Below are 247984 nucleotides of genomic sequence, written 5' to 3' on the forward strand. Positions count from 1 at the left end.
CGAGCTGATAGGACACGGTGCGAGAAAATGGCAAATGAGCATTTAGAAGACGCCGTGGAGCATTTTGGTCCGAAATAATTCATGATTCCGGTGCGGGACGAAGGAGAAGAAGAGGAGCGAAATCTGCCGTGCCAAGAAGAAGAAGAGGGCAAAGAAGAGGAGGAGGAGGAGGAGGGAGGAGGAGGAGGAGGAGGAAGGGGGAAACAGCGGAGTTTGATGGAGTTGTGTGCGCTTATGCCGGTGATTTTTATCCATAACGCACAAGACTAGTCGAACGACGCGCTGTCATCATGTTTGACTGCATGGACGTGCTGGCTGTGAGTCCCGGGCAGATGCTGGATTTCTACACGTCCAGCCCGTCTTCCTGCATGCTGCAGGAGAAGGCTCTGAAAGCCTGCATCAGCGGACTGGCGCACAGAGAGTGGCAGCACCGCCGGAGCGCACACTGTAGGTCCAACTTCTCATCATCTGTTATTATTGCTGCTGTTGTGGTTATTACCTCACTGCGAGCTGTGAGGGTGAGCTCGAAATGATGATGGGCCAGTGCAGGTCGCGTCACAACAAGTTGCCATAAAGGGCCTCGAAATTAGGCTATGATCAGATAATCAAAAGTCTCTTTTGCTCATTTCAAATCAGACAAATTAGGGAACAGTCCTTTAAAAGTTAAAGGAAAACTGAAAAGTGATGAAAGCATCACTTCCTCTGAATTTGAGGAGGAGCAGCTCTTAAAATAAACACTCAGGTGGAATATTGTTTGGCTGACATACTAAATGATTCAGTTTCCCGCTGCTTGTCTGTTATTTTTGATGTCAGATTCAGCAGAAAACTCTACAGAGCCGTCACCCAAACATCATGTTTCACTCCTACCGTCCGCCCTAATAAATTCTCAGCAGTGGAAGCAGCCGCGACCTGCTGATGTATGGCTTGTCTCAGATCAGTTCAGTTCAGTTCAGAGAGCAGCAGGCTGGAGGAATGCAGAGAGTAAACACAGGCGGCGTTTCCACACCTCCTCCCCGGCCGCACATGACAGGAGGGGCGGCCTGACGGGCTGCGACCTGCGCTCCCTGACACTGATTTAGATAAATGACCCCGCGGACTTTTCTACAAGATTAGCGAGCTGCTATCGGAACATGTCAACCTCTCGCGTTTTGAATTGGCCCAGGCTGATAGATGGACTGCTGCTAGTTTTTTAGTCGAGGATAATGAGTGGATGCTTTAAAGACAGCTGCATTCATACATATTAGAAGTGATTCCTTCTAAAAATAAGACCACAAGGCATTGAAGGGCTTCATATGAGGATACAATCGTAATTATTTCAGAGCGAATTAAAGGCAGAGTGGTGAAATGGTGAAATGGTTATTAATTAGATTATTGAGATTATTCCGGTCAGAAAAATGGGCACACTTTTTTAATAATCCTATATTTTGGGTAAAAGTGTATTATCTGTCTTGTACAGTTGTTTTTTTTTTAGAAGAATATAGTGTGAAATGAGCAAAATAAACCAAATATGAATTAATTAATTAATTAATTAATTAACAAATGATAAAGTTATAGTTAATTAAACATTGGTTAATAGTTATTTAACTGTTGATAAAACATTTATTAAGTTATAAAGGTTTAAAAACATCCGCTGCAACTAAACAAATATTGTTATAGATAAGCGACACAGTATTTATGAACCATTTCCAAAGTATTATTAACATCAGTGGCAACTTCACATTAAACAACTATCAACTAAAGTTTAATTAACCATATGTTTACCATTCATTAATGTTTTTATCATAAAGTGTAAGAAAGAAAGTTAAAGAAAAATGCACTCAATATGATAAAGTTATGATAAGATGTATTGTAAAACATGTTTCCTCAGCCTCAGAGGATCTGGATCACTTTCACCCACTGACCGTGTGCTCATGAGGCACTTGTCAGTGTTTGTTTTTCACTGTCACCCTGCTGCTGCTGCTCCGTGATTTATCCTCCTCTGATAATGACTAGCCTCCAGCTGTCATTCTTCAGCAAGTGTTTGCTCAAGGGCACTCAGTCAAAAGAGGCTCTTATCAATGGAGGGAAAGTGCAGAAAATGACAGCTGTCACCTTTAACCTGAGCTGCCTCTCACTCCGCTCTGCTGCAGGTCAGGGTTTGGTGAATGTGAGAGGTTTTTCCTGACAAATTACTTTGTCATTTAACATTTTTGTCTTTAAAATATCCCAAAACCCTAAAGAGAAAGCGCTATCACAAGCTCATCAATGCAAGGTAGCATCTATAAATTACTTTTGCAGAGCAACAATCATAACCCAAAAATATTCTATGTACTTTTATGTGACAAAGAAAGTTGAATGATCACCAGTTAGGAGGCTGGAGCCGGCCATTTTATGGAACTTTTGTTTGAAAAATTATTAAAATGATGAATTAGTTAACTGCTGCTCAGAAACTGATCAATCATCTAATCATTTTAGCTTTCAGAACGATAATAATAATACAGCAGTGGGATGCATGTTATTCCTGACTTTATGCTAATCCTGATGTTAACATGTTTATGAGTAAAAATAATAAAAAGCGATGGGGAAGTTATTTCTTTAAAAGTTTGTATTTACAGAAGCAAATGTTTGTAGCACATAGAAATGTATTTGAAAAATGTGACATATTTTTGTCATTTTTGAACTAAAGAAAATGCTTATGCTAACACCTTATTCTATATTACCATCAATTTCTCGGACACTCTTACGAACAGTTCTCTGACAGGGCCGTGGACATGACTGAGGTCATGAGTCCTCCAGTGCACCTGTCCACCTCCTCAAAAACGTTTGACCAAATTCCCCCTAAAAAATCTTACATTTTTTAAATTATTTTTATTTTTCCCGTTCTGTTATCCCATAAAGTGTTAAACTAGTTGAACCTGTTATTTTAAATTCCTCATGAACTTAAACGCTGCCCTTTCCTCACTAGTTGCAGGTGTCATGTAATTGATGTTATTTAGTTCACGATGTTTAACAGTCTCTTCTGTCAAAATCAGCTCATTTTCACGCTTATTATGGATTGCTTATTGTTTGTAACACTGTAACATAAGTAAGGTCAAGTAGAATGCTATGACATTTGTTGCAAAACATCATTTAAAATGTCATTAAACACTTGATCTATTTTTAATCCTTAAAAGGAACCGTTCACATAAATGAAGTTTGAATTAAAATCTTAAAACATAACGAATGTATTAGCAGATGGAGGAGGACACTGTAACATTTAGGCTTTATTGTGGTAGGTTCTACTCCTTCAATAGACTCATTCATGGGTAAAGTTTCATAAATGCGACTCCACAGGTGTAAACAGTTGTTGAGTAGTTTGTTAAAGGTGTGGACAGAGTTTAAGAAGCTGCTGCTGGGGCTGCTCTTGAAGAGGACCATGGTCAGGATTTTAACAATATTTGAGGTCAAGACTAAATCCCTTCATGCGTCCCTCGCCCCCTCAGAAAATGTATTTTCTTCTTTTTTTTCTTGTATTTACATAAAGGTCAAAGCACTGCCTTCTGCACACCGCCAGGAGTAAAACACTGGCAGAGTAACACTTACTTACTGGCCCAAATGTAGACAAAATGAAACATATTGATTCTAAAAACACGGAAATCAGCCTATAAAATAAACACCATGAGTACATGTTAAATTCTAGGATGTAATGAGATTAGCAGCAACTCCTCTTAGGTTGTTAAAATACAAATCCTTAAAAAATGTCTTCATTAATACCACAGAAGCTGCGGGGTCAGTTTGAATGGATTGATTCATTAATTAGCTTATTTCAGTTGTCTAGAATAAAAAAAAAAAAATGCCTTTAATTTAATATAATGTTTGGTGTACACTGGTTAACCAACTTAAAGTCATTTTTGGTAACTAGAAGCAGCACACTAAGGTGCTTTGATTGCCGTTGTAATTAGACAATCAGTGGCCTTTAACACAAATTCTCACGCTGGCCTTTTCAGACAGGACTAATGAAGCGCTTAAAGGGACAAAAGAAGATTCTGTTGATTTTTTTTTTAAGTGTTCGCACGATGCAGCTTTGCTGGTCTGCAAAGCTGCATTGGTCTTTTGTGCTGTTGGACAGGACACCCCTGGCCTTCCCCTGTTTGAATAAGAGGCTCTTTAAATAAGACTTTGATTTGAGAAAGCCTCTCGCAGGGTCATTGAAATATTGGTTTATTAATTTATTTGTTCAGGATAATGGAAACCTCCTGGGTGTTAATTAGCTGCATTGACAACGAGCCGACCATTAATGCACTTCCTCTTCCAGTTTAGATGTTAATTAAGAATGATCAAGGACCGTCTTTACAGATAAAATGGGCTTTGCGGCTGCACATGAGACCAGCTCCATATAAAGAAACAAATGAATTTCACATGGAGTCATTTCATCTCATCAAAACAAATTCAAAAGCTATCAGACAAATAAGTAGAAATGTGAGCGTCTATAAACAGCGCTGCTATTGTGACTTAAAAAGACAGAGTGTGATGTTCCAGCATGATATGTGTCGTACAGCTGATGTGTGTTATGGGATAATTGGGGCCTTTTTGTCTTGGAGGCTGAAGCGCCTCTGATATGGACATGAAAGGCCATTAGCACAGCTTGCACACCAAGCTAATTTAGTGGGCGTGTGAAATGAAAGGCGGATGGGGGAGAATAAAAAGCGATGTACAACAGTGAAATGAAAGGAGAGCCACTGATGCCAGGCTTGTTTAATCGACATGATTAGGACAGTGTTAGGGTCCCACCAGGGTTACACTCATCTTGTCATACTGGCCTTTTAAGAAATATCAAATACTATGATTACTACAGACTCCTGCCCGACCATTGCTAGAGAGAAAAGCAACTTTTCATGTTTTATTTCTTAAAGATACATGTTTCATAGAGTCATAGCTTTTAGCCTATAAAAAACTGTTTAACTCTAGAATATAATTTTAATGTGCTTCCTTTAGAGAACCTGATTTTCTCGTGATGGTTTAATTGCTGTTTCAGAGACATGAAAAGAAAACACTTCATTTTTTGACATGACTGCAAGGCGAGTTCATTTATACAGCAGCGTAATACTACATGGCAATTCAAAGTGCTTTACATCAGACAAAAGAGGCATCAGGGATATGAAAGAAAAAAGGGAAATATAAAAAGATAATTATGGTTTGAAATAACTCAATAAAATTGCAATGTAATAAAACTGAAGAGACAGAAATGACGTCTAAACATAAGATATGAATAAATAGCACTACACTGAATTTAATACGTAATACTTTATTACTTACTATACAATCTTTGTTGTTGTCTCTGTATGGTATTTATTATTTTATGAGGATATGGACCTACATGTCTGAAGTAAAGCTCAAGTTAAGTTATGATGTCTTGTAAGTAGATATAAAGACATTTCAAGTGTTTATTAATAAATAGTTTTTGTCAACAACTGTAATTTCTTCAATGAAGAAAATATTATTCAAACTGTCTTTACTTTCTTCTATATTGTCATTCATTATCTGTTTATACAGGAGCCTCCACTTATGGGTGTCGACAGGTGGAGTTGTTAACAAAATCATCATGAACACTTATAATTGCTTTCATTTCTGCTTACAACTGCATTATTATACAACATTATTGTATATACTGCTTATAGATGATAAACAGGAGGGTTATAGTTAAGTCTTGTCATCTAATTAAGGCAGGGAAATCGGAAACCTTTGGAAAATGAAAGAGCAGATATCCAGTTTTCCCGGAGTTTGTTTTAGATATGTGGTGTGTAGAAACTGCATGCAGGAGACACTGAGCAGATATGACCCAGACCAACTGAGAGGTTGGATGGGTAAGAACGTAACAGTTCACAAGATCTGAGAGCTGGACTGATACGTTCACTGTCCTGGTCTCAGTGAGGACAGCTTGGTGGAAAAGCTGCAGCAGTCTGAGAAACTTGTAACGACAAGCTTACAGTAAACAGACCGACTAAAGATGAAAGCAAGAACAGGTTTTACTGAGTCATGCTGACACATGTCCTTGAACACTCACTCTATTTTGGGTCACACTAGACTGATTTTGATTGATTGAAATTTAGTCCAGAACAACTTATATTTCTGACCTGAGTTTTGCACTTTAGCTCCTTCAGGAATTCCAGATAAACACTGGCTTTCTTACATTCTTCTTTGGAACCAAAAAATGATTTGAAGTTTTGACATTTTTGAATGAAATGATCAAATACCAAGTCAGTGAGGTGCCTGATATGATGGATGCAGAAAAACCTCTTTTCCTCTTTTCCAGAGTTCATCCTGTCATTTAATGATTGTTGCTAATAACAACCCAAACCCTTTTTAAAGTCTTTACACCAAGTAGCATAGTGGCAAAACAAAACAAAACTGCCTTAAAACATCTGCACAAATATATAATAATATAAAATATAAAAGATCATGAACGTAAGACAGTCACACAGAATACTGAAAACATTTTTGGGCTGGACAAAATTGCAGATTAACTTGAAGAATGTTAAACATTTCTTTTCAGGTGTTAAATTAAAGACCTTTGCTCCCTAGTAAATGTGAGGCAAAATTGTAAAACTGACCTCCGATGTAACAGCCTTATAGTTGCAGTGGGTTCCCGTGTTTTAACTGTATTTTTTTTATCTAATTGCTATTTCCACAATCCTAAGAATAAAACCTAAATGCTTAATTTTTGGGAAAGTTTTAAGAAGAGTTTTAAGATTGTGAATACTAGCAGGAATATTTTCAAAATTAATCATTTCAGTCTTGAAAAATATCAGCCCAGAAAAGCAAAAATAAAACTATATTAGATAGATTTTTGCCCTCAAATTCAAATTTCAAATAATTATTTACAAAATGTAATCAGCTTCTATACAAAATGGTTCTCTACATTTCCTTACCTGAAATGTATGTATATGTATATATATATATATATATGTGTGTGTGTGTATGTGTGTGTGTGTGTGTGTGTGCGTGTATGTGTATGTGTGTATATATATATATATGTGTGTGTGTGTGTGTGTGTCCCTCAGCTGAAATATTTTCTTTGTTGAATTGAATTTTTTGCCACACCCATCATAGAGCTCCCAGCTTCAGTCCTTTTGGTTGTTCTCTAACAGAGCCGACACCAGAATCCAGTTACATCCACAAGTGCTGGCAGCGGCAGAATAAAATCATACTGCCGCTGTGCTTCTAAGGCCACAAATTCCTGCGGATGCAAAAGAAACCTCTCGCATTTCAGCCACCTTATTTCTTTACCCTCTGCCCTTCCCTGAGCTTTCTCCCTCTGCTTTTTTTCCAGTTTCTCCGGTCACTTTTGATGAAAGCTTTGAAGTTGCCTGCACTTGTCATGTTCGGCGCTGCTGCCGTGGCTGCTTCCCGTCAATGTGTAGTCTGACCTCGGCGCTGCTGTCACCTTGGGGTCACTGTGAGGTCACAGACGGGGTCAAAAGAAGAAGTTGGGGGAGGGTTTTTAATCACATGACTGCGTGGGAATCCCTAAACCCAAACACTAGTTACCTAATAATAGTACACACAGTCAGAAAGAGAGAGAGAGTTTTTTTCTGTCAAAAAAAAGATTTCTAAGCTCTGATGTAAAGCAGGTCCTCACCTTTCCCCAACACCCCCCTCTTCCATTTCCCCACCCGACATGAAGTCAAATGAGTGCTCCTCGTTGATATTTTCTTTTCCTTGAGTCTTGAAAGCTCTTCTAAATATTCCTCTCCCTAAAACGCATTGGAGAGCAGCACAATGCTGCTTCTAATTTGGTGTACTTTGGGTGAACTTTGACCATTTCCTCTGACTGAGCCTGCTGTATGTGAGCTATGCGCTCTGCGCTCCTGCAGAGAAAACCTGGTGGAAAAACACTTCCAGACTTGTTCGAGCGTCAGCTGAGTGGAGGAGGAAGAAGAGGAGGAGGAGGAGGAGGAGGAGGAAGGGGCTGGATTCACTGACTGGGAGTAATATTCTTCTAATCCTCCCAGGCTATGCCCACCGTTCCACACCCAAACCACCACAGCTTTCTCCTTAACACAAACCAAACACACAAATACCCAGAGGATCTGCAGGAAATGCCTGTCGCTTTCAATTACTTTTTTAAAAAAAAAAAAGAAAATTAAGTGTTAGATTTTTTTTTTCTTTACGTTATCTGCAGCAGAAACCAGTTTTGTCCTGATATACAAAGTGGCATCATTGTGTGTAATTGCCTGTGTGCAGCGACAGATTTCGCTTCAGGTTCTTTGCCATCTGTTGGTCATGTGGACCATGTAGGGAGAGTTTTACATGTCACTGGTTTTCAGACTGGAGGACCTGGATAGAAGGACATGGGGAACAAAACAAATAGATGACGCTGCAGGTCTGCAGATTATCTTTACATCACATTATCTTTACAAGTTACCTTACATCCTGCCTCACACTGCTCAGTTTGGACAGGACCAGTGTCAGTGTTCAGGTTTTTCAAGGTGACTGAGGCACCTACTGTATATTTAACAGCCTATAGACAATTAAGTGGTAATGACCATTTTCTATGGCATTAGATTTGTGTCTCAATTCAGAGCAACTGCAATTACACATTTTACACACAGATTGTTTGCACATATGAATTATATTTTGTAGAGAAATTATTATCACACCAAAAATTATTTAATTTGAGCAAACAAAAATCCACTCTGTGTATGTTTTGTCATATTTACTACAGTAAATACACTACAGTACAGAGGTGTACAATTATAACTTCTCACTGTGTTTTTTTGTTAGTCCCATGTCTGTAACCCTGTATATTAAGGTCCTTGTAATGATAATTAAAAGGTAATAAGTCCCTTTAATAAGTCTTTATAAGAAGCTTATTTACATCAATAAGACTTCATACGTGTTAATAATACATCGTTATTGAGTTTCTTATAATTGTTGTTAGCATTACAAACATATTTATAGAGTTCAAACAACTTCACCATTTTCTCACTGTTCAATCTTTACTACTTACTGTTTTACTGTTGCTTTATTACAATTTACATAAACTTTATTATGCATTATTAGCAGTTAATTATAGTAATAGTAATTTAATTAGCATATTATAAGGACTTACAAGAGCCTTATAACCTGCAAACTAATGCTTATTACAAGGACCTAAATATAAAGTGTTACCCATTTTGATATTGCTAAAAAGAAGAAACCTCCATGTTACTGTATCCATGTACTGTACCACGGTGTACACACATTTCCTGTGCAATGAGGGATTATTATGACATTTCTAGTACACTGTAATCTTAATACAATACTGACATGCCAAATGTACAGTGGGAGCAATTGGTTGCTTTAATCCTGGCCATGAAGTGATCCCTTCACATGGTGACTACGCTGTAAGAGTGGAGTCCCCCTTCTGTGAAAAATAGAGCTGCTAAAAGACTCCAGCAGTCTCAGTTACAGAGTTTAATGATGGTCAAAACCAAGGAAGACCCAAATTGTGTAAACCAAAGTCCAGTTATAATTACAGGATAATGCTAATGCTAAATATAGCCTAATAGTAGCTCAAGTAGAGAAAACATGTGCATGAACTAACTGACAAAATAATGTCAATTACACAACCATTTCTTGACTAAGGATATAGTATATAAGATTTCTGAATTAAAATGTCTAAAACTGACTAGAACTTTGTTATATATTTTGTTGAGTTGTGTACTGACATGATCCCCAACGTTTCCAATTATGTTTGGTCACCTGTCGCTATAACTTCGAGAGAGTCGGGGAGTAAGGAGGGGAGGAGACTTAACGTTACGTGAATTTAACTAAAACATTACATTTTTTTAAAATTTAGGTCAACCTCTCACTCAACTCAGTACTCACCATAGACTCCGGTTCTCTCACTTCGCCCCTCCCCTCACCTCTCAGTAAAATTTTGTTCATAAGGTATAGTACATTTCCTCTCCAGCTTCTGTCAGCAGTCAACATTATTACTTCTTAAACACTTGACATTGGAGGTCACCTACATAGATCGCTGCTGCTGTCAGGTTTATTAACTGGAGTGAAGATAAACCCACTTTTTAATCCCAAAAACTAAAAAAATAATCTCCCTCTGTTCAGAGCAGAATCTAACTGTGGGAGTTTATTCCTCCAGAGAGTCTGGCTCTACACCCAAGTATCTCCTCCAGAGCCTCCTGGCTCTGCACAGCTGAGCGCTGGCTCTGACCACCACTCTGCCTGGCCCTCCCCAGAAATGATATATTGTGCATTTAAGTTTACCAATGTTAGCTAACATTAGTCACAAAGCCATGGGTCATGCTGTATCAGACCAAATACGACTTTAGCAGCACACACCCCTGTTGAGTTATTATAATTTAGAATTTTTACTGCTTCTGAATTCGACTTGCCATTTGTAAGAGGAACACTGTTATTTCTTCATTCAAAGTTACATTGTTTCACTTATTGAATATTGAAACTGTGGAGAATGGCACATAATTGACTTGATCTGATGAAGTCACACCAGTGCCTTTTATCGAATCAAGACATGATGGGATTATCAGATCATGTCTTCATGTTATCAGTCAAAACAGAGCAATGTTTACTTATAGTTTTATCAGCCGTAAGTTTGGAGCTGATCCCTCATACTGACAGGCAGTATCATCCTTGTATATCGGTGTGCTCCTGCTGTCGACATGGCTCAGTCCCAGTGGACGGTCCAGTCAGAGAAGCTGTTTTCTCTAGTCTTTCCCCTCATTCTGGCTGCAGCCTACAGCTGGGAGTGTGTGCTTTCCTGTTTGACCCCAGCAGCAGGTTCAGCCAGAGGCTAAGGGTTCAGCAGCCGCAGCAGCCACAGATTTTTCTCTGCCTGTTCTTAAGCCAGCGTCTCAGTGCACGCCTGTCTGTCACCAGCCTTTATTCGTCTAATGGAGCTTTTTGTGTATGTTAACATGCAGGGAAGTCGACTCAAAGTTTAATCACGCAGAAAATGGAAAAAGGCTTCCCTGCACCTGATAGGGCCACACCACATACACCACAGTACAGGTACCCATTGACCACCCCCTCCTTCCGCCTTGTCCCACACACACACAGTCTGAGGGGTGTAATGAATCTACGTTTATGCGTCCCATCTGTCTGCAGGTGGTCACACTGCCTTCCAGACGCAGCCATGAGTTTCAAATAGGCAGCAGGGCTGAATTGTTGGCACTGCCTCTCCTCAGTGTGGGACTACCCAGCCGTCACAAATGCTCCGAAGCCATATCAGTAGCAAAAGTATTTTTCCTCTAGATGTATGTTAAAGTGTGCCGCACCAGCCGGGGAAGGCTAATATAGGCTACATTGCTTTTGTGCTCCAGTAGTCATACATCCTCATCATCATCTCAGCTGAACACCTTGTTTCACTTATTACATGTTTGATACAGGAGGAGGTGTGATTTGACTGTGTGCTTTCTCTGTAGAGATGGGAGAAAAAGACGAGCCACTTCTTTTATCTAAGCAACCAAACACACAATGAAGTATGAGATCAGAGATTTGGGATTTGGGTGTACATTTCTGCGAACCAAAGATGTGTTGAAGGTTTTATGTTGTTACAACACTGTGCTTATGCTCTGGTTAGGTTTAAAAAACAACACCACAAAAGACACTTGGTTTGTGTCAGGAAAAGAAAAATGTTTTGGCTTAAAAACCTGGTTTGTCATTACAAACACGAGAGGAAATTAGAAATTGGACAGTTGTTTCACACTTGGAAATGTTGAAAATGCATATTTTTGTATAGAACATATATACAATTATTTATATACATATAAACATAATCATGTACAGTATGCAAACGCAAACAGTTAACAACAAGATAGTGATGATAATATCATCTGCATCTTTACATTAAAATTTTGACATAAATAAAAAAAATTTAAAAAATAAAATAAGTATAAATATTAAAACCATAAAATTAGTAGACCAAAAAGGAGAGCACTACAGATGTATAACCTGCTAGCAAGTGTGCATTAGTCTGTTTTTGTTACTCAGAGAGAGAAATGGCCTAACTTTGGAAATGTATTTTTAAATAATAAAATGCTGTTTATGTTACACAACGTACATGTGCCTTAAAGTTGCTATTTGTAAAAAAAAAATGTTAAGTCTCTTTCCCAACTCGTCGAATAATGATGCTCTGGGTTTCCCAAGTTAAAAATCAGAGTTGAAAATCACTCCTAGGTTTCTGGCTTCTTGGCCTGGGTTGGCTCTGTGAGCCTTTGAACCAATGAGCAGTACTTCTGTTATGTCCTAGTTGAGCTTTAAAAAGTTCTGTTACATCCAGGCCTTAATATCTAAAATGCAGTTAAAAAAAGTGAGCCAATCAGCCCAGTGGCATCAGTAGACATGGCCACACAGAGCAGAGTGTCATCAGCATAGCTGTGGAAAGAGATGCCATGCCTCCTGCTGACACTGCCCAGGGGTAGCATGTACAAATTAAAAAGTAACGCTCCTAAAACTGGTCCTTCTGATGTCATTCACTACTTAAGGCAAGGCTGTCTCTGTGCTGTGATGTGTTCTAAAAGGTAACTAACATTTTTAATTTAGTGTTTGAGTTTAAAAAGATACTTAACTGGTTCAAAATTAGTTTCTCTAAAATTTAGCTTAAAATGGGAGACTTGAAATTTAGTCTATAGTTGTTCAGCATTAAAATATCCAGGCTACCTTTTATTTATAAGGGGTTTTACTAGAGCAGTTTTAAAATCAGTGGGGAAAACACCAAGCTGTAGTGATTTACTATGGTAAATATGTTTTCAGATAAAGAGTTAAAAATAGTTTCAAAAAGGGAGGTTGGAAGTTGATCAACATTTGGAGGGCTTCTGTCCTGCCTTTATTTTCCTTAGGGTTTCAGCATCAACCAGGTCAAAGCATTTCAACTTTACATCACATTGTACATGGAATATAGGCAAAAGGGGAGTGTGCATGTTTTGCTGGCAAATACCAGATCTAATGTTGATTAGCTTCTCCCTGAAGTAACCAGCAAACTCTTCACATTTGGATCCTAGAAGTTCAATACTGCAGTAAGGTGGGAGATTTAAAGACAATCTATTGTTTAGGATTGTGAATGTTGGTGTTTGTCATGTTTAACAAATACGCTTGACGTGATTTTCAAATACCTTGTTGTAATTTTTAAGTTTTTCAGTGACTATGTTATGATGGATTACTAGTTTTCTTTTTCGCCATCTGCACGTTTAGCAATTCTGCACTCTCTTTTTAGTTCTTGGGTTGGGTCATGAGGTGCTCTGTTTCTGGAAATATGACTAATGATATATTGTCTCTAACAATGAATGATTTAACTGGTTAGAACTTAAATTTCATTTCTTGTTTCTTCTTATAAAGAGAAAGTAAAGTGCCAAAAAAAAGGTACCGTTGGGTACCAGTATCAAATCCCAGGTACCGCTATCAGAACCGGTATTGGTTCAAATGTGAACGATACCCAACCCTAGCATAGATGCACAAACTGGCATCTATGTTCCCCCTGTCTCCCCTATCAGATGGCTCTGGGTATCAGACCACTGGCTCTCCTCCAATATGGTGTCTCACCATACATCTGCTTCATGTGCAAGCTGCTTCTGACTGCTCTCTGCCAGCAACAGAGGGAAACCATTCGGAGCATTTGGGGCAATGACATGACCTGACTCCAATGAAAACAAATGTCTGTCTGTCCTCATCAATGAAACCAGGTCGCACTGCAGTTGTATAAAGAAAGGAGAAATAACATGGCTGATTTCCCCTTCTGAGGTTGTTTACTCTCAGATAAATACCACTTGAAATTCAGACCAGCAAACTTTTCTAAATCCTGAAGCAGCACCATTATGTCAGCTTTATGCAAGTCAATTTACAGATTCTGCAGAACTTTTATGCAGTGGATTCTGTCAGTGTTTCAAAACGAGTCCTTGCTGCCCAAACTGCTCCCTAAACCCAGATAAGAGTGAGAATCTGTAGATTTATAATTCATCTCATTCTAATTAACCTTGGTGGTCTTCTCACTTTCTCAGCCCTTATTACATAGTGTAACATTTATCCTCACATACAGGCCTGTATGTGCCGCAGACTTCTTAAGTCCTGCCTCGAGCCACTGAATGCATAGCTACAAATTTAACATGCACAAAAAGTCACACAGGGTGAATGTAGCGGGAGATTAGATTAAACCACCAGGGAATTCCATGCAAGGACAAGGGTACAGTAATTATAAGAGCTTGTCCCTTACCATCAGTAATTTAGTTTACTGTGATCAAGTACGGAAGAAAGTAATCTAATCAGCAGAGATGCTGGAGAGACTGTTCTCTATTTTCTATGCAGATAGGTTATGTGCATGTGGACAATGGTTTAGTCGCTGCATAGATTCAAAGTCTGGTATATTTTTACTTCACTGTACTTAGTTTGTTTGTAGATGCTTAACTCTATCCTAAAGTCCTGTCAGTGCTATCTGAAAATCATGAGCATACCTGCCATAAAGTATAATGTCTCGTACCTGCTTTCTGTGAGATTTGTTTTCACCAAAGGAAAATATTGGAGCATAGTGTTTTTCCCCTCATTAGCCTTTAACTAGATCTTTTATGTATCTTTGCAAGGAAGCTTTTGCTTGGTTTGTGGCACAGGAACAGCACCCTCCTCCTGTTCCATCTGGTATAATAGTAAACAATGCAAAATATACTGAAACAGTATTGGGTATGCAATAAATCATAGGTGGAGAAACTGTGCATCACATAACTGACTAACCTGAAAGCATTGATTAAAGTTAACTATGTATATTTACTCAAGTACTGTTCTTAAGTATTACGTATTTCATAGGATATTGGATCTAAAAAAATACAAAAAACATTTATTCCAACATTTAGAAAAATACTGAATGCTGGACATGATAACCGGTCAGGCCAATAATCGGTCTACCCATCATATTAAGTAGCATATGCATAAGGACACATAAATGCAGTCCTACCACAGGTTTCATGCTATTCCATTGATTGACAGATGGTGGCGGTTACACAGAAAGAGGTGTAGCAGTGGCTCCATGTCCCGCACCTGTTCCTTTAGTGGTAAATGAGGAGTCAATAGTGGGGTCTTCTGCCTGGAGCAGTTGGATTTCACTCTACTCGTATCCTGAAACCTTTCCCTTTATAGCTTCCTGGATTGCAACCTGGGTTTTCTCTCTTTGACCGACCTTAACATGCTGGAACTTCCTCAGATGTCATCACTAGGAAGTCTTTTCCAATATCTCCTACTTCTGACTCCACTGCTGAGGGAAGCCTTGAGAGGACTCAAACTTTCTTTGAGGACCCCTTGCGCTACCAAGTCCTGAACATGCTTCTTGGATTCCTGAAAGAGATGAGCTGGAACCCTTCTGTGACTCTGCTTTATGGGGTGTGCATCTCAAGTGTGAATGGAGAGAAGAGCCCTCGATGTTTCACAAGCAATTCACCCAGTTAATGCACTTGGGATGGTATATCCCTCTCAGGTGTAGGGGTCTCCCTCAATAGCCCTCACATGTGGCACACCATCCTCTTCTTCAAATGACAAGTTCTTTGGTCATAACCTCCTGTGACTTACATAACTCTGCGAGTCATGCTCTAGCTTAAATCGTAATTGCTTTCTCCCTCGAGTTGAGCAGCCTCACAGACTTTGCTGTCAGTTGCCTGAGCCCGGACATTGGCAACAAGTAGTCCACAAGGCAGACTAGTAGCAGATGAGCCCTCCACCAACACCTTGCATTTTGTCTTGGGTGGTACTCTGCAGAGGCCTTCAATGACCTTTTCACTGCATGGTATAATGCTGACATGCTGTCTCCCTGCTACTTTGACATAGCTGCTCCTCCCACTGGGGCCTACACATTGCTCTCTTTTGTCAATCTTCACCAAGACACGTCTCTATTGAACCTCTTCATTCTGCTGACTGTGGCAACCCATCTGAGTGCATTCTATGTCTGCCTGAAAGCACCCAAGGACTGGTATGACTAGACCATTGGCAGCTGTCAAACAAACCCACTGAGCAGGTCACAGAGCCGATTCACCTCCTTCAAAATGTTCTCTGAAGAAGGCCTCAGTGATAGTAGTGACCTCCGAACCAGTGTCGAGGAGGCAGCTTGTTTCCACACCACTGATTTTTCTGTCAACCACAAGGCACTCTCCAAAAGCATCTTCTCTTTGGGTTTAGTCCTCCCCTTTCTCTGTGTCTACCGCCTGGCAACCAACAACAGCTCCGTGACCATCATCTGCACAACGCCACATGCATCATTTCCCTCTGAATTTGTTTCAGTCCTTGCAGGCTTAACCTTGCTTACCATTGCTTTGTTATTTTGGCACAACCTGCTTGTGTGTCCCAGTTGGACTACTAGTATAGCAGATGAGATGTCTTTTAGTGGTGGCTTCTTTGGTTTTCCAGAGAAATGCTGTCTCTTCCTGATCTCACTAACTGCTTTAAACAGCTCCTACTGCCTAGCAAACAGGCCCTGTATGCTTCAGACTCAGACTCAGATGACTTTATTAATCCTTTTGGGAGGTTCCCTCAAGGAAATTGAAGCTCCATGTCACTCACAGCACTGTTACACACACAGTAGAAAGTATACATATAAATAAATAAATATAAAAAAACACTGTAAGAATAAAGTTAAATGTATTATATACACATACTTGTATATAAATATATATATATATATATATATATATATATATATATATATATATATATATATATATATATATATATATATATATGTATATATATATCTATATATCTATATATATGTATATGTATATATATATATATATATATACATATATATATATATATATATATAGATATATATAGATATATTTCTAGACTGTCCTTCAGTCTCTCATGCAGTGTTTCCAGGGTTGGGGCAGAGGAGACACATTCAGCAGCTGCTGCATTGACGATGCCCCAGGTTCAGTTTCTGGATGGTCCAACCGTGGGGACTTCCTCCTCTTCAGACTAAGTGATAGCCGGTTGCATGAGAGTGACGAAGGTCAGGCCCCTTTTCTCTTAAGCTTGCATTTACATTTCTCTGCACAAGAAGTTATCTCAAAGGCCCAGTACAAGCTGCTCCTTCAGCTTGGCCTCTGCATCAGGGACACGTATTGCATCCTGGCGTTTCACTCAGTTGAGTATTTCCTCAAGGTCATCAGCATAGGCACAAATGGTTTTACCAGGTATTTGCTTTCTTTCATAGAATTCTATAAGTCTGGTTCCAATGGGAACTTACTCTCCATATGTTTCCTCAAGAATATCGCAGATCTCCTTCACACTTGTTCATTATATCATTGTTCAGCATGAGCTTAACAGGTGACTGTTTGAGGAGCTCTACTTGATCTTCTGCGGGAACTTTATCTACTTTGAATGAGGACTGCATAGGTGTTATCCATTTTTCGACACATAGCTTGTTCTGAGATAGAAAAAACACTGAGATCAGAATATTTCCTTTCCCTAGGAATGTAGACAGCGACTGGAGCCCTTTGAGCACTGGGCTGCTGGTCAATAACAATCTCTGCAAGGGCAAGAGCTTCTCTCTGCTCTTTTCTGGCTTGCCTTATGGCTGATGATTGCTCTGCAGGCCTGCTCTTTAGCTCTTGAAACTGCTTCCATAGATCTTCCATCTCCATTACTACAGTGTTTTTTTTTAAAAAAGGACTATCTTGTTCGCGACACCAATTATGTAGCGGTCGACTATCACCTGCGTAATAGGGGTTCAAATCTAATCTACTCTGGATAACCGAGAATACAAAAGGGTCTTTAGCCCTTGCTCCGGCCTAATCCGCCCCATAACTCTCTGAGGTCAAGGGTATAATTGGCCGTTTTTGACTACTTTTGATTTCACCTTTATATTTCACCTTAAAAACTGTTTACCTTGCCCTGTTTGGTTTCATTTTTTTCAGCACAACCTCACGTGTGACTATACAATTATTTTTTTCATTTTGACATACTGTGTGAACACATTGGACCTAAAATCACACAAAAAACATAAAATCCGGGTAGGAAAAAGTTTGATTTTTTACTGTGAAAACCACAGACATGTTTAACGAACCATTTTTATAACTTAGAATGCAAATATAAATTGTTGTTTGCTAAATTTGTACATACGTTTTTTGAAATTTACAAAGTTGTACACAACTATTTACATTAAAATGCAGGCAATGCCTCAGGCTCTATGTCTCCCTCAGCTCCTCCCAGCTCGAAGAAGAGCTGCACTGCCTGCTCCACATTCAGTAGTCGCTTCATTGTTTTGACACACAAAACAAAAAAACGACTACACTACACACTAAACACACTACACTACACACTAACTATACACTCCAAACACACTAAATGTCACAAATCTCTCAAATCTCAAAACTTGCTATCGCTAACGCTGTCTCTCTTTCGCCGCTGTCACTGCAGACTGACTTTCTCCTCTTCCTCAGCAACCAAATGCCGTGCATTTCCATATAATTTTTTGATTGGTTGATGTGGTGCATTTTTCCACCAATAGGAAAGGGGGTAGCCATGTTTTTTTGCTTACAAGCACTTTCTGCTTGCGAGCACTTTCCTGAGAATAGCCCGTTTCTTCCTGCACCAAACGCGCACCAAACGTGACGACAATATTCAGGAAAAAGCATGGCGTAAATTATTTATCATAAGTCTGGTTTTACTTGGCCTATCAACACAACTTAAAAACTGGTATATAGTTTGAAGTCCGACACAAGTTTGAAACAGAGACTCAGCGAGGCTGCATCTTGCTGCTACGTCATCTTAAATCGGTCATGTGATTTGGACGCGTCCGTTGACTTCAGAGGGTTAAATACCCTGAACTGCTAATGGGTAGCATATGACGAAATACTCATTTAAAACACAAAAAACGCACTTACGCTTCTTTAAACAACCAAATATTTGATGTGCTAACTGCACTCAAAATAATTCATAATAATAATTAAGTCCCCTTTTAAAAGTCACTGAAGGGTCCCTTTAATACACTCATGATACCCACAGGTATAATGTTGAACACAGTGAACCCTGAAACATTCACATTTATCTCCACTTTACCTTTCAAATGAAAGGCAGAATGCCCTTTAAAACAAATGACCTGCACACGTGTCCAAATACAAAAACGAAAACGTTGGTCTTGACAATCATTAAACAGAAAATAGGTACGGCTACTCCAGCATCACCTCCATCAGGGACCCAGTGGATGGAGAAATATCACTGGTTGGCAGGGATAACTGTTGGCCTTGGAAGAACTGCCTCAGCCACTAACAAGCACGTGCGCGACTGCACCAGTTGTCTCTTCGTCCTTCAGTTCCCCCCTACAATGTCCCTCCACACACACTCACATGCGCTAAACATGTTGATGTTTAATAGTTATGTTTAATATTTATGTAAGCACGCTAGCTTTTGCTAATTAGCAAAAAAGGTTTGAATGTCAGTGTACAGGCGTTTGGTCATAAACTAAAGTACTGAACAAAAGCAAAATTATAACCTGATAATGACTAAAAATCAGACCACCAGTTATTAAAATTGATCCCAGGGGAACATGAATTACTAAATGGTGTTACAATCTCAACATGTTCTCCCTCCCAACTTTGGCAGCTTGGTTAGTGGCCTTAAGCTTTAAACTATGACACTCTACCTACCCCTCTAGCCTCGATTTAGATTTTGCATGTGAAGGGCTCCATGGTCAAGTTAGCAATAATACGTTATATGCTACGTCCGGTTAGACATACTATGACTTATAAAATGTTATTAATGTTGTCAAATGGTTGCATTTTGTTTAGGGATAGGCAACAAAACTACTTAGTTGGCTTTTAGAAAAGGTCATGGTTAAAATTTGTACATTTAGTCTTGTAACCTAACCCTAACCCAGAGGGAAAGTCCTATGAAGTATAAAGAGCGAGAATGATTTCTCGTTCATTATACTACTGCACTAGAGGGGCACTTCAAGAAATAATGCTAAAGGGGTAAGTACAGTGTCAATATTTGCTCATATTTCCCCTGGATAACATTGGTGGACTTGCTGACTGATTTAAAAAAAACTTAGATGACTCCAACTACTAAGACCAGAGAAGTTTAGGTTTTAAAAAGTTCCATTAGACTGCTAATATCAGCCTACATTTACACTTTGTTTCACATTAATCCCAGTAGGTGCTGGGGAGCAACTTCTGATTAGTAACAGCCCAGCCAATTTACCAGCATCAAACCAAACACTTACTTAAGTCAAGGGTGTTCCACCAAATGATGTTTTAAATAGGTTCCCTTTTGACATTTAAACTGAGCTAAGTAATACCATTCAAGAGTTTGTGCGCAACAGTGTCTGGGCCTATACAAATTTGAGAAAAAAAATCTGTGGCTTGGCAGTTTGGGTTATGCCTTGTTTCCTGGTTTTAATATAAATGCCTTTTTCTAGTTCCAGATGTCTAAATGAATTATTCAGTCATTTGAAAATAAGGCTCTTCATCTTCTTTCTTCTCTTGTTTGCATTCCCGGCAGCCATTGAAACACAGAGCACCAGTTCAGAGGAGCTCGTCCCCAGCCCGCCGTCCCCGCCGCCCCCTCCCAGAGTCTACAAGCCCTGCTTCGTCTGCCAGGACAAGTCCTCTGGATATCACTATGGTGTCAGTGCTTGTGAGGGCTGCAAGGTAGGACTCAAATGCCTCCTTAGTTTTTCCTCTGTGACACTTAGACAAAGCGCATTTTCACTCAGAGTAATTATTAAATGCTCATGCAGATTTCACACAACTGGCTTAATTTAGCTTTTTGATACTGTAGTACCCCTTTCAAACTGGACAAAAAATGAACACCTGCTAACATCTGGCTTTTGTCTTTAATGTGAGTGTGTACGATCGGCATTTACTTCCACATCAAATGACTCTGCAGTAGTCACTGGTGTTTATTGACTCTCGCTCTGATCAACTGTGATGAAAACACAACACCCGGATGGACTAGCTAATTTTCGCCCCTTGTTAGGCGCGATGATCTCTGTTCAAGCAGCTTGAACATCATTAAACCCTAAATAACAGGGGGCTTTTATTGTGAAGAAGTTATAGGAAATGAAACGTGTTTGTAACTGAATTAGCGGAGCCACTTAGTGGTGATTCTGACATAGTACTGCTGGGATCAAGACAAGCACATCATTGGTTGAAGACACACCTTGAAGCAGGTAGCCCAGCTGTGGTGGTAAAAAGCTGTGCTGGGCTGCCGCGATGAGTCAAACCAAGTAAAGCCAGGCTGGCAGTTGTAATGGAAAAATACCACAGGAGTTGCATTCAAAAGGTATATTCACTCCTCTTTCTGGCCTGTTGTATCCTTTCCTTTCGTGGTGGCTCAGTAGTTGGAAACAGCTTGGAGGTGGACCTTGAGTTTGAGATTGTCTACAATTGAAATTTATTAGCTTCAATTGTAAAGTGTAGTGCTGAATATGTATCTTTGTGACAATTCTTAAATATCAAAATTTAAGGGATCTTATCATAAATCTTAATGTCACAAGTTTATATAATAACAATAATATTGGGGCATTATTTGTAATTTGGGTGTACTGTTCCTCTCAGTCATGCCATTCTCAAATGTTCTCCTTTTAGAAATTCTTTCCAACATCTGCCCGGCCAGCACTAGTCTGTCTTCTCCCACTTAAAGCATCTGTTGCTTGGCAACCACTCACACACCCTGCATGCACATACAGATACAGTCTATACTATAAATAATATTCAATAGTCACTGAATGGGCTGATATGTAAACGTTACCTTTTAAAAGCAGAACAAAATTATGAGGTATTATAGGTTTTATATGTAAAACAGCTGAAAATGACAAAATAAATCTTTACATTACTGAGTGGAAATAGTAATGGATTACAGTAACACCCTCTTGAGAACTGCACATGTATTCCTTCCAAGGCGATGGAGTTTTCTCCCATGCAGCCAGACTGCGGTGTGATGTCCTCTCTACTCCCCGCCTCTGTAATTGAAGAGGTGGTATGCCAGGAATCCTTTGGAGTTTTTGGCCCAGAGGGAGGTGGTGATCAGCTCGCTCACTAGCCTCTGGGTCAAATCAAGTTCTCCACTGACTCCCATGCTGTTTATGTGTCAGTATAAGCCTCATCGTAAAGGTCTGTGGTAACCTCTGACCTAGCTGCTCAGGCCTTTGTTAAAGGGAAACCTATACTATAATAAATGATGGAATTTATCTGTGCTGCTCATAAATTAAGTAGTAGTATTATTAGTATTTACACAGTCTCAATACGTATTGATGAATGAGTGAAGAGTCATCATCACATCACTGGATCACATGGGTGGGATTAAGCACCCTGAGCGCAGATTGTGCTTGCCTAATGACAGACACAGACGGCGAATAAAGTGAAATAACTGTCAGAGTGCCTCTGAGAATACAGACAATACGGCAGAGTCTCATCCCATCCATCCGCTCACTCTGCACAGAGCTGATGTAAAAATAGTTCAATTCATGGCAGAATGGCCTTGATTTTTGTAACATCCTGACTCAAGAGGATTAAGCAAAGGATTATAGGTTTTTTTTTTTTTTTTTTTTTCCTCTGTTGCATTTCTGTCTCCATAGCGAAGGCATTGTTGTCTGTGGTGCAAGGGGCAAGCCCCTTCTATTGGATGGATGCAGCCAAGCATGCTGTACAGCTGTAGGCTGTTAGCCAGCAAGAAGAGCCTTTTACTGCCCAGTGAACGTGCCAATTAGAGCCACAAATAGACTCAAAGACAGACACAGTGTGTGTGTGTCATTGCAGCGATGTCAATGCACTTCTTAAAGACAACACATGCAGGCACATATGCAGCAAGACAGTCCAAGCTCTGTACATAACTGTTTTACTAATAAGGATGATATCTGTCCATGTTGATTTATCTCAGCTCTCACACACAGAACCATCTAATCTCTAATGAGAATTTAAAACTAATGCAGAGGTTTTCCTAGAAATGGCACTAATCCAGCTTTATACCAGCAAACATTATATGTTATATATAGCCATCAGACACTGGATTCTACTGTCTTTGGTTCCACTGTGGTACACTTGGTGGGAGTTATATAGACCAGGGGTCTATGCTATCCAGTAAAAGACTTAGGATACACCTGTGAATCCTCGCTGTAAGCTCCTTTGGGAGAAACTGTGATTAACAGCACCTAGAGAATAATTTTAGGACTGCCTAGGACTTTCTTTCACAGAAGACATTTTGACATGTCAAAGCCAACACGTTCCCTCTCCCAACAGGTCAAATACAGCAGCTTGGTCAGTTGCCTTAAGCTTCTATATCACTCTACCTACCCCTCTAGTGTCAGTTTTGCATGTAAAGGGCTCTGCAGTGAAGTAAGCAGTGATTCATAATATGCAACGCCCAGTTAGACTTGCTGAATAACAGTTTACATATTATGACATATTATGACTTCTGTAGTCTTATTAAGATTGTCAACTGGTTGCGATTTGGTTAGGTATAAGCACAAAAACTACATGGTTAGGTTTAGACTCTAAAACTATTTGGTTAGGTTGAGGAACAGATCATACTTTGGGTTAAATTAACTATGTATAACTTAATTATACCATTTCACGTAACATCACTTAGGTAATGCAAGTTTTGTCATCTTTATATGTTAACTTACTCACACATCATAACCTACAAACAAATCTCTTTTTACTTTTGGTCACACATGGGACATGAGCCCCAGTTTTAAATAATAAAATGAATGATGAGTGAATTCCAATTAGCTGCTTTGGTGTCAGACTCATGTTATTGTTCATGCTGGCTTAGGCCTTACTTTTCATAAAATGACGAATAAAATGTCTGTTGTGGACAAGGTCAGTATGTATTTTTTCACCGGCTTAACTTTGTTTTTTGTGCACACTATTTTCTTCTAGACCAATCAATAATTTAATTATAGTCCTTATTTTTTCACATCACTGAATAATCATGAATCTATAAAATAACATGTTTGCAAAAATATAAAACAAAAAGAAGTAGCAAATCCTCATGAGAAGCTGGAATCAGAGAATGTTTGGTATTTTTTGATGACCAAGGACAATTGATTGATTGTTAAAATGGTTGTTTATTATTTTTCTCAGTAATCCAGGAGAAGACCAAATGCAACAGCAACAGGAAAAACAGCATTAATGCAGTAGGTAGTGGTGGCACTTTGGCCAGTGTTTGGTTCCAGCAGGACTGAGTTAGTGTGTTGGCCAACCTTGGCAGATTTGCTGTGTGGACAGAGCTGATTTGAATTGTTAAAACAATGCAGGCATATGGGCCTCCAGAAGCACATGCATATGCAACAGATGACAGTTTCATCTGTGTTGACCCAAAGTCAAGAAATCTTCCAAAGTCAAAGCAGCCTTCACATTCAGTCACCCCTACACTTCCTGCTCATTTGACATCTTTAACAGCATTGTGAGGCAAACTCCACAAAAGGGACCTTGTGAAAATGTTAAACCACAAGGAATCTGGTTGCAGTTCCTGTAATTTTATCTGAGCATGATGTCTGTACTGTTTGCTGTAGCTGACTCTCTGTTGTTCATTCCAGTGACAAACACATGAAGAAAAAGAAGAATATAAGTATTCTAGACTCCATCATGTTATATTTGACTTTCCAAGTACGAGGAACTGCTGGCTATCAGATATCTATCTTCCCATCAACCCTCATATTTTGGCATCATTTCAAGTGTACAGGAGTTCTCACGGAAAAGGGAAATTAAAGGGCTGCTATGGACAAATAATGAAAAAAATCTATCATTCTGAGGAACAGGGTGTGAGTCCTGTATGAAACCAATAGTCTAGTGACTAGCAGTTATTATAAGCAAAACCATGACATTTTCCTAAACCTGACAAAGTAATTGTGACAATTTTAAGGAAGCAATTATTTTAAGCCATACCAGGATGTTTCATTAACATTACCAGTTTAGTACCAGTAGTTTTGGTGCCTTTATTTTGAAAGTATAACTGAAAATTGCATGTTTGTTATTGCTAAATTAACCACAGAATGAGATCGTGTTGTTGTCATGGATGGGGGGGACAAATGGAACAGGGACACAGTGGGTCAGTTACAAGGTTTTGTATGATTTCTGCATTAAAATGTCTACAAATGACCAGACCTTTGTTATATGTTTTCTGAAGTTGTGTACTTACATTATTCCAAATGTTTCCAACAATGTTCGAACCCAGATATATCTGAATTTTCTCTCAAGGTAGAGGTGAGTTTCACTTGGTCACCTGTTGGTACAACATCTGGGAGACTCAAATAGTGAGGAAGGAAGTTGGCGGATGAGACTAAACATAACATGAATAAACCAGTAAACCATTACCTCTTCTGTAAACATTTGTGTCTGAGGCAATGGCGGTTGTTTGACAATGAAGACAACAAAGACAACTCCTATAGAGGAAATGTGATTGTGATTTTGGGCTATATAAATACTTGACTTGAATTGATTCCAATGATCAGACGCTGAAAGTATTTTATTTTGTTTGAGCAACCCCTAGTGGTAGAAATGAAAAACTGTATGAACAGTGGATCAATTGATTTTATGTAATGTGACGGGGTCACTTGTAGTGAGAATTATCACCTAACTCTACTGTCCCCCTTTTTGATTTTTTGCCTCTTTGACTTCATTTTTTTTTCTGGTTTTATGGTCCTATGCTCTCACCAACCTTGTCAGGCAAATATTTTCCTCAGGAGTTGGTAGAGACTAAAAACAGATTTAAAAAGAGGGATTGAACATGGACATTCATCAAGTAGACAGAAACACAACTCCAAATTACTTGGTAAACTAGGTAACTGCTTTACTATCAAGTTGCTCTCTTCACAAGATGGTAATATGTCAGGATTTGCATACATGACACAAGTGGCCAAAACAAACAAAGTCAACTAAGGCCATTTTAAACACATATCTTGTTCAACTTCTTAACAGCACTGTCATAAGTTGATCACTTAATCATAATCTCCTCTGCACATAGAATAAAAATATAGTTGAATGAAGTTAAGGACATTCTTCTTATGTCAGAAAAGAAAAAAATGCCAAAAAGTGCCAATACATATACACAACATCCAAAAAAATGCAATAATCAAAACAGCACTCTGTCCCTGCATTTCCATTCCTTCTGACTTGATAAAAATATGAATATCCTGCAAAGCAGCAATTAAAAATAAGTCCTGGCATTAACATGTTGGAATTCTGAGATTGTGCATTATTGGATATTATAAAATAGGCAGCAGAATTCCCTGAGAAATTGTGAAGTTTTTGAATGTGGCACACTCAGGATTTTATCTGACACTGTTGGACTGGGAGCCAAACATCACATCACATTGTGTCTTTTTCTGAAGTTGACTTATCTTATTTGGATAAGCCAACAAACAATTAGATATAGGACACCTATGTCTGTATGACAACGTTTATAGTTTATAAGATAATTTAGATGAATCAACATCAGTCATGTTAGACAATTTCTGCAAAGTGCTGATATTTAAAAAAAAAAAAAAAATTAAAAATAGTGCTCTGAGCCCCTCAAAGATTTTTATGTTCACATTCAGTGATGTGACAGAAACCTTATAGACAGAAAACCTTAAACAAATACAGCCTGAACTATCTTTATGACTAGACATCACTAGAGGTAAGGTTAGAGGATAGAACGATTGCAGAACAGTTTAGAAAATGACATCTTAACATTATTTGCATAAGCCCTAAAATGTCCATAAAAGAAAGACAGCTTGAATCTGTACTCGTGTTGTCAGCGCTGACAGGCCTTTAGGGACAGGGACAAAACTTTGAGCTGTGAACACTCCTCCCCCTCTCTCTCTCAGTTGTTGGGTCCCGAGGCGTTGACACAGCAGGATTAGCTTGATGGAACTGGTTTGACAAGCGGGAGACCATAACCTCTTTGAATAAAACACAATTCAGAATGCTCACAGTGGAAAAGAAACACTCCTCTATCTGAACCCACAGGCCTCTCTGCTCTCTGTTTTTCCACCTCAAACCCACAGGCAGGGATGGACTGGATGAATAAACTGACCCAGATTCACCTACAAATGTGAATGTGATTTCTTAACAAACCAGACTCTTTTTGTTAGAATGTTTCATTTTCCCACTAAAGGTTTACCTGACACTGGGGGCCTGACATAAATAATGGGTATGTACAAAAGTAAGGCATGCTCCACCATCCACATAGACAATAGAAAATCCACAAATCGGATATGCTGTATGCAGACTCGTAAGATCTGAGATGAGTGTTACACAGAAATATGTAAAAGAGATTTAAAAAAATCAAAGAGTGAATTAAGGAGACATTTTATTTTTTATTTTACATCAGTTCTTAAAAATATAATAAGAATGTAAGAATTCTGTATTATAATGTCTAAAAATGACTTTGAGGAACCTTGAAGAACCTTTGGTCTCCTCAAGGTAACAGTGTGTTTCATCTGGTTGCCTGTCACTACAACTTCCAGGAGAATGAAGGAAATCAGTGCTGAACTAAACATAAAGGGAGTAAAAGTAAAACATTACCTCATCTGTGAACATTTCTGTCATGTCAGACAGATCTGATGTGATAGCAGTGGTGGTTGTTTAACCACCAGTGACCACGGGATCGTTTTTTGTTTTTTTTTCACGTTATTTTTGCGAGTGTTAATTCTCCCCAGCAATAACTGTATGTTAGCTTTTAGTGATCAAGCAATGACATGCCCCAAGGGTGTGGGTGGCTGCTTATTTGAATTCAAGCCAACATCCCAACACTCAGGTGTCAATACTACACCTCTGCTGATCAATGCTGCATACAGGTTGATACACAATATCAGTAGTAAAAATAAATCCACGTTTTAATCCCAAAAGTTTAAAAGTAATTGCTGAGCTCACCTCTCGTCTGTAAGCAGCTCCAGATCAGAGTAGAATCGTATGTGACTCTGGGTGTTTATTCCTCCTGAACATCTGCCAGCTCTGAGCAGCTGAGCTGTGGCTCTGCCACCCCCACTCAACCCAGATATCCCCACACAACACTTGGCAAATGCAAGATCCCTAGAGGCAGAAATGTATTATTGTGCATTAAACAAACTTTTATATGTCAACATTTTATGAATTGCAGGATTAATACAAAGTTTTGGGATATATGCTTTTTTCTATTCCTTCTGAGATTGGGGTAACAAGATCAGTCTCATGTCTGTGTGTTAAGCACAGAGCTTGAGTCAGGACATGGCTAGCCTAACTTAGCATAATGACTGAAAGCAGGGGGTAACAGCTAGCCTCACTCTTAGTTGAAGTTAGAAGAATACACTCGCCAACATGCCTAAAGCTCACTAATAAACACTTTGTGTCTTGTATTATTTATTTAATCTGAGCACTAAAAGAAAGGTTCAAAGCACATTCTTTTTGCCAAGCCAGGCTAATCGCCTGATGGCTTTTGCTCTGTAATGTAATGCAATATGTAATGTAATGTGAGTGCTATCAATTCCTTTTGAGAAAAAAGCAAATATGTGTATGTCCCCATTGTTTAACTAGTCCTTTAACATCTGTCTTTTCTTTAGTTGCAGTCAGACTTTTGACACCATGCACCACCTGGCAAAATATTAGCCTTTCCAAGTAGTACCATTATGACCGAAATTAAAATACAAAAGCGTAGACCTACTCTATTCAGCTAATTGTTTTTTGCGCTTTTTGCTGCCAACTTTAGCAGGTCCTGTAAATGCTTCAGCAGTGCTGCTTAAGTAGCCACGAGCACTTGTGTTTGGTTCCCTGTTGACATATCCTCCTCCTGGTCCGCACTTCTCTTCCTGATAGTTCCAGTTTGGAGCTTTCGTTTTTACCACCGCTTACTATCGTATCATCACAGTTTGAGTTTAGCTCCAAGCTAATCATGAAAGACGTATGCACAAGCGATGTGGGTGAACGTGACTAGGTAGCACGCTGAAACAAAAATATGACAAGACAAACTTACTTAAAAGAAAGTGTTCTAATTCAAAATGTCTACAGTATTTTGACAGTATTAACCTTGTGTTTTTATATTAATGTATTTAATTTTCAAAAAACATATCTGGGATTCCTTTGTTTACCATTAGAGGGAGCCTGCGTACTACCAGGCTTACTCGTACCCCAGTTCAAGAATAGGGGCTCTATTGGCACACAAATGTCAAGGTTTTTTTTAGCATACAATTTTAATTTAATGGAAAAGGCTCTGAAGGCTTTGAAAGACGGATTCTTCCAGGAGAACTAATCCCCATTTAACAGTCACAGCAGAGTAATATACAGAAGTGTCAGATTATCACGGCTTTGCTGTAAATCTACATGAATAAACTTGGGCCTTACAAGTCAGCTGGTATTCAAGCAGCTGATGAATAATATAGTGATTGTGAAGCAGCTGATGGCAATTGACTAATGCAAGAGCACCTGCAGCACTTTATGCATGATTTTGTCACATCATTACAAGAATAGAGACACATGAAATTTTGGATATGTATGATGGCTAAATCTGCCATTGACAAAGCTCCACCCTCACGCTTTTGTTCCAGTTTTGTTGCAATTTCTTATTGAAATCACTACACTTGTTTTGAAAAGCATTTCCCAAGGGTTGGTGTAGGAATTTCTGACATGCTTCAACAGTTTATTGTTTTCATTAATTTTAATTCAAAACCCACATTGTAGGTCTATAGACCAAATCACCGTAATGACGCGGTAACAACGACAGTTGTCTAGACTTCTGGGTATACAGGCGGTGGTTAATTTGGATTCTGGAGATACACAAAATTGGCAAACTTGTTTATTTCTGATGTCATTTTCAGTAGTAACAGTAACATTTAAAGATATTTGGTAAAACATGATCGTCTGACTTATCTGACTTTTCCACTGTGCTTATTTCATGTACTTTGTTGCTTTGCTAGTGTCTTTGATAAACCAGATTCACCCAACAGTGTTGCGCACAAGGTGTCTGGTACTTTTGGCTGCCACCAGGGTGGACGCAGATCAGCAACACTCAGCAATCCCCTGAAGACCTGAAGTCCTATTTTGAAGCCTTAAAGTGGGGCAGTCAGAGACAGGCAGGCTTCTGTGGTGGCAGGGCTTGTGACCGAGGGTCCTGGCAGCCACCACCTTCCTCCTGATGCCAGAGAGACCCCATCCTGCCTCTGCATCACCTCAGCCCAAGACCTGAGCAGACCTGGGCACAGAGCCCTAGGTGGTTTCAACCATGACCCGGTTTGCTCGGACCCCCCTATGGTGAGAACAGTAATGGTTCCATCAGTGATGGACCCACAGCACGGGGCGGTGTTACAGGCAGAGGTTGCAACTCTCTTGGCGAAAGGGGTAGTCAGAGAGATAGAGCCAGGGGATCAGTGGGCTGGTTTCTGGTCTCGCTATTTCCTCACCCCCCCAAAGTTTACAAATTCTGTGTCCTCTTGTTTGGGATCTCGCTGGGCCCATGCACCCTCACAAGAAAGATAGCTGCATGGATGCAGTCCCTGGTTCTTCTAAGGCGAGAAGGACTCAGGATTCTAAGCTGCCTGGACAATTGGCATGTATGTGCCCGGACAGAAGTAAAGGGTCACTGCCATGTAGCCTGCTTCGTAGAGCACATTCAGGACCTAGGTCTTCACCTTAACCATGGGAAGAGAGGGTTGGTACCATGTCAGGTTACACATTTCCTGGGCATGGTTAAAGACTCGGGGGCAACAACAGTACTTCTGACCCCAGAGAGGCAGGAGACTTTAGGGGCCTGTCTGGCACACTTTTGCCAGGGGGCGAGTGTCACCTGAAAACTGTGCCTACAGCTCTTGGGACTAATGGTGGCAATGGCACAAATAGTCCCACTGGCCTGTCTTTACATGCACCCAGTACAGAAGTGCCTCCTTAGCCTTGGGCCCCACCCACAGATGCAGCTGCCAGCCAGAGTGAGTCACCAATGTGTTACTTTTGATGCTCCCAAGCAAACTTGCCAGGATGACCAGGCTGGGCACCTGTTACCCATCGCTGATGGCCTCTGCTGCAGTGCACGATGGCAAAGGGATTGGATAGCCCAGTGGTGAGGACCCTTCAAGGGGCATGAGCCCCATCTACGAGGGCAGCATACTCATACCGTTGGCCGTTATTTGAGTTATGGTGCAGGACAAGTCAGCCTACTCACATGTGGATCTTAGGCAATCCTACTTTGTCTGCAGCAGCAGTTAAACAGGGGGAAGGCTCGATTGACCCTTACCAGTATGGTGGCTGCCATTAAAGCAGCCCATGTGGGGCAGTGCAAGTCTTCTGAGGACTGTAGTAGCCTCATTGCACATTATTTGAAGGCCGCCCTGAGACTCGGGGCTCATGTAAAAGCCCCTGCAGTCCCGCCTTGGGTCCTCTTTTGGTCCTCGACCCTCTGCAGTGTGACTCCTTTGAGATCCTTGAGTGGATGAGCCTGAAATCGCTGTCACTCAAGCCAGCATTTCTGCTAGCAGGGATATCTGCAAAGGGAGTAGGAGAGATGCATGCCCTATCAGTCTATGAGGGTCTATGCAGGTTTAAGCTGGAAGATGGGGGAGTAGTGCTGGAACCCGACCCAGTCCTTCTCCCCAATGTTTTCTCAGATTTAGAGCTCCAACAGGTGATTGAGCTTTATCCTGTCTTTGCCCTCAAACAGATGGAACAGAGATGGTCCTGTCTCTGCCATGTGAGAGCACTAGAGTTGTACATCAGGGCCACACAGGCCTACAGGCTACCAGACCAACTCTTGGTGTGCTTCACGCATGAGTGTCTGGGTAGAACATTGTCAAAGGCTAGTCTGTCACTGGATCATGGATGTGGTCCACCCAGCATACAGCTGGCAGGAGTGCCACTGCTGCCTGAAGTACGGGCACACTCCACCCACAGAGATGCGACCTCCTGGGCGCTGTGAAAAGGGGCATCTCTGGCAGATATCTTCTCGGCGGCTACTAGTCGTCTCCGTTCACGTGATTCTACAGACTGATCGTGGCTGCATTCACTCCCTTTGAGGAGATGGTTTGTGGGCTACCCAGTAGTAGGTAGGACCTGTGGTTCCCAACGGCTGGCCCCCCTTCGGTAGCCTGTGTTGGGAGGCCACTTAAATCAGTCAGTTAGCCTTGCGCCTGGCAGTCTAGCCTGAGCAGCCCATTGACCCCTCCTCAGCTAATGCCTCACTGGCCCTGCATATAGTGCATACAGTGCATAAGCATTATAGTTGCAGCAGACAGGGGTTTGTACATATTGGACATAGTTTCTTTGTAGCATGGTCCTTATTGTCATTCCAGCCATATACACAGTACACAGTGCAATGAAATAACGTTTCCCAAGAAGCTTCAGTGCAAACAAACAACAACAACATAGAACAACAACAACAATACCATATGCTACATGTAACTGCTTGTGTAGTGCAAAAATACTTCTAAAGTGACTGTATGATTATTATTATAATAATTATTATTATTATTATTATTATTATTATTATTATTATTATTATTTACATGAGGTGCAATAGTGCATCAGACTAATACAAAACAGCGACGCAGGACAGCGTACAACAGGGTAACAGAGGTAGTCAGATCAGTCCCTGAGCGTTGAGGAGTCGTATGGCCTGGGGGAAGAAGCTGTTTTGTAGTCTGGTAGCGACTGACCGTATGCTATGGTACCTTCTGCCAGATGGAAGTCCATGTGAGGGGTGGGTGGGTGGGGTCTTCCACAATGCTGGTTGCTTTATAGATGCAGCGTGTGGTGTAAATGTCTGAGATGGAGGGGAGAGTGACTCCGATGATCTTTTCAGCCGTCCTCACCACTCGCTGCAGGTTCTTGCAGTCCAGTTGGGTGCAGTTTCCAAACCAGGCGGTGATGCAGCTACCCAGGAGGATCTCTATAGTCCCTGTGTAGAAAGTGGTGAGAATTGGGGGTGGGAGGCGGGCTCTCCTCAGCCTTCTCAGGAAGTGGAGACGCTGCTGGACTTTCTTCACGGTGGAGCCGGTGTTTAGGGACCAGGTTATGTTCTTCACCAGGTGGACACTGAGGAATTTGGTGTTCTAAGCCCATCAGGTTGTGTGTGAGTAGAGCACTGGTGATGGGTTTGGGATTAGGTTTTTTGCGAGATGTCTTACACATTCCCCATTTATATTCATCACTCAGAATCTCTTGTCGATCCAGTAAAACCATTGTGATCATGCACCTGTGCCTTATATACCTGTGCATGTCAGTCTTGTGTGTCTTAAATGATTAGCCACGTCATCTGTCAGGTGGGGCCATTCCCCATACATATGGAATATGTAGCTGGGTGGAGAGATATGTTCAGTGTTCTTCTACACCTCAAAAGGTCACACAAACAGTTCAGAATAGTACAGTAAAATAGTTTGACGTGAAGTAGCCGTCCTCCTGATAAATCCTGAGATCCTGTCCAAAAATATTTATTTAAGAAGCTAAAAGGTTAATTCTGTTTCCTCTGGAGAGTTTTGTTCTTCAGCTTTAGTTTTGCTACTTGCAACGGTATTTGTTACAGTGGCATTACTGCATGCATGGAAACGTTTAAAATAACTCAAAGCAGCCTCTCTAATCATAAAATCAGAGCAGAGAGTATGCGTGTTGTGAACCCGCCTGTGTAGGCGTATCTTACTATCTGAAAAATAGCGTGGTCACTTTCTGCTGCCTCAAGATAGCAGTGAGCCATCAACGCGCCTGTCCACACCTCCTTTTAAGACCAATACACCCAGGGAACATTTGCTATTTACACAACGTGGGCACTGGGCGTGAAAATGACAACTGCGTCGGTCTGAAACTAGCGATGACCCTTGTGCCCTGCTGTGCGCTGCTTTGTGCCAGGGGTAAGATGGAGCCCAAAGTCTGTCTTTGTAAAACCTGCCACAGGTCAGGTCAGGAGCCTTCACAGCTTAGGTCTATAACTGATTTAGAAATAATTGTGGATAACGCACTGTCGTTGAGATTTTGCGTGGGGTGGGCATGAGTTTGCAAAACTAAACCTGACTTTTAAACTTAGAAATGACATTTTAATAACAATTTTTATTCTTTCAATGGGTATGAAATGAATAATTATGCGGTGGTGTATTTGATGTCAGTGTTCTCTGTTTTGGAAGCCCGTCCTTTGATTTTCAGGGGGTGTTTTGCACACTTTTTTGAGATCCTGCTGACTAACAGACAAACACAAACACCAACTAAAAATAAAACCTCTTTGGTCTAACAATGCATTATGCAGGAGTTTATAAATCGGGTAACAAAATTTCATTTGCATATTTCTGTTTCTGCTGATACACTATATTTTTGGATCTGCACTCATATATTTGCCATGAGTTTTAGCAATCTTGCCCTGGGTTAGGTACAAATAGTTTTTATGCATGTTTAATCAGTGGGAAAAAAATCTAATTGTTTTTGTTGTTTGTTGTATGTCGAAAACTTGTCGTTATCTTCCTCTTTACTTCCCACTACAACCCTGCCTACATACACAGGAATGCTTGGCCCAGCAGCACCTCCTCACATTTCATAGGCCTCCTCCTGTCGTGTGCTTTTCATATCTTTATTTACTCCCCGGTGTCTGCTGCTGTTGCAGGACGACAATGATGAAGAGCCCAGTTGAGTTGACAGTTTACTGCAGAGACAGAGAGCGAAAAGAGGACATGGATCTGCTGGGCCCTTTCTCTGCCTGTGTTCTGCCTGTCACCATAATCTATATAGCTCCCTCCAGAGTTAACACACACTCCATAATGTGATTTGTAAACATTGTACAACATAGGAGAAGCCTGAGCATAGAGCATAGAAAAGCCTGAGAATAGAGAGAGAAAAATCAAATGGACAGGGTCAGCAGCACAGAGGTGTGACGGGAAATAGATTATGCCATGACATCTTTCTCCTCTCCCTGCAGTGCAATCTGCTGCTCAACTGGTGATACTACCATGTGTCTTTTTCACTCATCAGTAGCTGGCCATTTAAAAAGAGACTTGATTTTTATGTGTTTCCTGGAGTGTACCTGTGTTTGTTTGCTGACGATGTGTGAAGTGAAGTAACAGTATGTGAAGTGTTATTTCACATACTGCAGTGGAGGGTGACTTGTTGTTTGAGGAACAAATCTTTTCTAGTGTTTGTCACGAGAATTAGCACTCGCCTGTGCGAACAGTTTTCCTCGCTGTGAATGATGGCCCTTTAGTTCCCTGTTTTTATGTACGAGGTTGCCATTAAAGGTAACCTGTGAAGTTTTTTATTATAAACACATTTGCTTACTTGTTGGACTACATTCCATAATTTACGGGAAAAGTACAGTTAGAGCTCGAATCAAATCGAAATGTTGTTTGTTTTATCATTATTGGATTTGCGTGTATTTTTCTTTTTTCTTTTTTTTTCAGCCTCAAACTCAAATGCAATTCAGAAACAGGAACATCAGTAATAAGAGGAATATCCATTCCTCACTGAGTCACTCCTGTCAGTCAAAACATGTTCAGGTTCAAATGACCACCAAATAAATCAGCCAGTTTAGTAAAGGATCAATTCAACATTTTGCGATTCTCACTGATAAGCTTTATTTCCGAGATTTAGAACCCCTCATATTTCTGTAGATATTAGGTTTAGACAAGTTAGTTTCTTCTCAGACTAAAGCTAAGTTTACACTACAGGATTTCAGATCTGATCTTCCACTCACCAACCATTTTTGGAGATCGCTGCCAAAAGCCCCAGATCAGAAGTAAATCAGTGCTCCTCCTATGAATGACCATTGGTATGTGTGAACTGTTTGAAGACACAATCCAGGAGCTCGCCAAGAGCTCACTGATGTGTCGCCAACGTCTGCTGGGGACAAGCTAAGCAAGCAAAGGGGTGGTATTTAGACTCTGAATTAGTCATGGGTGTGTTTTGGGCGGAACATAAATTAAACCAAATCGGAGTGTCGTCTCCCATTCCCTTTAAGAGCCAGGTGTACCATGGCCTGGCTCTTACAAGGAATGGGAGACGATATTAAACAGTGATATTAAACATCTTGGACAGGGAAGTGATCCTCAGCTGCCGGACCCTCTGCCCCGCCATTTCACAATCATCAGTCCCATCAACAACTCTGTTTGACTGCATATGAAAAAATACACTGATATTTAACTGAGGAGGAGGAGGAGCGCTGCTGCACATCCCTCTGGGACGACCATAGCGCATGGTCTAAAGCACAAGGCGCACGTGCATTTAGGGCGTGTCCACGTCCATTTTGCTAGTTAAATGGTGGATAATCTGGGTGCAAAGTGAGGCGCACGGCGCAAAGAGGGGGTATTTAGACCGAATTAGTCATGAGTGTGTTTTGAACTTGTGGAATCAGCAGCGGAGAGCCCGTCTGTAAGAGAAATCGCTCTTATGGGCTGTTCAGCTAAGTTATGCCAGTCAGTTGGAGACTTATTTTGTTAGAGTGCATTGCAAAACAGGATTAAACACAGAAGTGTTTGTGCAAAAGTTATGAGTAAAATGACTTGACACCTGAGAGCTACTTTTCTGAATTCGGTTATTCCATTAAAAATAGGGAAAAAAAATAAAAATATAAAAATAGGTGATTTAATTAATTAGATTTATAAGTTTGAAATTTTGCTCTAATAAATGCTGGTGTAATGGCCCAAATCCCAAACCCTGATCTGGAAGAAAGCATTTACTGTCTAAAAAATGTGATTCTAGCTTACACTGACTTTTGATGATAATGTTGCTTTTATTTATATAGCACTTTTCATGATACTCAAAGAGTTAAAACATTCTTTCCATAAAACATTTGGCTGAGTAATAATGTCAGATACACACTACAGTGACACTGTTAATGAGAGTGCAGACAGATCAGCAACAGGTCTGGCTCTGTGTGGTGTGTGTTAATGTGTAAGTGAGCAGAATGTAGGCCTCCCATCAGAGAGTGAGAGAGCTTAAAGATGGCCTCTGATCACTCCGGGGGCCCCCGCCTGGTCCAGGGCCGAAAGACGAGTGCTGAATGGCGAGAGGCAACCTGAAGAATAGGGGCACAGTGGGGCGTCTGTGGAGGACTGGGTGATGTGAAACCTCATTCTCTCCTCCGTTGTCTTTTTATGCCTCTCGCTCGGTCTCCAGTTCTCTATCTCTGCAGCTATTCAGAGCAGGTTGGGTGAGTCACACAGCTCCTCTGTTCAGGCCTCTCACTGGCTATCTCTCTTTTTTCTTCCTCCTCTTTTTGGCTCTCTCCCTTCTACTTTCCCCGTATTCGCCTTTCAATCTGTACTGTATCTCCTGGTCCATCTGTGCACTGATTGCACTGATTGGGTTTCGGGGGTGGGGGGGTGTCTGAGAGAGCTGTCTCTTGTTTTCCGTGTTGTAGTTGACTGCTGCTCTGTTTGTGCCTTATCTGTTGAGGTTTCACATTTGCCACAGTAACAATACAGTTCTTTGTGCAGTCTGGGCTCCTTTATGTCCTGTTGTTATGTTTCTTGAGTTGATACAGCAGGTGAACCACAATATCACAGCTGTGAAACGTCATTTTTAGCTTTGACCAAACCAACTTGACACAGATACTCACTCCTTGATGGAGAAAGGGTTGTGTGTAAATATAAATATATCTTTTTGCTGTTGGTTGAAAGCCTTTTATCTCACAATCGTTGACTTTGAGGGGCTGACAGAAGTTTAGTAACTATTGAATTTTATAGTTCATCCAGCAGACTTTTGAAACATTTGATAAAGATAAAGTTTTTGAAACTATAACCAAGCATGCAGTCCCTCGATTAAAGAACTATAAAAAACTCATATAACATAACGTTCCTGCTATGAATGAAGTTGATTCAAGATTCTGTGTTTCTGAGATATTGCGTTCACAACAATGGGACGGACAGACAATCTGAAAGGCATAAAAGGCATAAAAATACTATATATAATGTTTGATCACTTTAAAAAACTCAGTAGCAGCAAAACCCTTAAGAGCACTTTTTTGTCAACCAAAGTATAATTGTTTCACGGACTTTGATCATTTGACACACCTCTGAATTTCCATTAGTTTTGGGCACTATGTAAAGGAGGTCAATGTGACTCACTATGTCCACTATGTGGCGCTAGAGAACACTGACTTATTACACATTAGTATTTCAAGAACAGAGCGCACCATGATCATTTTATGTTAATCAAGGAATGATACTCCTGTTGCGAGTAGGTGGTACAATAACTATACCTCCTATATAGAAGTGTTATGGGCGGGAATCTGATCAAACGTGAAATTTGGGAAAGATTGGACCATTTACATAGAAGTTATAACAACTTCCTGTTTCGTGGTGAAAAATGCCTTGCAACTGTATTGGTGTCCAATGAGAACCCACAATCTTCACAATATACCATCATCAAGGCCAAGGATTTTCCGTCCAAACTGGAGGTGGATTTGGTCAACCTTCTAGCAGGAATACATAGAAGTAGAGAAACATTTCATTTCCTGCTGCCCCTAGGGGCGTTCTGACAGTAACAGATTATTGGCATCTAAATGTGTTCAGGCTTGTACTCTTATCAAACGTGTGAAAATTGGAGCAGATTTTACCATGTACAGTAGAGTTACAACAACTTTCTGTTTTTTTATGGGAAATCAGCGACTTTTGTTGTGCTGCCACGGTCACACCGTTCAACAAAAACTCAAGCTTTTATTAACTTTTCATCACAAAGGTGTTAAAGTTGGCATGTAGAAATTTGAAGTTGATCGGGGTAAAGCTTTGTTAAAATAGAACACATGCAAATCGCCAAAAATAAGCAGAAAAATTCAATATGGCTGACTTCCTGTTTGGTTTAAGTCATAGGCAATTTTAGGCTCTTTTTAGGGGTGCTCAAGTACACTTTTATTTCATCTCAGCACCCCTGAAATTATAAAATAGGGCTGTCAATATTAATTAATTATAGAAAAAATAACGCATTAAAAAAATAACACATTAAAAAAATAACGCAGATTAATCAGGCTGTACGACGCCTTGTGACCAGCAGCTTTGTCAACATTTCTAGAAAGTTTCTAGTTTCTAAAAGTTTCTAACTGTTAACATTGTTTCTCAAACCTAGAATGGGATGTAGTTAATTGTTGATCGATGCTGTACCCACAGTGTTGAAATTCACCTCCCCAGGAATGTTACAGTGCAACCATATATCAGCCTTTAATATAACACTAGAAGCCAAGCTTGGTGGATGACATAAAAGTCCCAGATTCTGCTGGAGACCATTCCATTTTAGCGACAGACACACTGGAGCAGGGCCTCAAAAAATTTAACATGTGACAGGAGCACCGTTTTGGGCACTTGTTTTTTTTTTGTTTTTTTCAAGATTAGAAAAATGGCTTGAAATATCACCTCCTTTTAAAGTAAAACATGTCCATTTATGGGTTAGGGTTAGGGTTCACTTATCTGCCAAAATACATTGAAATATTTTTAAATGCTTTCAGCAAATATTGGCATATGCGATTAATCACAATGAATCAATAACAATATAACAAAGCTTGTAATTAACTACATACATTTTTTTAATAATTTGACAGCCCTATTTTAAAAATAATTAGCCTATTATCAATTTTCTTTACTATTTTCCCTGCCCTGCTGAAAGAGACAGAATATATTTACTGTATTTACAGAGAGAGAGAGAGAGAGAGAGAGAGAGATAAGGTTGTCAAGAACACACAGTTATAATAGACTCATAAACATAGACTTCACAATTGTTTCACATGAATAAGCAGTGCATTAATATACTATCAATCAATTAATATGTTATCAAAAGTGGAAGAGATGTGGACAGATTGTGCAGATTTATATGGTGGTAAAACAGTGACTGTTTAGCTGAGGAAAAAAAAATGAATTGATAGAATTTTAAATGTGTGGGAGCTGAGAACCTCTAAAGGTCTGATCCTAGAATTGCCCCTGGTTTTGGTCATGGCACCAAAAGACATTTTTGAGTAGGTGCAAAGGATCAGGGGCGTAGCTGTAGACATCCTTATCACGGCCTCTCATGGGCATGTGACAAGGATGCTTCAAAGCAGCACCATCCCAACTTCTTTAAGAGCAATATCATTTGGTATATACAGTACACCCTCACATCTGCACATCCACCATTGTCATGGTGTCAATGATGTTATTGAAAAAAGTCAATAGCAAGTAAAGTATGAAAAAATCATAGGCTACTTTTACACATAGGCTACTATCGAAACTATGAATAAACTATTAAAAATGATTCAATTGAATGAATATTTTCTTATTTTCTTTGGTATTTATGTCATTAAAAATGTAACGGTTGTTGTTAAAACAAGTGGACCCAAAAGTTGACGCCAAACAGGGAGTCAATTTGAAAGGTGAATTTTTTGATCACAAAGGAATTGCTGGCAGGTAGAGGTTGTGAGCTCAAGCGCAGGCAGGTGGCTCCCAGGGTGGTGCAGGTGGAGACTCATGGTTACGTAGGTGGCAGGTGTCAGGGTTGAGTGGGGTGGCAGAGGTGCGGGAGGCTGGGTGTCGAGTGGTTGAGGAGCTGGTCCACAGAAAAGGTCCGGTCACACTGGAAGAGGACAGAGGCTGGATTAAGGCGCTGGCGAGTGGACATAAAGAAAGCTTCTAAATACATACACTCTAAAGACACTGAGAGAAACAAAGTACCACTGGAGCTGGCGACAATAATAAGGCACTGTGCAGAGGGAAGGTCTGGGTATAAGAGCAGGTGCTGATTACAACCAATGTGCTGCAGGTGTGTGGACCGGCACAGCTCCGGCCAGCAGAAAAGCCATGCCCAGCCTCACCAAGCACCTCTGAAACACAAAGTACAAAAACACACCACAAAACAGGCCACCACAAAGTCCAATCATAACAAAAAATCTATTACATGAACTGGTTATACCTTAAATTCTCATTTGAATGCTTTTACCATATCATTAAAATCCAAAGCAAGGAAATATGTGACAATCAATTTGTTTTACAGTAAAAATCCCTAGAACTAAACCTTATGTTGTTTGCATCCTTTTGAAAGCAGAGAGCATTATCTAACCTTACAATGATATTAAATAATGAATACTAAAAATACTCAAGAATGCTACATCAAGAGTGAAATAGGTTGTTCCACGTAGTGGTTCCCAACCAAGGGGTCGCTACATCAGGAGTCATGAATAAAATCACAGTGGTTGGGAGATGATTAACAGGATGGAAAAGCAGAAAAATGCATCTCTGCTGCACAAAGTAATCTAAATCACTTGATTTTATAGGTGTTTCAGGCCGTTAAAAAATATTAAAAGGCATAATATGCAGGGTTTTCCTTTGCAAGATACAAAAGTAATCTCTTTTAACCATCCCTTTTGACCAACTTGAAGTGCGTTATGGTGTCTGTATCTACAGAGACACCTCTTCCTGTATTTTCAAATTTGTCTTCGTATTTTGCTGTGTTCGTTGCTGCAACAGTGATTCTAGAGAATGATATTTGATTGTTGACTGGTTTTCCGATCCCAGGTCATCAAATGTTTTATGTTGGTTGGTCTCCAACCCAAAGCCTCCATAATCAACCTTGTTTTAAAGGTTCACAAGCCAAAGAGATTGTGATATATTAAATGCAAAGGAAAACGACTCCCGTATATAAATACTATTAATTTACTCCTTTTTACTCACTTTTTTTAATAGTGATGTCATTAGTCTTTTCAAGTTTTTTTTCAACCTTTTCTATTATATCTCTGTCATGAAAAGCCCAAAATTGGCGTATTGAGTTCTGGAGTTTTCATATGTTAGCAGTCAGTGCCTTCTTCCTGTTTAATTTCCTGAAATGGGACAAAATGGGATTTTAGGAAACCTGCTTTACTAATTGTCTTCCCTCTCTAACTTGCTCTGCCCAGTCCCCTTCCTGAACTCTGTCGTGTCTTTCCAGTGAACTGCAGGTGTAAGTAATAGCCTGGACTGGATAAATATCACCCCACCCCCTTCCTACTCTTCACTCCACCTCTCCTCCTCATTTTTCTGGAACCCCCCAGGGTCTCCAGTGTCCTCTCCACTTTCCACGGCAGTAATAAGATGTCGACACGATTAAGAGTGAAAGCTAATCTGCCGCTCTGCCTCTCTCCACTCGGCTGTACTGAATACTCAGGCAACACAAAACGCCAGGGCCGAGTCCAAAGAGCCGGACAGCCAGTCGATGGCAGGAACAGAGAGAGAGGGAGAGAGAGGGAGAAAGAGGAGGAGGCCAGGTGGACAAGGGGTTGGATTGTAGCTAAATAATTAATGGGCGGCACTTTCGTTTTTTAATCTGTAAATGAGAAGGCCTAAGATGGCGGGCCGTCGCTCTGACACCCTATCCCTGGCCCATTAAGATAACAAGATGTTGGATAATGATCTCGGTTAAGGTGCAGTTTATCAGTCCAGGGGGAAGTGGCCTCGTCTCCCAGGTGGCTGGGCCCATGTCCCTTTATGCTGACATTACATCTCAACATGGCCTTATCTACAGAATAGCATAGGGAGAGTTCTGGTATGAGAGCACTGTAGTAGTACAAACACAATTAACTTTCACGAAAGCATTGATTGTAGATATTCAGTGAAACCCTATGATATACAGTTATATGATGTACAGTACATAGGTTTGATATTCATCATTAACATCATTTTTATTGTCTTTTTTGGTCATAAAGATTTCTTTAGCTCAAAAAACTGTGTAGAGATTAAAAGGTATGACTAATGTATTTATTATTTTTTGTGTTTTTTTATGTATATATATTTGAATGACCTTGGGAGATACTTTGAAAGGTACTTCTTATTGGCCACTAGACGTTAATATGAACCATATATTAAGTTACTCTTTATCAAATAAATGCCATGCTGGAAATTGAACAAATCTAAGACAAATTTGTCATAACAAAATCTCTAACAATCAGCACATCAAATACAGCAGCCTGGTCAGTGGCCCCATGATGTAACTTGTGTTACGTGAGGAACATACCTATATCACTTAAGTTATTTGACATGAGTCATGAGTATGATCTTTTCCTAAACCTAACCAAAGTTTGTTTTGTGCCTAAACCTAACCAAACCATCACTGTTTGACAACGTTAATAACAGTCCTAAAGTCATGATATGTCACAATATGTGAACTGTTTGACAGCAAGCTTTCACACCTGACAAATTGGGGGCATCAGATCAGGTACATGTTGTATGTGTCGTTCTAGAGAACATGGAAGAATGAAATTGACTTTGGAGAAGCTGCATGTCATCCCCGTCACTCTCATCCCATATCCTGTCATTGTACCATCAAATAAAGCCATTAAAGAGGGCAAAAAAAAAACAAACCTCAGTGTATTAGTCCCACCTAGCTTAAGCTAATAAAGACTTCAGGTCAACAATAAATCCTTACTTGTTAAAGATTATTATGTTCAGGTTCTGTTTTAGAGAGGTATTGATTTAACTTTTTGATCATTTGGGGGGCTGTTGTTTGTATGTTGAACTGTTTGCATCATACAGACAAGTGTTTCTGTTATCTAGCCTAGCCCCAATGATGTAAATGGGGTGGACAAATAATAGAATTGAATAGAATACACACTTGTCAGCATAGATCAGTACGTTTTACATTGGATAAATCTCAAAGAGTAATAGTCTATTGGCTTTAATTTGAATAGCAGTAGTTTCAGTGAATGTACTGTTTGTCCTCCATACTGCTCATCCGCTGCAATCCAAGTGTCCTGAAGTGGCGACATCCAGAGTTTACTCGAAACGACGTCATTTAGTACATTTTTCCACAATATAATAGAATATATTGTGGGTACAATGCAGTTTAATTATTATGGTTTAGTAAAACAGTATTTGTGTATGGGAAGCTCTTAACCTTTAGTGGCTCTAAATTTGATCTGAAATGAGCCTGAATATATTTGATTGGTTTTATTATCCTTAATTTCTATGGTCCATGGTCCTCCTTATATTCATACTTAAACAAGGACAGGTTGAAGAATATTGGATTCCAATAATGTTTAGTTCAATCTTGGAAAAAAAAAAGCCATTTAGAGCTTAATTACAATAATGTTAAGATAACCTACCAGTTGAACTGCTCTTTTCTGCAGGTAGGTACTGTAAGAGGCTAAACTGAGTTTAGCAGCTCTGCCCTCCTCTGCATCCTTGTGTTGGAGTTGTGATTCGTTCTCAGCGTGTCCCCACATCTGAAACCTCTGATCCTATCATTTATTTAGCCCAGCAGCAGCCGTCCCCCCCCCCCTCCCCCCGCCTGCACTCTACTTAGGTAAACACCATTGTACAACACTCAGCTCAAGGGTGTCCGTTGCACATTTATAAGCTTCAAATGAGTAAACCCGCAGGACATGCGCTGGCAAATATCAAAACAGTCTACAGTCCCAGGTCAGCACTTCTGTCCTGTGTCGGCGGAGAGGAATTAAAAGAGAGAAGGAGACGGAGGACGGAGAAAAGAGAAAATACAGATGAGCAAAAAAAAGACAGGGAGTTAAAGAAGAAATCAAGGCAGAAGAGCAGATCTGACGATTGTGTGAGTCTCAGTGTCAGACACTGGCATTACCCCGGAAGCTTGAAGAGAAGAAACGCTCTGATTTGCGCCATCTGTTCACTGTTGCTGCTGAGAAACCACTGGAGATACACAATGCTACACAAACAGCCTCTCCTACACATGCAATACACACAATTGCAAACTACATACAGTATACTTACAATATATATACAATGATGACTTGTGTGGTGACAATTCAGTCATTGGTTAAAATCTGAGGACACACAGGGTAACAAGATTCAATATCGTATAATGAAGTCTGGTATCGTACTCTGTAGTCTGGTTGTATGGCAGAGGATACTTGTCTATCTCTTGTCAGATTGCAGGTGGGTGAGCAGACTGTGGGTGGAGTGGGTGTTGTCCTTTGGGCTCTGTGCAAACATCAATAGAGGGAGATATGGGCTGGATTCCAGGATGTGTACAACGAAAATGTGAAATGATTCGACTGTGGAATCGACTAAACAAAATGGCAGAGGATAGAATAAAATAAAAAAGTATTTATATGGAGTAAATTACATAGTTCCCCCTGGTCAAAAGAAATTTACTCCATTTTTGAGGAGGTGGATATGGTGTATATTTACAGGAATAACTTGTGTCGTAATGTTAACTCCATTAAAAATAAGCTTCTATTGAAATTTGAAGAGAAATGGTTTGAAAATGTTCTATTAAAACCAAAATTAAGGACATATATGCAGATTAATCTAACTTTGGAGCTGAATTATATGTTACATCACATTTACAGAGAAGTCAAAGATCTTTGGTTGCACAGTTGAGATCTGGTATTCTTCCTCTGGCCATTGAGGTTGGTCGATTTAAAAATATTCCCGAGGAGAATAGAATATATGAAATGTGTGAGCTAGATGAAGTAGAAAGTGAGTCTCATTTCCTTTTATATTGTACAAAGTATGACAATTTGAGAGAGGTATTATTTCATGAAATCTGTGGACAAAACCCTGAAATATTTTGGTGCTCTGATGAGCAGAAGCTGGAGTGGTTGTTTAATTTCAATGTGTTTAAAACTGCTAGCTTTATTTCTCAAGCCTGGAAAAGAAGACAGGTAAATTTGTTTAATTAATTTTTTATGATTTCTCTTGAATCTTGGCATTGTCTTCCCTTTCTTTTCTTTTTTTGGGATAATGGTTTTGAACCCCTGTTTGTTTTCTTACTTCTTTGATGTGCTGATGATGTGCTCTGGATCTGGTTTGTTTTCTTGGTGTCTTATAAGCCCATGCGGGCTGGGCATACAAGTATGCATGACACAATAAAAGTAATTCATTCATTCATTCATTCTCACCCCACTGATTTCACTGATGCTCAGTAGATGGGTCCCAGTAATGTTCTGGGCAGTTTAATCTCCTGCTGCATAGGACTATCCCAAAGTGCTCTTTCTACCACTTGACAATATCACCACTTAGGGTCACCAGTTCGCCTCTTCTGCTGAACACAGCCTGAGCCAATGCCAGTTTTCCCTTCATGAGTCATCTGACAGTTTGTCAGAACTTCATTTAGGCTTTTGAAAGTCCTTGAACATGTGACAGGAGCACTGTCTCACGACTGACTGCAAACCACACCACTTTTGTGAAGTAGTTTATACTCTGACAGAGCAGGCTGAGAGCTGTCATGACAGCTTCCTTTATTTTGGAATCCATGACATAGATTGAATGTCTTATACCTGTGACATGGATGCACAAAGTTTAAATGATGAGCCTTGCAGCTCAGCCCTCAAACTGTCAACAAGCCTTCCCCGACTCAGTTGCTAATAGAACAATAAGTCAACAAAGTTTAGACCTATTGTACCATTTACTTCTGTCTCACAACCAACTGCAAACATTGTCACTATTGTGAAGCAGTTTATATTCTGACAGAGCAAGGTGCAAGCTATTATGATAGCTTCCTATATTTTTTGGCTCCCTGACTTCTGTCAAATGGTCACACTGGGGTGGGTTGGTTTAAGACAACCCAATTAATTTGCATCAACTTTACTATAGTTACATTTAATGCAAAATATTCACACATATTGACTATTCCTCTGTCAATGCATCCATTAATTAAAATGAACAGATTTTATCTCAGACATTTTGCTTTTATCATAGCAGGTCTGATTGGGTTTCAAACTTACTAACTATTTTTTGGTCCCTTGGGGGCAACACAACAAGGTGCTTAAAAGGTGACCTAATTAGGCCCTGTTTCAGCTGGACCTCATCAGGTAAAACTTCCTCTAATGACCTCTCCTGGCAAAGACAAGTTGAACTAACTAACTGCTAGAGCTGCATTGCAGTTCATGTTGCATAAAACTTAATTTCTGGTAAGAGTACACAATCTAAAACTTTATCACGCCAGAAAATGTTGTTTCCTTTCCCCATCAGTATATATATTTAATGTGATATATCCATAATGTGGATGAGGAAAGTTTAAATGAAGTGCATTGCAGCTCAGGCCTTGAACTGTCAACAAACCTTCCCCAAATAGCTGAAGCTCACAAAATGCAAATCTATCTTGGAAAACAGACTGCAGTTAGTGCACAGCACACAGACTGTAGCAGCTCCAGCTCACAGTATAACCCCAAGCACACTGTACACCACTTATCACACACACACACCGCATAGATTTCCAAGGCTAAGTGGCCGGCATGCTCTCAGCTTTGAATGACATAAGTACCTGAGTAGCCTTGGGTTCTTCACCCAACCCTGAACACACTTATATGGCAGCTGATGGCGATGCAGGCCGCTTCCATGGTCATCTATCAGACCCAATAGGTAATGTCTATGAACACACTCGGCTCTCATCAGCCGGGATAAAGGCCTCTATTAAGAAATGAATAATACCAACTGAGATGAGGTGACCTCAGACCAGTCACGTGCCATCAAAGCTGAGACTCGATGGCTGCTTTTGGTTAGGATCTGTGGTACAGAGGGGGGCGGTCCAGAGGTTGACGGATGCTCGAGGCCGACACGAGATGGGCTACAGAGTCAGCCGTTTCAGTCCTGTGATCTAATCTGTTACCCATCATGCATCCTGCTTCACTAATGAAAAGGCAAGGTCCCATCCGTCACAGGCAGCTATGGTAAATGGAATTTTAACCCCCACCCTGCACCCACTTTTACAGAACAAAGCTGCTCGGGCAAAAACGCCTGCAAACATGTGCAAAAGAGCCTGGATGATGTACGATCATTGCAAAAGACCCAGGAGCAACGGCAAATTAATATCAACAGGAACAAATCATTGAAGATGCGCTTCCTATAGATGCTCCTTTCTGTCACAGCAACAAACATAGCTGAGCTCGGCTCAGCCATTAGTTCTGTGTGCCAGGACTTCAAGGAGGATCCACATTGTCTTCATTATTGTTCTTCTTCAAGCATGAAGCCCGGTGTAGTGAAGTGTCACACCACATGGTAAATTTGGTTTCAGATGAAGAGGGCTCAAAAGGGTCATTTCTAGCATCAAATAAGCGTAACAGCCACAGAACAAATTTATTAAATAAATGTTGGCCTTGTGCAGAATTTTAATGGAAGGCACCATGCTGATAGAAGGCTCAAAATACCCTCCCGTGGACAGACAAATATAGCAGAGGCACCCCTGATCTACAGGCTTGTGACAATAAGCTACTAAAATGTTGTGTCCAATATAATACTGACACTGTGATCCATTTCCACTCTATGATAAATCATTTTCATACCTAAAAACTAAACACTTAACACTGTTGATGTTCTCAGTCATCCAGGTCATGGTGAATCTAAGTGCTGTATCGTAGGCAACTGGACTTCAGTTCTAACTAACTGGAGGGGAGTTGCAGGCTTTTAAACTATGTGTGGGAGTGTCCTTACAGAGTCGTTAAGGACACGTGTGAGCCACACAGAGTTTAAAAGCCTGCAAACTCCCCTCCAGTAAGTTAGAACTGAAGAAGCCTCTTGGATGAGAGGTGAAACGTCTTCAAAGAACTGAAACAAGTCCAACTGCCTACGATACAGCACTTAGAAACACTAAACACTGTTTTCTGCTGCAAGGAGGCACAGTTCATAACATGTTATAGCAAGCAAGGTGTTCTTGTGACGATCGTATGGTCACAATATACTTCACATGATTTAACATGAAAAGATTAATGTGAGAAAATGCTAATAAACTACAAGGCATGTGTGAGTGTTTGTGCTGATTTTTTTTATGAGCTAGTTTCCTTTTCTGTGCAACTCCAAATAAACACTTAAATACACATCATACAACTGATGCACTGTGTCCGTCAGGCAATCTCAAGTTTAAAAATATCACAAGTTGCGAGGAAAATATGTATTTCTAAGGATTGGGTACTTTTAACTGGTTACAGTCTCAATTTAATACTGATGCCTTTATATGACCTACATGAGCAGACAGTACCATGAGCAGGACGATTAGCTTTTTCCATATAAATATTATAGTTATTCTTAATGCCTGTCAATGGGTCAGATTCTGACTTATTTGATTGGATTAGTTATAAAATTAAACAATTCTTTTTAATGGTGGAGTGCTGAGGGATGAATTAACTGAGTCTCACAGCCAGAAGAAAGAAGCCACTATGTAGTCTGGTAGTACAGTACAAAGTTTAATTTGTTTCACTGTCATTATCTGTTGTCCGCAGGGGGCACCTGAATCAACAAAAAATAAAAGTTCCTTGTGGAAATTTTAAATTTTTTCGTTGCATACATGCAGTAGCTTTCTTAATGGCCGAGCGAGTTGGCAGGGCAAATTTAACTTTAGGGTTGCTCAGAAGTGTATATGCTTGACTAGACTGTTGGCCTACACCCTTCCTTACCCATGGTGTCGAATCAGGATGAGGAGGACAAGGGAGAAATGAATGATTTTAGACTTTAACGGACCACAAAAAGAATACCTTTTTTTCTGACTGAGATCCAAAGCGTTTACAAAGTGTTCCTGAGTCCATATAGTAATATCCTTTATGCAGTCATGTTTGACAAATTGGTGAACCTCACCCCATCCTTGCTTGTGAACAACTGAGCCTTTTGAGAATGCCCCTGTTACCAATGAACCTGTTTACCTGATGAATGATCCAAACAGGTGTTTTTGGAGAATTCCACAACTTTCACAGTCTTTTGTTGCCCCTGACCTAACATGTTTGAAACATGTTGGTGGCATCAAATTCAGAACAAGCAAATATTTACAATAATCAAATGGATTAGCAAATGATCACATTCTGTTTCATTTATGTTTTACATAGCGTACGACCATTTTGATAATCAGGGACGTTACAGTAGTGTACATCGAAACCATAATTGAACATTGAACACATGAGCATCAAATTCAAGAATGTGATTACCAAGGCTACATTACTTGAGCTGTTAAGCATTTTTGGCAAACCAGGAGTTACAACTACATCTCCTGAGCTTGATGTGAATCCCTGAGTTCAATACCTTAAACTGTAATGATCCCTCCTCTCAACACAGAGCTCCTCTACTGTCACAAGTGTTGATGAGGCAACATGGTTTTTATACTTATTTACTTATATCTCTTTTAACACTAAAACTGAATGAGCCCACGTAAGATCCATTACTTAAAGGAATAGTTCACTCTAGAACGAAATTCAGTCATTATCGACTCACCCTGATGCTGATGAGAAGTCCGGTGTAGTTTCTTATTCCTCAAAGTGCAGCTGGAGACCCGCGGGGGTACCCTCCTGCAGCAAACATCCATATAACGGGCGTAAATGGTGTCCGAGATGAAAAGGTCCATAAAACTACACAAAAACTTTGTAATATTCCTCCATACTGCTCGTCCGCTGCAATCCAAGTGTCCTGAAGTGGCGACATCCAGAGTTTACTTGAAACAACGTCATTTAGTGCATTTTTCTAGGTATTTACATCCAGCTGTGAGCGACCGAGTGACACACAAACACAAGAGGGATCTGCCTGCACTAGTGATTTGAAACTTGAAACTCACAGCTGGATGTAAATACCGGTGTGTATCTATCGCGAGTTCTGTTGATCTTGTCTGGCTCGGTTTCCGTAGTGCAATCGGCTGTGAGGGAGACTCGCGTGCACACGGGAGCGTGCCTCCAAACAAATACAGTATAGTGACTGTTTAGGCTAGAAAAATTTACTAAATGATGTTGTTTCGAGTAAACTCTGGATGTCACCACTTCAGGACACTTGGATTGCAGCGGACGAGCAGTATGGAGGAATATTGCAAAGTTTTTGTGTAGTTTTATGGACCTTTTTGTCTCGGACACCATTTACACTCGTTATATGGATTATTGCAGCAGGAGGGTACCCCCGCGGGTCTCCAGCTGCACTTTGAGGAATAAGAAACTACACCGGACTTCTCATCAGCATGAGGGTGAGTCAATAATGACTGAATTTCGTTCTAGAGTGAACTATTCCTTTAACTGCTACACCACTGAATTACAATGAAAGTATGAGGAAAAGTGGCTTTGGTCTTCCACAAAGGCTCAATGTCACCTTGTCAAGTTCAGACGTGATGCTCCCCACCCGCAGCTGAACCAAAGTCCTCACTTTTTCTTCCATACTGCACCAGCAGCCTCACTGTTTGATACCCTGAGGTTCTTCACTATCTGTTCCCACTAGTAGTCTGTTTTTGAGCCTAAATCTAGCATTTGAAGCTCCACAGAGCTCCCAGCAGGGACACACCGACTCTCTTTTCTCTCAGCCTTAATGGTAATGAAAAGACAAAACCTCTAGCACATTGTTATACAGACTGTTGTGACATTATGATATCCAGTTTCAACAGAGCTGTGTGGATGTTTTAGAGAATAGGCAGCTACAGAAGATGAGAGGCTGAATAAGGTTAACGTCTTCTTTTCATGAACCTCTCTGTCTGTGTGTCTGTCTCCTCAGGGTTTTTTCCGCCGAAGCATCCAGAAGAACATGGTGTATACGTGTCACCGGGACAAGAACTGCATTATCAACAAGGTGACAAGGAACCGCTGTCAGTACTGCCGCTTGCAGAAGTGCTTCGGAGTGGGAATGTCCAAAGAGTGTGAGTTTCAGACCCAATTTAAATATTGTGCTGACATGGGTTTAAATTAAATATTGTCATGGAGGGGTTGACTAACCACTGGTCTCTGCTTTTTCAGATGACAACATTTAATTTGAAGTATCAACATAGATTAAAACTGCAAGCAGTGATGAACGGGCCCTTGCATCCCTGCATGTGTCAGGGGCTGCTGTTTTAAACATGTATATCATTTCTACAACTCTCATGTTTCTGTGATGAATGAGTGGAACACAAACTACTTTGTCACAAAAAACATTTATGAAGTTTTGTTGAATAATGAATTTATTATAGGTCTTCTGACAATGTGACCAAATCTGCTGGATCAAAAATATACCAACAGCAACTTGAACAATCATGTTGGTGATTATGGAAAGTTGTGTGATTCAAATGTTCTTTGTAGCATGGCCTCTTAACTTCTTCTGCGTGATTCTGATTGAATCTTTTCTGGGCTTATTTTAATAGGACTTGTTTGGAACACCCATTAGACTCAGCCACAAACACTACAATGGGAAAGTCTAAGGAGCTCAGCATTGATCTGAAAGAGCACGTTATTGATTTGAACAAGTCAGGAAAGTCACTTGGAGCCATTTCAAAGCAGTTACAGGTCCCAAGATCAACTGTACAAACAACTGTTTGTCTGTGCAAATTAATTAAAGAGCATGGTTCAGACCTGCTCAATTTGGAAAGTGTCATGAGATGACTTTGGTTGTGAATTGGCACTATACAAATATTAATTGATTGATTGATTGATTGATTGATTGATTGATTGATCGAATTGTTTGTAAGTGTAAAATGCATGCCACAGTGCCTAGCAATATGTTTGGAGATGGGTAGGTGAGGCCTTTTACCTGAAGAACACCATACCTATTGTCAAGCATGGTGCTGGTAGTATTATGCTGCGGTGTGGAATAATGAAGAAGGAGGATTATCTCCAAATTCTTCAGGAAAACCTCAAATCATCAGCAGAAGATGGGTCGTGGGTGCAGTTGGGTGTTCCAGCAGGACAATGATCCCAAACACACATCAGAAGTGGTAAAGGAATGGATCAATCAGGCTAGAATTGAAGTTTTGGAATGGCTTTACAAAGTCCTGACTTGAACCCCATCAAGACCATGTGGACTGTGCAGAAGAAACAAGTCTGTGCCAGGAAGCCAACAACTTCAGTTGAACTTCACCGATTGTGTCAAGAGGAGTGGTTAAAAATTCAGCCAGAGGACGACCAGACACCTTTGGATGGCTATCAAAGCACCTAATTGAGGTGAAAATGGCCGAGGGACATTTAACCAAATATTAGAATTACTGTATGTATATTTTTGATACAGCAGATTTGGTCACATTTTCAGAAGACCTATAATAAATTCATTATTAAACCAAACTTCATGAATGTTTTTTAGTCAAAGCCAAAGCTGTAGGACAGGTTTGTTTCAGTACAACACGTGCAAATCGGAAGGTTGCACGACCATGCCAGGATCCATATCAAATATGTGAAGTTTGGAGCAGATTCAAGGATGTACAGTGGAATTATAGCAATACCCTGTTTCATTGTGCCAAATCAGCCATCGTCGTGTCGCCACTGCCACGTCCTTCAAGGAAAACTCAAGTTCACAATACAGCATAATCAGGTCTTAAGTGTTTTCTCACCATGTTTGAGGCAGATTTGGTCATCTGGCCAAGAGTACATCACTCCTTAAAAATGTAATTTCCTGCTGCCAGTAGGGGATGCTGTGACTATAACAGAATATTGGCATGTAAATGTGTTCAAGCCGGGACTCTTATCAAATGTTAGAAGTGTGGTGCGGATTTTATCATGTACAGTTGAGCTACAGCAACAGTTAAAGCTGTAGGATGGGTTCGTTACAGTACAACACGTGCAGTACATTCAAAATGGCCAACTCCTTGTTGGATTTTGAGCATGGTTACAAGAGACATTTTTGTAGGTCTACATGTGATACACATGTGTACCAAATTTCATACATGTTGGTGAAAGTAGTCCCAGTGGCTGCGTTTTAGGGTGCGCTTGTGAACCATTTTGCAGTTTAAGAGTCTTTGACCCAACCAGTCTTCATGTGGGTTGCTAGGGATAGGTGAGCCCAGGTGTGATTGGTTGTTAAGCTGTCAGGGGAGGGAACTCAGTACTGCATTGTAGGTGGGTGATAAGTAGTGTCGTAATCCATTGAGCAGCGTTGTTTGCAGCAGTCAGAAAAAAAGTGTTTCCAGTTATAGAGGAGAGGAGAGAACTGGATATTAAATGCAAATGACTATGAAGCAGAGTGTTTCAAAGCAATGACTCACAGTACATTCCAAGTAACATTTGAATTGGATCTAGAGCCACATTTTTATTATTCACTTATTTTAACATTAGAAATAGATACTAACACATCATATTTTTCCCTGAATAACTGAAAATAATGAGACCTGGTATTATTGAATAACAATCAGTCACTTATTTAATAAATTAATTCAATTTTGTCCTTTTCACTGTGAGATGCAGTATATTGTTAGTAAAAATGGCCTGTAAACTCCTAATGAATATACAGTAGTCTGCATATTATATGGTCGAATACAGAGACAAGGAAAAGTGACCAATTACTATGAGTAGACAAACACTGTCTGTCAGATAAGATCTCATCTTGTCAACAGCTGCAGTGGATTATCAGTTTAATGGCTTTATTGTTATCAGTATGATGTGGAGACTATCAATTATATGAGTTAGTGCTGTTGCAGTGGAGTGATTGTTACAACAGCATCTGTGATCTGCATATTATTTAGTCTTATACTGTCTATGATCCCTAGGTTCAGATTCAAGCCCGTAAGAGGGGGGGTGGGGGTGGGGGGGAGCATCATTCATAAAGTTTTATCCAATGTCTGAGAAATTATGTGAACAGATTAAAAACAAAACAAAAAAAAGATGCAGAACGTGAATCCACAATAACATATGTTACTTTTGACTATGATACCACAGAGACTCCTTTCACAAAACCCAGCGTCTTGCTGCTGTCAGTGCCCTAAAGTTCCCCCTGCTCCACTGTCATCCATAGGGAAGTTTGCATTTCACAGGTTATTGGCATCCTTTGATTGCATCAGCATTTATAGCTCAGGTCCACTTCATGCTCCATTAGCCCCAGGGGGGGACGATTCCTTTCTCTTATGCTGTTTCACACCTCAGCAGAGGAGTCATGGCAAAGATGATTTCTTGATATCCTCAGGCTAAACCCCCCTACAGGGCCTCTGATGAGAAACGGGAAAATTCCCTTGTTTCTATATTCATGGGTGGAGGAGATGGGGTGGTGTCCTCAGAATCCTGCTCTGAACATTGACTCCAGTAGGCCCATCCCGACAGCAGCCGCAGTCAGCAGCAGTATGCGATTATGCTTATACTTTAGCGATATGCTGCCCCTATTTGTTTTGAGTATGCATTCGACAGGTTGCCTATTCTAACATATTGCATCTTTAAGTTGTAATTTTGGAATGGTCAGCTTACTTAGCATGATTCCTATCAATTGCAAGTGTCATAGATAACCAGACACACACAAAAAATACCTTGTACAGTAGATGTTGTTATAGTGGTAATGTTCGATTCTAATTCTAATGTGGTGCAGGAAGTAACATCAGCGTCCACAAAATCATTGTTGAATAAATATACAATTTTTGTTATTCAGGCACATTTGAGCACGTGGTCATCATTCCGACTGTACCGATGTCAGTGGTAGCTTATAGCTATCAATGAAAGCAACACTTTGCTTGCAGTTCAGATTTTTTTTTTTTTTTTTTTTTTGGGGGGGGGGGGGGGGGGGGGGGGGGGGGTAATGCGAAAGAGGTTTGATATAGTGACAAACCTATATAAAATGATTGTCTAACTCTGCAGTTCCCTTCGGTGCTATGACACATTTTTGTGTCTTTTAGCTAACTTTTTCGATTCAGTCTCACTGGATGGACAAAGTTAATAACTATCTGGTGAACAAAGTAGAGCATTTAGCTAAAGAGCTGGTGGTGGAAACTAAAATAAAGCTAAGAGAGAGTGAATTTTGGACTATGTTTGGAAACATGCCTCAGAGTGAATGTTAATGTTACTCTGTGTCTGCTGGATGTGTCAATTAAACGGTTTGCCTACATATCAGACTTGACGTTAAGATGATTATTTGCACCCAATTGCCAGAATAAATGTTAGCTAAGTAAGTTTTTTGCAAAACCACAGATAGTTAAAACTGAACGTTTATGTCACAGCTTTATGTCTGTTTAGGTTGAATTTTCAGGACATGCTCAGGTTAGCTTTAGGCACAAAATCCACTTGGTAAGGGTTGGTTTGGGTTAAAATACCTGTTTTAGTCACCACAATCATGGCTGGGGATTGGTCTGACTTTCCGAGAAAAATAGCCAGTTTTGGTTTGCTACACAAACTGCTGGAAGTGTCCCCTTAGGCTCTCCTTAAAACAAAAACACTTGCATTTGGCCACCTAGTTGGCTGTAATAACTATAATTAGCTGACATTAACTGTGTGTCATTAATGTATTTACAAGATATATGATTACTGTCACTTACATATACTACTGTTAATTCCAGCCAAGCAGATATCTAAATACACAGTGAGACAGTACAGAGATTTCTATTAAGATCTTATTGTATGTTTAGAAACACTACAAACCATTCTCAGCTTTTATTGGCCCTAGAGTTAGAGACATAAATATCACTTGAAAGCTTATGTTTGTAGTTGTAGTTATTTCCTAGTAAAAGTAGGGTGTTGGGCGCTTGGTCTGATTCCTGAGTCAGGAGGTTGAACTGAACATCTGCTTCTGGACACTCGACTCGTGCTATCATGTGCCTCTGGAGATAACTGAAGTTCTACTTAGAGTGGAACACAAAGGGCGCATTGTTGTGTGTGTGTGTGTGTGTGTGTGTGTGTGTGTGTGTGTGTGTGTGTGTGTGTGTGTGTGTGTGTGTGTGTGTGTGTGTATGCTTCACCAGCAGGTATGTGATTACACAATTTGTTTCTTTGTATTTTGTTTTTGTGGTAAGTGATCATGAGTCTCATAACGTCACTAGTAGGCCCTACTAATGTGATCTGTTATTAATGTGGTGAATCTGCAGAGGAAGAGGTGGAGGAAGAAGAATGTTTGGACATGCTCTGAGTGTCTGTATTACACACTTTTGTTTAAAATAGCAGTTCAACATTTTGAAGGTGAATAAGCATCCTTAGCTTGAAAATGTAAACAACAGTGCAAATAACAGGCTGTATCCGTTGCCACAAAATGTCTTCATCCAAGACATGTGGAGACTCCTGTCATTGTTACATTACCACACTGTCCAGTTTTCCATGACGTGAGCTTTGTATTGTCTAACACGCTGATCCCAAATAACATTATCAAAAAAATAAACTATGAAATATATGATGTATTTCATAGGTTAGTAATAGCTTAGTAACCTGCATTGTAATACTGATAAGATCAGATCTCCCAATGTTTTTCACCACACAATGTGGAGCTGAGCTAGTTGTAAACTTGTTAATGCCAAATATAACATTGTACCAAAGATCATCTTTTTAATCTGATATAGTATTAGATGTGGTGATGTCAGGTCCCGTGACCTCTTAAAATAAAAATGTAAGTAAAATGTGGACGTGCCATTCCCACTGATGACATTTAAAGTATGTTTACTCAAGTAATGTAATCAAGTACAATTTGAGGTGTTACATTTTCGAGGCAAATATTGCATCTTTTTGCCCCACTACATTAATTTGATAATTGTGGTTACTAGTTACTTTAAATTTTGTATGCTGCATCAAAGCCAAAGTAGAACATGTTGAAAATAATTTATTCTATCGGCAATCAGATAGAAGAAAACACTGATTCCAATAATCACAAAAATGCTGATTATCAGATCTGATCATCAACCGGAGGGGAACCAGATATCAATTACTATACAGTAAATACATACATGTTACTATGTAGAATTTATTTTTACTTATCCTTTTTTTACTTAAGTAAATTTTAATATACTGTCAGACTTTTACTCAAGTACTATTCATATGAGAGAATTTCACTTTTAGTAACATTTAGTAACATTTTATGACTTAACATGATATCTTTACTTATTTTTTACTTTTAAGTACTTCATGCATTTGCAACTTTGAGAGATGTATAGCAGGTCAGGAACCGGTCAGTACTGAGACTTTTGAGTTGTATTATTAAAGCTTATAGGCAATTTTTCCATTTTTAACGGACAAAACTGAGAGAAACACAGAGATAGATTAGAGAAAATGTAATCAAGCAAAGGTCAAGAACATCATAATTTCTGACATGCGTTTTTCTTGCTGCCGTTAAATATTGTGTTGCCTGTGCTCTCTGTTCGGATTTGAGTAGGTATGTTTGTTCAAAACATGCCCTGTGCTGTCTAATCTGAATCACAATATGCAAAATGCAATACACAATTGGCTGAGTAGCGTCACATTAGTGATTTACAGCGCATGCAATTGGTCTGTACGTTTTCTGGACTGTTTGTGTCATAAAGGCCTGAAAAGCTGCACCACTTAAAATAGAAACACTCCGTCAATTTCTAATAATTCTCATTCATTTATCGGTTATAGGTACAGGTCCAGATAGGATGGTCTCTGGGTCCGGATCCAGACGGGGTGGGTGGAAAGGGATGGCAGGTAAATGAGCAACAAGGGACACATTGTGGTCATTTTGATAACAAGATGGACAGCATTGCCCCTTGTCCCCCCTCACATCACCTACTGGTTATAGCCAGCAAAAGAAACCAGAAACTACGAAACAAAACAGGAAGTGGAACAAACAAAAAAACGGACATGAGGTCAACATCATTTCACTCCGAATAATAAGAATAGCCTTAAAGCAGCTAGAGTGACTCAGACTCTTTGTCTTGTTTAGTTTTTATGGAGCTAGTGTATCTCTCTATACTGGATGCACATTAGTGATGTAATTTCTGAATGATGCAATAGCTTGAAAAGTATTGATATTAATACTGATTTTGATATGTCAAAAACGGCAAAAAAATAAATAAACGCAACACCGGTGGCATAACATTTTTTTTTTCTTTTTATTAAAAGATAAATATAACGAGGATATAACATGACAACGAGATACACCTTTTTTTGGTTAGTAGGAAAGAGCATCAGAAAGACAGTAGTAAACATTCAATATCACACCGTTTCCTTGTTTTTTTTTTCTTTCTGATTAGATAGATTTAAAAACAGTGTGCGTGTGTGTGTGTGTGTGTGTGTGTGTGTGTGTGTGTGTGTGTGTGTGTGTGTGTGTGTGTGAACTTGTTGTTAGAGAAAGAGAAACCGCAGCTGGTACCAGTCTATTGATATGGCAGAAAATTAACTTTTTCAAATATTCAGAATAGATAGTATGTATCAATATATCCATATTTTTTTTACACAATTCAATTTTGTAAGCCAAAGAAAGTTCTCTTCTTTTCTTTGTTTAGTCTTATCAGTGTAAAAAAGCCTCTGAACCAGCAGTGAGACCATCATGAGGCACTTCTTTATATGCGTATGTGCCACTCTCATCCCCCCATCGCTCCAAGGTCCGATTTCCACAAAGTACGTTTCCCATCTGACAACCCCCTCTCCCCTCCGCCTCTTTGTCCCATCAGGACCATTAGCTTAAACTCAGTGCTCTGGTGGCAACGGAGAATTATCATCTCTGCTCAACACCAACCTGGTTAGTGTTAGGGAGCTGCCATGTTAAGTGCTATGGCAAGCAGCCGGGGCTGCACCACGTGGCCTTCAGATAAATAGTGTTTATTTACCGCTGCATCTGTTTTCTCAAAGAGACACTGTGCAGTGCTTGGCAACACACAGATGGCTGGCCGGCGGCTTCTCAAAACGGTTGCCGTCCGTGCCTGCTGCCGCTGAGCCACACAACATCCTGATAAAGTGGCGCAGCAGAGCAAAAATCACCATGCTGCACTGGGGGGCTAGAGGCAGCCGTGGAAAAAAAATAAAGAGGAAGACAAAAGACAGAGGTTGGGACATCGCTCATTAACAAAAGGAGGGGGAGAGCCGAGGGATGGGAGTGTGACAGGAGGCATCACTGTAAAGACTGTATTCAACAGGGTGTCTGAACTCCACTCAATGACCCGTCATCCCTCAGTCTAACACTCCGGAGAGCACTTCAGAAACACTCGACACTCGCTAATTCACAGAGCTCCTTCAAAGCCTGTGCAGTGGCTGGGTGGAGGTGTTCCAGTGAATGCCAAACACACACTTATCAGCTTGAAAAGTGATTGACTGAAATCTGATTGATTGTGCAGTGGGTGTTCATGTCAGACACCTCATTTCAAAGAACATCATGTCAAGGTCCCAGTGATCTATATTGTTACCACCTTTGGAGCCAGAAACATGTTCTGTTTTTCTTTTAATATGTGTCTGTATGGGATTGCACTGATATTTAGAGAACATTTAACCTTTATTCCAAACATCATCAGCATCTATTAAAGCATCAGTCAATTTCAGTTGTAATATGTAAAAAAAAAAAAAAAAAAGCAGGAAAAATTTGACATCAGGACTTCAAATCTTCATTATTGAGTAAAAACAAAAGACCTATTGACATAAAACAAGGGAAATGGATTCATCAGATAGCCATAAAATAATTCCAATTGAATGCTGTTGTTTCTCCATGTCTGCTGGAAGTATAATTTGACAGCTGTTTGCTAACATGTTAGAAATAACAACCATAGAAGGTCATAATGTATTAAACATGTGTGATGTCATCTCTCTGTAGAGGTCTACCTCCAAGTGGCAAAAAAAAGTTATGAAAAGTGATACTGCTTTTTGGCTTGATGTGTAATTATGCATCTGTTTTTTTTAAACATGTCTGGCATATTAATTTAATTAGGTCATAGTATATCAAATATGTGATATGAGGCCCTTTTTACACCTGGTATTAATATGTTATCTGTATCTGGATACATTATCTGGATAATGACATCTGATCAGGCATTTACACCCATTATTAATAACAATTCTCATTATTTCTACTCTGCCTGAACTGTGAGCAGATCTCAGTGTGGAAATTGGGGAGGTGAGGCTGACAGACTTGTCAACAAATATGGTGCTTCTCAAGTCAAAAGGAAAGGGGGAAAGGGAAAAAAGTCCCATGGAAACAAGAGCCAACATAAAATTGTTGGTGCCAATGCTGATACCAACATTAGGAGTAAAAATTCTGATATCAGCTGATTTTCATGTATGTATTGTATGTATTGTATACAATATATATACAAATACAGCTTTTTTTGTGATGCTCCCTGAAGCCTGATTATCAAACAGTGAGATATGTACAAAATGGAGGCAGGATATTTTTTGTTTAACAATAAACCATCCAATATTAGAGTGCAGTGTAAACCTCACAGAGAGTTTCATAATTAGAAATTACCCGGGGCATCATGTTCTGTAAAAAGAAAATGTTTTCATACAAGCAATACAAGTTATTTCTAAAAAAGCGTTCTACAAAGGAAGATTGGATCACTTGAATTAGCAGGAGGAGGTCGAGGTTGGAGACCCTGAGTTTTTCTTCAGAATTACAGACTGTATTAACACCTGGCTGAGATCCAATTACAGTGTAAGAGTTTTCCATCCAGAGTATGCATCCAGATATACCCAGATGCATGCACGTTGTAGAATTGTGCCTCCGAGTGACCAACATAACAGATAAATGCAGCTTTGAGTCATGAAAAGCTGCAACGTCAACCAAAATGCAAACAGTTGCTTTCTTTTTACCTTTGTTCAGACAAAGCCAGTTATCTGAGGAGACTTTATTTTCTGTTTTCTATCATAAATGATGAATTAAAAAAAATACTTAAATAAAACAATTGCGTTGGCACCTTGGGGTGCTGCCACAGAGGGCTCAGGAAGAGCTTTGTCTTTTGGCATCAGATAAGTCTTCAAACTTATGGACCTAATACAGAGTTTGAGGGAGCCAAACACACATTTAAAGACAAAAGTAAAGATAAACATGTAGATCTTTCATGTAGAAGTCAGCAGTAGTGATCACAGGCACTACATTTGCGATTAGAGTCTGCACTGCATGGATTCCCTCTGCCCCTTTTGTGGGTATTAAAAAGCCATACATTTTCATGGCCTCTTGTCCAATGCATCATTTGGATGTATCTGCTCATGCTAGCAGTAATTTGCTCAGAGTGCGGTGGTAATTGATTGCCCTGGGTGGGTAGGGGGGGCGCACTTGCCACGTCGCTGTCTTCCTAAATCACATCTCGTGGCTCGCCAGCCTCTGTGTGGACCGCAACCCCCGCGCCAGACACAGTTTGTCACCACACTATGACAAATGATGCACACACACAAACACACGCACACGCACACGCACACACACACACGAACAGATTGTGGACCATCCCCCTTTCTATACCATTATTCTGCACCATCCCCCCTTTCATGGGGCAAAGTGTTTTTGAGTGTTTTTCCTATGTTGTGTGTACAGAAGGACGTTCATGGACCACCTGGTTTAGCCTCGCCCCACTATCATTACTCTCTGTTTTTGAAGTTACTAACCCAGAGATATCAGGTGTTTAGATGCCGCTTTACAAATGTTTTTTTTTTTTTTTTTTAAAAACAAAAAAAAACATTGCAATCAGGATAAAAATAATGCCTTTTTGCTGTGCCATTTTGGTCATGACACTAAGAAAATCCTCCATCACACAGTGGGGATGGATATATGAGGAGACAGAAGTGAGATATGGGATATATTGTTTGCACATTGTCAGTCTCTCTCTCTCTGGAAGGCATTTGTAGTGTTGCACTATTATCACTTGAGAAATGATGGAAATAGATGTGAAAGAATGGAAAAAGAAAAAAATCTAGAACCTGCTTACTTTCTCACCTCAACACACACAGCCAATCACAACATGAGTGTGAGTCTGGGTTTCTGAAGCTTTCCGACTATCCGAGAAGCATCAGTGTAGAAATGTGTCATTTTTACAGGCATGCTGGTTTTTGGACAGTGCATATGTGACAAATTCAATCACAAGACTCATGTGATTATTTAGACTTTTGAGATGTAAAACGTAAACATTAACATGTCGAATCAGCAATTACACAATATAATATCATACCTGCCAAATCTTACATACAGGATGTATGTGATATAGCATTGCATGTGTGACCTTATACAGAAAGTATATGTGTTTTATTGGCGTTTTACATGTGAAATATCTTTTAGAAACATAGTGACAAATATGGAACATTTTGAAATTACTTGTTTTCAGTTCAGTTTCTTATTGGATTTGAATCACCTGCACTGTCAAACAAATTGAGTGGAGGAGCACAACTGTAGTCACTATTCTTTTTGAGCCAAGAACACTGCTTACCTAATTTTGTAGCCTTTACTGCCATTACTGCCTTTATTGTTGTTTGTTCTTGGATTTTCCTGAATTTAGTTGTTTTTCAGGGAAGAAAGAGGAGCTGGAATTTCTTCCAGAGAATTACAGTTTGATTTAAACTTTTTTTTTTTTTCCATAGATTACAAGATGTATAAAATTCTCAAAAAGACACAAAGGCCTAATATGTCTGTGAAATAAGGAGATGTTGTATGTGTAATTCATATTATATATATATATATATATATATATATATATATATATATATATATATATATATATATATATATATATATATATATATATATATATATATACATAGATAGATAGATAGATAGATAGATAGATAAGGCACAGCATAAAGACCATCAGGAAAAAGAAAATCTTGTAAAAATCTTTAGCAAGCGCAATGACCCAAAATGACAAGAAACTGACTTGTGTCTGCAAACATATTGATTGCCCTAATCCATGAACATTCGCCGAAGCCAGGCCACTTTTGGAGTAGATGATAACAGACAGTGTGACTGCAGCAGGTCTGCTCAGTGTTCATTCAGAGATGCTGCTGTGCAGTGTAACTGCTGGCGAGATGATGACATCCTTTATTCAAAATATGCTATACTAAGTAGTTTTAGCAAGCAGACACTTTGACATTTTAGGAGGTTTTAAATATTGAACTTTGACGAGGACTTGACCTCATGACTCATGTCCTCAGTTGTAACTACGAGCCTGGTGCTGAATGTGCCTTGGACATAGTTGGCTCTGAAAACACTACAGTTATCTTTTCAGTCGCGTATTTCAATATTTGGTAGTGTTGTGTGTATATGTAGCTATTTCCCTAAATGCTGTACATATGCTGTAAAATTGTGTTTTTTTCTTAATTTGCTTTAGTTTTGTTAAGTTGAAAAATATCTGCCCTTGTTGGCCACAGAATTTTTTTTTTTTTTTTTTTTTTTCCTTTGTCCTTCCCGTATCTGATTTTATAAATGCCAATATTGGGACCATACTTGTTTTGATTTTGTGCACTGGAGAGATGTCTGGCAGGTCTCTGTTGCTCCAGTCTGATCCACCACTCCACTGTCCTCTCTATCTGCTGCTGCTGTGGTCAGTGATAGCAGTTTTTCTCTGTGGAGCAGCAGAGCTCAAGGCTCTGTCAGTCAAACCCCTCCCACTGCCTCCACACTGACATTACAAACACATGATGAGAGACAAGGTTAGGATCAATTCTATTGTCACTGGTTTCATTTGACATCTTTGAAGATTATCATTGCCAGATATGAAGCAGGAAATACCTTAAAGTAACACTCCAAAAACTGGTCCAGTCTTTGTCCACCACCTCTTTTCTTTGTTCCATTTGTTTAGTTAAATAAAGTCATTGTTATTATTCATCTGAATCCAATCCAAATCAGTCTGTTGTAATGAAGTACAGAACCTTGTCACTGTCAAAGTTTGCTTAATTAATTGTCTGATCACAGTTGATGTTGTGGAAATTACTCCAGTGTAATAATGGATATATAGATGTAGGTCAGAATGTATGGAGGGATTAATGTTAGCACATTACTGCTGCCTCTCAGCAGTGACAGTTCTCATCATGAGGCCACGCCTGACCAAAACATTCAGTCTAATTCTCAAAATACACAAAATGATATTGATGTGTCTTTCATCATGATGCATTGTGACGGCCCTGTGATGTGGCGAGCAAGAGATGTGAGATGTGTGCGTATATCCCATATGTCAAAATTAAACAGATATGAACACCATATGGACTCCCTGATTCTGACTGATTTGGCTCTTAGACTATGTCTATGTGAAAGTATTGACCTATTTTGTTAGGATCCCAGCTCTATTCATATTTGTTAATCATAAGGGAATTGTGTTGATGTAGTTCATGTGTATCAGGGGAGACTAGATTAAGGATATATAGTGTTGTTGATAAAACAGATGATATGTTTGAGGTAGGATCCATCTGGGGTTAATGCCTGATTACGGGGATTAGCACGATAATCGGTCAATATCATAACCCCTCTGACCATCAACACTCTTGAGTCTAGTCTTGCTGGTGGTGGTGGGAGAGGTAGCGAAATATTGAATCATCTGGCCAAACTACAAGCAGTTTATTAGAAGAAATGCATCTTTCTGAACAAATGCTGACGACCCATCCTTTTTTTACAGCTTTATTGCCTCCATGTCCATCAGTTCTAACTTCCCATTAATAACAGGAGGAAACTTCAATTCAGCTATCAACCCATCAGTTGAAAGAAGCAACTCCTCCGAAACAACAAAACAGTTCATGAGTAATTTTGTTCTTGGCGATAGTTGGCGACTGCAACACCCAGCGACACAAGAAAATGTATTCTTCTCACCAGTTCACCGCTCATACTTAAAGCCCCCCTCCGGTTAGTGTTTCTGCCTGTTTAATGGTCAGTGTTCTTTCTCAAACAGACAATGGGGGCGTGGTTAATAGTCATGTGTAGTTATTATCATGGCAACCAGACTGCTGTTCTAGCAAGATCAACATCATTAGCATGGATTAGCAATAGCATCAGTATTAGCATGGACAAGCACTAGCATGATATTAGCAGGGATAGTGATAGCTGTCCTCAAACAGACGTTCTTGTGTATTGAGGAGCTTTATTGAAACCTGTACTGTACATTTACTGCCGCTAAACAACTTCTCTGCAAAACTTTCCCCCTCCAGTGGCTAACACCTGTCTGCAACCACTGGAGCTTTCTCTCCTTCTCTTGCTTGACCACTCACACACTGAACACTGCTCTGTTTCTTAGCCACACTGCTTTTGTAATCCCTGTTGGAGGATGACGTATGACTCTCAAATTCTACTATAATCATACATCATTATTCCATATTAGCAACAGCGTAAATTTTGAGACTTTGAGCAAAAAAGTCAAGTTGGCAAACAGTGTGGCTGAAATATCATAGAAATACCAAGACATTGGAGGGGAGGCTTTAAGCATTGAAGCACTTCCTTACCTGCAATTCAATTATTGCAGGTAATTAATTCATTAGTGACTGTGCCTCTACACAGTCTACACAAACCCATCACCAGATGGCGCTTTAAGTCATCTCTTCTCAAATATCCAGAATTTGACAGCCTCATTAAAAAGGAGTGAGCATCCTTCCTGAAATAAATGATTCTCCAAAGTCCTCACTGCCTCTTTTATGGGAAATGGAAAAGCAGGTATAATAAGAGGTAAAATAATTTAATTCTCCGCTTATAAAAAAAGAAAGAACAGGAAGGTGAACAGGAACAAAAAATCAGACAACTCAAAGACATTAATGTAAGTAACCCAACAGAGGAAACAAACAAAGTCCAAATTAATTACAAAGTACATGGTCCACAACACAAAAATATGGCTTTAGGGGAATAATTTATCAGCTGTGATCAAATTCTATACACTGCACCTTCAGCCACTGTAATCACCAAAGGACTAGCATCACAAAGCTTTACACTGAACGGGCAACTTGGCAAGGATGCCCACTCTCTCCTATCCTCTTCACCATTTTCATTGAACCACTATCTGCAGCCATTCTATGATATTCTATATCTCGTGATTACATATTGCTCTTCCTAGAACATCATCACTACTAGAAACAATGAAACTCATTGAAACATACTCCAACATCTGTAATTAATCCATAAACTGGCATAAATGTTCTGTTTTACCACTGCATAGCAATAGCTGGGATGTGGCATCCCACACACCACCTATCCCTTTATGGAACAGAGTGAAAAAAAACTCTTAATCTGCTGTGATTAGTTGTTTCAAGGTAACAATACAGCGCACAGCACAGAGTGTCCCTTTCCTGTTCCTCCTGCCCATCCATTCTAGCATCAACCTTTTGAAAATGTTCATAGATTAAGAAAATATTTAGCACTCAGCTTGTTCCACGTTCGTGTGATCTGACTAAAAAATGTACTCTTTAATTTTGAAACAGTACCCTTATGTCGCCATCGCATGGGTAAATGAATGAGTTTTCTATATTAAAAAAATTCCCCCTCAGAATTTTTAATTGCCCCTTCAGTCACTTTATCCTGGCGCCAGGCCTGGGCTTACACCTTTAGGAAGAAATACTTGGACACACAAGTCAAATGTGGACGTCCCTCTGGTTAATTAAACAAACAAAAATGAGCTGATGGGCCTCAGTTGTGATTTACGTAGATTGATCCAAGTGGTTCAACTGTTAATTGAAGGACTGATTAAAGAAGCATTGCATTTATTTGCAATATTCAAAAAAACAGCATTCAATTCTATATCATAACTATGAATAATAAACAGAATTATTTATATTGCCAACATGAAAACGTATCAAAAGTGCTTATTCTGTTGTGTATAGCTATCAATACATGAACAAAAATAATCTTATTAACTGCTAGTGTCCAATTGTCCCACTCACAATACACGAACACACTGTATTACAAATAAATAGTCTACACATTCTCCTAAAGCACAGTCTACCGTTAGCCCTTATTATGAGGAACGCAGCTCAACGGTTGTATGCTCCCCCTGCTGGAGCCCACTGGTAACTACTACTGTTGATGTTACAATGGCATTTTAATCATAAAACATGAGAAAACACAATAAGAAAGACATGACAGTCATGTTAGATAACCTGCTAGCACATAATAGATGCATCTTGTGTTCAGAGTGAAGAGAGAAATTAAAACTCCCCTAGAAGAACATGGACACTTTTTGTCCTATTTAGGACATGGGTAGTCATGTACTTCAGCTTCTTGTGGTCAAAATGAGTATTGCAGAAACAAACACAGAGAAATGAGCCTTACTTTCCTCTTTATTTTTTTTTGTTCACTTTTGTTATACTCTATACTTATACTTGTTTTAAAAAGAAAATGTAATTCAGTTCCACACAGAAAAAAAAATGGTGAAAACATTTTTTTCACTCGGTAAAAAAAACAAAACAGTTTTCACATGAAAATGTTCACATTCATTTTTTTTCACATGTTTTCACAGATGTAAAGATAAAACAAATTAAGGAACTTAGAAAGATTATCCTGGCAAAACTTTTTTTTTTTTTCCCCTACCAGATCACAAGTCATAAACACAGGACAGAAATAATTCAGATCAGAATTAGGTAATGGATCGCCACAAAGAATATGTCTTACTTGCCCCTCTTTGGTACACGTCAATATATGAGACTGACATTATTTTTATGATAAATTATATAGAAAATCAGACATATCTTGAATTAGATTATTGTTTTGGTCACCTTGCTCCCATGAAAATCTATTTTGGTTGTAATAGTAAATTTTTTTTCTGTAATCTGCCTTCTATAAACCCTCACACTGTAAAATCTCCTCCTGACCAGAGCTAACCATGGACCCTTGACATGATGACTTACCCCTTTTGGTGAGCCACTATGTTTTGTCACCAAGGGTTTAAGGCTTCTGGGTAATGGTGTTTGTCAAAGATCATTAATAGAGAGGTTTTAAATAAACAACAATATCAAATTGTTTTTAAAAAAAATCCCTATAGACAAAAGAGTTGAGCCACACAACACACTGTACTGTAGGATTTAGTATTCATGTCAGCCTTCTAGTTGGAATTTCAAGTCAGAGGTATTGGGAATTTCTGACAGCTAGTAGCTGTTTTTGATGAAAAAAATTTCAATAAACATTTGCAAACCACTATTTCTTGCGGTTACACAGTTACTGGCTCATTTTAAAGGAGCTATACATCATACCTATACAAAATTTAGTTGATGTCGGTGTGTGACAAGTATGGCAAGCCATACAAGCAGTATGATGGCTTTCTCACAGATTCTGTAATGCCTTCATGTACCACCACTGTTTCTGTGTACTAGGAGTCACCCCCAACCGACACTCAGCAGGTCTCTTTTTCATTCAAACATGTTAGTGCAATGTGGGATCACGAGCTGGCTTTAGTGCATAAATATAAAGGGTTTTATGGCAAACTAGGGCAGAGGATGTGACTGTTGTCAGCCAAGGAAGGTCCCTTGGGTGCCGCAGTGCTGACAAAAGGGCCCAGCTCTTTCTCTCCACCTCAACTCTTGTTATTTTAAACAGGAGTGTGCAGCTGATCAGAGACGTGTGATGTTGGGATGATCATGCTGTGTGTTGAGTAATAAACCTCACTGATTTGTTTGAGTCTCCTCCTGTGACAGCAAGATGTGCACCTAATGAAGCAAAGAACCCTGTGGACTCGAGTCTCTCAGGGTGCTTTTCACATACAACAAGCACAACAAACTGGGCTTAGCAACAAGGCTACAGCTAGCCAAGCAAAAACAACTGTTAGAATCCCAGTTTGACTCAGAATCTCAGTGCTAGGAAAAGGAAGTAAAACACTAGGTTATATCAATAAGTAGGCAGGTGTTGTTACTTACTGATCTAGTAGAAAGAATGCCAGCTTTAAGCCGTCTTGGCCGAGTTCTGATTCAACAGGGGAACAGACTTTGACACAACAGTGGAGGTCCGTCCATTGAGTGAATGCCGTCCATTTACTCAATGGACACTTCACCTTCACCTCTTCACCTTCTTTGATTCCTCCATCAGTGGGGTTCTTTGTCTTTTGCAGTGAAGAGTTTCCATAGTTCTTTCAGTTGTTCCACTGTTATCTGTTGATAGCAACCAGGTAAAAGAACGCCTTTTCCTGTCTTGGTTGTGTAATGGCAGACGCTTTTCCTTTGTGCCGTAATATTTATTTCGTTTTTCCAGGAAAAATCCAGCCCAGTGGCAAACTTCGTGAAAGTGAGATGGATGGTGTAATTTTTCTAGAAAAAACTGATACTGCAATATTTTGGTTGTTTGCGATAGATGTACAGGAAAAAAGTACAGGAATTTTCATCACATATTGAATTGCTAATTTAGAAATTGAAGAATGATTAGGGTGAATTGTAGGGAAGTGCATTTTATCAAACAAGCAAAGTAGTTTGATAAATTGCTCAAGAATGATTGTGATTGGCTCAGTGTGTATGCAGAGTCTGCCTGTCACTCTCAGGCAAAAAAAAAACTCTGAACCTTTAAATTGGACAACATTAGACAGGGGTCTTTAGTAGGTCATGAAAAAATACAATCTTGTGAGTTTTGCTTCTGTATCAAACAGCAAAAATGTGCAATCAGTATTTACTCAAGAATGATAAGTTAAAGGAAAGAAAGTTGTATATTGCCACTTTAGTTTTAAAAAAATGTTACAAAACAAAATGGCTTAAAGTATAAGTATTATTAAGTAATATTATGAAGTAACTTTAAACAGAGTATTTTCCCCCAGATTCTATTTTGTTTTTGTCCACCTGATTCTAAAAATAAAAAAACACTCTCAACCTTTGTCAGCTACCTTAAAACTGTACTGTACTGTAACACAATAGCTGTAACTGATCAAAAACTGATCAATGTAATTATTTGAACCTGGCCACAAATCACATAATCCATTTGTGACACACTTGAGTTTTCACAGACACTTTTGTTTTCTCCCTTCTTGAGACGTTGCCAGTGGCAGTGAGCTGTCAGAGACTGGTTGAGCTGACAGAGCAGACTGCAGCTACACTTTTTGCCCTTATACAAAGTCTCCATTTAGAACTTAACAACTTGCTGCATCTCTTAAAAGTAAGCAGGAAAATGCCTACGAGCAGCAATGTATTGTTGTTTCTCAAGCTGTCTTTTATTTGTGTTTTCACTCCACCACCATCCACATTTGCATGGATGATCAAGTCGTCTATTTGAAAGTCATTGTTGACGCTAATCCTAATCCCCCGTTCTCCTTCAGCTGTTCGAAATGACCGGAATAAGAAGAAGAAGGAGAGCCCAAAGCCGGACCTGGTGGAGAGCTACGAGTTGACAGCAGAACTGGAGACCATCATTGAAAAGATCCGTAAGGCCCATCAAGAAACCTTCCCCTCCCTCTGCCAGCTTGGCAAATACACCACGGTGAGTTAACTGTCCTGTGGTGCAAGTGTACTTCTATACAGTAGATCAATAAACGTGTTTGGTTGCCTTCTTTTTAAATCAAAAACATAAAAGAGCTACAATGTGTCTTTGACTCTGTGACCCTGTTTTGCCGATGGCGCCATATGCTCCTTCGATCAGATCTTGCAAACTAACTGTGAGTGCACTGTACTAAATCTAAATCCTCTTCAAATGCAGCCAGAGAGTTCAGATGTACACCGCTGACTGTCCAGGCAAATGCATACCGACACTTCCTCTTCTTCTTCTCTCAGTAGCTATTGATTGGACATTAACTATGATGGAAAGACAATAAAAGGCATTTGTCATATTAGGGCTGTGCAGCTAACACATCATGACTTCCAGCTGCCTCTGGTGAGATGGATCCGAGATGGTTGTAGGGTTTGTTTACCTCGGTTTTTATATGTTGCAATGGCAAGAAGAGAAGTCAAAGAGAGATGTTGCAGCTGCCAACATGAAACCCTCATCATCAGCCAGGCAGCTGCCCATCAGTCAGGCAGACACCTAATGTTTTTTGACATTTCTGAAGAGTGGAATAAATACAGCTAATCCAGCTGGCATCATTATCTGCTTCAGGAATTCAAAACGCATATGTAAGTGACGGATTTGTGTGGTGATATGCGACAGTACTAAGCTGGGTGTCGAGAATTGATGTCAGGGTTTGTGAGGGCTTTATTCCTCTTGTCATCTCTCGGCAGACGTCAAGGTTGAGAGTTCTATGCCATCCCTGAACCTCCCTCGAACCATCAAACCCTCAAACATGGGGCCCTGTGCTAAACTAACAACCCATGAAAGGCCACATAGCGAGGCGATGCTAATTCATGCAAGACCTTGGAGAAGAAACTTGTCATTTAGACACATCAGGCCCTTGCTTGTCCAATCCCAAAGTGGCCAACCCTGTAAAGGACAGTATATTCCCCTCATCTGAGTGACAACAAGCTTCTATTACCCCCGTGGGAAGGGTTCTGCACTTGTCATGACTCTGTGCAAGAGTTGGAGGTCATACAAATGTCAGAGCGAGTATGTGATGCTGCAAACCCTTGTTCGACTGAGTTTTGTGACGCTTTGACAGGCAAGCGGTTGGAGCTGCAGGACAGCTGATGGGTGGATAGCAAGCAGAGATAGCGGCACTTTGATTGACACATAGGCATGGCAGCATTGTGCAGGGAGCTGACAGCTTCTAATGTGTTTGTTTTTAAGCTGACTTACATATAGATTACAGTCGGCGGGAGTGTGCTATGATTGACACTGGCGCTCCACAAACACTCTTCAGTGGGGAGGGTTGGAGAGCAGGAAGGGGGAGTAGGATGTTTAATGATTTGGTGGTGATAGTTTTGGAAATCTCATGACACCTGTCAATCATGTAAAACACTGTTTATACTAAGATAAACAAATACGCTGAGCAGCCCTAATGTGCGGTAATGTCTCTCTTGTTGCAGTGAAGAAAATCATTCAGTCACTGACAATAAACTTTGGAGTTGAGATGGGTGAGAGATGTGAAAATGGAGAAAATTGGCATATAGCGCAGCTATTAGCTTTCCACTGTGTGCAGCTGTACGCTGCTGCTGCTGCTGTAGTTTGACTGTATAGTGAGCTTCCCTCTCCATAACTCTTTATTTTTCCCCTTTCAGTCTGAACACAAAGCTGTTAATCGCTGAAACCCCGCTGTACTCCACCCTCATCCCATTCTGTCTCCCATGAGACACTTCTTGATTTGACAAAATAAATAGTCTGCATTGAGGCTAAATCCTCAGCTGAAAATAGGAGGACAAAATAGCAAAAATCTTGCTCCCTGGTTATGATACAAGCCAGTGTTTGCTGTTTGCTGGAGTAGCAGTTGGGCCTCAGATAAAGCCTTAATCTGGATCAGTGGTAATTATGCTTGCTCACAGACTGTGAGAAGTTCCTCATTATCACAAGCGATTGGATCCTGATGCGCCTTTTGAATCCTCCTCGTCGGAAACACAAGAGGAGCTCCCGCGCCCCTAGATTAGGTTAAAGCTCCAATTATGTGGTGAAATATTCAAATCCTAGTCTGCAGTGATTTAGGAGTTCATTGCTGGGTTAGCGGAGATAGCTGCGCGAGTGAGAGGGCTTAGCTCGACAATGAATAACGCTTCATTGACAGTGATGGTGATGAAAAACGAGCATGGCAGTTTCAAAGACAAAATAAAACATTAACAATCGGCGGGGCTCGGCGGAGCTCGGCGAGGCTCGGTGGGGCCCGGTGGCTGCAGGCAGCGGCGGCAGCTGCTGCTGTTGCACAATACACGGCCCACCCTGGAGATATTAGTCACATTACAGTTTGTCTACCATCACTATCCATCACAGGTGCTGGCTGCTCTTACTGCCTCCTCCCTTCTGCATCTGTACACAAGAGCCTGCTGATGGACTGCATAGCGCTCATTTCTGCACTGCCGGCTTCTTTTCTAATGTCGCAACTTGTCTAATTTGTTTGGATAAATGTTCTTAAATGAAATTAGAATTCCCTGGCAACTTCCTTGTTTCACTCTATTGAATTATAGGACTTGTGTAATTGACTGAGATTGCAGGGGGGGTTAAAAACAAATCCAACTGCGAATTATCTCACCCTCCTCCGTCCTCAGCTCCCCCTTTCTCTTCCCTTTTCCTCTCCACCCAGAGGGAAGAGCAAGATAAGTTGCTTTAATATTAGCCACCTCCATCCCCCGACATATGTGTGTTGTGCAAACACGCTCTCTCTTTCTCACACAGTCACACACACACTCAGGTCTCGACACCTCCTCCCTCCCCATCAAATCGGACATCAATCAGCTGAATGTGCGTCCGTAGTGCTGTTGTGTCGACTATAGCTCGTTATCTGTGATTTAAGCACGGCCCTAATGTGCCTCTCACTTAACCCCGGATCATATTTAATGATCTCTCTCTCTCTCTCTCTCTCTCTCTCTCTCTCTCTCTCTCTCTCTCTCTCTCTCACTGCTCTTCTCTGTCTCCCATTATCTCCATTTCTCTCTCTCTCTCTCTCTCTCTCTCTCTCTCTCTCTCTCTCTCTCGGGGTGACCACACAATAGATTGTTTCCTCGTGACAGTGTCCAGCAGCCAGCAGCGGTGCTAACTGCTTCACAGTAACAACCTCAGGAGGATCAATGTGCTGCTGAGTAGAGGCCCACTCCAGCTGTCTCCAACAAGCTAATAGAAACACTATACGTTTTTACAATTGATGTACAAAAAGAAGCTGGTGACAATCCTGACCACTGTAGTGAAGTGCACACTGTAAAATCCTTATTGTTCAAAATGAAAGTTTTTATGACAGCCCAATTTTACTCCATGCAGAAAAAGCTACAGGGCAGAGGCGAACCTCCAGCCTCAACCTCAACACACGGAGCACGCACTCTACCAGGTGAACTCTACCTACCATGGAGTGAAATCGGGCCATCATAAAAACTTGAATTTTGAACCACAAGAAGCTGTCCTTTGGACGTCAGTAATTGAAGTTGAGAAGATGTCTAAAATGACATTATAAAAGTTTCATTCTGAACCCTGTAAGAATGTCACTTGGAGAAGTAGTGACTGTTGCAAAGATGTCTTAAAAAGTAGTCGCAAAAACTTTCATTCCGACTCATCAGTAGACGTCTTTTCAACACCGACAAAGATGTAGAATTGATGTCTTTTGGATATGTTTTGCTCAGTGGGAATGGCATTAATAGGATCAATATCACTTCTCTCTACTGGTAAATTAAATCTGTAACTGGTGCATAGTGATTCTGCTTCTCTTATTCAAGACCACATAAATTAATTTCATTATTCTGGGATCCAGTATAAAGTCGTTGGTCTGTTCCTGAGGCTTTTCAACCCTGACAAGAATAAAACGAAATTAATAAATTATATCACATATGACTTAAAAGTCCAAGTCTTTAACTTTAATATTTCCTTTGTCTGAGTTTTGATATACTTTAATTATGTAATGCTTTATTTTCTGTTGTGGCTGGTTGTGCAAACCAGCGGGGATTTGACCCAAATGCAGAAGATGACTTCAGTGATTTACTGAAGGAACAGCTAACTGGCAGGTTCAGGTGGACAAACAGACTGGTAGGCAGCAAGGTAGATGGATACAGGTCCAGACAACATAAAGACAGTCTGACTCACCAGACATAGACTGTGTATATAAGCCTGCCAATGGGTGACTATTTCAGTCAGCAGTCTCCTCCATCTAAAGTGCACATTAGTCGGAAACAACAACAACCCCTAAGCTAGCAACCTACACGCTGAAAATGGTAAGTTACCCTAACACTAACTTGGTCGCTAACGTAAGAGCATAAAAAGCTAGAAGTTGTTACCTTGTCTTTTGCAGGGATCCTGCTATTGTAATGCCAGGGCTCGCCTCCCTACGTTCACATGTTCCACAAAAAGCTCTCAAGTCAGATATCACCATATTAAGTCACAACTAAATCATGTGACTTTAAACAGGTCATGCCAATAATATTGGCTAAAATACACAAAGAGAGCATGTTTCTCTATGTGAGTCTATACATCAAGTTTGCTTTGTGCTACCAAGTTCATTACAGCTTTAACTTCCAAGGAGTTGTCTGGAGACACCAAACCCTCTTTGTCAATGTCTCTTTGCAGTTGTATATATGATGTGAAGATAAAAGCTTATGTATCAGTCGATTACAGCTGCATACAGGCTTTATTCCATCTCTCCTGAGGCCTGTGAATCGTACTGTGCACACTCCTCACACATCACAATGTTTCTGCAGTACCAGGCCATGGCACAAATCTTTTGATGCTGTCAAGAGCACTTTATATATAGTTGTTTATTGTTTGTTTATATGCTCCAGTTCTCACTCTGCTACACAGTGAAAAACTCAGAGAGGTGGAGCAGTTGAGTCTCAAAGGAAAACAGACACTAACAGAAGGATGTATTCTACTAGAAGAAATTTCAAAACAATACATTCTTAACACTGATCAACCTGACTGATACATGGTGATATATCTCCACTTACTTACTTTTTCCCAAACAGTATTCTGCAGATGGAGTTTCCTTACCTAGTCTGACTCACAGGAAGCAGGCTGTAGGTATAAGCCTGCCATTGGCCATCTATTTCAGTCAGAATTCTCTCCTTCTGCTGTCTCCATGTTACTATTTTGCAGGGCCACCATTGCTGCATCCTGGGCATAAAATTATACTTGATTTGAGTTTATTATGTCAAACTAATATTTTGAAGGTAACGAATAGACTTCAAATTAGCCATGCTTTAACTGTCAGATATCAATATGAGCCATTACTTACCAGAGATACATTTAAAAAAAAAAAAAAAATATGTAGAAATATGTCTTGTTTATCCAAATGACTTTGTTGATCTTCCTCCTGCGGTATCATCAGGTCAAACTTTAAATTTGCCCAACACTTGGGTTTATTACCAAATACCCACAATAGTATTAGTGCTAATTAGCAGTGTACAGACTGCTAATGTGTACAGACTCTCTGAGTCTGTACACATTAGCAAATTTTGGTAGAACATTGAATGCCTGAATGGAAAATCATCCTCTTCTTCTTAACATTATAGTCACTTAATTATCAGCTGAGATCTGGGAACACAGTAACATTGCTAAGAAGAAGTCCAATTGTGGTAAGATTTGTGAGCAGTCAGAGAATCAGACAGAGAGCTGAACCCTGCCTGCACTCAAACCTTTAAGACCAGACCCATCCCTCCCAAGACCAGAGGCTGTATTTATTTTATTACTTCTTCAAAGAAGTAGTGATGTGCTTGCTTTGGACCAACAGAAAGGCTCTTTTCTCCCAATATGTCAAGATAAGCTCAAGATTCTCCTTGCCTACACACTGTGCCTCCTCCTTCTTCCCAGGGTGCATATACTGTACACTACGGACCTTTTTCACTGCAAACATTAAGTGTGGTTTCACCCACCTGTTTTTAAAGAAAATGTGGAAAAAGTGCAATGGAAACAGGCATAGCGAATTAATCATGACATACATGAAGCACGTGATATCATCACTGAAGTTTCCACTGAGGCATCAGAACCTCTGCTCCTGGCTAATGTCTGGTTTCATGAAAATGAAATGGACAAATGGGACTCAGAGACTTTACACATCTTTACAGCGACCTGTCTACACCACAACATCCTGGACCAAGCTGTTGCACTCGACAGACGTAATTTGTTCTGAGCGTCAGAGGACTACAGCAGGACAAGGAGAGGTGGACGTCCCTGATGTCTTACATTCACCCTGATGCAAATTCAACAAGTGCACTACAGAAATAGTTCCTGTTTATGTATATATGTTTATAAATAACTGTATATATGTTCTAGGTTTGAGTAGCATAAAGGAGTTACAAACTTTAATTTCATTATGTAACAAAGCGCTGTATGATGACAAACAAACTATCTTGTATACCTTTTCTACAATGAACAGCACCTAGTGGAGAATTAGTCCCATCAGTGTATTATCTCGATGCAACCATGTCTTTCTACTCACATAACATTAGTGGATGGAATAATAGAATTAAGTTCAAATCTGTGGTACACTTGAATGGAAACTTGACTATTTTCACTTGCACATGTACAAATAACATTAACAATGGATCTGTTCTATTCATGGGTCCCAGCAAGCCATGACAGTATGTGTGTACCTGTGCTTTTCCTACTGTCTCATGTAAAAATGTCTTTTGAGAAAAAAGGCCTATATACCAGAACCTGAACCTGAAACTGGCACAAGCACTGAAGCTTTGCACAACAAAACAACCAAAGGGCTGTGGGGATCTGTCTGGTTCAGGTTGGGTTGAACTCCATCACATAATACTAACATTTCAGGCACTCGATGCTTTTCCTTTATTTATATTACAATGTTATCATAACTGATTGAAATAATGACCAAAATTACATAAATAAGACCAAATAATGAAACACATTTATCTTTTAAAACAAACCCTGTTGAAAGTTGCAGAATGATTTCTCTTGGTAAAGACAAAAACAATAATCAGAAGAAAGAATATATATATATATATATATATATATATATATATATATATATATATATATATATATATATATATATATATACATATATATATATAGTATATCAGAGATGAATAACACCAGCTGTCATGTCAATTTTAATCAACAAACTGATCTCATCAAACTCACCTTAGCTTACACATCACCTCCATGAGGATAAACTCACCCTTCTCTTCCCTCCTCACTCCCACAATGCCTGTCTGTTCTCACATACTTAACTTTCATCCCTTTCATCTGTCATTTCCTGTCTTTCTCTCTCTCTGGTGTCTTACAGCACATTTACCTCCACTTTTTCCTCTTTCCACACATTGCGATCTGTGGCTATGCCTTCATTGCTCCCTGGCTTCCACCAATCCTTGCTCCCCTCCAGTGTTTATGTAGGTTCTGGACCATATAGCTGTTTTAATGGCACCTCTGGCTTCACACTGCTCCTTGCTTCCTGTCACAGCTCTGTTTCTGCATCCCATCATTGCCAAAGGATTCCACTGACACTGTTGCGCTCATTATCGCAGGCCGAGCCACCCGAGCATATTCATAACAACAATCCTGCCAGTCTTTTTGAGAGCTCAGGTCTTATGGAGCCTACTTACTGTATGTAAGTGTGACACATACTGTATAGAGCAGAGTGAAGAGGGTGCACTAAGGAGATCATTAGCAGCAGCAATGCAATGACAGAAGCAGCTGCCTCTTCACCTGACGCCCTCCTCCCTGTTTGTGATTGTATGTGTGTTGCAGAACTCGAGTGCAGACCACCGTGTGAGGCTGGACCTGGGCCTGTGGGACAAGTTCAGCGAGCTGGCCACTAAGTGCATTATCAAGATCGTGGAATTTGCCAAACGAGTGCCTGGCTTCACAGGGCTGACCATTGCAGACCAGATCACGCTCCTGAAAGCTGCCTGCCTGGATATTCTGGTGGGTGCTCTCGCTTTTATTTTGGTGGAACAAACTCGGTGTCAAGGGGAGGAGATTCATATTTCTGTTGTTAAAGTGGCCACACTGTGGTGCATTTTTTTCCAAGCTGGTAGCAACCTCAGCACAACAGTTTCTGACATGCTGCAGTCAGCATCTTAAGTCAATCATAATGGTTGTTTTTTACTAACGCTGCTAACTTAATATACCTTAAATGATTATATTGTTTTATAGTATGCAGTACACTCACATAGAAATAAAGATGATTTTAAATGTGCTTAAAGATTTCCTCCATAAAAATTCTCTGCTTGGAATAAAAATTTGTGTCTAATATGGTATTTAAACAAAACATTCCCTGATGTCATAAAACAGTTCTTAAATGACATCTACTCCTCCCTCAAAGAAAGATCCACAAGATATGAATTATGAAACCATTGCTCATATCAATTGCTCGTCCACTCTCAGTGTAATATATGACCTAGACATTTCAAGTTTCCATATCACAATTGTATAAATTGTATATTGGGCACTGATTACTCCAAGCTAGATCTGATGACACTAAAACATGCTTGTGTTGAACTGAGAAACGCCGATGAATGTGAAAACAAACTCTGCACAGTGAAGCTCAAACATCAGAGTTAAGGAACAAGAAGCACAACACATGGTCCCACTTTATATTAGGGTAAACTAATAGGATGTAATAAGCCATCATTTGTGCTAAATTTGCCAAAAAACTAGAAATAATTTTGTCTTTATTAGATAGTAAAGAAAGAGTTATACCCTCAATAATCTAATAAAACATAATATGCCATAATTTGTATCAACTTAGACAAAAACTATAAATTAAATGTTCTTTATTAGAACATTTTAAAAATTACTGTTATATCTTAACTAACTAATGAGTGTAACAAGCTTCATTTTGTATTTATCAAAATAGACAAAAGTAGAAATAAGAGTAAAGGATTATACCCTCATTATAAACCATACAACCAATTACCTAAATCACGCTGTAATTACAAAACAGCATGTAATGCATTATTAGACCTAAAACCCAGTGAGCAAAAAGTGGTCTAGATCACGTCTTTTAGACGTCATTTATGGACCTCCGAGACATCCTCTGGGGAGCCAGAATGAAAGTTTTGTATACGTCTTTTCTGTATTTAGGTGTATGGTTTATAATTAGGGTATTACCGTTTACTCTTTTTCTAGTTTCTGTCTAATTTGATATACAATTCAGCTTGTTACATTTTATTAGTTAGTTGTTAGTTTAGTTTAATATCTAATAAGAACATTTAATATATAGGTTTTGCCTAATTTGATACAAATGATGGATTATAATGTATTATTACTAGGGCTGTCAAGCGATTTAAAAAAAAATCTAATTATTTACAAACTTTGTGATTAATTAATCGACCATGCCAATATTTACCGTAATCATTTAAAAATATTTCAGTGCAAATGAAATAAGCTGTTGCTGAAATGGAATGGATAATAGTAGAATCTGGGACTTTTAAGTCATCCACCAAGCTTGGCTTCTGGCGTTATAACAAAGGCTGATTTATGTTGCACGCCGTAACCTATGCAAGTGGCCTACTCTGTAGTGAGCATTTATACATGTGCGCTGGTGTGTCTTTGTTGCTGGTGGTGGTGAGCAGATTGCCAGCTGATTTTCCCGTTTAAACACACCGACCCACAGCTGTGTCTCTCAACTAGAGAAAATGGGCAGGCAGAGTGTATGCAGGGCTCCATGCAAACCCAGCTTGAACGACTCCGTTTTGGCAAGTCGGCATTTTCCACCTGGCTGCTCGTTGAGGGCTCTTCAGACATTCAGCCTGTCCGCTCTCTCTCTCACCAAGAGACTCTCTGGGAGTGAAGAGAGGCTCCAGAGGAGGAGTGTTATCCAAGAAGAGCAGCAGCCAGCTGGTCAGGACTTAGACTTAGACTTTATTATCCCAAGGGGAAATTCTTTTTCACAGCACCATATTGTCAGACAGACACAACAGACAGTATACAAAAACAGTACATACAACAACACACTGTGAAAAACACACAGTACTACACAACAATTCCAAAACCGCACTTGTGTTTGTTCAGCGAGCCCTATTGTTAAGGACAGTTATAGCTGAGGGGATCAGGCTTTTCCCGAAAGCGAGCCCTTCTGCACCTCAGTGCTCTGTACCTCTGCCCTGAAGGCAGTGGGGTGAAGTGGGTGTTGAGTGGATGTGTGATGTCCTGTTCTGCTGAAGTTGCAATGCGTGTAATGGCCATATTGTTCAGCTCTGTGTGGTTGGGAGTGTGGAGACCAATTATCCTGGCAGCTTTGTTGGTTATGCGTGTGAGTTTGGCCCAGTTTTTAACAGATAGCATGTTGAAGAAGTAGGTGGAACAGTGCAGGGAGATAGTCTGGATGATACTCTGGTACAACAGCAGGAGATGGGGGGCCACATATAGTCAGTTTTCAGATGATTGATAGTCTCTGATGGCTTCTTTTTTGGATGTCGCTGTGTGCTGGTCGAAGTTGAGTCGACTGTCCAGTGTCACCCCGAGGTATTTATACTGTCAACTATTACAACTCTTTGGTTATTGATGAGAATGGGATGATGAGGTGAGGGGGGGACCAATTATTAATTATTTTGTCTTGATGACATTGAGATGGAGATGGTGTGCAATGGTGTTGTGGTAGCCCAGGACAGAGTGGCTGTCTGAGAGCAGGGCAAGGATGTGTCGTCTGAGTATTTGAGGTATGTGCTGATGGGTGATGGGCTGGTACAGTTATTGGTGTAGAGTGTGTACAGGAATGAGCTCAGCACACAACCCGCTCCGGTGTTAGTGGTGAGTGTAGGTGCTGTGGTTTTACCCACCCGCACCACTTGCAGCCTATCAGTGAAGAAATTGTGAATGAGGTGGATCAGATGGGAGGGGGTGTTGAGCTGGTGTATCCACTGGATCATCAGATGCCTCTGGATGGTGTTGAAAGTAGAGCTGAGAATCCTGACAGAGTGACCTGGGGAGTCCAGGTGCTGAAGAAGGAGGTGAAGCAGGCAGACCACAGCATCCTCTGTGTCCCTCCAAGCCTTAGAGGCAAATTTGAGGGGATCCAGTTGGGGGGTGACAGCTGAGTAGAATAATGTTCAGCAGCATCTTCTACAGGCTCTTCATTGTTACGGATGTGAGGGCAACATGTCAGTAGTGGTTGGGTTCTGTGGGTTGGGTTTTTTGACAGTACAGCCATGTGGCCATGATCCAAACAGGACCTAACTAGTTGGTACTGTATGTGTTAGGTTTGCAGACACCTTTGAAAATGTCCCATATCCAAAATGTTACAATAATTTGGAATCCCTTTAATGAAAACATCTGCGAAAAGAAAAATCAAAATGTAACAATTTGGCCCTGGGTTTGCATGCTTCAGTGTTCCAGTCCTCGTCTCTTTTTGTGCACAGTACGATAGTCATCATACTGTGAACCAGTTTCCATTTAACAGAGTAACACCAGCACACACAGTTTAGATGCCTCTTCAGTAGAGTCTAAACTCTCTAAAATATTTCATAATAAGCTAAAAAACCTTCCGAGGACTGTTCACAGCAGTGACATAACACAGTTATATAAACACATGTCTTGCCAGAAAGGGAGTTGTCGATTTCACTGTATTCTCATGTTTATTTTCTATTTCCCCTGTAGTTCCTCAGTGTAAGAATCAGTTAATTCGTTTAGACTGCGTAGTGAGTCAATAGCCACAGATCTTGGGGGACTGGCAGGTTTGACCTAAAGCCCAGCTCCCATTAGTCCAATCCTCAAACCTTATTTGATGACCTATTCAGCTGGCCAATGGGATCCAGGAAGATCCGATTAATTGATCATGCCTGTCAAACTGATCTCTTTGTGTGGAGTAGCTGTCAGTAGCAGAGATTAGATTACACATGCAAACATTTTTCTGTCTCTAATCTTTTATGGGAACACTTGTCTGTTTATTATTGTTAGATATTGTCCTGTCACTGGCTCCGCATCTGTTAACATTTTGCCGAGTGTTCTTTATGGAGTACAGATGTGGAAATGTCTGCATGCAGAGTTGGCCCACTGCAGCAGCTGAATGTTTGTACTTTATTTAGGAGTTGTTAAGTGGAGCGATGTACTGTACTAATGTAGCCGCAGTAATGAGATGGAAAAAGGCAAATGGCTGTCTTTCTTCCTCTTCTGTCTCTCCCATGCAAGCTTGGCTGTTGTGGGTTTCAGGGAGGGACGCGGGTTTGGGGGCCATGATTTGATTTAGCATTCACTGCTTAGAGGCAGAGGAAGGAATAGAAAGTGATGCTTGTTATGTCATCTGGACTACAAATTAGACTTTAACTTTCAGCAGTAGCCTATTAGTAATATTAGAAGTCTATCTAAGAAAATAATACTTAAAGCAGCTTTAAACATCAGAGGTTTAAAGGTAAATAATACACTGAGTAGACTTTGAGAACAATACTTTGTACTTTTATATACCAAGCTTTAAACCTTGATTAAGAAAAGTTTTCATTTTGATTATATCGGGCACCTTTCATAAGTTTTTCAGTAACATTTAAGTCTTGATACCACTTTCCTATAGGTGCCCTTTATTGAAGGTTTATAAGTTGTAACTTGGCTTTATTAATGGTTAATATATAGCCTACTAATTTACTAATTCAGTTTTAAGCCATCCATAACAACTTTGGAGGTGCTAGGCATGCAATATGTCTCATTACATAAATAATGTATTAACCATATGAAGCCTTTATCTGCAGCCAATAAAAACTTTATAAATAGTGCCTTATTTGTAAGTAGTACACAAGTGGTAATAAGAGCTGCCAACACTGTCTCTCTTGTTCTGTTAGACCAAATCAAGTGGCGATTTGAAACCCAACGTGGCTAACTAGTTCAAACACAGACTACAGGTTTAGCTGATGGAGCTTGCAGCAGCTGGCAACTTGTCAGTAAGATTTCTGCAGAGAACCAGCTAGCACTTTGTATTATATTTAAGGATAATCTGTTAGGCTTTTCTCTGTGTGCCAGCTTCTGTATAATGTCACCACGCAAACAAAATCTACTGATCTGTGACTCATGCTCACCCCATGCTTTAACAGACAGGGTAGGGTAGGTTCGCTAACTGTATACTATAAATAATACTCAATACAATACATAAGTAAGTTTCGAGTTCGATTCCGTCGATGAACCTTTGTTGCATAGTTTCCTATCTCTATCTCTGTCTCTATCTCTATCTCTGTCTCTATCTCTATCTCTGTCTCTATCTCTATCTCTATCTCTGCCTCTATCTCCATCTCTATCTCCGTCTCTATTTCTATCTCTGTCTCTATCTCTATCTCTATCTCTATCTCTGTCTCTGTCTCTATCTCTGTCTCAATCTCTATCTCTATCTCTATCTCTATTTCTATCTCTGTCTCTATCTCTATCTCTGTCTCTGTCTCTGTCTCTATCTCTATCTCAAATTCAAAATTCAAATTTCAAATTCAAATTCGCTTTATTGGCATGAAAGTTTTAACAACAATGTTGCCAAAGCATCAATCAATGAACAGAACAAAACAAATACAACTCATAGAATCAAATATATACAATTAAAAGAAAGAAAAGAAAGAAAAGAAAAAGTATATATACATTTATATAGTATACCCTGTGTGTGTGTGTTTGTGTGTGTCTCTAGTTTCATGGCAGAGTGTTACATATTGTGCAGCTAACTTGATAAATTGTGGATCTTCTCCCAGACAGACTTTTAACAGTTCATCACATGTTTTTCCCTGATATGATGGATCTGCTGCAGTGATCTGCTGTAAGAAAACCTCTCTCTCAGTTTGGTACAGGGGGCAGGAGAGGAGAAAATGGGCCTCAGTTTCCACCTCTCCTGAAGAGCAGTGTTTACAGACTCTTAATTCTCTGGGCTTCCACTCTTTCTTATGCCGACCTGTTTCAATCTGTAGCTGATGGTCGGTGAGTCTGTACATTGTTAGTGTTCGTCTTTGTTTGGGGTTATGTATGCTGATCAGATATTGTGCTGGAGAATACTCTCTATCCAGTGAGCGATAGCATTCCAATTTATTGATGGATTTGATCTCATTCTTCCAAATGTCAATGTAAGTCTTTTTATTCTCTTTGTCTATAGACAGCAGGTGAGTTTTGGAGAGAGTTTGGAGGTCTTGGATGTTGAGGTGGCAGGTTTCTCTGGTGTTTCTCAGGGGGTCTGTCTCTGGACAGAGGCTGTTACTGAGAAAGGCTCTGTGGTGATAGGAAGCAGGATCAGCTTGTGCTAAGTGAACCTGGAACTTAATTGACCTTTTGATCATGTGTAGAGAGAGAGGGAAGTGTCCCAGCTCTGCTCTACATGCATTGTTTGGACAGTTTCTGTGGACCTTGAGGATTTCCTTGCAGAACTGAAGGTTGAGTTTCTCTGTGGGTGTTGTGTCCCATGAGGTGTGCCTCTGGGTCATTAGAGGGCCCCACACTTCACTACCATACATGAGGATGGGTTTTATTACACTGTTAAATAGTTTTAGCCAAATTGTAACTGGAGGATTGAATTTATATAGTGAGCTTTTGATGCTATAGTAGGCCCTGCGTGCCTTTTCTGTGAGGGAATGTATTGCCTTGTCCAGGCTGCCTGATGAACTGATGATGATGCCCAGATAATTATATTCCATTGTATGCTGAAGTGTGGTCCCTCCTACCCTGAAAACATGTTTGGACTCCTGTAACCTGGCCTTTTTTTGGAATACCATGACTTTGGTTTTGTCAAGGTTGATATCTACCGCCCAGTTTTGACAGAACGTCTCCAGCAGAGAGAGGTTCTGCTGTAGGCCCTGTTCTGTTGGGGACAGTAGAACCAGGTCATCTGCATACATGAGGAATTTGATTTCTTTGCCTTGTAGATCTAATCCTGGGCTTGAGGACTGTTCAAGAAGGGTGGCCAATTTATTGATATAGATGTTGAACAGAGTGGGAGACAGGTTGCAGCCCTGATGCACTCCTTTCCCTTGTTTGAAGAACTCTGTTCTTTTGTTTCCAATTTTAACACCGCACTGATTGTCAGAATATTTGGATTTGATTAGATCATAAATTTTACCCCCAATTCCATATTGGAGAAGTTGTAAAAATAATCCGTTGTGCCAAATTGTGTCAAAAGCCTTTTTTAGATCTACAAAACATGCAAATATCTTTCCTTTGTGTTTTCTGTGAACATGCTGTTGGATGAGTGTGTGGAGAGTGTATATGTGGTCAGATGTTTGATGTTTGGGTAAAAAACCAATTTGGCTTCTAGACAGAATATTATGTTCAGTGAGATAAGTGATTAATCTAGAGTTAAGGATGCTACAGAAGAGTTTACTCAGGTTGCTGTTAACACAGATGCCCCTGTAATTGCTGGGGTTATACCTATCTCCATTTTTAAATACAGGAGAAATGAGACCTTTATTCCAAACACTGGGGTAATATCCAGTGGCCAACACCAGGTTGAAGTGTTTTTGCACGGCAAGTTGGAGTTTTAAGTTACTGTGTTTCAGCATCTCTGAGTTAATGCTGTCTATACCGCAAGCTTTTCCATTTTTAAGGGTTTTCTATCTTAGATAACTTAGGTTATCTCTGTCTCTATTTCTATCTCTGTCTCTATCTCTGTCTCTGTCTCTATCTCTGTCTCTATCTCTGCCTCTATCTCCATCTCTATCTCCGTCTCTATTTCTATCTCTGTCTCTATCTCTGTCTCTGTCTCTATCTCTATCTCTATCTCTGCCTCTATCTCCATCTCTATCTCCGTCTCTATTTCTATCTCTATCTCTATCTCTGTCTCTGTCTCTATCTCTATGTCTGTCTCTATCTCTATCTCTATCTCTATCTCTGTCTCTATCTCCATCTCTATCTCTATCTCTGTCTCTATCTCCATCTCTATCTCTATCTCTATCTCTATTTCTATCTCTGTCTCTATCTCCATCTCTATCTCTATCTCTATTTCTATCTCTGTCTCTATCTCTGTCTCTGTCTCTGTCTCTGTCTCTATCTCTATCTCTATCTCTGTCTCTGTCTTTCATTAAATCCATCTTATAACAAAAAACAGCATTTAATAAAAGACAAAAAAAAGAATTCCCTGACACCTGGGTCCCCTTTTTGAAAACTTTAAATTTGCAGGTGAACTAAAACCGCAACTCCATTTTACCTTCTTCATTTTTACTTAATGTAAATCCATGTTGTACATCAATACCTGTTATTGTGTTATTCAGTTTGTCACTATATTAACTAATATAACATAAAGGCTGGTGGGGGGTGGGTGGTTGGTTAGCAGGTGAGTGTGAGTCCAAGTTTGGTCTTTATTTATTTGAATTCACCTTTCTGATGTTTTAGTTTCTGATGCTTGTTTGTTCTTTGTTTGTGTTCTTTACTTTTATAATTGTGTTTGTTTGTTTTGTTTGTTTGTTTTGTCTTTCTCCAGGAGTGGCAACACCTTGTTTGTTACTGCACAATTAAATAAGAAAAAAAGAAAAGAAAAGAGAAATTACATATTGTGCATTTAATGATTTCAAGTTTAAAAAGCCTTTATTACTATGTTTAAACAGCCTTTTAGTTATTTATAACCGTGTTATAACAGAAAGGATCTAAGATATTTTCTATAATCTGGCGACCCAAAGCTTTACTGGCTTCCTGCTGCTTTGTTGTGTTAAAACTCAAAGACTTTTCTCTCCTCTCTGAGCCCTTGTAGAACATGTACTGCAAATTCAGATTGTGTTGTCCTCCTCTGAAACTGTAAAAAAAAAAATCCTCAACAGCAGCAACATGTTTGGCCCTATAGTCTACATGTGTCGCTCTTCCCAGCTGCAGCAGTTTGATGTCACGAGCACGACAACAGTGTTCTGCGCTTGTTCTTCTTCTTATTTGCCGTCGTCCTCATCTTCTTCTTTGGGTTTATTTGCAGACCAGCTATAAAGGTGCATACCGCCATCAACTGTGTCAGAATGTATAGATGATTTTGTCATTGAAAGTCATTGGAAACTTCTTATTTTCGGCTGTATTTATGGACTATTATTTCATTATCGGCAGACAGCCAATACATTTCCCATTAACAGGCTGCTAATTTTTTGGTCAAATATATATTGTATATCTCTGGTATAAAGTAGGAGTAAATTATTTATTAACCATTATAAAAGGATGCGTTTCTGAAAAATAGAAAAGACTCCTGGTATTTGTGCCCTTATAGGACATGCAAAATAAGAGAGAAGGTGGTACAGGATACAGGATGATCTGCATTTTGGTGAGGGGATGCAAAATCAATGATTTATGTATGAAGATGCATATTTATGTGAGGTTTAAATGCAAAGTAGCTAAATCAATTCCAGACACAACATAGATAAATTAATGCTGATGGAAATAAGGATTAGTTTGCTGTACATGCAGTTGTGTTAACTGGTTCAGGTAAAGTGGCAGTGCTGTATTAATGGAAGGTTTGTGGAATTTGTATTGACTCAGTCATACTTGTCAAATGTGACAAGGCAGTGAAGTGAACTCCCAGGGACACCGAGGTGAGAAGTTGACGGCCAGCTGTGATGACTTTCTGGCCATCGCTCGGCCATCAACAGCCGCTCACCAGCACAGTTCTGTGGTGAAGGGCGTAGATATTGTGCACAATGGCTGGGTGAGGGAGCATTAGAGGAAAGATCAAACACTGTGTGTGTGTGTGTGTGCGCCTGTGTGTGCGCCTGTGTGTGTGTGTGTTTGTGTGGTGTGTATATGTGTCTCTAAACGCAGGCCTGGCCAGCCGGTGCGAGTCACCGCCAGTAGCCATGTTTTATTCTGTTTCATGTTGCAGACACGCCTGCCACTCACTGTCAGAGCCAGCCCACTCAAATAGCTTCAAAGGCTACTGTAGGCTTCACATCCACCATCAGTTGCTTCATTAAGTGTACACAAACACACACACACGCACACACACACAGTTACACACCTGCAGTGCAGCAGGGAGACCCAAAGGTTATTCTCTTTGAGTGTGTGGAAGGTCATTGTTGTGGCTGCGCTTGTTATATCTGCTGCTCTTTATGGGAAAGTTGTTAGACCTGGTTCAGACGACTGACATCGAGTCTCATTCTGGAGTCTACCTATCCATCATGGGTACTGTTACGCTAATATATCATATATAAATAATGCTCTGAAAGTAAAAAGACATCTTTTAAGCAGATCAGGTGGTTAAAGCTGAAAGTTTGAAGGTTCATATTCCACTTTGAACATATTGTTATGCTGTTCACGTATTACTTTTCAGCTAAGCATGCTTATTATTTCCCTTTTTCAGTTCTCTGTTGCAGTTTGTTTAGGTTTAGGCAAAAAAAAACTTGGTTGGGTTTAGGAAAATATTTTTGGGTTCAATTACACTCTTTTACAACATTAAAAGCATGAATACATGAACGCATGAACAAAAACTTGAATGGTCAGTTGCAATGATCCTCTGAGGGTAACATTAATTGTGATGTTCCAGGAACAACACCTCACCACCACAGCAATATCAGGTTGGGTGTTGGATACTAGTATAGGAAAGTGAGGTTAGAATCATAAATGATGAATAAATTGTCAGTAAATAGATGTTGGTGTGCAGTCCTTTTCCTGAAATTCCTAAATGCTCATATGGTCCAATTAGTCAAAGGGATTTTTCAAAACCAGTCAGCCTAAACATTGCTCTTATTAAAAAGTTTATAACTGATGTATAAAGCATTAGTACATGATTTATTATCTATCAATAAGGCTATTAGTGACAACTAGTTACAAAGGGTTATAAACTACCTATAAGAGTGGTACCATTAAATTGTGCTTCTGTTCTATTTTCTGGATTACAGCAGGTCAAAGAGTTTTAGTTTGGTTATTAAATCAAACTATGTAGATCTACACTCAAAGTTTCCTGTCCATGAAATCCCTTCTGACTAATCCCTCTCCTTGCCTTCCTCCCCTGATAATCAGATTCTGCGCATCTGTACGAGGTACACCCCTGACCAGGACACAATGACCTTTTCAGACGGGCTGACCCTGAACCGGACGCAGATGCACAATGCTGGCTTCGGCCCACTCACTGACTTGGTGTTCACTTTTGCCAACCAGCTGCTGCCCATCGAGATGGACGACACAGAGACAGGCCTCCTCAGTGCCATCTGTCTCATCTCTGGAGGTGGGTGAGCCGGGGCAGTGCGCTGGGTATTTAGTGAGGGGGAGGGGGAGGGAAAACAGGGAAGAAGGAGAAGATAAGAATGTAAGTCACAGAGTAAGTAAAGGGCACGAATGAAAGCACTAATTCCTGAGCACACCATCATCCATCATCACATGTTGCATAATGTATAAGACTGTAATGTAAAGAAGACAGAACACAGTCTAACATACCTTTTTTCAATTCGATACACTCCCGCTTGTGCTGTTACAGTCTGACTAGATGTGGTATGACCAGTAGTTTATGGAGGCTATTGTTAGCTAACTTTGGGTAGATATTGCTCTGTAACTGTCATTACTTATTGAGTTAGATGACTTTTCGCTCATCATACTACTGTTACTCTATGTTTCACATCAACATTTCAAAGGTTTTATCACAAAAGGTAAAATAAGGAGTAAACCTCACCGAGAGGAAACATATTTTTTCCTGTTTGTGGTCCCATTCCACTTGCTCTGTCAGCCCACCTACTGATGATAACTTTAAAGCAGCTGATTCAAGGGAATCATTGGAAATCAATGGAACGTTCATGTAACTATCATGTAATTACCACCTGTTGCCTCTGTGACTGCTGTTCAGGAAACATTACATATACTTGCTTTTCAATGAAAGATATGGTCAGAATTTTAGTTTAAAAAACTAGAATGGCACTCAGTAGAGTGCATACCTTCACCAAACCTTGATCAGAAGCTGCTCCAAAAGTTAATGGGGTCTATTCTGGGCTGAGACTCATCCTCCATCCAAGTTTAGTGGAAATCCGTTCGTTCAGTAGTTTTTGTGTAATCCTGCTGACAAACCAACCAACCAACCGACAAACAAACAAACTGACATGGGTGAAACATAACTTCCTTCGCAAAGGTAATGAGCTAATATTATCAACAGAGTGTGGAGAGGAGAAGAAGAACAGTGTTGCTGTTATGTCAAAGACGTTTATGTATTGAATTGCGGTGAATTGAGGTGTCTACTGAAGTTAGCGTGCTAACCAGCTAGCCCCAGCCCATCCTGTCTTGTGATACCCTTTTGTACCTCAAGAGGTGATACATGTAGTCTGATAGCCCTGTAATAGCATCACCCCGCTGAAAACAAGGAACCTAAAACGAAGGAAGGGTCATTACGTGACTGAGTCTTGCTTTGTTGCCAGACTGTGGTGACAGCTGTGTTGAAGTCAATGAGAGATGTCTGGAGAAACGAACTAAAACCCAACATAGCAACCACATATGACTTCTGACAAAGAAATACTTCCACAAAATGAGAAAACATACTTCAAAGCATAGGTTAACCACTGATTTTTTTAATAGACACATTGTTTGTCCCTTGATTTAATTTGGGAAAGGCTCCTGTTTGCTGTGTAATTGCAGTCTCATCAGCAATATTTGGTCGAATCTGCCACATTTGGTCACAATAAGCAAGACTCAATAATGAAATGACCCTTCCTTCTGTTTTAGGTTCCTTGGTTTCACCTGGGAGATGTATGCAAGTGATGATTTCACTACAACACAAAACAAACTCACAAAATGTCAAGGAGATATTTATAGACCTATTTTCCTTACTAAACAGACTACTAAACAGCATGAATTATTCTGTTAATTGTAAAAATTCATAATACAGGACAAGATAGAGTCGTCAAGCAGTGAAGATGTTTTTGTGTACCTGAGAACAGGAGAAGACAAAAGCCTCCTAGGTCCATCCAATCCTGAAAACAAGACCAGAGCAAGGAGAGTTCCAGGTGTATTTCAGGATGTCAGTGGTCTATAATACAACTGGCAGTACATATAGGCAGGGAGTAGGGACACACATGCACACCACACACACATCACATCAGGAAAGGATGCAAAACATCACAGAAAATGGAACCTGTTCTGAAAAAAATAATGAGAGATTAAAGATTCAGAGTGAGTGTGTAAACCTGATTAAAACATTATGAGTTCATATTTATTTTCAAACGTGCGGCAATTTCGGATGAAAAAAATGGACTTGCGCGTAGGCCTTAAGATGTGAAATATTCTGGCTCTACACACCTACAGCCACTGCTGGTCTACAGCCACCGCTGGTCTGCAACCACTGCTGGTCTACAACCACTGCTGGTCTACAACCACTGCTGGTCTACAGCCACTGTTGGTCTACAACCACTGCTGGTCTGCAACCACTGCTGGTCTACAACCACTGCTGGTCTGCAACCACTGCTGGTCTACAACCACTGCTGGTCTGCAACCACTGTTGGTCTACAACCACTGCTGGTCTGCAACCACTGCTGGTCTACAACCACTGCTGGTCTGCAACCACTGCTGAACCACCAAATGATCTTGATATACATAACAAATCAAATCTGTATGTTGCACCTGCAGAAATGTTGTATTTTAATTTCATTTGGACTTTAAAAGTAGACAGTATGTCTCATTTAAAAAATAACATTCCTTTTGATTTTAGACATCTTTCTTTCTCTATATCTTATCCCTCAGACTCAGCCCGTGACCACTTGGGAAACAGTTTTGTAAAGTATCAGAATATCTGCAGCCTCAGCAGCCTGGAAACATCCGTGTCTGTCTGCAAAATGTCATAACACTCCTGCATTCTGTAAGACGGATTTGTCAAACTAAAGGCTTTTTGCTGCCTGATTACATCATCTATTTAGCATAACATTCTGATTTAAAGATATAAACAGTGTTGATAGTTTCGTCTCTGAGTACATCAAGTGGAATGAATAAACCGATTCACTCCACATTCAAACCATGCTTGACTGCATTCAACATAGTCAGCCCGTATTGATTCCTCTGGTCAAATATTCAGTGGAGCTGCAGCCCAGTTTGGGATGAAAGTAAGCCAGCCTCCACAGGAGTCTAAAACCAGGTCAACCACAGGTTGCTATCAGTGAGGCAGCACTATCCTGACTGCCAAACATATGGGCGGGTGGGCTTGGGGGAGGAGAGGAGAGGAGATGGGGTGACGTACAGCTATGTCATGGCAGTGTCAGTTAACTGAGTGGATTGTTTTTGCACCAACACACCCGAAGCATGACTAACTCTTTCATGTCAGATACACACACATTAACACACAAGTTTCTATCCTCTTCCCAAACATGAAGTTTTACTGTACATCCACCAAAAGTTACACACCTTCACTTCTCATCATCACTCTGCTCTCTCCCCTCCACTGCCATTTTCGTCGGTGCCAAGGCTCTATCGCTTTTCATTCAACAATATATATTTATATACTCAGTCCCCAGAGCCTTGGCAAATATTACAGGCTCTTGCATAATCCATGGACAGCGCGAGACCCCTTTGATTGCATCTGTAATCACACACCTTTACAGAAGGTCCAGTTGCTGCTCATGTCAGTGCACACACTGCCACCCAATGGCCTGATTGTGTAGTGTGTGTCAATCAAACTCGAATGATTATCACTTTGAAAACTGAGAGACCTCTTCATACCTCATTTAATATTTACCACGGTCTACTTAGTTTAAAGTAGGGTTGCAACCAACAACAATTTTCATCATGGCTATATCTGCTGGGAAATTTTTAAATAACATAAGCCTGAGTCTGTGCGTCGGAAAATAGTGAAAAATTCCCATTACGATTTTCCAGATCTCAAATTGACATCACCATTTGTCCTGTTTTGTCACAGCACATCATCATGTCTTAGAATTTGTTTGGCATGTTTGCCGATTAAGTGACTTACAGTATATAATGTGTTTCAGTGTGTCAATAGACACAATATACCTCACTGAAAGTCATTCTGAATTTTGTTCACACCAACAGAAGTGAAGCAGTTACTTCCACAGTCTGTTTTCATTAAAAAAAAAAAAATCTCTCCGTGGTCCCTTGTTGAGAAACAGTGGAAGTACAACAAGAAAAAGAATAGTGTAACTTGACGTGACCCAGACTGCACCCAGACTCCTACTATCTATATATCTATATAGATATATCTATATCTATTTTTTGACAGAATGAAGGCCGAAGATTTTCCAGTAGATGGCCGATTATCCGATCTGATATCAGACAATCAGACAGGCTGTAAACAAGTTGACAGGTTTTTCAGTTATATATCGCCTCCCGTGTTGGAATAATACAAAAGTTTAAAATGCTACACTTGCAACAGTTAGCTAAGGTTGTATACTCTACTGGACTCAAAATTATAATGTACTGAAAATAAAATCAAAGTTGGTACTCTCCACATTACTGGAGGCTGATATGATGTATTAAAGTCACATAACAGCCATAAACATGTACAAGGACTCTGGAGTCAGCTGCCTACCAGAAGGACCAAAACCTTATTTGATGGGGGATTTGAGCCTGCTTCTGTATTCAAAGAGTAGAGGTGCTGCTGCATTTGACCACTGAATCATCCCAGTCATCACTGTGTGCAGAGAAGTGCTCTCTGAATTGAAGCATCGCTTTGAATACCCCGTCTGCTGTTTGAGACTTTAAAACCCCAGTTATCACAGCTCCTACTCAAAAAAAGGATTCAAATTAGTTTTCTGCTTGGGTTATCTAATTGTAACCATCTCTGCAGTATCTGCTCAGCAGCAAATTAGTTGACATAATGAGATAAACTCTTCGTTCTTAATCAAACCAGGCTTCATGCTGTGATACATGTATTAGCCTAAAGCTTGTCTCAATCAGATAAAGCCAAGACATGGATTTGTCGCTGTTGAGCCTCAAATCTGACTTGATTTGTGTGTGTGTGTGTGTGTGTGTGTGTGTGTGTGTGTGTGTGTGTGTGTGTGTGTGTGTGTGTGTGTGTGTGTGTGTGTGTGTGTGTGTGTGTGCGTGTGTGTGTGTGTGTGTCAGACCGTCAGGACCTGGAGGAGCCCTCCAAGGTGGACCAGCTCCAGGAGCCACTCCTGGAGGCTCTGAAGATCTACGTGAGGAAGCGTCGGCCCAGCAAACCACACATGTTCCCCAAAACCCTGATGAAGATCACAGACCTGCGCAGCATCAGCGCTAAAGGTACGAAGGATACCAGCTCAGAGGTCACATGATGTGATTGCAGTCAAAAATGACAACAGTATAGGGGAAGATGTGTTCTGCTGCACTCTGGTCTCAGTATGAGTCAGACAGACTAGATCCTAAAAATACAGCAAACATATAAACCTGTTCTCAGCAGCAACACTGGATGAACTGCAGGGAAAAAGTCTGCTGTGTCATTGTGATCGTGACATAATGATTTGTACAAATGAGGATGAGAAGTTCAAAAGCCACCTATTTTCATACTTCTTTAATGTGCGTATAATTGTCAAATCGTCTGTTTCAGAAGTTATAAACAGTTGCTGTCGCAGCCACCAGTACAGAGTTATGAAGAGCAGCTGGTCCACAAGTATTTCTCCCCACTCTGATCTCCCATTTCTCACTTTAAGTTTTTTTTAAACAAAGTCCTCAGTGTTACCTTACATAGAAAATCTCTCAGATGATTTAACCATGGGATTGGTTTATGTAATGGTTTAAGAAATCGTAGTTTGCCTCGCAGTCTGGCAGGCAGATGCCTCGAAACAGTAAAGCCTTGACCACCATTGCTATTGAGGGGAAGCCAGTCAGAAGGCACTAATGAAAGCAGCAGACAACTCAAAACATTAGCTGTTGGCTATATATTCAGAATCTCAAAGTAAATCGATCTAAGATGCAGATGGTGCTATCAGTTGTGTAAAAGTGTACTCCTGAGCAGTGCTCATGGTAAAGTTTGTTGTTTCAGAAGTGGATGTTTCTTAAAAAAATGCACCTTCGAAGTTTTCATGTCTTGTACCTTTCGCTTCTTGTCTAAGAACATGTCAGTTGTTTATCTTTTGTACTGATGATTCAAACAAGTATTCCAACTGTGAGCCAGCTGGACTAAAGAGAATCTGATGCACACTGAGGTTTAGACGACAGCCACGTCCTGCCGAAAGTGTGACTCAAGAAGCATGACTCTTCCATATTATCTGTCGGTCTCTACGCAGCAAACATCATGACCGAGTTTTGAAACAAAAAAATGATTGTATTGAAGTCAGTAGGAAAATGTCCCAACTTCACAACTAATCAATATAATAGAGAACGCTGCAGTTCTCCTCAGATAAACGTGGCTTTTTAGCTTCTTTTACATCTTTGCTCTGGTTGACAGCCTGTGAACGCAGCTCTTAACCTTGTTTTCAGTTAGAGACGGCCATCTTGAGCAAGAAACTCTGATCAACTAAATACATTACATACCAAACATCAAAATGAAGGTTCGGGACTAGCTGGTGAAGAAAGTGGAACATCTAGCAGCTAAACAGCCAGATATTTTTCTTAAATATATTGGTGGAGACTAAAACAAAGCTAAATATTGGACTTGCATTCATGAGGTGATCAGAAACACCTCATCTAGATTGTATACAGAGCACATTACCTCGATCTTGACTTCTCCAAACTTGCTGCCTGTTAAACCCCACTCATTTGAACTTTTAATGCACACTCTGGACTGGCTCATAGTTCTGAGCCTTTAACCCCGTATGAGCCTGAGTGTACTTTGAGATCCTCAAAGGCCCCTCGGCATACCTGGGTCCCTTGTCTTCAGAATGACTTGCTTGAAGAAGTTACTGTAGATGTCCGTAAACTTCTCCTATCCCCTTTGTATATTTCTTTGAATCCCATCTCTTAAACTTAGTAACGTCGCACAGGTTTATCTGGTTGCGCTACCAGCTTATGTTGGTACTGATGCTCAGTAAGAACATGCTCTGATGCTTTATTTGTCTTCTTGTCTTTAAAAATATGATTTCTTCCAGGTTTTACTCTTTGGTCTTATTTTTTCTGCTTTATTCAGTGTCCCCAAAAGCAGCTTTAGATTTCTTTTAAAGTGCACTATATAAATTAGATTTCTATCATAAAATTAAAACAGAGGTTCCTGAAGCTGAAAGGTCTTTTATTATTATTTTACACAAGATAGCAGATTACCAGAGAAATCTTGTTGCATTGACTCAGTAGTGTGTAAAACCAGCAAATAAATCTGCCTCATTTTACCTTAGAAATCTGCTAACAGGGAAAAAAAATGGATGTCAGTTGATATTTTTTGGATCTATCGACCACATTTCACAGTTTTCACCCCTGGATGAAGTTTTTTAACTTGTCATGGAGATGGCTCAATTATTATCATGTGAAATAAGTATGAAGTGGTTGTATATGGGGGGGATTGTAACTTTACCTAATCTAAACTTGACTTACAATTAGCTTTTAAAACCATTTTCAGCATCAAGGAAGAACTTTAACGTATACATTTTTAACCTTATTATTTGCCTTCACTATGGTCCTGCAGGAGCAGAGCGGGTCATCTCTCTGAAGATGGAGATCCCAGGTTCCATGCCGCCGCTCATCCAGGAGATGCTGGAGAACTCGGAGGGCCAAGATGGCCAGAGCAGCAATAGCAGCAGCAGTGGCAGTAGCGGCGGCGGCAGCAGCAGCAGCAGCAGCAGCAAAAGCGGCAACAGCAGTGGCAAAAGCGGCAACAGCAGCAGTAGTAGCAGCAACAGCAGTGGGAACAGCAGCAGCAACAGCAGTGGCAACAGCAACAGCAGCAGCGGCAGCAGCACTTCAGCTGAGGCAGGGGCAAGTCCCAGCAGTAAGGGTAGCCCCGACGAGGACGCCACTGCTGCTGAGTCGCCGGTGTCCGTGGAGACCGAGGGGGCTACGGCTGCGGTGCCCAGCGATGAGCCCTAGGAAGCACCTGCGGGCGCCGCTGCAAAAACTCTCTGACATTCCTTTGCACAAAAAAGGAACAGGCAGGCAAGGCGCTTACCCCCCTACAACCCCTCTACCCCAACTCCTTTGCTTGGTATTACGTTATCTTTATATACACGTCCTATTTTTCTTCCCCGCTGCCCTAAAATTCCCTCCTTAAAAAGAAAAGGTCAACACGGAGGCCTCAAAGGATCAGTGCTTTGTGTATAATTCTGAATTGAGCTCTTATTTGGCGTGGTGTCTCTGAGACAGGGATTGTGACAGAAAGGGCGTGGCCCTCGCAAACAACCAGAGATGATACTCCTCAGGTCTCCTGTGTAAATTCTTATCTGCATGACGGGAGTTTGATAAGTGGTTTTACTCTTCTCTCTCTCTCTCTCTCTCTCTCTCTTTCTTTCTCTCCTTCTCTCTCTCTTTTTCTCTCTCCTCATCCCTTCATCTCTCATATTGTTGGCATACGTACATTGTACATACCATTCTATGGTTAGATCTCTGTTTCTATGATGAATTTTGTGGTGCTTTTTTCATTGTCTTAAATATTATCTTTGAGGCGATACATCAAGGTTTAAAGCAGGACTAACTGTAAGTCCTTTAAAAAGTTATCTAGAATGTTATTGCATATAGACATTATGGAAGTCTAATATTTTATATTTGTTCCTATATTTAAAACTGTTTTTGTCTTTTATAACACTTCTTGGTTCATGTCTCTACATGAATGAGTGTACATCCACACCGCCAGAATGCAAAGCTTCTCTCCATATCGACAGCCGAGTCTGTTCAACAGTTTCCTCAAAAGGAGGGAAGCACAACAGCAGAAGCCTTTGATACACACTCATCAGACTGACCGCTTCTGTTAACTCCGTCTCGACATGAACCGCCGAGACCCAATGTACAAGATTAGATTTAGAAATAAGCCAGTCTATGAAATCAACTCATTTGGTGGCTGGATCTCCTCAGTAAATCAGTTTACCTCACTGTCAAAACAAATCGGGGAAATTAGGTTGCTGATAGATGCCAGAGATTTCTCTGCAGCAGGCTGGGATCCCATAGGTCGCTTTTTTGGTCCATTTTCCTGTTACCCTGTACGTCAGCCGGACCATGATTCAGCTTAACAATGTTGCACTTTATTATCATCATCGGGTCAGTTCATAGGTTTAACAAGCAAATGTTGTGCCACAATTTGTTCCACCTTAAAAATCCTGAAGGCGTCACACTTATTTTCAGACGACTACGTGTCTGCTGGCTCTATGACGAAGATGAAGGTGGCCTCACCATTAGTCTGCTGGCTATAGTCTAATTTCTACCAACAGGATTTCTTTGTTCAGTGGGTTAAGTACAAGGCTTCATTGCCAGGCAAACAAACTTATTATAGAATACAAGGGAATACAAATGTTGGCACGACAAAAATAAAACTGAGATGAAAATAAATCCTTGAAGCCGACATCATGCATCCACATTCTGTCTCTCCAGACTGGCATGTTGCCTCCTGTTAGCAAGCACAGCCAGCATCCCGCTGTGCCTGGTGTAAAGTGACTCTATATAACTTGCTGAAAAGCAGCCCTACACACAAGCAGGGTATAATGATAAATGCTGAAAAACAGTGTAATAGTAGCAAATACAGGGGTGCTGCCATATACTGATATTGACTATAAATGTGATATTTAAAAAATAAAATATTGATATCATGTTAATAATACACATGGAAATATCATGTGAATAACCCAGCAACTCTTAAATAATTCTCACTTTGTCATAGTAGGTGGTGGTAATGCACCTTAACCACACCCCTGGTGCATGTAGATATTGCAGAAATATAGCGAAAATATAGAAATACAGAAATATATTGTGAATTATTTTGGCCATGACAATGTTCTACCAAAAATCCGATAACATGAAGCAAAAATAGAAGAAAGTCATGAAGTCATTGACCTGACTCAGAAATTTCAGTCACACATAATAATCTAACATTAGCTTACATTACCTAGCATAAGCCTCCATTATCTTCTGGTCATACCAGTACAAGTAAGGCTTTATGAGCAAAACCCCTGAGTACATTAAACTTAGCAAGCATGTGTTTTATTGCTTATGAGTTTAGCTCTTTATTCTGCTTTCAAAAGTTACATAGCCTCATTTGGACCTAAATACACTTTTGTTACAACTTTGTTCTTCTCTCTTTTTTGTAGTTTTGGTCATTATTTCTATGAGTAATGTCAAGATTGTTCTTACCACAGTTACTGCTAAGATCTGGAAACACTTCAATGAAGCCTGATGGGGAAAGAAACAAGCAGTCAGATGTTCAAACAGGTTGAAAACAAGCAGTTCAGCTTTTTTAAAATAAAAAAAAATAAAAAAGTGATGAAGACATTGCAAAACTGTCCACAGCCACAGCTACAGTAAGTGTGTTACAGTAGGTGAATGTAAAATCAGAAAGTTGTCAGGTGACCAATGTGTACTATCGTCAGTTTTGGTTAGAATTTCATTTCACCTTTGTTTTATTGTTCAAATTAGGTTGGCTAACCTGCCTGACTTTTTAGTGGTGTTGTCGTGTTATTACCGATGGAAATGTAATAAACTGGAGTCATCCTTTAAGTTTTGACTTTAAAGGAAAACTGCCATTTTATTTTTACTTAACTTTGCCTGTCGGCTATAGGGTTAACCTCTAATGACATTGTACTCTCCAAAGTAACAGCTAAGAGCTCAGATAGGTTAGCCAAATTCATTTTGAACAGAAAACAAAAGCAGTAAAATTATTACCCAAACAGACCAACTTCAACTTGGACCTACCATACTTAACATAGGCTAGTTGTGTCCACTCATAGTTTTTCTTGTGCAGTAAGTGACGGGTGCATTGACTGTCAGGGTTCGAGTTCTCATGTGAGCCTCTGGGGGTCTCTAAATGAACTAACCTTAACTGAGTTTGGTTTTACCATCCGTCGAGTGAATTCACGTCAATTCACACCTGACCTTAAATGCATCTCGATGTGCGTCCTGTGACCACTTGAGATCTAATCTCACTCCCCCGCTCTATATGCAAATGTACATCTACATTATTGAAAGAAACGGGTATGTTTATTACACAAATAAAGAAATATCTTCATGTATAACCTGTGCCCAATTAAAAGGTAGGCACAAATAATTAAGAATGTGTTGAACACAGCATTTCACAGAGTTCATACAGTTTCTCCCAAAGCAACGATTCTCAAAATTGAGCGTATTTGTAAGGGAACCTGGTGACTTTCGCCAAAGAAGTAGCCTATATTAGTTAGGCCTACTGTTCACTGGATTTGTAGAATTTACATGTTTACTGTCAATATGTTATATTCTTTTTTAAATTTAGTCTCAATGGTGAAATCAGTTGAAACAGAAACTAAGATGCACTTCAGACACGAAAGAAACAACTTAATGGATTGCGTTTAGATTGGATTGGCCATGTCCAAAGTTTGTTAAGTTTCTCCTCATGTGACGACTCTTAAAATGAACCCTGCTGACATTTTTGTGTTTAAACGAAGTGGTTGCTAATCTGGCTAAACTGTGAGCTTGTTTACAACCTGTCTGGTCATCTGACCAACTGTGCTTTTCCCTGTTGGACCTATTTTTGTCAATGTCACCATGTTCTCAGAATTCTCAGTTATTACTTAGGTGACAATGATAGAAGATATTTGGAAATCATGGCCAAAACAACCGAGAAAGACCCAATTTGTAACAAACCGTAGTTTTTCTGTAGCCCTTTTGTTGCTGCTTTGGTTCACATGTAGCACTTGTGCCCTTTAAATTCTAGCTTTCTATGTGAACTAGTGGTGCTATGTTTTGTTTTTGAGCTTTCAGTTTGATCACAGCCTGCGGCAGCTTTGACTTCTGGAAAATGACCTGAATGTCATCCTAATGAGTGTGTATCTACCGCTAACAGCATGAACTACCAACTGGGCTCTACAAACGCACATGGCTCTGTAATGGCCTTATGGACAGAGCTCCTCAACCTGCTTTTCTTTCCCTTTTCAGAAGTGTCTTGTTTAAACCGGTGAAATACAGGGACAATGCAATCCTTAATACACAATGAAGACCGGACCATGTGGGTCAGGACGATTGTACGCTTATGTAGAAAGCACACGGTGGGGTGGGAACCACAAATCCTCTCCAAACACTCGCCTTGCTCTTCAGACTTGACAGTGTAAGCTACATTAAATGATGCAAAAGGAGATTCCAGATGACCTCCCAACCCCCTGAGAAGTGCAGTCAAGTAAAGCCTCTGTTTGGGCAGTAGATCCAACTGAGCCCTTAATCTCATTGGTGGGGAAGTAGGCGGTGTGTCTCACATCAGATGAGGTGGTCCCGCTGAAATTAAAAGATCATCCTAGAAAGCTGTTATTCTCCACAGCTGAGTTCACACATGATACTGAACAATAAGAAATAAACTCTCTTTTATCCTGTTTCAGGACCCAGACCCCTCACTACCCTGCTGTCCCTGCTGGTTGAACAACGGCTCCATTCACGCTGATATCAGCTTGTTCACTTGCAACACAGAGGACAAACTAACTGAAGCACTTAAACATGTCTGAGACATAGCTGTAGTATTGAAACAACATGAAAACAAACAGCAGAACCTCCACAACCAAAAGGAGGAAGCCAAAGTTCAACTTAAAAGAAATCAAGCACAGAATTTATGAAATTGTTTAAACAATGTCAACTCGAGGTCAATTTAGTCGCTCGTTCTGGAGCTTTTGGCCAAATCACACAGTCTAAAACAATGAAAAGAAAAAAGTAGAATCTGTAGCATGTACACAAACGTCTGTTAACAATCACACAATACAATGTGTCACATTGGATAGATGAAAGAATTACTGTTGTGTGACACTGCAAAATGATAATTCAAAAATGTACATCATCTCAGTTAGAGTTAAACCAGATATACCAGAATTGATGATAACCGTTACAAAGGAAATATTGATATCATGTTAATAATAATAATAATAATGATAATACACATAATATATTATTGTGTTAATAATCCAGCGCCCCTAAAATCACTTCTGTTTCTTTCAGTTATTGCTCTGTCATAACAGGTGGCAGTAATGCATCTTAACGCTGGTTTCCACCCACCATAAAACAAAAAGAAGAATAGGAAGATGCACTGAACAGCTAACAGCTAGGTAGTTACTGTCATGAGCTTGACAGTTTCTTTTTGTCATGGACAACAGCAGATACATATAAATGACTAAGTTTATTAAGTTTACTGACAGTTCTATGAAGACAAATGTGAATTCAAAACCTGATTAAAAACCAAATTCAATCAATTTATCACCTGTTTATTTGCACAAATATCTTCCCATACATGTTGTCCTAAACACCTAAACATGTTCGGAGATGTATAAATTGTGTCTGACACTGTCGCAGTGACTGGCAGCAACAGCTTCTCACAATTGATCCGAAGTAGGAAAGTAAGACAACTCTGTAGGGCAGTGAAGGGTTCTGGGTCTCAGCTGCACATAATAAAACCCATCTGCTTTCCATCCCTGCTCAGAAATACATATCATAAGGGAAACCAGAGCTGTTTCAGTTTTTCTTTTTGACGTGTTTGAATGTGAATAATGTCATGGAGTCTGTCAGAATGATATGCAGTGTTAAGGAATACTTACTTCTATCTCTGTAACATAGGAAAAGCTCGCCCTTGATTCTCTCTGTCTTGCTCTCCTGGTGAGAGATGAAGGGAGGCATCTTGGTGTTTTTCTTTATTTTTTTTTCTTTAAAGCTGGAAAACCTTCACAGCCGAAGAATGTCCACATCCACCCCTAAAGCGCCAGGCCAACCCTCAGGCGGCTGACTGCAGCAGGGACTATTATCTGTTCTTTTAGGACACAACTTCATGATGCTGAATTACTCTTGTTCGTTTCTGTTGAATGTTGTACCGACGTAACTGTAATACTCTACTATCTAGCTCACTGCAGAGATGTTATATAAATGGTGTGTGCTTTGCATTCCAATTGGCAGCTCTGTGGAAAAGACGCTCATTTATTTGTCCTTAGTAACATCAGCTCACATTCAAGTGGGGAAAACAAGGAAGAGGAACTGGAACTTGGGGTGCCGATCTGGGCGTCCAGGTCTTACTCCAAACAGCATAAAGACATACATCATCTTGGACAATGAGAAAGAGAAGCCCAAGAACGGGAGGAATGGACAGTCAAGTCATCTCAGCGCCTGATATCGTCGATATGTTCTGTTCCTGTTCCATGTCAAACAACAGAGCTGCTTCCCCCCTCCTAAAACAGGAAGCCAATCTGCTGTCATCAATCAATCAAATACAATCAATCGACAGCTATTTGGTTGAGAGGTCAAATAATGAACTAGGGTTTGACCGATATGGGGTTATGAAAACTGATTTAATTAGCTGCAGATGATGTTATCAGTCCAATGAAGAATTGATCTTCAGATACTCTTAAACATTTTTATATCAGCCTGGGGTGTTGGGTGCCTAAAGTGTAGACCACGCACCTCGACCTGGCTTGTGTATTAGCTAGACTGCAACAACAACCCTACACAAGCTTGAAAATATTTTATATGAACAATGGATTAAATTGCTATGCAAAATGTGAAAGTTATCACAAACCCTCAGAGAATGATCACCCAGCTCAGCAGGGCATTTTAGCCTCTTTTAGTGCTACGTTTTGATATTAGTGCCCACAATTCAACTGAACATTCTCATCAAACTAGTTTCCAACAGCACTGAACAGCTGCTATACAGTGTAAACGCTCTGATAAACCTACTGTATTACTGTATACCACTATATTAACCTGCATCAAATGACACGTTTGCTGAAACAACTTTACAAGCTGATAATATGTCAATGTTGTGTTCATACATTCTTTCCGCCAAACAACCAGTAATCTACAGTAATAAAACAGTACTTTTTACTTTCATGTAAAACTCAAAGTTGCATAAACTGGCATTGTTAGGAGTTACTGGCTACTCAGCTAATTTAAACAAAGAAAACACAAAACCATAGCACTAAAAGGAATAAAAACTCAATATCAGCCCCATATATCGGTCTAACCCTGGAGAAAACATCTTAGCTAGGATCCAGAAAACATGACTGTGAACCTCAATATCAATCATTAACAGTAGCTCTGTTGTTGTCTGTCCTTAAGGTCTTCTTGGTAGACGTCACAAACTGTCCACAGTCGCCTTCTTTCCATCAGTATCAGAGAACCCTACCACCTATCATATGCAGTGTTGTATAGTCGTGTTAATACGAGACATGATGGTCAAGTCTTACTGGGCATGAGGTTGGAAGGGGTAGGTCTAGATGCGGATTTATCCCATCAGCCCCTGCTGCCGGCCCGTAGGGCTAAGTCAACCTCAGAAGCTGCTCTGAGGCTTGAGCTCCAATCCGTTTGAGCTCTCCATTTTAAATATTGTCTTTGTTTGTACATTAACCTATGCTTTTTATGTTCATATACTGTTTAACTTTACCATGAACTGTCCTGGCAAAGTAATAAAATATATTTATTTTAAAAAAAGTTGTGTGTGCATCTATTGCATCATTATATCTTAACCCAGGCAACAACTGTATTAGAGAGTGACAGTGTCGTGTTCATTGTAGTAATTAATACCAGCTCATTTGGTCACCAAGTGCACCAAGATGGTGCTAGAGGTACCGTCAGGAGGCCAACCTCCGACTTAGAATAAATGCTAATATTGCTGCTCTGTGTCTGCTGGATGTGGGATATAGGCAACTTTTTCCTAACACGTTCAACATAATAACTTATAATTTATCAATTTATTTTTAAAAAACATGTTCTGCTGCCCTTAATTGGCCAAGTAATCAGTTATTTTAGCTTTAAAGTGTGGGTCCATATTTTGACCAATTAGCTGGATCCAAATTTAAAGTTCTAACAACATCTGCTGTGTTTAAGAATTCCAGGGTAAATTGTTACTTGATTGATTGTTTGAATGTACTCCTACCTTATTCTTTACAGGTGGAAATATTTCCTCATATAATGACATCAGTGAAAAGGTGTAATAACTGGTCTCACTAGGCTGGTTACCAACTGTCTCCATTAACTCATGGAATATCAACAGATGCAGACCAACAACTGTAAAGAGGTGCAATGAAGTTTTGTAATTACAGTAAATCACAGCATTAGAAGTAGCTAAAAATAATAATGTAACAAAAATACTAAAAGCTGTATTTTATAAACTACTGTATTGTCAGGATGCACAGAATGGGACCAAAATGCAAGACGCAGGCAGACAAGTGCTGAACAAAGAGCAAGCTTTTAATAAGAAAGCCAAACTCCAAAACCATATAAGCCAAAAAATGCAAAAATACCAAAACACAAAGACCAAAAAGCAAAGTACAAATCAAAAACAAAGTACAAAACAGTAATGACGTGAGCAAACAGGAACAAAAACCTGAAAACATACCACAGGGAGCCACAGGAATGGACATGGGGAAGCTGAGCAGACAAACTGACAAAGACAGCAGGGAGCACAGACTATATACACAAGGGCTGACAGGGATAATTAGACACAGGTGAAACACATCAGGGAGGGACAGACTATCAAACTGGAGGGAAAATGAAAGAGTTGATGTACACAGGACTGTTGCAGATATTTGTACTCCTTTGTACATTAAAAGGTTGATTACTGCCTGCCAGTAGAACTATATATATGTATATATGTATATATATATATATATATATATATATATATATACATATCTTTTATTACTAACATTATCTGCTATAAAGACCTTGTTTTATATCACTTATTCTACTGTAAACATTTCTATGTTTGCAATTTTATAGTAGGTTCTCATACAAAGTGAAATCTTTGTATTGGTCTGGTGTCATTTGTGCTCAGTTGTCTTTGTCTCTTTCATATGACTGATCTGTTTAGTCCATCGATGGATCCTCTTGCAGCATTAGTTACCATTGTAACTAAACTATATTTGTGAAACCCAGAAATAAGCTGCCTAATCCACCAATCCTGCTTTGAGAGATGGAGCAGTAATCATTAAGATATGTTGCTCTAAATAACAGCTTTAACATAACAACAAAATGAAGGCCGTTATTTACTTTGTTTTCAGTTAAAAGTAACCTTTAGAGTTTTTCTTGTACTCACCACCATAAAGGCATGGAAGTCTAGTAAACATGTTGCTGAATTTCCTTCTTTATAAACATTTGAAAAGTAGATTTTGGGAATATTCTGAAACCCGTACTCATTACTTCCATACTTTCCAGCTGCTCCACTTCACAATCTTTAGAAGGTGTATTGATTCTTTTTTTTTTGTTCATGTGGATTTACATGTGGATCATTCTGTGTGTGGTTGTACAGTACAAAATACAAATTAATCAGGGGCCTATTCATGAAAACATTTTGGGTGGAGAGGTTAGTAACGCCAAGCCATGCCATAAAGGGCTGCAAGCAGTCGAGGCATGCTGGTAAGGTGCCAGTGTTTTTTCACTATAAAGCACAGTAAATGAGTTCACCTTGATGACGTGTTGGAAGTGTGTTGGTCGTGAATCATATTAAGAGCCCGTTTGTAGGATTCTTCCCTTCAATATTTAAAACTGATCCACTGACCATACAGCAGCATTTGTCCATATATGGTTGATTAGACCCGTTTTAAACTGTAACATAACTTAAACCCACTCTTTCCACTGGTTTACACTGAGACTTACCTGAGAGGTAAGTCTGACATAAAGAAAATACATCACAATAAGGAACTAATGATTCCATTTCATGGCGCCTTTAACTTCATAACCTCACTGTGTGTAACAGCATGTGTTAAAGTACTAGCATGAAAATAAATTTACCTGAAATCTCCTGTGTAAAATGATTCAGTCATGACAGAATGAGGCCAGCAACAGTTGGTCATTTCATTGTTTACTTTCAACTTCATGTTCAAAAAGTTACATAGTATTTTAACAATTAAAATGTGCTAAAGCACAGCGTTCTAAACTTCTAAAAGCCGCTTCGGACAAATACAGAACATTTCAATGAGCATAAAAAAAGAAACCTGTATATGTATAATAAAAAGTGTAAAACACCTACACATTAAAAATCATTGAACATCACCATAATGGAAAAGAAAATGAAACAAGAAATGTACAAAAGTCTGTGGGAACACAGAAGGAGGAGGAAACTTTCATACAAGCGGGGTGTGTTGGAGTGTGGTCAAGTGGTTTTAATCAAACATGTCATCATCATCGTCGTCTTCTTCGTTGTCTGACTCGTCAAAGTACTTCACCTCCTTCTTGGCCCGGCCCGGTCTGTCACGGGACTGAGCGTTCACTGTATTCCGGCTGTTGCTGTCGTCATCCTCATCGTCTGATGGAGGTTTCTGAGGTTTCTGCAAAGGAAGACAGTGAACACTTTGTTATCGCTACCATTCGTGTTTTTACTGCACTGAAACTGCAAAACACAAGTTGTTGTCTAGGAATCCTCAGGCTCTGCATTGAATATACATTTTTTTATTATCAGCAAAATGAAGTTTAAGCATCAAAGAGCTAGTCTGAACTGCTATATTGACTGAAATGTGTGTGAAGAACCGAGTTTCAAAAAAGTATTGAAAGCTGTCGATGAATTTGTGGAAGAAAATAGAGAGCAAAAACCAATGAGAAAGTGGACAGATGGTGAACATTGTTTTCGTGGTGAAACTGAAACTGTTCAGCTCATTAGTAGATTTTAAATATGTGGGAGCTTTGCACCCCAAAGGTCTGATCCCAGAATCATCCCTGAACCAGACTGAAATGTTCCTTAGCAAATAAGTTTCTTTATATTGTGTGTTTATGTAAAAACAATATTATTGACTGACACACTGTTAGCAGACATTATAAACTCAAATATCGATGTCAGTATTTGATTAAAATCAGTCAGAAACTTAGGTATCATATTAGCACCAGCATCAAAACATTTTACATCTTAAAGGAGGTACATACTATGGAATCTTAAGTTAAAATCCTACAACTCCTGCATGTCTGCACAGAGCCCAAAGGATACTAAAAGACAACACACACCCCAACCACAGTCTGTTCACACTGCTGCCATCTGGAAAAAGATACATAAGTATCTGCTGTCATACCACCAGACTACAGAGCAGCTTGTTTCCTCAGGACAGTAGACCTCTGAACCCTTATTCAACTCCACCGTAACATTTTTTTATTTCTTTTGTAGCACAAAGGGTCTACAACTTGCATTCCGTTGTACAACCCTGTGTTGTGATATGACAATAAATGAACCTTGAACCTTGATGTGATCTATTAATATATACATTATATGTTATTTGCTGTGTGGGCCTGTGATGATCTCAGATGGAGATGACATGCTGTTCTTCAGGTCCTGTGGATACTTTAGCTCTTATTCCAGCATGTGTTGTTTCGCAACCTCACAGACCTTCAGTTTAGCTGTGTTTGTGGCTTGAGTAGTTCTGTTGATTTCCCAGAGGATGAAAAGGCCTTCATCCATTCACTACTTTTACAAACGGATGGAAAATGGAAAACATACTTCAATAAAAAAAGAAAATATTTCAGCGATGGGTTAGGAGACATTACGTGATGTTTTTGTTTATTGCCCAAAAGATGATTTATTTGTTTTTAATAATATATCTAAAATAATGGATTAACAAAAACACTTTCTAGTTTTTCGATAATGAGAAGAAACTGTTCTTGGTATTGGAACTTTCAAACCACTTTTTCACTTTCTCCATTTCTTTAGCAGAAGACTTTTGACATTTCTATCTGGTTGCTGAGGACTGCACAGTCAGCATTTGTTGTCAATGAAAATGTAAACTTTATCAAACAGAACATCAGGCCACAGAGAGCACAATGTACACAGCAGGTGGAGTCCCTGTTCACATCACTGATGTTCAAAGTAGCAGCGTATACATTTTACACGTCAGACACCAGCAGTGCATCTGATAAATACAGACAGATATACTCACTCTGCTGGGAGGCTTTGCCACTTTCTTCACTGGATTGTAATCCTCTTCAGAGCCAGAGCCCTTCCTCTTCCTCCCCCTGCCTTTACCTACCACCAGAAGAAAACGTGATCATAACATTCACAAGTGATGTGAATTTGATTGACTTATTCTGGGTTTTTTTGGTAGAGAAACAAAGAATCTGTGCTGTACCTTTAAGAGCTGGTGCTGGCTTCTTGGACCCAGTGTCCGAGTCAGAGTCCCAGATGGATTTGTCTGGTTTCTTTGCTTTTGGTGCTGGTGGCTTCTTGGGTTTGGGAGCTGCATCCGAGGGCTTCTTAGCTGCTTTAGAAAACACATTAAAAACCAGAGCATTAAATACTGCTTACACATGGTTACCAACAACAATCGATCATGTCAGAAGCTTTTCACTACCTCCACTTTGTACACTCTAATAGTATCACGCTTTGATGAGTCATACATTGGCTTTATAATATACATATAACAATGAGCTCAAGTGTCACTGAATTCATGAACAAGTTTTACAACCACCCTGTCTCCCTTGTGTTATGGCGTTAGCTATCTATGCTGCTGTATTAGAGCTCCCTCTGGTGAACAAAGTGAGCCGTTACCTTTCTTTGCTGGCGATAGTTTGTCAAACGCAGAGCTGCTGGAGTATGTGGAGAACACTGGGCCATTGTCATCGTCACTGTCAGACTTGGATCCATCTACAAGACAACACAGAAGTTCAGCTGCTGCTCTTTCTCTGCAACAACTCCTGGATGTACAGATTCTGAATGGGTGCATATAACTTCATCCTCACCCACAATGCTTGGCACTCAATGTGAAGTCAATGTAAACATTAAGTGCATCTTTAATCTTGTGCATTCACTTTCTTCACATCTTGTCTGTTGTTTCCTATGTTACAATTAATTATCTCATGATTGCATCCTCTGTGCAAACAAAGTAATCTGATAATGTTGCTTTTATGAAACACTGAGAATTTATTACAGTTAAGATTAAGATTCAACACAACTGCAACAGAAATGTCTTAACTGGTTGCAGTATCCAATGCAGAAAAGGAAGCCGTCAGTAACCATCATGTAAGCAAATCTTTATTGAAGAGAAAATGCCAAAACTCTCTTGTCAAAGCATCTTAAATCTAAATATGTTCATGCTTCTTTGTCTTACATGATTGTAAACTGAATATCTTGAGTTTTAGACTGCTGGTCTCACAAAACTCTGATTGTAAAAAATATTTTTTACCATTTTACAGACCAAAACATCCATTATGAGAATAATAGATTATTCAATATTGGCCTATAATATTGTTATAGTCTAAAATATAAGTTTAGAAAATTCTGTTGATTGACAATTTTTTGTCATCACATAGACAAAATAATCATATCACTAGACAGGTGTGACTGCACACTAACACTGAGCTCGTACTCACCGCTGTCGTTGCTTTTTTCAGAGAAGGCTGACTTGGATGAGAAGATGCTGGTTGTCTCCTTCTTTTTAGCTACAGGTGCAGACCTTCAGGGATGCAGAGAAAACATATTCACCATTTCTCTTCTACACCGTATATATTTTTATTATACCATTTTCATACCAAAATGAGTGTGTACATATAGTTATTTTCTAAACGAGGGAAAACCAGCTACAAGTAGGCAATTTACTCCTTTCACATTGCCACAAGACAAGTTTGCCTTTGTATTTTTTCCCCCCATGTTTGTCATGGTCATCACCACAAACACGCCAGAAAAACAGGGAACAGTAGAAAGCAGACGATCATATACCTCATCAGACTACATCCAGAAGACTTGCTTTTAAAAGTCTTACTCAATAACATTCTTAATTTCGATAAATTGTTTTTTTTTCCGCAGCTGATGATGGAAGTAGCTAAGAAGCGAGACATCTCTGTACTGTACTGACTACTGCAGAGTCATTTGATGTGGGAGTGAATGCCGATTGTGTCCATTCACATATAAGACAAAAGCCAGATGTTAGCTGATGTTGGTGGGTTTTATGTCAAGGGGTGTTATAGCAAACAGTCTAGATATGACAGGAAATGTTGGATGAGACAAGGGCATGCAACAGAGATCCCTGATTAGATCTGAACATTCAGGACATGACTAAATGGTTACATAGTGAACATCTTGAGGGCACAGAATGACGTCCCAAAGAATGGCTGCAATCCAACTAAATGCATTTCCTTTAATCTTACGTGGGTTTTTGTTTGGGGGGAGAGCTGGAGACTTCGTTGTCGTCATCGTCATCATCATCATTATGGTCGCTGAAGCGCTCCTTGGTCTCAGAGGACGTGAAGTCATCTTTGAAAGATCTCATTGGGGAAGAGGCCACATCATCGTCACCGTTCTCCTCTTCGTCAGCCTCTTCCTCATCCTCCTCCTCTGAGAAGTCAAATGTGTATTTTGGCTTGGAAGCTGAAAGACAGGAGCAGAGTGTGTGCCAAACCTCATTATAATCGCAGTGGATTTTGGTGCCTTATGTAATAATTCTTCATGTTGCGGCTCGGTTGCATCAGACTGTCCTCAGACACTTGAAGCCGACAGAGGCTTATCAGACGTAGAGCCAGTTCACAAGTTATTTTTGGTTTCAGGCACCTTTAAATGGATTGGAATGAAATGCTACCAATCACCCTGTTATACTGTGATACCTGCTGGCGATGGGTCACATCAAAAAACTAGTATTAAAAGAGAAACAGAGACCGACACATACAGAATGGATGCTGTAACAGTTAAACAAGCAACAGCAAATAAGTCTCAAGGGATACACTGTAAATTTATAAACTTTTATTTATTCAAATATGTTGGTAAGAACAGTGAATGGACTCAGTTCCTCTCCTCTAAAAGATACAAGAACGGTGAAATTATTTGTCACTGTAAAAATTTCTCCCGTCTCTAGCTGGGTGATAGAATCTGTATTCATAATCAAAATAAATATGTGTCCATGATGGCACCTGGGCGATGTGTGTGCACAATTAAGTCTAAATAGACTACAGTATGCACGGTCATGCTAACGAAGAAACGTGTGAAGAAAAGAAACTTTTAGACAACAACAGAGCTCCATGGCACAGAGCAGATACATCTGTTGTTGGTTTGAGTCTTTTCATGACATTTGTTGACAAGAGGAAAAAAAATAGAACACCACCAGATTGACCGCTTAATGTCAGACCTGCAAACTGTAGAATAAAATAGATGACGTGATATAAAACCAAAATCAGGTGGGGGGCTTTTTAGGGATTTTAATGAGGAAATGAAGCCTTTTGGAGCGCTTTGAGATGAGAATACAAGAAAAAAACATCTTGGTTTAGGAAGGAGGAAGGAGAACACACATCATGTATTCTTTCTTGTGCATGTTTGCAACTCGTAATACCAAAGTGCAGAAATAGTTTTTAGATAAAAGTCCTGCAATGAAAAAGTTACTTAGATACTTTTACTAAAGTATTAGCATATATTTGAAGAAGGCCTAACAAAAGAACAAGTACTCATTATGCAGAATGGTCCATATCAGATTATATTATTGGATATTATTGGATTATACCGGTGATTATTGATGCATTAATGTGTTCAATGCTTTAATTTTGCTGTTGGTAAAGCTGGTGGAGCTGATTTAATTGATGCATATATATCTTATATATTACTTTACATAATGCTGGTACCTTGTGCCTGACATGAAAGCTTGTCCGGGGCAAGTAAACTTTGTGTTTGTGCATGTGTAATTCCCGATCGGCCAAGTGAAAGGTAAATGTGATGTGTTACGTAACATTAAGTTAACTCTGGGGTCTACAATGTCATATACAAAAACATCTCTGGAATTCTGCTTGCCAGAAAAATGCTTTTGTCCTGAAGCCAATGGTAACGAGGGCTCCAGTGTGATTGTAAACCTTTAGAAGCTTTGTAATCCTGCCTTGACACACTGGAGTGTCTTTGTAAAATGAATCCACAATTCCTTGTTTTGTCCACTAGCCATCCACGATGTAGACAAATCAGAGGCTGTGTTCCTGACTTGTCAACCAATCAGAGCCTTTGTTTCTGACTGTGTGTGGCGGCTCTGATCTCAAATGTACAGTGTTTGACCTGGGTGTAGGCCTGGGCGATAAAATGATAGCAATATGTATCAGCGATAGACATGTCATCGATAGCAATAAGAAAATAGTTTGAAAAAATGTTTGTTAGCTTCATGCGTATGCATTAAATGAAATCCAATGGAAACATAAAACAAATACGGCCACGGCTCATAAACAGCCTGTCATATCCCTTGATAATTGAGCATGCTACAAGCACAACAGAGAGTGAGGAAATTTGTGCTGATGGAGAGGAAACTGTGAATAAAAAAGGACAGGTCAGCCTGCCGGTATGGCAGTATTTTTATTTATTTGCATCATGTTATTTGTGTGTTTTTTCCTTCCCCATTAGGAAACTTCACTATCGTGATAGAATTTTCAGCTACATCACCCACAACTACCTGGGTGATACTAAAAATGGCAGTTTTAGTTTGCAGCTATGTTATGTTTCAACTATAAATAGCTGCCAAAATGCACACTATTGTACACAAACAAGTATGATGGTGGTTCTACTTATGACAAGGGATGCACATGGATTTCTTTCAGCCAATAACTGATAATTACCCGCTTCTCATTGCCGATACCGATATTTCATAATTTCACATTTTTGGATTTTAAAAAGGAGCTCCTTTCCTGTAGTTTATGCAATATGAGGATAAGAAAGGCTTAGATGTAGTGCACGAAGATGAATGATTTAATATTCCATGGCTCTAATATGATTAGTTGACTAATATGAAACTCACAGAATTATTTACTTGAACTCTTGTGGAACATGTGTTGTAAATTGCAGTTGGGTTGTCTTCCATTAAAACTGTAAAAACGTCCACACCAGCGACAACATGTTTGGCTCTCTAGTCTACAGTGATGGTTCTACACAGGTGCAGCAGTTCAGCAGCAGACATCATGAGCACAATGGGCTTCTCTTCTTTTGTATCTTTTGGTGGATTGTAAACCAACTTTAAGGTGCAAACTGCCACCTACTGTATCAGAGTTTGCAAATACTGCACTTCTTAAGTCAGTGAAAGCAGTATGGCTTCACATTATCAGTTCTACTATCAGCAAGAATTTCACTGATACCGATAAACAGTCGATGATATAAATGTTTCTAATATCGGACCAATATATAGTACATCTCTAGTGATGACAGTGAATATTCATACTAGATTTAATGGGCCAACTTTACCTGATGCCCTCTGGGACTTGTTCTCTCTGGGGATAATGAGCTGACTGGAGTTCTCCAGGTCGCTTTCTGACTTGGACTCATCTTCAGACCAGGGGTTTCTCTTCTTCACCTTCTTAGCAGAGGCAGCACCTTTGGGTGCTGGAGGTTTTCTCACTCTGGGCGCTCCTGCAACACAGTAAACAAGATTACCAGTCTGTTTGTTGACTGTAAGCATTCTCACTTAGGACTGAGGAGCTCCTGGCTGTTCAATAATAGATTTCAGTTTTCTCACTGCAGTACAAAGCATCAAAGAGGCCCAGGGTAATAGCTACGTTCAAACCAGTCCAACACAGAATACCTGGGAGAAACAAGGCTGCATCATCTCTGGATATTTGCAGTTGACAAATATCTGTCCGTGCTGATAAATCATCGATGTACTGATACAGTCAGTCCAATTCCATCATTTCTTACAACCCTCAACTTCATTCTTCGAAAAAGCTCCATTTAAAAAAGTTTGCGACTGAAACACATTTAGCTTTTTTTCCCAATTGGAGTTTTTTAATTCAGTACTTTGACATTAGGACAGAAATGGCAATTGTTAAATAATTGAAATGTCAAGTCAGAAAGAAATGAATTGAACATGTTTGATGGAATAGATGAAGCTTTCAGTTTAGTACTGACCAGGCTCTTTCTTCTCTTTCTTGACACGTGGAGCCTTTGGTTTGGCTGCAGCATTTTCTCCTGTTCCTCCCTCGCCACCTAAACCATCATCATCAAACTCCAACTTCACCGCTGGGTCTGTGTCACCCTGAGAGAAAAACACAACCTGTAACAATCCTAAGCCCTGATTCCAGACTCTTCTTATTTCAGGATTACATCATGAGTTGTTACCTTCTTCTTTTTGGTCAGTTTCTTGGCTGCGTCAGATTTGAGTGCCTGAGTAGGAGGCTCCACCCTGCGACCAAATGGAGAGGGCATTGTCTCCTCCAGGTTCAACTTCTTCGCTTTGGGTTTGCCCACCTTTCCCTTCACCAGTTTGATGGCCTTGCCTAAACTCTGCTCCTCTCGCTCCTGGGCCTCCAGTTTCTGACAGACAAAACACAGAAAAATAAGTTATATAGTTTATATTAGTTAAGTTATACAACTTTTAACTTTCTAATACTTTTTCTAATACAGTTGATTCTCAAAAAGAAGCCTGTATCTATATAATGGCAGAGTGGCCAGCATGGCCACTAATAAAGGCCAGGTAGAAAACGTGGAGTGGAATTACCTGCACTCAAATATCTTACATGCATAATTAAGCATAATGTACATTTCCACAGATTTGTGTAGTTGTGACTAAGAGCAACTCTGCTCAGGAAAACTGTTTTCATTTATCCATTCAATCCAATAATTCTACTTTTTGTTGGTATCAAAGCTATAAACTTGGTGTACAAAAAATGTAGAAATAAACCACTATTTTATTTATTTGAATTTTGAAGGCAAGTGTATTAGCATGATGTGATAGGGCTGTACCCGACTCAAGATTTTTTCAGTCTAATTAGATTTCACTGTTCTACTAAGATTCAACTGTTCATTTTTTTTAATCAGTTCAGCACCGAACTTAACTTCTTCATCAGCCTACATTAGCATCAGTATGTTTTTACTTGTAGCCTCAGACTTGCTTTCAGTTATAAAATCCCAGTGCAACATGGAGCATCTCCTGACAGCGCTGTCAAGAACATGGGTTGGCGCAAAACATTTTGGTGCCCTAGGGCAGATTAGGATTTGGTGCCTCTAAATTGCAGCTTCTCTCATCAGCTAACCACCATCACATGTTGTCAGTTGGATTTTTCATTAACTTATGTGGCAGCTAATATAAAAGTATATTTATGGTCCTTCTATATACAATTTGGTTGAAATCGTTCCAAAATCCATTATTAACAATTTCTCAACAACTTGCAGTTAAAGCCCATCAAGCCCTGAAGTAAACTATCACCTTTCACAGGTGTGCCAGTGTTGTGTGCTGAGACACCAATAAAAACATATAAAACACAGGACTTACATCGAGCTCCTCGATGAACACTGCCAGGTCCTCCTTCCACAGATCCTCTGGGAATTTCTTCTGGAGGTCATTCAGCTCTCCTCTCTGTACATCAGCACACATTCACTTTGTTAATCTTCACATGTCAACTATAGCACATCATCCACTAAACCTGTAACTCTGGTCATCACTGTCACTACAATAACCAAAAAACCCTGACAGGTGTCTTATGAGATTAAATTGTGAATGAGGAGATAAACAGAAATAGTACAATGATTAATAATACCTTGTGGTCCCTCTGCTTGAGCAGCTCCTCCACCTTCTCTTTAGTCAGGCACCATAGAGGCATGTTGAGGATGTAGTTGAAGTTTGGCCCTGACGAGGAACCAGAGTCCACCGAGCCGTCGCTCTCGTTTCCATCTTTGTAATCTTCCTGAGCCTGTCAGAGAAAACAGAAACTAACTTATGCTGCCGCGATGAATGTGTATTTACTGACAGACTGTAAAGTGCAGGCCAAGGAGTGGTGCAAGACCGTCTTTTGTGTTTGTTTTAATAGTTACAGCAAAGACTACAACAGAACTATTACTGAAGCTTTTTGTTTCTGTTGCATAATTACTTCTTCTTTTTATTCCAGGCTGAATTAATTCTTACTTTCGGTCACGTTGCTGTGTGAATATGTGTAGATGTATGTTCAGCCATTCTAACAGTACCTTTTCTTGAGCCTTGGACCAGGCAGCCACAGGATCTGACTCATAGCCTTTCTGGACCAGCATGCGTATTAGCTCACGCTTGGATTTGTTCTCTGTTCACATAAAAATACAGGTTAGAAAAGAAACTATACAGCCTCTCACAACTACTCTTTAAAAGGGACTTCTTACCGATTGTAACTTTTCCTTCGATCTTTTCCAGCACAAAGCGAGCTTGGTTGGACAGTTTGTTGGCCTCGGCGCCCAGGCTGCCCACCAACCAGTCCTTCCTCAGTTTGTAGTAGTGCAGGCGTAGCTCATAGAACTCCCTGAGGATGTCCTGGACTGAATCGTACCTCTTTAGACAACCCATGTGGTCAAACAGCACCTGAGGATCACATGGTTTAATAATCAGTTAATGACACACTAACAGAGGGTTACAGACAACACTTTCCAATGAATAGTATTTCGCTTGAGGTTGAACATAGATCAGTTTACCATGGAGTTGCAGGTGAGACTGGACTGCAGCTTGAAGACTTTGTGAAGACCAGCTGCCTCAGCCTGGGCCAGTTTCTCCTCAGACATGCGGACCATAAACTTGACTGTGGTGTCTGTGTGATATTCCTTATAATCATTGATGAGAGCTGGTGTTTTGTCACTGCCCTGCAACATGGGCTCCAGCACAGACTCCTTATAGGCCTGAACACAAGAGGGAAGAAATGCAGTGAAACATCTTTCAATTCATACACATCAAGATTTACCACACATCTTATTATTATTGTTTGGTATTGTTTCCTACTATCATAAAATGTTGCAGCTCTTCATATGGAGAAAAAATCCAATAGAAGACATCTAAGAGGGAAGAGGCTGAACTGTACCTGTGTCCATGTCCGAACAGGAAGCTCAGTAATCTCGATGGTGTTTCTGTCGATGACCGACACCTCTCCACTGACCAGGTACTGGTTCTGACCCAGTTCATGGATCACACCTTTGAAGTTTTTATAGCTGGGAAGCTGTTTGGGGACAACAATTAGACAGAAAGAAAAACAGAGAGAATGGTGTAATTGTTCATCTAAAGAAATACATCAACTTTTGAAGCAAACAGTTAGTCTGCTGTCTGCATCCACACTACAAGCAACAAGCCTTGGATCCGTGTACTGCCAGCATGATTATCAGCCAAGAAAATGTGGTCAGGGCTGCCAAAAGTGTTCCTTTGTTTTGTTTCCACAACAATGTGATTGAATTTTAGGAAAAGCATTGTCGGGCCAAACTACATTCAGACATCTAATTCTTGACAACTTTTATTTGAATCATTGCAAGAGTAAACAAATCGATTTCTCAGCCCATTGATCTGAAATCCAAGTCACTTTATTATACTGTTGGCTGGCTTGGCATCACTAGAGGTTATGGCATTGAGACATTTAATCTTTCATGTCTTTTTGACTATTTAACTATTGTCACTACCACTGACATTCAGATTTTTTGGTCCTTAAGTGAGCTCAACAAGAGTGAGGCTCTGGATTCAGGAGTGACTATCCTGTTGGTTGTAGTTAGAATTTAAGGCTCTCACATTTTTCAGATTAGCCATCTTTCGTGGATTCTTATTTATCCATAAATTGCTCACTGAATTCAGGAGTGTGATTCCTGTCCACTAGTGATTTTGTTTAATAAACCACTTCCACTGTTTATCAAATTATTCATGGTTAGAGATGGATAAATAATCTATATAGGACATATATAGATATATATTGATATATAGTATCTGATAAATGCTGTGATATGGATTTTCTGGGAATGTAATTCAAAGCTTGTCTGCAGACAAACAACATGGAATCATATTGACAGAATTATATATCCAATAAATAGACCTATGTCATTACACCGACATAAAGAAATCTTGTAAATCCCTTCATGACATTCAGCAGTTCTGCTCATAGGTTTGCAACTTTGCCCTTGATAGTCAAATACAACCAGAGATAATAAAGTTAATAAAGCTACCTCAGTGTGACAGGGTTATGATCATCATATCACACAACTCTACCAATAATCAATCAGATATCAGTCACTCATGCTCTGAGTGCTTACCATTGGCAGGGGGTCCTGGTGGTTGAGCAAGCGGTTGATGTTGTTGACGATCTCTCGGGGGTCATAGTTGGGGATCTTACACGCCCAGCCTGTCCCGATGCCCTCAGCACCATTCACCAGCACCATAGGAATAATGGGAATGTACCACTCAGGTTCCACCTTTTGGTTGTCATCATACAGGAACTTCAGCAGGTTGAAATCCATCGCTGGAAACAACAGCTTGGCAAGAGGACTGTGGGAAATGAGACCAACATTTTAAGACTTAAGTTTTCAAAATAATCCTTATTTTAGAGTTTATACAAAGGTTTTAGTCAAGAAACTAACTAGGTGAAAAATATCATAATTTGTCATAAAAAAGGCATGAAGACATAGAAGATTATGTCAAATTTTAAACTGGCACATACAAAAGAATCTGAACTGTTGTGTTCACTGTTGCTTTACCTGAGCATGGTGAAGATGTAACGGGGGCTGGCAGCATCTTTGCCTCCATTGATGCGAGTACCAAACTGACCCAGTGGCTGCAGGATGTTAACGTTGTTACTGCCCACAAAGTTCTGGGCCAAGTTCACTATGGTCATCATGAGAGCTTGCTACAGGGACAAATGGGAAATGGATGGTTAGTGGTAGTGAACAGAATACAGAATCACTGCAATAACACATGTTGGCTCATAAAAGCAGGTAATTGTTAGAATTACTCTCAGTTCACTGTGTCACATCACACAGAGTTGACTGTACCTCTCCGTGATGGTAGGCAGACATCTCTGCCACTGAACCAGCCAGCTGTGCTACCTTCACTTCCCTCTTGTCGTTTCTCTTCATGCAGGTGAACAGCACCTTCCTCTGGCCTGGCTTTAAACCTGGAAACAACACACACATCCAATCATGTTTTAAGACGTTTGGGCAATTTTCCCAACTACCAAACAGAGGCAGAGAGAAAACATCAGAGTCCGAACAGAGAGCTGTGGTTATAACTAGGCTGGCCAAAGGAAAAGGAAAATTCCAACACTAAGTAGCACACCAAACAAGAGATGAGGGGAGAGTACAAACCATCGACCAAGGATGGGATGGATCTCTCATTGTCAGAGTTGGAGAACAGAATCAGCTCTTTGTTGATGAAGTCATTGTAGGAGAGGTGCCTAGCCTGAGTTCCATACAGGTATTGCTGAAAACAAACAAAACAATTTATAGCAAAGTTAATACACATACTTCGATCAGCTTTATAATGTTTCATCAGAGTAGTTTTAGATATATTTTAGCACAGAAATAAGCCCCCAACTTTGAGCAAAGCCACAAACCTCCGGCAACCCGTGCATTCTCCTCTGCCGTCTGTCCTCCATGAAATTAGTCAACCACTCCTTCCTGTCATCTGTCTTCTTCTTACTAAATGCCTGGAGATAAAACAACACAACACTGCAGCTCAGTCTCCATTTACTGCACACTTGTGTTTCTTGGTGTGGAACAAAGCACAGAGTATCAAAGTACTAACCGCTTGCTAGCTATCATCTTTATTTTTGGTAAGACATGTTCTAATCTAAATCATAATTTGTCCATTTTATTTATCCTAATTTTTTAAAGCATAGTTCCTGTACAGATGGATGTGTTTAGACCATATTGAACATTAAAGAGGCTTTTCTGTTTGATAAAAAGCAAGTTTTTGTTGAGCAGATAAGAAACTGATAAAAGTGTTGCTTTGCTGCCAAATCTCTGGTTTAATATATATAAGAGTGTCAAAAAACTATCCCTTAGACTACACATACCTATGAATGGGATTCATCCCATAATGTTTTGACACACATGCACTATGGGTGTCTTGTTCCTGTACCAATATATTTATTAAATATGCAACATACACTCAGAGGCCACCTGTACAGTGTAAAGCAATCCAAAGGAATATCCCTGCCATGGATGTAAGAGATGATGTAAGATGCTGAGGACATCAGAAAGGAGCCGTGTTGTGTTGTATTATAAGATATTTTTCACAGTTCCATTCCCCTACAGAACAGTATCTAACTGTAGCATTAAATTCACCAGAGTGATTGCAGCATCGTCCTCTGCACCGCTGTATCTGAATGTGATGCGATGCTTCTCCATGTCAGCGAAGTATTCTTTTGCCTCTTTGCTTGTACTTGTACCCAAACCTGGAACACAAATTTACCATATTTGAATCAAACAACAGAAGATAAGAACTTTAGCATATATACAGAATTTTATCTGCAAAGTGTATATTGATATTTAAATTGATATTTAAATACTGGAGCAGCAAACCTTTGTAGTACTTTATATGCCAGGTTTTATAGTTGTCTGTCTGTTTCTTCCACTCATCAAACTCTGGAATGCTGTAGAAGGCCAGCTCCTGCTTGTTCTTGGTCACCTAAAGACATCAAATTGCCATGAATGAGGTTAAATCCCAGCACCCACGTTGTGTAAATAGCAAATGCACTTGCACCTACTGGTCTTAAAGTGAGGTGTGGTCAGGCGCACTGATGGCGGATTGCTAACTTTAATATTTTCCTCATTGAAGATGTATTTCCCCCCCCTCATCCCACCGTTATTGATCAGGATGATGCTTTTTATGACCCGTCCGCCTGATCTGTGCACACACAGCGTTCCTCCTCAGTTAAATATCAGTGTATTTTTTTTTAATATGTTGACTGTGTGTCTTTCTTACTTTGACAATGGGTGTGATAAACTCCTCCAGGAATGTGTGTTTCAGTAGGGATGGCCAGTTGTGGTGGAAGAAGTTGATAAGAAGACCTTTGATGTGGGAGCCATCTTGATCCTGTGACAGGATGAGAAATGTTAGAACTACTAATCAAACCACTGGATATAATTATACTAAAACTGTGTGCTGAGTGTCCACGAGGAAGGTCACCTGATCCGTCATGATCATGATCCTGCCATAGCGCAGACTCCTCAGCGACTCTGGGTCATCATAGCTCTTTTTGTACTGGAGGCCGACAATTTTGATGATGTTGTTAATCTCAGCATTTTCCATGATCTGTTGAGAAAGAATAAATCCCAATTTAAGCAGGTTTTAGCCGCTTTTGGCTCATTGATTTTGCATAACTGAAACAAAGCTTGGTCATAAAAACTGTGGGTAGATGCCTCCAGCAAAGGAGCTCACACTAACTACAACCACGATTCCAAAGAAGTCAGCATGCTGTGGTTCTTCTCGCTTTATACATTTAACAATGATCCAGTCTGATACCTGCTTGTGTGTTGCCTCTCGCACATTCAGGATCTTTCCTCTCAGAGGGAACACCCCGTAGCGGTCACGCCCGATGACTCCCAGTCCAGAGACAGCCAGAGACTTGGCTGAGTCTCCCTCAGTGAGGATCAGTGTGCATTCAGAGGAGTGTTTGCCACCTAGGACGTGGTAATGGGAAAATTGATTATTTAATCACTGTGTATATACGTTTAGTTTTGCTAAGCTGAAACGCTGCCCTCCTTTACATCAGCCTACAGTGTGAGCATTTCACTCCATATTAAAGTGACAACTAGAGTGTGTGAATGTGGAAAATGATTTGGGGCGCAGAGTTGCAAGTCTGAAATCTGACAGAGGTTGGCAAAATACACTCATAAATAATGAACTCTACTGAGCTCAGGCTCAAGGTAAATAAAAGGCTCTGATCCCTATTCCTTATTCTACCCCCAAGAGAGTGTAGATTAAAACTATATTACATATATCATGATTAAATTAATACCCATCATGTGCAAATGATGCACTCCTGAAGCTTTTTAATGCCTTTTGAGCACCACTTCTTAACCAATATTAATTATTAATGTGCTCTGTAAACCTCTCTCAGTACTCCACAGCAACGTTTTATATATAGTTTAAGAGGAAACAACCACAGCTCTGTCATCAGTACTAAACATTCTGTTACACATTAATAGTTAATCACACTGTTAACACACCAGCGTCATTGGCGTCGTCGAGCTTGGGGATGCCTTTGATCTTGCTGTGCTTCACAGATGAGCACTTCTTATTCAGCTGCGTCTGAGCCTTGAACTTTACCCAGTTGAGTATACTCTCAACGATCCCACAGTTTGTTGCCTGATAAAGAGAGAGTGATGCTCAGTGAGTGACAAAGAAAGAAATCCTTTCATTTTACATGAGAAACCAAAAACAGTGTGAGGAGTTTTCTTACAGCTCTGACAAACTTGTCTGACAGAAGGCACTTGGACCCGAAGCTCTTGGTCTGGAGTGTCATGTTCTCCTTGGTCTGGGAGTCAAAGGAGGGGTTCTCGATCAGTGCGTTCACAAACACCCAGATGTGGTTCTTCACCTGAAGCACCAATGACAGGAGGGCTCATCATTTTCCGTTATGAAACCATCTTGCGTTAGAAATACTGCATTGAATATATGGTTAACCCACCTGGAAAGGTTTGACGGACACTCCTGCCTTATTCTTCTTCTTCACCACTTCAATAAGTTTGGCCACTATCTGGTCCACTACATAGTCAACATGTCTGCCACCCTGAAAAAATACATAGCCTGTGTTAGAAGTGGTATGAGTAAACATAGAAGCAAAGAGTAAAACTGTGTTTCTACCAGTTTTTCACCTTGGTGGTGGCGATGCTGTTAACAAAGCTGATCTGTTGGAATCCCTTCTCGCTCATGGTGAGGCAAACCTCCCACCGATCATTCACAGTCTCATTCACCACCTTAAGCGCCACACCAGTCTCATCCAGTTTATCCTTCACATACAGATCCACATAGCTGCGGAACCCAGTCACCTTTGGTGACAGACAGGACAGATACAGGTTAGGTTTAATAATATATTCAGGCATGGACAATAACACAGCGGCTGATACCTCAAAAACACATCAACTGTAATGACATTAAAACATTGAGACTTACAGGTAATTTTTTCCCGTTGAAAGAGACTTTAACTCCCTTACAGGAGCCAGCTACATCATATGCTCTGCGGGTAAGGAGTGCTACAATATCCTTGTCCAGTTTCTCCATCTTGAACTTGTCCAGGTCTGGCTGGAAGGTTACGCAGGTGAAATCATCCCCGTCAAAGAACTTGATCTTGGGGTCAGAAGTCTTGCTCATGTTGTTCTGCCACGTCTGAGGAAGGTAAACAAATGGTAACATACACACATACCTGCTGTTGCCATACGTTGTCATATCCACTTGTAAAGAGTTCATTTTATTATTCAAAATGTAATGAACAATCTAATGTACAAAGGCATATGCACAATCATCTCAACCACTGTTACTATACAGTTACTAGAGTGCATTTAGTCTATCTCCCAAACCACTGTGATATTGTGAACAGTTGTGCCCATACAGCCCCAGAGGGTGATAATATACAAAACCTTACCTCAGATATGACAACATATCAAAACCCTATAAAACAGCAAATGTGACACTGGTATTGATATGGTATTGGTATTGCATTACATTTTTGTATTGAAATTAGCTACAATCTGATCAAAGCAGTCATTGCTGTGTGTAAACAAACAAGACCGTGGCCTCGGGGGATTATTAAAACTGTAGTAGAGCACATTAGCAGCTTCTACAGCCTGTGAACACCTTGTTCTACTTACAGGAAATGTGCTGATTTTACTATCTCCTTACAGTACAAAACAGGAAATATGCACTGATCAAATTGCAAAAATAAAGCTTGAGTTTTTTAGAAAGAAAGGAAAGTAAAAACATCATTATTACAGACCGTTTATCTTTTAGTACAGTGGAAGTATTTGCATTTAATACACTTTATAACACTATCACTTAGTTCTGGTCATAATCTATAGGGTAAATTGCAGAAGTTCTGCCATTTACAGTAAATAGACGAGTAAAAAACAAGTGCTGGGAATTGTAGTCTTAATTTAAAATCAATCCTTTCAAACATTGGACCCTGGTGTCATTTGTTCAATGGTGTCGTAACATCAAACTATCAGAGCACCTTTAACAGAAGAGACATCCTTACCTGTTTGAAACTGTGTCTGTATTCCTTGCAGGCAGTTTCCACAGTGAACTTGGTACTGAAGATGTTGCACAGTTTAGCACCATAACCATTCCTTCCACCTGTGGCCAAACAAACAGTTAGTATTGCAGACAGCAGTTAGCAACATACATGAACTTCAATAACCACTGATGAAGATGTCAATATGGCTCCTCTCACCTGTGACCTTTTTCTCATCATCATCATAGTTGCTGGAGGTGAGCAGGTGACCGAAAATGAGAGCTGGGACATACATCTTCTCATCCTTGTGCTCCACCACAGGTATTCCTTTACCATTGTTCCATATAGAAATGGTGTTGGACTCACTGATGGAGGAAGAATAAAGGGCAGGATTAGTTACAGAGGCTTTATGAAAAGAATGTGGACACACACAATCTAAAATATATCGTGTAGGACTTGGCATTGAATCTTTGAATACTTTGGTACCGAAGTGAAATATTTCCTTGACCGAGCAGTCCAGTTTGGTTTGCTCCACTTTAAAACGGTTATTTTTTTGAGTTTTGTTTCCATTGTCAAAAGTTGTGGATGGTACCAAATCAACCATTCTGTACCGTCCTGTTTTCATCACCCTTCTGTTTAAGTACCTAGCACACTGATCCGATGGTGGAAGTATATACTGCACTCAAAAATACCAGAGTCTATGAAGTAGGATTTCACTTCCTGCTTTTTCAGCTGTCTTCTGTCTCACTGCCTGCAGCCTTTTCTTGGGTAAAGCTTGTTTCCTTTCATAAAATTAACAATTATATGTGTGTGTTGTGTGTAGAGATTGTCTGGTTGAGCAAAAGAGAGAGTGGCAGAGCGTAAGGAGTGAGTAGTCGAGAACGAGTGAACGAGCAGCTGAAAATCGACGATGAATGCGAGCAGAGCAGAGTACAAAAAGGTTATCAGTTTGTATGCACTGTCAGTTGGACAGTAACATACAGTGCAGGTCACAGCATGTCAGTTAATAAATGCAGAAGCTTGTTAAGATGTAAGACTCCCCTGTTGTTTCCCTACTGCTGGAAAAGTGCAAGCGGTTACTCCGCAGTAGGCCAGTTAACAACCCCGCCCATATTTAAGGGTACTGTTCACAGTGGAAATGCACAGCAGATCTGGCGTTTAGGTACAGGTACCAGGGGTTGCGCAGGGTACAAAGGCTACTATACTGAAAGTATTTCAGTGGAAACGCAGTTTAATATGTAATCAGATTCTAAATGTTGTTCACCGAGTCTTTCATTAAAGACATTTTGATTTTAACAATGATTATGCACATTTTAGTATGTAGTTTTAGCATGGTTCATGTATGGCTTCTTTGTATTACGCAATATTAACCCTGATTCAGTAGGCTTCAAGTTTGGTGGTTGTGGGTCTGCATCTGGGCATGAATGTATTGAAGGGACTGCATTCTAGCAAAAACAAGGTAGTGAAGTTGTGCAATGCAAACTCTGTGACTATCAGTGGCCCCCTACGTCTGATATGATGTGATGCAGTTAGGTTTGTGGTTACTCAAAATAATGACACAAAAAAGCTCACCCACAAACAGGCTGAGGGAGCTGTAGAGATGAGCATTAATATGTCTATAAAACCACATTAGCACCAGAGACCTCAGTGCAGCTGGGCTAATGGTATCATTTATACTGGACATGTTCCAACACCTTTTTTTCCTTCCCAATGCCGATCCAGACACCCTGGCTTTGGGTATCAGCCGATACAAGTAACAATCTGATACCAGTGCATGTTAAAAAAAAGAAGATTTTTTTTGCCTCAGGTAAAACCTTGCAGAGAATGATTGCCATACAACATTCTTGTATCATCTATTTTGACAGCCAATCATAACCAAAAAGAACAAATAAAGAAACTCTAGGAATAGATAACAATTCCTTCAGAAACTTTTAAAGTGCAGCCACTTTTGAAATAGAATCGTTTGAAACAGTAGTGCAACAGCAAATTCAATAAATCTAGGAGTAAATAATTCCTTTAAAACTTACTCACAGAACTAGTTTGCTTGCAGCACCACACTTTGAAGGGCAAATGTTGATGGCGATACTGTGTCCACCCAGTGTGCAGACTCAGCAAAGGTAACCTAATGACCTAATGTCAGTAGTGAAGCTGACTGCCCACACGTCTTTCAGCCTACAAGAAATGTGTTCGCTCACTGTCTCATAAAGTTTGGGGAGAGCAATTTCGTTATGCTCTTTCACATGATGAGTCTTCAAATGCTTTATAAGGTTGCTGGTGTTGAAATTGGAAACAATCATGCCACCCCTCCAAATTACAGCCTTGCATACTGAACATGTGGCCGTTTTACTGGTGGGGTTATCCAGAGTAAAATACTGCTAAATAGCTGACATGTTGCTAGCTCCGTCTGACTCACAAGAAATCAACTTCTTTTTCGCCGCTCTAAAAACAGTAGTTGCCAGGGGCAACACAGCTTTTAGAGTAGCAAAGAATAACCGATTTTCCAGTGAGCATAGACTCACGTACTCGCTGATACCGATACCTGTATTTTCGATACTGGTATCAGAATCGGAACAACTCTAATTTATACAACAGCAGACAACAGCTCAGCTGAAGGACACCCTGCTGTTTAATAGCTCTGTGCTAAAAATATCGATACAACAATATATCACAATATTTATTTTTGCAATATACTGCATCGATATCCAGCTTAAAAAATGTATATTTTGAAAGAAATTATTCATGTTTTAAACAGGTTGTGAATAGCCTTTATTATCCGCTCCTGTAGGCTAGTTGCCTCGAATTGCCATTTTCAGCAGAGTGAACGGGTCAGTCGGAGAAGCAGGATGCAGCATGTCCGACGCTGCTGACAAAATCGGGTAAATTCTGATATAATTAAACGTCCTTGGTACATTCACACAAATCCGATGGTGTGGCGAAACTCTGAAGACTTGTGTGTCATCGCCCTGTGTGTGCGACATGTTGGGAATCTTTGCCAATCAGCTTCCCGAAAAGCGAAGCTGCCATGTTGTTATGCTACTAGCATGCTGGTCCTACTTGTGATTGTTTGTTCTCATTGATGGATTAACAGTTAACAACCAGGATGCCAGGCAGATCATTACTGTGTGTTTTAAACTGGGGCACAGAACCAAACCGAGTGATCACATGTGAAACATCGCGCTACGCAGAGAAATGTCTGCTGTGTCCCCTTTGTAGCATTAAGCCATGCCGAATAACATGCCCGCTAATGACCCGTTCTGCATTATCTCTGAGTCTGTGGTCATTTGCCATGATTTATTATTTGCCCCTATGGGTGGGGTTTGAAAACAGCAAATTCAGGCATACAGTTAACACTATAGCGACAATAAGGAGTACTTGTGCATTTGCACTTTACTTCTCAGATCTACATTTCAGTTCACCGTGTTCACTGTTCAGACAGTGACACAAGAAATTAATACTAGTAAGAATACTTTTGCAATTTATGATGGCATCTACATAACTTCAGTGACACAGAAGAACACTTAATGCATTTTATCTTCATGTTTGTTTTTTTTTATTTCAGTGTGTCCACTGTTTCAGTCTGTCCAGTTAAAGTGCAAGAGTGTTATGGCAGCTACATCAGTGTGTTCGGTAAAAGTGTGCAACTGTGCAAAATTGCCAACACCGTTCAAATAAAATGGAAAGGAAAATTTGAATTAAAATGTTTTGACTTAATTTGTCCGCTGCATTAACAATATAATGTGATGTATTCAAACTACCCAGATCTTACACAGGAACTTGTATTTCAGCTGTGTTTTTACATTTTCAGTGAACTATGTGGAATATCGCAATACGCATCGTATCGCAATGTATCAAGATATAATTGCATCATGATTCATATTGGATCGTGAAGTCCTTGCCAATACCCAGCCCTACTGTTTAAGCAGTCAGAAGTGGATCCAGTTGGCATGTGAGGATGAACCGCATATAAAACTAGAGCTCAGTGCATTTCAGCACAGGCTCATTATACTTTAGTTTTGCCTGGATCCATGTCTCAAACCTCCTCTGTGTATTCACCAAGCCCTGGTTATATCCACAGCATAAAGAAAACAGCCCTCTGCATAATATAGAGAAAATATATAGAGAAAAACAAAAGCATTTTCCCTTACAAAAAGTAGCTTTTTAAAAATGTAATGAGCCCACAATAATTATGAATACATTTATATGAAATTCTGTGGAAACACTGGTCATGGGACAAGAAAGGGTCAACTTTTAGGGGGGAAATGTTGAGTCTCTAAACTAATAAATAAACTAATGTAAATAATTAATGTAAATAAACTAATCAAGAACTATGGTCTAGACCTGCTCAATTTGGAAAGTGTTTTGAGATAACTTTTGTTGTGAATTGGCACAATACAAATAAAGACTGACTGATTGATTGATTTTAGTCCAAATCCAACATGTTAAGGTGATATACAGTATTTAGTGCACGGTACACACTACTTTGTTTTTAGTAATTATATCATGAAGCACTGTACTCACGGATCAATGGTGATCTTAATGCCAGTCATATTCTTGTCTCTTTGTTTGTTGTCTGCTGCATTGACTGTCAGGAAAAAAATAACAAGAACATAAAAAGTTATACATACAGAAGGATCCAACATGGTGCTTATATTAAATGAACTTTATCAACAACTAACAACTAATGATTATTTTCATCATATATTGATCTTTCAATGAATTTTTCAATAACTTGCATAGTCTGTAATATGCCAGAAAATACCAAAGAGTTCTCGTTAGAATTTAACAGATTCCAATGTGGCTCAAATGTCTCCTCTTGTTTAACTAACAGTGCAGACAAGGGCAGCAAAGTCTGACATTTGAGAAGCTGGAAGCAGAGAATGACCAACTTTTTTGCTTGATAAATGATTTAAAGGATAGTTAACTTGAAAGCCAGTGCTAAATAATTTGCTTGCCATTTCAGTGCTACACTAAATAAAAAAAGGATATAAAGCATCGCTGCTACAGTAAGTCCTTACAGGAGGGTCAAATTCACAACCCTGCACATTCACACTGGTGTTTTCAATTGTTTTGGCTGATTAGAGCTCTGGTCAGGTGTAAGTTATGTTGAGCTATGCTGGGAGTTACATGTTGTCACCAAACTCACCCGGCCAATAAGAATTATAACTGTATACGTTGTCCAGCCTGAGGCCGGTGCCAATCAAGCAGTGTGTATACAACCACAAAAAAGAGATGTTACCAATAAATAAGTGTGTTGGATCTTCTATGACTTGTACAATCTCCTGTATCTGTTAATCACATTTTTCTTTATATGTAGAAAAATCACATTTAACTTCGTAACAAAAAAAACTTTAACTCAAGGTCCAACTGCATCTACAGTCTGATGGAGAACATGAGATAAAGAAAAAGCTAGCTAGTGAACATTGAGTAAAAATTATTGTTCCAAGGTGAAAAACGAGATTTCAAACTCAAACAACTTGAAACAAAACAGCATTGTTGGAGACTGTGTAGGCACTAGACCAGGAACTTTTTTTTTTAATTAATTGATAGTCAATCAAAAGAAATTCAATTTTGACTTTTGTGATGAAATTGTGATTTAAGTCATCTATCTTTCAGACATTCTTTAGTTGTAGCCCCTCCAGTGAAAGGATTTGCTGTTGTTATGTTTTTATCACTATAAACTGAATATCTATGAGTGTTGGACAGCTAGTCAAACAAAACAAGAAATTATGTCTAACACGTGAATTGATAAGAAAGAATAAGAGAAGAAATGATCACCTTTCCTGCAAAAAACAACAACATGCTTCTATCTGGATAAAACTATGTACAATGTGGATATTAATGTAATTCAATGAGAATTATGTAGCCTACATGGTTTAATTCAGTGACCAAAAAAAGAAATAAATTATGATGGGGAGGTTTAACTTCTATTATGTTCTGTCGAGAGTGACTGTGCCTTGATTTTCTGCCCCTGGTCTGAGCCTCTTGTGTAATTACATGGCCACAGTCAGCAGTAATATCCAGACAATGAAAGCGTGTCATTAGTCCAACTCCTTTTAAAACACACAGGCTTAGAGGGCCAAATTTGCTGCAGAAATGAAAGCAATCATCACCACTCCCATGTGGAGAGCACGGTGTTGAGCAGCATCATCAGTGCACTTTACTATCAGAGGCATCCAGCACAGCATCACCCCCACATTTCACTGAGTCATTTAAACTGACATGTAATGGATACAATGTGCAACTGCTTCATTAACCTTTATTTTGCTGAGGAAAGCTGACTAAGTATGCTTGTTCTTTCCTAGGGAACATAAGACTGCAGCTCTGCCACAACCAGGATTTCTCAGTCAATTTTACATGTTTTACAAATGTCTCCATTCAGTCTGCAAACAACAGACCCAAAAACACAAATTCAATTGTGTGACATGAAAACTTATCTCATCTGAGGCCTAGTTCAATGCTGCTGAGCAGTGCCAACAGCAGACTGTGATTCGCCTTTGATATCACAGTTACAGAAGGACAATCTCAGATGACAAATGAACCTTTATATTAAGTGTGCAGATTAGAGTGTCAAAGGAAGATGAACAGTGTGGATTCACTCACCAAGAATTTCATCAAAGATTTTGTACAGTCCAGGAACGTAGGTGATTTCTCTCTGATTCATTCCAATGTCTTCATCAAACACCCACATTTGCTGTAAAAAAGACACAAATAATCATAACTGAGAGCATACCCATGAGCAGGTATATAAACAGTCATGTGTTAGTTTATTAACAGCAATTGATTATTCTTTTAATAATTCAGCCGGAAATTTTTAACACAATGATACAGTTGCGGTCAAAAGTTTACATACACTTGTAAAGAAAATGTATATCATGGCAGTCTTCAGTTCCAACGATTTCTACAATTCTCATTTTTCTGTGATGGAATGGCTTCAAATCTGAATTTATTATGGGTTTACAGCTCATTTTTAACAACTCCTCTTGACAGAATCGGTGAAGTTCAACTAAATTTGTTGGCTTCCTGGCACAGACTTGTTTCTTCTGCACAGTCCAAATGTTTTCGATGAGGTTCAAGTCAGGACTTTTAGAAGGCCATTCCAAAACCTCAATTCTAGCCTGATTTAGCCGTTCTTTACCACTTTCGATGTGTGTTTATCCTGTTGGAACATCCATCTGCACCCAAGACCCAATCCGGTTGGCAATAGCTCAGGAGGAAGAGTGGGTCGTCTAGTAATCAGAAGGTCGCTGGTTTGAATCCCTGGCTACCCAAGCTGCATGTCAAAGTATCCTTGAACAAGAATCCCAAATTGCTCACTGCCATCAGTGTATGAATGTCTGTGTGAATGTGACAAGTGTTGTAACATGCTTTGAGCTGTCTTTAGACTGGGAAAAAAAAGCGCTATAGAACTGCATTACGATTTCTCCTGGCTGAAGAGATCCACAGGAAGCAAAATATAATACTACCACCACCATGTTTAACCATGGGTTAAACATATTGCTGCTCATTGTGGCTGAACTCAATATTTGTTTCATCTAGCATAAAGGCTGACCACAGAGTTTTCTTCCAGCAGCAAACTTCAGTCGAGCTTTAAGGTGCTACGTCTAGAGCAAGGCAGCCTCTCAGCTCATGTTGATGTGAAAAACACTTGTGGACAATGACACCTGTCTTCCAGCAGCTTCTACTTTATTGCAGACTTGCTTTTTGGTGGTTTTTGGTTGGTAGGCAGGTGCTAGTTTGTGTTTTCTCTCTATTCGTGGCAGTGACACAACTGTGCCATGCACTTTATAATTACAAATAATTGTTTGTACAGTTGATCTTGGGACATGTAACTGCTTTGAAATGGCTCCAAGTGACTTTCTGACTTGTTCAAATCAATAATGTGCTCTGTCAGCTCAATGTTGAGCTCCTTAGACTTTCCCATTGTAGTGTTTGTGGCTGAGTCTAATGGCTGGCAAAATGGGCCCAGAGAAGTCACCAGCTGTTATCAAATCAGAATCACTCAGAAGTTAAGAGGCTACAAAGAACATTTGATTCACACCACTTTCTATAATCACCAACATGATTGTTCAAATTACTGAATGTATATTTATGATCCAGCAGATTTGGTCACATTTTCAGAAGACTATAATAAATTCATTATTGAACCAAACTTCATGAATGTTTTTTGTGACAAAGTATTTTGTGTTCCACTCATTCATCACAGAAACATGACAGCTGTAGAAATCATTGGAAGTGAAGACTGTCATGATATACATTTTCTTTACAAGTGTATGTAAACTTTTGACCGCACCTGTAAGTCTCTTCTCATTTGAAAAGCTAGAACAAGCAAATATTTAAGTTTTTTTTATATCAGTTGAATCACAATTATAAAAATCACCACTGATTTCTCAATAAACTGACGATATTTTTCATCTGTAATTTGAACAGATTCAAAACAGGAACAGGAACTTTTACATACATAACAGGTTTCCGTTTTGAAGGAGTCCCGCACTGTATTTGTTCACACAGGACAGGTCAGTTACAGATACAGCTGCAATGCTCAGACTATATTTAGCACAGGAAACCAAGCAAGAAAAGAGGTTATGTATTGCAAAAGAGTTTGTTTACTACAACATGCTAAGCTTTCTTGTTGTCTCCTCCTCAGTGAAGAGGGATAGCAGTTTTACTTTCAGATTCAGACCAGACTGCGAGACATAGACCTACACCAGTAACAAACACTTCATGTCATGTCAAACTGAATTATAGGTTTGATTTAGTGTGTGCGTCTTATTTGTCTGAACTTAACAGCTCTTCCCCCCTGCTGTCAGTCAGCACCATCAGAAAGTTAATACTATGAGCTGCCTCTACAGCTCCATACCTGGGGTTGGACATAAACAATAAATATCTACAAGGACAATGACTACACCTTATCCCAATCATAACTTGGGATTTATAAAGGAAGAACACGCTGTGAGAATGTTCCCACCTAACCCATACTTCAGACCAGCATACACTCATTTATCTACATTGCTTGTTTAGGCTGTTTTAGCTGTAGATCCTTTCATTTGATCCTGAATTCGAAGCACTTTGTAAAGTCAGTTTCAATACAAGCTTTATTGATTTATCATTGATGAGCCCCCCTACATCTAATAATAATCACTGAGGTATTACTGTGAAAGTACATGTACAGAGCTAAAAGACGAAAGCCATGCATAACAGTCACACGTAATGGCAGCTATTCTGATGCAGTTAGAGAGCGTCTCTGATTCTACATTCATTTTGTGGATTTTATAAAACAGAATCAGGTGTACGCACAGCTTTATAAATGTGATTTAAATGTGTTACGATTATGGCTGAATGAAAAATCCTATTGCAATTATTCTGAGAGCTACTGCAATCGGGGGATCAGACATGATGTGAAATTTTCTGTGGTCTGTACCAATCAAGCATGAAACAAGCAAAAAGAACTGCAGCTCCTGCAATTTGGATATTACATTTGGCCCAAACTATGATTTCAATAACAGCTACGATTACATCGTATATCTGTGAGTTTGGAATGAGACTCTGTAAGGACTAACAGAGAGCAGTGGAAATAGCTGAGGTGTCCACTAAAGACTATTTTTGATCACACCTGGGCTCTGCAGAAAATGTTACTAAAAGGTTATGGAGTCCCCAGTTGGCAGATCACCAGAGTAACTTTTATAGACAAATGTGCAGAGGCACTCTTGTAACATAAAGCCAACAGGTTAAATTAGTAGTATTACTGAATTACAGTGTGTCTGTACGGGACTCTTCAGTCTGTCCCTGAAGTAAATGGAAGGCAGTTTGTTGTGGACTTACCTGGGTGATGGGCTCCACAGAGCCAATGTATGTGTCTGGACGGAGAAGAATGTGCTCTAGTTGGGTCTTCTTCTGGTACACTCGCTCCACAGACAGCTTGGAGCCTGCCTTGTCTTTCTTGGACCCTTCCATCTTGCCAGTATCACCTCTGCCATTCGCAGCCTCCTGTTTGCCAAAAATCTCTTTGTTATTAATGCACACACAACTCTGTTAAAACCCCTGGACCTGCACGAAGATGACTTGATGCTGTTGACAGCAGATTATCAGTGCTCACCACCGTGGAGGGAACGCCCTGTTGGCTGCAGGCCATCATTATAGGGGTAAGTGTTTCCAAATATACCCATATATTGATACATATTGACTTTTTTAAAATATAATGATTTTTCAAAGTATAGATACACCAGTACCAGCTGCACTTTCTCACTCTCTTCTTTGTGACAGCAAAGGGAACAGGGAACAGGGAAGAAAACAAATGTTTCTAAAAGAAATGGGATATTTCTTGTTTGCTCGTATTTCTGCTGTTCTCTGCTACAAGCCAAGGAAAAAAAGGCGCATCTCGTTGTCAAGTTAAAGCCTTGTTATACTCATTTAATGAAAATCGAAAATTTTATGCCCTAAATGTTGTGACAATTTCCCCCCTTGTACAGAAAATGGTATTGAATATCAATTGCATTGCATTGAAGTTAGAAATCGATGATAATGTGTTGTGTTTATACTATAGTGAGCTTAAAATCTTCTATCGCTCTATTCCAGACTACAGTAATACTTGGGATAGTTAAATATCAAGCTTTAACTGCCTGTGATCACAAAAATTCAAAGGCAATTAACAAGAATCAATAAACAATATTTACTTGTACTAAATGTAATATTTCTTATGCAAGACAAAAAAAGAAATATTTTGTCTACAAAAATGTTAATAACAGTTTAGTTAAAATGCACCACAAGTAGATCATTTTGAAATAACAGTCACTAAATGTTTACAGTTTCTAATTGTTAACTGTCCCATTACACGAAATATGGTAGTTGATTTAAATGTGCTCTACCTATAGTGGAACATACAGAATATAACCTGTGGTAAAAGCCTCTAAACAGTGGTCATGCTGTTTTACCACATGTTCAGTAGACCCACACCATATGTCTGTATGAAAGGGGTATCACTGCCTCCTTGCATTACTACATTTTAAGAAGATAATACTTAATACTACAAGCAATGACTGACTTGTTACAGTCGCCTTGTTTAAAACAGGCATGGGAAGATATGTAAATGTAATGTCATGATTATACTGGCCAAAATAATTGCGATTCACGATATTACCAAATTAAACTTAAACTCATTGAAATCACTTCTCCGTACATTACGTTAAGAAATAAATATTTGTATTGCATCACAGATATGACATATCATTTATAGTGAGCATAATTTTTGTGAATAATAATCAAACCTTGAATTAGCTGATAATCAATTGCATGTCAAACCAAACGTGTAACTAGCTACTCTTGTACGAGTTGTCGACCCCTACGCCAATGGAAATTCTCCCAAACAAGTTCAGTTCAACATGTAAGGATGGTAGTAAATTGTCTTTCACGTGATTTACTAACTGATGCAGCACGCTGGAACAGTTCACTCCCACTGTCCTCACCGGTCAACAATGGATCTAGTGGCTAAGGGACAGTATTCATACTGTAACAAACAATGTGAGGCCGTAAGGTTCTTTTGTATGATGACTAATTACGAATGAACAAGGCAACGTTCACGTGGTAGTCAAGTTTCAGTGGGTTCGCTTGTGTCTTTATTTTAGGGATGTAGCTAAACTCCGGATTATTTAGTTTGTTGTAGTCCAGACGTACCGTCTCATCCTGAGACTAAATGAAATGGCAGTCTCTGTACGTGCCGATCAGTTGTTGGTATCTTGGTAAAAACCGGTCCTGCATTAAGGTTACAGCCTTTGAAACCCGTTCTGAATTTAAATCGAGATCGCAGTTAGATGGTGTGTAATAAGCCTATTCTGATAGTTGAATAGACACTAGCGTTGATGACTTGCTCAGACATTTAAATGCTAGCTACAGCTTTTAGCTACTCGGCTCACGGTGCTGAGGTAAACATAACACTTTCGGACCGTACAAAAGCCCTATTTAGATAATAAACCATACGTTTGTTGTTGTATGGCAAATTAACTTACCATCCAAGCCAGCCCCCCGCTTCCTGCTGCGCCGTTGGACATCTTCCTTTGTGATCCCAATATCGGTCTTTAAACGTCTTCAAATGTCTTCAATTCCGGCGAAATCAAAAGTCCTTCCGCATAACAATTGTCTCAGTTGCTGAAAGGTACCCACACTTGTTTATCTCCCATGGTCTTTCTCCTTTCGCTATAAAGATAATCCTTTGAATATAGCAAAACAAGCAGAGGAGGGGGAGTGTATCGCGGCTATTGTTAAAATCGACAAGCGGTGGCACAGTAGGCCTAAACTTCCAACAAAGATGCTAACCGGGCTACTTACTGCAAAATAAATACTGTACAAAACGCATGCGCTAAATGGGTTTACAATTTCATGTGAACACTTGACAGAACAAAATAGGAGTTTGAAAGAAATGCTCTGAAAACGATATACTTAAATACTTTTCATTTAGAAATAAAAAACGAATACTAGCTAACAGCAGTAGCACCCGCTGTCCGGTTCCTCCATCTGCAACATAGACGGCGAATCGTCTCGCAGATGAACCGGCCAATTGGGTGGCTGCTTTTTTTAAAGGCACCGGTACTTCGACCAATAGGAAATGTCAACATTAAGTGGCCGGTGTTGGTTTTTCAACGAAAGATGGCGGCAAAAGTCCACTCAGCGTCTTTACTGACAGACCTGACGGTGTGTAACTGAATGTTTACCTTGCCATAGCTTTGTATTAGACGACTACCAGACTGCGAAATATCTTTATTACACCACCATGGATTTTTTTCTATTTTTCTATTCATTTCTTCCATTTATAATTATATACATGGATATTAGTAGGCATGACAATGTTTTAAAATACCACAGCCGAGTATCAAATGAGAAACTCACCAGTAATTACAGTTTATTACTGGCAGGAGAACTCGAGCAACCTGAGCCGACAAGGGCATCAACCAGTTCGCTGTGTTGAATATCTCCATGCATCACAAATTACAGATACATTCACGGTGGAGGCAAATGTTACAAAAACTATGGCTATATGTTTCAAATTCATTACAGGTATATTGTAGACTGCACATCCCATAGGTTATTTGGCCCTTAGTCAATTAGAAAAAAAATAATTAAATGTATGACAACATCTGTATTCTGTGCTATGTAGAAAAATCAATTCCGCATTCATCTATCAGGCCATACATACTGTATTTAATCATCTTGGAGGACTGACACAAATTTATATATTGCACTGATTTGTCAGACAAAACTATCATCCAAACATATCTCTGAACTTGTCAAAGCAGCCAACAGTGAAAGAGAATAAGGGGTCTAATTTAGTTGAGTAAAACAACTGTTAAACATCTTCTAAGTGGATAAGGATTTCAAATGAAGGCTCCTCTGTCTGCTTCAAGCTTTGTCTGAAGAGCTGAGCATGCTGCCATGACGTCTCTCCTTCTCCATCACTGAGTCCTGCTACAACAGTGATCTCTGAGGAGCCAGACAGACTCTGGAACGACTGCATCTTCCCATCTAATGGTTCAAACACAGGAGAGAATATTATTAGGAGGGTTCATGTTACACAATCATATTTAGACTATTTGTTGCATATCCATACCTCCAGAGAACTCTGTAGTTATCTGGCCTGTCTGCAAGTGCCAACAGACTTTCCCAGAGTGGAAGGTCTGGCTACTGGCCATGACTGAGACAGACTTTATCTTTAGTCCCGCTGGAGCCAAGTCAAACTTCCAGCTGATTGTTCCCATAGATGAGCCTTCTGTCCGAGCTATGTACACCTGAAGAAAGAAAAGACAGTCTGGTCATCACACCTACAGTTGCACGTTGTTACAGTATTTAGAAGGATGTTTATTCTCATTTCTTACATTGCCATGTAAATTTACATCACTGCAGGTTGTGTTATGAGATATTTCCAATATATTGCTAATCATAGTCATGTTTACAAAATAGTTGGCAGCATCTTGCTTGTAGGTGCTTGTTTTTGTACTGGTGGGTTGAAGAACTACATTTTGTGTTGTAAATAAAATATTCAGATTTTTTATTTATTTCAAACATTGAGGTGTCTGCAACCAGCTGATGCCAATGCCAGTCATTTAAATACAGGCTGTAGCACATTACTTCAGGATTGTAAACAATCCAGTTTCACTGGAACTACTTGAGGCATTCCAGAGGTGTCCGCATATCAAAAGTTAAATGACAACCTCCAGCCAATCACAATCAAGTATTGAACCAGACTATGGTATAAAATACAAAAAAGATAACACCTGTTTACCATCACCATATTAGCATTGTCACTGTGCACATTAACATCGTGGATGTGGTAAGCATGCTGTTAGCACTCAGCTTAAAGCGACTCTGCACCTGAGTAAATACAAAGTCGTGGTCAAAAGTTTTCATACAATTGTAAAGAACATGTATATCATGTCAGTCTTGAGTTCCAATGATTTCTACAACTCTTAACTTGAACGATCAATGATGTGATTATAGAAAGTTATGTGAATCAAATATTCTTTGTAGCATGGCCTCTTAACTTCTGAGTGATTCTGATTGATAACAGCTGGTGACTTCTCTGGGCCCATTTTAATAGGGCTGTTTAATACAGCCATGAGACTCAGCCACAAACACTACAATGGGAAAGTCTAAGGAGCTCAGCATTGATCAGAAAGAGCACATTATTGATTTGAACAAGTCAGGAAAGTCACTTGGAGCCATTTCAAAGCAGTTACAGGTCCCAAGATCAACTGTACAAACAACTGTTATAAGTATAAAGTGCATGGCACAGTTATGTCACTGACACGATCAGGAAGAAAACACAAACTATCACCTGCTGCTGACAGAAAACTCGTCAGGACGGTCAAGAGTCAACCAAAAATCACCAAAAAGGAGGATTGCAATGAATTAGAAGCTGCTGGAAAATATAGTTTCTTAATCAAAAATGATTATACATACCATCTGCCAGTCATCCTCCACCTTTCTGAAGACCGACTCCTTCCTCAACACACACTGATCCCAGCTCTGAATGACCTCAGAGTTGTTGGACACTCGACAGTACTGGTCTTTGCTGGCACTGTAGCGCACATGCAATAACCTGTCACTCTTCTCTTTTTCAGTAGGAGTAAAAACATAACCTGCATCCTGAGGAAAAACGCGCACACACACACATGCACACCCACACACGTTACAAAAATAAGGGACCAATAGTGTAAATATGAAACAAACATTATAACCCTCACAAAGGTAGGATTAATTGCAGGACCACTGTATTAGTTTTAGCTAGGTGGACCTATACTTGTTACCTATTTTGTAGGGACATCACTGTGTTCCAAGATCTCGGCCATTAAATGCTAAATACAGCATTATTATAACCAACAGAACTATAACAAATTACAATGTTGTAATAAACTTGTTTTCCTTTAAGGATTTTCAATCATGGGACAAAGTAGAAGATACTTTTATCTGTAGTGACCAATTTAAATATGAGACTATCTGATGACCTTTAAGGCCTTATATTCATAAAATTGATTTTAAGACATTTTAAGACTTTTTATGGATGCCTGTATACTGTACCTGTGTGGAGGTCCCTGTATCGGCCCCTCTAGTCTCCCCCCGTGCTAACCTCCAGGCAAGAGACCCAGAGTTGCGTCCGCCCAGCTCTCCTGGTTTTGGTTTCTTAGGAGAAATGAACTCCACCAGCTCGACAAGCAACCTCTCCGTCAGCTGCTTCTTCCTGTCTGGACTCAAGGACTGCTGCCTCTTCAGTGTCAGAGCAGATGAAAGGCAGTTCACCACCATCAGAGTCACCACAGCAATTAGTCTATCAATGCAGGGTAAAGGGTTCAGACTTACCGAGGCATTAAGCCCATTAATGGTGTGCAGCAGCCAGGCCTCTTGAACCCTGGTCCTTCTCGTCAAAACCTCTGGATGTTTGCAGGAATACCTCCAGGTGACATCAACCACCTGCATCAGACCCGCAAACATACACATGCTGAAGTTCATGAATATCTTAAAAACGTTCAGCAATTTTTGAAACCTTATCTCAGGTTATCATTTTATCTTCAAGGATAAGTCTGTTGATATTTCTTATCATTGTCAACAAATCCAATGAGAAGACCAAAGTCAGAAAAAGCTTATTCAATTGTGCCATAGAGCCCCATTGTTTTCCAAACTATCACTTCATATGTGTATCAATCTGCAGCTTCAAGTAGTCCCCAAAAATGCCCCATTTCTTCCCGTTTGAGTAACGTTTTTTTTTTAAACCACAGCTACCAGCTGTTTAAGGGAAATTACTCAGTCTGTCTTTTTAAAAATAAAACCATCTATTTGTGGGATGTATAAAGATCTGTGACATCTTCAACATGAACCAATGGGCTTGGGGTTGAATGCAGCAGACATGGTAGATATCAATGTTGGTTTTAATCTTATCATGGTATTTGCTGATATTAAGTAAAATATAGAATCAGCTTTATTGCCTAAGAATGTGCACATATACAATAAGTTGGCCTCGGATTTAAGTTGCACTCAATATACTTACAAAATGTAACTATCTTTAAGCTTTAAGGCAATGGAAGTATCATGGCCTTAAGGGGTAAAGATGAATACTTTGGTGTTCATTTGACAGTTGCTTTCACTGAACCCCACAAACAAGATTACAGTAAGGCAAAACCCTGAAGTTAAAAGCAAAGAGAGAAGAACAAGTGATGGTAACAGCAGCATGTAGTTTCTATTTGTTTGACCTGGTCCTTAGAGAAAGCCAGAACGTAGGCCAGTTTCTTCCCCCAGCCGACCTCATACAGCAGAGGCTTATCACAGACGTTTTCACAAGAGTCACAGTGCAGCCAACGGCGCTGAGAAACAGAGTAGATCTCTGTCCACACATGGTCTGAAACAACACAAAGAGAACACAAGTGATTTCACCTTGCCTTTCATACACTTCGTACACCTATACAGCTCCTGAATAGGTTCCTTAAGAAGAATATTACGAAACAGCAGTTCGTTCAGGCAAGATGGGGCAGGTTAAATTTATTCCTGAGCCGGAGCCAGAGAATACTGGATTGATCAATTATCAAAATAGTTGCTGACTGACTTACTGATAGATAGACTGACCCTTTCAGCACTAGTCCTGATAAGTGAACCAACTTAATTAGTAAGAATTGAGACCATAAAGACAATGAGATGTGGCTGAAAGCTCTTGAGAAAGCTATCGAGTTGACCTTGAGTTGAGAATTATTTGTCAAAATAACTCCTGATAGTATTCAGACGTCTAGTCAACAACATTTCTTCCTTAAATGTCAAACACATGCGTGAAAGTAATCTGCTGCTTCTCTTTGCAGAATCGAGCAATGCAAGAGCCACGTCTGTCAGTCATGTTCATACCTGTACTGTCCCAAATATATCTGGCCTCAAGGCCCAGGGCCCTGCAGCACAATGTGAAACAGTTAGCCCACTCCCCACATCGGCCCCTCCTGGTTTCAAGAAGCTTCTCAGGATTGTTGTATCTGGAATTAACAGTACAAGGAAAACAATCATGTACGTCACTGGAGGCAATCCATTATTTTCCATGTGTTTTATGGTCAAATTCATTCATACTCTTTATGACTGTTTTTTTTCAGCAATTTAAAATGCATTAACAGTGAATACTGCAAACTAAAAGTCAATGAATCAACAATGAAATGTATAAGCAGTGAAAAAGGATGCATATCACTGCCTTAACTAACTTAACTCTGAACCTTAATTCAAATGTTAATCTTACTTCAAAAACTGGTCCTGAACTAGTAAGAACTAGCCAACATGTCATACACACAGACCTGGGAAATCTGGTGGAGAAACGACAGCTCTGACAGTAGTGGTTCTCCACTCGCTGTGCTCCCCAGCGGAGGTCATCAGTAGAGGCACTGAGGGAGCTGGCGTTCTGGGTCGGGCCTCCACAGCGGCCACAGGGCAGACAATCCACCCAGGAGAAGAAGTCCTGTTTGAACCATCTGAGCAACTCCAGCACCAAGAAGTCTTCTATTGCAAGTTTACAGTCTACAACAGGAAGGCAAGTCAGTCAGTTGAATGAATGGAATGAATACAATATGATCCAAATACACATCTGATTCTTTTGAATGAATGTCAGGACTTCACCTGGGTCAGCTTCTTTGGCCTCTGTCAGTTTGTGTTGAGCAGCAGAGGACAGCTGCTGGTGAGGGATGATGCTCCTGGCTTTCTGCTGCAGCTCAGGGTTTTCATACAGCATCACGTGTTGGAAGTTTGACTGGAGAGTCACAAAGAAGCTCATACTGCTCTCCTGACAGAAAGAAGAGAAATGTTATATTTCAGTTTGTATGAAAAACATGGACCCCCCTAGCATTATTAATTTTCCTTGAAAAGAAAGAAAGAAAGAAAGAAAGAAAGAAAGAATAATACAAAAGTAGACATAACAAATGATGAGTATTTAAACCACTCTTTCATTTTCTAATAGAAAGCTGCTAAATAAATGAGTATGACTGCCACTGAATGAGAAACTTGGCACAGAGGCATTCGACAGAGTCGAGTGGCCTTACTTATTTGATGTACTCTGTCGATTTGGATGCGGTCCTAAATTTTGTCAGTGGATTAGAATACTCTATTGTGAACCATCAGCTGAAGTGATTACAAATAATTTAATCTCAAAATCCTTTGGTCTGTCGAGAGGCACTCGTCAGGGTTGCCCGCTCTCCCCTTTGCTGTTTGTGATGACTCTTGAACCCCTGGCAATAGCAATCAGAGATCACCCAGGGATAAAGGGAATCCATATTTCAGAAATAGAACACCAGATCTCTTTATTTGCAGATGATATATTATTATATCTTTCAGACCTGAAAAACACAATACCTGTCTTGCTTAATCTAATTGATCAATTCGGATCATTCTCAGGCTATAAAGTCAATCAGGCATGTAATTACGACCCCATTGTTGCTCAGGTGAATGATAGCTTAGATAGATGGATGAACCTTCCCCTTACAATAATTGGCAGAATCAATATTATTAAAATGAATATTCTCCCTAAATTCTTATATTTATTCCAATCGATCCCCCTTACACCCCCACCAACATTTTTTTCCAATATGAAGAAAGTGTTTACAAAATTCATTTGGAACAAAAGACGATCAAGACTTCGCTTAACACTACTATATCTTCCATATGAAAGAGGAGGGCTCCAGCTACCCAATCTTTTATGGTATTTTAGGGCAGCTCAGCTTAGATCAGCCCTTTTTTGGTTTTCTAATGCTCCCAACTTACCGTGGATCCAAATAGAAGAAAAGTGTGCCAGGGGACTAACATTAGATAGTTATCTTTATTCTGACTCTCTCAAAAGACTTAAGCAAAACACAACTAACCCATTTGTTAAATCCACTATCATAGCCTGGCATGAATCACAGGAAATGTTCAAAATGCCATCAGGATTATCACCATTTGCGCCTATCTGGGGCAATTCATTATTTACACCAGGTAAATCGGATCGTGGGTTCAGACTCTGGGCACAGTTGGGTCTAAATAAGATCATAAATCTTTATTCAGATAACACCCTCATGTCCTTCGACAATCTTAAAGAAAAATTTGGGATCCCTCAAACTCATATGTTTAAATACTTTCAAATACGGAGTTTTATTCGCTCAAGGTGGCAATCATATCAATGTCCTCCCCTAAGTATTATTGAAAAGTTGATAACATCAGACCCATATGCTAAAGGTAAGATCTCAACTCTATACAAGACATTATCAGAAACTTCTTTGGAATCTTCAGATCACAAAAGAAGGGCATGGATAGAGGATCTTCAAAGAGATATCACTGAAGACGATTGGGAAAAAGCTTGTTATCAAGCGCAAACACTATCTATTAATAGCAGATTGAAATTGATCCAATACAATTGGCTTATGAGAACATATATAACTCCTGAAAAACTAAATAAATTTAATTCTAATATCCCTGATAATTGTATAAAATGCAGAACAGAGAAGGGAACCCTATTTCACTGTATTTGGAAGTGCAAACACTTACAAGAATTTTGGGAAAAAATAACTGACACAATCTCCATTATAATACATAAAAAAATCCCTGCATGCCCAGAGATCTGTATCCTCGGCCTGAGACCCAAAACACTGGCCCTGAAAACACACGAGTATAAGCTGATAAATCTTTGTTTATTACATGCGAAACGTCTTATAGCCAGACACTGGAAAAGTGTTCATTGTCCTTCTCTGAATATGTGGATTAATGAACTTTCTTCTTGCTTAGCGATGGAAAGACTTACATATATAATCAAACAAAAAAGCCACATTTTTCATGACATATGGAACTCATTTATCATATTTTTGGAATCAAGACCTGACTTACTAAATCCTTAAATAAGACGATACCCTTTTAATTTTTATTTTATTTTATTTATGTCGGTTTTGTATTATTATACGCTTTTGTTGTCTTTTTAATGATACATACAGAAATACTATCCTTTTCCTTAAAACAAACAAACAAAAAAAACAAAACATGTATAGATATATTTTGAATATACTGCATGTATGTTTCTCTCTATTTTTATTTTTATTTATTTATGTATTTTATTTTATTATTATTATTATTCTTTTTTTAATTTTTCCATCTTTTTCTCTCACTTGTGCCTATTTATTTCAATTGATTATGTAAAAAATTTAACTAGAAGACAGGCAGATGTACGGTATATTGTTTTTGTATTTTTGTTTTTAATTTTTCAAAGGAAATGTCATTTTTCATGCTGTTTAACTGTTGGCTCCAGTTCAGGGTTGGGGGGAGGAAGGGGAATTGTGTAAAGACTGAAAAATCAATAAAGATATGTGTTAAAAAAAAAAAAAAAAGAAACTTGGCACAGGCAGCAACAGTAATTTGAATGAGGTGATGAGATGCTATAAACTGTATAATCCTTTAACTTCTAGTTTGTATACTATTCTTCTTTTTAAGTACTTTCTTCTCTGTTGTGGGACTAATAAAGGATTATCTTAGGTTATCTTAATTTACAGAACTGAAATGATAAGTCGATTAAGTGATTGGTCAATCAACAGAAAAATATTTAGCAACTATTTTGATAATCAATAAATCGATTCATTTTTTAAGCAAAAATGACAAACATTCAGAAGTTCTCACTCTTTCAGTGTAACGATTTACTGCTTTTCTGTTTTACAGCATTGTCAGCAGCAGATGACAATGATGACAGAACAAGTAATCTGAATTATCATGAATTATGAATATAAATTTATAAAAGGAAAATAAAGCCCTGAAGCAGAAATAGGATAACTGTCCTATACCTATGGGAAAGGGCCATATTCTTTGTCATTGAACACACAAATGCCATCCGCTGCAACAATTCGAAAAATATAAAAGACCCACTCTTCAGCAAAAAGAAAAATACATTACACTGCCACTTTTTGACGCACCCTCCCACCCTGATAAATTTCCTAGACTCCTTAAAAAGATGGCTCGACTGAATTTTTCTCTATAATTTTCAAATTCAAAGTATATCATTCTAGCTACTCCTTATCAATAGCGACCTTAACTAAAACCAAGCAAACAAATCGTTTTAATTTACTGTTCTAGAGATCTGTGGCCACAAATCAGCACTTCTGTGTGGAGCCATGTTGATGCCACCCTTCCTTATCTAGTTAACTGACATTAATTGGGGTTTCTAATTATTAAGATGACAGATCTATGGAGGACCTGAAGATTCTTCATCTTGTATAAAAATGATCTTAGCAAACAAAATTGAGCAAATTAAATTGAGATGCCTTATGTCCACTGTGACCATGCTACAGTTATGTATAGCTAAGTACTACAGATGTTCAATCACAATTTCTGCCATTTAGATCAAAGATGAGCACATCTTTACCAAGGATGATGGCTGTGGTGGAGATGGTGTATCTGACTGGCTGGAGGCAGCAGCAGAGCTCTCTGGTGCTGAGGCTGAGGCTGAGGCCGAGGCCGTAGTAGCGCTTGCAGTGGGTTGGACAGGCTCTCCTCCACGCAGCCTTTGATCCCTCTCTGCTGCTATGGATTCCCTGATGCGCTTTAGCTGTTCCACTGATGCAGACTTGGGGAACACCAGGTGGGTATCAGCCTGAAAAGAGGAGCATGAGGTTAGAATATTTACTCAGGCTGACGACAGATGACCAAATAGAAGAGGCAACGAAGCAAGTGGAACAATATGAATGCTAGCTTTAATTACCTCCTTAAATCCCATCTCAAAGAGGCATTCCACAGCACCTTTGGTGGGCAATAGCTTGGTGGAAAAAGTAGGATTGCCTATGCGGATCGATCTGTACTTTTCCTCATTGGGATACCTGTTGGGAGGTGACATCATGCATTTCAAAGACACTGATGACTTACAAATCAGAACATGTTTAGTCATGTGCTCATAAATGGGACAAATACAAGGAAATAACAAATCGGTGTCATTACAATAACTAGTGTTGCCTTCACTTCGCTCAACAGCATATTAGAGCTACTTCCTGATTAGTCGCTCACATGCCGAATTAACCAGAACACCTTTGCGAATGATCCTAAAGTTAGATAAGGATTTTCGGATGGGCGTGCGCTGATACACAAGGACACATATAAATGTCAGATATCCTTAACGTAGTTTGGTTTGACAGTATGGGTTAACTGCAACAGCGGCATGTACGGGTGCTCCATAGACACAATGTTAGCTACTACTAGTACTACTGTGATTTATTTATAATGTACAGAGAAGTTCTAATACAATCTCAGCATATATCTGACACATCACATTTCAACACACCGCTAGTAGCGTTACATTGCGTTCTTGCCGTAAGTTCTCAACCTTACCTTAAAATGTTGTCCGCATATGTCAGTAACAACTTGGCGGCGTCTAGAAAGACTTCATTTGGATTTTCACATAACGTCGTAACTGCTGGTGACACCGCCATACTGCTTTTCCTGGTACAGACGCGAAGTGTTTTCACAGATAGCTAATGCTAACAGTGCTGCTACAAGTGCTGCCGGCCAATAGATGTTTTGGGTCCTGGGGTTAGCTGACTTTTCAACGCCTGAATATATAAATTGCAGCTTTAAAAACATTGTATACAGCTAATTGTGTACCACCACAATTTTGTTTGGTGAAGCCTTACCCTTACTGTCTGTTTCTTTCTCTTTCGCTTTAATCACATTTTAAATTTAATGTTTACAACTTAAATGATTCTGGCGTTCAGGAATGCTACCTAACTTAGCTACAAGCAGGTTGAAGGATGGACTCGTTTTCTCGTCTCATGAATGTTTTCATAATTGACAGCTCAGTTTGAAGGCCAAGTAAGTTACAGACTCAAGTTCAGTTGTGTCTGGAGAGCTTTTCACCTTCGGTTTTGTATATTTATTCCTCTGATATTATGAGGGGATTCAACAAAGCTACACGCTAGCTGTTTCAAACTTGACAAAGATTACATCATGTCTGCTTTATCACTATCCTGTTTGACTAAACTCCATCTGAGACCACAGTACATAAGGGCACTTCGTCAAAAGAGCGTCTGTGTTTGTCCAAACCAAGAGTCCAGACACTACAGTTCTGGAGAGCAGAGAAGGAGGGTTGTTATTACTGGCATAGGGTTAGTGTCTCCTTTGGGCACAGGGACTGCACTGCCCTGGGACCGCCTGATTAAAGGACAGAGTGGGATTGTTGCCCTTGACTCGGAGGAGTACAAGACAGTTCCATGTAAAGTGGCAGCACTGGTACCCAGAGGGAATGAGGAGGGTCAGTTTAAGGAGGATAGGTTTGCCTCTCATGGGGAGATCAACAGCATGTCACCTGCTACTGTAATGGCCCTCGGAGCTGCTCAGCTTGCTCTGGAGGACTCAGGGTGGTACCCCGAAACTCCACAGGAACAGCTCAATACTGGGGTGGCTGTTGGCATGGGCATGGTGTCACTGGATGAAATCGCTCGCACCTCTGCTGCCTTCCAAGCAAAGGGCTACAAGAAGGTCAGTCCCTTCTTTGTGCCTCGCATCCTTGTCAACATGGCTGCTGGGCACATAAGTATCAAACATAAATTGAAGGGTCCCAACCATGCAGTGTCTACAGCCTGCACCACAGGCGCACACGCCATAGGCGATGCCACCAGGTTCATTGCCCATGGGGATGCAGTTGCTATGGTTACAGGGGGAACAGAATCCTGTGTGGGGCCTCTGTCAATAGCAGGCTTCGCCAGGGCACGCGCCCTCGCTACCAAATGGAATGACAACCCCACCCAGGCGTCTAGACCCTTTCACCCAGAAAGAGAGGGATTTGTGATGGGCGAAGGAGCTGCGGTGCTACTTCTGGAGGAGCACAACCATGCAGTGAGTAGAGGAGCCAGGATCTATGCAGAGGTCCTGGGCTATGGGCTCTCAGGGGATGCCAGCCACATCACTGCACCCACTGCAGATGGAGATGGAGCCTTCAGGTAAATAGGGCTGCATCTGACAATTATTTTCTTTGTCGATTAATCTGTTGATTATTTTCTTGGTTAATCAATTAGTTATTTGGTCTATAAAATGTCAGAAAATGGTTGTTCAGTTGATCAGTGCTTCCAAAAGGCCAAGATGACGTCCTCAAATGTTTTGTTTTGTCCACAACCCAAAGATATTCAGTTTACTGTCATAGAGGAGGAAAGAAACCAGAAAATATAGACATTCACATTTTTTCTTAAAAAATTAAATGGATTAATCAACATAGTTGCCAATTGATTTAATCTTTGAAAACTAATCAATTAAAAGTGGACATAAACACATCTCTGCCACATCATGTTTATTTATTCATACTTTCCTCCAATATCTGCTTTTTTTTTTCATTTTTTATTTACAGACAGTACAAAAATGTATTTTCTGGGCACAGTAAAAAAGGGGGATAAAAGAAACGAAGCAGCACAGATGACGGCAATATAAACAATAAAAACAACCAGGGCTCCCCAATATTCCTTTTATACTCTGTTCACTAGTACCTTGAAGATCTTGCAACCTTCATGTATGTTGGAAAATTCTGTCAGATTTGGTTAGTTTTTCATTGGGCGTTATATACTGTGTCAATTCAATTTTCCATCCTGAGTGTAAACCATTCTGTACACTCTGGTCTGTGTGGGCTCTTCCACTTACATGAAATAAGCCTAGCTGCTAGTAAAACCTGTTACTGTCAGCTCAGCCCTGGTGGCATCAGAGATGTATCCCCTGACATCCCACACACGTGTGGGGATTCTGGTAGAGATTGTTTAAACCATTCATCAATAACAAGACAATCCCGCAGAACATTTAGAAATCTGCCGACTTTGTTTTGTTACATTTCCAACATTTATTTTCTTGGGTTAAGCCCATTTTAAACAGTTCGAGGCTGTAAAAGCAAACAAATGTAGAGTTGCTCGATTATGGCAAAAATCATAATCATTATTTTGGTCAATATTGAGATCACGATTTTTGAATACAATTACTCAATTACTTGACTATAAATAGACTAAAAAAAGGAAATATCTTACAAAAGAATTTAATATACAATAAAAACTATTTAAAAAAAACTTACTGTAAAGTAACATCAAAGTTGTAATAATAATAAGCTGTAATTATCCTTTAATTGTCTTTACAGATGCATGTCTGCAGCCCTGAGGGACGCTGGCATCTCTCCAGCAGATGTGACATATGTGAACGCTCATGCCACATCCACGCCTTTGGGTGATGCAGCGGAAAATGCTGCCATCAAGAGGCTCTTCCAGCAGAACCTTGAGAGCCTTGCTGTCTCCTCGACCAAGGGAGCCACAGGACATTTGCTGGGGGCCGCAGGAGCCCTGGAGGCAGCGTTCACAGCTTTGGCCTGCTACCACGGTGTCCTGCCCCCAACACTCAACCTGGACCGCACTGAGCCAGACTTCAACCTGAATTATGTTCCATGCACAGCACAGCCATGGCAAACTCACGGCCGACGGGTCACACTTACTAACTCATTTGGATTTGGTGGCACCAACGCCACACTGTGTCTCGCCAGCATCTGATTAGTGGTCTGTTTTCTTTATCTGTGTTATAACAGAGATTCACTGACTGAATGTTTCCCAGTTGAACAGCACCGTTTTGTTCTCATGAACTGATTTAAAGAAAAAAATCTGACATTTCAATGACAGGCTACAAAAATAAAAAATTCTGAGAAAAGCAATAAAAACTTTGTCTTTCCAGATGTTTTTTCTTTGTTTGTTTGTTTGTTGATTTTTTTTTTTTCATATGGTCAGGCCCAGTCAGGGTCTTTTCAGTGGCTGGACATGGCTGATTCTGTAGGGAGCTGGGTTCAGGGTGTCTGCAGGTCTTTAATGCAGGTCCGATTTTATAAATATTAGGCCTTAAAAGTCATTTATCATCTTAAATTTGAATTGAAAATTGAAAAAAAGCACTCTTCTGTGTGAAAAACTACATTTATGATGTTGATGAAGGTTCTCAGTCATCCAGGTCATGGTAATTCTCAGTGCTGTATCGTAGTCAACTGGACGTGTTTCAGTTTCTTGAAGACATTTCACCTCTCATCCAATAGGCTTCTTCAGTTCTAACTAAACTAACTGGAGGGGAGTTGCAGGCTTTTAAACTCTGTGTGGGAGTGTCCTTACAGAGTCGTTAAGGACACATGAGCTCTGAATTTCAGAGTCGTTAGGGCCACTTGTGGGTCGTTGGTCCAATCGACCTTCATGTGAGTCATTAGGGTGAGGTGAGCCCAGGTGTGAATGGTTGTTAAGCTTTTATGTAGGTATATGGTTATGGTTATATCTGGTTATAGGGAAATGTAATTTATATATGTGGCCTGTGCAAAGGTTTTCACAGGCCACATGTATAAATGACATTCCTTATTTCCCTAATTCCCTATTAGAGGACCTATAAAGTGTTTCCGACTCTGATTTATAATGTACATATGCAGTGCTTGAATAAGATAAAAAGTTCTTTAAAATATTACATTTAAGTTGACCTGTAGACAACATGGTTAGGTTGAAAAAAAATAGTCTCTTACAAGTGTTAGTCCAGCATTAAAAATTTTGAAAGCAAAACAGTTTTGCAAAGATGTGGACACTAATTGATTATATATATCTGATATCTATTATTGGGTTGTTATTACTGGTGCATCGATGTGTAAACTTGAGCAGCTACAACAGTTACCTGTTGTAGCTGCTCAAGATGGAGTTAGTTTTAACTACTTTATACACAGTTAGGGAGTTTAATACAGTGGTTCCCAACTGAGGGGCCAGGCCCCCTCAAAGGGCCACAAGATAGATGAAGATGAAGAAAAAGCCAAGTCTAAAACTTTTTTTTCTGCTTTTCCTTTTTTGTGAAATATTGGATAATTTGCATAGCCAGATCTCCACAGAGCTGTGACGGCTCTAAAGAATAGTTTGGTTGTACAAATTTTCATTCTAGTATAGGGGAACAAAATGTTCTAGCTTGTTGTTTTTTATTTTCTTTAAACCGATCACACTGTTCTTGGGTCTCTCTCTGCGGTCTTGGAGCAATGGTGCCCCTGCAAAATAACAGGCAGATTGCATAAGGCAGACCACTAGACTACTGAGCAGCTTCTTTCCTCAGGCTGTGCGACTCCCCAATTCATCTGCAACACTCTGCAATAAAAATAGTTTTAAGAATTTTAAGCCAGAACCCGACACAATAACTATAAATATAAAGAAATCCTCTCACTGGAGGTCTCATCTGCTTATGTAGATCATACAGAGGCAACAGTATTAAATTGAGACAGTTGCATAAGCAGTTAAAGTCCTTGAAGTAGGTTTAAATTAAACAATCTCAAAAGTTTAAAGGAGTCTTTGGTGGAACTCAGAGACATCTGAAACATGACAAGAGGCTCCAACCAGACACTGTTCTTCTTTGACTCACTTTATAATATGTAACAATGTGTATTGTAATTTATAAGCATATTATATTATATTTTTTCAAATGAAAAACACGAATCATAAGCTAAAAAAATACCTTGTTAATGTTAAATGTCGTGGCACACAAGCAGAAATTGGCATACAAATGTATTTTAAAATTCTACTGTAATTAAGGTAAATGTACTCAGTTACTTTCAACAACTACCTAGAATGTGAGATCCCTGTATGGATGTTAAATAGCTTTTGCACAGTGTGCTGAAAATAATAACTCACTGTGATACAGACATTCTCTGTATCTCCAGCAGGGGGGGATGGCTCGCTTCAAGTCATGCATGTTGCTGACATGTACATTTCTAGTGGTGTACATTTTAGACAGTCAGTAGAAAACTCGGCACAACAGAAAAATAAACATCTTTATCATCATCTTAACCTGACCTGAGAGCAGTCATTAAAAAAATCAGAGTACTTGGAAGAGAAATAGCAAAAGAAAAATGCAGGAGCCTTTTAAATCTATTAGAGTACATCAAGAGGAGAGGATGATATGGATAATTGTATGAAGACAATATTAACCGTTAATTGCCTGCTGTCCGCTACCTATAGCCAGCCTGTGTTTTCTTTAACCAGCTTAACTCACACTCAAAAAAGCCTGGGCAGTTTCAATTACATCAACAATAACATAATAAGACATAAACGTAGACATGATGGGCAAATATATAGACAATAAACAATTACACTACTGAAATCAGCGATGGCATTTGATGATATAATTAGAGTACAGGATTCAAGATTATGTAGAATAGAGGTTATGGGCACGGCAGGTTATGTGTGTGTAAAAACAGTATGTTTGCACATTTGTATGAGTTTTTGTATGCAGTGACATTCAGTGATGTCAAGGTCAGTAGGTTTGGCAGGTGTGTGAGCGAGGAGTGAGGCATATGAGTGGCAGAGGTTGGAAATTTAGAAAGAGGGAAAAAATAAACAAAACCAAACCAAAACAGAAAAAAGTGATATTGTGATTCTAAATATCGCCCCCTAGCAACACAACTGAGAACCCAGCAGGGGGCGGGCAGCCTGGTCAGTGTGCTCCATCCCTGGTCTTTCTCTAATTTCATCTTTGTGCTTTGTGTAGGTTACTGTCTCGTCCTGGCTCAGACCACTCCCAGACCCTGTGGGAGAGAGTCTGTTCGATTGGGACATACATTTATTTATTTATTTACTCCTCTGTTTTTGTTTACGTGGTTATTAATTTATAGATGTATTTGGGATGGAAGTAGCCCTGCCCATCTTGTTCCAGCCGCCACCAGAGAACCCGTAGTGCCACCAGAAGGGGCAGGAGGGAGTCACCGGCAACACATACCATTGCAATAAAACATTATTTAAAAAGACAGGGAAAAATTCAAAGGAAAGAGCTACAACTGTGTGATAATGTATAAGCAAGTATTATGACAGATAATGATAATAATAATAATGGTCTTGCTGGAAATATAAAGACAGCGTAGAAATGATAGAGAAATAAAATAAATAAATGAATAAATAGCAGTAGATAGGTCATAATATTGATAATAATATATAATTTGTATCAGATTTTCTGTCAATGCAACCTGTAAACTGTGATTTGCTGTTCTTTCTGTACATGCGACATCTATTGCATGACTGTCCGTCCTGGAAGAGGGATCCCTCCTCTGTGGCTCTTCCTGAGGTTTCTTCCATCGTCTTTCTTTTTCCCTGTTAAAAGGGTCTTTTTTTCCATCAAGATGGCAAGTTTTTCCTCACTCGAATCGAGGGTCTAAGGACAGAGGATGTCGTGCACTGTACAGACTGTAAAGCCCATTGAGGCAATGTGATTGTGATTTTGGGCTATATAAATAAAATTTGATTTGATTTGATTTGATGAATAATGGTCTAGCTGGAAATTTCAAGGAGAAGGTAGATATTGTAAATACAGAAAAAAAATGTATAACAACAGTTACATAATAATAATAATAATAATAATAACACTGCTTTCTAAATCAGTATTTATCATCACAGTAAAAGTCAGTTTGATTAGCTATAATTAGGGTATGGTGAGGATGACAAGAAAGGGTGGAAAAAGGCAAGAAAAAAAACGAAACAAAAACAACGAGAGAGCGCTGGGGATGAAGCAGGTAAGGAGGAATGAAATCAATGTCAGGAAATAAAATGTAGGGTATGGATATGTGTCAGGAGTGGGATATGTGGTCAGCTCAGACAATTTCTCATAATTAGGAAATAGGTGGTGCTGTAGGTGTGTGCAGCTGACTTCAATAACATGAAGACATGATTTCACAGCAATGCCTTTTGTGATCACTTACAATGGCATTCTTCAAACCAAGACCTCTGACTCAGTGTTGTTCTTCTTTGGACCTTGTTTGTCCTTTTACTTTTGTGTTGAGAAAACAACAAGGAGTCATTCGAGCAGAGAGAGCAGAGTAAGACAGGTTAATTTGGGACAAAGTACCATTATGTCAGGTTGAAAATAAAGTAATAGGGTAAACAATCCTCTGAAGGAAAAGGACATTTTTCCCAGATTGTTGCCTGTTTGTTCAGAGATGGAACAACATTGATTCCGCTCCTTTAAATGGGAGAAGAAAGACACACATCTTGTCTGGCATCCTGGGGCACATTAACTGACCACACGGGGACATTATTTGGCCATTTGGAGCCTCTTATCTGATAGCTGCCGTGTGGTTAAATTTCCCCATGACCATTTTACAGGCTGTGAGTAAGACTTGTTTTTTGTCATTTGCAGTAGTAATACAGTAGATTATATTCCACTGAGAGGAGGAGAGAAACTGGTTTTACAATGTAGTAAGTGGGCCGACATTAAAAAAGACTAAAGCCACAGACTGCAGTGTCCATTACATCCCACAGTACAAAAGTAGTTGGCATTAAAAACATTTCTTCCTGAGAGTTCAATAAGGACGTTGATACCAGTCTCTGGTCTGAATATCATGGAGCCGGAGCCAGGAGACAATTAGCTTAGAAACCTCCGCGGGGAACCCTTAAGTGCTCTCACTACTTCTCTTTTTTTAAAATCTTATTATTAAAGTCAGATTACATCTTATTAAAATAGCATTGACTAAAATTCAGAGGAATGATCCTCCTGGAGTATAAACACTACACACAACACTTCAAGATTCATTGTGCAGCTCACATGTGTGAAAGTGTTTCTCTCTCTGGGCCACTGGGCCCTGATTGGCCCATAGGGTCCTGACATACCGGGGTGATGGTCAGCCATCAGTGAGCATCTATGGCCCTAATTTCCGCGGTGTGTCTCACACCATGGTCCCACACCGCTGGCTCTCTCAGAAGCCTTTAATAGAGAGAGTTGCAACAATGGAAGTTCAAAACGCAGATCGTCACGTAATTCACAGAGACTTCAGTTAGTTCCCGGAATTTGTAGGCGGACCATTTAAATGCATGAATACAGAGAGACAAATATACGATGTTTGGCAGTTCGTAGTTAATACATGATTGATAGATTGATTGATTGATTTGCAGTACTAGGCTGCTAGTATTTGCAGCTCACTTCCTGGAACCACTGAGGGGCTCCACAAAAAAAAGGTCAATTGGAGTAAACGGAGATGACGCGACTTTCTCTACTCTAGGGCTCCGGCTCTACTCAGCACTTTTCAGTGGCCATTGGGGAGCCCATTGGTGAGAGAAATCGCTCTCATTGGCTGTTCAGCTAAGCGAATCGGTGCATGAGAAGAGAAATGGAAATTCAGGCTATTATGAATGTGCCTTCAGTGAGAGGGGTGAATAAAAGGATGGTATGAGAATTAAACTACGGACTGAGCATGTGAAAGAGTAGTCTTCCTGCCTGAACTCTTGCTAGAGCTTCACAGAGTGGAGAAAAGGAAAAGCCCCTCGAGCCTGTTGCTGAAGTATCCATGATTTCACTCATATAGCTCGGTTTTTCCTCTTTTTTTGTCTCTGCCTCTTTACCAGTGCCGTTTGTAACTTTTTGCAACATGGGTGGTGTCAAAAAACGCTGCTTCATCATAATAACGGTTTGTATATCCACAGTCCTGGGTCCTCCAGTAGTTTACTTTCTGAATGACAAATACAGAATAACACTACCTGGTGGTATTTCCTGTCACTCAGGTGCAGAACATACAACATAGTCTTTGCAGTATGTTCAAGTGAAGCTTTTTGGCCAAGACACACTCAATGCTAAGCGTCGCAACAGTTAGCCTTTGTCTCTGCAAGTTCTTTGATGTCGGTTTGGTGCATTTGGGCCTGTAGAATTTATATTGAGATGACCTCACACTCATAAAGTAGCTTTTCTAGGCCTTGGGAATGTTTTGCAGATATAAAACATTTATGGTTTACTAATTCATAATACAAAGTGGCAAAGTGATTGACCTTGAGTCCTGTCAAAAGCTTTACAGGCTTTTATAATGAAAATAATTCAAACGAAAAACATTTGCGGTCAAGTATGAGTTTCACCTTTGTGTTGCTTGTCCAAGTAAATTTTCCAGTGCGGTGTCTTCTTTGCCTCATTGTGATGCACCAAACTAGAACAAGCTAATAACTACCTCGTGATATTGGAGGCTGTAAAACACCCACTGCAGCTGTGGTTAATGAGAATGATACAAAAGTGGACAAAGAGCCCAGTCAAACTCAGAAACAAACCTGGACAAGCCATCCAAAGTTGATATTTATGTCGCATCTGGTGCATTTTCAAACACTATTTTTTCAGTTTTACAAGAAAAGAAAAATCTTCAAGAATGAGGATGAAGTCGGTTGGTTTGGCAGATATATGTCTGGTTAACTTCCCCACCTGCAGCGCAGTCACTTCACTAAACTTGTCAATAGTAAGCACCTGGGACTGTCTCCCATACAGTTGATAAGGCAGTTATCACTCCAGAGTTGTAAAATCTTGTCTCATTATGAAATAGATCGCTGTGCAGTGTTTCAGCGTCTGATGAACCTTCAAACTTGTAGATGTATTGGCCACAGTGGAGTCTCTGGACTACATTACATAATCAGAATACTACCTGGAACAACACAAACTCACTTATGTCGCAAGTTTATGAAGCGGTGCTGTTTTCGGTCAACAGGCCCCCTGTTCCTCCTCATGTTTGTAAATTGTACAGATTATACCTGTAAAATGACATCATGACAGGTTAGCTGTAGATTGGTTTGATTTAACACAATTTAGTCACTGTGGAGGTAACAGGGGAAATAGTTATTGGTAATAATTCCAGTGCTCGGTGGAACTAGCGTTCATAAAGTGATGCGCCCATAATTTGCTCACGGTATCATTGGGATTAGGAATTAGGTGCACAATGTCATTTGATATTGTGCTTTAATCCATAAACCCATACTACCAAAGTTACAATAAATCAAATGACCACAAATCTGTCCCTTACCCAAGTGGCCCAGTTGGTAATCCAACCTTGCTTGGATGAATTTCATGGCAATAAGAAATTATTCAGTTTTGATTTTTCTTAATCAACATCAACATTTTGGGCTTGATGGGAGTGCTTGAGGTCAGGGTGTCAACAAAAACATTAGAATCCATCTTCTGGAGACCATGAACATCCACTGCCAACCTTAAGGAGCAAGCCTGACTTGCCTGAGCAAGCCTGTTTAAAAATTGAAAAAAATGTGGTGATCATGGGAAAATTTGAATTGATTTGTGCTGCTACATTTAACATTTAAGGGTCACCAAATTATTGAGATTCATTATCTGGGGACCATGAATATCCATACCAAATGTTATGGTAATCACTGGCCAAAAATATACTGAGTTCGACAAAAATGTTAGAAAAGATTAACTGATCGACAAAAACGAACTAACCAATATCACCGTCTTTACATCCTTACATCACATTCAGTAACAAAGATGTCACTTTCATTCGGTAGACTATGAGAATTATAGACTCTTCCAATCATGCTCTCACATTATCCTTTCAGTGTGCAGACAATGCTTTTTCAGTGTTTTCCTTAGATTTGGGGAAGACTTAAGTGCACATCTTTGGCACGAGGGTTTCAGGGGCCTCCTAGTAGAGATTCTTTACTTTTTTTGATTAAAAAAATGAAATTTCACACAATTTTGAACCATTGGGCCAAGTCCACTGGGGGCCAGCTACAGCCATTAGATATGGCTTGGATGCTGCACCTAAACCTTTTAACAGTCGGGAAAACCCTGCTTTCTGTTTTGATGCATTATAAGTAGCACATGAAGCTAAATTTGATCAAACCTTCATTCATGTCCTGTACATGGGGAGCATGGACCTCTTGCTCTGTATTTCACTTGATGAATTATTGCACTGTCCAGACTGAATTAAATAGCATGATGTAAAGCCGGACCCGGATGATGAATTACTGTACTGGGGAATGTCTTTCCAGACCCATTTTTAGAGATTACGTTTTATTAACTCTTCTGGATGTCACATCCAGCTAATGAATAAATCAATTATTCATCCATTTTTTAATTTGAAATAATCTGACACAGATAAATGAGTTGCGACAAGCTTTTTTTATCGCGGGTAAGAAAGGAAAGCCCGGCATCTTCATGGGGAATATTTTGGCTGTAGGACTTATACATCACTCTCTGTCTAACTCTGGTTTCTTACCCTGATGTATGTGTGTTGGTGTTCTTCTTGTTCTCAGTTTTACATAATTGCAGTAAGAACTGACACACACTGTTTTGTTGTATATCAAGTTTTGAATCTTAAACAAATTTATATTACATCCAATGAATGGGCATATAAGCCAAAGAAAATGTGACAGCATTAAATGTACAGACTGGAGGATGAGGAATTTGCTGTAGCACTGCATCGTGACTGCTGTGTACTCTGAGAGCACCCATTCCACCACTCCATATCAATAGTGCCTTTGCTGGGCAGGAACTATTGATTCCTATTGCTGTAATGATGATGACTTAGGTTCCTTTTATTCCTTCTTCTGCTTGTCCTTCTTTCTTTTTTTTCTTTTTTTGTTGCCTTTTTACTGCCTCTTAATTAGGAGATATCCAAGGTGAATTATGATCACCATGGCAACGGAGTCAGCATGAATTCCCTTTGATATCACCCTGTCCCACATGGAGCACAGCTTATCACCAGGTTCTAAAATTAGACCTGCTCTCTTTCTCCATGGCACATACTGGATGGCCTTCATTCGTCTGCTATGACCATTAAAGCGTTAGCCTTTTGTTCTTTTCTCTAATCTAGCCTTTATTAGATTGGTCACCAGTGTTGGGTAACGTTACTTTTAACTTCATCGAACAGCTCCTTCTTGTCCATTACTCCCACAGACTGAATAAAACTTCTCCCAGATTTAAATTTAAGCCCCTGTCTTCAAATGCCGAAAAGGCCGCTATTTTGATCTGTAGATGCATTTTTGATGTACGACAGCGGTGCTAACTGAGATGAGTCTACTTCAAAATTGGATTATACTATATTTTTTACATTGGAACGCGGTTGCCCGGGGGCCAGCAGTCTGAGATCCCTGCTTTAAAACAAAACTTTTTTAGGTGGAAACCAGGGAAACACGTTGAAAAAAACACAGATCTCAATGTCATGATGTGTACCATCACGCCTCTTTTGGTTCTGCAACGCTGGCATGCTGTATGAAATGACACGCTGGAGCAGCTTTAAGCCGGCGCTGCTTGGTTCAGTATGAACAAAGGCGTCATAAAGGCGAGCCTTTGTTGCGGCAATAATGCAGAATCTCTGTGTGAAAAGGGCTTATGTGTGTACTTCCACTGGCTCCACTGAATTGCGTATCAGTTCCGTTGCAGCTCGGGTGGTCCAGACCCTTCTAGGCTTCGTTCTGCAATGCACATGCAACCAGTGGAATTCTGGAGTAACTCTCTCCACGCTCAAAGTTAAATGTGACTCCTGTTACTCTGTACCGCGACTAACTATGCTGCTGGCCTCGCTGCTGCACAGACACCTCCGGCAGTTTGTAATCATAGCGTCCATCGTCGGACTGATTTTTTAAAAAGCAAAATGACCTTTTCCCGGTGGGCAAGTAATATAATTGGTGTAAGCCCGTCCACCATGTAACGCTGAGAACAAAGACTACCACGGCAAGCCTAGTGCAAGGTTTAATAGCTTATTTGTAAGGGGAAAAAAAGATTTGCACTAACTGTTAAAAACGAATTATATAAAAATGTGTACAAACTGCTGTTTGCATTTTTGTATTATTGTGTTAATAATCGAAATGAAAACAAAATTTTGTGTAGTACACACCAATGAGTTTTGGAACCACTTCCTTAAACTATACCAGTGGTTTAGTCAAATCATTACCAACATTCAGTTTTACTGATCCTGACGTTTTCCCAAAAACATATCTTGCTTTCATCCTGCTGATATCCAGAGGAGGATAGTAATGAGTTACATTTACTCCGTTACATATATGTGAGTAACTTTTTTGGGTAAATTGTATTTTTTTGGGTAGTTTTGATTCAGCATACTTTTACTCATACTTGTGTACATGTTTTTGAAAAAAATCTTTATTTTTACTCGCTACTAATGGCACTACTTTTATTTGTTATTTTATGCATTCATGCACATTCCCTTAAGAAACAGGTGGTCATCTGGTCCCAGGTCTGCTGGTGCTGTTATCGATCCTACCACAGCCACACATCCACATGTCTCCGTTCAAAGCAGCAGAGTAGGGCTATGGCTTTCAAATTGCACTAACCTCTAAAATGTATGTATGAATTAACAGCGCACAGCACAGCAGGCTGCAGTTGTATGAAGTCAGTAGAACATCAGAGAAGCCATCTCTGATAGACAGCTGACACCTGGTTGTGATGGCAACTGAGACGCCTGTACTGAATGACTGAACTTGAAGGACACTGTAACATGTGGACACTCTTTATATTTACTTTTTGACAGAACAGACGCTGTCTATTACACACAAGATTTGCCAGTTATTGGATTATGATTTGCCAAATCTGTCTGTTCACTTCTTTACCCACAACAAACAAGACTTGGGGAAAAGACAGAAGTGTGCAGGTGTTTTTCTTCTTTTTGATTTTTTAAGTGAATCACTAGTTAACTATTTTAGTTAGTACTTGAGGACTACTTTTACTTCTACTTGAGTAACTGTTTATGAAAAGTAACAGTACTTTCACTTGAGTACAGTTTTAAGCTACTCTACCCCTCTGCTGGTATCTGAGGTTGATATGAGTCTGGTTTCCTCATATACAGTATATACTGACTCACCTGTCAGTGTGACAGTCTGACTGCTTATTAAAAACCCAAACACCACACAGTGTTTTATCATACAATGACATTTTACAACTGGATAGCAACATGAAAAGTTATCATCATTTAATGCTCCGTTGCAGCAATCACAAGGTGAACAGTAGAAATATAATATAGAGTTTAAATTGCCACTTGCTGGTCACACTAAGTCACAGGGCTCCAAATTGGTGTACTTTTTATGGTTTCCTATATATCAGGCGAATTCAGCGACTGATTTGTGTGCATTAAACATTAGACATGATCCATATAAAGTAAAATAAACCAGATTCAAACCAGATTCTGATATGGACCTTTTTTTACAAGACAGACCCACCAGGTTAGATGATAATGTAAGACGCACCTTGGTTGATTTTGTGCTTTAGTGGTGTAAATTTCCCAACAAATTGATCCAGTTCCTGTGAGCCCAGCTGGGACTTGGGCCGTCCATGTGTACATACAAGAATCCAAAGCATGTATTTCATGTGTTCCTATGCTGTCACCACAGCAGTGAAACACAATTTCATACATCCTGTTATGACATAGACGTCACACGTGGCTTGTACACACAAGGGAGACCACATTCTCCAGAGAGCAGATATTATGACGGTTAAGTAACAATCCTTTTAAAATGAGGCTACAGCTCCAAAGATATGTGGAGAATGGTCAGTTATAGTCGAGTGCTGTAACAATAAACAGTGGGCAGTGCAGACAGGAGAGGTCAAGGATGGTGCAAACATGCCACACATGCCACAGCTGTTGCATCAGATTTTCCTTTAAGGTGAATACATGTAAAGGCCTTTCCTTTTTCCAGTGCTGGTATCAATCTGCTGTTCAGCTCTTGTTTTGAATGAAATGTCAGTCTGAGTGGAGGCGTGATCAATGATTGACACATGTTTAATTAACTAGCTTACTTTAACAAAGACAAATGTTTATGATCTCTTCACAAAGCTGGGTAATAATAACTGACTATAGGCCTGTAACCAACACTTTTAAGTCAAATCAATCGCAAATCTTATTCCCTGTTGCATCATCTGCTGAATCAACACAGGTATGCTTATTGTTCTGAAAGTATTAATATAAATTTTAATTAAAATTAAAATTCAGGTTATTTCGCAATATAGAAGTCTACAGCAACTGTCTTCTCTCCAGCTGTCAGGCTTTGAGTATGTGTGAAAACTACTCAGATGAAAACATATTTTCATGATTTTACATAATGATGTCTAGTCGGACCCAACTGCATTCGCACTATGGTGTAAACAAACAGTACATAAAGTGCCATGTTTTTAGTCATGTTTTCTGCTTTATATATCCCCAACTTTTAAGACTGAAAATCACATATTATAGATTCTAAATAGTTGAACATAACAGCATGTACGCTGACTAATGACTAATTATAAAAAAAATGGTTGATGGATGTTTGTGGTGGTAGCTGCACACTCAGCGCATCAAAGCATATGGGAAAGAATCTTTTATTAACCCATCAAGGAAAAAACTTTTTTTTCTGTAACTTTTGGAAACACAACATTTGCCGTGGAAACTGTCAAGACTTGGCTACACAGGTTTGACAAAATAATGTTTATTTTACATATTACTTCATGTTTCTTCAAATCCTGTGGTACATGATGACATCACCCTCATTTGCAGGTATTTGGTCAGCATAGTTAACTAGCATAAAGGAACTACAACTATCATTTTGATGAATAATGGATACATGCGAGTGAGCCACAGAAGTTCAGCATTGCTGGTGTCACAAACTAAACAAGCAGGCAGTGTGGTCCACCTGTCCCAGTGTTGGTGTCCCACTGTATCCCTGTTCCCTGAACCCTCACCGAGTTCACAAGGTTGACATCACCCTCAAGTCACCCAGCCAGAAGACTGGGTCTTGGTCACCATTTACAGGTATTTGGTCAGCATAGTTAACTAGCATAAAGGAACTACAACTATCATTTTGATAAATAATGTGATGTTGAACCTTGAACTACTTGTTCCTCAAATAACTACATATTTAATTAATTCAGGCTGTTAGGGACTGAGCATGAAGAGACAGGTTTCATATTTCAATCAGGAGAGCGATTAGGCTCCATTGTGATGTCCATTATATTTCAAGAGGAAGGGTGAAGCTGTGAGCAGCATAGCTGATGGTGATTATTTGATGGAAAATAACTTCTTTTTGTCACTTTCCAGGATGCATGGTGGGTCAGGACTTCAATCACAACACATTATAACTGCATCCATATGATTATAAACAGTCGGCCGATACATGTTTAGATTAACAAGTGGAAATCCCAACGTCATGATGTGTACCATCACGCCTCTTTTGGTTCCGCAGCGCCAGCATTGGTGCTTGGTTCAGTGTGAACAAACAAAGGTGGTGTAGAGGCGAGCCTTTGTCGCAGCGATATTGTTCATCATAAAAGTTATGTTGACTATTGCAAAGATTGATTGTGATCTGTGGTGTATAGTGATGAGGATGGTAATGACCTAGAATTGCTGAATGCATTCCGGCGACCATAGCCAGCTTGATGACCCTGGCTCGATTGATGACTGATTGTGGTTTCTGGCAAAGGTCAGGCCTTATTATGTAGAGGGGGAATTCTGACAATTTTTAAATTGTGATCAGTCTGGCCTCAGCAATCTACTTTTAGGTGAGTTTTAGAGATTACCATATTTAATGTCCTCTAATTTTGAAACGTTCACATTTAGACAATATCTCACTGGGATTTGCAATACCGCTTTCGAGGGAAGAAATGCGAAAAAATTATGATAGGTTAGAGGATGAAGGTGTCTGCATGGCAAATCCTACAATAACAAATTTAACTGTGGGGGGTAGGGATCAAACCATCAACCTCCAGAATGGAGGACAGCCACTCTACCTGTTCCGCCACCATCCCACAAACACTTAAGTAAGGGGAAGCATTGTTTTGATTTTTTCTGCTCGTGCACGTTGCTCCACAAGTCATGGTTCGGAGAAGTCGAAGCTGTAATGCTCAAAGTATGCATGCGCTAAATAGCAGGAAGACCAATGTCTTATTTTACATTCATGTATAAGGCTGCTCCCATTACTGTGACCCGGAAGCTTCTTGTTTGAATTTCACGCCTATGTAGTTCCATATTTATGACATTTCATATGAAAAATAAATGCACTGAAATTACATCTTCATGTAAACCATGTTCACCTGCCATTGCGGCATAACTGGAGAACTACCATCACACCAAAAGATATAGTTTCTCTTTAACCAATTATTAAATGATTTTGAAAAATCATGCGTTTATCAAATTAAAATAATACAAAATTAACACATGAAACTAAATGCATAATTGTCTCTTTAAACAGAGGATTTCCTTGAACTTTAATGTAATACAAAGAAGTAAATAAATGCCTTATAATTACAATAAATATAAAGACAATTGGTTACATGATGCGTATCATGGCATTCTCATTTGATAAATTAAATGGGCAAAGGCTTGCTGAAATGCAAGTCAGCCTCTGATTGAGACCCAGCTTTTAATTTTACCACTGGCTTTATTTGTGTATTAGGGAGTCAAGATCTCACACTTGGAGTCATAGGTATCCTGCTCAAGTCCTGTGGAACTGAAAATGCCTGTAGTCCATAGCAAGACTTGAAATAGAAATGAATTTCTTTGATTGCTATTTCAAGTCTTGCTATGGACTATGGTAAATCCCCCTGTAAAATTATCATTTTAATTCGATAAACACATGATTTTTCAAAATCATTGAATAATCATGCTAAATAACCATAGTAGACCAGGTAATCAGGATTATGAATGTTTTTTTTATGATCAAGCAGCCCGAGTGTCAACTCTACATGCCTTCGTTTGAACGCCTGATGCCCTTGCTATTGTGCGCTGACTGCCACTGGAGGACATTGTCCAGGAAATCTCGATGAAATGGGGTTCGCTCTCAGATTGGATACTTTGATGGATTGGACTGGATTTACTTGGGTAAGTGGAGGCATGCTGCAGACAGAAAAATGACTGCTAGTACATAGAACTAAAAGTATGTACAATCTTGATAAGGCAGTTGCTGCACACGCACAGGCTCTCATAAGAAGACTGCCGCGAGTGATCACTGGTTAAGTAGTGGTATTGATGCAAGGATGGAAAGAGGTCAAAACATACCAGTACTGGCAAAGAAAAGGGCCCGCTGGAGAAGTCTGGCTTTGGTATAGCGACAGTAGTAGTCGTTGTAGCAGTTGTAGCTGCACCTATGGAGCCGTAGTAGCAGCCTTTCCATCATCCTCACTTGTCTTTTCACTTAAGATCAAAATGTCCCATGACTAAAACGATGATGGAGCCTCGATTAAAGCATGTGGGTTACATTACATTACATTGTTACATTAGCTCCTAGGACAACGACATGCATTTACCATTCGCAATGATTTTGCACTGAAATAAGAGCTGAAAAGAGCAGAGAGGAGAACAGAATTAAAGATTGATGGCAACGACATGAATGTTTGAATTTAATCATGGCAGAATCTGGTTGGTTTGACTGAAGGAGTTAACGCCCATAGTCAGCTGATTAAGAAGTGGGGAGAGAGAGACAGTAAGAGAGAGAGAGAGAGAGAGTTGTGAATGGATGATCAATAAGATAGTCTTCCTGACTGAACTTACACTGAGCTTCATTTTAAAAAAGCTAAATTTTTTTTAATCAAAATTTGTCAAAAGGCCAAGAAGAAGTGAATATAAATGACACTGGGCCATAGAGGTCTGCCACAGAAAACTGCATCAAAACTATGTAACAGGCTGGACACATTGGCTGTGAGCAGCTCGTGTGTATGGCAGAACGTCTTGTTCTTCATTTCGCCATCCATATTTACAGGTATTGGCAGCTACACTGCTGGTGTGAGTAGCGCAGCTCACAAGCAGGCAGTGTGGTCCACCTGTCCCAGTTTTGGTGTCTCACTGTAACCCTATTCCCTGAACCCTCACCGAGTTTACACAAGGTCTTAGTTGACATCACCCTCAAGTGCAGGATTGTGTGAGGGCTGTAATGCTGAAATGCTGTAGGAGCACCTTGTGAAATCACTTTACTTGGAGAGAGACATTTCTGTGGACAGTGTGAGGCTGATATTTTAGACTGGAGTTCACTGTTCACTCTCTGTAAGTGTAATTAACTGTTCTGTTGGATAAAAATAACATATTTGGAAGTCACTATCATACTTTTAAGTACATGTATATGGTGCTGGTTAACAACATGTTTATAATTTAAAGGATCACCTTGTTGACTCTTTCCATGTTTCATTTATTTTTCCTTTTTTTCAATTGCACAATTTCACTGACCTTGCCATTTTACTCTCATAAAGTGAAAAATTGTGGGGTTTTCTCTTTATCAAAGTGTGCATAATAGGCTCTCTCAAACCTCTCAAACTAGGCCTTGTACACATAGTGGGAGCACATGACAAAGTTTGTGAGGCACAAACTGACCCAAGCATATATGTACATACAGGTACAGTCATGGTTAAAGGTTTACATACACTTGTAAAGAAAATGTATATCATGGCAGTCTTGAGTTCTTTTCTGTGATGAATGAGTGGAACACAAACTACTTTGTCACAAAAAACATTCATGAAGTTTGGTTCAATAATACATTTATTACAGGTCTTCTGACAATGTGACCAAATCTGCTGGATCAAAAATATACATACAGAAACTACAATCAATGTTGGTAATTATAGAAAGTTGTGTGAATCAAATGTTCTTTGTAGCCTCTTAACTTCTTCTGAGTGATTCTGATTGATAACAGCTGGTGACTTCTCTGGGCCCATTTTAATAGGGCTAGTTTGATACAGCCATTAGACTCAGCCACAAACACTACAATGGGAAAGTCTAAGAAGCTCAGCATTGATCTGAAAGAGTGCATTATTGATTTGAACAAGTGACGAAAGTCACTTGGAGCAAAGCAGTTATAGGTCCCAAGATCAACTGTACAAACAACTATTTGTAGGTAAGGCTGTTGGAGGCTTGTTTATGGTAAGTATAATGTTTCCAAATGACTATGGTAATGATTAATGAATAGTAAAATACTATGATACAGCCTTAAAACAGTCATTCATTTCTGTCCTACACAAAAATTGTAGGTAGGTAGGTAGCGTCTTTTATATCATTTGTGACACTACTATTAGAACCATGTCATTAAGCTAAAGTAAAGGTATAACGATTACCATAAGTTTGTCTGAAAAAAGCTGTGGTTGAGCAGGATGTCACAGATTCTCTCACTCTTATACAGTCATCCTTTACTCAGGGACTACTTATTTGTCTTGTCTTGATAAAACACCACTGATCGCCTGCAGAATACATCATCCTCATTAACAGCATAGCTATGTAAACACTGCCTAACCTAATTACCACAAATAAGCTTTTGTCTTGCAGATTGTGAGAGCCTGTATTGACTAATAGCTTTTGCATGGCTCGCTTTCTCTAGAATATCACCATTAACATCTTCCTCGTCTTCTCTGTGGATCATTTGACGAACAGACTGCAGCGAGTAGAAGGAAGGATCAGCCATCTGCTCTTCTTCGTACATGAATGAACAAAGTCTCATGTGATGATTCAAAATTGTCAAATGCTAGCCTATTGGCTGCAGCACCTGTCTCATTTATTGTATTCCTAATAAACTGTCAACAGTGAATTAAAGTATGGTGTCCCCTTTCTTTAAATGTACTCATGAGTGTGACAATAGCCCTCTGACAGTGTGTTGATATCCATTAAACAGTGTTGTGAAACTGTTGGAGCAGCACCATTGTTGTGTGAATGTTGAGATAGCCTCCATTAGCTGTCAGGAATACAACAGACTCTTCTCATACAGCACAGATGGAAACATTTCTCACAACACTGCTCTACGAGCCAATATCACCAATAACACTTGTATTCACTCAGTACACTTTAAGGCCTTTCGCTTTCTCATTATTTCACAAAAACTAATATAATCCAGGATGTCTGTAGAGACTCTCGATCACAATACAATTTATTATCCTACATTACATCAATGCACTGCAACAGCTGATTTAACAAGTCATCACGTGTCATGTCCTCAACAATATCTTAAAACAAGGCAGAGCAAGGAAGACTGGTGTGTTGGTTCACAGTAGCAAAATGAAAATATGCACCAAAGCTGGATCAAGAATCAGCTGGAGAAACACAGGGAAACACTGGGCCTCATGACCAGGAAGTAGACACTGAAGCCAGAACGATTTTTGACGTATGTGCCAGGCAAGCAATTCTCATTGGACTGAATAGTTGCCATCTTTGCGCTCACTATGTAACTCTATATGGTCTCTACGGGAAGTGACAACAACAGTCACCAGCAGATTATGTCAGCAGTTAACCTTTCTGCAAACCACAATAACATCCAAAGTTGACGTGTGCTTGACATATCACATTGACATTATATGCAAGGCACATGTTCTGATTGGCCACAAAAGGACAGGCGAAAAGCCTGCTACCACAGAGGATGGTGAAATGCAATAAGCGTAAGACTGAGGATAAGGTCCTCCCTCAGACAATCTATCCTCATTGCCTACTCTATCCTCACCACACACCTGGCTAATTGCTGCTGATTGTCAGATGCATTCCCTCCAATTCTGACATTTAAAAGGGGTGGAAGGAGGGGTTTCAGGTTTGGTTCGACAATCTGATGAGTACTACATTTGACCCTGCAAGAACCATGCTTCAAAAGTGCCTAAACACGCACCATATTGACAGGATGGCACACACCAGTCCTTGAATCACCAGTACAATGTGCTACTTTCACAGTGGATAATGAATCTGCTCATCCAAACATCACAGCAAATCAGCCCAGTACTTGTTACATTATGTGCAACTGCAATATTTGGAGTGAAGAGTGATGGTAAAGGAAAGACAGGAGGATCATCAATATTAGTATGGTCCATCCTGGGGCACAATACATATATTTTAAATTCACATTTAACAAACATAAAATGGCTACATACAGCTTGTCCGGCGTAATCCAAGTCTCCGGAAGCCCTGAGACCCCAAATTAACTTGAAAAGACAATATTTGTTCTAGTAAGTAGAGTTGTTGTTTTTTGATTCTCATTCCCAGCTCATCAAAAACTGATGCTTTGGAATTGTAGGACGGGTTTGGCACCACCCCGAAGCGTCACTTTCGGATGTGTTCTATATTTATGGTCTTGACTGTAACAGTAATTAGCCTTCATTTTTTATGCACCAGACACAAAGGCAAATACGTCCCTCTAAAAAAGGAGTGGCATTTTAGTGTTCACTATCACACTGATATTTTTGTAAATTTTGTAAACATAAATGGCAAAACATGAAAGACTTCTTGTGTTGACAATAACTGAAATGAAATATTACAACCTGCTGGAAAGGCTTTTGTGCTCTACACAAATGTAGGCTGCAGTGGTTGTTTAGTATGCCTGCTTATACAGACCTGTGTTTGTTACACCAATAGAATGAGCTGTTCTAAGAATTTAGTATCAATGTATTCCTCCAAAAGTTTTATTTAGCTCTTATTGTGTAAAAAAAGAATGCAGCTGAGCAATGGTGAATATACGGGTAAATAAATAATAATAAATAATACATTTTATTTGTATAGCGCTTTTCATGGTACTCAAAGACACTTTACAGGTTAAAAAGCAGAATAATAAAAACAACACAATAAAAATACAAAAAGAGACAAGTTATACATTAAAAACAGTTTTAAAAGGTGAGTTTTGGTGAGTGTTTTGAAAGTAGTGAAGTCTGTACAGTCTCTGATGTGTGTGGGGAGGGAGTTCCAGAGGGAGGGGGCAGCTACTGAGAAAGCTCTGTCGTCCCAGGTTCGGTGCTTGGTCCTGTGTGGTGGAGTGAGGAGATTTGCGCCGGAGGAGCGGAGGGTGCGGGACAGGTTGTGGTGGTGGAGCGGGTCAGTGAGGTGGGGGGGGGGCCTGGTTGTGGAGGGCTTTGTGAGTGAGGAGGAGTATTTTGAATTGAATCCGTTGTGGGACAGGGAGCCAGTGGAGTTTTTGGAGGATGGGGGTGATGTGGTCACGGGTGCGGGTGTGGGTGAGCAGGCGAGCAGGCGAGCAGCAGAGTTCTGGACATGTTGGAGTTTATTTAGCAGTTTCGATGGTGTGCCATAGAGGATGCTGTTGCAGTAGTCAAGTCTGGAGGTGATGAAGGCGTGCATCAGGGTTTCTGCAGCAGAGAAGGAGAGTGATGGGCGGAGACGGGCTATGTTTTTGAGGTGGAAGAAGGCAGTTTTTGTGATTTGATTTATGTGTTTTTGAAAGGAGAGGTTGTTGTCTCCGAGGTAAATACATACATAGTAGTAATTATTTTGAACTTTAAGAGCACAATCAGCCAAAAGAAAAACCCTCAACTACACAATAAACCATAATAAAAATGTTACAGGAATCAAACATTAGATTGTAAAGCTTTATAATACATGTCTCAATAAGACTAAACACATTATGGTAAGGTGAATACAAGGAAACAAATCCTGCAGAAAAGACCAACACTATTTCTGGACTCTCAGACATAACATTGACCTGGTTTGTTGGGACATGCAAATTAAATTAACATCATGAAAATCTGGTCGCTTGAAAATGTATGTTTGTAAAAGTCTACTATTGTAAAGTTTAGAAGTTAAGTCGTATTTAATTCATCCTTGAGTTGATGTGTACACAGGTAACTGTTTGTTTGTTTTCGCAGTTGCTGTTTGCATATTTTCATGTCTGAATCTCTTCACTAGCGCAGTGTTTAATGTACCTCTTGTGTTACCGTACATGTACCGCAGTTAGGTCCTTCTAGCTTCTGATTGGCGGGTTCAGTCACATGGGAGGAGAACAAGGAAGTGTTGTTGTGTAGTTGCAAAGCTAGTGTGCGGAACGGAAAGTAAAGTGCTGTATAAAGAAATTATCCGTCTCCATCCTGCTCTTTCCTATTAGTAAGAGTCAATCAAACCACCACACACCGAACCCTCACGTTACACTATTAACCGTGGAAAAAGTATTAACATGATTAATAGATGTGACAGCCATGCCAGTCTGAAGCTAAAATAGTAAATGTTATCCATCTGTTTTAAGAGCCAGCAGCAGGACTTGGCTTGTAATTGTGTTTGTGTAGACATCCAGGATAGACAATTTGGTAAATAGCTTTACTTTTTGTGCCTTAAGCAAAGCCTGCAGCTCTGTTAGTGTGGTCACACCCGCATTTAAAATGGCAAATCTTAATTCATTTAATTGGTGTTATCAGAAACAGTGAATTCACTGACATGGGTTAAATATAAAACTTTTTGCGTCAGGTTCATCTTTGGTAAACATTGACCTGAAAATGTATGATAACCAAAAGCAACTTTGCCTATTAGTGACAGAGCCAACAAGCTCATTAGCGTGACAGCTGTTGAATACAATTCTTTATTAAATAAAATGCAGTCAATGTACTTCATATCTGTATCAAACTGTAAGGGGGCCAAAAGACTCACACATTGACACACAGAATTATCACCCAACTCTGCTGCTCCCCTTAGCTGTGAAAAATGGTTTGTTGTTTTTTTGCTAATAGTTTTGGTTTCACTGCACGCAACTTCATTTTTAGTGTTCGTCTCCATACTCATGAACCTTGTGTCCAGCAGGCAGCTGTCTTCATTGAAAAGGCTCAGATTAACCCACTGTACACTACCTGCATCACTTACAGAGTAAATATTACATACATTTTCCAGTTGAACGGAAACTCCAAACTGGAGACCATCTTGCTATCACAGCAGCTGTCAAAATCAAATCAACTGATACATCAGTACTCAATAGTCATGGGTTAGACCACACCCACCTTTAAACGCATACTGCTTTTCCACCAAAATTAGCAGGTCTACGCAGGATTTTTAAATGCGGATCGACCTGCTAAAAATAGCCTATTGACCCCATTCCCACTTCCTACCGGCAAGGCAAGCCCGTCTGTGATTCTTAACTAAATTGTTATGTTGTACGTCATGTGACGTCACGAATGCACCAGAAACAGCTGTAACAGAAGATAAAACAACAACAGACCCATTGTGAAAGAAATGTCTGTATTAATGTGGATAAATTATTTCGAGTGTCACAACCCCCGCAAAATGACTTGTTTCACCATCATAATTTGAGCCATTTGGTCAAATCATATTTAGAAAATCTAGAAGAGCCACACAATTAAAATATTATGCGGGGTCGAGGTGAAGTCTGAACTAGTTAGTCTTGAGTCTTTTACGGAAGATGGCGAGCGACTCTGCTGTCCTGACATTGGTTGGGAGTTCGTTCGACCACTGAGGCCCGAGAACAGAGAAGAGTCGTGACCTCGCTGAGCAACCTTTGTTTGCTCTCAGTGATGGCGGTACCAGCCGGCCAGCTGATGTGCTCGCACTGGGGCGTATGGTCTGACCAGTGTTTGGAGGTACATGGGTGCAGTTCCGTTGCGGGCCTTGAAGGCCAGCACCATCGTCTTGAATCAGATGCGGGCTGCAACAGGAAGCCAGTGGAGGTCACGGAGGAGGGGGGTCACATGGGGGTAGATTAAAAAACGAGGTGCGCTGCAGCGTTCTGGATACGCTGCAACGGTTAGGTTGCAGAGGCTGGGAGTCCAGCCAAGAGCGAATTGCAGTAGTCAAGGCGGGAGATGACCAGCGCTTGGACCAGGAGTTGCATTGCGTCCTTTGTGAGAAAAGATCGGATCTTGCGAATATTGTAGAGGGCAAATCTGCAGGATCACGCCACAGCAGTGATGTTGGGGGTGCAGGATAGTCTGTTGTCAAGGATTATGCCCAGGTTCCTCACAGTCGATGAAGGCGATACTGTGACGTCCTCGACAGTGACTTACACTATGAATTACAATATGCTGAAAGGTTATTATTGATTTTTGACCAAATGACGCCTAAAATAACTTACACACTCCAGCTTTAATTGAAAAAAAAAAAATTTCATTGTCCCAATTAGGACCATATACATTCACAAAAATCACATGATCTTTATTATATAGTTGTCCGGTTACAAACACATACCTCCCATTAGGATCAGAGATCCAAACGGAACCGATTTATGAATCAGAATCGCTGCACCCCTCGATTTTCCCTAGAAAGCTGAATGAAAGACCTGATCAACCCACCTCCTTTGTAATTTAATGTGAGTGGAAGATTTTAAATGAGTCTCTTGAAGGAAACAATAGGCTGATAAATTTGAGCACAGTCCCTGACTGTTGTGGTGATCTAAATTGGGGCATGCATGCACTAAATAATGTATCAATTGCAGGATTACAACTAACTTACTACAAAAAAGGGAGACCAAACTACAAACACGAACCACATTCAGAACAAGAGAAAAATAAAAACATTACACTAGATTCAGTACACACCATCTAAGCAGCATGGAAATGCTGATGCATTATCCAGACTCCCCATACCAGATGTCAGATTTCCAAAACCAAATCCAGTGTTCAGGGTGTCCTACTTAGTCTGCATATCACTGCAAACGATATAGCACTAGTGACACGGAGAGACCCAGTTCTGACTAAAGTGAAGCAATACATTTTGTCAGGATGGCCAAAGTTTGTTCCAGATGATGTTTTACAACCCTGTGTGAAATGAAAGTTTGACCTCACAAAAGAAGATGGTTGTGTTCACTGGGGTGGGTTATTCCAGAAAAACGACAAACCAGGTTATTGTCACAGTTGCATGACAGCCACTGGGGCATGGTGGAAAATTAACTTTCTCTCCAGAAGCTCATTTTGGTTGCTTACACTGGATGAGGACATTGAAAGTGAGATCAATCTGTGTGACATATGTAAACACAGTGTTTCCCACACATTAATTTATTTGTGGCGGTCTGCCACAATATCAACATTGGCCGCCACATATTGATTTTCTGTTTTTGAAGCCGCCCATGCCGTTCTCACTCACTCAAGACAATGCACCCGTCAGGAAGTCTTGAGTGTGCATGCTCTATGGCACCCCAGCTGGACAGCCACCGCCACAATTAAAGTCTGATTCTGTGGGAAACACTGAAACACCAGCGTAGCATACCTGCGTGCATACTTGAAAATGGGCGACAGGTCCCTTGGAGAGAGTACACCTTGATTTTGCAGAATATAACAAGCAGATGTTTCTAATGGTTATGGATGCATATGCTCACTGGCCTGAGATAATTCATATGCAGACTACCACAGCTGGAAAAACTATTGAAACTTTGAGAAATATGTTTGCACCCAGCCTCAAATGGCTTGGCTGAACAGTTGGTCCAAAACTTCAAAAAGTCTTAAGCAAAAAAACGGAGAAGTTGGTGGCATGTCATTGCAGCATTGTATTACTAATTTCTTGTTTAGCTACCAGAACTTGCCACACATAACTACCAAGAAAACACCAGCAGAGCTGTCTTTGAGCAGACAGGTCCGTACTAGACTATCTAGTGAAACCAGAGAGGGCTCAGTCTTTTCCAAACAGGTTAGAGAGCAAGAGAAAACTTTGGTCTTTCTCCATGGGTCAGATAGTGCTTGTTAAAAAATACAGGGAGGAGAAAAGTGGATGGGTGGTGTGATTACTGATGTTTTGGGTCCTGTAACATACATGGTGTCTGTAAATGGAGCATATGTAAAAAGACATGTAAATCTGATGCTGGATGCAAAGAGGAAGAATGTGACCCCAGAACAGACTGTTACAAACACTTAAGGGGACTGGAATGATGTAAGGGACACTGACAAGGTCACTGATGGCAGTGAGCAGACACCTGAGGACACAAGCTCTTCAAAACTCTTCAAAACAAATGTGCACCTCCTCAATGTTTGGTCTGACAAAATTCTTGTCTGAAATTCTGGATATACAATATCATTTGCACACAAGGTAGTTGCATTGAAGAAATATAAGTTAAGATGAATTTTTTTTTCTTTGCTTTAAAAAAAAAGGTTAAAGAGAAGTTAACATAAACAGAGAAATTGTTTAAATCAAGTTTAAAACTACAGGGTTGGAGCTGTTGTGTTTGAAAGAAAAGTCAGTAAATGTGGTGTATATGAGAGGAATGTATCGTTGTACCATACTACCAGTGCTGTATGAGGGCACCATGTTGTTATGTGTTGTTGCCTCGAGAGGGTGCCTAGAGAGCATACAGGAACAGTGTGTTCACCAGGAGCTGCTCAAGTGCAGACGTTTTCCACCTGCTTATTAATAAAGTAGCCTCGTTTGCTAGCCTCAAACTTTCGTTTACACCAGAGCTGTATTTTTCCACAACATTCTGTTAGATACAGCAGAAACTACAGTCTTAATGTTCGCTATAACAAAGTCCATTGCAGTGGCCGGGTCTTTTCAAAGGTGTGCTTGACTCCGTTGGACAGAGTAATCCATAATCCAATATTGGGGAACCTCAAGCCAAACTTTACTCATGGATATAAATATATATATCCTGCACCCCCAACATCACTGCGGTGGCCCGATCCTGCAGATTTGCCCTCTACAACATCCGCAGGATCCGGTCTTTCCTCACAAAGGATGCAACCGAACTCCTGGTCCAATCATTGGTCATTTCCCGCCTGGACTACTACAACTCTCTCTTGGCTGGACTCCTCGACCTAACCGTTGCAACGTATCCAGAACGCTGCAGCACGCCTTGTTTTCAATCTACCCAAATTCTCCCATTTGACCCCCCCTCCTCCGTGACCTCCACTGGCTTCCTGTTGCGGCCCGCATCAGATTCAAGACGATGGTGCTGGCCTTCAAGGCGGTCAACGGAACTGCACCCATGTACCTCCAAACACTGGTCAGACCACACGCCCCAGCGCGAGCACTTCGCTCCACTACATCAGTTTGCCGGCTGGTACCGCCATCGCTGAGAGCAAAGGTTGCTCAGCGAAGTCGCGACTCTGCTCTGTTCTGGCACCCCAGTGGTGGAACGAACTCCCGACCAATGTCAGGACAGCAGAATCACTCGCCATCTTCCGCAAAAGACTCAAGACTCACTTGTTCAGACTTCACCTCGACCCCCGCATAGCATGACTCCCTCCCAACCCCCCCACCCCAAAAACAAACAAAAAAAAAATGATGAGGGCTTGAAAATTGTTTCTATCTTTTCTTTTCTACTTTATCGACAGTGATATGTTGTGGTTTCTTTCTTGTGACAAATGTACTTATTGTAAGTCGCTTTGGACAAAAGCGTCTGCTAAATGCCCTAAATGTAAATGTAAATGTAAATGCTGCTGATGTTTGCTGTACGTACATTAATTGGTACGTTTCTTAGCGACCAATTAAGTGTAGTCAGGAAAAAGAAACAGCCTTTTACCCTGGTGATGGAGAAGAGAATCCCAAGAGGAAAAAAGTGCGCTTGATAACAAAAGGCTGGGGTTTTTCACCTTCTCTGGGTTTAGGCTGGAGAGTGCGATGTACTCGGTCAAGCAGGGGTACCTCGTCCAGGCCGAGGGAGACCTTTAGCAGCTGAGCAACAAATTCGGTCAGGCGGCTCCTCAACCCCCTCTTGTCCCCTTTCATTACGTCCAGCATAGCTTGTTCTATATTGGGAGCACTCTCAGAGCCAGCAGCCTCCTTCAGCAGTGAAACAGGCTCAGCTGAGTGTGTGGCCAGCCCGTGCCGAGTTTGCATGTTGAGTTGCCATTGGTGGTCGAGAGATACAAAAAAGTGCAACTGTGTTAAGACATTGAAATTATCATAAACTTACGTAGCAAAGGGGAGACACATCCTACATACCTGATGCCCAACAGCGCCCCCTAAAGGCCTTAATCTTAACTCACTTACTTCAATGCTTGTGTCTGTCTTACCCCTAAATTCCACCAGATCCGTGTTTGGTCCGTCTCTGCTCCGCCACGGCAGCGAAGCTGATAGGTTTCACTCTAGTCTATGTGTTTACTTCCACTGGCTCCGTTGTGTCGCGTATCTACTCCATTGCAGCTCCGGCAGTCCGGACCCTTCCGTAGCAGATACGCAAGGCTTCTATTTCTGACGGATGCCAGAGCATGGCGCATCAATTCAGCCGAATTTAGCACAGAGCAGACAGGAAGTCACACACCAAAACAACAACATAACATCCAGTTAATTTTCATAATAAAACACTTTGTGTTGACGCCAGCACAAAAATCTCAAAAAAGAGACAAATCCAAGCCCTTCTTCTAATCTTTCGGTAGGGAACATTAACCTTTTGTCTGTTTGTTGTTGTGTTTATAACACATACGTATAACTGCCATCCCATATGATTCGGTAATTATCGCAGGAACTCATCGGTCTCGCAACTTCAGCTGTCCGGCAGTGCTGCACTCAAAAACAGAGCCGGTGGCGGTTGACAGACGATGGAGCATGGAGCAAAAGCCAAATATGGTAAATATAGCTGTTTTTCTGCTATAAACATTATTAATGATATACTGAGCAGTGTTTGTAATTGACACTTGAAAGCTGATAGCTGCGATCTGTCAAGATTGTGTGAACTTTGTGTGTGTGTGTATGTGTTGGAACCTTTTGCAGCATCGTGACAGATATGAGCCAAGAGGTAGGCTAAAGAATGTCATGGCTGAATGTCAGTAGTCAGCAACTGGACTAGACCTCTTCTCCATGTGTAGAGGTAATATTAATCCCTATCAATAATAACAGAAGCAGTAATTGTGCCCTGATATAGGTAAATCTGGTGCATTTTGTCAGATTTAGATTTAGATTAGATTAGAGGTTCTGGCTATGCTACTTTTCCTTCAATGTGTTTAACAAGAAGTTTTGACCTGTCCTGGTAACATAACATTTTTTGTTTTGTTTTTTGTCTGTCCAAGAATCCAGAGGTCCCAATGCCTGACCTTGTAATAACAGGAAACCCCTTCTTGGAAGCTAGTTTCAGCATGCATCTGGATTACACAGATCTTGTCAGGTTGATGACATCACCATGGGACTGGGGACCTTGATGTCGGTTTTTCAGTGCCAAAAGAGGGTCAGAAACACTCTTACACATCAACTGTACCTGAAGGAAAGATCTCACCTAGTGTCATCACATGGCTAACTGCATGTTTTCTTCAGGAGTCTCCAACATCTCCTCTCTCACATAAGTGTCAAATAAGATCCAGTCTTGTATTTGTGTTTTTCTGTACAGTCCTTATCAAACTTAAGTTTTTTTAATATACAGTGTAGGATATCCATATAGCTTACATTAAAGTATTTCACTTAATTACAGTTTCAGGTACTTGTACTCAAGTATTTCCATTTTATGCTACTTTATCCACTACAATTAAGAGTCAAATACTGTACTCTTTATTAAACTACATTTATTTGATAACTTGTTGTTTGTATTAACTTAATAACTCAAATTACATTCAGTCTTGTTTTGTGTATTGTGTTGATTTGTACAGTCTTTAATGAAACTATTCAGATGGCTTCACATTTCATCTCATACCCCTACTGTTTGTTGCTATACCTCACAAGGATGTAGTTATGGTTAATGTAGAAGCTGTCTTTCAAACAGAAAATTATCATCATGAATATTGGTGTTACAATGTTGTAATATGAGGAGGATGAGGTCTTGTCCCTTCAGTGTTTCCTACTGTACTGATGTTCAGCCATGCTCTTCAGTTAAAATCTGAAACAAGAAAGAGTTGGAAAACAGGCGCCCCCAGGACAGATTTTCTAGCCTGCTGCTGAAAATGTGATTTTGACAGTTTACCAGTGCAATCAAGAGGCTTTAGTTCCAATTTGTGTCCATTGATTTATCAGTAAGTGTGTGTGTGAGGAGGTGGGATTGAGATGGATGGAAGACAGATGTTTTTTATACTGCAGATGTAATAACGGGAGGACCAGATGAAAGAAGAGGGCGGAGGGAGTCACTCCAGTTATGTCCATATTTCCTCACTACACCCCAAGCTGATCACTCCATCATTATTGATCTTCATGAGATATTTTGACAGTTCATCATTTTTAGTCACTAAAGCTGGCTCTCAATGAGAACTTCTTTTATTCCAATGTCTAACTGTTGTTTCAGAAACTTTTGCAGTGTCTCAACATTAAATTGAATACTGACAATTACAGATTAAAGCCCCTCTCCTGGCATTAATTAAACCCCTTTAAACTCATCACTCACACTCATTCACAATTACATATTTGGAGGTTTTTCTCCATTAAAAAAAACCTATGTGGCTTTAAAATGGCTTGGCTGGAACTCTTCAACTTTGCCTCATTAAGTATGTGAGGTTCTATCGATATGCAAATTAACCTGGATTCTAGCCCCACCCCGTTCCACAGCAGCTGGAGTGTACCTGCATTTTTTGAAAGTAGGGAAACTCAGAATACACACCTGTTGTCTTCTGAATACAGCTCATTTCCCAGCAACGTTGCTGGGACTGCGCAAATGCCCCACCATGCAAGTTAACGGGTTTGGTTCCTCAGGTTTGTGACATATGAAAACACATGAAATCGGCTTTGTTGGTCATTGGTACAGTACACTCACTGTAAAACATTTCATACTGGTTTAACCTGAAAATGCAAGTTCACCTGCTGCCTTGAAAATGCGAGTTAACTCAACTTGACATTTATCTTTGTTTCAACTCAGAAATTAAATTTAATAAAGTTGATTTTACTAGAATATTAAAGTTGTCTCAACATGGTTTATCATGTTATGAAGTTGACTGAACTTTGAATCACTTGTTGTTTCAACTTGATACTGTGAGTTAAAATAAATAATTATTTTACATTATCAATGCAAGAAAACTTTCATTACCTAGTTGTACAAACACACATTTCTGTATTATTGTAACTCACAGTTTCAAGTTAAAATAACTACATTTATACAACTTGTCTTGTTATCTTGACCAATAATTGCAAGTTTGCATGTTTTCTCAAACATCACACTGAATTCTTGAATCTCAAAAATATAACATGTATTTAACAGTAGTAATGAGCTTAAACACTGAGTTTTAGTACATTTTAAACATGCCTTCAGACCCTATTAGCTGTGATTCACACCTGGGACCCACATGCACTTTGCAATATTGCTATGTTGGTTTTGTTCAACAATATTAAATTTAGCCTGCAACACTAATTATAATGTTGTAGGAATAACACCAACATGGTCCCACAAACCACTCCCACATACCACTCCCACATACCAGTGGAGGTGCTGGGGGGTTGTAGACAGACAGAGACAGAGGGGTTGTAGACAGACAGACAGAGACGGTAGGGTTGTAGAGGGACAGACACAGAGAGGGTGGGATCATGGACAGACAGAGACCCAAGGCAAGGTTGTAGACAGAGAAACAAAAGGTGGAGCTGTAGAAAGAGAGAGACAGAAAAAGGTGGTGTGGGACTGTACAATGAGGCAAATATCAGACAATGATAACCGGTTCATAAAAATCTTGATATAACAAGAACTATGTTGCACATTGATGCGTCTTAAACATGCCCTGACCGGAACAGTTACATAAAAACACATGGGCCCCACAGATGCTGACAACTGGGTATGGTGCAGAAAGGATGACAGATGAGCAGGAGTTGTACATTGTGGCAAAATATGAAATAACAGGTTCATAAACTCTCAATATTAACTAGAAAGATGTACACCATAACCACCCACAAAGCAATGTGTTAATCTGGTAAGGGAACACGAGGATATGCAGAGACAAAATGTGGAATTTTTGAGCTTCATAAAACTATATATTTAACTTCCATCTCAGTGTTTCTTCAGTTAAGAACAGTTAAGGTTTTCACCTTTTTAATTTGTCACCCATACTTGGCGCAAACCAAACTGAAAACAAGCACAATATTCATGCAAAGAACAATGCAAGAGTCCTGAATAACACCTTGGTCCTGGTATGGGCTTGAAAGGCGAAATCTAAGCAGTTTATTTCTAAGCCCATGGATTCTTGATGAGCACTGGTCGGGTTTTATGTTCATGATGACCCTCTGAAGGAACTCAAAAGAGTATTTCATATCACAGGGGTACTTGAGGTTCAGGCAGTAGATTGTGTCCATTGACATGGCAAAGCCTGTGGAGACATCTCTCAAATCATGCAGGATGATCTTCTCCTCTACTACCACAGCCACGTTAAAGATTTCCAAAGGAAATGCATCATGCAGGGGGCCTTCGTGTCCTATCAACAGTCCAACTTGCATTCCTTTCATCATCATGTCAAGGGTTTCTCCATGAGCCTGAAGACATATGAAGACATACAATACACTTATTAACTAACATCTCCAAGTTTAAAACATCACTGGCATTCTAATAAATAGACTGAAAAATGTTCACTTAGAACTAATTTTAAAGACATTTTATGTAAATTACAGCCTCCAAATTACCAATAAAGTAAATTAACCCCTCTGTTATATAGAATCAGTAAAACTCAACATTTAATATGTTCAGTGTTTTGCTCTAGAGTAGGCGTGTGTGTATGAGTGAGGGGACTGGTTGTGGTATGGTGTTGTGGAACATATACAGAATACATCAACGCTCATACTACTGATGTTATTGCCAGCACTTCTGCGCTTCAGCTACCATTGCCATAACTATCTCATCCAATAATAAGAATCACAATTTCCGTAAACAGGAGTGTGGCTTTCCATATGGCAACACCTGTAATGAGCATAAAAAAATGTTACCTTATTCACATTTCAACTTAACACAAGTGAGTGTAGTATGAAGTGTAAATTAAGTGTCTTACATCACACATCCTGATTATGTTGGAGGACTCCTCTGAAAGATAGCATGGAAGACCAATCAGGGCAGCTGACCTTCTGTTTTAGTTTGTGTCCTACAGAAAACAAAAACAGGCAAGAGTAGGTGACTGCAATACCCAATATAGAATCATAATTTTAGTACACATTAATAAGAAGAGTTTTTTCCTCCCAATTTAGTTAATACTGCTTTAATACTCCAAAACACTGCTCAGGGTCAACCTCCTCTTTGATGCGGCATCTTTGTACAGCGCCAAAAGCCTGGGCACCAAGGCATCTAGTCCATCCACGAATGATTCCAGCAGGTCTTTAGTGACAATTCTACTGAATTCGGCACTTAGCTGAAACAGATAGATGACAAAATAGCAAGGAAAAGGGCATCAGTGACAGAAAATGAGAGAAGCATGGAGTTGCAGAGTAGTGGTAGAAACACAAAGAAATCACAAATATGATTGCAACAAAGAGTACATACATTCTGACTACTTCAATGCTCAACTAACAAAATACAGGATTTCTATGCTGAAGTTGATTACCTGTCTCTGACTAAACAATGCACGCTATCTGTCCATGACTGCATAGATGAGTGGCTCATCACCAATGATCTCTTTTTGTCGCTGTGAGAACGTTGCAGTTATCAGTTCATCCAGGAGATGTAAATCTGGATCTCTCTTCTGCACTTCTAGAAGCATGGTCTCACGATCCTTCTCTGATTTAACAGCAGTTTGTCCCTCAGGTGGTTCTGGCAAGTAGTGGATCTCTCCCTGTTTGCGTGCGAAGAAATAAAGACGCAAACTGATGTTTAATGGCCTCTCCAGTTTCAAGGTTCAGCCTCTGGCACAGAATCACATGAAGGTGATACCTCAGCATCAGAAAAAGAATCTTCCTCTATTACAGCATTTGTTAGTGTATGGTGTACAAACAACTCTGGTCTTAAATTATTTAGGGTGGAGAACTTATGATAGCAACTTCTGTCAGTAAATGTGCAGTAAATGTTGAGAGTACATTAGACTGGAAAGAGCAACCTGCAAATGGACATTTTACTATTTCCCTGTTCCTCAAATGAGTCTTCAGATGAGCAAAGTAACTGGTAATGTTGCAAGGCTCTGAGAATTTGCACAGGTAACGGCACAACTTAGTCACAATGTTTTGACCTCTTTTTTTTACATGTTCTTTCAAATGGTTTTTAAGTTCAGCTTGGGTTTGAAATGTGTTCAAACAATCTTCATAAATACAGACAAGGCCTGAAGACCTCCGATGATGCCCGTGATGTTCTTTATAATGCTGTATTATTCTTCCTTGCCCTTTAGTGGAGAATACACAAAACTTACATTTCTACACTACAATGTGACACAAAATTAATACCAATATTAACACATTTGCAGGAATACAAGAATTGCAACCTTTGGGTAGGTTAAAATATTCAGTTTTGGTTTTGTTTTATTACAAGTGCTTTTGCTGTTAATTGTAGAAACTGTAGACTATGATATAGAATTGTATTACATTATAACTGGACAAAAAAAGCACCTCTCAATATAATCAAAATTAACTGAGCCAAAAACTAGTCACAAAAATCAGGAAAGTAAATCTCTTAATAAGTATTATATTAAGTTACAGTTTAATTTTAATAATATCTGCTGCCAGACACTATCCTTACAATTTCCTAAACATTAAAATACACATGTAAACATTAAAATACATTGCTGCTAATGTGAAGACACACACTGCTGATAAAGAGGAAGAGCTGACTGTATCAGCCTCTAAGTAACAATATTCCAAACGTTTTCAGACACTTAGCTAACTAGGGTGAAATAACTTTACCTAACACTGAAGTTCATTTTTGTTGTGTTCTAATCCACATCTTAATGTTAATGCTACGCCAGGCCAGTAGGTGGCGATACTATGTTGTGAGAATTACCTGACTTGAGGAAAAGAATGTGCTGTGTATATGCAACGAGGAAGAAGTTGTTGAGACAGTGTTCGCGCTCAGTAAAAGAAGCTTGAGACCACTCCTCTGTTTTATTATTTTATTACTAAGTGTTTAGTGAAGCAACACGACAAATTGGCGACGAGATGGCCGTGGCTACTACTCCTTTGCCTCCTGCATTCCTCCAATGTCCCGGAGAACCTGCAATGCCGTTTGAAACATGGTTAAGGATGTTTGAAAACTACCTACTCGTAATCGACGTGGAAGGAGAAAAGTGGCCCGATACCCGACAACGAGCTGTACTGCTACACAGCGTTGGTACTGAAGCACAGAGGATTTTCTACACATTGCCTAACACAGGTACCTCATACGCCGAGGCTGTTGCTGCCTTGCGTGCGCATTTTGTGCAGACAGTAAATGTCATTGCCGAGAGACACAAGTTCCGCCAACGGGCGCAGCGACATGATGAAACAATGGCGCAGTACGTCTCTGCCCTACGTGAGATGCTGACATTGTGTGATTTTGGAAATGTCGAGGACGATATGCTACGTGATCAAATTGTGGAAAAAGCTTACAGTGGGCGCATACGTGAACGTTTGTTATTGGAAGACAGGCTGACACTGAATAAAGCCATACAGATTACAGAAACCAAGTGGAGTCCGCTGCACGTGATGCCAGTGCTTTCTCACGAAATGAACCGACAGTGCGGGAGATTAAAAGACTTCCAAAGAGGGAAGGTGGACGTCCCAACAGCACAAGTGGCCAAAACAAAGGTGAAACAAAGACTGTACACACACGAAAATGTTACAGATGTGGTTCAGATAAACACCTGGCAAATTCTACAAAATGTCCTGCTACAAACAAAGTATGCAAATCATGTGGAAAGACTGGTCACTTTGCAAAAGTGTGCAGATCAGGTCACAAACATGAAGTAGGGGAAGTTGTTATTCCAGAACTGACTGTATTACATCTGCAAGATGCTGCACCTGTAGAGAAGAAAATAATGTGCAGAGTGAAATTAGGCACATTCCCAAATATGCAGTCATGTGAGTTAATCGTGGATACTGGATCGTCAGTCTCCATATTGCCAGCCCATGTTTATGAGAACTCTTTCAGCCACGTGCCCCTGAGAAAAGCTGAGATCCCGCTGGTGACATTTTCAGGACAGAGAATCCCAGTACTAGGCATACTGAACATACAGATACATCATGATGGACATTCTGCTCCTGCCTCCTTTTACATTGTGAAGTCAGGTTCACTACTGCTGGGGTTGGATTTGATCTCAGCTCTGGACATTGTTATCATGGGTAACAGAGTGATGCCCAAAGCAGAACAAGAAATCAGGGAGATAACCATCACACCTCCATCTGCAAATACAGCCCCACCATTACATACGCTGGGCTGTGTGAAACATTTTGTGCACAAGGTTAAAGTCAGAGAGGACGTGCAACCAGTACAACAGAAATTAAGGAGGTTGCCATTTACTGTGGGAGATGCTGTTTCTGCAGAGTTAAAGCACCTACTGGATGCCGACATCATCGAGAAAATCGACGCGTCTCCCTGGGTGTCACCGATCGTGGTGACTCAACGGAAGAATTCAACCAGGATACGCATGTGTGTGGACCTCAGAGAGCCCAACAAGGCGGTGGTGACTGATAGTTACCCCATTCCACACATGGAGGAGCTCTTTTCAGAGCTCAGAGGAGCAACCATGTTCTCAGCAATCGACCTTGCAAATGCTTATCACCAGGTCCCCCTACACGAAGACAGTAGAGATCTGACTGCTTTCATAACCCATGAGGGGCTGTTCAGATACAAGCGAGTTTGTTACGGGCTCGCATCAGCGCCCTCAGCGTTTCAGAAGATGATGTCCATCGTGCTACAAGGTCTACAGGGAGTTCAGGCATATCTGGATGACATTATTGTCTACTCATCTGGCCGTGCTGAACATGAAAGACGCCTGAAAACTGTGCTCTACAAGCTACAAGAAGCTGGTCTATGTCTGAATACAGAGAAATGCAAGTTCTATCAGGAAAAGCTGACTTACCTGGGTCATACAATAACTAAAGATGGACTGCAGCCAAATGATGACCACATTGTAGCCATTCGTGACGCTCCTGCTCCTGCAGACGCCACTTCTCTCAGATCTTTCCTGGGTCTGACTTCGTGGTACTCCAAGTTCATACAGAACTACGCAACTGTTGTGGAACCAATGAGAGCAGTGCTACGTGACACTACATTCACATGGACTGATGATGCACAGAACAGTTTTCAGCAAGTGAAACAACTTATCACTGACAGTCCAGCACTCGCCATGTTTGACCCCTCACTCCCCACAATAGTTTCCACGGATGCCTCTGATTACGGTATAGGTGGAGTTCTTACACAGATACACCCAGACACCTCCGAAAGAACAGTGGCATTCGCTTCTCGCTCCCTGAGTGCTACTGAGAGGAAATACTCAGTGGTGGAAAAAGAAGCTTTGGCTTGTGTCTGGGCTACGGAGCGCTGGAGGACCTACTTATGGGGAACAAAATTCACCTTGCGAACTGATCATCAGGCTCTAACTACACTACTGAACACAAAAGGCATGGGAAGAGCAGGAATGAGAGTAGCACGCTGGTCTGCTAGGCTACTCTGTTTCAATTATGACATTGTCTACAGACCTGGTAAACAGAACCAGACAGCAGACTGCCTTTCTCGTTTGCCACTTCCAAGCAACCAGGACTGCTCCCCAGATATAGAGCCAGAGACTGTGGCTGCTGTGTCTGTCCTCCTGATGGCAGTCCCCAGGTCCGACTTTGCAGATGTCTGTTCCTCCTGCCCAGAGTTACGCCAGCTGCGTAGCTACATGACAAACGGGTGGCCTGCAACTTCCAAAGGCCTGCAAGCAGACATGATGCCCTACTACCAGGTGAAAGATGAACTGTCCATGCATGAGTCACTGATCCTGAGAGGGAGCTACAGGTTAGTGGTGCCTGTACAGCTACGTTCACACATGGTGCAACTGGCACATGAGAGCCACCAAGGCATAGTCCGTACCAAGCAAAGACTCAGAGTCTTGTACTGGTGGCCCAAGATGGACGCTCAGGTACAGTCTGTCATCGCCACGTGCATGCCCTGTCAGCTGAATGACAAAACCACAAAGACTGCACCTGCACCGTTGACACCAGTCCCCCTGCCAGATGGACCCTGGCAAAAGCTTGCGCTGGACATTGTTGGTCCATTTGAGACTGGTCCTGCTGATTGTAAGTTTGCTATTACAATGGTAGATTATTATTCAAAATGGCCAGAAGTGTGTTTTGCTCCACAGTGCACTACAGCTACAGTAATTCGTTTCATGAGCACTGTGTTCAGCCAAAAAGGAAACCCTGTAACTGTGGTAACGGATAATGGCCCTCAGTTTACCTCCCCAGAGCTGTCCTCTTTCCTGAAAGAACGAGATATACAACACATCAGAACCACCATATATCATCCAGAAGGCAACGGGGCAGTAGAGAGGTTAAACAGAGTGTTGAAGGAAAGCATCCTTACTGCGGAGAGGGAGAAAGCTCCATGGAAAGCTCACGTCACCAAGTTTCTCCAAGTCTATAGAGCTACACCACATGCAACTACAGGTGTATCACCCTTCCAGCTCATGTATGGAAGAAAGATGAGAACCAAACTCTCTGTTCAACCAGAAGTCACGACTGATCCAGACCTCACACTGAGAGACAGAGTGAAAAAGAAGCAGTTACACATGAAAACATACACTGATGCTAAGAGACGGGCTAAGGCACCTAACCTGCACCCAGGGAGCCTTGTGCGTGTGAGAAACCCAGTGCACGTCAAGAAAGGAAAGCCCAAGTTCAGTGAGCCTTATCAAGTGATACAGCAGAAAGGACCACACAGCTACACGCTCACTGATGGTAAGACGTGGGATGCTTCTCACTTGTCCGTATTGCCCGAGACATTCACTCTCCCAGCTGAAGAACCAAGGCCTGAGGAGCCTGCTCCAAGTAACCGCTTAACAAACAGGAGCCAACGGAACAGAAAACAGCCAGAGTGGCTCAAAGACTATGCTACTTGAAAGTATCAGAGTGTTTCATAAACTGTCAGAAAATGTTTAAGACAGAAAGCAAGTATACAAATGTACTGTGTTAATGCAATGTTCTTAATATGTTTCTGTTAATAGTCATACTGCAGTTAAAGTGACTTTTAGGTTTTCATTACAGTCAATATTTGCATTTGAAAAAAAAAAAAAATCTTTGAGATAGTCCCCATCTGGTTAGTAAAGAAGTAACCTTTTTGAGAAAGGGGGAAATGTTGTGTTCTAATCCACATCTTAATGTTAATGCTACGCCAGGCCAGTAGGTGGCGATACTATGTTGTGAGAATTACCTGACTTGAGGAAAAGAATGTGCTGTGTATATGCAACGAGGAAGAAGTTGTTGAGACAGTGTTCGCGCTCAGTAAAAGAAGCTTGAGACCACTCCTCTGTTTTATTATTTTATTACTAAGTGTTTAGTGAAGCAACACGACAATTTTCTTAAATTCTTCAGTTTGTAAGCTCCGTTTGTCTGTAAAACATGACGGATGGACAGCGAGTTGACTGCAGTGACAGCAGTCAAAGACGTCGCTGCCTGAGTAACAGGTGTTTGAAAGTGTTCTCAGAATTAACTGAGGAATTTTGTTGTCACTTTACTTAAATATATATATTTTTTTATCTCAGATTAGAGTAAACTATTACCCAAAGTGTGCCTCATTTACTCCGTGGCCTCTCTGCTCAGGACCACTCGGTGCAAGGAGTTCAGCAGCGTCCTCACGCAAACACACAGAGGAAGCGAAAGATGACGAGCCAAACTGCCCGCTCACAACATTTTGTCCCTAGCCTAAAACAGGCGCTGCATTATCGCAAGTCATTATTATCAGCATAAAATCCACTATCAAAATAACCTTATAAAGTTAGCCATCCAAATTACCTTTAAATATAACATAAATAACAATAATTAACAACATAGTTAAGGGGCTGTTGAGTGACGCAAGGTTCTTTATTGATGAAGCCTGGGCAGATGGTACAACACAAGCCTTAAGGACAAAGACTAACAACTAAGGCAAGAGATTGCCTGGAGAACATCAACAAGGCACTATTGCCAGGGAAACTGAAGCTCTGGTGCCTACAGTTTGGACTGCTCCCAGGACAATGTGGCCACTCACTGTGTATGAAGTCCCTATAACAACCGTGGAGAAGATGGAACTAACCATTACTTCACACACTAAAAGATGGCTTGGCATCCCATGATGTCTAAGTAACATCGGCCTTTACAGCAAAGTAGTCCTGGAATTACCTCTCACTAGTCTAACTGAGGAATACAAGTGTTTCAAAGTTAGCCTCCTGGTGACACTGAAGGACTCCAGAGACAAGATCGTCAGTTCTGCTGCACTTCCCTAGTAACTGGGCGGAAGTGGACACCATCCACTGCAGTGCTGCAAGCTACATCAGCCCTGAGGCACACGGACATTGTGGGGCAAGTCTAGCGGGGAAGAGGAGGCATGCGAACCAACCTGGCAGAAGGCTACAACATCAGAGCGGAGGAAGCTGGTGGTCGAGGAGGTCCGCAACAGGAAGAGCTTTTCAGAAGTGCAAAGGCTGTCTCTCTTGCTAAACAGGGGCAATGGATGCTGTGGGATTGTGTGGAGAGAAGAAATATCAGCTGGAGGGAACTATGGGAAATGGACGCAAGCTCTGGATCTGTTTTATCATCAAAGTGACATATGATGTGCTTCCATCACCAAAAAATCTCCATCAGTGGTATGGCAAGGACCAAACCTGTGCCCTCTGCCCGACTCCAGCAACTCTAAAACACATCATGACAGGCTGCAAGACCTGCCTTACACAAGGGAGATACACTTGGCGGCACAATTAGGTCCTCAATAGCCTGGCAGCAGCCATGGAAAGCAAGCAGAGCGAGACCAACTCCTTGCCACCAAGAGCAACCAAACCCCATTTTTTAGAGAAGGACAGAAAACACCAAAACATCCTTCCACCAAGCTGGAAGCAGGACACCTATGCATGGCCCAGGACTGGAAGATGCTGGCAGACATTGGCCAGAAACTAATTTTCCCACCAGAGATCACCTCCACCAACCTCAGGCCACACCTGGTACTCTGGTCCCCTTCACTAAAAGCAGCTTACCTCATAGAGCTAGAGGCCTATGAGCGTAAGAAGCAGCACTATGCAGAACCAGTAGCAAAAGCGAAGTAGCATGGCTGGAACACTAAAGTCTATCCAGGTGAAGGCGGTTGAGCACAGGACACAAGCTGAGGGCTGATCATCCTGCAGCGGGCCACACTTACGGAGGGTGTATAGTGTTAAAAGGCTGAAACACCCAGTGATGCAAGGGCACACTACTGAAGCTGTGTCCTCTGCCAAACTGTCCCGGAGTTTTACCCTGGCCAAGATTCACCTCCCACACAACTCGGAGAACAGTTAGTTTAATAGAAAGTGTCATCTTGTCATCACAGTCTTTGTTGTGGATCTGACTGGAATTACTTCAACCACAGATGTCTTCATCAGGTAAAGAAGTGAACAGACAACACCATAATAAATCATTGTCTCCTGATTAGATAATCTGCCACATTTACTCCAGGACAATATTCACAGTCTGTATCTCTAAGTATTCTCAATGTGATATTTTGTAAACATGGTGAGTTAAAGCGGGAGCTACCTGGTTCTCGCTACTGGGGACAGACGCTGTTTTTCGGCCAGAAATGTGACAAAGAGTCGGTAGGACAGACAGGATGACAGAGGCTTTTCCACGTGTAAATGCAGTATTTTTTTCCTCATAAAAGATGCTGAAGACACTACCAGTTACCATATTACTGTTGTTTGGTCCTGTAACGTTGCTCTGTGGGTTGAAGTGTGGGACATTTCTCTTTTATTTGATGAGTGAAGGATCTGTTCAGCTGTCAGACTGAGAACAGCATCAGACCAACACACTCCTGTCCTGTGCTACCGGCATTTCCATTCACACAGACGCCGTCCTGTCTCTGCTGCAGCTCTGATACTACCTACGCTGGTGGATCAGAGGTGGAACGAAACTGTCTCACCATTCCCCCTCTGTAACTTTCACACAGACACCACAGCGGAATATCGGCACAGGATTCCTATCTTGAAAGGGCAGTGTGAATGGGGCTAAATATAATCAACACACTATTTGTTCCTTCTTTTCTTGGATGAGAGTGTGTTTTAACAGACAGGCATGTAGATTAGCATCTACACAGGCCAAGGCACCCTGGAGTCCAAGGTCCTGTGGTCCTGACAGAGCAGTTCACATTTCTTTGTGAACTCTGGGCCATGTCTGAAGAGGTGGAATGTGTAATAGTTTATCAGTTAGGTTGGTAAAGAAAATCATTGCAGCTTTTTGTGCATGTACTTTAGTGCCTTTGGTGGTTTTTTACGTTATATTTAGTTAAAGAATTTTAAGGGCCAAAAGAAAATAACAGCTCAGTATTTTGTCAAGTTAAATCCCTGCATTGCTTGCCATTTGATAGACCTCTCTGTGGGGTTTTTTAAGGCAAAGCCACAGTGTGTTGCTCATGGTGTGCGAGCATGTCAGATGTTATTAATGTCAAACTTGGGAAAAGAGAAGGAAGACCACAGCTGCAACTGTCAGTGCAGGCAATGTAGAGGTTATTACACCAAATATCAGGGGAAACAGTCTGCCCTGCACACCATGAGAATCTGTCAGTCCTGACCCAGCCGAGAGGAGCCACATGCCTTTTGTAGTGACTATATTCAACCCTGTATACTCAAGGATTCTGTTAGTAGCCATGACTTACTGTCCCATTAAATATAGTCTGTTTTGATCGATATCATTTAAACTAATAGGTTAATAAGAGCCTCTGCCAAGGAGCAGAGGTTAAATGATCACCTTCTTCAGTTCATTTGAATTGATCTTCACTACAGCTTGAAATTTACTTTGCAACTTCATGCCTCCAGAAAATTCTAGCTAGATCCACCTGCAGGTCAAACTTTTTCTTTTCTTTATGTAACTTTTCTGTCTTTGATGCAGTACATTAACATGATAAAATCAACTGGAGGCATAAACTCCTCTTAAAAGGTTCCTTGTGTGGGATTTAGGGGGGTTTCATTGGTTCTTTTATGTTTTCATTAATCTATAATCAACTGAAACTAAGAATCGTTACCTTAGAATGAGCCTTTTATATCCACAGAGGGAGTGGGTTCTCTTCCATGGAGTCCACCATGTTGTACAGCCATGTTTCTACGAATCAAATCACCAGAATAAGTGTTGAAGTTGAAAGATCTGTTTAGTTGTCAGACTGTGAACACCATCAGATCAACACAGACCTGTCCTGCGCTGCTGGCATTGTCCATCACTCATTTGAATCATACAAATAAATTATGGGGCACTGTGAAAAATATTCACAGGATTTATTAAATGCAGGCAACTGGACTTGTTTCAGTTTCTTGAAGACGTCTCACCTCTCATCCAAGAGGCTTCTTCAGTTCTAACTAACTGGAGGGGAGTTGCAGGCTTTTAAACGCTGTGTGGGAGTGTCCTTACAGAGTCCTTAAGGTCACGTATGAACACGTATGAGTTTCAGAGTCGTGAGACTCGGATGGATTCTTTTACTCCTCTTTCAAACCATCTGTCTTCTTTTGCCAAGGTGTTTACATTGTTGTCTTCAAAGGAATGATTTTTCTCCTTCAGATTAAGTGGACAGCAGAGTCTTGACCTGAGGAGTTGGCCAAGTCCTCTAGAATCCAAATTCGTCAAGCTGGAGCAACCTTCTTTGAACAGAGGAGGTGGCCTACAACACTACTTATGACCCACCTACAATGCAGTACTGAGTTCCCTCCCCAGACAGCTTAACAACCATTCAAACCTGGGCTCACCTAGCCCTAGCAACCCACATGAAGGCTGGTTGGGTCAACAACCCTAAAGGGGCCCTAATTTTGTTAAACTTTGAGAACTTAACATTTGCAGAAACGCTAACTTCTCACCTTCCTGCAGTGATGCAGAAGTGTATTCCAGGTTGTGTTAGTACATTGTGACATCATTGTTGGGTCTAGTTTACCTACAACAATCTCATTCAAAGAGAAGAGTTGTGCCAGCATTAGCTAATATCTAATTTCATGATGAGATGAAACACGCTTAAAACTTTGAATTAATTTTAACAGTGAATTACAGCTTTTCAATATGTTGTTGAGTTACTCTTGAAGGAGTAGTTCTACATTTTAGGAATCATGGTTATTTGTGGATTAATATCAAACTCATGACTGTTAAGCAAAGAAGTGAAGTCAGTACATGGTTAGCGTAAAGACTGGCAGGTCTGGATCTGCCCAAAGATACAGTAGTAAAAGCAAATGATCAATCTGCAGAGGAGGGAGTTACATGCTTGAACTATTTCTTGGCAAACAACAGCTGAGTTCAGTGACTGTGTGCAACTTCATAGAGTCTATGGTCACAGTAAGATTACCAGATTTGGTTCTGGCCTTTGCCTGTGCAGGGTAACAACCAGAAATAGCCCGTACTTGGTTAGATCACGCTGAGTCTCCTTAAGAAATGATATCATCAATCTTACCCCCCCCCCCCCCCCCCCCCCCCCCCCCATGTTGGTTTGGTTTTATTCTTGAAGCTTTGGGTTAAACAACTGAAACGTGTATTATTTTACATTTAAAGTAGGCAATAATGAGTCACCCCTCTGTCTTTACAGTAAAGAAATTTGACTGTTTTATTCATTGCAACCTCTCTTTTCTCTTCTGCAGAGTTTTAGGCAATGGTCATCCATATGGCCGTCCATATTAAGCCTTCAAACAAAGTGTTGGCTGTCTTCTAAATATAGACTGAAAAGTTCTTCCCAGAGGTCTTTTTTAAGTTTTTCTAGCAGATCAAAACATGAACCAGACATCGACTGTATTTCAGTGCTGTGAAATGTTAATGAACTGTAAATGACAGAGAAGGTGTTCCTCATTCTTTCATAAGTGGGGCTGAGGATGAGTATGGGAATCTTCTAGAGGGATGAGATGAGCGGATCAGAGGGTGAAATCATGGCCTCTTCATATTTAATTGCTGTATGTAGGCAGGCTATTTTTAGCCCCTTCATCAGCAGGCCAAGTTTAACTGTAATGCATATGTGTGCCTTCTCTCTAAGCTGGTGTCAGCGTTGCGTGGTAGATGCCATAATTAAGTCTTGTCTTTGTAATATATTTGTAATGAAGGTTACAGCTAATCACAGACATTTTGTTTACAACTGCTACATTGTTGTTGCCTTTAGCTTTTATTAAACAAAAGATCTTCTCTTTCTGACCATTACATTATACTTTGCAAAATGGCAAGAAAAATATACCATATGAAACCTTTAATGAAATATCTTTAGCCCCACTGAAAACCACTAGTTGCTGCAAAGTTAATTACTCCCCGTAATATGAAAATGTGAAATAGAATGTACGACGTCTCATTCTTTCACACAGACATACTCATAGTTGATCCAAAAATTTTAAATGTGTCCTAAGGTTGGTGCTGAACAAGACTCATGGGGTCATTAAGGGATAATTAAAGCTATGATTATGACATATTTTTCAAACTGTAATTACTTTCATATAGCTTCTGAGTTGCAATTCCAAGTACAATATCTTCTTCTGGGCAGAAAAAACTGCACAAGTACCAACAAACCAGTGCAAAAATGCTTTGAATCTGGTTTCCTTTGTTGACGAACCACAATTCCTAACGCAACCAAAAAGCCTATTTTTGGGTGGTGCTTCAACGTTAGCGCCATCCCATTGTATAATGCATGAACACTCACTTTAATGTATCCCAATCTGCAGACATTGTCTGAATGCTGCATGAGGTTAGATACAACCTGGATCTTATTTGAACCCTGTTTCCTACAGATTATGTTTATATATTAGTATTCCCCCACCCCCCAATTACGTTGTGTTGACAAACGTTATGTTTAGAGTGGACTTTTATCTCATTGAATGATGATACGCTACATTTATATACAGTACACATAAGAGTTGCAGGGGGATGGTTTGGGTACACTTTAAAAAATCAAGGAAATTGATTACCTCAAAACAAGTAATGTAGTCTAATAATTGTAAGTTGTCAAAACTTTTAGGATTGTAGAACTTGAAGGAACTTGGGGCAGGATTTTTGAAAAAATAAACATGCATTTTAAGTTTTTTAATGCTAATGGGTGATGAAGCGTTCAAAACCAAAAAGAATGAGCCCACCCACGTATCTCTCCATTGCCTTGAACAGGCTGTGTGCTGCATAATGTACTGCAATTCGGGCCTGAATTTCCCGCGCAGTCCTGTGGACGTGACGTCAGATGACGCTGAATGCGCGTCCTTGGATACGGGAAGAAGACAAGCGCGGTGGACCCAAACTAGTGTTTGGGTAGTAATGGATTCTGCTACGGCCAGCAAACGACCCACCACCACACAAAGTCCACTAAAAAGTCATACTAAGAAGAAAACGAAGGTTCTATCAGCGGCATGTCGTAAATCAAAACGAAATTACGACCAAAGCCAGGCTGGCACCCAAATAAACATCGGATACGCATTCGACTCATGGAGGCAGCTTAGACTTGAATTGGGACTGAAAACAGATGCTGACATGGCTCATTTCCTAGTAACCAGGTAAGAAAACATTACAGGTCATGTTTAGAGCTTGATTTGAAAATCATATGAGATCACCGAGGACTCGGAGTGACCCAACGTGCAAAGTAGCGTTAGCTGCAAACATGTAACTTGGTCCACCGCTGTGTAACACTGAACAGTTACAGACTGCAATTTCCACGGTCCTTTAGTCTGAAACCGAATAGTTAGAAATATGTCCCTTTATATATGGGACCAAAAGCCCAACCTGTTATCCGGGAGGTGACGTTAGCAGCTGGATGTAGCCACAGGCTAACGGTTTGTTTGTGTCTGTGTAGCAACATTAGCCGCTAACACATAGCAATCCCGTATCAGAGACGATATTTCTGTCCCTCACTATGCCGTCTTTGCTTTCGCCTGTGCCTGTCAGACTGCATCAACCGTAACGGTAAATGGCCGCGTCTGTGTGTCGCTACACACAGCGAGCCGGCTGCTTCATGTGAGGCATCAGCTGCACTGCTGTGAAGAGTTCATGCACGCTCCCACGCCGGCTTGGCTGATGGCTGCAGTTACCCTAACGGCCGCAACGGTCATCGTGTCACTAATGAGTCTTATTTCTTGATCCTGCGCCAAGTTCCTTTAAATGTAATAGTCTACTTTTCTTGGTAATCATGAGGTAACTGACTGTGACTTTTTATTAAGTAAAGTCAACTTGTAAAATTTACAATGTTCATGGGCTTTGACATCCAAGACCACGGTCTATAGCGCATGGTCTAAAGCGCAGTGTGCTAGTGTGTTTAGGGCATGTCCAAGTCCATTTTCCTAGTTAAACGGTAGATAATATGGGCGCAAAGTGAGGCGAACGGTACAAAGAGGTGGTATTTACATTCTGAATTAGTCATGGGTGTGTTTTGGGCAGAAAAAAAATCAAACCAATCTGAGTGTCGTCTCCCATTCCCTTTAAGAGCGAGGTGCACCAGGACCTGGCACATATTAACTAGTGGCACTCGTCTTTAGTGAGGGAAAGGGATGTCATCCTTGGCTGCTGGACCCTCTGCCACACCATTTCACAATCATCTGTCCCATCAACAACGCATATGAAAAAAATTAACTGATATTAAACTGAGGAGTAGCAGCAGCCTGTGGATCAGGCGGGACGGGTCATAAGAAGTATCATCCTGATCCTGATCAATAACGGTGGGATGAGAGGGGAGAAATATGTCTTAATGAGGAAAATATTAATGACATTACTTGCAGCGATCCTCCAGCAGCAGAAACAATATGTGCATCTCTACATGAACATGAGGAACAGCTTACTAACGTCTTTGTTTAAAACTCCTGACTCGTTTCCTTTGGAGAGTTTATAACTACAGCTTTTAGTTTTGCTGATTAAATGTGCCACAGTATTTGTTACAGTTGTGCTGCGCTGTGCGTTGCTTTGTGGCGTATGAAAGATAGAGCCCCAGGCTTCACATCCTTATTCCAGTCTGCGGCTAGGTTTAGAACCAAAAACACTTTAAGGTCAGGGAAAGATTGTTGTTTTGTCATTCATGTACGTTGACTTACTTATGTGATAAAAACATCACTCTTGACTCTTTGGACCACTTCGACTACCCCCATATCAGACTTTTCCCGCTCTTTTTACTCCTGCAATAGAGGGGCACTTCACAAAGTGACACTAGAGAGGTAAGTTAAGCATCAAACCTAAAGGCATAGGGCCACTGACTAGGCTGCTGTATTTGATGCATTGGGAGTGAGAATGGGCCGATTAAACCAAGACGATGACCTTTCACTAAACTTAACCAAGTACTATGAGTCCCTAAATGTACAGTAAATGACTTGCCTGCAAATTTTACAATTTGGCCAGTGAAAGGTGCTGATGGAAAGCTAATGGGTTGATGCTCTAGGGAGCATGAATGTGCTCAGTACATTTCATGTAAACCTAACTATTAGATTTTATAATTGTGCAAATGGAAATTTTAACATTGATGGGGAAGCGAGACAAAAGGTAGGAGGTCACCAAAACATTAGGAATCAATCTCCAAGGACCATGACTGTGTTTCACTTTCTTCAATGGGAATCGTTCTGTAAGGTTTCAGAATAAGTTGAATATTTGGTCGTGATCAACAGAAGATCACTGTTTCACCAAACACATAAAGATTCACCCTCTGGGGGCCTTGAATATCCATAAATGTCTTGTGGAAATGCCAAGTCATTATTAAAACATTCAATAAACGATGGAGAAGAGTGATCAATGGATGAATAGATGAAGAGATAGATGGTACTTGTGCTGAGGCTTATCATAGCTGAACAAATAAAGTGCATCTATAAATGAACATGGACTCATAAATTAATTTCTTTCCTTGTTATCTTCTTTAGACAGATATATAAGTGAGGACATAATGTCTCTGATCAGCGCCAGTTCAAGAAATCCCTCCATCTGTGCTCCTCTGTCAAACACTACACCATCCCTCTGCATGTACCGACCACTGAGACTCTACTAACCCACTGCATCAGAGTGGCTGACCTTTACATGAGTGCTTCACAGATCGATAAAACGTTATTTGATGGTCATGTAGATGTTCAAAGAAACAGTGAGGGGTCTGAATTCAATACGATAAAGATTCATGAATGATTTATGAGCAGTTGATAGTCCTTCTCGGAGGAAACTTTTTTTTTTAAATTCTCCGACTGTATCACATCATTGGTGTTTATTTAGTCAGGTTCTGTGTGTGTAAATACTTGTATGATTACATGGCTGAAACTTATGTGAGTCATCTGTGACATTTAAACAGGAAGCGTTGTTTATGCTTCACACCAGGTGAATGGCATAATGAGCTGTGTATTGAGCAGATAAAAGCCTCCGAAGCATTTATTATGCTGCTCTTTCCTCTGGCTCCATATACAGCATATCATTATCTCTAGGCTACAGGAAGACAGACCACTTAGTAAAGATGGGAAGAAATCATGACCTTGTTTCCTGTAGGTCACATGGTGTTAATCTTTGTTTTGTCCCTCTAAACGTCTGTGGAACACAGTGGAAACGTGAAGTGTTGGCCCTCACACTCCAGGATAATGACTCATCTTGTGCTAATGAACCTTTTGGAGATTAACTTGTCGTTATAAATGAGCAGTTCAGCTGAGCAGAGTCAGTTCCTCGTGACAACAGAGTTGCCAGGGACTTTAAAAGACAATACCAGGCATCAACATAACCAATTAGTTTTCTCATTTTTCCTTGTCTGCATCTGAGTAATAATGAATAAATCAATATTTCACCTATTATCGCATAGAAATACTGCAAGTACTGATATCCAACAAATGGGACCAGAAAAAAAGAAGAGTGGTCTGGAAAAGTTTTGAGACATGGGTCGATGGTACAAATATGTTTTTTAAATAAAGTGTGTGAAATTGTCCCATTAGTGACCAAACTAAAAACTGTCAGTCAACACACTTGCTAGTTTAAGGACTTTTTTTCCATTCTCAGTAACTCCTTTTTGAATTAAATGAAATACAGTCCTAAGAATAAAATTCCAGGGTGAAGTAAAAGCCTCAACTGTAAGATTTTGCATTAAAACAGAAATGATCATTGAGTTTTCAGTAAGTACAGCTGAATTACTGTATATACATGTCTTGCCATACTAAGTTTGACTGAGGGTGAAGAATGTTTGGCTGTTAGGCAGACGGTGCTGGCCTGGATTGGAAGAAATGTGTGGTGCTGTGATCTGGTTTCCTTTGGGTCAGTGTGACTCGCAGGGGACACCAGGACAATTTCAACAGCAAATATCAAACATAACTTTAATATTACACAACACAGTTTCACATTCAGCTAATCACATACATACATACGTACTGTATAGACGTAGTATTAAAATATTTGTCTGTAATCTCTGGTATGTTACAGCTACCTGGCTGCTGTGGGTCCCACAAATATACCCCCCACCCCAGCTACAACAGCAACCACAACCTAACAACAACAATAACGATAATAATAATTTAATGATAAAATGGAATTATTGTCATTAACACACACACACACACACACACACACACACACACAGGCATATACAACAGCTATTATCTATCTGCCAAATGATGACTTTCCATTCATGCAATCTGCACTCTACATGGTGAACGCCACAGCTGCACCAAGTTGCTGCAGATATCCACAACAATATCAGGAAACCAGATGATTTTGCTTTCACAATAAAAGACCATTAGTCACTTTGCAGAGCAGAGAATTTTTATCATAATTGATCAGGTTAACAGGTAGATCTGTAGCTGTCTTACAAGATGTTTTATCTCCTATTAAGAGTTGCATGGCCAACATTTTTTTTTTACAATTAGTTGTGACAAAAGTCTGATTGAGGCTAAGTCATGACACAGCTTACACAACTGATGTGTATTGGATGGTTAAGTAATTAATGGATAAACAGTTGACAGACAAGGATATTGTAATGGTGGACCTCTACCTCCAAACTGCCCCTCTCTCCAGACACTCTAGGACTGTTAATGGTAAGTCAGCGGGGAAATCACCAAAGGCCGAAGGGATTTGGAAGCATCCAAATAAAAGGATGTCAGAAGCTGTTACTGCAGTAACCAACAAAAGGGGGCACTCTGTGTCTCTGCAGAGTACTTCAGAGGGTCCAAGTTTGACCATTATTCTCCCACAAGACAGAGGAAGGACTGGGAGAGTAAAGGAAAGGTAGGTTCTGTATTGAACACTTACATCTGGGATCATTTATTTGAACTCAGTTCCCCAGACAATTGGAAAACACTGGACATATTTGGAGTTGGGAGGGTTACTTTACTGTTCAAATTCAAGAGATTCAAAAAAATCTTCATTGGACACGGACCTTTCCAAGTGGAGAAGAGGATGCAGAGAGGACAGAGGGTGGAAAAAAGGCGAGACATGGACAGGAATGCAGGCAGTTTCTCTTGTAACAAGTGAATCAGACGCAGGTCTGGTTTGGATTATCAAGTAGCTGTTACTGAACAACCTTTTAATGTTTTTGCTTTATTAATGTATGGAATAAACGATGGTCACAAGGTCACTGTCCAACAATAGAGCAACAGACAGACATGTGATAACTGCCATCCCAGCCAGCTGTCACGGTCAACCTCAGGAAGGAGGCAAAGTAACCCTGTTTAAGGGGAACAGCAGAGCCAAAGACCAGGACCTCATTAAACTGATGTGGACTGATTAATGAATGAATTAAATGGCATATGTTGTTGTTACTTCCCTTACTGTATGTGTCCTCCTACATTGTGTCTTGTTTTAGCATTTATAGTTTCCAATGCATCTACATAATTTTTTTAAAAAAGTAAAACTTGCCTGTTTGATTTAAACCCACCCACACAGAAGTAAAGGGATCTCTAATTGGTTGGAACAATAAGGTCCTTTCAGCCCTCCAAATACCTTCCATAACTTCAACCTCATCCTCACTGCTTTGATATGGTATCAAAAAACTTGTGATCGGCAAAAGGCCAATAGCTGATTATATTTGCCTTTGTATATCAGGAAATGATGTGGGAAACTTGTACTTCGTGTCAATCTTCACTTTGATGAAGAAAAGAATAAACCTTAGTTGTTCTTACTTGAATATATGAGTTTAATACAAACACATCTGTCGACATAGAAGATTGTGGTACAGCATGTATACATGGACACATCCGCACCAAAAGCTCAAGGTAACATGTCCATTTTTTCAGCTTTATACAGTATATCATACCACATAGACTCTTGTACCACAATGTCAGGAGATGTGAAGGAGAGTGGGTAATAGGGGTGTGCATCTATTCCTTATAAGACTTCTTTTTATTATGGAACGATTCGATAGGATTTGATTCGATAGGATTTGATTCGATACGGTTTCGGTATGATACAGTCTGATACAATTCTTTGTTTCATGTAGACATTCATTTTCTATAAATTAGAATTAGCCAATTCTGTAAAAGTGGCATTGCTTACCTTCAAATAGATATTTCATAAAAGGCCAGGTAAGACCAGGGAGTCCTATGTATTTTTCTTCCTATTGTGCCTATCTTTATCTTAATCTGCTTATACCTCAGTGTATAAAAAACACACCTGTTGTCTCATCCTGGATCTGAGGAGCAACTATCCTGTTGTCTAGATCTCCATGAGCAGGGTCTCTCTGAGCTGGGTCTGTCTGCACTGGGCTCTCTGAACTGGATGTCCCTGACTGCCTGTATCCTCTGCTTCCTCGTTTTAATCACTGTCTAAAATCACACCTATGATTAACAATAAGACAAATGTTTACTACTGATAACACTGATAACTCAAAAGTTGGATTAATTTAACAGTGTGCACTGTGCAGCAGCTGTCAGTGGACAGTAAACAGTGTGCCATATGGTTCAATTCAGTACATAATGTCAAGAGACAATGACAGTTAACAGTGTGCAGTACTACCAGCAGTCACAGAATACAGCTAATGATAGCAACACGTTCAAAAGCAGACAGGTCATAAGTCAATAAAAGCAATAAAACAGGGTATAGATGCTGTGATTACTGTAGACATCGCTGAGTTGTGGCTGAGTTGTGGCTGGAAAAAGTGTTTAATCTCTGTGTCTTTGTCTTGCTTGTTTTCTCTGACATGTTGCTTTTGTTTTTACCTGGCAGGCAGTGCTACACCAACGTTACTGTGACGCATCTCGTGAGAGTCTCGGGCTGATGTTTGAACTTTTACAAGAGTTTGAAGACGCTGTGAGGAAGTAGCAGCAAAGCAGCTTCACTCAACCAATTCATAAGTACAGTTCTGTATACGGCAATGTAAGGCAAGAGCAAAGCACTAAATCACAGTTATTTCACAGTGCTTTACATAAGGTATGCATACAAATGCATTAAAGTGTTGGAGGTCAATATGGGCTTAGCATTTTATTTTTACTCCAGGGCCTCCAAATAGGTTGATCTAGTCCTGTATATGCAGACTAGCTGAACACTTTTGATACTAAGTTCAGTTCTTGAGCTGGTTTCCTTAATTAATTTCAGAGCCTGAGCTTGGGGCATGGCTGACAAAACACAAATAATACGATTAATCATCATTTTTGACGAATGTTACCAACGAATTCATCCGGAGAACAAAACATAAATGCATTGGTATTTGTGAGCAGCAAAAGGTTTTATTCTGGAGGTTGAGACCGGAAGTGGTGTTGTCTTTGTTACCCGGTGACTTGACACAGAGAACCCCTCCCTTTTCCCCATTCACTCCTGTGCAGTGTTTTATATTAAAAGGTAAAGATGCGAATTCACACTGCGACTCGTCCATCAGTGAGCGGATACTCCAGCAGGCAGGTCCGCAGCCTGTCCGAGCCGCCTCGTATGATATGAACGTGTCCGCCGCTCCAGCTGAGGACGCGTCTGTAGGTGAGCAGCCTGGTGTCGCCTGTTGCTACTGTGCCGGTCACTGCTGTCTTATGTTGGCGCCGTGTGTCCACTGTTATGGTCGCTGCCTTTATTCATTGTGGCGACGGGCATTGCTTTAGATACACTTGGTCTTATATGTAGACATTGTGTGATGATGAATGTGTACTTGTGATGGCATTTCGCCTTCTGTCAGAATTAGGCATTAGGCTTTTACTTGGTGTCGGCAGTCCAGGTAGGCTGATGCGTGATGTTTTCACAGGGAACGTCCTGCCAGACGCCATTTACAAAAAAATCTTTTTTAATGTTTCTTTGGTTGTTACCGAAATAACACAACATATGAAATACAACCAAATATGAGACTCAACGTTTAAACCCACGCAGTAATTCGGTGTATTAAGAACCTGCGATGAGCTGTTGATTTATTAATTATTTTTTTTAATTCCAACTTTCCTCCTGCCTCGCCTGCAGTTCATGCGATATTTCTCTAATAAACTGCGGAGGGTGGCAGCGACCATTACCAACCAATTCTAAAAGTTAAAATGCTGCTGAAATAATAGCTGCAGGGTGTGTGTGTGTGTGTGTGTGTGTGTGTGTGCGTGCGTGTGTGTCGAAATGTAATGTCGCTAATAGGTAAGGAATCCGAGTCTTATGTCACAACTATTGCTGCTCAGCAAAGGTGCATCTATTAATCTACTAAAATATAAAATGGTGTTTTGCGTGACGTGCTCTCTCTCCGAGGCGCTCACACTTCAGGCAGCGTTTGGTTTATCGGACTGGAAACGTTATTAACATTACGCCTGTTTGGGGAGCTGATTGGTGGTTATCTGCTGCTGTTTGCCCAGGTCATAGACATGACAGGCTGTGTTCGCTGAGCCGGCTCTGTCATTAGAGAGCAGAGGTTTACATGCATCACTTGCATGCGGCAGTTAAATCATTGTTTTCCCACATGTGCGGCAACAGCTGGATCGTCGGTGTGTCCCTGCTGTCCATCCTCACTTCAGGGTGCATCCCGATCAGAAGGTGTTGTGTTGGTTCGTATGTGGTTATTCCAGCCTGTCACACTCACAAGGCGGCAACCACATTCCTGACAGACGAGACGAGGTGAACCCCGCACCTGCCACACGTCCCGTTTCATTTACATAGAGAACGCATTCGGACTGTATTTAATGTTTTATTGGATGGACATAGTGTCGATGGGTGTTCAGACACAAACAGGCTGTTAATAACCTGAAGAAATGACTCGTATTTCTAATGGACCCTGGTGTTTAATGCTGTTGAGAGCATTGTAGGCAATTGTAAAAGCTTACATTAAAATGAACAGCTGTGCTATTGCTGGTTGTTTATTTGAGGCCTGTCTGAACATGTAAAATCTTGTTAAACGTTGCTAAGCATGTTTGCCAATATGTGAGGCTCTTCACCTGTAATCATACTGGTACAGTCATATTGGTTTTATTTATTATGGTGCTGTGCTCTCTTCTTATTTTGTCCCACCTTCTGTCCATCCTCTATGTATGGCGGCAATCAGTTGTCCCCCCCAGGGGATTGATAAAGTATTTTGTATAGTATCTATGATACAGTTTGTGCAGTAGTATCCTTGTTGTAGAATTGCGTAATTGATTAGAGCTACAGTCATCGTCAAAGTTTACATACACTTGTAAGGAACATGTATGTATATCATGTCAGTGTTCAGTTCCAATGATTTCTACAGCTCTCATGTTTCTGTGATGAATGAGTGGAACACAAACTACTTTATCACAAAAACATTCATAAAGTTTGGTTCAATAATGAATTTATTATAGGTCTTCTGACAACGTGATCAAATCTGCTGGATCAAAAATATACATACAGTAATTTGAACCATGGCGATTAATAAAAAAATGTGTGAATCGAATTTGATTTGTAGCATGGCCTCTTAACTTCTTCTGAGTGAGAACGGCTGATAACTTCTCTGGGCCCATTTTAATAAGACTTGTTTGAAACACCCATTAGACTCAGCCACAAACACTACAATGGGAAAGTCTAAGGAGCTCAGCATTGATCTGAAAGAGCACGTTATTGATTTGAACAAGTCAGAAAGTCGATTGGAGCCATTTCAAAGCAGTTACAGGTCCCAAGATCAAACTAGTCTCAAGAAGAGTCAAACAAAAGCCACCAAAAAGCAAGTCTGCAATGAATCAGAAGCTGCTGGAAGACAGGTGTCAGTGTCCACAGTCAGGTGTGATTTACATTACCGTGGGCTGAGAGGCTGCCGTGTTAGAAAGAAGTCCTTGCTCCAGACCCCACACCTTTTAAGCTCAATGGAAGTTTGCTGCTGATCACATGGACAAAGAAAAAACCTTCTGGAGGAAAACTCAAAAATTGAGTTGTTTGGCCACAATGAGCAGCAATATGTTTGGAGGAGAGAAGGTATCATAGGTACCATACCTACTGTCAAGCATGTTGCTGGTAATATTATGCTGTGGTGTGGAATAATGAAGATGGAGGATTTATCGCCATGTTCTTCAGGAAAACCTCAAATCATCAGCAGAAGATGGGTCGTGGGTGCAGTTGGGTGTTCCAACAGGACAATGATCCAAACAAACATCAGAAGTGGTAAAGGAATGGATTAGTCAGGCTAGAATTGAGGTTTTGGAATGGCTTTACAAAGTCCTGACTTGAACCCCATCAAGACCATGTGGACTGTGCTGAAGAAACAAGTCTGTGCCAGGAAGCCAACAAATTTAGTTGAACTTCACTGATTATGTTAAGAAGGAGTGGTTACAAATTCAGCCAGAGGACGACCAGAAGCTTGTGGATGGCTATCAAAAGCACATAACTGAGGTGAAAATGGCCGAGGGACATTTAACCAAATACAAAAGTAGTATGAGTTCCACTCATTCCATCACAGAAAAATGAGAGTTTTAGAAATCATTGGAACTCAAGACTGACATGATATACATACATGTTCTTTACAAGTATATGTAAACGTTTGACCGCAACTGTATATCTAAAAATAGCCTTTTTGATTTACAACAGATGGTATTAAAGTTTGCAGAAAAAATAATCAATTTTCAAACTAGTTGCAGATTGATTGTATGTCAATAGGCAGAAATGTAATGGTTTCAGCTATATTTGCTAACATACATGACACCATCCTCTTGTGCAATAAGATGTTCATGGGAGAACTGATGAAGAGACTTGTGGCATGGTATACTAATGACCTTCATTTCTAGTATTCATTTTTCATTATAAATAAATGTTAATTATTTTTCTGTCACAGTTAAAAATATGTAGCCAAAATGGCCAGGGCTTGGATTCCATAAGATTCATTTGTTAAATTAATTGTTCAATCATAACGTCTCACCATGACAGACTAAAGAGAAGAAGACAAAACACAGGGTCCAAACATGTTTGTATTCCCCGACACATTGTATATAGGTAAGGATAGTGATACCCAGGCCAAGGCCCTTACTGGATGTATTACCTTTGTCTAGGGGGTTGTGTTTTCTCCCGTGTATGTTTGTTGGTTGGTTGTTTGGTTTGTCAGTAGGATTACACAACAACTACTGAACTGATTTCCATGAAACCTTGGATGGAGGATGGGTCTGGGTCCAGAATAGACCCCACTGAGACGTAAGACGTTTCACCTCTCATCCAAGAGGCTTCTTCAGTTCAGAACTGAAGAAGCCTCTTGCCTACGATATAGCACGTCTTTTTGAACATTTTTGTTGATTTCTCAGGGAATAATCCATGGATCTTGTTGAAAAAAACCGGGCATATCTAGGTGGCTGGTATCTTTATGTGAGGAAAATCTGAGGCAGATCCTAATAAAAATATATTATTCCTCCACAACACAATGGAGATGTTTCCATCTGCAATGTTTTGTTGTCCTAGTGGTTGGCGAGCTTATATGGGCAGTTTAAAATTTTAAGGGCGATTCTAATGCCAAGTAAATGTTTTGTCATATTTAAGTATACTGAGTGTGAGCATGTTGAAATATAGTCTGTAAAATACCCATCATGTGTAATGTTTTTAAGTCAGTGCTTTGTTTTGGGGTATTTTATTTCCTTGTAATTTATATTTTTACTTTAAAATGGTCATCATGAAGGGTATGATTAGAAAAATGCATCAGTATGTCTCCTCAGTCTAATAAACCTTTAAAAACCCTTATTCTTGGTAAGAATAATAGTAGTTGCAGTAACGTTTCCAGCCAATAGGCTGCAGGATGAGCTTGTGTGCTCTTAACAGACAAAAGATAACAGGCTAAACAATTCAGCTGATGACATTTTATTGACGTTTAACAATATTACACCCATTGTTATTTATCAAGTACGTACTTGGTAAATCTTACATTTTAACAGAGCTATAGCCTCATGTAAGAACCAGAATGTTTTACAAGAAACTCTGATAATTATATTTTAATATGTTCAGAAAATCTCCAGAATATTTTTTAGTGACCTCAGTTTCTATATATGCAGTCATCCTGTCTACTCCGATGTGCTGTTGCATTTTTGGCCACTTGCAGTGTTTCCCCTGGGATGGAGTTGTAGCTGCGGAGGTGTCACACACTTGCAAATTTTTTTTTGTATGTTTGCAAAGTGCGCCGTCTGGGAGGCTTCAGTGTGTCTGCTGGCAGCAGAGGGACTCTAAGAAAATAAAGTACATATGAGGTGTGATGAGCAAGTCTTTTAAAGTCATCTCAAAATTCAAATCTGCACAGGCAAAAATCTAATACCACCTTTGGAGGGGACGGCTACATTACATTTTCTAGAGAGAAAATTGTAAACACTCAGACACCCTGCCATCTGAGAAAAACTACATTAATACTGCAAACACTGCTAGTTGTGTTCACGGTGGTCAACTGGGTAGGCAAATCATGTTTTTTCCAGGATGGGGAGGTCATGCCCAATGCTTATTGTTATAATCGCTGAGCTGACATATTCACCTAAGCGTGAAGTTCCTCATTTTTATGCTTAATGCTTTATGCGTGTGTGTGTGAGTGTGTGTGTGTGTGTGTGTGTGTGTGTGTGTGTGTGTGTGTGTGTGTGAACTGGTCTGTCAATTAAGCATCAGTAGCGAGAAAAAATAGGCTACAACTTTAGTTTCTAAAGTTATAAGATGGAGTTACAAGTGTGTAGAAGTACAAAAAAATATAATGTTAGTTTCTAAGGTTATCAGACGCAGTCCTCTCCTCTCCGTTCCTGCTTTACTTGCTTTTAGTGGCAGGTGTGTTAATTGACCTACATACGAGGCGTCCATAGCGCAAAATAATGTAACATCAGAGATAAAACGCAGCCCTCTCCACACTCTCCTCTCGTAACTACTCCTCTCCTCTCCTCTCCTCTCCTCTCCTCTCCTCTCCTCTCCTCCCCTCTCCTCTCCTCTCCTCTCCTCTCCTCCCCTTCAGCAGCAGTGGTCAAATATTTAGCAGCGGCGCACCGCCCGGAGAACACTGACTTGAGTGCAGACATACACAGACATGCCACAAACTGTAAACACAACACTGACATTACTACCATGTACAAAATATAATGCTAAATGATTTAGGTATCATTTATACCCAACTGGCAGACACAGTGCAGCATAGTGTTGTCACGATACCGGAATTTCTAACTTAAATACATTACCTTGAAAATATTGATATACCATTCATATACCATTTTCAATACCCCAAGGGAATATTGACACAACACTGAGTGCATAGAAATTTAAGATTTTAGGTTCTCTGCCAGAAGAGACTTGTCACTCAAAAGAGGACAGCCTGTCCCTCTTAAAAGTCAGTCCGCCTAAAGTGAGCCTGCGTGTCGTTAACTTGATGGCTAATCCCATTCACTTTAATAAGTAGGTCAAAAGCAAGCTTGGTTTGAGGAATTGTAGCATTTATTCACCGACAAAAAGTCTAAATTATACTGCACTGCACTGCTATGTTCACCTCTATAACGTTACTGTCAACTACATACTCAGTGTCTCACGCACTCTCTTTTTCTCTCTGTCTCTCTCTCAGTACCACACACTTGCACATAACATGAACACGAGTTATTCCTGAAAGTAGTTTAGTTTAAAAACATGTTAAATACAATCAGAATCTGGCGGGCTGCAGGTCCCGCAATACACTGGTGGAAACCCTGATGTGTTGTGTGTTTGTGTGCATTTGTGTGTGTGTGCGTGTGTGTGTGTGTTAATTTGCTGTCAAAGAGAAGAGTGAGCAAGAAAGCAGAAAATTAGCACTGAAACCATTTCAAATATTCAGATTCAATATGTATTGAAAAATCTATATTTTTGACAACACTATTGCAAAATTAGCTTTTATTTATTATCATTATTATTATTTTTATTATTATTATTTGGAGACTTGTTTATATACAATACTGGAGTCAACATTAACTCTGAGACTCTTGTCTCCTGGGAAAATTACATGGCTCTCTAGCTGCCAAAAGCTATTAACCTGTTCACCAGCTATTACAAACCTGATTCCAATAAAGTTCAGACTCTGTGTAAAATATAAATAGAATGGAATGTGATTATGTGCTAATCCTTTTTGAGATATATTTAATTGAAAACAGAACAAATACATTATATTTAATGTTTTACCTAATAACTTCATTTTTATTCTGAATTTGATGGCAGCAGCACATTTCAGATAAGTTGGGACAGGGGCAACAAAAGACTGAAAGTTGTGGAATGCTCCAAAAACACCTATATGTACAGGGCTGCAGCATTTAATGAAACAATAGAGTCCCAGATCCCACCTGTTAGCTAACACAAAGCATGTAATCCCTCATTCTCACAGGCAAGCTAATCTGACCTTTCAGGATCTAACAGACCAGCCACACTGGATGCGTGAGCAGTGCGTGTGCGTAGTGTTACGTCTTGCTTTTCATTTCGGCGTCCATGTTAACAGGTTAAGACACATGCACACTTTTCGGCAAAGACAGACTTGAAAACGACCTGTAGACAGTCACGTCCACATCACGTCAGCATTTTACTACAGTTTTAATGTCGGCATCTTCAGAATATGTCACAGACATGAAGAGAATGCACACAACAGGTGATGGGCAGTTTTTTTCCTGTGCACTCCCTTTTTCTTTCCGCTCTTTCACCGGGAGTAAAGGAAAATCACGTTATTATATTTATTGATTATTATCAAAAGCAAACTCCATGTAAGCAGATAAGGCAGGAGCTGCGCTGTGTGGACACATGTGAGTGAGTGGCAGCAGCAGCTCAACACTATACAAGCATCCAGTGTGGCCAGCCTGTAACCTGTAAGAGCAGTGAATCAGCTGTGCTGTGAGGTTTTGGAGGTTGGCGTATATAAGCTCTACCAGCTTTGCTTTGTAATTCATCCTGCTGTAAAAACGGTACCAAGCAGAGGGACAGTAAGTTTCTGTGTCACCAGCAGGCTAATGATTATTTGATTGCATGCTCCTCCTTCTCAGGCAAAATACAAACAGTGTGATTGCAGTCAGTTATTACCCCTGGCAGAATGCCTGAATGAACAGTGTGTATGAATCAGACCTGTAGGCTATATTGGTTTTATTTTAAGCATGTTCACAGCTTTTCCTGTTCTGCAAATGTCAATCTGGGATTTGAGTCTGAAGGGTTTTCTGACGACTCAATGGATGAAACTGCTCAAAGGCAAGTTGTTAATTTGATGAAGTAATCCTGGCCCCATCTTACTGTTCTTTCCAATCTGTCAAGCTTTATGCATCCAATCAAAGTATCACCTTATTAAGCTTTTATGGCTAGTATGTTATTGTACCATTACCTATTAATACATTCAGACACAGAAAAATATTAGCATTAATTTGGAGTCATGTTTTTGGTTCCCTGAGTAATGTATCAGATATCCACTCTCAATTTTAGCAATGGTTTGTTCCCCAACAGCTCCTGAGAAGAAATCTGGCTCTTTAGATAAATGCTACACTATGTTCACCAGCTAGTTGCAAACTATCTGTCTGCTGTTTGGTACTGAGCAGGTAGAGTCCTTTTTTACAGAACTTTTTCCCCTAAAAACAACTGCCTGCTGCTGCTGGTTAGACTGAATCAAACAGTTAAGTTGCAGTATAGAAAGTCAATGAGCTAAAAGAGGCTACAACGCTTCCTAGCAAAAATGCCCCTTTGTGGCCTGTGTGGGTCCGACTTAGTATGGGCAGCCCACACTCAGCCAACATTTCTGGCTTCTGTCTCACCGGGCCCACTTAGGCCCGTGGTATACTGTGTAGGCATACTGTGGGTACACTGTTGGTTTACTGTGGTCATACTGGGCACACTGTGGGCATTCTGTGGGTACACTCTGGGCATACAGGGCACACAGTGAGTTTAGAGTGGGAAAGCAAGGCATACTATGGCATATGGCTCCTCTGTCCCTGTCGATGCTTAACTTAACGTTTGGTACCCAGTGGTACCCAGTGAGCAGAAAGTGGTCTAGATCACGTCTTTAAGACGTCATTTACAGACATCCAAGACGTCTAAAAGACGTCCTCTGGGGAGCCAGAATGGAAGTTTTTTATACATCTTTTCTGGACGTTGTATAGACGTTTATATATCGTTTATCGACTAATTCTGGCTGTCAATGGACGTCCAGATCATGGCCTGGCCATGTCAATAGTCAGGCCATAGTCTAGACATCCACTGACATCCAGAATTAGTTGAGAATAGAAGTTCATACTGGCTATGATCTGGACGTCCACTGACAGCCAGAATTAGTCGATAAACAACATATAAACGTCTATACAACGTCCAGATAAGACAGGTCTAAGAGACCGGAACATCACCATCTTGCCAGCAGACAAAGGGAGATGCACCGTAGTGCTAAACAGAGTGGACTAAAGTCACTGATCTGCTTAGTGATACTAACACCTATGAGACACTGAGGCAAGATCCTAGCAGTAGCTACAAAAAGAAGGAAAAGGACAGTCATTGACAGGCCATTATTTTACCGACTGTACCCTCGAGAAGCCATCCCATGCATCTATGGACTCCCCAAGATACACAAGGAAGGAGCACCACTCAGACCCATCATCAGTAGCATTAACTCAGTTACCTATAACATATCCAAGCACTTAGCCAGTGTCCTAGCTCCTTTAGTTGGTAACACTCAACACCACATCAAAAACTCACAGGATTTCCTTTCTTAAAAGAAAAATATAAGTAAAAATCTACCCTTTCTGTATAAGTTTAGTGCGGAAGTTTAATCATCACCTGAAAGCAGCAATTGCAGCAATTTCATTATGGAATCTCTCTCGCTGTCAAAAGGAAATTGTTGATGTCTCAGCTTCTGACAGATCATCCAGCGACAACTTCTGACTTCTTAGTGAAGCTCTGGAAAACTTCCATTTCCTTATGTACATCCAATTATGGCAATCAATTAGCACCAGAAACTTTGGGAATTCAGTCCATCTCTGGTTGACCAGATTTTCTGCCTTCAATCCTCTTGAAGCATCATCGGCAAGGTTTTGTGATGTGGGAATGTATCTCCACTGTGAAACATCTGAGTTGTCCTTTACAGTAGTTTCCCTGTTTGCAAAAAAGGTTTGGAACCTTTTGTCCTCATTTTAATGTACTTTACAACTGATGTACTGTCAGTCCAAAAGTTTGATTTCTTCAGCAGAAGCTGCATCTCTGATTGAAGCATTTTGTCAGCTCTAACAGCATCAACAGCAGCTGTGAGTTCTAGATGAGGTACGGTAATGGGCTTCAGTAGAGCCACTCTGGCTTTGCCAAACAAGAAAGCAACATGAATCATTTTCTCAATGTTCTGCATTCTGAGGTAGGTAACCAAACCATATCCATTCTCGCTAGCATCGGAGAGGGGATGCAATTGGGCATTTGCAATCATTCCAAACCTCTTGGGTTTGATACACCTGTTGACCTTGAAATCTGCAACTTTTTCAAGATCTGTCAGCCACTTGTTCCATTTCTGCTGGAAAGTCTGAGGTATCAGTTCATCCCAATCACACTTCCTCTTACATAACTCCTGCAACAACAATTTAGCAGGGAGTACGAGAGGTGCTAGAAATCCCAATGGGTCGTAGACAGAACTGATTACGGACAACCTGCCAAGTTTGGTGTGGGGCTGCTCCTTAACTTTCAGCTTGAATTTGAAAGTGTCTCGATGCACCATTGCAGACCTAAAGACCTCTCCATCGGCAGCTTGTCTTGGTCCAAATCTAGCTCATACAGGTTCTTTGATTTGTGTTCTTCTGGAATGCTTTGAAGAACTTTCCGACTGTTACTCATCCATTTTGTGAGATTGAAACCTCCTCTGTTGCAAACAGCTATAAGGTTCTTAACCATGATGACAGCATCCTCTTCAGAGGGCAGGCTCTCCAGAAGGTCATCCATGTAGAAATTTATCTTGACTGTGTCAATCACTTTTACTGGAAAGTTGGTTTGGCTATCCTCAGCAGTCTTTCTAAGAGCAAGGCATGCACAGCTGGGTGAAGATACTGCCTCAAATAAATGGACAGTCTTCTCTTAAAGATCCTTCTCCAAGTCACCTTCAGGCCACCACAAGAATCTCATGAGTCCACATGTTCCTCTGCCACCTTGACTCGGTGGTACATGGCTTGTACGTCAGCCATTATTGCCACAGATTCCTGTCTGAACCGCGTAAGTACTCCTATCAACGAGCTGGTCAGGTTTGGGCCCTGCAGAAATTGACTGTTAAGCCAGACACCTTTGAAATTGCTCCACAGTCAAACACAACTCGTAACGTTCCTTTCCTCGGATGGTACACTCCATGGTGAGGTATATACACCTTTCCCTCACGTCGTTACAACTGATGTTGTGGCACTTGCTCAGCATAGCCTTTGCTAATGACATCAGCAAGAAAGAATGTATACTTGCCATGAAAACTTTTACATCCTTCTGAAGTTTCTCTCTCAGACAATGAATACGTTGCTAGGCAACACAGAGATTGTTTGGCATGGTGACATTTTCTTTTTTGAAAGGCAGTTTAATTTTATAGTGCCCTTGAAACTTCTTTTCCTCTCTTGACATATCTTCTTGGTCTTTAGAGGCTCTCTCATTAAAGTCATGGTGGTATTGGTTGGTTAGCAATTCCTCTACCTTGTCGACAGTAGTCCTGTTCACAGTAACTGCAGGGTAGCCACTCCCACTCTGCCTGTCATTGTTTCCTTGTAATGGACCATTAATCACCCACCCCAGTAAGGTTCTGACAGCATATGGTCCGTCTCCCATCATCATGACTGTGAATAACCTCCCAAGGGTCCATCAACTTGGAGGCATTGGTGCCGATTAACAAGTCAACATCAGCTCTGATCCGAGGAATCTGAATACCTTTGAGATAGGGCCACTTAGCCAGAGCCTCATCACTGATAATGTTGTTTGTGGACACTCTTTCTGGGTAAACGCATCAGGAAGCTCACAGAAGTGTTTGCCAGAAAACTTTCCAGAGAAAAAAAAAAATTAATAATGCAGCTTTGTATTGCTTTATTATGACCCATGGTCCGTGGATGAATTTTAGCTCTTTGTCCTTCAGTGTTCAACCTGTCCACCAGTTTTTCAGAACAGAAAGTACCTGTGCTTCATGGATCCAGGAAGCATACATCCCCTTAAATCACCTTTTTTCCCTTTGTGGACTCGTACAGGCAAGATGGGAAGAATGCCAGTGCTGTTGCCAGCCCCTGTATGACCACAAGTTGAGGTAGTTGTGCAACTCTCAGATCTTTTTTTTGTCAGTTCAGTATCTCTATGGATAACCCTTTCCTTTTTTCAAATATGCAAAATGCTGGGATGGGTTCAGTTGCATTGTCTACAGGTTAATGCACCTGTCACAGTTCTTGCTTAAGTGCTCTGCTCACAAGCAACTGAAACAAAGACCTTTTTTTTCCCTGTGTGCCTTTCTTTCCAGCTGTGGACATTGCTCCAATGCATGACCATGTGCACAACACAGGAAGTAGGGTTTGCCTTTGTACAGGAGATAACTTCCTTCTGAACAATATCATTCTTGCGAGCATCTGCTTTAAATTCATCAGTAATAGACACATGAATTGCAAAATGGTAAATGGACTGTACTGTCTCTCTAGTCTTAGCAACCACTCAAAGCGTTTTACAACACAAGTCAGCATTCATCCATTCACCCACTGGTGACAGAGGCTACCATGCAAGGTGCTCATCAGGAGCAATAACCATTCATACGCACTCATACAGAGACACTGGGAGCAATTTAGGGTTCAGTATCTTGCCCAAGGATACTTCGACATGTAGACTGCAGGGGCCAGGAATCGAACCATCGACCTTCCGAGTGTGGTTGCCCACATACTTCACAATAAATCTATACATAGATCTTCACAATCTCTTGATGTCTGGGACTGCAGTCATTGGTGTACAGTGTGAACAGGTGGGGACTGAGCACACAGCCCTGGGGGGCACCGGTGTTGAGCACTAATGTAGAGGAGGAGTGACTGCCAATCCATACTCTCTGGGGTCTGCCTGTGAGATGTTGATGTTGATATTAACACACTGGACTTCTACACTTGTGTCATCTAAATAAGCTGACATGTCTGATTGTGCGAATGTGTTGGCATAGCATAGCATACTCCTCTGCCAGTACCTTGTTAATGACCTTTTTGATTTTAACCCAAGGTACTTGTATGAGTCCACCCTCTTTTGCTTCCTCTCCCTGGGTGACAACCAGGACAGTTTGCCTCATGTTACTCTGGTAGTCCTAACACAAGCTTGTTGGTTATGCTGATATTGAGCTTCAGGTGATTGTCATTGCATCATGTGACGAAGCTCTGTCTCAGAACTCTGTACTCTGTCTCAGTACTATGCACTCTGTACTTATTAGTCTGTAAGTAAAGATAGAATAGCTACATAGTATCTGTCTGGACAGACATGGTTGTAAACTGCAACTTAGCCAGAGATAGAAACGTTTTGTCAGTCCATCACTTTTGTTCAGAATGAAATATCTCAACAACTATGGGATAGATTTCCCTGACATTTTGAACACACATTAGTACACACTAGTGCCTTGAAGGTGAATCCTAATGACTTTGTGATTCCCTGACTTTTTCTCTAACACGTATGATGATTGGCACAATATTTTTCTTATAGTCATTCATTGTCTCGACAACTATTAGATTGTCATGAAGTTTATTACATTCATGTTCCTTCAGGATTAATTATAATGAATGTGGTGTTCCTCTGACCTTCATCTCACACGATCATCAGGTCAAAATTTCAGCTTGTCAAAACTTGCAAAACTGATGTCATTTCCATCAGCCTTAGTGGAACTTTTTGCTTAGTGCTTATAAGCAAATGTTAAGCAAGCTAACATGTTAAACTAAGATGGTGGACATAGTAAACATTGCTTGTTTAACACCAGCATCAGCGTTAGAATTGTAAGCATATTAGCCTTAGTGCCACAGGAACTAGTCCTACAACACAGAATAAGTTAGCAAACAATGTGCAATAACCCATATTTCAATTGTAGCATTATATATTACACTGTATTTTATTATTATTATTATTATTATTACACTGTATATATGGATATATTCTAGTAGAATTATTCTGTTTTTGTTGTTCTTGCTTATATATAGTTTTTATTCTTCTGCATATTTCTGGGACTTTGAATTGGAGCAGCTGTAACACAAGCAATTTCACCTCGGGGATCAATAAAGTATTTCTTATTCTGATTTCTGACTGTCATTTTCCCTCATTTGGAAGTCAGTGGGTTTTTTGAATGGGTTTTTTTAGTACGATACCTGAAATTAAGTCTGTGGTTAACACAAGCTTAAGAGATAATCAGGTTTTGTTCTATGACATACGTATGTCAGTAAATACCCTAATAGTGAATTTTAAAGAGTTTACATGTCTTAAAAGTGAGGTTGCTAACAAGTGGCTAAGAAGTTGTCGGAGACATTAAACACTATCATGCCGAACACAGAGACTCATTAACTCACTAGCCTGTCTTTAGGCAATTATTTACAAAATATTCTAACTCTGACTTTGCAACTTGTAGATTGAACAATTTATAGTAAAGTGTGTGTAGAATTGTATAGTAGATGCTTAGTGATGGTGACATTGAAGTCATGCGACCATCATGCACTTTGTTTATAGCTTAATGTTAGCTTTATACTCCTGGTGATTGCATCTACACTCAAAAATCATTATATTGCTGATCATTTGTGAAGATCTTGTTGAACAAATCTTTGATCTAAAGTATCACAGACTAGACAAGCAAGTATGGTTTAGTACTACAGGTCTCAGGGCAGCAAACTATTTGAGCAGCTACTTTGTCATAAATCCAACAGAAGAGCTATTGATTTATCTGTTAATAGTGCAAGGAACAAACAAGTTGTTATAACAGAGAAGTCGGTCAATGATAATTTTCACGGCAATCTGATTTCAAGCTGCACTCAGCACCAGTAGTTTTCCACACAGCAGCAGCACAACACAGTAAAGTTGTTTACTTTGCTAGGTTTGAGGTGTGCAGCCTGTTGCCTGCAGCTCTTCATCTGACAGCGCACTGTGTGTTTTTTTCCATTACCTCCTGACAAACTGATCTGCTGATGGAAAACTAACCAAAATGACTGTTGTTGTTTTGTAGACACATTGTTAATGATCACCAGCATTGCTAACCTCTGTGACAAATACATCATATTTCTTTTGACGGTATCACAATAAAAGCCACCAAGTGTTTGCCAAGGGAACAAAAGGAGACCTATTATGCTTTATCGTTTTTTCCCCTTTCCTTCAGTGTTTTGTCTTGGTTCTTGCGCATGCAAAAGGTCTTTAAAGTTAAAAAGGCCACAGTCCACACCAACAGAAGCTCCTCTCCCACAGAAACACTACTCCTGAAGTACCTGAACTCCTCCCCAGTAGTTCCCCCTTAAATTCCATGACATAGTGACATCACAATATGTAACAGTGTCTCACATTTTCATAATTATTGCCTAGCAGTTACTTTGGCACCTAAGAATTAAGTTAGCACAGCTGCTCTGTTGTTGTTAGTGGTGCTGGCTCAGGTGTGTGTTGACCAATCAGAATAGACTGGGTATTCGGTAGGGGGGCCTTGAAGAAACAGGAGCTAGAATAGAGCAATTCAGACAGATGGGTAATACAGTGCTGAAGCAGTGGACAGTGTGAGAAAACGGATGCATTTTGGAGCATTAAAGCATGTATACCTACTGTAGTAGTAACCCAAAACAAAATTATGAACCTGAAAATGAGCATAATGTCTCCTTTAATGTGAAGTAGCTGCAGGAGAAAATTTGGGATTTGCATTAGTATTCACTTCATGAACATAAACTAATTATCGTTTTCTATTATTAAAGATATTTCTGCTATGTTATCCACTCTGTGTGGATCCACTTACAGGTTTCGTTATTCCCATTATGCCTGGACTCTTCCTGATGAACAAACCAGTAGTAGTGAGGTGATTTATGAGGTAGTTTTAATGAAGTGTAATAATGAGACTGCATGCCAGAAGATCAGGCCTCCCATTCACAGTGCAGGTTTTTAATAGATCCAGCACAGAGCCTGTTCCCATTCAACAACAGGTTTAGCAGCAGCTTGATGTAGGCCTGGAAGCTGCCACTGGTCCTTACTATGGTGCAGAAAATGGATGAACCCACACCTCCCCACTTCCTTATAGGTTGTTGTTAGACATTATTGCATTGCCCTGCGCCTAGACAGAGAAATGGAAGATGCCTGTTTAAGCAGTAGATGGCCAGTAGATGGTAAATATGTAGCAGTACTCTATATCTTTTCATCAGTGGTGTAAAAAATACTCTTCATTTATGTAAATAAAAGTACCAATAAAACAATGAAAAAGACTTTGTTGTAAGTAAAAGCTCTGCAAAGTACAAAAGTATTAGCATCAAAATATACTTCAAGAACCAAGAGTAAGAGTACTTGTTCTGTACTATAGTGGCCCCTGTGACCGATATATGATTATATAAGAAATTATTAAATTGTTCTGTTCTGATGCATCAATGTGAAAGTAAGACATTACTGCTATAGCCACTGGAGGTGGAGCTAGTTTTAACTACTTTAAATACAGTTAGGATATATTTTATATATGATTTCTATTCAGTTTAGTCCAGAGATTTCCAAGTTATGGGTTGCCTGGCTTCGGTCTGCTTCCAACACGAATAGACTTGCTGTGTATCACCGTGGAGCAGAGCTGAGAGCCACTTCTGGGACACTCCTCAAACGTGCCATGGTGCAGCTGGTGGAAACATGACCCCCGAATTCCACCAGATCTGTGTTCGGTCCGTCTACAATCCCCCACCTCAGTGGAGCTGATAGGTTTCACTCTAGTCTATGTGTGTACTTCCACTGGCTCCGCTGCTTTGCGTATCTACTCTGTTGCAGCTCCGGCAGTCCAGACCCTTCCACAGCAGATACGCAAGGCTTCTATTTTTGCTGGATGTCAGAGCATGCTGCATCAATTCAGCCGAATTCAGCACAGAGCAGTTCAAGCGAGACAGGAAGTCAGACATAGAAACAACATTAAAACATCCGGTTAATTTTCCGAATAAAACATTACATGTTGACACCAGCACAAAAATCTAAAAAAACAAAAACAGACAAATCCAAGCAAATCCACAAGAACCTTTTGTCTGTTTGTTGTGTTTATAACACATACGCACATGGTTCTGTAATTAACGCAGGAACGCCTCGGTCTCGCCACTCTAGCTGTTTGGCAGTGGTTTGCCGTGCTGCACGCAAAACCCAGCGTGAATGTTGATGGACAATGGAGCACGGAGCAAAACCGCAGCGGAGCCATTCTGTAATGCACATGCAACCAGCGGAGTTACCCCCAGATGTCACCAGGGCTGTCATGGCCGCGATGTGGTCGCCAGAGCTGATCACAGCCATTCTAGACAACACTCACCCCAGAATTAATTCCCCAATTTTGAGCTGAGTATAAAATCAGAAGTACAAAAAACTATTTGATTTCAATATCTAATCCGTCCGATTTGTGTGCCTTGGATTCTCAATTGAATATCAGATGAACAAATGATACACAGATCCTAAAGGCATGGATTGGCAAGCTAGTCAGTTTACTAGTCAAATCAGCCCTGGGACTCTGGATGAATTAGTTGATGTCATCCACTCAAGATTTTGCTACCTAGACATTCAGTTGTGTTAGCAAGTAAGCTAACATTAGCTGACAGCAAGCTAAATATCACAATATATTTCACATTCCTGTTACTTTGATTTTGGACATTGCGTTGTAGCTATCTGTGTTGTGTTGGGTTGCTGGTTGTTTGTTGAAGTTAAAGATCTCTTTCTAAGCTAACATTAGCAAGTGTTGCGCACTGTTTGCGCTGTAGGAGAGTTGAACAGAGGCAAGGCATAAACTTCACGTCCTTTGGATTTTTTTCTTGAAAAAACTGTCCTGGGTCCTTTACATAGCAATCGGTCCAAAGGCTGTTAAAAATAACCAAAGAAGCTGGGGAAGGTCATGTTTTTAGTGCTATGTTGTAATCTGTACATACATTGACAATACAAAGCAATTATGAGTATTTTACATATATAGTAACACAGAGGAACTCTTATCGGGATCAGGGCAAAAAAAAAAAAGCTTTGTCAACTATCACATGAAGCTAACACAAGTATCAAGATTTGAAGGGTCCATATGATGATATTGACACACAACACCGAACTAAATGTCAAACTAGATAAAATGCAGTCCCTTATTGGTTCACCTTGTCTTTCTGTTTGATCTTGTTTCAGGCTTGAAGGCAGAATGATAACAACTAGATTCACAATCTAGTATCTCCAGTTGGCGGACAGTGAGGACCAGTCGCCACTATGCAATGTGTTTAAAGGACCAGTGGCAGTGTTGTGGCCCCAGGCGGGATGCTGCTGACAGCCAGTCAGTATGACTCTGCTGGACTTGTGGCTGTCGCGCTCTATCCCCATGTGCCTGCTCCTTCAGAGCCTTGTCCTCATGGCCCTGTGCTTCCCCTCGGCCAGCATGTGTCCAAAGGGCTGCATCTGCCAACGCGATCTACACCTCCACGGCCTCAATGTTTCCTGCAGTCAGTCTCGCCTCAAAGAGATCCCCCCCAGCCTCCCAGTCGACACTGTTTTGCTGAGGCTGGACCACAACCAGATAGGCGCTGTGCCCGATCAAGCCTTCCATGGACTCAGGCTTTTAAGGGAGCTCAACCTTTCATACAACGCGGTGGAAACTTTAGGGGAAGGTGCCTTCAGTGGCATAGAGGCGACGTTACAGGTGCTGGACCTCTCCCACAACCGCATCACTAGCGTACACAAGGATGCCTTCGCTCGGCTTAAGGCCCGCGTTATTGTGGATGATAACCCCTGGCATTGTGACTGCGCCCTCCAGCAGGCCATCGGTGGAATGGCCCACAACCACGAGGCTGCCGCCCGGGTTCTGTGCAGAAGTTCCGAGGTTCGTGACCAGGAGGGACGACCTTTCTTGGCAGTAGACACAGACCTTTGTAATCTGGCCAAAAGGACCACAGACTATGCTATGCTGGTGACCATGTTCGGTTGGTTTGCCATGGTCATATCATATGTGGTGTATTATGTCCGTCAGAACCAGGAGGATGCCCGACGCCACCTGGAGTACCTCAAGTCTCTCCCCAGCAAACCCAAGAAACCTGACGAGGCTGACGACATAAGCACTGTTGTCTGACAGTGTTAAAGTGACTGTGTCCCACACAAACCTAATGAACACCAAAATGCTTATGTAACAGGACCCAAATTTATAGTGTTTACTATTTCAAAGTTTTAGGTGATGTGAGCATCAAATCTGCTGAGAAATCTTTGTATTTTGTAAATTTTGTCATATGTCTTTCCCAGGTTTTGTTCATGACTGATCTGAGATGAGATGAGAGGGGAGGCCACAGAGTCTAATAGCCTGACAATAACATTGTCTTTTCTATAAAAAATTGCATAGAGTTTTAAAAATTTGAATCTCAGGTTTAAATATTGACATGATAATGATTTCTTTAAATTAAAATAATATATATCTGATTTAAAAATATATATATTTATAAGTCGTGACACCCTAATTTTTCATTTCCCAGAAACCTGAGTTTGGTATCTCAAAGCCCACGGTAAAATGCACATTGAGTTTTGCAAGCACTTGCTGGATCAACTCTTTCATACCCCTTAAAATTAAGTGTTAATTTTAAATATCTACATTGACAGTATTGCACAGAAATTTCAGTATCTCTTAATCCATGGCCTGCTTATGGAGATTATTTGATATTGTGTAATACGTCAGACCATTAAAGCCTGGTATATGAGGTATTCAGAAGTATGAAGTAGTTTTGTCCTGCTTGCCTCGAGCTCTGGTGGCCTGTTTTTATACACAAAATTCACAATAAGACAAATTGGATAGAGATGGGTGGGCAAGAATTCTCTGAAACATTTGTAAAACTATATCATCTCATGGCTATGGAGAATAGTGTAATCTTTGGAAGACTATTTCTGTCAAGAAAATCAATGAAACACGGTTCAGGGCTGCAGTTCTGGCAAGCTATTAGCATTAAAACCACCAAAACCTGAAAGAATGTTTTTGGTGTTAACAAAATGACTACAAGCATTTACTGTATATGTAATTCTTGAAATAGTCATTATTCTAAAATACTAAGCTATATCAACTATCTCATAATTTTGATTTGCCACGAGTATATGTATTTTTGTCATTCCTTACATTTCATAGAGAGGGTTTACATTGTTTTCAGAAAACCACACTTTTCTGATCCAATGTTTTCATAGCTGGAACACAGGAGATTTCAGTTTTTATGATGCCACTCCTTGTAGGAGTTGGAATATAACCTTCACCACAGGGTTGACAAAAATACTGTGCTGTACTGCCCCAAAATTTGAAGGAAGGAAACTGTATGTACTGCAAGTGGACATGCGTTAAGCAGGACAGTCCACTTCAATTTGTTCAGCTTTTGAATAATAATGATCTCCTTTTTCGATGGCCACATTGTGAATTATTTGTTACATTCAAAAATGTAATGATCGTAATGTTAAGAATAACTATTTTGGTTTAGGCTTGAGATTCTGTTCAGCTGAAACAGCATGGCAAGTTAAGGCTCCTGCATACCACTGCACTTTATCATTGATGAGTTGACCTTGCCATTGGCCATTTGAAAGCTACATTCATCTCAAAAGAAGTCTGCTCAGTTTCTTGTAATAATGAGAAAATGTAATAACACCATTTCTTATTATTTCATACCAAATTACTCAGTTTTAACAATAAATCTTTGACTGTTTCAACAACATAACATCTTATTTTGTCATATCAAGAGACTTTGTTGTTAATACACAATATTAGTATATTTCATAAAAAAATATGTAACAACATACCAATTTATCTCATTATCCCACAACTATCCATATTACAGTATGTGTATTATGGATGGCTGAAAACTCCCAACCCGCTGAAAGGATCAGTGAGTATTTCATGTTAATTAATGTTCTGTGGTCTTCTATACATCAAAAGGTCACACATAGAGTCAAAATTCATACAGTAAAATAGTTTGGAGTGAAGCAGCTGTCCTGATAAATCCTGTGATACTGCCTAAAAATATTTATTTCAGAAGATAAAATTTAATTCTGTTTCCCCTTCAGCTTTTAGTGTTGCTGCTTAAATGTACAATGATATTTGTTACAGTGACATTACTGTGTTCATGGAAATGTTTAAAATAATAGAAAGCAGCCTCTCTAATGACAAAAGCAGAGTGTACGCATGTTGTGACCCTGCCTATGTCGGCCATGACAGTTTTTTGGCTCCATCTGAATAATGTGTCCTTGAAATAGCAGGAAACACACTGCGCCTTTTTGACTTAAGACCAGCTTTTTTTGATCTATGGCGCAGTAGCTTTCTGCTGCCTCAAGATAGCAGTGCACCATCAATACACCTGACCACACCTCACTTTAAGAGCAACACGCCCAGGGGCACACAGGTGGGCACAGGTACATTTACTTTTTACACAACATGGGCGTTGGGCATGAAAATGACAACTGCATTGGTCTGAAACTAGCTATGACACCACTGTGCACCACTTTGAGCCAGAACAGCCCTCATTGTTGACATTGGAAATATACTGTTTTTCGTCAAACTTTTTTTTATATTACATCAAAATATGAAACTGGGCTTACAGCCTTGTGTAATAATGACACGTTTCTTGACAAAGTGATATGTTGTCATTGCAAAAAAGTTTCTGTCTGTAATTTGGTATGTAATATGAGAATTGACTTTTTTCTGATATAATGAGAAACTGAGCATACTGCAAAAACAGCCTGCAATACAAAACAGCACATATCACTGTCACCATCCACAAATATATTCAGGTCATTAAGGATAGACATACCCTTAAACTTGCCCCAGATGCGAAAGATTTTCCTGGCATGCAAAACATTAGTCAACAATCTAGCAAAATTGGACATTCGCAAGTCAGAAATAATTTAGTGAATATATGTAAATTATGTGCAAGAAAAGTCCTTGATTTTGCAGCATACCGAGATGAATGTTTTCTTACTTTAGAATGATTTATCTGCCTTGCAATGATTAACATTTTAATTAACCTCCTAAATGTTATCAAAATTATGTTACATCATGTAATCATTTAGAATACACCCACTGACCTAATCCTACAAAAAGCATCCATACATGGTTGCATGTTTAAATCTGTGCCTGTGTTTAACCTTATTTTGGAGTACTGAAATTCAACAAAATATGCTCATATGAAGCAGAAATCTTGCATCTAGAAAACTGGCATGTCCTTTGTTGGAATTAGAATGGTGTGGTATGACTTTAAGTTTATTGTGCTATGTGTTACAATTTACCATCAGTTCATTATCAGTACAGCCTTTCAGATTCCCCCATCACCGAAAACTAGATAGTCTGCAGTTATTGTCTCCCCAACTAAACCAAATCTAAATCACAAATAAACTGCACAAACAAGTTATTTTCCTTTTAAAAAGTAAGTTCACATCCCCTGAAAATCTTGTTCCTGATGATCTCCAGTGGTTTGCCATGACATGATTTTTTAATTAGATAAAGCAGTGAAAAATTGCTTTTCAGCTTGGTGATAGACTTTTGCCAGAAGATGAAAATGACAGTAGCAGTGTCCCAGTTTAGCATCAGTCTCCTCTTGAGAATGAAACTCAAGGCCAAATATGTCTCTGTGGGTCCCATTCAAAAGATTTCTCCAGTTAGCTGCTTTTTCCAGAGCTTTTGACTTAATCTCTAGTCGTAATCAGCAAAGAGTTTTCTCAATTGTCATCATGTGGCCTATGTTTGGAAAAATAGATTGTGTGATGACCATGTGGAGGAGTGGATGATGAGATTCCCTCCAGAAGACCAGGATGGGGATTGATAAATTAATAGGGATCGCCAGAAGTATCACTGTGGAACGTGGGTTGGCAGAATATCCAGCCAGAGTCTTCAAGTCACACGGAGTCAGCACTTACCAAAAACCATTGCGCACTTTAAAGGGGAACTGTGGTATTTTTTAACCTGGGCCCGGTCTGTAAATGACTCATGATTCATGAAAGTTTTGGAATTGGTTTAATAGATCACCTTTGCTGGCAGCCACTACATGGCTGCAAGGGCTACAACGTAATCTTTTGGGGTAACTCAGACCATCTGACAACATTGTGGAACTGATTCCTATGGAAATAGACCTTTTTGTTAAATTATAATATCCTTTTTGGAAGCAGAAACCCAAGTCTCGCTCACGGAGAAGTGTTGCGCTGATATCGTGTGAGGTGAGTTGTTACAATTGTTTCCTTATCTAGAATGTAAAAATCAGTCAGCCATGACTTAAATAAATTCTTGCTGGCAGTTCTTCTAGGTAAATACCAAACTCTCTCGCAACAACTTGCATCTTGTGAGATTTTAAAGTGAGTATTCTCCCTGAGTAAGACATGGGTTTCTGGTTACAAAATGGATCTTATTATTTAACAAAAAGGTCAATCTCCATTGGAATCATTCCCATAATGATGTCAGACACCTAGAAAAAACAACCTCAGCCTGTCAATGGCAAAAACAAACACTTTAAATGGACATAACTTTGACAGTCGGAGTTGCCCCAAAGAATGACGTTGCAACCATTGCAGCCGTGATGCAGCTGCCAGCTGAGGAGATATTAGACCGATTGCAAAACTTTTGGTATGTGTGAATCATTTACACACAACACTATGTAAAGGTAGGGTCCAGGTTTAAAAATACTGGAATTCCCCTTTAATATCTCTGCTGCTACACCATAAAGACTAGACACCCCATGTATGACATCCAGAAAAACAGTTAAACTACACTGGTATAACAGCAAGCACCCTGAACACAAGACTCAATTGCCAAGAAACAGACAAAATTAGTGTTTAAAAGTAGTCACAGCATTAACTGGGAATTGGTCAAAGTCATTGTCCAAGAGTCAGTAAATGGCTGGTAGGAAGATCTGTAAACCAGCCCAGTACCCAAGAAATTATGGAGGAGGTATTGTGCCCTTCAGGTAACAGAGAATGATGAAAGGGTTTGTAGCATGCCTGAAAGGGCAGGTTGCACCTTCTTACAGACCAGCAATTAATGTTCGCCTTTGTAATTAACCATAGCCACAGTTTTTTCTTAACCTTTAACCAAGTGTTTTACTTTAATGATAATTTACCAAAAGGACAAGCCTTCCCAAAGTTTAACCATGTTGTAGTTGTCATGCTCAGATATTGTAGAAGGCAGAGAACATTGGCAAAAGACACTAAAAACATCCCTGAATGTATTCCAAGCTTCGGCAGAATTGTTGAGTTCTTTCAGTCACACAATGATTGACTGAACTATCTCCCAAACTGCAGAGGAAGACCATGGGATGTGGCTGAACACTCTGGAAAAAGCTAGTAAGCAGACGTTGAGTTGGGATTATTTTGTCAAAGTATGTGACTTGTGAGTGTTTTCTCTGATATTTTGGGAGCTAAGGTTTGTGGTGATGGTTTAACATCTGTGTTGCACTGTACTCTTCTTCAGTTTGTGATGTCTATGTTAGTTCCTTTTGTCTTTAGTCAGCTGTTGTCAATCAGAGTCAGTCTTTGTATATCTGTACTGATGAGAAGTTAAGCACAAGACTTAATGTGAGTTTCAGTGGACTTAGTGTTTTGTGGTTAGTCAATGCTGTTACTGGTAATTGTTACCGTTTGCCTTCACTCCATTTCATTCTCATCAGGTCCTTTCATTAGGGGGGCCAGATTTATATCTGTTAATATATGCCATCAAAGCCACTGGAGCTCACTCAAACAGGACCAGGGAAAGCCAATGAAAGCCACATGTAAGACAACATTGATGTGTAAAGGTACAGGAAATTAGATTTTCACCGAAAGGTTATTTCATAAATACTACTTACTTTAAATAATAGTCTAAAGAAATCCTGCACATGACTGGTGACATGATGGACATTAGGTATTGCTGATATCTTGTAAAATGTCCTTTCAGTTCATATATAGTTTGTCACAGAATTTGGACAATAAGGGTTAAATAGGGTAATAGGGTAAAATGACATCTTAGGGGATATGCAATGAGATTATGTAGGTAGAGATCACATGTAAATAGGAACATTGATGTTGTGTGAAATACTTGAAATCCCTTTAATTAGTTGTTCTTGAATGTGCTTCACCCGTTAGCCTTGTAGAGGCAACCTCATACTCCTCATGACAGGATCAGAATAGGGTATAAAATGCATGTACAATGTTATGAAGCACAGTGTAGCCAAGGACTGGAGAGTATTTCTAAGTGCCTGAATACTTCTGTCATCATCTTATTTTTTTATTTACGTCTTCTCCACCTCTGGTCTTTGTTCTGAACACGTAAGCCTCTTATAGGATTCTCACTGTTTAGTGAATTAGTTGATTAAGGTTTATTTTGCAAGTTAGAAAAAAACGGAATCAACCACGCTGATGTAAAGAGCTGTTGAACTGAATAATACTGTATCATATCACAGTCTGTGATAGACTTACACAGTTGAGAATGAAAATGCTAGCTCCAACTATCATGGTTGTGTTGTAATGGCATGACACAGAAAATGAAATAAAGGAGGTATGCATTGGTTCATGGTATATTTTCTTTCTGCATTGGAGTAATGTTTTTGTTTTCAGGAATGAGTATTGTAACAATAACACAGGATGCAGGAAAAATAGGTGAAATGAACTCTCATCCATGGGCAAGTTTTTATACCTGAGATCAAATAACATCTAAAAAAAGTCTCTGTTTAAGAAATGAAGAAGCATGTAGCACAATGGCGTGTTAAAGGATGAGTAGCCATGTTTCCATAAAAAGTCAAGCGAATTTTAAGCGAACTTAAGGTTGGCAAAGAATTTAAGAAATAAAAATGCGAATCTGGTGCGTTTCCATAAACTGTTTTGAGCAAATGAACCAGGCTACATAAAGCATAATTTCATCAGATGAAGCAGTGTTGGCTTTGTCACGCATGGATGTGGAAGTAAACAGAGGCTAGAAGTAAACAAACTTTACACAGGGCAAGTTGTAATTGTTTTGCATGTCAGCTAGCATCGGTCATGTTGCCGAGACAACGAACACCGCAAGGGAAGACAGCGTAAACAGCTGATCAGTCATGTGAGTTGAATGTTCCCTAGTGTCCTTAACGACTCTGTAAGGACACTCCCACACAGAGTTTAAAGCCTGCAACTCCCCTCCAGTTAGTTAGAACTGAAGAAGCCTCTTGGATGAGAGGTGAAACATCTTCTAGAAACTGAAACATGTCCAGTTGCCTATGCAGTACTTAGAATTACCATGACCTGGATGACTGAGAACTTTCATCAACTTATAGCGGGATCGTTAACAATTAGTTTCCAGCAAGCCACTCATGAGACTATGTGTGTGCGTTTACCTGAACGTATGTGTGTGTGTACATATGGGTTAGTGGAGGAAGAGAAAGAGAAAAAGAGCTAGCGCTCTGAGCACAGCAAGAAGGGGAAGACAACAGCCATGGAGAGACAATACTTGCCTTTCTATCACCCAGCGGCGGGCGGATGAACTCAGGATGAGAGAGGCTTGGTTCTCTTGACCTGGGACGTGTTTGGTAAACACGAGACTGTGGCCTAAGCAAAGGTAAAATCCAAACGTTTGGTTGCTCCCTTGTAATAACCGCTGTGCAGGTGAAAGCTGATGCTTCCAGCAACCCGTTACAATGGACTGCCATGAAACGGGCGTGCAGCTGTTTTAAGAATCTCTGTGCATCCAACTGCTGCACCGGAACTGACGATGCGTTCAGGTGCTCTTTCATCCAATGGGGAGTGAGATCCAAAGGGAGTTGCAAGCAGGGGAACTGTAGCAACCAGACACCACCTCCTGGACACTTGGGTTTACACTCTTTCCTTTGCATACCAGGCTTTGTTAAAGTGTGGAGGCTACATTTTTAGGCTTTGGTTTTCATGCAGCCTGCATGAAAACCAAAACCATGGTTCTAACAAGAGAACCTGCATGATGCAGGTTCTCTTGTTAGAACCATGTGGTGAGGGTCCAAACAAAATCTATTATAGTTCAAGTCTGTGATCTCAAAACACCTGCAATTGTGCAATTGTTTTTCACTGAGTGTTGTTCTTTCAAAATGTTTTAACTGTGCATATTTCCATGTACCTCAGCTTCACTGCAAATGAGGGAAACCTCAATGATTTTTGAGGATTTGTGGCATCCTCTACCATCAGACTGCTGAAAGATCTCGGAAGCCACGGTCAGGCCCTGCGGAAGACCATCAGAGCAGTCTCAGAGGCGGCTGAAAGAAGCAGCCAGTGGATTTGGCTCAAGCAGAACGACCCATGCTGGGCTCCAAGTACCACTTAAGGGTGAATTTGGGAGGCGGTTGAGCACAGGACACAAGCTGAGGGCTGCAGCGGGCGGAGGGTGTATAGTGTTAAAAGACCGAAACACCCACTGATGCAAGGGCACACTACTGAAGATGTATCCTCTGCCCAACTGTCCCGGAGTTTTACCCTGGCCAACTGGCACTTTGATATTGTTTCTTAAGTACAATACAGGTTGAAATTTGTTGTAGATACAAAAGTGTCCATCAAACATAACACTCTGCCGTGCGTAGAATATAATTCATACAGAATGTGACAAGTTGCATATGCTGACACAGCTGCAAGATTTCATAATTACCCATCTTATTTAAAGATACAGGAAATGATCTTCATGGTTTATTTAAACCGTACCTACCTTAACCATCGATTTTTGGTGGAATTGTATTGAGACCAGTGTGAAAATCTCACTATAGCAAGCATAATAACAATCATTGTAAATATTAAAGGGTATCAGTTTTACATTTGACCCTGAACAGAAACTTAACCACAATTGATAATTCCTATTTGTGCTTAAACAGACCTTGCTCACCCTCAGCTGTCACCACACCAGTGACAGATTGTTTGTAGGAAAATAGGTTGACAGTAAACTGTTATGTAGGATTTCCCCATGTATGTATTGACTCTTTATGTATAGTGTATATATTTTCTGTTGAAGACATAGGAAACCCCTCTGAACTGTCTCTTATAGCCCTGATTAGGCTAGAGATAGGGATTCAAAGCATACACTTGAACATTAATGAAACTATATCGGATGAAAAAACCCTGATAGTTATTTTTCAATAGAATAGATTAGAATAGAGTAATCTTTCATTTGTTGTTTTGAAGTTATTTTCTTGCCCATATTAATTCCAAATGCATCAACTCTGCAAACAGAAAGCTGAATGGTTAACCTGCTTTGTCTTCACCTGTGTCCACATCATCGGCCCAATGTACCTTCACCTGCCACATAGATCCAAAAGGGGGGATTGTAGTGGATTGAACACAGGAATATACAAAGAAACGAAATTCTTTAATCGACATTTTGATAGTTTAATTGAAACAATCTTTGTGCCTGTGTTGGAGTACACAGAGACACACTCGGGGATCGACGCATCTCGACTGGCAGGACGGCGATGAGCGGAGCAAGCTACTGTTAACGTGAGTTGTTCAAAAACCTTCTTTTTAGTAAACTCTGTGTACACAAACAATGTTCTCAATGCTCGTGTTCATGTGTAGAGACCCTGGTGATACTACGAGCAAAGTTTCATGTTGTGTCGAGTCTTCTTAGTGTTTTAAAAATAGCGATTTTGATGCTACCATACAGCTGCCCCTAGCACGCAATTGAAAATGATTTTGGCCCAAAAACTAAACTACGGTAAATCTTAAAAGTGGCTTTTTCGTCGTAATTATGCTTTTACGCGAAGGTTTGACTTGGGTACTTTCACAAAAAAAGCCTAGGTTGCATTTTGGCAAGAGTTACACTTTAAGGAGGTAGGATGTCAGACAAGGAACAGACCTAAGAAGTCCAGCCTCATCCCACCAGCATTGGAAGAGTAACGACTTTGTTTGCTCTTCAGACAGAGACTACATCCACATAGATCTCTCCAGGGCCATAAAATTATGGGGATGACCAACATTCCTCTTTGAGTGTGGTGGCCCTGCTCCTCTCCTTTCCTCACCCTACGTCCCTGAAATGGTCAGAACTATCTACTTAAATGTGTAAATATATAAAGTGTGTTTTAGAACATGTAATCATTTTGATACTATGAAACTAACTCTGCTTCAAAATCTGCTAATGTACAGGATACCACACTGCTATCTGATGAATTTTGGTAAAAGCCTGCCATTTGCTATATGAATAATCATTAATTTTGTAATCCGCTTTTTTGATGTTGTTAACTTTTTGACTTTTGAAGACTTTATGGCTCCATGCATCCCAGCTCTGTAGCCTGTCACTGAATGCAACAAGTCCGGAGAACACATGCTTTGTGTCTCCTCTGTGGCCTAAGATAGGCCTTGTCTGAGCCTCAATTCATCACCCTGAAGACGCAAGACCAGCTGCTTCACTGAACTTATTGTATAGGGGTTATCATCTGACTGTCTTTGTGGCTCCCATGGATCATTGAGTCTGCTGACCATGCTTGGCACTTTCTGGGAAGTTCAGCCTATCCATCACAGCAGAAAAGTAGAAAATAATCATCTTCGTGCATTCTGTCTGCAGAACTGATTCTTAAATGATTTTTGCTTTTATTGATCTTATTGAAATATTCACTGATTCATTTGATGTGATTCATTTTTCTCCTAATTAATCAATCAATTAATTAATTAATCAGAGGAGGTGGTGAACACTTATAATGAGTGCTTTATAATCTCATATATGTGGTGAGAAGGCCAAATATTTTTGCAGGCCAGAATTTCAATATTAGAGAAAATAAAGAACCTCAGAAACCGGGGAAAGGGTGGAATTCAGAGAGAATTTATTGCTTTTGTCTGACAACCTTGAGTCAATGGACACTGTGAAAAGCTTACAGTTCTGAACACCTTCACAATCATGCTAAAAATATGATCCCTAGATTCTGTCTGCACTGCCTCCGTCTGACTGCATTTTGTCTCAGAGCGTTGTGTTTTGACATGACCATTATCAGTTCACTGCCTCTGTCACAGTCTGCCATTCTGTTCTGACTACAATCAGATAATATGTAGAGCTCAGAGGCAATGTGCCCAGTCTGCCTTACAACAGGAAAATATATGCCATCTGGAAATGTTCTTAAAGGGATAGTTCGGGTCTTTTGATGCGGGGTTGTATGAGGTAATACACTGACTATCAATAAGTACCACATGCAACCCCACATCAAAAGACCCGATCGATCCCTTTAAGTTGATGATGTAAAGAAGCGAGCTAATTCTTTGTGTGCAAATCATAACCTCCTGGCCTGATTACTAAGCTTTGACTATGATGCCTTCATAATGAATTGCTAAATTTAGGACAGAACCAGGAAAACTGTGAGCGAACTCAATTCTTTTGCTCATTTATAAGATTATCATAACACACGAACCATTTTATTAAAGCAGTGCTTTTAATTTTCTGCTGCTTATTGGGACGACAAACCATGCAGGTGGTCCTATTACTGTAGATGTGATTTTGATAACAATCATTGCATAAACCTTATTATTGCACAGTGCCTAATTATTTTATATGCATTCATGTTAAAATAATTTGATGTTAGAATATTACCCTAAAGTGGCATTAATCAATTTTTGGACACCAGGGGGCAGAAAAAACACCAAGCAAGCAGGCCGCTGTATTGTGGCTAATCTGCTAACTAGGAGCAGCCTACTTTTACACTCAGCAGACATAAAACACATTTGAAATTGTGCTTGAATGATTATATATATATTATTAATATATTTCATTCCTTAATAATTGTGCTGCTAGTGAATACACCACACACATTAAATGTAATTTGTAATTGATCAAACCAGAGACCCCTTCAAAGTCCCCACAGGGACTGATCCTGGTAATTACTTACTGGCGATATTCATGGAGTAAAAACATTATATACTGGAATATTTGTACTTACCAGAATACATAATTATACAAACATATAGATATCCCTTATTTAATCAGGTAAGCCCCATTAAAATATAAGGTCTCATTGACAAATGAGACCTGAGACCTGACATTGAAACTAACGTCTATTATATTGACCTTTGGGTCATTCCATGTTAACAAGGGCCTCCCAGTTCATGTCATGGATTTTCTTGAAAAAAATCATGTTGCAACTTTTATTAAATTCATGAGACCTTGTAAAATCCTATAGCTGTACTCCAAATACTTTTTAAGTCATGAGCTAAATTTCATCATTTTACCCTGTATGTTTATTCTGAACCTCACCAATCGCTCATTTTGTACTGGACAGTGTTGAAATTTGTCCTGAACATCCAAGAGACCCTAAGGAAACTTGGCAAGATGTTTTCAGTGAAAAAATAGTTGTGGAATGGTTACAGTAATCAAATTAATAACAGGAAGTCATTTTTTTTTTTACCTGAACAATGAATCTGTCATTTTCAAAAATTCATATCTCCTAGTTTTCACTTTTCTGTAACCAAATTTTGGTTCTGTGTAGTATCAATGTTGTTCTCTCACATCTAGAAGTTATTTGGTCCTGTATATTATATTATATTATATTATATTATATTATATTATATTATATTATATTATATTATATATTTACTAGTAAGTTAAAACTTAACTCCAGAAACAGCTGGAAGTGAACATGATGAACTGATCTGAAAGTACAAACAGAGACAGAGAGAAACTAAACTTCAAACCGCAGAGAATCAGCTAGAAGCTACAAACGTTCTGAGAGCTGAACATAGAGACTTGTCTTTGTCTCTGGTCTCCTGCACAAACACTAGATGAGTCTCACAACACATGCTTGGTGGAAGGGGAGAAGGGTGGTCACTGCAGCCAGGTTGGAGGTGGGTCGGGCACGCTTTGGCCCCACTATGGAGTTGGTCCATCTCGTCGCAGCTTGGCACAACTCGGTGTTCTTAAACTGACAATGGAAATGCTAATCAGCGCAGCATGGTTTGAGTTGGTGGTGGCCAAAAGAGCCAATGGAAAAGCCCCTTATGTTCACCAGCTACTTGCTAACTGTCAATCTACAGTTTGGTGCTGTGCAAGTAGTGTACAATTGGCTGACAGAGGCTAAAAACACTTCATAGAGATGAGGAGTAGGTGATAATAAGCTGTGGGATTCTAACTGCTAGCAATTTTTGTCACATTTTACATTCCTTTGTTGATATAAAAATTGTAATTAATGCAGCTTTAATTTGACATATCACATATACCTGGTGGTCTAATATCGTCCAGTGCCATTATATTTTTGTTCACCTTCCATTATAAGGAATAAATACTGTGTGATTAGAATTTAACTTTCCAGAAGTCATGACACGGTTACTCTGCCGAAATCACTTTTATAGATCCTACATGAAACTGCTCGCAAGGTTTGTGGATTATTTTGAGCAACTGGGTCATGATTTTTGTAAAGAGACACTGTTGAATTTTTCAAATTTCAATTTGCTTTGAGCACCACAGGGTTTGTGCCAGTTAGTCCCATTATATTGGAGGGAAGGCAGAAATCTCTACGGCCAACATCAATAAAAATTTGGATGGATAAAGAGCACTCCAGGCCGGAAGAAAAATATGTAATGTAGATTTTGTAGTAAACTGTCCCTTTAAGATAAGACATTGCTGAAGGGGAGAGGAGAGAGGAAAGGAGAGGGGAGAGGCAATGAGAAGAGGATGCCAACAACTTCAAATGTTTCTTGAAAAATAATGTGCAACTTTCTGCACAACTGGATCACTAAACCTTTCACACAGCAAACACTGTCTTATATTCATACCATTAACAACTTCAAATGTGATTCCAAGTTTCTGAACAACTAGATGACAAAACATTTCGAGCCATTTGGGGTAAAGATATCCCACTGATGTAGGGGAGAGGAGAGAGGAGGAGAGGAAAGGAAAGGAGAGGGGAGAGGATGCCAACAGCTTCAAATATGCACGTCCCCACAGCCATCAGACTGTTTCACTCAAGCACTACCTGAACAATCACTTTACACTCACTTGTTTGTTTTTTGTAAATATTTTGTAAATATATTTTGTAATATTTTTTCTATTCATTTTCTATTTAACTTTATGTGTATTTGTCTGATTCTTTTTCCTGTACTTGTTGCATCTTGAGCTGTTGTAACAAGTGAATTCCCTGGAATTGTGATGTAATGAAATAATGTCTGTAAACTGAATTTTATTTTGTGTCATGCACAAAGGAGAGGTCCTAACTGACTTGTCAAACTATAGTTTGCTACCATGAAATCTGTGGAGTGGTTAAATTAATGACTTCAACTTCAGTGTATGCAAACTTCCCACTTCAACAGTTGCACTGCAATTTTGTGGGAAAAAAATGAAACAAAAATATGCCTCATTTACAGTATCCAGAAGAGGATGCATCCTGGAACCAATAGCTCCTCCTTTGGCACGCATCAGCTGCAGAAGACGTGGTGTGTACCCATCAACTTTCAGCATCAACGTCTCTTCCAGGGAAATTGTTGTGTTGCGATGGAACTCTTCTTTGATCTAATAAATGAGTAAAGGAACAACAGAAGAAACTTTCAATGATAGACATTAATTCTCAAAGTTTAAGTAGACAACTAAGATGAACAACAGTTCTTGGTGGAAAAAAACTAAATACTTTTCAAACATTCCTACCTGAGCCTTACTGAATAATGCCAGTCACCTCTCTTTGAAGACACTGACAGCTGGGCAGAGGGTCACCACCTCAACTCTGTGTCTTGAAAAGGTTTTGGACATTTCTGTAATTATCTTTGTGTTATTCTTCATTTCATTGAACAACTAAAGCAGCTCCTTATTCAATGTGTCCAGTTTTTTTCCAACAGGATGTGGAGGGAGATAATGAACCTCTGCTTTCTTTGGCCTTTTTCACATTTTTGGCTGGGGTTTTGTTGGATGGTAGCTTTCTCTTTAATGTGTTTACTTCTACTTCAGGATAACCATATTTTCGCGATTTCAGCTTGGCACGGTAATTGTGCATCGAGTTCTTAATACATTGCTGCCAGCCATACATCCCTGCAAAAACTGTGGGATTTGAAATGGCACTGGCCATTAAGCAGAGCGGCATGACTGAAGGTGTCTTGTGAGCTGGATGATGCAAAGTCATCCGCATGAGAGGACGCTTCTTCATCTGCAGGGGAGGTGTCCACTTCACCATTACTTGAAGGGCTGATGTCTGCTGAACTCAGTTTAGAGGACAGGTCTAATTCATCTCCTGGATGCAAGTCGAGGGTGATCATAGGCTCTTTTGTTCTCATTTTTACAGTGGCCTTGTCTGGCAGATCGGCAGTTGAGGTGACACTGAAAATATAGTAGTAGTAGTAGTAGTATAGTAGTCTAAATTCCCTGTGTAACTAGAATGTTTCAATGATTATTGAAACGAGATCTTCCACCTTATTAGGAATTCCCAATGGAAGCATCAACTTTCATAAATCGTGTTGTTCTATGATGACTCTAAAAGTTGATACATTTACTTGCATAAGTTAACTTGAGAAATCAGACAATGGCAAGAAAGAAATCAGAGTTGTTTTGGTTTAATGAAAACATTTGCCATTTTAAACAAGGGAGTAAATAAACTGACGTTACATAATTTAGGTTAATTTAAGGCTTGGATACAAGAGAGAGTATGATCATGATGAAAGCTGCAGACGGATGAGTCCAAAAGAGTCAGGACAGGATGGACAGGTGAAGATGTGTCAGTGCCAGAACTGATAACGACAGACTTGGGACAACGACAGGAACTGGTGAACGAGTCAATCTTCAGTTGAAAAGCATGCAATAGATCGCAATATTAATTGTTCATTTCAAAACAAGAGAGGGGATAAGGACATCATTTCCATATATATATATTTATAAATTTCAACACTACTGTATTTAACGTTGCATTTTTGACACATTTATAACTCTCACGGCTCTGCTAAGCATTATATTTTTCCTGTCTCTCCCCTTTAGCAGTGTGACATTTTATACAGTAGCTATTTAACTCTGTTAAAGTGATACAGTGGACGGTGATATATTTTTTTATTTGTTTACGCACACCAGAATTACATTGAAGAACTACAATGACATTAATTATCTGACTTTTACATCCTGATTGGGAGAGCAGGATTATGTAGTATTTGTAGTTTTTTATTCCCTGTGGGAGATCTGTACCAAGCTACAGTTTTTAAGCTTTATTAAACATGGTGGATAGGAGTAGTCAGTTCCCTTCATTTGGTCTGGCAGAGAAAAGCCGTCTTTAAATCATTTCTAGTGCCATAATTTCAAAGTTAAAATATCAAAATAATGTATTTGTTTATATTCAGTTTGTTCTACTATTTATGGCACGTTCAGCTGTGTGCAAGGCAGACAACTCAAATTGTTTAAATTGCACAGATGTATGAGTTAGTTTAAAGAAACGTAGCTTTAAATACTAAAATGCTTATTATCTAAAATCAGCTCCACTCATTTTGCTTTATAGACCCTTTCTCAGACTGTGTGTTAGATAACGTTTGATTGACAGCCCTCAGGTGCTCCGCTGTAGATGCAGACAGTAGCAAAATTTTGGCACCTGAGTAAAATACCTCGTCAGACCGCCTTTTTCAGGGGAACTGCAGGTTTTTGTCTGTGCTGTCTCACAGCCACCAAATTCCATTGACAGAAACAAACTTTTAACCATTCAGCACACAGGTGCTGGACTAGTCTGTCTTTGTGTTTGTTAGTTTGTGTTATTGTGGGACTTCGGTGATTTAACACATTTGTATGGATCCAAACTAACATTACTTGCTGCAGAGCGAGGCCTTCAATTCCTGTGTCCTCCCTTTTTTAAATGGAGTATGCGGCTGTGAGCAGCACACATATCGCAGCTTCTGATTACAGCACAGTAAAGTGAGGAAAATGTTCTAAATATAGCACTTAAACCCATATTTATCTCTGCCAGGTAAAATCACTATTTGTGTTAAAAGAGTCATGGCTTCAGGTTGCCGTTGTCGCCAAGTTGGTAACGCTACACGCCATAGTCGGCGCCAACTAGTTCACTTCGTCTTGTGAAATACGTGGAACAACGTGGCAGACATGGTAGCAGGTAGACAGAGGTAGACACTTCCAGCGCCCAAGTCCCGTTGACACAGGTCCTGACGCATGGGCACAGTCCAAGGCCCAGGGTCTTTGGGTACATTTTATGATGTCTTTTAATGTTGCAGTTGTTACTGTTAACAAATAGGCAGTGTAGGTAGAATTTACCAATTATAATACATGTTACTTGCTGACTAATATACTAAGGAACATTTTAAACAATTTGCAAGGATATTATTTACAGCCCTCCAAAATCCTTTCTTGCAGTGTGTAGTTGTTTTTACACTACAAACATGCTTTCTACTGCATGTGAGGTCAGAGCTCTTGTTCTTGCATGCTGTACTGTATGTGGATTGACCTGGACAAACCTGCTCGCTGCAAAGACAATCTGTTTTAGTCACTTTCACACCTGATGACTGTTGAAGCTCACTTGTTTCTCTCACCTCTTCAGCATTCATTTCCTCAACTCCCCCGAGGATACAGGTACACTGGGAGGTGTGAAAACTCATTAAGAAAAAAACAGAAAAACATTGACTCACTGTTGTATTAACTGGCTTCACTTTTCAAAGGAAAACACAGCAGAAGGAGCCAAGTTATATCCCTCATTTCTGTTACTGTATTGTAATAATGATGAAACATTGGAGGATGTGCAGCCATGAAAATCAGCAGTCTGAGAATGATTCACCTGTTGACCCCTGTGGAATCAAACTTGTGTGTCTCCAGATGAGTCGGAAGAAGAAACACACACTTGGTCCTTTTATGTTTCCACCATAATCAAAGTAATCTCACTCCACACAGGCAATTCAGCTTTAGCATTACAGCATTGAAATCTAATAAAACACTTGTTATTTACATTTCTGAAAAGAAAGTGATGCAGGAAAACACTGGAAATGAGGAAGACAGTTCCAAAATCTGGGTTATCTCGCAAAAAATATAACAGCGTATACATTATATATATAGTATATGGCACAAGGCGTGCCAACTTTGGCATTTTGGTTCCCCAAAATCAGCACAGTTTGACAGTGTGTTTGTTTCAGTCTAAAGATAAGTATTGTCAGAGGCTGTACTGCATATGCTCTGACATGTTGATATGATATATGATGAAGTGCTTTAAAAGGCTGGTAAAGGAGCACATCACCTCCAGACTCCCTGCCACGATTAACGCCTTCCAGTTTGCCTACCGGCCAAACCGCTCCACTGAGGATGCCATCTCCACCGCTCTTCACTTGAGCCTTGCACACCTGGAGGAGAAAAACACTTATGTTCAGATGCTGTTCCTGGACTTCAGTTCAGCGTTTAATACCATCATTCCACAGCATCTGGTAGACAAACTGGGACCCCTGGGCTTCAGCACCCCCCTGTGCAACTGGCTGCTAGACTTCCTCACTGAAAGACCACAGTCAGTGCGGGTCGGTCAGAATACCTCCAGTGTCATCACCCTCAACACAGGCTCCCCTCAAGGCTGTGTCCTGAGCCCCCTGCTGTTCACTCTGATGACTCACGACTGCGTCCCAAGGGCTACCACCAACCACATTGTGAAGTTTGCGGATGACACAACAGTGGTAGGCCTCATCAGGGATGACCACGACCTGGCTTACAGGGAGGAGGTGGAGCAGCTGGTGGGCTGGTGTAGCAAAAGCAACTTGATCCTGAATGTGGACAAAACCAAAGACATCATTGTCGACTTCAGGAAGAAGCAGCCTAGCCACACTCCACTTCTCATCAACAACACGGCTGTGGAGGTGGTCAGCAGCACCAAGTTCCTGGGGGTGCACATCACAGACAACCTCACCTGGTCTGTGAACACTGCAGCACTGGTCAAGAAGGCACAGCAGCGTCTGCACTTCCTACGAAGGATGAGGAGAGCCCTCCTGCCCCCGCCCATCCTCACTACATTCTACAGGAGCACCATAGAGAGCATCCTGACCAGCTGCATCTCCATGTGGTGTGGAAGCTGCAAAGCCTCTGACTGGAGGAATGTGAGGAGAGTGGTGAGGACAGCGGAGAAGATCATTAGGACTTCTCTCCCCTCCATTCAGGACATTGCTCCCAAGTGCTGCATGTCCCGAGCTGGGAATATTACCAGAGACTCCTCCCACCCTCACCATGGACTGTTTTCCATGCTGGCCTCTGGAAAGAGGTTCTGCAGCATTCGGTGCAGGACCACAAGGCTCTGTAACAGCTTTTTCCCCCATGTCATCAGACTGCTGAACTCTAAGTGACAATTGTCGTTTATTCTGGATACCTTGTTTCCTCAAAATATTTGCACTCAACAATATCACTTTCAATAATTTGCACTTTCAGTATGTTTCTGTTTTTGATATTTGTTATTCTTATTGAAGTATTTTTTTTATATACTTTCGTATTTAAATTCTATGCTGAGTCTCTGAAACGAAATTTCGTTCTGTGTTCACTTGTTGCTCACTGAATGACAATAAAAGTCTGTCTAAGTCTTAGTCTAATATATCTTAATTTAACTTAAATTAATGTCAGTGACAATTATGGGGTCTTCGTGGGTTTCACCACTGTTACTTTGACACAAAATCAAGCACAAGATTAATTTATTTATCATTTTGCAGAACCAGGGTTGCAAAACAAACTGAGTTTGATTCCCTTTATGCTACATCACAGAAAAAAACAAAAAACAAATCAAACTATTTAAAAGAGTTGAGTGTTGATGAATTGAGAAGTCTCACAGCCTGATGAATGAAGCTGCTCTGTAGTCTGGTGGTCTGGCAGCAGATACTTCTGTATCTTTTGCCAGATGGCAGTAGGGTGAACAGACTGTGGCTGCAGTGGGTGTTGTATTTTAGTATCCTTTGGTTTATGTACAGACATTTCACTTAACCTACAGTCGCATGAAAAAGTTTGGGCACCTCTGACAATTTCCATTATTTTCATTTATAAATCATTGGGTGTTTGGATCAGCAATTTCATTTTGATCTATCAAATAACCGATGGACACAGAAATATTTCAGTAGTGAAATGAGGTTTATTGGATTAACAGAAAATGTGCAATATGCATCAAAACATAATTAGACAGGTGCATTAATTTGGGCACCCCAACAGAAAAATCACATCAATATTTAGTAGAGCCTCCTTTTGCAAAAATAACAGCCCTAGATGCTTCCTATAGCCTCTAATGAGTGTCTGGGTTCTGGATGAAGGTATTTTGGACCATTCCTCCTTACAAAACATCTCCAGTTCAGTTAGGTTTGATGGTTGCCGAGCATGGACAGCCCTCTTCAAATCATCCCACAGATTTTCAATGATATTCAGGTCTGGGGACTGGGATGGCCATTCCAGAACATTGTACTTGTTCCTCTGCGTGAATGCCTGAGTAGATTTTGAGCAGTGTTTTGGGTCGTTGTCTTGTTGAAATATCCAGCAATGAGTGGAATCCATGCGACCCTCAACTTTAACAAGATTCCCAGTACCGGCACTGGCCACACAGCCCCACAGCATGATGGAACCTCCACCAAATTTTACTGTGGGTAGCAAGTGTTTTTCTTGGAATGCTGTGTTCTTTCGCCGCCATGCATAATGCCCCTTGTTCTGACCAAATAACTAAATCTTTGTTTCATCAGTCCACAGCACCTTATTCCAAAATGAAGCTGGCTTGTCAAAATGTGCTTTTGCATACCTCAAGCAACTCTGTTTGTGGCGTGTGTGCAGAAAAGACTTCTTCTGCATCACTCTCCCGTACAGCTTCTCCTTGTGCAAAGTGCGCTGAATTGTTTAACGATGCACAGTGACACCATCTGCAGCAAGATGATGTTGTAGGTCTTTGGAGGTGGTCTGTGGGTTGTCTTTGACCGTTCTCACCATCCTTCGCCTTTGCCTCTCCGATATTTTTCTTGGCCTGCCACTTCTGGCCTTAACAAGAACTGTGCCTGTGGTCTTCCATTCCCTCACTATGTTCCTCACAGTGGAAACTGACAGCTGAAATCTCTGAGATAGCTTTTTGTAGCCTTCCCCTAAACCATGATGTTGAACAATCTTTGTTTTCAGGTCATTTGAGAGTTGTTTTGAGGCCCCATGTTGCCACTCTTCAGAGGAGAGTCAAAGAGAAAAACAACTTGCAATTGGCCACCTTAAATACCTTTTCTCATGATTGAATGCACCTGTCTATGAAGTTCAAGGCTTAATGAGCTCACCAAAACAATATTGTGTTCCAATTAATCAGTGCTAAGTAGTTACAGGTATTCAAATAAACAAAATGACAAGGGTGCCCAAATTTTTGCACAGCCTATTTTTCACGTCTGATTTAATTTCATACAACTTAATATTGCTACACTAAAAATCTTTGTCTGGAAAATACCCCAGTACTCAGCTTTTATTAGAAGATGAATGGCATGCCACTGTGATCATTTTCTGTGAAGACAGAGTAAATTATTATGCAGCCTCAGAGGGGTGCCTAAACTTTTTCATACCACTGTATATCACTGATGCTCTATAGATGGGTGCCAATGATGTTCTGGATGGTTTTAATCACCCACTGCATGAACCATGCCAGGATTCTTTCTATTGCTCCTTTGATATAGTTTACCAGAATTTGGTTCTAGAATTTAGCTTAAATTAAATTTCCATAGGAAGTACAGCCTTTTTTTTTGTGCTTTTTTCTTTATTAGGGTGGTGATGTGTGATGACCATGATAGGTTCTCTGTGATGTTGATTCCCAGGAACCTAAAACTGTTTACCTGCTCCACCTCAGCTCCACTGATGTAGGCAGGAATGTGTGTCATTGCCTCCTTCTTTCTAAAATCATCAATCAGCTTCTTGGTTTTGTTGATGCAAGATTGTTGATTTCCTCCCGATAAGAACTCTCATCATTAGTTGTAATGCAGCCGATGATGGTGGTGTCACCCGCATACTTAACAGTAGAGTTCACTTGATGTCAGGGAGTGTACATTGTGAACAGAAGGGGGCTGAGCACACAGCCCCGGTGGGCTCTCATGTTGCACTAACAAGGAGGTGTGACTGCCAATCTGTACTGTCTGGGGTCTGCTTGTGAGAAAGAAGTCTCCGATGATTTTTGGCATCAACTTTTCTTTTCTATAGAGTTGACAGTGACATTGTGCCATATCAGTTTTCTGAATACTCTTGCTAGCTAGCTACAAGTCTGCAACAATAGCACTGTGTGCAAAGGTGGCCTTTTGTCACCAACATATGCACATTTTTGATAGGCTACTGCTAACGGCACAGGACCATAGACATTCAATATGACAGGAGGGCTTCGTTGGTCAGGGCTCAAAATACTTCCTTTTCAGGTTTTAAAGGTGCATTTTGTAAGATCTGGACATAATTTTAGTTTCAAACATTTAAAAAATGAACTAACCCTATCAACAGAGTGTGAAGAAGAAACACATCTGGTGTTATGTCCAAGATGCATATTTACTGTATTGCAGAGATACCCACTGCTAAGCAGCCAAAGGACGTCCGTCTCTCTCTCTGTAATAAGCCCATCTGGCCTGTGGGGGGGCGATAGTGAGTCACTGTTGCCTCTAGTGTGCTGCAGGAGAATATGACGAAGTGGAGCCGGCTGAAGGGAATAACTTCTAGATAAGTCGAAACAGCTTCAGTAAGTTATTCAGTAAACACAAAGATGCAGAAGCTCCAGAAGAAAAACTTTTATCATCTCAAACAAAAGCTCCTGCAAAGACACCATGTCCACTTCAGAGAAAAGAAGCAATGTAAAAAGAAGCTAAACAGGAGTACATATTGTTGAGGCTTTCTAACACTGGCGACAGCTGTAAAAGATGAGAAAGTGACATCTAACATTATCTGTTTACTGAAACATATCTTTAGTTAACTAATGACAACACAAACTGTAAGCGTGTCAGCGTGATGTGACTGTTTTCTAGGTACTAAAGGTAAATTGCGATTGTATGGACCCAGTAGTAGACCAAATATTGTCTTTTAATTCATTATACTGTAACGACTTGGCATAATGGTTAGGAGACTGTTATGTAACTTCGATATACATTTTTGAGGACATTACAAGGTTTATTACCCGCATCTCACTGTAGCAGTGACACTGTTAGATATTGTGTACAGTCAGTAAATCATGAACTTCTTGCTCCAGGAAAGAACAAGGAGCAGCTCTGGCTTCTACCATCATGAAGAAACAACCAGGCCTGCAGAGCTTTAAGATGCTGCTATATCAAGCATTGGACTGAGTGACAGTGACAAGTAAGTCTAAAGTGGCTGGAGATCTCAGTTAGTTGTACTTTGTAAACCGTGTACTGTGTGAAACCATGTGGCTGTCTGATGAACACATTTTTCTCTGCAGTCCATGTGTCCACTATGCGACAATATAAAATCATTAGTTTTGTACACAACTGTTCTTTACTTTCTTCCTGAAAGAGGGCAGATGGCACTGTGATGTATGTATTATGAGTACTGACATCATCTGAGTGAAATAATGAAAAAATCCTGTCTGTGATATTAAAATTAAAGATCCTATTAATCATATCCTACATGTACAGAGGGCTTTATGAAAAACATTCAAAACACTGCAATGTTCACACTGTATATATCTGATTCTGATCACATCACTGTTCACACTGTATAATAAACACAGTACCGACATGTTCTAATAAAAACAATGTGTATGAACTAAACTAACTGCCCTGCCGCATCTTCGTCTTTTTAGGACCAGAATTCCAGTTGTTCACTGTACAGATTGTAAATTGTGATTGTGATATTGGGCTATATAAGTAAAATTGATTTGATATATATATATATATATATATATATATATATATATATATATATATATATATATATATATATATATATATATTATATATATATATATATATATATATATATATATATATATATATATTTATATATATATATTGATTTGATATATGTGTGTGTGTGTGTGTGTGTGTATATATATATATATATATATATACATATATATATTCAACCAAATGTCAATATACTTACTTCGTTCTTCTTATTTTGTTCACCACCTCCTCTTGGCCAAAGCCATGACTCTCTTTCCCTCTGACTTTCCTTCCTTTTTTTTCTACTGTCCACCTCAGCTCCCTCCTAATCTTCCAATCAGTAAACAGAGGACAATTTTTTTTTTATCAGGGCATGTGGTAATCAACTATTAAGTAAGAACCTTATGGCAGGCCATTCAGCTGTTCATACATCTCGCCTCCTGCAACCCATGTGGTATGTGATATGTTCTTTCTCCCAATGCCAGCACACCAGAAGCTGTGATTAATTACATGTAACCCTTCAGAATCACAATCAGAATTCCTTTATTTGTTCCGCAAACGGGGAAATTTCTGTGTCACAGCAGCCAAAGGACTGTTCAATTTAACAATAAACAATAATAATAGTAAAAAATAAACAATATAATAAAAAAGGTAAGAAATAGAAATAGGCCCGTATATACATAGTATGTACAACAGTGTAACCCTTACTAACACAGCTTTAATTGTGACTTATTTTTATTCATAATCCTTATTTTATAGTGGTTATGTAATTTATGATGTCTTTCGAACAAATACTGCACAGGATGTAGTGTGTGTGTGCACGAGCACAGGCTGAATTCTCTCACTTCTACCTTGCTCACATTGCTGCAAGAACCAACACCATGTGGCAACAGATGGATTAACTCCGAGCTCTAGTTATCACATATGAACAAAGAAACACACACACACACACACACACACAATAACCAAATGCAGCCTCCCGTCTGTTCTTTGTTCATATATAATTTTTCAGCTCTTTGTGGAGGCTGATAAATGGAAAAGCCCCTCTATAGCTCTTGCTTACTTGTCTTGATAGTAATGCCTAAAGAAAGAAGTATAATTCCAACCTATGGGCTGGAAATTTTCATTTTTCAGTAATTGGACTTTCCACAATGAAGCACATCAGCCTGGAGATAAAAGTGGAGGGTGAGAAAGGACTGATGGATGTGTTAGGGTTAGGATTGTCTTTTGAAGAAGACTGTTACAAGATGGTAGGTAATCAAGGAAGACCCTTTCTGATTTTTTGTGCTCGGCACATAAGCGGAGGATTTGGTGTGAACTGAATCTCCAAGTAGATGGGAAATGGCTATGTCTGTAATGGGCTATCAGTACAGCTCATGGGTTTGTGTTGTGGTGGATAGGAGATGAAACAAAAATACTTTACATACATGAGCTGCGGTGACATATTTTCACACATGCAGGAATTTCTTTATGAATAGAGTATGTGGAGCATACAATGTAGTGTTAGAGGGGTAATTTGTAAGATGCTGTCATTATGTCAGACATCTAATACTTGATTATGTTGACTGAGGCTAGCATGCTAACCAGCTAGCCCTGGCCAAACCTCACAATACCGCTATGTACCACAGAAGGTGATAGCCCCTCTAGTTTAGTTGGACATGTTTTACAAATGAGCTACTTAATTAGCAGCTATATCATCAGGCAATCAATGCACCTGCGCAAACACCAGCAAAGGCATCTAACAGAAATCCAGGTGCTTTCTAGAAACAACAGCCTGCAGCCTGCAG

General features: G+C 40.1%; 5 protein-coding genes across 7 annotated transcripts; 3 read left to right on the forward strand and 2 right to left on the reverse strand.

The window, feature by feature from the left end:
* Positions 1 to 290: 290 nt before the first annotated feature.
* On the forward strand, positions 291 to 101960 carry LOC140993502 (retinoic acid receptor beta-like). Its single transcript, XM_073462958.1, has 9 exons — positions 291 to 447; positions 20449 to 20597; positions 51212 to 51353; positions 70479 to 70639; positions 78422 to 78598; positions 89546 to 89750; positions 94574 to 94732; positions 97044 to 97241; positions 101899 to 101960. Exons 1-9 carry the CDS (start codon positions 291 to 293, stop codon positions 101958 to 101960), a joined length of 1410 nt encoding a protein of 469 aa, XP_073319059.1.
* Positions 101961 to 107332: 5372 nt separating this feature from the next.
* On the reverse strand, positions 107333 to 137827 carry top2b (DNA topoisomerase II beta). 3 transcript variants are annotated; one of them, XM_073463140.1, is made up of 36 exons: positions 137341 to 137827; positions 135161 to 135325; positions 131942 to 132032; positions 129860 to 129923; positions 125561 to 125706; positions 125366 to 125463; positions 124288 to 124500; positions 123990 to 124163; positions 123803 to 123904; positions 123575 to 123712; positions 123342 to 123480; positions 122635 to 122792; positions 122299 to 122424; positions 122095 to 122205; positions 121692 to 121797; positions 121455 to 121564; positions 120722 to 120814; positions 120474 to 120588; positions 120162 to 120283; positions 119868 to 120016; positions 119427 to 119658; positions 118220 to 118354; positions 117840 to 118040; positions 117534 to 117729; positions 117366 to 117457; positions 116942 to 117094; positions 116677 to 116760; positions 115524 to 115718; positions 115314 to 115440; positions 114654 to 114818; positions 111608 to 111827; positions 110834 to 110916; positions 110013 to 110108; positions 109594 to 109722; positions 109405 to 109490; positions 107333 to 107814 (listed from the first exon to the last, which is right to left on the reverse strand). In XM_073463140.1, the coding sequence occupies exons 1-36, from the start codon at positions 137380 to 137382 to the stop codon at positions 107650 to 107652; spliced, it is 4821 nt and encodes a 1606-aa protein (XP_073319241.1). In that variant the 5' UTR covers positions 137383 to 137827; the 3' UTR covers positions 107333 to 107649. The 3 variants fall into 3 exon arrangements, with proteins under 3 accessions (XP_073319241.1, XP_073319240.1, XP_073319242.1); XM_073463139.1 differs by having other exon boundaries at positions 109594 to 109725; XM_073463141.1 differs by lacking the exons at positions 125561 to 125706; positions 129860 to 129923; positions 131942 to 132032; positions 135161 to 135325; positions 137341 to 137827 and adding an exon at positions 124757 to 124782 and having other exon boundaries at positions 109594 to 109725; positions 125366 to 125428.
* A 378-nt stretch (positions 137828 to 138205) lies between these two features.
* On the reverse strand, positions 138206 to 148322 carry ngly1 (N-glycanase 1). Its single transcript, XM_073463556.1, has 12 exons — positions 148166 to 148322; positions 147546 to 147660; positions 147210 to 147437; positions 143459 to 143621; positions 143140 to 143359; positions 142709 to 142830; positions 142069 to 142214; positions 141182 to 141292; positions 140903 to 141088; positions 140285 to 140470; positions 138936 to 139113; positions 138206 to 138850 (listed from the first exon to the last, which is right to left on the reverse strand). The coding sequence occupies exons 1-12, from the start codon at positions 148264 to 148266 to the stop codon at positions 138675 to 138677; spliced, it is 1932 nt and encodes a 643-aa protein (XP_073319657.1). The 5' UTR covers positions 148267 to 148322; the 3' UTR covers positions 138206 to 138674.
* A 261-nt stretch (positions 148323 to 148583) lies between these two features.
* Positions 148584 to 151521, forward strand: oxsm (3-oxoacyl-ACP synthase, mitochondrial). The gene is made up of 2 exons (XM_073463163.1): positions 148584 to 149772; positions 150942 to 151521. The coding sequence occupies exons 1-2, from the start codon at positions 148781 to 148783 to the stop codon at positions 151342 to 151344; spliced, it is 1395 nt and encodes a 464-aa protein (XP_073319264.1). The 5' UTR covers positions 148584 to 148780; the 3' UTR covers positions 151345 to 151521.
* Positions 151522 to 221820: 70299 nt separating this feature from the next.
* Positions 221821 to 222603, forward strand: lrrc3b (leucine rich repeat containing 3B). The gene has a single exon (XM_073463589.1). The coding sequence runs from the start codon at positions 221821 to 221823 to the stop codon at positions 222601 to 222603; it is 783 nt and encodes a 260-aa protein (XP_073319690.1).
* The last annotated feature ends 25381 nt before the right edge of the window (positions 222604 to 247984 follow it).

This window comes from Pagrus major, chromosome 3, assembly GCF_040436345.1.
Source record: "Pagrus major chromosome 3, Pma_NU_1.0".
Lineage (NCBI taxonomy): Eukaryota > Metazoa > Chordata > Actinopteri > Spariformes > Sparidae > Pagrus > Pagrus major.

Bases quoted from the DNA above. Each gene is read 5' to 3' on its own strand.
- oxsm (XM_073463163.1), top strand. From the start codon at position 148,781: ATGTCTGCTTTATCACTATCCTGTTTGACTAAACTCCATCTGAGACCA. The intron at 149,773-150,941 runs GTAAATAGGGCT...TTGTCTTTACAG, and splicing joins GATGGAGATGGAGCCTTCAG to ATGCATGTCTGCAGCCCTGA.
- LOC140993502 (XM_073462958.1), top strand. From the start codon at position 291: ATGTTTGACTGCATGGACGTGCTGGCTGTGAGTCCCGGGCAGATGCTG. The intron at 448-20,448 runs GTAGGTCCAACT...CATTCCCGGCAG, and splicing joins GCACCGCCGGAGCGCACACT to CCATTGAAACACAGAGCACC. The intron at 20,598-51,211 runs GTAGGACTCAAA...CTGTCTCCTCAG, and splicing joins GTGCTTGTGAGGGCTGCAAG to GGTTTTTTCCGCCGAAGCAT.
- lrrc3b (XM_073463589.1), top strand. From the start codon at position 221,821: ATGACTCTGCTGGACTTGTGGCTGTCGCGCTCTATCCCCATGTGCCTG.
- top2b (XM_073463139.1), bottom strand. From the start codon at position 137,382: ATGTCCAACGGCGCAGCAGGAAGCGGGGGGCTGGCTTGGATG. The intron at 129,924-131,941 runs GTGAGTGAATCC...TTTTCCTGACAG, and splicing joins AATCTTTGATGAAATTCTTG to TCAATGCAGCAGACAACAAA. The intron at 123,713-123,802 runs GTGGGTTAACCA...TTGGTGCTTCAG, and splicing joins TGTCCGTCAAACCTTTCCAG to GTGAAGAACCACATCTGGGT.
- ngly1 (XM_073463556.1), bottom strand. From the start codon at position 148,266: ATGGCGGTGTCACCAGCAGTTACGACGTTATGTGAAAATCCAAATGAA. The intron at 147,438-147,545 runs GTAATTAAAGCT...TCCTCTTTTCAG, and splicing joins TTGAGATGGGATTTAAGGAG to GCTGATACCCACCTGGTGTT. The intron at 140,471-140,902 runs GTACAGTATACA...GTTTTTCCTCAG, and splicing joins ATACAGGGACCTCCACACAG to GATGCAGGTTATGTTTTTAC.